The 265,980-nt window shown below is 40.7% G+C and overlaps 4 protein-coding genes across 13 annotated transcripts; 1 reads left to right on the top strand and 3 right to left on the bottom strand.

Moving 5' to 3' along the window:
• Positions 1-30,226: 30,226 nt before the first annotated feature.
• Positions 30,227-154,240, bottom strand: YAP1 (Yes1 associated transcriptional regulator). Of its 8 annotated transcripts, none has more exons than XM_060771058.2 (9): positions 153,281-154,240; positions 134,267-134,508; positions 89,846-89,961; positions 76,692-76,805; positions 58,424-58,614; positions 55,843-55,890; positions 40,108-40,235; positions 35,039-35,151; positions 30,227-32,712 (listed from the first exon to the last, which is right to left on the bottom strand). In XM_060771058.2, exons 1-9 carry the CDS (start codon positions 153,557-153,559, stop codon positions 32,474-32,476), a joined length of 1,470 nt encoding a protein of 489 aa, XP_060627041.1. In that variant the 5' UTR covers positions 153,560-154,240; the 3' UTR covers positions 30,227-32,473. The 8 variants fall into 8 exon arrangements, with proteins under 8 accessions (XP_060627041.1, XP_060627042.1, XP_060627043.1 ...); XM_060771059.2 differs by having other exon boundaries at positions 58,436-58,614; positions 153,281-154,239; XM_060771060.2 differs by lacking the exon at positions 55,843-55,890.
• A 3,415-nt stretch (positions 154,241-157,655) lies between these two features.
• On the bottom strand, positions 157,656-177,898 carry CFAP300 (cilia and flagella associated protein 300). 2 transcript variants are annotated; one of them, XM_060766964.2, is made up of 7 exons: positions 177,741-177,889; positions 175,822-175,903; positions 173,567-173,639; positions 171,288-171,454; positions 166,789-166,961; positions 165,838-165,904; positions 157,656-157,913 (listed from the first exon to the last, which is right to left on the bottom strand). In XM_060766964.2, exons 1-7 carry the CDS (start codon positions 177,851-177,853, stop codon positions 157,782-157,784), a joined length of 807 nt encoding a protein of 268 aa, XP_060622947.2. In that variant the 5' UTR covers positions 177,854-177,889; the 3' UTR covers positions 157,656-157,781. The 2 variants fall into 2 exon arrangements, with proteins under 2 accessions (XP_060622947.2, XP_060622948.2); XM_060766965.2 differs by lacking the exon at positions 175,822-175,903 and having other exon boundaries at positions 177,741-177,898.
• A 7,429-nt stretch (positions 177,899-185,327) lies between these two features.
• On the bottom strand, positions 185,328-226,426 carry CEP126 (centrosomal protein 126). Of its 2 annotated transcripts, XM_060771066.2 has the most exons (12): positions 226,078-226,426; positions 220,086-220,205; positions 216,560-216,711; positions 209,998-210,082; positions 209,214-209,394; positions 201,533-203,696; positions 200,574-200,735; positions 198,796-198,920; positions 196,936-197,008; positions 196,179-196,388; positions 189,405-189,469; positions 185,328-185,727 (listed from the first exon to the last, which is right to left on the bottom strand). In XM_060771066.2, the coding sequence occupies exons 1-12, from the start codon at positions 226,254-226,256 to the stop codon at positions 185,632-185,634; spliced, it is 3,612 nt and encodes a 1,203-aa protein (XP_060627049.2). In that variant the 5' UTR covers positions 226,257-226,426; the 3' UTR covers positions 185,328-185,631. The 2 variants fall into 2 exon arrangements, with proteins under 2 accessions (XP_060627049.2, XP_060627051.2); XM_060771068.2 differs by lacking the exon at positions 189,405-189,469.
• Positions 226,427-229,917: 3,491 nt separating this feature from the next.
• On the top strand, positions 229,918-246,529 carry ANGPTL5 (angiopoietin like 5). The gene is made up of 8 exons (XM_060766967.2): positions 229,918-230,106; positions 231,245-231,392; positions 233,216-233,319; positions 233,442-233,535; positions 237,765-237,865; positions 243,605-243,725; positions 243,913-244,098; positions 245,873-246,529. Exons 1-8 carry the CDS (start codon positions 230,008-230,010, stop codon positions 246,181-246,183), a joined length of 1,164 nt encoding a protein of 387 aa, XP_060622950.2. The 5' UTR covers positions 229,918-230,007; the 3' UTR covers positions 246,184-246,529.
• Positions 246,530-265,980: the final 19,451 nt, after the last annotated feature.

Raw genomic sequence — 265,980 nt, 5'->3', positions numbered from 1 at the left:
GCAGTTCGATCTTTAAATCCTCGTATTGTCTCAGCTTTTCCAGTTATTTCTCTTCAATCCTGCTGTCACCTGGGATTGCAACATTGACGATCCAAACCATGAGGTCAGGAGTATTGCGCTCCAAAACTCTGTCTGACTTCTTCTTCTTCTTCTTATTATTATTATTATTATTATTATTATTATTATTATTGTGTGTTGGTGAGGACATAGCACATTCTTCATTAGGACTCCCTGGATTCTATAATACTAAAATTATCATGATCCCAAAGCAGAAGGAATGCCTTTTAATCAAGTCCAGGTTTGCAGTGTAAGTTTTTATCTTCCTTGCTTACACTGATGGCAATCCTCCATTTGGTTTGGGTACCCATGGTGGGTGACCCTTTGACAGTTGTTATCCTTCATGGTTTATAGACACCCCAGATAAATGTATGTGCCTTAAATAAACCTGTTATTTCAAATATTGCTTAGATATTGCCACATGTTCTGCTTATTGCAAAATGAATTACACATTTGTTGCACCCTATCTTCCCAAGGGGATTCTTCTGTGTTGACATTCCATTTTTCCCAGCAATCATTGCCCAAGTTAGCTCTTTAACTGCTAGTGTGATGGTATTGCTAGCAGATTGAGAAATTTTTTACTTAAAGAAACTTTTAGTGTTCTGTAGCAGATAAGACTTTTATGGGAGTTATGCAATGCATTTATTTTATTATGTTTAAAGCATTTAATGCTGTTTTACACTGGGCTTTAGCTGTCTCTTTGAAATAAAATTTCAGTTGAATTATGTTTTGAGTTTTTGTGCTTCTTGTATTGTGCTTTTAAAGCACACTGCCTTGGAACCCATGCTGGGAGACAGGCAAGATGTTAAACAAATAATCAACCAAGCAAACAAATGTCAATAGGGGCATGAATTTAATAGCCTACATACTCCTTTCTCAACTGGAGTAGAGCCATTGAGTTGGTTTGATTTAACCTACATTCTCACTCATCATTCAGCTGTTGGTTCAATTGGTCTACCCAACAAGATTTCAAGAAATCAGTTACGAATGATAAAACTTGTTCACATGCAGGCTAGCACTTAATAACACCTTTTGAGATATGAACAAACTTTCTTTGGAAGTTGTCCTCTTCCATACTGTAAAACTGTAATGTAGAATAAGCATTAACAAAAAATGCTGAGGTGGGACCTTTTCCCAAAGTCAAGGTGCCATAAATACCCTGCAGTTAATACAAATTAATTTGCTTCCCTGGGAACTATGTCTTGGAGGAATAGGTTCAAAATAAATGACAGGAAAGGAAATTCCACCTGAACATTAGGAAGAACTTCCTGACTGTAAGAGCTGTTCAGCAGTGGAACTCTCTGCCTTGGAGTGTGGTGGAAGCTCCTGCCTTGGACGCTTTTAAATAGAGGCAGGATGACCATCTGTCAGGGGTACTTTGATGGTACTTTTCCTGCATGGCAGGGGGTTGGACTGGATGGCCCGCGTGATCTCTGCCAACTCTATGATTCCAAGAGATTCTTCTGCTCTCCCACTTTTCTTCCAAAATGAAACCTGAACGCTCATGTAGGGATGTAGAGTCATTTCAGTCTGGACTCAATACCCAATTATTGGCCACCTTTTATTAATATAAGTATGGTGGTGTAATATATTGGCCAGCTTATGCCAGCACAGATATTTTGAATGTTATTGTGCAAGAAGCTAGTATCTTGCACCATCTCACACAACATTGCCGCCAGAGGTCTTCCACTGATTGCTGTGTTCTGACCTCTGATCAAGTATGGAACTACTTTCAGACATGTTCCAACTGCTCCCAAGTTCCCAGCATGGCAGTTCAAGAGTCCTCCTTTTGTGTTTGGTATGAAAGATCAACTGGAATAAGCCCATGCAGCAGCACTCTGGGGGAAGGATTCACTGCTATTCTCTTCGGCAGCAGCATAAAGTAATCTGGTGGAAATTTACACTATGCCAAGCAAGTCAGCTCAATCTAGGTCAAGACTTATGTCAAAGGAAGAAAATATATGGAAATACAGAACCCTTGAAGACTGCTCGGAAGCTTCAAATGGTCCAACGCTCGGCAGCCAGGTTGCTAACAGGAGCGGCACTCAGGGAGCACACCACTCCTCTGTTGCGCCAGCTCCACTGGCTGCCAATCTGCTACCGGGCACAATTCAAGGTGCTGGCTTTAGCCTATAAAGCCCTAAACGGTTCCGGCCCTACTTACCTCTCCGAACGCATCTCCTCCTATGAACCGACTAGGACATTAAGATCGTCTGGGGAGCCCTGCTCTCGGTCCCGCCTGCATCACAAGCGCGCTTGGCGGGGACGAGGGACAGTGCCTTCTCGGTGGTGGCCCCTCGGCTGTGGAATGCCCTACCTGTAGACATCAGACAGGCCCCTTCGCTGCTGGCGTTCCGGAGGAAGGTCAAGACCTGGCTTTACGAACAAGCGTTTGGCTAAACAGTGCAATGGAATACAGGAAGATGGGACAATCCAACATAGGAAATGGTATAAGGATTATGATTACGGATTCTGATTTGTTGCTGAAGCACTATGATTAGGATAATGATTGTTTGATCTGTATGTCTTGTATAATGTGTTTTAATTGCCTTTCGATATTGTTGTGATAACTTGTAGTATGTAAACCGCTTTGAGTCGCCATTCCGGCTGAGAAAAGCGGTGTAGAAGTAAAGCAAATAAATAAATAAATAAATAAATAAATGTGTTCTAACTGCATGCACAGTTCATAGTTAAATACAGGAAGTGAGTTGTCACAGTTATGAGGAAGACGGAGACCACTGATGTCAGAGGCAATGGTGTACAAAGCTGAAGGACAAAGTGTTCCTTGATCTCATGGACTTGTGGGGAATTTCCCATTTCTTTTGCATAAAACTGACAAGTCACAAGAGTCAGAACCAGCTAATACTAGCTGGTTGGGACTTCATCTGTATTGTGATTCTGATAAAAGTTTTAAACTTTTGACCTTAAATCCTTCTGAACTCAAGCCTCCCCTTCTAAATCCAAATTGCCACATGTGGTACCAAGTCTTAAGATCCTAATAACCGAAAAGCACCAGATCCTGTCTTATCTTGGAAGTTAAGCTGGGTCAGTCCTGGTTAGTACTTCGATGGGAGACAGCCAAAAAAACCCAGCAGCTATTAGTTGTATTACAAAAGAAGGAACTGTTAAATCAACCTCTTAGAGTACCTTGGCTAAGAAAATCCTATGTTATTCGTGGTACCACTATAAATCATCAAGCAACTTCAAGCCAGTACACCCCCTGCCTCACACTCTCCTCAAGGCTGACTGTCTTCACAACAGACAACTGCTTTTGGTGAGTATCCTGGCGTTTTTGAGTTTCAACCAGCTTTGCCCAAATTCAAGCAAAGTTGGAGGACAGTTTGGAATTCGTGGGAAACTCTGGAGTATCTTGTGACTTCAGGGCAATCTGGATCAAGTTCTATTTGGCCCAGTCCACTGTCCAGACAGGACACTGATGCCATCACCCTTTCCCTGCACTCATCTGCACAGGGAAAGGGGATGGATCATTGCCCTGTCACTGCTGATCTTAGCTGATCATGGAGCTCCATGCAAATTTTTGGCCATCACAAGAGTAGTATGGAGCCCACAGTAACACAGTGGGTTAAAGCCCTGTGCCGACAGGACTGAAGACAGGTCGCAGGTTCGAATCCGGGGAGAGGCGGATGAGCTCCCTCTTATCAGTTCCAGCTCCTCATGCGAGGACATGAGAGAAGCCTCCCACAAGGATGATAAAAAACATCAAAATCATCCGGGCGTCCCCTGGGCAACGTCCTTGCAGATGGCCAATTCTCTCACAACAGGACGCTCCTGACACGACAAAAAAACAAGGGTAGTATGCTGACATCACCACATAACCAGCATAACGAAGAGAAGAGTTCCCCTTCCTGGTCACACAGGCACTCCATTCTGACATTGACAGAGGCTCCCACATGACTGGGCAATCTGCCCTCTTAGTCATGCAGGTACCTTTGCTGATATCAGAACCTGGTATCTGTTCAAGTAAGAAGAAGGAATATCACCCACCCGCCTTCAAGCTGATCATGCAGGTGCCCCTTTCCAGTATCAGCAGAAGTAATTGTGATGGCTTGGAGCTCACAAGGAGCTCCATGGCCAGCTAAGAGCAGAAGCAATGACAACACGGAGGAGGTAAAATTCACTGCCCCAAAGTAACAGTTGTGCCCCCCAGTCATGTATACAATGAGCCTGGAATTGGCATCATTGTTCTGGTTCCCTGTTCCAGGGCTTATTTAGATTGATCTAAACTGCCTGGTGTAGTTGAGCCCTGAATTGTCCAATGAAGGAGAACAGAAGAACACAGCCATTTTGGTGCCTGCGGGAGAGCGAGCCGCAGCAAAGAGCATCCAAAAAGTTATCAGTCAACCTGCATTTGGCAAAATTATAAATATCAGAATCTCTTAGAGAGTATGTTCATTGAGGGGGGAAAAAGAAAAAGCAGTACAATGTAGTTAGTTTTAACAGACTGGTAGGTTTCTATACTCTGTCCCATCCTGCCTTAAGGCAAAGATATATCTTTGCCCACCCAAAGAACCAAAATGGGCCCAGAGGAAAAAATATGTCATGGTTTTATAGAAACCTTGTCCACACATAAACGCATTTTACCCATGAGAAATGATGTGCAGGCTGACCCTGCCCATGTCAAAAAGATTCAGAAGGCACAGTCAAAGGAAGGGTGTGTCTGCGGCCTTCTGCTTCTAATTATATGCTTCCTGACATAGCTGGCTCACTTTGTCTCATTATAAGGCCAGTTCTGGCAGATAATGAGTAATGTCCAGGAAAGGGATGGATAGGAAAAGAGGCTGGAAGCAGAAACAAAGGGGGGAAGTGATAGGGAAGTGAGACATTGAGACCACAGGCGGTAAGTCTAAAGGGGACAGCCAGGGCAGTGCGGGGGGAATTTCAGGCTGCCAGGGTTTTGCATCAGTCGCTTTCTTAAGTGCCAGGAACTGAACACATGGAACGTTTTACAGCAGTCCAACAACTGCATTCAGTTTGGGGTGGGCCAATATGCTTGCCAATTATCTTGATAGTACATTAATCATGTAATAATAGAGTTGGAAGAGACCACATCTAGTCCAATCACCTGCCATGCAGGAAAAGCACAATCAAAATAAGAGATGGCCTTGAGAGATGGCCATCCAGCCTCTGTTTAAGAGTTTCCAAGGAAGAAGCTTACAGCACACTCCAAGGCAGAGAGTTCCACTGTTGAACAGCTCGTACGGTCAGGAAGTTCTTCCTAATGTTCAAGTGGGATCAAATACCACTTTCCTCTAAATTGAACCCATTGCTCCTAGTCCTAGTTTCAAGGGCAGCAGAAAACAAGTTTGCTCTCTCTTCCTTATGACACCCGTTCACATATTTATACATGACTATCATGTCTCCTCTTAAACTTCTCTTCTTCAGGCAAAACACCCAGTTCTTTAACATGCTCCTCAGGGGACATGATCTCTAGACCTCTGATCATTTTAGTCGCCCTCCTCTGGACATCTTCCAGTGTGTCAATATCTTTTTTGAACTGTGATGACTAGAAATGGACACAGTATTGCAGGTGAGATCTAACCAAAGCAGAATAAAGAGGCACCATGACTTCCCTCAATCTAGGCACAATATTCCTTTTGATGCAGCCCAAAATCCCATTGGCTTTTTTACATCACACTGTTGGCTCACTTCTGGTTGCAACATGAGGCAGTCACCCACCTAACCTTTCCTCTCAACCCCCTTCCATTGCTCAAACATGCGTAACAAAGAAACCATCTGTTCCAATTCAGCTGAAAAGGTACCATCAGCCCTTCACATTTGTTGGTGCAACTTTTGTAGAGATGATCAAAATGGTGTCTCTATTAATCTTTATGTCACTGGTATTTGATCAGTCATACTAATGTACTTAGAGATTTCTAGAGAGGTGTTCTCTCGGGATTTTTTTTCTTTGGTTTTGAGGCAGGGTGGGCTGGGGTGGAGGTGGATGGGTCCAGGGTCCCTAACTCCAGCCAGTATGGAGGACTGACTGTTTTTCACCATTCCGACAAACCCTAAAAACACTAGATCCTGCCTGATCTTGGAAGCTAAGCAGGATCAATCCTGTTTAGTACTTGGATGGGAGATTAGCAACCAATACCAGGTGCTGTATACTATATTTCAGGGGAAGGAATCTGCAAAACCACTTCAGAGTATTCCTTGCCTTTTAAAAGCCTATAAAACTCTGGGCTAACCATAAATTGATAAGCAACTCCAAAGCATACACATATGCACACTGCCTGGAGATTGGTCCCGGATTCAGCCGGTAGATGCTAGATTTGGGGCAGCTCAAATACCTCAAGGTAACCTACCCCAGAGTCTTTCCACACAGCGCTGTATCCCAGAATATCAAGGCAAAAAATCCCACATTATCTGAGTGTGGACTCAGATAACCCAGTTCAAAGCAGATATTGTGGGATTTTCTGCCTTGATATTCTGTGATATAGGTCTGTGTGGAAGGCCCCCCAGTGTATCACTTCACAGCCCTAGTTGCTGGGGAACATAAATAAGAGGGCACTACTGGTTTCATTCCTGCTTGTGGCTTTCTAGAGACATCTATTTGGCCACTATGAGGATGAAATGCTGGACTCCATGGTTCCATTTCATAAAATCATAGAGTTGGAAGAGACCTCGTGGGCCATCCAGTCTAACCCCCTGCCAAGAAACAGAAAAATTGCATTCAAAGCACCCTCGACAGGTGGCCTCCCAGCCTCTGCCTAAAAACCTCCAAAGAAGGAGCCTCCACCACATTCCAAGGCAGAGATTTCATTATTTCTTTTTTTAATTAGAATTTTATTAATTTTTATATAGATTACAATGAAAGAGTGAGAACAATAAGGTATAGGAAAGTGAGGAAATAAAGAAAAAAAGAAGAAACAAAAAAGTATACTAAAATCCCAAATAACCCCTAAAAAAATAAAAAAAATTCTACAAAAATACACAAAAAACATACAAAAAAAGAAAAAAAATTGACTTCCATTCCATCTTCTTGGATCATATCTTCTTATTATTCAAAAATATAAAATAAGTTCAAAAAGAAATTGTCTCTCTTGTTTCTTATTTTCCCAAATTGTCCAGATATTCATGGAGATTATCCCAATTCGTTCTTCTTAGTATCATACCTGTATTTTTCTTCAACAAAAAAGTCAATTCATCCATGTCCTTTTCTCTGATTTTTTCCACCCATTCCTGTACGGGTGGTACTGAGTCTTTCTTCCATTCTCTAGCAAAAACAATTCTAGCGGCAGTCGTCATATATGTAAAAAGTTTATCCTCTTGTTCCGTCAGTTGTAGATCTAAATCTGTAAAACCTAACAAATAATACTCTGGTTTTCTTATAAATGTTCTTTTTAAAATCTTTTGTGTCTCTTCATGAATTACCCTCCAAAACTTTACTGCTTCTTTGCAAGTCCACCACATATGGTAGAAGGAGCCAACCTGTTCCAGGCATTTCCAACACTTATCAGTGTTAGTGATAAGTATTATTTCTTTTTTTAAAAATAGCATTATCAGTATCATTCATTTAAGTCATGCTTCCATGCATTTGCAAAATTTCAAAAATAAGTAATTTTCTACAGAAAAGAAAAAGGAAATCAGAAACAAAACTTTTGATAGAGCCTGTGTCTGGACAGGACTGAGACATGCAGAGGTAGCAACCTTTGGCCAGCTTAAGAGGCCTATCCCATTGTCCTCATAAAGGATATTGTTCAAACATAAACAGAAATTGGGATTGTTTTTGAGGATTATAAACTGTAGTTGCCTTGGTTTGTGTGGACATGTCCATACAACTGCTTTTTATGACTCAGACACCGGTAGCATAGCTTAAACTTTGTTACGGTCACAGATCAGGCTCCAGCTTCTAATTTCACAAGGCAATGTTTAGAGAAAAACAGCTATATCCCACCCAACCCAAGTATCCTGCTAGAGGGCTGAGAAAAGACCCAAGCTAGGCACACTTTTGGATAAGGAATGTCCATCAACAAAGAAGGATATTGAACCTGCCTTGTATTTCACTTGACGCTTTCTCAGTCCAGGGGACTTTTTTTTGTTCTCAAGGTATTTCCTGGCAAGGTCAGATTAAGATAGTTGGAACTCTTCTAAAATCAATAACCTTCACACTTGTCCAGGTGTACAAGCTCTGCTGTTGAAGTGCTAGTATTATGCTTGGCATCTTTTAATCTAGTGCTGACAATCCAGAAACTGAGTCTTGCCAACCAAACCTATGAAACTGCAATGGGATTTGGCCTTCCGCTGCATTCCCTAGGGCAATTGTCTCTAATCATTGTGTAAAATGTCCCATGTTTTTCCACATTATCTATACATGTCCCTTTCAGTGTGTGGCGGCGCGAGTGGCGCCACCTATGTATAGAATTGTTAGTTGTAAGGTTTTAACTGTTGTATCATGCTTAATCCTGCCCCTTTTTACCCTGCTTATGTATAGTTGTATGGATTGGTTGCTTGTAGCTGTCAATCAGTACTATTTGGCTCCACCTCTTCCTGCAAGAGGGGAGAACTTCCTTTTTCTTCTTCATTCTGCCATCAGAGGTCCTGCCAGATGGACGTGAGTAAGAGACTTGATTCTAAAAGACCCTGATTTAAGTTACCTCTTAGCACCAGCTCTGAGGTTTTTTTACCCCTGGGACTCATGCTTTATGTCCAGATCGTCCTGGACAATTATTGAGGAGACCCAGGCGCCTTCAAGCCGGTTCTTTTGGCACCAAAGGAAGATCCTGAATCTTCAAAACATAGGCCATCTGAACTGGGGTTATGGTTTGCTCCGGCATTCACAGCCATTGAGGAAAGAGGAAACTTGGTGAGGCTTCTCAGCTTCAAACCCCTTGGACCCAGGACTGATTGAGACTGTAATGTATGTTTTCCTTCACCACTCTAAAGTTTTCCAGCTCATTGCTTTGAAGAAATGACTTTGTGATAAATAAAACTTATTTTGAGCTTTTTAGAGCGTTTTGGGTTTTTGGGAGTTCCAGTTTCCTATAGGAAGGCAAGAAGCAATCCCCTGGGGGGGAAATGCCACATCCATCCCTCCTTTATCTATGTATATAATAAAAGTCAAAACTTGTATGCGGAGGACAAAAGTGTGGCGGGAGGAGTATGTGCCAGCGTTTTGATTGGCTGCTGCAGTGGTGCTATTTGCATATGGTCTCTGATTGGCCAGCTTAAATAGGAGCCCCTGGTGGAGAAAAGAGTTCATGGCAGAAACGGGGACATGAGAAGGAAATTTGCATATGGTCTCTGATTGGCCAGCCTCAATTCCAAGATTCCGAGATGACAAACAGCGGAAAGGAAAAGGCCAGAGGGGGCTGAGTCAGACAATTACCAATACAGACCAGATTTGGCACACAAAGCCCCCATGACCCACTCGACATCCTACTGCAGTTTGGAGGAGGATGAACCATGGATGATGGGACTTGCAGTACCATCACTCACATTCTGAGACCGCTGTTAATCTCATCCAATGACTGATCAGGACCAAACTTGGCACATAGACCTCTCATGACCCACTTTACGTCCTGGTGTGGTTTGGCGGGGGATGGACCATGGATTATGGGACTTGCAGTACCTTTGCTCAATTCTTGAAACCACTGCAACCCTCATGCAATTACTGATAAAGATCAAACTTGGCACACTGAGTCTCCATGGCGCACTCTACATCCTGGGGCAGTTTGGGGGAGGATGCACCATGGATGATGGGACTTGCAATAACTGCACTCCTTTCCTAAGACCATTACAACTGCCAACAATGATGAATCAGGACCACAATTTACACAGAGAGCCCGCATGACCCACTCTACATCCTGGTGCGGTTTGGAAGAATCTGACAATGGATGATGGGACTTGCAGTCACTTCACTCACTTCCTGAGACCACTAAGCCCCTCGCCAATGACTAATCAAGACCAAACTTGGCACACAGAGTCCCCATGACCCACTCTACATCCTGGTGCACTTTCGAGGAGGACAGACCATGGATGATGGGACTTCAAGTACCTCTACTCCCTTCCCAAGAATGCTGCAACCCTCATCTAATGTCCGATCAAGACCAAACTTGGCACACAGAGCCTCCATGACCCACTCTACATCCCGATGCTGTTTGGAGGAGGACGGATGATGGGACTTCCAGTACCTTCACTCACTTCCTGAAACCACAGCGACACTTATCCAAATACCAAGAAAGACCTAACTTGGCACAGAGAGCCCCCTTGGCTAACTCAACATTCTGGTGATGTTTGTGGGAGACTATGGATGATGGGGGAGAACAGACTATGGATGATGGGACTTGCAGTACCTAAACTCACTTTCTGAGACCACTGTGACCCTCATCCAATGAATGATCAAGAACAGAACTTGGTGCACAGAGCCCCCACGATCCACTCTCCATTCTGGTGCAATTTGGAGGAGGATGGACCACAGATGATTGGATTCGAAGTACCTTCACTAACTTCCTGAGACCACTACGAGCCATATAAATAACTGATAAAGACCAACCTTGATACACAATTCCTTTCTCAAATAACCCGGGCAGCGCCGGGTCCCCAAGCTAGTTGAGAATAATAGCCCCCAGGCGCGACGGCACACAGTGCATGGTCAATTAATCAGGTATAGTGAGCCAATGTATCCACAGAGGTTCACTTCTGGGACTCACTGTAAATTATGAAACAATGTGGACAATCATACCGCATATATTTAAATAACAGTGACACGAACACACATGCTTCAGCATGTCTGTGTTCACAACATTGCCATTTACTAATGCAGGGCATGACAACCCACAGTCACTAAAATTCACAGATCCTGATCCTGCAGATTTAAAAGGTCCACTGTATGATTATGGTGATGATGGTGGTGGTCGCAAGCTACCCAATGGTCTAGGAGTCATGGTGCCACAATGGGTTAAACCTTTGTGCTGGCTGAACTGCTGACCTGAAGACCTGAAGGTTGGTGCTTCGAATACACAAAATGGCATGACCTCTTGTCTGTCAGCCCCAGCTTCCCATGTGGGGACATAAGAAGCCTCCCACAGGATGATAACACATCCAGGCATCCCCTGGGCAATGTCCTTGCAGATGGCCAATTCTCTCACACCTTAAGTGACTGGCAGTATCTTCTCAAGTTGCTTCTGACATGATAAAAAAATCCAATGGTATGCATTTGACATGGTACAGTCCCAATTAATCCTCTGTCGCTTCATAGCTGCTTTTAAAAAGTCCCAGTTTCTCTCTTTTCAGTTTTCTTTAGTTTCTGCAAAATGAATTCATAGGGCAAAAGTAGTCTGCACTCTTTTAGCTCAGCAACAGGGGAAAGGAAGAATCTTGCCCTTCCCAGCAGACTCAAGCAAAAGCAAACTGCTGCAGCATCTCCTACTTGTGTGTCCTTCCTCATTCCAAAGCACCAAATACAGACAATATATAACATTGCTGAAGCATTTTCTCCATAAGCAATTAGTTCCCAAAGGCCTGCTGAAATCAGAAACAACTTCACTCATCTAATTATGATTATATATCTGAACTGGTGACAAAGCATCCATCCTAATGAGACTTGAAACAACGGTCTAGTTCAGTTCATTGGAAATTGGCCTTTGAAATGTTGTTTTCATGTTTCCAAATTTAGGGGAGGAGATGAAGTTTAGTACAGAGTTTGTAGGTATGCTGCTGCTGTTTTAGCACCATCGTGTGGTGTGAATAGAAAAAAACCCTAGAAAATAAAAGGAAGTTGGCTGCTCTTTCTGGTGGAATTCAAAGACTGCAACGAGGCTAAGCTAGTGGCGGACAGACTTGTGGCTGGAAGGACTGATTACTTTCCAGACAGAGAAACTTCCAGTCCACTGATCAGAATAGGGAGCTAAACAGTGATGCAGGAAGACAAGTATAGATTCGAAAGCAGGCTATCTCTGAGCACATGCTTCACCAGAAGTGTATTTTCAGTATCTGACGTTCAGCTCTCATGCACTTTTCATATCCAAATCTGCTGTTTGGTCCTCATCTTTCTTTCATGGAACATCTCCCCCTCTTTCCCCCCAACCATTCTTGAATTTAGCTGCCAATGTTTGGACCACAAGTCCCACAATTGTTCTGACTGGCTTGACCTTGAAGGAGCTGGGGGTGGCCATGACCAACAGGGAGCTCTGTTGTGGGCTGGTCCATGAGGTCACAAAGAGTCAGAAGTGACTGAACAGATAAACAACAACAAGAAGAACAAGGAGAGGAACGAGACACAAGGAAGAGAAAGCTGGCAAACTTCAAAACTGGATTGGATTGAAACCCATGTATATGCAGGTACCATCAAAACAAAAAGGAGACTCTCCGTATGTGAGGCAGTCTGGTTTGTGTAGTTTAAACTCTGGGTTAGAGTAAAGACCCAATCTACCACCAAGGTTTTCATAATTTCCGAAGTTGCCTCTTGCCTACGGACCAAAATTAAAAACAACTTTGTGGCCAGCATTATTGACATCAGTATAATGAAACCAGCAGCTGGGTTTGTTAAGTCCATCAACCAGGAGTTCCTTTGAAGACTTTCAAGAATTGAACTGTGTCATATTATTTAAGTTGCGTCCAGGCCCGTAGGTGGGGGGGGGGGGGGGCTTGAGGGGCTTCAGCCCCCCCCCCCCCTGAAAATCTCAGGGTGTTTATGAGAAGGCTCATCTCCATTTCTAAGCCGAAGAGCCAGCATTGTCCGTAGACACCTCCAAGGTCATGTGGACGGCATGACTGCATGGAGCGCTGATACCTTCCCGCCGGAGCGGTACCTATTGATCTACTCACATTTGCATGTTTTCGAACTGCTAGGTTGGCAGAAGCTAGGGCTGACAACGGAAGCTCACGCCGCTACCCGGAATCAAACCTGCGACCTTTCGATCAAGAAGCTCAGCAGCTCAGTGCTTTAACCCACTGCGCCACTGGGGGCTCCTATGTTTATTCATATCATGATCTGATCACCATGCTCAATATATCCCATATGCATGGGGGTATCGGGAAAATGATACAAAAGGTTTGCTAGGGTAGATCCTGAGTGCCCCCCCCCCCTGGCATCAAAATCCTGGCTATGGGCCTGGTTGGGTTCTGTTTCTCCTTGGAATTTTTTTATACTACAAATGTCATTCTCAGATGAGGGGGGATTTATTCTGTCATCCTGCTGCCAGCTATTTATACAATGCTGGTATATGAAGCATTATTGCCAGCATGGTGGTCCAGAAGCAGAAGGAACCCACTGCAGGTAGCTGACAGGAATATTGCTGGATTTGAGCTATTGGTCATAAGCTTCTGTTGTCCTTTGGACTGATGGTATAAAAATACTGTTGAATTCAGGTGCTAAGGATGCCTGTTTGAATTGCTAGGGCCTAGGATTACCAGACAATCCCAAGTCTAAATCACAGTAGCTCTGCTGTAGAAAAAAGGGAGAAGTCTAGCAAAAAGCTCTATACAGAGACTAGACCAAATAAGGCTGAGAGGTGTTATGCTTCACCCAAAAACTAACACAAAGGTATCTACACTATTGGGAAAATATATGCACAGGGGGAACTAAAGCAGAGGAAAGGAAAAGGCGGAGCCAAGACTTCACCTAACTCTTTCAGGAGTTGATTTCCATTCCGAGGAGTAGATTTCTCTCACTTCCTGTTGTTTCACCCCCGTTCTTAACTATGAGTCATATGTAAGGTGAATGTTTGTAAGTCGGGGACTGCCTGCATATTTTTATGATGGGCATCAGAAGGATAAGCGCCCGGATACCACTTTTAAGTAATCTATTGTAGACCAGAACTTCCCTTTCTTGTTCTCACAAATAATCACATTACTTTAAACTCTGCTTGTAAAGACTTGCTTTCCAGATTTTTCTCATCATCTTGCCACCCTTCAGTACATATGCAAGGCTTCCCATGCAAACAGAGCTGTCTGCTGTCTGGTTCATTCGACAGTCTCCCAAGCCTGCGTGTGTGTGTGTGACCTTCCCGTTTCCAGCCCTCCCTTGGGAACCAGCTGATTAAAGAGAAGACTGACCGATTGTGCTTTTGCCCAGCTGTCTCCCAGGAATGAGAAGGACAATGTAGGAGAGGTTGAGCACAATATTACCATTGTTAAAAGTTGCCCAACTGTAGCAGCAGTTTCTGGGGATATAAATAATTGCAGTTTCCTTAATATTACTCTCCATAACAGCATGAATGAGCCTGAGAGATTTAAAGGCCACACCACAGGAACTGCTATGTAGCAACAATGCAGTGAAATTAGACAACCTATGATGCTGCGGTCCTATCAAGATCAGCCACACAGGAGCCATAGGATAGGGCTGAATGACTTTGTAGTATCAGTAAGGGCTGGTTCGTCCAGTAGTAGCACAAAAGAATAAATCGGTGCCTGAGTCACCATTGGATCCATGTCAGTAGAACTGGAGATGACTCATATTTTCTGTGCTTAGCTTCCAGTAGAGTTTGCAACTGAAATAGACATAGATACAGAGACACATGTGTTAACATATGCACCAAGGGTCTTCAAACTTTTAAAGCAGAAAGCTGGTTCACTGTTCCTCAGACTTTGGGGCCCCAGACTATAGTTTGAAGAAAATACAAATTTCTATATACACTGCACTTATCTTATTTGCAGTGCAAAAAAATTGAAAATAACAATATTTAGATCGAAGAACAATTTTAACCAACATGATGAGATAGTCTGATGAGATAGTCCGGTTAATTAGGATAGTTGTTGTGTACCTTCAAATTGTTTCAGATTTAGGGTGACCATAAGTCTAAAGTTTAGGGTGGGCACTGGGTAAATAACCTTGGAGGGCCACATCCAGCCTGCAGGCCTTAGTTTATATCTTACTATTTACTTAGGCAATCCCTTGTAGACCAAACCAAGGATGATGGTCCTTCAAGTGTAGTGTCTTGGCGGTGGGTCTGTAGGTGGCTGTGGAGCCCTATTCTTGATCCACATGTTCTCCCGCAGTGAGGATATTGGTTTCTAGGTGAAAGGCGGTTCTGGTTAGGGGTGGCTTGGCAAGCCTTCCTCTTGGCACTATCTACCTAATTATCCCACTAACAACTGGTGGCTTCCATGTCATTGAAATGAGGAGTCCATTCCACATCTTAGTGTGAAGGGACTATCCAAGATGCTACCTGATTCCTATTTCAGGTATTGGGTTTATTTATTTATTTAAAAATACAATATTCACTTTAAAAATATAAAATAAAATATAAAAATACATACATATACATACATAGTATTGGGCCACCAATACAGACCGGAACATCTCATAGTTAAAGTCGTAATCCAATTCGTTATCCTTGATTGCTAGTCCATGATCAAAACATCATCACATCGGAATTAGTTGAAAACTTGCTCGAACATCCAAGTTTTCAGTTTTTTCCGAAATGCCATTAGCGAGGTGGCTGATCTTATTTCAGTAGGGAGGGCATTCCAAAGCCGGGGGGCCACCACAGAAAAGGCCCTATCTCTCGTTCCCGCAAGCCGCACTTGTGAAGCAGGCGGGATGGAGAGAAGGGCTTCTCCTGAAGATCTTAGGGTCCTGGTGGGCTGATAGGCCGAGATACGTTCGGATAGGTATGTAGGGCCAGAACCGTTTAGGGCTTTAAAGGTCAAAGCCAGCACTTTGAATTGGGCTCGGTAGCTAATCGGTAGCCAGTGGAGCTGGTACAGCTTAATGGATAGTTCCTCTGATGTTTGGTATAAAACTTGGAATGGATTCATTACCCAACTGACATGGAAGCCACTTCTTGCTCACTCATGATGTCCTACTTTCCTGATTCATCATTGGATGAATGTCACCCTGGTCTCTTTAAAGCTATTGCAAAGATGTACAACTCATCAATCTCAGGTGGTTTCAAAACTGCTTTGGTGTGGACTGCAGCCCTGCTATTTAAAAACCAAACTACCTAACCAAGACACCCATCAACAGAAAGTTGTCCACCAGAAAATAAATTGGCCACAGCTACTATGAAAGCAATGCCACTGTAGAACTGCATGGGTGGAGGAACAATACATTTTATTTATTTATTTATTTATTTATTGCATTTTTACTAATTATTCTTTTAAAATAGTAAGCATCACAAAAGCAAAATTAAACAAGAAAATGTATTATGCACTATTATGTATACACACCTGTCAATTAAAGGATTATAGTTCAGGCATCTAATAAAAATACACTCTAATCCACAAAAGTTTATGCTATAATTAATCTGTTTGTTTTTAAGATATCACCTTGGTGCTTCTTCTGTTACTTCTCTCTCCTCTTCACATTTGCTCCATTCTTTGAAGGACAGAAATATAATGGGATGATTCTGTTATTATTCAAAATATGTCTTCCTGGTTCAATTCCAGCACATTATTTGAGAGCTAAGCTAGCCTTCTGTTTCAAGTTTGGGCAGCAGCCAGATTTGGGGTCCTCTGGAAATTAAGGAAAAAAACTTCTAAATTTGGGTGCAATCTTGGCAGCTTTGAACCAACAAAAATATCCCTAACTTGTCCCCATAAATTGGGGGTTTTTGGGAGTGTGTAGCAACACATCTAGGGATTCCAAGAGCCCATGTGGTCCATGGCCCATTCTTTGCATGTCTTTATATATTTAGAATACCTTATAGTCTACATCAGCTACTTAGTTCAGTATAGTAATTACATATACTTATTTAAGTGACCTCTGAGGCTTTACCCCACCCTCCAAACCTCTACGAAAGTATTTTCATTTACCAATATCCATGTATGATCAAGTCCCAGGTGCAGGAAAATTGTGTCCTTTATATAAAACTAGCCGTCCCCTGCTACACGTTGCTGTGGAGCAGTCTGGTGACCTGGAAAATAAAGTAATAAGAAAATGTTGGTTTCTAATATATGTAACTACCTTATGCTTGTGGGTAAACAGTATTTCTTGTTGTTTCTTTGTCAGTGTTGATGTAGAAATTGTCTGGTTTGCCTACTCTGGAACATGCAGCATATAATTGTCCTTCTTTAGGAGTCCCTTTCAAATCTATGATACTATATCTGTCATATACATATATGTGTGTGTGTGAATCATATCTATCTATCTATCTATCTATCTATCTATCTATCTATCTCTCTCTGTGTGTGAATCATATCTATCTATCTACCCTTCTGCTGTGTCAGCTCCACTGGCTGCCGGTTCAATTCCGAGCACAATTCAAGGTGCTGGTTTTGACCTACAAAACCCTTTACAATTCCGGTCCTGTGTATCTGTCCGAACGTATCTCCCTCTACGTCTCACCCCGGAATTTGAGATCATCTGGGGAGGCCCTGCTCTCGACCCCACCGCTATCACAAGTGAGGCTGGTGGGGACGAGGAGCAGGGCCTTCTCAGTGGTGGCCCCTCACCTGTGGAACTCACTCCCGGGGAAAATCAGGGCATCAACATCCCTCCTCGCCTTCAGGAGGAAGGTAAAGACATGGTTGTGGGACCAGGCCTTTGGGCAATCTGACAATTAGATATGGAAACCAGATGGATAGGACTGAAAGGACTGACAATTGTGGAATTGGAATTTAACTATGAGATTGTGAAACGCTGACCGTCAATGAAGTTTGTATTGGTTTTACTGCTTTTATTGGTTTGATGGTTGTTTTTGCCTGTAATAATTATTGTTTTCTGTTAATTGTTGTTATTGCTAGAATTGCTGTATTGTTAACTGATGTTATTGTCTTTTGCTGGCATGCGGGCATTGAATTGTGCCTTGCTTTTGTAAGCCGCCCTGAGTCTCCCCCGGGGTGAGAAGGGCGGGGTAGAAGCAACCGAAATAAATAAATCGATCTATATATCTATGGCTGGATGGCTCTTTGTCAGGTGGGCTTTGATTATGTTTTCTTGCCCTGGTGAAGGGAGTTGGATTGGATGGACTAAGGGCAGCATTTCTCAACCTGGAGGTCGGGACCCCTGGGGGAGGGGAGGGGCGTGAGGAGGTTTCAGAACGGTATTTTCTGTTGGTCATGGTGGTTCTTTGTGGGAAGTTTGGCCCAATTCTATCATTGTGGGGTTCAGAAAATCTCTTTGATTGTAGGTGAACTATAAATCCCAGTAACTACAACTCCCAAATGTGAAGGTCTCTTTTCTCCAAACTCCATCTGTGTTCATATTTGGGCATATGGAGTATTCGTGCAAAGTTTGGTCTAGATCCTTCATTGTTTGAGTCCACAGTGCTCTCTGCATGTAGATGAACTACAACTCCAAAACCCAACGTCAATGCCCACCATACTTTTCTAGTGTTTTCTGTTGGTCATGGGAGTTCTGTGTGCCAAGCTTGGTTCAATTCCATCACTGGTGGGAGTTCAGAATGTTATTTGATTGTAGGTTAACTTAAATCCCAGCAACTACAACTCCCAAATGACAAAATCATTTTTTTGCATGATGATCACTCCTTGGCTACAAGGCACTTTAGTAAGTGTCTTGTGGCCAACTTTGATGGCAATTAGTTCAGCAGTTTTTGAGTTATGATGTCACTCAGAACAGAGCATTTATATATTTATAGATGGCAAAATCATGGTTTGCTTTTTGATTTACTTTAAACATATATTTAAAGCTGTGGATCGCTGAATCCATGGATAGAGAATTTATGGGTATGGAGAGTCAAGTGTACTTTGAGACCCCTTTATCTGTTATGGCCACCTCCTGTGGAATTGTGTTTGGTGAAGCATTTAGAAATCCCTGCAACAAAGCTGTAACGGTGTAGTTCAGGGTAGTAGACTATAGAATGCCCTTCCCTAAAGGTTGGTGGATGGTGTCATCCTAACCTGTATCCTGAACTCTTTTGCTGTACCTTGCTGAGCATTAATGAGTGAACTCTTGGCATTTGACTCTTGGACTGCAACCTTGACTATGTTGTACTCTTGATCCTGAACTGACATTTGTAGTATGCTCCTAGTTCATGAGACTTTGCTTTATATCTTCAGCTGTGTGCTATCTTTATGTTTGATCTCGAACCCTGAAACAGCCAAGTGATTATGTTACTGCTTTAAGTAAATAGTTTTGACACAAGTCGGATGTTGTCTTGGTTAATCTCTGCCTGTATACTGGCAGAGCCATGGATCCTGACATGGAGTGACAAAAGTGGTGGAAGAAAATGGGAAATCATTGAGAAGAGATGTGAACTTCACTGGTTGTTTTGCTCAGGATGGAAGTACTACAGTGCTTCCTAGTGAGATGAGGAGCAGGAGGTTCATCATCTATTTGAAGATGTGGAATTTGCCAAGTTGCCATTTCTGCAGAGTAGCTCTCTAGAAAGTAATACAAGAAGGAGGAAGTATATCACAAAGATTTTTCATCGACACCAACCATAAATTGTTTTTCATACTACCTTGCACCTGCTCAAGCCCTTCAACTGTGAACTTCTACCTTCTTTTTTCTAAGATATTGCATTACACTGCATGACGCTTTGGGTGGAAGAAGCTGGCTAAAGTTAGTCAATTTCCATTTGCACAATAAACTGTGAAGGTGTCAGATGTGCTTGGCATTAGGGAGAGAAGCCAGCAATCAAATGCAATCCCTTGATGATTTCAACACAAGTATTGGCAACCAGTAAGCAAAGGAAAAAGATAGTTTAAGAAAATAAGCACCAGATTTAGCATCAACAATCAAGCATTGACGTATTGGAACCAACATCATATGTGAGATCTCTTTCTGAGCACTGCTTTTTGATATCCCTTTAAATTAGACCCATTTCGTGTACTCCAAAGAAGGGACCCATTTTTTTCCTACACAAGGTGGGAAATTTTGTCCTCCAGATATTGATGAATTGCTGCTCCTTTCATGGCTCACTATTTGGCCAGGCTAACAAGGCTGTTGAGAATGGGAGTTTGACAATGTCGCTTCCCTGGTTGTGCCTTATAGCTCCTTGCTTTCTGCTTCTAAACTCTGTTGTGGCAGATACCACTACTCCACATAGTACATTGTTTGTTGTTTATTCGTTCAGTTGCTTCCGACTCTTCATGACCTCATGGACCCACCCACACCAGAGCTCCCTGTCGGCCGTCACCCCCACCAGCTCCTACAGAGTCAAGCCAGTCACTTCAAGAATGCCATCTATCCATCTTGCCCTTGGTCGGCCCCTCTTCCTTTTTCCTTCCATTTTCCTCAGCATCATTGTCTTCTCTAAGCTTTCCTTTCTTCTCATTATGTAGCTAAAGCACCTCATCTTTGCCTCTAATATCCTTCTCTCCAATGAGCTTTATTTATTTCCTGAAGTATGGACTGGTTGGATCTTCAGAATTTTCTTCCAACACCACAGTTCAAAAGCATCTATCTTCCTTCCCTCAGCCTTCCTTATGGTCCAGTTCTCACATCCGTAGGTTACTACGGGGAATACCTTTGCTTTAACTTGTGTTCTGAATACAAGTTGAATAGGTAGGTGAGAGTATACAGATTTTATTTTGACACAATTGCTTCTTAATCGTAGAAACAAAAGAGACAGGCAAACTCTGTGTGGCTATTTTCAGCAGAGCTGGCTTCAGATGCTAGATGTTCTTACCGGTCAGATAGCACACCCAACTTGTAGATCAGGACATTGTCAAGGCTTATGGTGCTCTGTTGACGAGATGCTAAGAACAACAAACATTCATGTCTATTGGAAGAAACCATCATGTGGTGATGAATCACCCTTCTCCAGTCAGAGAGTCAACTGGCTGACCCATCATCAAGACCATTCAGGTGGCCCTCCAGGTAAATTTTTTAACTCCACTGGAAAATAGCTGTTTCATCCGGCTAAATGGCATGAAAGCAGGAAGGGACGATTTGGAAGTGTTGTAATGAAATGAGACAAATCCAGATTCTTGCTCTCCATAGTGCACAGCTGTTTCCTTGAAAATCACACTTTTTTGGGCTTCATGTTTTTTAACTGGTCCATTTGTTTCTACCAAGATTGAAGGCAAAGCAGTGGGTTTCTATGACTTGATGTGCAACCAGAGATGTCATCCTGCCCAAGATTCTGTTTTGTCTGAATCCTTGGCAGAAATGTTTTGGCTGCCATGATTGAAGTGCAATATTGAGCTTTTGGGGTTAAGACACTTTTGGTTTCTCCAATAGCAGTAGGTTCATAACTGGAATTTAAACAGGAAGGTTAGAGGAGATTTGTGATGGCAATCATTGGCTTTCCATGAGCATGCCTCTTAAATGACCGTGGTGCACTTGGGCTGCAAACAAATGAGAATGAGACTTGGCATCTTTGACATCTGGCCTACAGGTGTAAGCTGCGAACCACTGAAGAAAGTCGGCAGCTGGAAGTCTTCCTAGAAACACATCTGGGTCATAAAACAGTTCCAGATATCCCCCACTCAAAACACCTCCGTATATGTGTCTCTTTATCTGCCTTGTTAGATAGAAGCCCAGAGCTTTATCTTGCAAGGAACAATGCCTTTGTTTTTAGAAACTAAATCTAGCACAGGTTGAGCATCCCTTATCTAGAAATCTAAAATGTTCCAAAATTGTCCACGAGTGGCTGGGATAGTGGCACCTTTATTTTCTAATGTTTCAATGTACCCAAACTTTGCTTCACACACAAAATTATTGAAGTGGATAAAACTACTTTTAGGCTATGTGTATAAGGTATATATGAAACAAAAATGAATTTCTTGTTTAGATTTGGATCTCATCTTATGATGTGTATTCCAAAATTATTCATTTATAGCATGTATATGCTTCTCACCCTGAAGGGGACTCGCGGCGGATCACAACACACACATACATAGCAAACATTCAATGCTGTTTTAGACATACAGGACAGACAAACAAATAGAGGTATATTGGCATTTTCCAGCTTCAGCACCTGGAGGCTATGCTTGATTCTAGCCACAGGGATGTGCTGTGGCTGGAATCTGCTCCATCTGCTATGACAAGTTCTTTGATTGCAGACTTTTCCCTCCTAGTTGTTTGCTGACATTTTATGGTGCTGTAAAATACCTCCCCGCTTAAGCGGTACCTAATTTCTCTATTCACAGCTCAGCTATTTTCAAACTGCTTAGGTGGACAGTGAGCTGGGCTGACGGTTAGGTGCTCACTCCAACTTGGGCTTGGAACTGCCAACTTCTGGCTGGCAATGATCTATTGCTGCTGGTTATTAACCAGCTGTGCTAAAGCTCGGACCCATCACCCCTCTGTATCCAAAACACTTCTAGTCCAACCATTTTCACAAAGGATATTCAAATCTTCAGTGCCATATTGCAAATTTAGCATAGTTACAAATTATATTTGAGTTATAAGGGTAACATATTCTTGTCACTATCCCAGTTGTGGGAACCAGTGTGATGTAGTGTTGTGACTGTTAGACAAAGATTCCTAATTGCCATGGTTCAAATCCTTACCCAGGTATTGAAACCCATTGCATCACCTTGTATTATAAAGCTCTATACAGCTTAGTCCAGATTAGAAGAAAACCCATATTTTCCCCCATGAGCCTGGTCAAGCCTTTTGTTCTTCAGGAAAGGCATTTCTCCTCATCCAACCACCCTCAATGGCTCATCTGATGAAGATACAAAAGCTAGCCTTCTCAGGAGCTGCCTTTTAACTCTGGATATTTCCTCAGTGAGGTTAGATGAGACCCTTCTCTGCTACCTTTTTGCTAGCATCAAAGGTGCTCTTATTCAAATAACCCCCTACTGGCTGAGGTAGAAGTATATGCAATGGGTGTGCTATTTTATATATGTAATACATAATGTGTTTTCACAGTACAGTGCCAACAATGAAGAATGATAGGACGTGGAAATCCAATAAGGACCCAGACTTTGCTCACCTACTGCAGGGGATACATTCCTGAACTTTCCAGGCAAACTTGGGATAGATCTCACAGGACTATCTGGTATGTCATCATCTGACCAAAAGTATTCCTACATTGAAAATTGACAAGTCCAGAAAAGTTTACTTTAAATATGAAGGGTGGGCAAATTACGTCTTTCCAAATGCTCTTGGACTGCAAGTTCCATAAATGCTACTCAGTAGTGAGGAATGATGGGAGTTCAAGTCCAACAAGGCCCATATGTTGCTCATCTGCTGTAATCTCATACTTTTCGATGAACACTTCTTATGTTTGCAGTTGTGTAGCAATATCTAAGCCAGACACTTTTAAATTTGTCTAAAACATCACAAGCAAGGATATACCTCCTCACCACTTCCGTTTCAAACAGTACTATAAGCTGATGATGTGTATTTACCTAGGCATTTTGAACAAGGGTGTAGTCAGCAGACTTAAAGACTTGGGAGTGGCGGTTTTTCATGTTGGTTCTTATTCCGAGTTAATAAAAACAGAATATTAGTCACTTAATTGTTGATTGTTTGGTTAAACCTTTTTTTAAAGTTCCAGATGATTTATTGTTAGGGTCTAGTTCAGCCAAATGTCCTGCTCCCCAAGTCAGGAGGAGGCCACAGACATCCAACACATATAATATAGTGTGTATGCTATCACAAATGCAGTGGATGCTAAATCTAAAACAATCGCTTCATAATAGGTATCAAATAGTAACAACTTGATAATAGAAATTAATAATTTTCAAACAGAAAATCCCGAGCTTTGAGAAAAGCAAGCAAGTATTCTGTATAGCCAAAAGTAAATAGTGGTCAATCTTTGGAGTGGTTGCAGCTATTTTGTCTCTCCAAAATCTGTGTAAGCAGCCATGAGGATTTAGTTCCAAAATATGATTAGACCCCACTTGTTTATGAATCCCAGTATGTCTCTTCTAGAGAAGACTGAATGGTGGCATGATAGCCATCTTTAAATATCTGAAGGGGTGTCATGTAGAAGATGGAGTCTGATTGTTTTCTGCTGCTCCCAGAGTCCAGAACATGAGCTAAATGTATGAGATTCCATCAAAAAAACTGGAAGAACTTGATTACTGCAAGAATTATTTGATAGTGGAAAGCCCTACCTCAGAGGGTCACAGTCCTTTCTGCTTTGGAGTACTTTGTCTTTGGTTTACTGCAGTTGCCAAAATTGAGGTCAAAAGTAGTTTGCATTCAGTTAATTCAGCAGGGAGGGGAAAAGAGGGTTCAAAATCTTTCCTTATGGAATCAGGCAAAAACTAACGTTTTGTTTGCAGCTTTTTCCGACTTGTAAGTTCTTCCTCACTGATAACATTTGACATCTTGCTCAGACTCTGATGTTGATTAGTCCCACGGCTCCTGGTTTTCACCTGTGAAATGTTCTAGACCAGGGGTCCTCAAACTAAGGCCTGGGGGCCAGATAGGGCCCCCCAAGGTCATTTACCCGGCCCTTGCGCAGGGTCAACCTAAGTTCAAAACGACTAGAAAGCACACAACAATCCTATCTCATCAGCCAAAAGCAGGCCCACACTTTCCATTGAAATACTAATAAGTTTATATTTGTTAAAAACAATACAATAATTAAAATGAAGAACAATTTTAAGTGTTTTTGCACTACAAATAAGATATGTGCAGTGTGCATAGGAACTCATTTAAGGAAGCATGAGGGCTAGACTGCGCATGGACACGTGAACACTTTTTATGTATGCCCAATGAAAGTGGAGCGCTTTCTAAAAGTTATTGCTCAACTAAAGTGACTGAGCGACTTTGTTTATAAGGTAAAGGAAAAGGTTTCCCCCATCATTAAGTCCAGTTGTGTCCAATTCTGTATAAATATTAAAATAAATATAGCATCCCTACTATATTTGCAGATTTTCTTTTCACAGGTGGTCCTGGAAGGTAACACCCGCAATCAGTGAGGGAACACTGCATTTGCAAATTGCTGCTTCTTGAACTTCCTCTCCTCCTTCTCTGCCATTAACTATGGATGGGGAGCTTTGTTCTAGTTGAGTATTTATTTTAGACAACTGGAGCAAAGGCCTTAATCTCCTTGTTTATGGAGAAAATGTATAGATCTGAAATTAACTTCCATTGGGTCAACAGCTTAAGGAACCAGAAGATCCCTATATGGGATACAGATCAACCAGGGGTTTTCAGCTTTCAAAAAAGAAGACAGCTACATACATACAAACGAAATTCATTTATCGGTGGGTCGTTGTGTGTTTTCCGGGCTGTATGGCCATGTTCCAGAAGCATTATTTCCTAACGTTTTGCTTGCATCTATGGCAGGTATCCTCAGAGGTCATGAGACCTCATAACCTCTGAGAATGCCTGCCATAGATGCAAGCAAAACATCAGGAGAGAATGCTTCTGGAACATGGCCATACAGCCCAGAAAACACACAACGACCCAGTGATTCTAGCCATGAAAACCTTCGACAATACAAATTCATTTATCGTTTTGCAGAAAAGCAAGTTTAAGATTATGGAAGTCAATCAGGATTTTCTACAAATCTACAATACAAATAAGGAGCAAGCACTAGCAAGCAGTAGTGAATAAGTCCCCAAATTTGGGAGCAACACATTATGTGTTACTTTTGGGGAGTATTAAGAAAAAAACTGCAATATTAATGCTAATACATTATGGTTGAAATGCAACATCACACTTTGTCATTTAATAAAACAACTGAATAAATAATAATAATAACAACAACAACAACAACAACAACAACTCATTTGTACCCCGCCCCATCTCCCAGAAGGGACTTGGGGAGGCTCACAAAAGCACTCAAGGTGCTGCACATACAAATAAAATTACATAGCACCATATATTAAATGAATACAAATAATGGATAACATCAATTGATAAAATTAAGAGTTTAAAAATTATAAAACACAGTCAAACCTGTGTGTCCTTGGGCTTCTTCAATCATGAATTAAAGTGCCAAGCAACAATGGTCGACATCATCACATACAAACATAGTACACTACTCCAGGTCAAAGGTCTGTTTAAACAGCCATGCCTTTAGGCTAGACTAGAAGGTTTGGAGAGTTGGGGCTAATTTAATTTCTCTAGGGAGGGCATTCCAGAGCCAGGGAGCCACCACCGAGAAGGCCCACTCTTTCATCCCCACCAGCCGCACTTGTGATAGTGGTGGAACCAAGAGAAGGGCCTCCCCAGCAGATCTCAGGGCCTGCCCTGGTTTATAGAAGGAGATGCGGTCTCGAAGATAGGTTAGACCTAAAGCGTATATAGCTTAGTTATCATCTGGAGATATTTTTGCCTATTTTTGATTGAAAAAGAAAAATCCTACATGTTAGTATCATATCACATTCAAAACTGAATCTAACGTGTTATAAATTTCCAAGTAATGCCAATACATAGCAATCACTCTCCCACTAACATTTCCAACTCTGCTTTATCCCGTCTCTTTTCAATACAGCAAACCTTTCATTAGGTATTTATTTAACACGCTGATAAAACATTCATAGTGAGGCCATATATCAAGGAGAAACATTAGAAGCTCCAGCACTTGGAAGTTCCATGTCCCAATACCTGAAGATCAGTTCTACAAAAATGAAAATAACAGCTTTATAGTATGTGTGTGTGATATAGCATATAAAGTATGCATACATTGAACTGGTGGAGCCAGAATTTGGACAGTTACTATTTACAATCCTAGGTCAACATAACCACATTGGAAGGTTCTTCAGAGTGTAAAAGAAATTCAGGATGACTAATTCACAGTAATATTTAAGTAAATATATATTTCCATACATCTGAGTTGTAACTCTCCAACTTCCTGAGGTAATAACGTCATTTAATAAGGGCTGAGTATCATTGAAAGTCCAATGAAATGTATGATATTGAAGTTCTCCGTTTCCCAGGCCTGAAGTCAAAATTAAGATCGAACACTGCTTTCAAAGGATGCTCAAGCAAACTACCAAGTGAGCAAATTAAAGAATCTTAAAATTTGGACTAAAGTCAGTTTTTGAACATGGTATATGCAGAATGTTGTTCTCAAATGATCTATTTTTGATGGCATTGAACCCATTTGACAGGATGGCAATAAGCCTGTATCTTTGATACACCATCAGTATTGATTCTGTGAATATATATCACATACATAATGCTGTGAGAAGAGCTGAATAGGGAACTAGGAAAAGTATATTGCCATCCTACAGTTAAGTATCTCTCTTTATTAGGATCTCTGACAGATCAGTACTGCATGGAACCTCTCCATCCCACATGGCAATAAGATCCTGTGGAAGAGCAAAATTCCAGAAGTATCACAATTATCCACACTACACTGTCTTATTGTTGATAAGAGACCAAACAAGAATATCAAGTGTTTGTAGAAACAGACAAGAATATCAAGTGTTTGTAGAAACATGATTAATAAAGTAATGGGAAAAATACTCACCATGCATATGAAGTAGAGATAGGAAAAGCAATGGCAAAGGTTCATTATATATTGGTTAAAAACATAAAATATTAAATCTTGTTAACTGTGCTGGTAACTTCCCAAATATTTGAATCAGTCCTTGTTCTGCTCTATATTACACAGGTAAGGAATGAATCCAAAGGAAATATGTGAGCAATGAAGATGGCATCTCAAGAAAATTTGTCGATGGTGTCAGTATTCATACTTCTGTTTACACCAGACCTGAGCAAGTAGGCTGTTAGGAATGGTGGGAGTTGAAGTCCAAAACACTTGGAAGGCACAAGTTTGACCAGGACTGGTTTACACTCTATGCTTCATAGTGGTTCCCAACCTGTGGTCTGTGGACCATCAGTGGTCCGCAAGAACGAAAATATGGTCTGCAGCCTTACCATTACTACACCGTTGCCTTGAAACCATGCAGCAACGACAGTGTACTGGTCTCGCGAAACCCTCTTATAGTGCCAAGGCAAAGCAAGGATGTCGGGAGGGGAGAGGCTGACTACCTATGAAAGATCACTGCTACCACATCAGCTCTAGATTATTAAATTGGTTTTTCTGTGGGCAAGCAGATGGAGATTACTGGATGGCATATATTCTGTGTCAGAAACTAGAGCTGATGTGGTCTATCCAATGCAATTTTCTAAACCAGCACCCCAAATAACCAAACTGAATCTAAAATTGATAAAAAACTGATTCGTAACCCTTTTGGTACTAATGTTGGAGAGTCAAAGTGGTCCTTGGTCAAAAAAAGGTTGGGAGTCACTGATGTAAAAGATCTATTTTCATGTTCAGTTGCAACATTTACTTCCCCAACATTTGAGCTTCTGCTTTGGAGACCATAGTTCATTTGTGTTTGTTTCCTACTCAAAACAGACTTTATTTAAAGATGCATGTATCTTGATCCCTCTATCCCACCAACCTGAGCTAGGATCACAAGGGGTTCTGTGTATTGTCGAAGGCTTCTGGTCAATGGTGAGTGCCTGCAAGTATTATCTTCTACTTTGACAATTGTTATGTTTATAAATGTGTTCATGTTCATTTTTAGTGTCCAGCATGAGTGGTCATACTACAGCTGCACAATTGTCAAATGTTAATGTTTGTTAAAGACCAAACAAGACATCATAAGCGCAAAGTATATATTTATATCATGTAAAACAAAAACAGCAATGAAAAAAAGGTATTACATATAAGAAAATATTGTAACAGAATTTACTATGGTACCTAACAGAGGCATGCTCTTACATCTAAGAAAATATAATATTCATAGCTATATATATATTTGAAAAGGTTGTGTTTCATAGTCCCAAAAACATTTTAAAATACAGAGTTTGTTTATCCTAAAGAATAAAAGTGTCATTATAGAAAGACAGACACGCCTGCCTCTTGTATAAAAACATCCCCCCCCCCCAAATGATTGCAAGTGAATTCATTATAGTCATTGAAGTTATGTGCAAAAGCTAAGTTAATGGTTAATCGCTCGGAAATTGTCTTACTATCTCTTGCATTGCTTGAGTTCCAACACTGATTGGTACAATTTTTGATCCATACAATTTATAGAAACAGTACATATTCCAAAGTAGCTGTGTTGCCAGACATACACAAGTATTTGTAAGCTTCAGTTGCATTCTGAACACACATGTACTTAAAAAAAATATCTAGAAGCTACAAAGTTAGGACAGTGATCTGCTTAAATATATACACCAATCAATACAAAATTCTACCCATAACACTTTCTTTTTCTGCATTTCAATACAAAAAAAGTTAAGCAACTTTTGTCAAGTTATAGATTCAAATAAAAACTTCCAATCAGACTCATGCGTGTTTTTTTTTTCTTTTGCCAACAGTACAAAGTCATCTCTAAGGCACTTTTCCCATCCAATGAAGAGGCTTAAAAAGTAACTAGAGTTAAGTACTGCATAAACGGCTTAGTGTTAAGAGAAATTCAAGAATTCCCAGGTTTATGTCGGTACCTCTCCAGCAGTGCTACTCAAATACAGAATAAGCTGTGTAGTGTATGTACAACAAGGATTTTTGAAAAAATAAATTCCAACTTTAAAGCTGTGACCAAGAAAAGCAAACAGAAACTATTTCTGTGCATCTCTATGCAATACCCGGGATTGGAATTCAACCGTTCCTACTTACTGCTCAAATAGGGACAAGTGGTCCTCCACAGTATCTGGATACAAACAGGCAAACCAACCCGCAGGAACTTTGAATCTCCTACTTTTCTTCATTCATATAATTACACGTATATTTAGTGTCAGTTTGTTTTTAATATACTTTTCAAAAAGGGAGGGGAGACCAGGAAGACAGCAGGATTTTCTTAATGGCAGTGTGATCTGCTCTGGCAATCTGCTTTTGTCAACAGTCTTGGGAGGTTAATGTGATATGACAGGGGGGGAAAAGGAGCAATGTAGTTAATTCCACTTCTGGCCAAGTAAGTTCAGTTTTTATTGGCCAAATCTATTAGTCTCAACTAGAATAGTATCAACAGAACTGAAATACTGAGTAGTTGTTGTTGTCTGTTTTCTGGGCTTTATGGCCATGTTCCAGAAGTATTCTCTCCTGATGGTTTGCCTGCATCTATGGCAGGCATCCTCAGAGGTTGTGAGGTCTGTTGGAAACTAGGAAAATAGGGTTTATATATCTGTGGAATGTCCAGGGTGGGAGGAAGAACTCTTGTCTGTTGGAGCAAGGTGTGAATATTGCAATTGGCCACCTTGATTAGCATTTAATGGCCTAGCAGTTTTCAAGGACTGTCTTCTTACTGCATGAGGGAATCCTTTGTTGGGATGCGGTTACTTGGCCCTAGGCCATTAAATGCTAATCAAGGTGGCTAATTGCTACATTCACATTTATCTCAAACAGACAAGAGTTCTTTCTCCCACCCTGGACATTCCACAGTTATATAAACCCCACTTTCCTAGATTCCAACAGACCTCCCAACCTCTGAGGATGCCTGTCATAGATGCAGGTGAAACTTCAGGAGAGAATGCTTCTGGAACATGGCCATACAGCCCAGAAAACACACAACTAACCCAGTGATTCCGGCCATGAAAGCCTTCAACAATACATGGAACTGAAATAATTGTTGAATTATTGAGTTCCAGACAAACAACTGGATTTTGGCCAATATCTTCTAGATCAGTGGTTCTCAACCTTGTGGGTCCCTACATGTTTTGGCCTACTACTCGCAGAAACCCCAGCCAGTTTACCAGCTGTTAGGATTTCTGGGAGTTGAAGGCCAAAACACCTGGGGACCCACAGGTTGAGAACCACTGTCCTAGACTGAAAGTTTTAGCTTGAAAAGTGATGAGATTGCCACCCCTGAACATTTGAACAAAATAATAAAGAGAATGTTGACAGCCTCCCAAGATACTTGTTAATGCTAATGTCATTTTAAAACAATTAAAAAACATAATTCATAGCTTATGCTGTAACATTGATTCATGCTCACTTTGTTCACTTAAAAATACTCTTTGGAAAACATCATAATTCCTACAGACAACTTTGAGGACAATCTTATTTCCTGTTGAGTTACCATCTCAAGATGTACTCCTCATTCCCCCAACTTCAGTGCTAATGTCTATAACTAAAATACACTACTACTACATGCTCGGGTCACCATCTAACACATATCTTTACAGTCTTCTATAGGCACCACGGCTTAACTTGTCAGTATGCTTCTGATGCATCTTAACTTGAATGTTCGCATCGTTTCGATTGTAAACTCCGATGACAGACAGTGCAGAGCAGATGATGCCATCTAACAAACTACAAGAAAGCATCCATTTTCATCCATCGGACTTCACCATCTCAAGCCACCAATTTCATCTCAATGTGGCAAGAGCTGTCCCTTGATGAAGAGATGTCATGTTATCATTTGCTACATTTAATACAAGGCTAATTGGAAATCCTATAAAAACACATAGATTAATACAGTTCCTCTGAAATAAAGTGGGATTAACTTTCAAATAAGTGTATTTACGAATAGGAAGCATTAACAACTTCCCAACTTTGACCTAATGGAATATTTGCTTCAAGTTGCCAATCCTTTAGTCTAATGAAGTTCTCCCCAACTTGGTGCCATGTTGGACTACAGCTTCCACAATCCCCAAGGGATCTCACTGGGACTGTGGGAGTTGTAGTTCAATAAATCTGGAGGGTACCAGGTCACGGGAGGCAGATTTAAAGAATACATTCAAAGCTATCTTTTAAGAAATTACAAGCAAAACACAAGAACTATAGATATTTGTTGACTATGCTAGTTAGGTATATAAAAAGTCAACCATTTCAGACTTAAATAAGACTAGGTGAAGTCAGGAAATTTTAGATTTCACTATGTAAAAATACAAAACAAAACACACAAAACCAATAACACTTTTGTCCTAATCTAGTACTAAAATTAAAAAAGTCTAAACTTTGCAAAGAGAAATATAAGCAGAAGAGGCATTGATCAAGGTTCTTAGAGTTGGTGTGTAAAATGACTTCTTAATAGTGTTATAAAATGTGAAAAAGTTAACTGAGAAAAGCAGCAAATAGCTGACACAATTGCCGTCATGCCTTTTTGGTGAATTGGGCCCAACAGCAAAAAAAGTTTTCAGACATCTTCTAATTCTTATCTCCAAATCAGTATTGACTTCTGTTACATCAGATACATCATTTTCGGCTTGCTGGACCAGTAAGTCATTTTTGCCGCTTGCCACGGGCATCACAGCAAACAACAAGCAGAGTCAACAACAGGAGGGGACATGCAAGGTTCATATTATTCGATAAAACAAGATGCAAACAGCTAGCAAGACAAAAGGAATGGCAGTCATCATCCCATAATGGGGCTGGTCTCTCCCTCCCTCCACTTTCTTTCTCCCCACTACCGCATCCTCCCCTCCTCCACTACCACTATGGTGAACAGTAGTTGCAACAGCCAAAACAAAACAAAACAAGATACTAAAACAAATAATCTAATTTGTCAGAGTCAAATGTCAAAGAGGTCAGCAGTATAACAGCAGCGATTGGACAAGGAAGAACAAAAACATGGGATGAAAAGAATCTGGAGTATTTTGTTCATTTATGTGTTTCCTCTATGATCTTAAGCCAAGAAGCCCTTGCCGCACAGACTTGTTCTGAACATCAGGTACGTGTCTTATCTCCTTAGATCCTTCAAAGACTTCAAAAACTCCATCTCCCTGAGGCCCCTATAACCAGGTAAGAAAGCTTTCTTTATCTAGCTTGGTGGCTGCCAACACGGACTCCATATCATTAAGGATATCGGAGCTCAAAGCTTCTTGTAGACTTGGCATGAGTTCCTCTCCTTCTATATTCATTGCATCTCCTTCCAGCGTTCCAAGGTCCACGTTAGTCCCTGGAATGGCTTCAAGGTAGTCTGGAAAACGGTTCTGATGAGAAGGGATGTTGCTTTGGTTGATAGTGTCACCTAGATATAATATGAATGCAAAACAGGAGTGTTAAATACATCATATCTGAATAAACTGGATCTTTCTTCCTATAATTAAGATGAAGAACAATTTAAACAAATATAAACTCATTAGTATTTCAATGGGAAGTGTGGGTCTGCTTTTGGTTGATGAGATAGGATTGTTGTTGTTGTGTGCTTTCAGACTTAGGTTGACCCTGAGCAAGGGCCGGGTATAGGACCTTGGAGGGCCATATCCAGCCCCCGGGCCTTAGTCTGAGGACCCCTGATCTAGGCAATGGTTCACTGAACACACTGTGAAGAACAAGTGTGAGTTGAGACAATATTTAAGAATATTAACAGAATACTGTCATCAAAGTTAACAGAAATCACCCCCAAATCTTCACACAATCCCAATATACAACAACAACAACTTTATTATGGAATAGCAACAACAACATATTATGGAATAACAACAACAACAATACCTACACTCTCTGTGTACAAGAATAAGCAAGCTTTTGCTATTTCAAATATGGTATAACAACAACAACTTTATTATGGAATAATAACAACAACAACAAATATAGAGTAACAACAACAACAACTTTATTCTTATACCCAACCACCATCTCCCCGAAGGAACTCGGGGATGCTTACATATGGGACAGAATGTCTACAAGACATAAAAGCAAAACTATCCATTAAAAGAAAACAAAAATAAAAACACAATAAAAGAAAAAATATAGTAAAATATATAACAACCTAGATAAATACACAATTAAATAAAATGTAAGAAATAAAACAGCAGAATTGAAACTCCATCAAAACAATGCTTGACAAAGACTAATAACCTAAAACACTCAAATGGGTGTGAACAGGCTTTAAAATGGGCTGGGCATGGGAAAATGCAAAACAGCATATCATAGGCCCGGGGATTTGGAGGTACAGAGTACTCTCTGGCGAACTAGGGACTGAGCATATAAAGTAGGGATTGGTCATTTTCAAATGCTTGCTGAAACATCCAGGTTTTCAAATCCCTGCAAAAGGAGGAAGGTGTGGGGACTTGCCTAATCTCCCTGGGGAGGGTGTTCCAAAATCGGGGCCCCCCACCGAGAAAGCCCTCTCCCTCGTCCCCACCAACCATGCTTGTGATGGTAGTGGGAGTGAGAGGAGGTCCTCCCCGATGGATCTTAGAGGGGGAGATGTGGTCATGAAGACAGGAGGGGTCCGAACCGTTTAGGGCTTTGTAGGTCATAATCTATACTTTGAATTGAGACCAGAAACTTATCGTCAGCCAGTGGAGCTGCTTTAATAGGGGCGTCGTACGCTCCCCATAATTACCTCCAGTTAGAAGCCTGGCTGCCAATCTTTGCACCAGTTGCAATTTCCGGGCCGTCTTCAAAGGCAGCCCCACATACAATGCATTGCAATAATCCAATCTAGATGTAACCAAGGCATGGATCATCATGGCCAAAAAATGGGATACTTCTGTGCACAACTACTCTGTATAGCTCACAATTTGTGAAAAGTTATTTATAGAATAATAGAAGCTGCAGAGATCTTGGGAGACCAGATATGGGCGAACATGCCTCCTAAATTGAGGTCCCCCATTAATGTTTGGAGCCCTAAAAAAATGGTGGGGTAGCAATAAAAAATACAGCTTTTTTTTTTTGTTTAAGGAATTATTAGGCTAGTCCCTTTAAACCAGTGCCAACACTCTCTGTATACAAGAATAAGCAAGCTTTTGCTATTTCAAATATGGTATTTCAGCTGTGCATAGTAGGGATGGAAATTGGTGAGTTTATGGGAGATGGGTGGGAATGAGCCAACAGTTAAACGAGCAGTCAAAAGTTAAGACACAGCTAAAACCTATCTTTTCCAGCAGGCCTACCCATTCAATTTTTTAAAATGAATTTTAAACCTACATTCTATTAGTATTGTCTTTTAATCTTGGTACTATATAGTTTATAGCAATATTATTTTATTTAACTGTATTGTACCCACGTCAGGCCATGAGAAGAGGAGGGTAACAAATAAAATATATTATTATTATTATTATTATTACTACTACTACTACTACTTTACTACTACTACTAAAGGTGCATACTCTGTTGAAGGCCTTTCCAATGAACCCTCCACTCAGTAAAAGAAATCCAAAATGAAACCAAAAGGACACTAATGGAATGCCCCATCCACACCAGCAATTCATTATCTTAATGTCCATCTGAAAACTTCTCCATCACCTAAGCTCTATAGATATGAGGCATGACAAGAACAGAATATACATTTGAAACCCCCCAGTTAGCAAAAGCATCAAACAGAAGTGCAAATCAAGAACACAAACCTGTATCCATTTCTTCCACACTGTTGAGGAAGTCGTCTGGAGTTCGGGGGACACTGTAACTGCTCATGCTGAGGCCACTGTCTGTACTCTCATCTCTCGAATGATAAGTTCCACTGAAAGGGAAGTAAATTCAAATGTATTTTGCTATTTATTTTCTAAGGACACCGTAACCCTAATTATACAAAATATTGGTTTAAACACAAGACAATGTGTTTATTTATTTATTTATTTACAGTATTTATATTCCATCCTCCTCAACCCGAAGGGGACTCAGAACAGATTATAGAACACATATACGGCAAGCATTCAATGCCGGATATACAATGACAAGACAGACAACAGATAGAGGCATTATATAGGCTTTCCCCCATCTTTTCAGCATCTTTGGAGGCTGTGCTTGGTTTTGGCCACAGGGGGGTGCTGTTGCTCCATCTTGCTGAAGAGCTTTCTTTGTTTGTAAACTTTTCCTCCTTTTTCTGATTGAAACGCAGTGTCTAAAATACCGCCCAGTTTTAATGCGGTTCCTATTTATCTACTCACAATGCTGTTTTGGATCTGCTAGGTGGGTGGGTGGGTAGCTGAGCTCAAAGTCAGGAGCTCACCCTGTCCGAGTTTCGAATTGTCAACCTTTCGATTGGCAAAATTTACTGCAGCTGCAACTGGTGATTAACCTCCTGTTCTCATCGTAACATTAGTGATCTTTGAAAAAATGCCTGTCTGGGCATTGAATTCTGCAAAGAACACAAAATACTGTAACAGAACAACATTTTTTTAGAATTGTATGCTTCCAGACACAAGGGTTTTTAGGAATAACTCCTATAATTGCAACTATTATAAAAAGGAAGGGAATCTTCATTCCCCCTTGCCTTCTTTATGTGGAGACACAACTGGATCATTTATCACAATAGTGAGACAGCATAGCGGCATTTCATATTTTATCTATGGCTACACATGTGAGTAAACAACCTGCAAGGCATAGCTGGGCCAGTTCGGAAGCCTGGTGTTTTATATGACTGCGATAGAGAAAATGTCTGAAGTGGATTTGCTTGCACTGAACTGACTTACGGTGTATGAGACACAGAAAGGTACTTACTTGGAGGCATGTCATGAACTGCATGTTACAACACACCTGTGTTTTTTGGTTCACTTTCACTTTTGTATTGTTTTTGAATGTTGTTTTACTATGGATTTACTCTAAATCTATATATTTTTTTGTAATGTGCACCTTCAAAATTGAATGCGCACTACATTAGATGGTATGGTTTGTTGTAAGTTTTTCGGGCTATATGGCCATGTTCTAGAAGCATTCTCTCCTGACGTTTCACCTGCATCTTTTTATTTATTATTATTTATTTATTTCAAGCATTTTTACCCCGCCCTTCTCAACCCCCAGAGGGGGGACTCAGGGCGGCTTACAGCCGGCACAATTCAATGCCACTACATAACAAATAATACATACAGCAATTACCTATGCATAATACATTAAATTAGATTAAATTTTGTTTAAAAATAAAAAGTACAATGATAAAAGTACAATAATACTGGCTGTCTAGCCTTATCTAGAAACAAATTCAGCGAACACAACACAATCGGAAGCCTATCCATAGTCCATTTTCCATAGCCTTATCAACATTGTCATTGTCAATTATCTGCAAGCTACCCAAAGGCCTGGTCCCATAACCACGTTTTCAATTTTCTCCTAAAGGAGAGGAGAGATGTTGTTGACCTGATTTCGTTGGGGAGCGAGTTTCACAGGCGGGCGGCCACCAAGAAGGCCCTAGAAGGCCCTGTGGCTCGTCTCTGCCAAATGGGTTTGCGCCAAAGGCGGGGCCAAGAACAGGACCTCCCCTGCAGATCTTAAACTTCCAAGTAGGATGTAGAAGGAAATATGTTTGGATAGGTAAGCTGGGCCAGAGCCGTACAGAGCTTTATAGGTCAAAACTAGCATTTTGAATTGTGCTCGGAATTGGACCGGCAGCCAATGGAGCTAACATAACAGAGGGGTGGAATGCTCCATGTATGATTACTCTGGTGAGTAATTGAGCTGCCACCCATTGGAGTTTCTGAGCAGTCTTCAAAGGCAGCCCCAAGTAGAGTGTGTTGCAGTAATCTATTTGGGATGTAACCAGAGAGTGGACCATTGTGGCCAGATCAGGCTTCCCAAGGAACAACTTCTGAGGATGCTTGCCATAGATGCAGGTGATATGTCAGGAGAGAATGCTTCTAGAACATGGCCATATAGCAGGGGTCCTCAAACTTTTTGAACAGGGGGCCAGTTCACTGTCCCTCAGACTGTTGGAGGGCCGGACTATAGTTTACACGGGAATATTGTGAAACATTTGTTTTATATATTGTGAAACATTTATTTCTAATTACAAATAAATGAAATTTTGACTTCAAGCATGTCGTAGCATGGGTAACAGGTTTACTATAACAGCAGGAACCCATGAATATGTTTACTGATCAGCCTATTGGCCAAACTTTTTGGCCAATAGTTTGCGGCAGCCACACAGTTTCTGGATGAGAACTACTACTCTCACAGTAAGGGCCGCACAATTAAACAGAAAGTAACAGATTTCTGTTCTACAATTTAATATTACGTTTATTTATACACCACTTTTTGTCTCCACAAGTAGACTGTGGGCCCTTCCAGATGCCCTCTATCCCAGGATCTGATTCCAGGTTTTCTGCTTTGAACTGGATTATATGAGTCTGCACTGCCAGATAATCTGGGATAAACAGAAAACCTAGGATCAGATCCTGGGATATAGGGCTTGTCTGAAAGGGCCCTTCCAAACAGCCAAAGGTCATCTAGTCTAGCCCCTTCTTTCTGCCAGGCAGGAAGATAGCATTAGTATATTATTATTATTATTATTATTATTATTATTATTATTATTATTATTATTAGACTCCTAAAATTGGAAGGGACCCCCAAAGGTCACTTAGTCCAGCCCCTTTCTTCTGCCAGGCAGGAAGCTAGAATTACTGCAGGAGCAATAACAACAACAACAACAAGTCTCCTGAAGTAAACTGAAGGGCATTGGACCTGAGTTTTGGAGTTGTGGTTTGCCTACATCCAGAAAGCACTGTGAACTCAAACAACGATGGGTCTTTACCAAATTTGGCATAAAAACCTGATATGCTGCAAATGGAACACTGGCCTTGGTGTGGCCCCTTGGCCCTGCTGCTGCTGCTAGGGGTGGCTGCGGAGGGCGAGGATGAGGAGGCGGAGCTTAGTCTGAATGGAGGGAGGGAGCGGCCAAGTGCGAAGGAAAGAAGGAAGAAGTGGAAAAGCCAGGAAAGGGGAAGGGAGGGAAGAGATTAAGGCAGAAGGAAGGAAGGATGGAAGGAAAGAAGGATATATGGAAGAAAGGCAAAAGGAGGGATGGAAGGCAGGCAGGCAGGCAGGCAAGCAGATCGGGGCCTTCCTTCCCCCACCCTCAGCCCCCAGATGCCCCATCTCCGTCTGTAGAACTCTAGGGTGTTCGAGGCAAGGCTGGCAGGCAGCGGGAGGCGCGCCTGTCTCTCTTCTCCACACTCCTAGCCTTCAGCTGCTCTCCTCTTGCTGCCCTACTGGCCTGCTGCTAGTCTCCCGTCCAGGGGCAACAGGAGCAGCAAGAGGAGAGTGGCCGAAGGCTAGGAGCATGGAGAAAAGAGACAGGCGCGCCTCCTGCTGCCTGCCAGCCCTGCAGCCTAGCCATGGAGCACCACGCCTCATACACCCTGGAGCTCTACAGGTGGAGATGGAGCATCCGGGGGCTGGAAGGGGGGCAGGAAGGCCCTGATCCGCTTGCCTGGCTTCTCGCTCCCTCCATTCAGACCCAGCACTCACAGCGCCCGCGCCTCCGCCTCCCTCTTCCTTCCCAGCCCCCGAGCGGGAGAGGAGGAGCAGCAGCCAGGCTGCTATTGGTTTAGTCGCCCCTGCCAGGGGCCGGATAAATGCCCCCGGCGGGCTGGATCCGGCCCCCGGGCCGTACTTTGGGGACCCCTGCCATATAGCCTGAAAAACCTACAACAACCCAGTGATTCCAGCCATGAGCCTTGAACAATACATTAGATGGTATGTTATATTTGAATAAATGCAGTACTTTAAGAAGCGTCCAACAAAAACAGTTGTAGTGTGGTTATGTCTTAAGCAGAATCAGTGCCCTCACCCAAGCTTCAGCAACTCTTTTCTGAATTGCCCTCAGGTGAACCATGATCACCCCTATGAACTCATTGCTGACAGTTTTTTTAATTCTTCCACTGACTTCCTTGACCTTCTATGGCTTAATGGGTGCAACTCTGCCAAAGGGAGGACCTATTTTCAAAACCATAAGTGCTTTCCACTCCTCTCTTGGAAAATCCTGCTACCAAACCTGAAAAGACCTTATATGTGAAATGGAGATGAAGAGCTCCACAGAAGTATTTTAAAATGTCAGCGATTTGGGGATAAGGGAGAGCCTTGAAGGAGGTAGAGCTTTTCTTTGGATGAGATACAGCCTTTCTTGGTCTGGTAAAAGGGAGGCCAGGATGGATTCCTCATTTTCATGCTGCACAAAGAGGGTTGTAAACATTTCTTTAAAACGAATCTTAGGCACACAACACTGTTAACAAGAACCCACAGGTTCTACAAATCAGTGTCAGAAAAAAGCTAGCCTATAGACCTGTAATACAATACGCAAAATCTTATCACCCTTTCCTGTGTCAGTGTTACAAGGGATAAAAATAGAAACAAGAATGCTGGAGAAACTCCTTAAACTGAGCCTCACAGTAGATCTCATCGCTAGCTATTCAAAAGCTTTTCCGAGCCAGTAATCCTAAACGGCTGTACATCAATTGACTTGTGCCTGGGCAAACATGTTATGACTTTGAAGACGAGCCCTTCCTACATGTCTGAACAGTTGACTTCCTCCCCCAGGAGACAGCTTTTAATCCTCATAAAAAAAAACTTCATATTTCCTTAAATGGCAAGTCCATTTGCAGCTGTGGATGTTAGAGCAGACAGATGTTCAAAACAGATGATTACATATACCAAACAGAATTTGAAAAACATCATTCATTGGTGAAACGAAACCACAGTTACTAACCTGTTGAGAAAAGGATCTGAACTATTTGTGGTCATTGTTCTCAGTTCTTGAGACATCCCAGGAGAGGATACTGGATTCTGAGAGCCATCTTGATCCATACTGGGAAGCTGACTACGGAGAGCCAATTCCTGCCAACCAAGAAATCCACATTTGGAAATCTCACAACAGGTTCAAAATTTATCATTATCAATGAAGGATACACAAGCCTATATCCACAAGCATGCAACATGCCTCTGAAAACCACAATATGGTTTGCAATGTAAGGTAAACATTAGGAAAATTAAAATATTCATCATAGTTGTATTACATAAATATAAATTAGATGGTGTGCTCCAGCCTGGCACAGTGGCTTGTATGTTGGGCTATGACTCTGGAGAACAGGGTCCAAAGCCCCATGTAGGGCCCTTCCAACCCTATATCACAGGATCTGATCCCAGTTTTTCTATTTATCCAAGTTCATCTGGCAGTGCGGACTCATACAGTCCAGTTAAAAGCAGAAAACCTGGGATCAGATCCTGGGATATAGGGCCTGTCTGGAAGGGCCCTTAGTCATGAAAACTTACTGGATGATCACACATACTCAGCCGCAAAAAACCCTGTGATACGTTCACCTTATGCTCAAGCACAACTTGAAAGCATACAACAACTAGACAAGATCCTGAAGTGTCAAGATATGCAATTGAATACTAAAGTTATGATTGCCCACATCTTCATATTTCCAATCTTTATGTATGGTTGTGAAAATTGGACAATTGAAGAAAGCCGGTAGAAAGAAAATCAATTCATTTGCAATGCGGTGCTGGAGAAGATTTCTACAAATGCCACAGAATACTAAAAAGACAAATAAATGGATCCTGGAGTCTTTCATTTTTCCTAGAATTTTATTTTATTTTATTTACGACATTTATATGCCACCCTTCTCACCCCGAATGGGACCCAGAGCAGCTTACAAGATATATATGCATACAATATACTATATTATTAGCATAGTACAATATCAGTATTAAATATTACTATATTGTATTATACCACTATATTGTAATATTATATAAGAAGCCAAAATAAGTAACTTGAGACTGTCATACTTTGGATATATCATGAGAAGACATGACTCTCTAGGAAAGTCAATAATGCTTGGTAAGCAGTAGGAAAAGGAGAAGATGGCAATACAGATGGATATATTCAATCAAAAAACATCAAAGAAACCAAGATTATGGCAACAAGAATGATTGACAACTGGGAAATATAGGGAGAAAATGTGGAGGTGGTGACAGACTTTGTATTTCTAGGTGCAAAGATTACTGCAGACGCAGACTGCAGCCAGGAAATCAGAAGACGCTTACTTTTTGAGAGGAGAGCAATGACCAATCTTGATAAAATAGTGAAGAGTAGAGATATCACACTGGCAATGAAGATCTGCATAGTTAAAGCAATGGTATTCCCTGTAGTAACCTACGGATGTGAGAGCTGGACCATAGGGAAGGCTGAGCGAAGGAAGATAGATGTTTTTGAACTGGGGTGCTGGAGGAAAGTTCTGAGAGTGCCTTGGACTGCGAGAAGATCCAACCAGTCCATACTTCAGGAAATAAAGCCCGACTGCTCATTGGAGGGAAGGATATTAGAGACAACGTTAAAGTACTTTGGCCACATCATGAGGAGACAGGAAAGCTTAGAGAAGACAATGATGATGGGGAAAATGGAACAAAAAAGGAAGAAGGGCCGACCAAGGGCAAGATGGATGGATGGCATCCTTGAAGTGACTGGCTTGACTCTGAAGGAGCTGGGGGAGGTGATGGCCAACAGGGAGATCTGGCGTGGGCTGGTCCATGAGGTCACGGGGAGTCGGAAGTGACTGAATGAATGAACAACAACATATTCAATCAAGGAAGTCACTGCCCTGAATCTGCAAAACCTAAGCTGGACTATTGCTGACGGGTTGACTCAGAGATCTTTCATTTATAGGGTCACCACTAAATTGAAGCATACATGCAATGAATAAATGGAATATACAAAATGTGGTACCAGGTTCTATTGGATGGACAAATAACACTGTAACTACAACTTTCAAGTAATGGCATTCTTAATATGTATAAGGTTTATGCATTTAGTATTTGTACGTCCTGTGGAAGAAATCTGAAAAATCTAAGCACTTTGCTTCATAAATCAATAGCATGTTACAAAGACCCAGATTTTAAATCCATGCAAAGGTCCAGATTTCTTTAAGTCCGAGTTTTAAAAATATGTATTACTTTAACATAAACACATAAAAGTCTAGGGGAAAACTGGCCGAGAACTACAATTGCTTCTTCATAACTGGGAAAAAGCCTCAGTGTGTTAAACTCTTCCAACGGCCCTTGGGAAAGAAGGACTTAATAGTTACTGTTAGCACAAAATTCTAATTTTGGATACTGAAAAAGGAGCCAAAATGATCCACCAGCTTGTTGGAGAAGCGAATATAAAAATGAAGTTCATTTTTTTTAAAAAGTTCTCATATTACTCTCTTGAAGCTATTTAGAGACGTGTGTATATTTAAAGCACAGCAGGACCTAGAAAATTTGTTAGTTTCCAAGTGCGCAGTTAAAAAGCTCCTGCACATTTTTTACACTTTATTTTTAAATCTTGCTGCCACAGTTCTGACATTTTGTACATACAGTGTGCTCTTGGTATCTGTTGGGGTTGGTTCCAGGACACACCATTGATACCAAAATCAGTGGATGCTCAAGTTCAATTACATACAATGGCATAATAGATTGTTGCTCCTTATAGAAAATGACAAATTTTGCCAGAAGATCTGTGAAATAGTTGGAGTCATAACAGGATATACCTACATGTGGCATATGTGCAGGATGTGGCAAAATTAAGGTTTGTTTCTTTAAGAAAATCAAATAAAATTGTGTTAGAAGTGACTTGAGAAAATGCAAGTCCCTTCTGATGTGAGAGAACTGGCCATCTGCAGAGACGTTGCCAAGGGGACACCCAGATGTGTTGCCATCCTGTGGGAGGCTTCTCTCATGAGCTGCAATTGGTTGAATCCTGGATGCAAATCCTGGGTGTCTGTTAATGGTCCAAGATCAGGAATTTGATTAAATGTCAGAATATAATTTTTGAAAGGTTCAAATATGTTTTAGGCAAGAGTAACTTTTAAGTCAAAAAATATCTGGGAGTGGTGTCCACTGTGATGGGTTATAACTCCAATTTAACAAGAACTGTATTACAATTTCAGGAAAGGTAGTATGGAAGTGGCAAGTCTCCAAACTATCACTTGCTCTTTGTTGATATCGCTAAGAAATCCACTCGCCTTTCTAGTATTTTTAAAAATTGTATTTGTGACATACAATCATTATTTTTTTAATCGTGTCAGAAGCAACTTGATAAACTGCAAGTCACCTTTAGTGTAAGAGAACTGGCTGTCTGCAGAGACATTGCCCAGGGGATGCCCAGATGTATTATCACTCTGTGGGAGGCTTGTTTTTTGTCCCTGCATGGGAAGCTGGAGCTGACAGTCAGGAGCTCACCCCTTCTGGTGGATTCAAACCGCCGACCTTTAAGTCAGCAGTTCTGCAGGCACAAGGGTTTACCCCATTGCACCACAGGTAAGCGGCTTGGATCCACGAGATGGAGTGAGCTCCCATCTGTCAGCTCCAGCTTCCCATGTGGGAAAATCTGTCAGGGGTGCTATGAATGTGAGTTTCCTGCTTTTTGGCAGCGGGTTAGAATGGATGGCCCACGACATCTCTTCCAACTTTATGATTCTATGACACGAGAGAAGCCTCCCACAAGAGGGTAGCACATCCAGGCGTCCCTGGGCAACATCTCCGCAAATGACCAATTTTCTCGCATTGGAGGCAGCTTGAAGTTTCTCAAGTCACTGCTGACACCATAAAAAAGAATTAAATAAAAACACAAACCTGAGAAGACTCATCTGCTAGCGCACAAAGGACAAAATCATTGCTAAACTGGGAGAGCGGAGGGATAAGAACACTGAAATGATAACAGTATGTGTATTTATGTATCTCTATATGTGTGTATAGTCACATGCACAAATATATATTTAAAACAATGTGGACAGTTCTGTCTCATGGGGCACACTATCACTGACTTTTAAAGTGGAGTTTACCAAACAAAGCCATTCAAAGGCACGTAAAATGAGAGGCTTCAATCTATCTCCTGCAATGTGAACCAGGATAAAGGTTAGGTTTTGAAATCACACTGTGTACATTAATTGACTGACTCACTGCCAGGATGTTTGTGTTATCAGTAACAACAGTTTTCTCAATTGTCATTATTAACAGGATTGAGTGTACTTCCTTGCATTTCGTTCACAGTCCTTCCCTCCGTCCCCTCTGTGCCATAAGGATCTACGTTGCAAGAGATTAACACAGCCATCCCTCTGGAAATGGTTTTATAAATTAGCCCAAGCAACAGGATATCATTGCTGTGTTTCAGTCTTTGTAATTTTACTTTTTTATTAATACCAACACAGCTAAGAGTCTTCATTAATATCAATAAGGAATGAATAAGTATGAAGGAACTTTGTACAGGAATACAGTTACCAAATACGCATGGAATCCTTCAAATTGCAGCAGAACTGTAGAAGACTCATAGTTTCCACAGACTTAGAATAGTTCAAGCCAAAAATCTATCAGACAGTTGGCCCCAATTATTTTTAGATCCCTCCCCTCCCCCCTAAACAGTGACACCGCTCTAGTCTTGATGTCCCACAGGCCCTGGAAATGATTACTTAGCTGTTGCATTTCCCCTTGGGCTTCAAGGTACAATTGCATCTGATTGCTAGGAGAATATTTACAGAAAGGCTGAATTCAGAACCCAGTCAAGCACTTATAACAATAGGAAACAAGAATCCCTGGAAACAGGATGATGAAAGGAGATTTAGGTAAAGTAATACCTATATACTCATGTATAAGTCTCTCTCTGTGTGTGTACCTATATACTCACGTACACATATAAGTCTAGTAATTTTAGTCAAAAATCAACCAAAAATACTTGAGTCATTTTACCGACAGGTTGATTTGTGTACTAGGCATGGTTACGTCCAGTCAGAATATTAATAATTCGGAATAAATTCGGAAAAATTGTCTTTTTGAAGCAATTTTGAACTTTTTTTAGGAAACCAGAAGTCCCTTTGCCCTTCCGAAGCTAGTCTCGTCATTTTTCTTCCGACTCAGGAAGTGAGTTGGAAATGATTCTGGACCTTGGCCTCGGCTCAAGCCAGAGAAGCCAGTTTTAAACCGGGAAAGGCTGAATTTTCTCCCTTTGCTTTCCCTGCTTCTGCCTCAAGCCAGAGAAGCCAGTTTTGAACCAGAGAAGGAAGGAATTTCCTCCGCTTGCTTTTCCCTGCTCCTGGAGTAAACATAACTCAAAAACCACTAGGTGAATTGACACCAAATTTGATACAATACACCTATCAGGCCAACGAGTGACCATCACTCATAAAAACACTGAAAAACACAGCAGAAGCCAAATAAAATAAAATAAAATAATACACTACAATGTATGTGCAAAACCACATATACACAAATATATATATACACACAAAACATATATACAAAGACTGAGCCACAGCAACGTGTGGCAGGGGATGGCTAGTAAATAAATAAAATGGAATTTTGTTAATAAATTAATTCTGTACATGAGTCTGCTGTATCACCGGGAGTGTGAAGATGGGAGAAATTATTATTGAATACTCAACATTTCTCATTGTAATGGATTATTATGGTAGTTGCTTCTGATGAGCACATGGGCATACAGTGAACATACAAACACACCTATAGTTTTGTCCAAATACAGACCACACACATACCAAAACCTGTTCCACAACCTAGTCTTCACATAATGAATGTTCAATTAAATGACAAACAATGGTTGGCCATAAACCATTATCAGAGGCAAGGACTCACCTTAAACATTGTCAGGGAATCTGTTTCTCCTCGGACCTTGTTTACACAGCCAAAAAAGTAATGGTTTGACCTTATTCATATATGAACTAATTATAAGAATGGCTAAGGTATGCAAATGAATGTTAGTATTAGTAGTCTGCTCATATGAGAGGAGCAACATGGAAGGGGAAATGTACAGAATAGTACAGTACCTCCTATGTAATTATCTTGCAAATACCTGGGGGAAAAAAGTCTAAAGTCTTAAACACCTCAAAAAGTTTGGAGTTTAGAGTAGAAAGGATTAAGAATGTGCTCACAACTATATTGCTTACATATGTCAACCATTCAAACAAACCATCTCTTAGTTTCACAAATTTGCCTGCTTGTGTCACTCAACAGATTGCCTCCAAGCTTGTTGTATGCCTTCAAGTAATTTATGACTTATAACAACCCTAAAGTAAACCTATCATGGGATTTTCTAGCACGATTTGTTGAGAAGAGGTTTGCCTGTCCTAGTCTCTCAACCTCAGTGGTTGAGAGACTATGACAGGCTCAAGACCACCCAGTAGGATTCCATGGCTGAGTGGGGATTTGAACCCTGGTCTCCACAGTCACTGTCCAACCCTCCCAACTACTACACTAAGCTGGTCGGGCAAATCTATTTTTGTCTCCTGGGAAAAAACAACAACACAAAAATGCTCATTTGTGCTTGCATTGTTTTAAGGCAGCGCACTGAAGCGCTCCTTGTACCATTTTAAAAGTAACCCAATGGCACTCAATTGCACCAAGCAAACCCACCATCAGTTCTGAATAGTTTAAAACATTGCATTGAAACAGAGAATGAATTGTATACCCTGCAAAAATATGAGCCATGCTGAAACAAGACGGAACACCACAAATAGTCTTGCAATTATACACACTTTTACTTCAAATATCAATAAATATTTGGCCAGAAAATTCAACACAGAAGACTTTGGTCACTCCATAAGATGCTTAACAAATACAGTCTCCTTGTTCATAACAGCAATATACATCATAAACACAAAGGTGAAATAGAAATGGATTTCAGGTTTTTGCTTTGCTGGCCACATCAGTTCCAATTCCATTGTTTTAGTAAAATATAGGTTGAGCTTCCAACTATGCACTGCTTGCCTATTGTGGTAGAATTGCATGCTCCCATGAAGTAAGAGATTATGCTGAATAGAATATTGGTATGGTCTCCTGAGTCAGCCAGGATTTTGTGGAAGAGCCAAACTAAATGTGCTAAATATTTCCACACAGTAAGAGAAGCCACTGGTCAGCAGTTGTGCATGCAGTGTGTGTGTGTGTGTGTGGGGGGGGGGGGGGCACTGGCAGAGGATCTCACATAGATAAAAAGCAGTACCAATTCAGCAATACTAAAGAAGCAGAAGGCGGCACCAGTAAACTACTTACGAATGTATTTGTATTTGCTCAAGTCTAACGCATACCGCAATTTGCAAAATCCTAAAATTGAATGGGTCAAACCACTCCCAAACAGCATTCACACCTAGCCCCAGCAGTCCTGTGTCCCACCCTGGTCATTCCACAGATATATAAACCCTTTTTCTTAGTTCCAACAGACCTCCCTACCTCTGAAGATGCTTGCCATAGATGCAGGCGAAACATCAGGAGAGAATGCCTCTAGAACATGGCCATATAGCTCGAAAAAACCTACAACAACCCAATGATTCCGGCCATGACAGCATTCGACAATACATTTTTGTTGTTTATTCGTTCAGTTGTTTCTGATTCTTTGTGACCTCATGGACTAGCCCACGCCACAGCTTCCTGTCGGCCGTCACCACCCCCAGCTCCTTCAAGGTCAAGCCAGTCACTTCAAGGGTAACATCTATCCATCTTGCCCTTGATTGGCCCCTCTTCCTTTTTCCTTCCATTTTCCCCAGCATCACTGTCTTCTCCAAGCTTTCCTGTCTTTTCATTATGTGGCCAAAGTACTTCATCTTTGCCTCTAATATCCTTCCCTCCAGTGAGCAGTCGGGCATTACTGCCTGAAGTATGGACTAGTTGGATCTTCTTGCGGTCCAAGGTACTCTCAGAATTTTTCTCCAACACCACAGTTCAAAAGCATCAATCTTCCTTCGCTCAGCCTTCCCTATGGTCCAGCTCTCACATTCACAGATTACTATAGGGAATACCATTGCTTTAAACTATGCAGATCTTTGCTGCCAGTGCTATGTCTCTACTCTTAACTATTTTATCAAGATTGGTCACTGCTCTCCTCCCAAGAAGGAAACATCTTCTTACTTCTTGGTTGCAGTCTGCAGTAATCTTTGCACCTAGAAATACGAAGTCTGTCACTGCCTCCACGTTTTGTCCCTCTACTTGTCAGTTATCAATCAGTCTGGTTGCCATAATGTTAACTTTTTAATGTTTAACTGCAACCCAGCTTTTGCACTTTCTTCTTTCACCTTGGTTATAAGGCTTCTCAGATCCTTCAGCTATCAAAGTAGTATCATCTGCATTTTTAAGGTTAATGTTTCTTCCAGCAATTTGAACTCCAGCCTTGGATTTGTCATGTTGCATGGTGTTTTTTGCGTACAAAACCCCCAAAAAACATAGCGGCAAGGACTTAAAAACCCCAAAAAGCTAAATGACAATACAGCACATGTGAAAAAACGACTCCTCTGTCCCCACCCCCCTCCTTTGCAAGAGAAATAAAAACCAGCCACCCCAGCTCTCCTTTGCCCATGTCTGTGCTATAGTCACATTGGAAAGCTGCGACCCTCAGTGGGCCATGGCCTTGGCCCACAGCAGTTCGGCTCCCAGTCCTGTGACCCCAAAGCGCCACTTAACCCCTCGCCTACCAGACCGGGCCCAGGAGACAGTCCCCCTCCCTCACTTCAGGAAGTCTACCACAGACGCCTGGCTTACTAACCAAGGAGTCCTTGCTCTGCAGAGAGCAGGGATGCACTTCTCTCAGTTGCTGCCTTTGAGCCCAACTCTTTTCCAGAATAAGTCTAGAGGGAAGGAATGAAGGAAGGAAAGGGGAAAAGAAGGAAGGAGAGATGGAGGGAGGGGAAGAGGAAAAGAAGGAATGAAGGAAGGAAAGAGGGAAGGAAAGAGAGAAGGAAGGAAAGAAAGAGGTAGAGAAGGAAGGAAGGAGAGAAAATAGAAGGGAAAAGGGGGAAGGAAAGAAAGAGATAGAGAAGGAAGGAAGTCAAGAGAGAGGGAAGGAAAGAGAGAAGGAAAGAAGGTGAGAAAAGGGGAGCAAAGGAAGGAAAGAGAGAAGGATGGAACCAAAGAGCAAAGGAAAGAAGGAAAGAATGAGGTAGAGAAGGAAGTAAGGAGAGAAAGCGGAAGGGAAAGAAAGAGGAAGGGAAGGGAGAAAAAGAGGGAGGGAAGGTTGGCCACAGCAATGCTTGGCGAGTACAGCTAATCATAGAATAACAAGAGTTGGAAGAGACCACATGGGCCACCAATCCAACCCCCTGCCATGCAGGAAAAGCACAATCAAAGTATCCCTGTCAGATGGCCACTCAGCTTGTTTAAAAGTTTCTAAAGAAGGAGTTTTCACCACACTTCCTAATGTTCAAGTGGAATCTCTTTTCTTGTTATTTAAACCCATTGTTCCCTCTTCCTTGTGACACCCTTTTACATATTTATACATGTATATTATGTCTCCCTCAAACTTCTCTTCTGCAGGCTAAACATGCCCACTTCTGTAAGACACTCCTCATAGGGCATAGTCTCCAGAACTTTGATCATTTTAGTCACCCTCCTCTGGACACCTTCCAACTTATCAATATCTCTTTTTAATTATGGTCCCCAGAACTGGACACAATATTCCAGGTGAGGTCTAATCAAAGCAGAATACAAAGGCACCATGACTTAGAATCACAGAGTTGGAATTAACTTGGAGCTAAAAAGGAATGCAAGTCAAAGTTCTGTAAGAGGAGATATAAACTCTTGGGGTTGCTAGCCCACCCTAATTTGAAGGTAAGCATTCTTTTCAACCAATAACAACTATGGTGTAAGCCTTTTCATTGGTTGACATCCAAGGTCACTTTCACACACTGTAAATCCCTATGTAGGGAATTCCATGTGAAACCTTGTCCGTGAGCAGCAGTCCAGTGAGTCCTCCATCCCATTCCAAAGGGAAACATTTATGAGGGTGCCTATCTACGCCTTCAGTTGTGGCAACCTACTGAATTATATGGGTGTGAATATGTTCAAGGTTTGCACTTGAGTCACAGTGCACACACTCTTTTAACACTTGAAAAAGAAAACATTTTATTTCTGCATATTAACAGCATGCAATTTGTGTGGGAGGGGAAGTGACTCACTGATTTTATAACACATGGCAAGGTTAGGTGCTATCATAACATGCTCTTACAGAAATGCTGAGATGAGAGAGTTAATGTTCTAACCCCACATTTTATACAATCAGCACTATTATCATCCTCTTGCCCTTTGGCATGATCTCTAACTTACCTAAGCTCCAGTAAATGCCCAACTGTTCAGGATGTTTATTCTTTACAAGTTTCAAGAAAAGGCAGCTCTACAACCCCGCATTTTTAATTCTGTTTAATGCCCAGGATAAAAAAAAATCCCATTTTGTTTTGTATCAAACTGTCCTATATCTTCGGTCAAATAAAATATGACCTGTTATTGATCTTCTTTCTGATATCATTACATGCTTTACCAAAAAACCTGTGAATCTCTCAGAAGGTGGAACACACAGGAACACAAAACTAAAGCACTCCTGAAAGATGTGCTCTCCAAAAAGTGCACTATCTTCTGATACAGTCAATTCCACTAGCGAACAGATCTCACAGTAAAAAAATCCTTTCCAATGTTTAAGAGAAATCCCTTTTCTTTAAAATATTTTTAGGCCAAACATAAATTTGCCATGCTTCCCCCGCTTAATTTGCAGTAGTTCACAAATTAACTCTTGGTTTCCTCAGAATCCCTTAAAACAATGTACCTCAACCTTCCTAATACCACGACCCCTTAATACAGTTCCTCATGTTGTGGTGACCCCCAACCATAAAATTATTTCTGTTACTACTACATAACTGTAATTTTGCTACTGTTATGAACTGTAATGTAAATATCTGCTATGCAGGATGAATTTTCATTCACTGGATGAAATTTGGCACAAATACTCAATATGCCCAAATTTTAATACTGGTGGGGTTGGGTGAGGAATTGATTTTGTCATTTGGGAGTTGAGGTTACTGGGATTTATAGTTCACTTACATTCAAAGAGCATTTTGAACTCCACCAATGATGGAATTGATCCAAACTTGGTACATAGAACTCCCATGACCAACAGAAAATATTGTGTTTTCTGATGGTCTTTGGCGACCCCTCTGACACCCCCTTGCAACCCTCCAGGGGTCCCGACCTCCAGGTTGAGAAATACTGCCTTAAAAGGTTTTTCTTCAGTTTCCAAATGCCCAGAAGCTGTGTTGTCATGCCAAGGCCAAGTGTAGAAACAGCCCTGAAAAAATGTTCCAGTTGAGAACTTATTAGCAGTAATGAGATGAGGAGGCAAAGGTACTGGATTAGTCATAGAGTGCTGGAAAAAGACTGAACCAGGTCAACTGGAGTAATTGTGTTTTGAAAATTGTATTTCTGTTTCCTGAGCCATAAACCATATCTAATGAACAGAACATCAGAAAGGATGTTAACCTAGGTTGGCTCTTTGTTCCTACAGTATACTCTACAGCACTCATTCATTTTTTTTGTTGTGTCAGAAGTCGCTTCTGGTGTGAGATAATTGGCCGTCTGCAAGGACGTTGCCCAGGGGATGCCTGGATGATTTGATGTTTTTATCATCCTTTGATGTTTTTATCAGCACTCATTCATAAACACATGCCATTTCTCTGTATCTCACATGTGTCAAACTCATGGCTTGTGGGCTGAATTCAATCTTCCATGTCATTTTATGTGACCTTCAAGATGCTGGACTAGCACTCCTGTATTCCTCATCATTAGACATCATGATCAAAACAGATGGGAGTTGTGATACAGTAATGTCTGGGCAGCTGCAATTTGTCCTGTTTGGTCAGTATAGCTAGATTTGAATGCATATACAAAGTTTACGGACATATAGTCTGTGCTTTAATCTTTCCCCACCCTCAGAGCTACAAGTGCTGTTGGTTGTAAGTCCTATTATCCCCAGTGGGAGTTGTCGTTCAAGAACACCTGGGGATCCAAACTGAGTAAAAATTTAAAAGCACCGACCACTATGTATAAAAGAATTATAGTTTGCCCTCTGTTTCCAAGGATCTTCTATCCATGGATTCAATTGCCCTTTGAAGGCAACCATAAGGCTGATGTGGCACTCAATGAAAATGAGACTGACACCCCTTGCTGTGGCTTTTTCCTACAGTTAGATAATTTAAATGGTCTTGGTGCCAGTGTGTATTCGCCTGCCTATTCAGGCTGATAATGCAGAAGATATCAATACAAACATAAAATATTATCAATGTAATATTAGAGATGGATATGAGCAGGCCTCTGAAATTCCTCAGATAGAACCAATTATATACAAGATGATCGGACTCTGGAATGAATAGTATTTGAGATCTAAAGAGTGTAGCAGCGATCTTACCACAAAGGTAAGTTGGCAATCAGCATAGCTAAAAAATGAGTGAGATGCATACATATTGTGAACTAATGCCACCTGAAAAAACAAATGGAGATACCAGACAAGTCATAGAATCATCGAGTTGGAACAGTCCTTGTGGGGCATCCAGTTCAACCCCCTGCTAAGAAGCAGGAGCACTGTATTCAAAGCACCCCTGATAGATGGCCATCCAGCCTCTGCTTAAAAACATCTAAAGAAGGTGTCTCTACACTCTGTGGAAGAGAGTTCCACTGCTGAACAGCTCTCATAGTCAGGAAGATCTTCCTAATGTTTAGGTGGAATCTCCTTTCCTGTAGTTTGAAGCCATTGCTCTGCATCCTAGTCTCTACAGCAGCAGAAAACAAGCTTGCTCCCTCCTCCCTATGACTTCCCCTCACATATTTATACATGGCCCTCATCATGTCTCCTCTCAGCCTTCTCTTCTGCAGGCTAAACATGCCCAGCTCTTTAAGTTAGGCATCCCCCATTTTGTATCTTCATGTTAGCTGCCCTGAGTCCCCTTTGGGGAGATGGTGGCGGGATATAAATAAAGATGATGATGATGATTATTATTATCATCATCATTTTTCCATTACATTTTTTCTGCCTAAGTGGAGTATCTTCCATTTGTCATTGTTGAACTTCATTTTGTTAGTTTTGGCCCATCTTTCTAAGCTGTTAAGATCATTTTGAATTCTGCTCCTGTCTTCAGGAGAATTGGCTATCCCACCTAATTTGGTGTTGTCTGCAAACTTGATAATCATGCCTTTTAACCCGTCATCTAAGTCATTAATAAAGATGTTGAACAGGACCGGGTCCAGGACGGATTCTTTTAGTTCGAATAAAAGATACTGCGGTATCCGTTTCTGTATTTCCAATGATTCTATAATTTCCCATGTTTTTTATTCTGCCTTTCAGACAAATGTTGTCTCCCAAAATAGCTTACATCAAATCATTAAGAAATCCTGAAGAAAGAATGGTAGAGATCTAGTGTCTGCTGTAAAGTTTCAGTACTCACTTCGTGTTTTAAAAGGAGAGCAAATTGTGGTAGAAAGAGTTTGCAAATGATACAAATGACAAAACAGATGTAAAAAGAAAGCAAATTACAAAAGGAACCATATTTGGAGAATATGGAATATTTAGAACTGGGTGAATGATGGTGAGGATGACAATATACACAATGTAACGTGAATTTTAAATCAAAGATAAGTTGAATATGTTAATGGGCCCAGAAATTATCAAAAAGGACTTCAAACAATTTAAACTATAAATGCAAAAAGAAAGCAGGAATAGGCAAATATACACATTATAGCCCAAAACAACTTGCTTTTTTGGCATTGTAGACAACTACGAATGTAAAAATTGCAATGTGTTGAGGGCTTCTATTAGAATGATATATTCCCTATATCATCCTATATGAAAGTACTTGGTGGGTTCTTCTTTTTAAAAGAAGAACACATTTATCAGAACACAGAGTGCTGAAACAATTTATTGGTCAGTAACTGTGGTATTATTGTATCTTCTATTAACTTTCTTACTGATCAAACTGCTTTGATTTTGTGCAGAATTCTAATTCCTACACCTTGTTTACAGCATAGTAGTATAATGACTATTATATCAGAGCAAGAAGAAGCTCCAGATGACTTCTACATTTCTTTCTGTAATTTCTTTTGTTTGAATGCAATATATGAATTCCAGCGTAAGAGGATGTTGACCTTTAGATTGCCAAAGGGGAAGAGAAGGGCAACAATAAGACCGATAGATGATAAAAAAAAATACTTTGATTTAATATTTCCAAACACAATGTAGTAAACCAATTGGAAGCATGCCGGAAGACAGAAACTGGGATTAGCACCAGTGAAAATTGGATCTGCAAAGAGAAGTAAGTAGTGGCGATGGAAAAAATGAGCGTTCCAACTGGCTCAAAGAGTAGTGCGAATATTACACTGACAATTTCTCCAATAAAATAAGCAAACTATGAGAAATAGTTGTGTGAAAGCGATTTCTTCCATGATTCACAGGGAAGGATAAAAAAGATAGAAATTATTAAGTAACAAACCCCACTCTTCCCCAGTGTGAGAAGTGTGGAAGATGGTCAATACAAGCCTACTGTGTCTTTAAACAAGAACTAATAATAAATACTCTGAATTTGGTGTAAATCTCATAGGTTGTGAAGGAAATGAATGACAAAATACTAAACGCTGTTGAACTAGATAAGAGACAGCACTCCTATTTTGGGGGGGGGGGGGAGGGTTGAAAAACAGAAAAATGAAAGATTTTCCACAGTTGCCATACCTAATTAACAATATATAGATTAATTTCCACTACTCACGTTTTTCTTCCACTGAGATTGTCATGTTATTAGAATTAGATAGCCAAAATTATATGGAGTAGATACAGTACAATACTTTAAATGGCAAATTGTAGGATGCAACTCAGATTATTAAGCTTTACCCTGTACTTTGTGCACAACACACATAAAAATAAAACTTTGTTGTGTGAAGACAGAGCTTTCCTCCAAGGTCCAAGCACAAGCAAAAGCAAAGACTTGTAGCAGATTCTAAGAAAAGCGAAGCAGGTGGCACAGTAATATTATACTCCAGCCCTCACCACCCACTGCAACTTTTAAAACTTCTCATATTATGGCCAAACTTTCATCTCAAGTCAACTATGATTCTGGACTGTATCAAGATGATGATATACAGTGGTTTGAAAGCTTTTTTGGTTGAAACCAATGAGCAACAGAGCAATCAGAATATATATTTATGTGACACATGTGTATTGAATATTTGAAAATCAGAACAAAGTAATTGAGATCAAAACACCTTGGCATCTTCTGGTGATGGCTACACGGCCATGTAGGGTAACAGTGGCTTTTCATGCTGCTAGAGAGAAGATATGCAAGACTGGGTGAATGCTGGTTTTAGTCATATGAGAAAAGCATTGAGGTATCTCAGGGACCTTTTGGACCAAGTAGAAGGATTAGTAAGGGCTCACAGATCTGAGAGATAATTATGTATCTTCTTCATCATCGCTATGCCCAGTCATTATGAGAAACAATTTTTGAGACACAAAGAGCTCCTTTTCAAGCACACCGAGGTTACTGGCAAGCTAGGGTTAAAAAAATGCAAAGTAGCTTTATGTAGCCCAACGCATCTTGAGCAATTGGTCTGAGTTTTTAAAATGTTTCTTAGTTTGCTGAAACATTTGTTAGGAGCCTACCTGACGTTTTGGAGAGTTTGCTGTGCTGGGATTGATATTCCGCAATGCCTAAGAGTAAAAGAAATAAGACGGATAAACATTACTTGTGTGCTCCTCACGGTTGGGATGGGAAGGCTGGTTTGACAAACACATCACCCTCTTAGCATTCTGAAGAGGCAAGCTCCCATGACAGCCAAAGATGACAAAGGATAAGGGAGTTAAGAGCTGACAAAAGCGGCTGCGTAATGGAACAAGACGCTTAGGGGTGCTTACAGAGCATATGAACACATGTTGGTTTAACAAACAGGGAACGAAAGGAAGAGGACATCCAAGTAGTGGACACTGCCTGGCCTGCAGTTAGTCAACTTCTCAAGAAGTTACTGAAGAAGAAATCCAAAATTAGAAGCTTTATCTAAAAGCATGCTTGCATGGTGGCATATGAATTGGTTTGAGGATTAATATAGCAAAGCAGTTACAGGAAAGGCCCAGCCATTTCAGCTGAAAAGAAGCTGTTAAACTTGTCCAGAGATAATGTATTGTAACTCTTTTTATTAAGGAGAGACACACACCCCAAAGATCCAGTTTACACAAAGCAGTTATCCCTGCAACGGTTCCGTCAGTATATAAAGAGTTAGACTCAAGAATAAGCGCAGAGGAAGCAAAAGATGACGAAGGCAAAAGCCTGAGATCTCCAAGAACATGAAATTATTGGATAAAATGCAGCCCATCACCTAAAGAGAAAAGGTGGGAAAGCTTAAGAGGATCTTCTCAAAGAAGTTAGGATGTCTATGATGCCCCATAAACATTGCAAAAGTAATGCCAGATACATGAGATAAGGAGCTAATCAACCATTAGCAAAAGATCTAGGACAGGGAGCGCTGATTGAAAGCAACAGATTTGGAGAGTAAGCTTCACTACATCTTTGGGTCTGTACCTCCAGTTTTGAAAAAAAAACTAAAGAAAAAAAAGGGGGGGGGGAACCAAACAGAAAAAGAAAAAAAAATGTATCAGATCAATTTATATTTAAACCGGACCACCAGTGGGCTGCGAGGACGAAAATCTGGTCCGCAAGCTTCCTTCCTCTTTTTTTTTATTTCCTCTCCTTTCGCACTGCCTGCCACTTCTTCCCTATCACTGATCACGGCATGTATTCTGTATCAGAAACTAGAGCTGATGTAGTCTATCCATTCCAATTTTCTGAATCAGCACCCCAAACCGAATCTAAAGTTGACCAAAAACTGATTTGTAACCCTTTTGGTACTAATATTAGAGAGTGGTCCCTGGTAAAAAAATAAAAAATAAATAAATAAACCCAAAATCCCCCCAAAACCAAACCAAACCAAACCAAACAGAAAGATTGGGAACCACTGATTTAAACCATGTAGAAACCTTTCTTAACGTTCTACAAAGTACTTAAAATTGTGAAGAGGATACTCACTTAATAATCTGTTTACTTTTAAGAAAGCTAAGCTCTTGAAAACTGACTTAAATAATATAGGCATTGTCTAACCTACATGACTCTCTATACATCCATTTTCTGCCTTGAAACTCACACAGAGAAACTGTTCACAATGCGATGTATAAATAATCCATCAACAGTTGTCGCTGTCGCCCGTTTTTAGTCTAAAATTATTTAGCCGCTTGTGTTACCTCTATTTTATCAGTTTTATACTTGTTTATTTATGAAATGCTTTTAACAAACACACACAAAACAGTTACCAAAGTGGTTTGATGATTATCTTCCCACATTTATTTATTTTGAATTAATGTGATCATATTTATATCTAAAATGTCTCAAAACATATGGTGTTTGAACTCAAGCAAGAGTTCTGAGCAGATCTGGGCTCTCCCAAATTCCAATATAAAACTAGCTTCCCAAACTCTCTACCACAAGATATGGAGATAAATATTGGCTATGATGGATTTCTTTTAAAAAATAGACAAATTGAGAGAATAGGCTTATCTACGGCTATGAACCATGGAGGCAAAATCATGCCTCGATCTACAAAGCCATTACATCTCTAAATACCAAAGGCTGGCTTAGTTAGTCACTGTTGGAAGCAAAATGATGGACTATGTCCTCAAAACAACAAGTTGTGTGAGAAGTAAGAGAAACGGTAAAAGAATATGAGGCCCAAATGCAGCAATGCGGAATCCATTACAGCAGTTCATCATGAAGCAGGAAAATTCAGCAGGAACAGGTATGTCCATGCAAAGGATTAATAATTTCACAAGGCAACCCAGCAGGTTGTTTTGCCCATAGCAGAGGTTTAAGCAATGGAAGAAAGGACCAATGCTAGGAAATAGCCCTTGTACCAGAGGTTATAGCAGAAGCACATACATTCGCACACAAGCGTTTCGAAGAAGTCACAAACCGGAGATGTGTTCACAGCTTTAGCAGTTCTGTTTGCTCGCTCCTATGTTGTTTGCTTGGGACGTTTATCCAAGGGAGGAAATATTCTTTACGACGCATAAACCTGAATATTTACCCTCCATGCATGATACAAGCGCCCCTTTCTCCCGCAATTTGCTGGTGCTTGCAAATATAACGTCATACATGCACACACAACAGATGGTATTGTAATGGAAGTGCATTTCTAACCTGCGGCCTCACCTGCCGAAGCAGCTCTTGATGCTTCAGTCGCAACCTTTCTTTTTCCATCTGCAGCTGCTGCAGCCTCATCTGCTGCTGTTGACTGGAATTGCCACCTCCCAGTACCCCGCCAGGCGGACTTTGGGGGGCCAGCGGAGGGGGTTTCACCGGAGTGCTTTGGCTGATTCTCTGGCTCATAGCTGTGGAGGTACACAACAGGACAAGCAGGTTAAAACCATTAATGGTGCTGTTCAAGAATCTGGACTGAAAGAGAGGTGTCAAAAAGGGATACCACATACACTCGAGTATAAGCCGACTCGAATATAAGCAGACTGGAGGCACCTAATTTTACCACAAAATCTTATTGACTGGAGTATTAGCCAAGGATGAGAAATGCAGCAGCTATTGGTAAATTTCAAAATAAAAATAGACATCAATAAAATAATTTTAATTGAGGCATCAGTAGGTCAACTGTTTTTGAATATTTACATAAAACTGTAATTTAAGAGAAGTCTGTCCAACTCTGATTAAATCATTATTCTAACCTTCTTCAATGTAAATGTGCTTACATATCCTTCCAATAATCACAATAGTTTAGTTTAACTATACATCTTGGAGGAAATTTGTGTATTTATTATTTATTTACCTTACTTATATACCGCTGTTCTCAGCCCGAAGGCGACTCACAGCGGTTCACAACAAATACGAACAGCAAAAATTCAGTGCTACAGTATAGAAACAGTTAACAACCTAACACATTACACAATTAATAAACAGTTACTACAATACCCATTCACTGTCGTCTCATCATCAAAAACATGTTCCAGATTCGTCATCCATTGTTCCATTCCAGTGTTCATTAACGAATCATTGCACTAATTATTCGAATGCCTGCTCAAACAGCCAGGTCTTCACCTTTTTGTGGAATATCATTAGAGATGGTGCTAGTCTAATGTCCGTAGGAAGGGCGTTCCACAGCTGAGGAGCCACCACCGAGAAGGCCCTATCTCTCGTCCCCGCCAGCCGAGCTTGAGAAGCAGGCGGGATCGAGAGCAGGGTCTCCCCGGAAGATCTCAAAGTCCTGGTGGGTTCATAGGCAGAGATGCGGTCAGATAGGTAGCTTGGGCCGGAACCGTTTAGGGCTTTAAAGGCCAACGCCAGCACTTTGAATTCAGCCCGGTAGCAGATTGGTAGCCAGTGGAGTTGGCGCAACAGGGGGGTTGTATGCTCCCTGCACTCCGCTCCTGTTAAAATCATGGCTGCCGAGCGTTGGACTAGTTGGAGCTTCCGAGCTGTCTTCAAAGGCAACCCCACGTAGAGAAATGCATTGTGTATGTGAATAAGGAACAGTGGGAAAGCCTGGCACCGAGAGAGGAGGAGAGGAAGGTGAGAACTGAGCAAGAAAGGAGAGGAAGATGCGCACTGCATGAGAGAGGAAGGAGAGCTGGGTTTCTGTACGGAGAGGTGAGGGTCCTGGAAGGAAGCCGTAGGGCTGAAAGAACCCCTTCTCTCAGTCCCACACCTTCCCGCCAGGACCCTCACCCGAGTATAAGCCAAAGGAGGTTTTTTTCAGCCTAAAAAAAGGGCTGAAAAACTAGGCTTATATGCAAGGATATCACCAGGTTGCAGAGCCCACCAACATCTATGATGCATGTTGTGCATTCAAATAAGCTGCCTTTTTAGAAGGCAGAAGTTGCATATAAGTGTTTGGATTCATAAACAATAGTAGTATCTTTAAATTCAACAGTAGTAAACTCAAACTTGCTATTCATTTGTACTTGTCAGCAAGCCTCTTCAGACTCTGACAATTGGTCTTGGCCACCATAATTGTTTCCATATTTCATTTATTGACTATAATGTTTGTTGTTTGTTTGTTTCAACATCTGTAGTTGTTTTCATTTCTAGAGTTTGAAAATGCTCACAAATTACCCACAGTGACTTTTAACAGAGCAGCATTCATGTCCACCTGTCTCTTAGTTTATGATTTCTACCTCTAAGTCCTTTCCAACATTTTCCAAATTCCAAACCTACTGAGAATAATTGCTGCCAGAACTGTATCAGTTATCGAGAGCAGGCTTAGACAAATATCTATAAGCTCTCATGTAGTGTATTATTTTTCAGTGCAGAATTTGGATTTTCTTAAAATGATGATGGCTTTCTTTCCTTATATTCTGACGTTCTATCAGCAATGGGACACAAGGCAGCTAATAATCTATTTAAAACAATGCAGATAAAAACAATACAACAGCATCAATATAAATTACTAGCTGTCCCCTGCCATGCGTAGCTATGGCCCAGTCTATGTATATGTGTTTTGTGTGTGTATATATTTGTGTATAAGTGTATATATGTGGTTTTGTGCATACATTGTAATGTATTTTTATTTTTTGGCTTTTTAAGTCTCTTCCGCTGTGTTTTTCAGTGTTTTTTCAAGTGATGGTTATTTGTTGGCTTGATAGGTGTATTGTGTCCAAATTTGGTGTCAATTCACCCAGTGGTTTTTGAGTTATGTTAATCCCACGAATTATATAGATAAAGGTATAAAACAATTAAACCATTTATAAAGTTAAAACATTAAAATATTAAGAGGCGATATACCTTAAAAACAGAACTTGCAGCATTAAAAGGTCAACCTTTGTAAGTCTTTAAACGGTTTAGTCAAGCTAACTCAGTCTATAACTTTTAAATGGCAAAGCAGTGTTCCTCTACTCATACAGAAAACATATCCTGCCCTATCTATAAAGAGTAGGCTTGTGCAAGGATCCGCTTTAATCATTTCCTTTGGCCAATCTGGCTTGGTCAGATAGCCATAATGGCAAGGGCCCAGCCATTATGTTTTTTCATCCATTACGGGACCACGTGGCAGCCAATCAAGGCTCCTCCTCCCCTATCCGACGTCACACGGCGCGCAAAGCAGCTGCCGTGTGCTACTCGCACGGGGTTTCAATGTGAGCCCTGCCTGTTGGACCAATCAGAATAGAAAAACACCAAGACATATCTTATACAAGCTGTGTCTGTTTCCTTAATGCCGTTGCTGAAACGCAGGCTCCCCTGAAGGAAAAAAAAAAAGGAAAGTGTCCCAGGAACAGAAAGGGGAGCCTCATAAGTTCCCCATTGCTGCCAATGGGCTGTATCTAGCCATATTTTTCGGCTGTGAAATGAAAACGGCTATCTGGCTACCCGTCCATTTTCTGGAGGTGTGCAAAAACAGATATGGGGGTCTACTGAAATCCGGCCAGCAGAAATGGATCAAAGTTCAGGGGAAATTCACAAGCCTAATAAAGAGTACTTAGGATAACTTACGATAAATGAATACATCCTAACATCAAAAATAATAGAATAAATAATCGTAACCACATTGGAAAGTGAGAAAAAAATTAAAACAGCTCAAGTACTTGCTTCTCACAGGACATCTGGGAACAAGGTAAGATTCTGAGCCAATTGAAACAATGCTTTAGTGTTAAAGAGGGCTACAAGATTCAAGCTCTAATTTAAATATAGTGTTGTTTTCCTGGTATATTTTGTGTGGAGAATTTTCTAATTGATCACATGAGCAGCTTGGGTTCTGGATAATCAAATTTATTAAAATGAAAATTAATGATTGAATGATGGACTAACTAACTGACTAACTGAATAATATGGTCAGTGTTTAAAATCAAAACTTATGGGAATGTATTCTATAGAAAGTGTCACTTTCTATAGAATATGTTTGCTCACTATCTGTCATGGCAGAAATTCAGAAGGTGGAACTTTTCCTGCTGTGGATGATGTGATGAAAAGCCAACATTATGTTATCAAAACATACCAGAATTCAGTGGAAAACTAATTTTCAGGAACAAGTCAATTTCATGTTCCCAGACTCTGCTTCCCATTGGGCATCGTTAAATCCTCTAGTGACATTTGATTCATGCCTGGATTGCTAAGATGGCAGAACATGGGCAGAAACCTCACAATATAACTAAAATGAAAAACACGCTTTACAACCAAGTCAGGATTTTTATTTGTAGACCAAATTCTTAGTTTTACTGAGAATGACTGCAATTCTGGAACTGACATACTGGTTCATCTACCGTAAGCCAGGGTTACCATATGAGAGAAAACTATATTTTGCAAAAATGATAAAACTCTATTTTAAGAATATATATATAGGTGATGCAGCACAGACTTATTCACATGAATCTGAAGGAGCCCCTTAGTTCATTCATTATGACACTTCTCTCTATAAAAGTCAAAGTATGTATGCATATTTGTTGGTTTGTTTGTATCACAAAGGCTCCTATGTGGCTTGAGAGATCTGAACCAGACACATGCTCTTCATTACCCAACTTAAAATAATTTCAGGGGTTCAACTACAAAATACTGTTTAGGGGCAAGGGAACAGAAAAAAAATGGCAATATATAAAGGATTAGCTGTTGGCCTATAGGTATGCACACAGGGCTCCCATGAAACCACAAGAGGGCAGTAGATAGATAGAAAGGATTAGCTATGGGTAGACAAAATGGCATGAGGACTATAACACAGTTCTGAAGGCCATAGTAAGGATATCTGCAATAAAGGAAGCAATTTAATGAAGATTTGTGTTTTGGAAGATGTACATTAGAGTTGTGCGTGAAATTCATTCCTACCATTTCCACTGTTTCTTTCGTGTCTTCCATTTCTTTGGAAGCATGAAATGAGAAGCCCCTCCTCACAAAATCTGCTTGACGTGAAAGCTTGCTTTCTTGTGCATCTGAACTGTCCTCCTTGCCTTGGAAAGAGAGTGCGTGTGTGATGGCGGGGAGTGCAGGCAAGCCCTGAGCTTGGCTGCAGGTGTGCTGCGGGCCTGCCTGCACACCTCACCACACACACACTCTAAGAAAGTGTGGTGGGGTGTGTGTGGCGGGGTGTGCAGACAGACCCAGAGTGCGTCTGCAGCTGTGCGCCTCTTACTCTACAGTAAGAGGCACTCGGCTGCAGACACTGGCAGGCGTGCAGGTTTTCTGGGTCTGCCTGCATGTCCCGCCACACACAGACACTCTTCCCAAGATGAATGGATGTGTGGCACAACAGGCATGGAAAGCGCACACGCCTGCCAGTACCTACAGCTGAGCACCTCTTACTCTAAAGTAAAAACAGCAGGTGCCAGGTAAGAATTAGGTACACTATGAAGGTGAGCCAATGGGTGGGAAGCCCCTCCCCCCATAGTGGTCCGATTTTTGGGCCCTGAACTGAAAGAACTGCCACCAAATCTCCCAATTTTGGGAAGCTCCCAAAAAACGGATCAGGGCCCCCAACAAAAGCCAGGACACAAAATGGGGCAAAGTTTACCCCGAAATCACAACCATAGTGTTCATGCGCCTATGTCTTGCTCTGAGGCAGAGAGGCTGTGCCTTTCAAGAAAAGACTGAGTGAAGGAAGACAAAAGGGGAAAGGAAGGAGGGAAGAAAAAAGAAAGGAAAGGGGGAAAGTGTCAAAAGAGAGAGGGAAGAAAGAAAAAGAAGGGAAGAAAAAGGATAGATGGATGTAAGGAAAAAAGAGGAGGAAAGCTTAGGAGGGAATGCAAGACAAGAAGGAAAGGAAGGAAGAAAAGGGAGAAGGACAACATGTATGAGAGAAAGGGAGAAAGAAAAGAAGGGACCACAAAGAAAATGCAAACCCAGACAACGCTGGGTATATCTGCTAGTATTAAATGTGAACAGACCAGCTCTGGTTCTCTTAGTGAGAACAACTATCTTCTAATATGTTTTCATTAGAACAGGACGATCTAACAAAATGGGTGAACAAAACATTCACAACAGAGATGTCTGGGAGAGAGAAAACAGGGCAGTGCGATGACAGCTGCTCCCCAGGGAAGCTCACTTCACAATCTGGTTAACATCCAGGGTTCTCAAAGTCGGTTTAAACTAACCAAGAGCTTGGGCAACAAGTCCGCTCTTCTGACTGCAAGCTTTAGCCAACTAGGCTGCTCCTAGGTCAGAAAAACAGAATACATTTACGATAAATATAGGCTTGTGCAGAATTCGTGCCAGTTTCCATTTTGGTTGTAAACAGACAACCATCAGCCAGCTCTACTGGGCTTCAGATCAAACCCAGGCTATTTATAGGCATGTGGCAAAAATAACCAAACACTTTCAATTCCCTGCAAATACATTCAGCCAGTACAACTATTAACTTTCACGAGCGCAATTTCTTCAGGAACATCTCATATAAAGACAATTAAAAGCGTCGAGGGATTGCACAAGAATATTCTTGGCCTTGGTGCTCCCTCAATCTGCAAAATGGGTGGATTTGAGTAATCCCACACCCTAAAGGGGGGAAAGCAAAAACTTTTTAGACGCACAGAACAAAACACTTCTTAAAAAACAAAACATGGCCCATTTATGTGTCTGACATCTATATTTTTCCAGTTTGCAAATGAAGCACAAGGAAGCAACTTAAAGAGAGTTTTCATAGAGTTAAGTTGCCATTTAATGACGGGCTTTGAGAAACCTTTGCTTGTGCTGCAACCTGAAAAACAGAGGGGTGGGGTAGGGAATCCATGACTAATTGAAGGGGTGGGAGATCTGACACAGCAACAGCCACACAAATAACACTTTAGCTGTGCAGCCTTCAGATGAAACACTCATGTTTTTATGTACCTGAAATGCCACTTCAGAGGCTCAAGGAAAGCTTCCAATGATCTTTAAACACTTCGCTCATTTCCAAAGACACAACACCATTGAAAAAGTTGGAAAGGATAAAAAATAATTTCCTTTATCTGCTAGAACGAGGATTTACCCATTTCCTGTTCTTTGCTTTCATGGTATCAGAGAAGCATTTAAATACAGGGTTCTGTACCCACAAACAGGGCAAGTAGCACAGACCTCACAGGCAGAGAAGGAACAAACAAGCCTTTGTTCAAGAGAGGAAAGAGAGGGATTTGGGAGGGATTTGGAAAAAAGAGGTGCGGGGAGCTGCGCTTTTAATGCACACATAGTTTAACATCGCACACGTCTTGAAACAGACATATACTTTAACAATGTCCATTTTTTTAGATTGAGAGACAATGTTAAGATGGTTTTCTACTGTATATTTGCATCTTCACTGGAACACATCACTTGTTTAAGGGGTATTTGATAATCAAACCAAAGCGAAAATAATTACGCAGTCTAGCTCCCTTCTTTCTCCAGTCAACAGAACCAACAGTTTGGTTTTCTTCACACACACACACACACACACACACACACACACATTATATTTCATCAAATCTAAGGCACAATTTTGTTCCTACTTAAGGGGATGTGCCTTACATTCAATGGTGCCTAAGATTCACCAAGTTATTTGGAAAATGGGAATCTCCATAACCTTTTGGAAAACAGATATTCAGAACCTTTTGAGAAAACCATAAACCTTTTGGAAAGGCATGGCCTCATTAGAAATCTTAACCTTTTGCTAAGTATGATCTCCTTGAGAAGAGTTAAAAACTCACTTGAGTCACCCTTCTCCTTAGTATTAAATAATATCCACTAGCATTCACGAAAGGCAACTACATTTCTAGCTGCTCAATTGAGAAACTAGATATCTCTTTGAACTGTTAGGAACAAAGATATGCCAATGCACAAACACACACACACCCCTACACACACACACATGTATACACCCCTACACACACACACATAAAGCAGAGTTTCAGAAGTGTTCTTTCAGTTGCTCAAAAACATCTACTCTCCCTTAAAACATCTTGGTTAAAATCATGCTCTCAAGAGACCAAAATAAAGTAGCCTTCATTAAAATAATATAGTTGGTTTACTCACAAACATCATATATTCAACATACAAGTATACTGCATATCAATTTATTTATTTATTTATTTGCAGTATTTATATACCGCCTTTCTCACCCCTGAGGGGACTCAAAACGGTTTACAATCCAGTTACAGAAAGGATTTGAAGTAGTTTCTCTGTGCTGATAACACAGGGCAGCTTTCATGTAATCAATAGTCCATAATCTAAAGCAGGGGTCCTCAAACTAAGGCACGGGGGCAGGATACGGTTCTCCAAGGTAATTTACCCAGCCCTCACTCAGGGTCAACCTAAGTCTGAAACGACTTGAAAGCACACAACAACAACTACAACTATAACAACAACAATCCTATCTCATCAGCCAAAAGCAGGCCCATCCTTATGCCAGGAGGATGGCTCGAGAAAGTATGCAGCAGCAGCAGAGAGACCTCTAGAGCACTCTCAGCCACCACCTGTCTCACCATTCTCCTGGCATAATGCCAAGAGGACAGCCCAAGGTTTAGGGGAGGAGGATTGGGAGGGAGGATTGGGGTAGTCGCTACATGTCTTGCCATTTTTTCAGCATAAGGATGGGTGAGCTGCCTTGTCCTTATGCCGGGAGGACAACCTGAAGATGAACCAGGTCCTGCCCTGGCCCCTCCTGGGCCTACCCTCTTCTGGACCCTCCCCCTCCCAGGCCAACCCCATCCCATCCAGCATGTGCCAGGCCCCTCCTTTCTGGCCCAGCCAGCAATGTGGCCAAAGGCAAAAAGGTTTACCCATGTTTGATCTACATGGTAGCATTCATGCACTTTGACACCATTCATAGTCTCCTTTCTAGTCCAGCTCGCAATGTGGCCCAAAGGCAAAAAGGTTTACCCGTGTTTGATCTACATGGCAGCATTCATGCACTTTGACACCATTCATAGCCATAGTGATGCAAAACTCTTCATTTAATACAACACTTGATACATCTTCAAAATTCAGAGTAGTCATAAGCCAGTCCCAGGAATCTTTGTTTCTTTTACATAAGGCTTTCACTGTTTGCATAATTCAATTAAGAACTGGTCCCCTTGTATTCTCGCACACAAAAAAAGAAGCATAATAGAATTTATGACTAAGCTGTTTAACTTTGCAGCATCAGCATGGTGCACCAACTTAAACTGGCAGTTTATAATTCATGTTGTTACGCAAGTACAGTAGAACTTTTCACTGGTTTTGTTTTCATCCTCACACACTGTAGAAAGTTATGAAAGCAATTAAAATGAGAGAGTAACTCCAAACTTAAAATGCTTTGCCTTTCCTTAATACTGGCTCAAAATGTTATCTAAGGAAGCTTTATTCTGGAGGGCATAACTGACAAATTGGTTGGTGCTTGCAAGGGAGGTCCAAGAGCACAGAAGTGCCTTGCATTCATCTCCCACATAATGTGCTTTCCAAATCATTACAAACATAGGCAATGGTCAGCTTTGCACTGTATTGATCAAGTGTCAAGTATCTGACATGTTTTAATACCTAGCATACAACTTTCCCATTTTTATATTAGCATATTTATTGCAGTTCTATAACAAAGACAGATTGTGTTGTAAGACAATGTGAACTGTTTCTCTCTCTCTCACACACACACACACACACACTACTTACTTAGGCGATCCCTCGTTGGACGAGTAAGATGGTCTTCCATTATGGATTTCCTTGTGGGTCCGTATGTGGCTGTGGAGCCCTATTCTTGCTCTGCATCTTCTTCCGCAGTGGGGGCATTGGTTTCCAGGTGGAAGGCGGTCCCGGTTGGGGTTGGCTTGACGCGCTTTCCTCCTGGCACGTTTCTCTCTTTCACCCTCCACTCGTGCCTCCTCAAATTCTGCAGCACTGCTGGTCACAGCTGTCCTCCAGCTGGAGCGCTCAAGGGCCAGAGCTTCCCATCTCTCTCTCACACACACACACTGATACAAAAATCTTAAGTTCTATACCTAATATTATGCAACCATTTTTTGTGTTTTTTCCTGTTAAGTACAGAATACTGCAGGTATTATCTTTTCACATTCACACATTACCTTTGAAAATACTCAGACATCTGAATTTTTTACACGTACAGTATCTGAACAGCAATGAGGTCTGGAAGAACTTTTTTATACAGTATTGCTAGTATTCACAAATTTCACACTATTTAAGATGTTAAATCTAACAAAAGGAATCGAAATATTAAGCTACAGGAAAGGCTTGCAGTGCACTAAAGTATTGTGCAATAGTTCTAAAAAGATACAAGACAGTTTAAAATTATAATGCCAACTGTTTGTAATTTCTTAACTACTGCGAATATGAAAACATATATTTAACTCACTATCTTTCGAACAACTGAGTAAAAAGCAAAAAAGGTATACGGTATTGTAAACACTTTGCCTAAAATAGCTGATTCCGTTGCTAGACAAGAAGGAAACACATACAATCACTTATACAATTCTGATGTAACAGAAAAGCACACAATTGATTGTGCAAGAGGAACACACAAGAGTCTGAGTACAAGACTCATTCCTAGTCGTCTAAACATGGTTTAGGGAAGATTAGAAATGAATTATGTGTGACCTGACCTATTGTTCGGCAATAATTTCTCAAGCAGTGGTGGCGAAGATAACAACCAAGTTTAATTTAATACTTGGGAAATTCCAGTGTTGGAAAATATTTTCAACGTATTACATATATGCTCATGTATAAGACAAGACAGAAGATATTTTAGTAAAAATATCAACCTACAAATCCTGGGTTGACTTATCCACAAATCAATATAATTACTATATCTTAACTCTACTAAAAAAACAAAACAAACCCAAACTATCCTCTTCTCTGAGTAGAGTGGTGAAAGGAGAGACCTTAGTCCAGTGGTTCTCAACCTGTGTGTCCCCAAGTGTTTTGGCCTACAACTCCCTGATATCCCAGCCGGTTTACCAGCTTTTAGGATTTCTGGGAGTTTAAGGCCAAAACATCTGGGGACACACAAGTTGAGAACCACTGCCTTAGTCCGTACGATGAGCATCCAAAAGGAGCCCCGACCCCCTCTATCCGCTTGGTACTTCTTTGGGGGGAAGTGCCAAAGATCCACAAAACAACAGTGGTGTCCATACTCTTCACTATTTTATCGAGTTTGGTTACTTTGGCAGAAAAAATGGAAACATAGCTATTACTATCAATGCACAACCGTGTTTCAAGAACCTCTTCTTTCTCCATTAGCAGCCATCATCGTCGATCACAGATACACGAATCAATTTCTTTTTTCTTCTCCCCTCCAGTTGAGCTCTTTTTGACTGAAAAGGCCTGGAACAGATTAAAAAGTCCGACCACAAAATAATAATAGTAATAAAGAAAAGACTTCTGGCACTAACTCAAGCTTGTCTCGACTGTGCATACACAGTGGGCCCAAAAAGGGAAACTATGCAGTTCAGTTTTTTTCCCCAAGCATATGTATCTATCTTTTTGATACAGAAGCTTTTGAGTTGAAACAATGCAACTGGTAGAATCTTAGGAAACTGAAAAAAAAACACAGTCAAACTGTCTGAGAGTAAGGAGACACCATTATTTACAGCAAAAGCAGTGTGCGTTTTCAGAATGGAGACGTTTCCAGCTTCTGACCTTTGCTCTAGCTCTTTCTTCCAGATACCCTTAAACAACTCTCACAGGGAAGGAGTGGGAGGAGAAGAGGCGAGGAGAGGAGAGGAGAGAAGGGCTGCTTGGGAAAAGGGAGAAAAACAAAATCTTTCTTCTCAGGTCAACACATGGCCCAGATGGGAGACTTTGCAGTTCACTAACTCTTCTTCCAAGGAAGTCCACTCCCTCTTCTTCATCCCAACGTATTCGTTTCCCACAGTAAAACAAGATTAAGGTGCCTCTCTGAAATTGTTTTGGTATTATGGTGATCACCAGGAATGTCAGAAGAAATCTGCCTCTATGTTATTATACTGGCTCTGTTATATTTCCCCATCAATATATTGTACACAAGAATATCTTTTTCACAGAAAAACAGAGTTGGAAGAGACCTTGTGCGCCATTCAGTCCAACCCCTTGTCAAGAAGCAGGAAAATTACATTCAAAGCACCCCCGACAGATGGCCATCCAGCCTCTACTTAAAAGCCTCCAAGGAAGGAGCCTCCAACACACTCCCGGGGCAGAGAGTTCCACTGCTGAACAGCTCTCACAGTCAGGAAGTTCTTCCTAATTTTCAGGTGGTATCTTCTTTCCTGTAGTTTGAAGCCATTGTTCCCATCTCCAGGGCAGCAGGGAAAAATCCTGCTCCCCTCTCCTTATGACTTCCTCTCACGTATTTATACATAGCCATCATGTCTCCTCTCAGCCTCCTCTTCTTCAGGCTAAACATGCCCAACTCTTTGAGCCGTTCTTCATAGGGCTTGTTCTCCAGACCCTTGATTATTTTAGTCGCCCTCCTCTGGACACATCCCAGCTTGTCAACATTTCCCTCCAATTGCAGTGCCCAGAATTGGACACAGTGTGATTCCTGGAAAAGTGGTCTGTCCAAGGCAGAATAGAGGAGTAGCGTGATTTCCCTGGATCTAGACACTATACTCTTATTTATGCCAAAATCCCATTGGCATTTTTAGCTGCCGCATGACATTCTTGGCTCATGTTTAACTTGTTGTCCACGAGGACTCCAAGATCTTTTTCACATGTACTGCTCTCGAGCCATGTGTCCCCCATTCTGTATCTTTGCATTTCATTTTTTCTGCCTAAGTGGAGTATCTTGCATTTGTCACTATTGAACTTCATTTTGTTAGTTTTGGCCCATCTCTCTAATCTGTTCAGATCATTTTGAATTCTGTTCCTGTCTTCTGGGGTATTGGCTATCCCTCCCAATTTGGTGTCATCTGCAAACGTGATGATCATGCCTTCTAACCCTTCATCTAAGTCATTAAATAAAGATGCTGAACAGGACTGGGGCCTGTTCAGCACCTGACAAACCAGTTTCTATCTATATGGGTATTTATTTAAGTCATTTGAGTTGACTCACAATTGCAGTGCTCTGCTGCTTACATCTTTTAACCTTTTCGTCAAGAGATTCTGTTAACTCATGTTATTTATCTATTTTGTAAGAAGCTCTGAAAACTGAAATGTAATTTCAACAAACTGATGAATGAAATAATCAGAGGCTAGCCTTAAGTGATGGGCAGGCAACAATTCCGTGTGTCTAAACAGTAATTAGCTTAGAAGGGATTTCTTCCAGGTGGCTAAACAGGGGGAGATTTGAGGATCTAAATGAGCCAGTTTCCTTCCACTCCCTCTCGGGCCATTGTTGTGATATGTATGGTGGACTGACTTAAAAGGTAATTAAAACCAAATCGAAGGGAAAGGGGACAATTCAGATCTTTCCAGCCCTGTGATTCATCTCTGCCCAGTGAATGCTAATTCACTAATTGGTTACTAAAACAATTAAACTCTATCTCCTTGCCACCAAATAGAACCTTTGAGGATTTAGGCACAGCGAAGGCGAAAATGCTTACACAGCCCATGGGACTTTTGTGCTCAAAATATTAATATCTTTTTGGAGAATTAATTCTGAAATTTGGAGTTTTTATTTAACTTTCTATATTTCCATTAAGAATGACAAACAAAATCCTATACTTGAAGTGCTCAGAATCTCTCAGAGGTTATGGCTGATAACTACTGAGTTGAACACCTCTTTCCTATGAAGCTGAAGTACATATCCTCGATCTACAATAATTTAAAACACCCACATCTTATATAAGAAGTTATTCAAAAGTTTTAAGCAAACTATGTTAATACCTAGTTTTGATTTTAAAAAAAATCTTTGGACTGGTTCATTCTCTTGAAAAGAAAAATCAGGATTTAACTCAGTGCGTTTAATAAGGGTTCATGTATTAAGTTTCAAGTGATTATAAAGATTTGTGCATTAAGTTTCCACTCCTAGTGGAAATGACATCTTCCAGTAGGAGTCAGAAGCTACAAGAGATATGACCAAATGAGATGTTTAGTTATCTAATCTGTATCTGTTCATATAGTAGATCTAGGACAAATAGATTTAGTAATTCTCTTGTAGGGAATAAAGCTACTTTGAAAGACATGAAGCTGTCCTATTTTAACTCACACCACTGGATTATTTCATCTAGTAGGTGTTAAGAAGGCCATGTTTACTACATTCATGATAAATCGGGTCATTAAGGAAACTGAATTTTAAGTACAAAATGATACCTAATTTTTGAAGAAAAAAAACAACCCCCAGTATTTTGATTTCTGCGAATGTAAAGGAAACAAATTATAAATCTGCAAAGGTAGAGAAGTAGGGTACATAGTTATTACAATCTGTGGGATCTGAAGTTTGATGAAGATCATAGGCAAGGCTAAAATGGAGGACTATTACACTCTGTACCAATGCAATGCACCTATGGGACATTGTTGAAGACCATGTAGGCATACTTGTTATATGGAGGTGACCTGGACAAGCCAATCTATCATATTATGTTTTCAACTGTTAACTGAAATATGGGCATCTATAAACATACAGGGAAGCAAGTATTTATTATAACAGAAAGAAAGCTAAAGCCTAATTTTGAAGATTACAGAATGTAGAACGGTATACTGTATTTCATCACATAATAGTTGCACCCCCTTTTTGGGGTCCTGATTTCTGATTTCCTTTTGGGGGTCCTGATTTCCACTGTAAATAGCCTAGGGTTCTCTTCCACTTCCTTGCCCATACGCTCACCCGCCCACCATCCCATTGCTTCACTCTCTCACCCACATATCCGCTCAGCCACCCCCTTTGAAAACACCACTTCCAGCAAATGGATGGGCATGTGAGTGAGTGACTGGGTGGGTGATACTCAAAATGGGTGGTCAAGTGGGTGGATGGGAGAACTCAATCACCCACCCACCTACTCATGCACGCACTTTGGTTAGCCACCCCTTTTTAGGAATATCGTTTCAAGCACACATACTCACTCGTACACCCATCCATCCACTCGGTCCATCAACCTCCACGGTCATGTAGAGTGATACAACCATGTTACAATTAAGAACTTGTTCAGTATCTTATCGGTTGACTAAATTCTCAGCCCTCTTTCAATCCTTAACCTTCCTCTCCATTTGCCAACAGAGAGGGCTTTTAATGTTTTATTGTTTTCCATTATGAGTGCCTCAAATCTAGTTTTATTTAATGCTTAAGCAGTAATAAATATGAGCAGGGAGGTTAAATCATAAAAGCCTTCTCCAATGTGCATTCTATGGCATTTGTGAAGTTAATACCTCTCCCTAAAGAGGCCCACAGCTGTTGATAGGTCAGAAACCCTGTAAAGCTTCAAAGCCTTTTGTACAGCCCTGGGGCTGACCTACTCAGTGATCTGCACGTTATTTTCATTTAGCTGCACTAAGGCCAAGGCTGAACTTTGAAAGGTTCTGCCTTCCTGCCAGCAATACTTGCACCATATATTTCCACCTGAACAGACATATAGTTCTAATAAAACAGAGGCAGTCAATCCAGGTACTATTTGTTAGTTTATTTTAAGTCTGCCTACATTTATTTATGGTAATTATGCAGATTTTTCTCTACCTTCATGCAATTCAGAACATCTTCCATTAGGCAATTTCCCATCAACATTGTGCCTTCATGACCAGTTCCTGAACTTAAGCAGCGCAGCACAATAGTAAACCTACAAATATGCTCCAATTATTTCCTGCCTTTCATCTTATTAGCCAGAGAGGTGAAGAAGCAATCTGCAAACATGTGCAGAGATAGAATTACCACATAAAAAGATGCATAAGCCAACAGTATTTCATGGAGAAACTGAAACATGTTTGCCTACCTGCCTGAATTCCAGCCAGATTTAGATTGCAGTTGTAAACACAATTATCATTTAGTTTGCTCTTTACGCAGGGCTTACTCCAGAACAAAAAAACACACAGAGAGACTCCCTTCTGCATGAAAGTGAGAAGTTCTACAAGTTACTCACCCATAACTAGGGGGTGCCAAAGATTTCCCTATATTTGCTATGTCAGCATTAATCAGTGTGAAACCTGATCCAAATATCATTTCCTACTAAACTTTACAGAAAAATAAAAATTTTGAAAGGAAAGGGGATTAAACGTAAAGTTACAATATAATACATTCTGAACTCTTGAAGTTGGTTGCCGAAAAATCATAGTCACAACTCAATACAGCAGCCCCACAAAAGAATCTTTTTTTCTCATCAAGCATAAGTTTCAACATATTCCATGGCTGTACTGTCACCATTCACTGCCATGGAGTTTGCCTGGGTCTCTCACATACACCACATCTTTTAAAAGGCAACTGCTTTGTGGCATTAGTGGTTGCCTGATTTGCAACAAATATTATCGTGGAAACAAAGAGTTCTTTAGCATACACAATTGTATGCTCCTACTGTTTATCCACTTTGCATCTGTTAAAGAGTTCTTATACATATCCTTAAAATAAACTTGTGGTTCCCAACATTTTTCTGACTAGGAACCACTTTGACCAGGGACCACTTGAACAGGGATACTAGTACTAAAAGGGCTACGAATCGGTTTTTGGTCAGCTTTAGATTTGGTTTGGTTATTTAGGGTGCTGATTCAGAAAATTGCATTGGATAGACCACATCAATTCTAGTTTCTGATACAGAATCTATGGCCATCCAGTAGTCGCCATCTGCTTGCCCACAAAAAACTATATTTAATAATCTAGAGCTGATGTAGTAGTAGTAATCTTTCTTGGGTAGTCAGCCTCTCCCAGTCGCTCTTGTTGCCGTGTTGTTTTGAGGCAACAGTGTAGTAATGGTGAGGTCGTGGACCATATTTTCATTCTTGCGGACCACTGGTGGGGTTGCCTTTGAAGACTGCTCGGAAGCTTCAAATAGTCCAATGAGAGTCAGCCAGGTTAATAACTGGGGCGGCATACAGGGAGCATACAACTCCCATGTTATGCCAGCTCCACTGGCTGCCGGTTTGCTACCGGGCACAATTCAAAGTGCTGGCTTTGGCCTATGAAGCCCTAAACAGCCCCAGCCCAAATTACCTGTCCGAAAGCATCTCCCCCTATGTACCATCGCGGAGATTAAGATCCGCCAGGGAGGCCCTGCTTTCCATCCCGCAATTGTCACAGGCACGATTGCTGGGGACGAGAGACAGGGCCTTCTCGGTGATTGCTCCCCAGCTATGGAACTCCCTTCCTGGTGAGATCAGGTTGGCCCCCTCCCTCCTGTCCTTTAGAAGGATGGTAAAAACTTGGCTGTGGGACCAAGCTTTCGGGACAGGGCAATAAAGCAGCAATGGGAAAGATGACCAGGCCAATTAGATTTGATGCTGATGACTAGGACAGTTTTAAATGGTGTATTTTAATATTTTAATATTTTTATAAATGTTTTTTTTTAATGTTCATGTATGTGTATGTGAATTTGTGTATATGCTGTGCTCCGCCCTGAGTCCCCTTCGGGGTGAGAAGAGCGGAATATAAATGTCTTAATGTTTATGCAAGTTTATGCAAGTACCTGGCATAAGTTTCTTTTAATGAGGACAAATTTTCAAGTTGGTATTCATAATGGCAAGTGCAACAAAAACTGGCACTGTGAAACACACACCTCATTGCTACTGCTAAGCTAACCTTGTATGCCAGCCACTAACTAAATTCACAAAATCTTCACAATCATCCTAACTACAGATGATTGGAAAATATGCTGCCAATGTAGCTGTTGTGCAAGAAATGGCAACTAGCCAAGGGAAAGGAAAGGCATCATACTGAGTTGGCAGAAAGGTTAGAATCAGAGGTTCTTAGGAGACCAAGTGCTGAAATACTTAGTGCACGAATTACAGCAGCTGGAAGGAATGTGAAATTTTAAAATTTGTATAGGATCCAGGAGAGAGAGTGCAGTTGTTTCCTTCAAAGAATACATCCAGCATAGCACCGAGAGTTTAGAAATGTCCACATTTAGGTTTTGTCCTAAACTCAGAAAGGACCCTGAAACCTTCACCGAACTTTCTAATCTTCAACAGAAAGATATCACTGACAAACTCCTACAAGATCATTGTCACAACTAGCCATGTGAGCAAAACATATCCAACACTATACAAACACTAGTCAAATAATATGACAGCAGCCTGCAGCATATGAATCATGGGAAAGTATGGGAGGGCAGCAGAAACTAAAAGTAGTAGAGTAAAAAAGAATAGGTAGGCAGAGGGAAAAAATCACTCACTACCAAGTGGAAGCAGAGAGAAGAGAACTCCATAAAAGAAAGGGTAAGATGCAGATTTAGTCATACTCAGGAGGAAACTCACTGAAACCAATCAGTTCTTTTAGATGTGGGTGGCATAATCCATTAATTAAAATGGGACTACTGTATAAATAACTAAATTCCAATTCAACCTGAAGCAAAGAGTTAAGTGGGGTGGGTAAACTTCACAAATTAATTTGAAATAGCCAAGTCTTTGGCTGCTGGCTTTAATGATTGATTGTATTTACCTAAGAACAAAAGTATTTGACGTGACAAAAGCAAAAAAGGTCTTAAGCGAGAGGAACTTTTACCAAAGCGTGGGTCAAGCCTTGGATCTAGCCAAGATGTAGTCTTGTTCTTATGGTTTATGTAGTAAATTTCTCCATCCTGGGTCATGGCTTGTTCCCATCCATCAGGGAGCGGGCCTGTAACACAGAAGGAAGCAATTCATAGTAGGCTCTGGTTTGCCCTTGCTAAAAAAAGTTAACTATTTTTTTTAAAGAAACCCAAAATAATTTATAGAGAACACAGCAAACATGAAACCAAGTTTCAATATATCTAGCAGCTCCGACAGTTTGGGGACAGAAAGAGCAGCTGTGTTATAGTAAAACACTTGTTCACACATCTGGAGGGATAATGTTAAAGTACCTACTGCCTATATCTATTGTTTATCCTCAATTTGTTCTGCTCCAAGGGCTTAAGTTATTATCATTAAACAAGGAGGATATTATTTTGTTGCTCCCAAAATGCATAACCTGCTTGTTTGTGATCACCATTTAGAAGTGGCTCAACATTGCAGGAGTTCTAAAGGTGTACTACAGCGTTTCTCAACCCTGGGGGTCGGGACCCCTTGGGGGGTCATGAGGGGGTGTCAGAGGGGTTACCAAAGACCATTAGAAAACACAGTTATTTTCTTTTGGTCATGGGGGTTCTGTGTGGGAAATTTGGCCCAATTCTATTGTTGGTGGGGTTCAGAAAGATCTTTGACTGTAGGTGAATTATAAATCCCAGCAACTACAACTCCCAAATGTCAAGGTCTATTTTCCCCAAACTCCACCAGTGTTCACATCTGGGCATATTACGTATTCATGCCAAGTTTGGTCCAGATCCATCATTGTTTGGGTCCACAGTGTTCTCCGGATGTAGGTGAACTACGAATCCAAAACTCAAGGTCAATGCCCACCAAACCCTTCCAGTATTTTCTGTTGGTCCTGGGAGTTTGGTGTGCCAAGTTTGGTTTAATTCCATCGTTGGTGGAGTTCAGAATGTTCTTTGATTGTAGGCTTAACTATGACAAAATCCCCCCCCCCCAACCCCACCAATATTCAAATTTGGGTGTATCGGGTATTTGTGCCAAATTTGGTCCAGTGAATGAAAATACGTCTTGAATATCAGATATTTACATGACGATTCATAACAGTAGCAAAATTACAGTTATGGAGTAGCAAAGAAAATAATTTTATGGTTGAGGGTCACCACAACATGAGGAACTGTATTAAGGGGTCGCGACATTCGGAAGGTTGAGAACCACTGGTCTACTGCTAGTTCCTGCTTTCTCCCCCCTTAGAGTTTCTATGCTACTTGGCATATGTTGTAGTTTGTCTTTATGCAGTTTTGAGAACATAATAAGGAGGCCTCTGTCAAAATATTGGATTGTTATAAAGCTACTATTAGTGAAACAATTATTGCATTTCTGTGTTGGTCAGTGGGTGATGTGTAGGATGTAAACTGTTGAGATCCAGGCCATGGGCTCATTGCACTGCATCCCTCTTTTTTATTTTTTTATAATATGGAGAAAAAGCAGTTGCGTATTTCCCACAACGGCACAGAGGAACCAGAAACTATAAAGCATTCTGTACATTAAAGAAAATCATATAGAGTATTAATCACAAAGGCATTTGTTTACGGGCTGGGAACTGGAGTACTATTCTGCTGCACTGTCCTATTTTAATGAGCAACACTAAGGATCAGCATTGAGACATCAGAGAAGAACATGCTCCACTTAGTTCCAATGCAAATTCCAAGCACACACATTAATTATGTAAATGTATGCTAATTTTGTGGAAAGTGTAGATGGTTAACTAGTAAGCTTTCAACTTTGCTCACCCAAAGCAGAGAGAATGAACATCTAAGTTAGGAAGACCACCCAAGAGAGGAGAAAAAGCAGAGCGATAGAGGGAGGGTAAGGGAGAGGCAAGTTTATTAGCACTATTTCTACACTGCCTTTCTATAAAACTCAAAACATGGAAAAGCAAAAGACATATTTCCAGTTACATTACATACTTCACTGACAGTGACTACACAGCCTTTACATCTGCAACTCTTTCCACCATCAACAGTTGGAAGCTTTCTTCCTCTCTGAATATCTAACACATGCTATAAATTAGATCATGTGCTCTTTAGGCACTAGGTAGGTCCACCTACGCTCAAAGGCACATCTCAATGGCTCCATCCAGGCCCTGGAACTCTCTTCCTAAGATGCTAAACTGGCTGTCTTCATGTTGTTCTTCTTTCAGCATGTAAAAGGTGTTTTTTTTTTATTCTGATAAGTCTTTGGAAAACAGACTGTTTAATAAATAAAAGACTTTTATGTTGGACAGCATGGTTTTTATTTCTTGCCTTCTTGACAAACGTGTTTTACGTGGTTTTAACATATGTAACAATAATAATAAATAGAATAATAATAATAATAATAATAATAATAATAATAATAATGTATTGTCAAAGGCTTTCATGGCTGGAATCACTAGGTTCTTGTGAGTTTTTTTCGGGCTATAGGGCCATGTTCTAGAGGCATTTCTCCTGACGTTTCGCCTGCATCTATGGCAAGCATCCTCAGAGGTAGTGAGGTACTACATCAGAGATACTACATCTGAGGATGCTTGCTATAGATGCAGGTGAAACGTCAGGAGAAATGCCTCTAGAACATGGCCCTATAGCCTGAAAAAACCCTCAAGAACCTAATAATAATAATAATAATAATAATAATAATAATAATAATAATAACTTTATTTTTGTACCTCGGGGCAACTTACATGGGGCTGATCCCGATCAAGATAGTTACTTCCGGTATGATGGCGGCGAGAGAACATCAAACCACACAGCCGCTGGAAAACAACCTACAATCCTGATTGCATCCTCCCAACCCGATACCATCCCTCCTCAGAAGCGCCATCCTGACCCTTTGGGGACTCGGAGGAGCCCTCAGAAGGTGAGCTTGGCGGCGGAGATCAACCAGAAAGAGGAAAAAAGGAGGTTGGGAGCGGGGAGGTAGAGCACCGAGGCACCGCCATTCTAAGGCCTCGTAGCTGCTCCCTTCCAGTCGCTTTTATCAAGTTTGGAGAAGATAGCTGCAGAGATCTCCCTACTAAGAGCTGCCGCCGCGACCTAATCTTGCCTGGAAGGAGTTGGGGGCTGCGTGTGGAGGAGCCGAGAGGCGCTGCTGGCGTCCCCTCTCCTTGAGGCTGCTAGACGCCATTGGAGTCCCTGGCGGCGAGTGGCAAAGACTGCGAGGAGCGACGGCTGCAACATCAATCAGCCGGATCGACAGGAAAGGGGAGAGTGGAGACGGGCTGCTGTTATCTGGATGCTGCTCCCCGGGCCGCTGTTGTCGGGCCCACACTGCCTCCTCCCTCCCTCTCTTCCTGGCCCCCTCCACTCATCCCAGCCCTGCCTCGCTCTCCCTTGCCTTCCCCAGACGCCAGACACCATTGGAGGAGGAGAGCTAGCGTTTCCACCGGGGCAGCCATCCGGTCACCTGGGCTGCTGAGGCCGCTGGGCCCTCTATCACCTACCCCTGCGGGGGTTTTCTACTGTCGGCCCCCCGGGGGGGGGGCTTCTCCTCGCGGTCTGTGCTGCCTGCTGCCTCGCGGCCTGTGTTGCAGGCCCTCCGGGCGACAGAAGGGACAGAAGGGAGAACCTTTGGTAATAGTGCTGTGTAGACTGTTGATAACTGTGTAGGAATAACAATAACACCAACTAACATCATAGTGTGGTCATTGGGCGCAAAATAGTATTAACAGCATTACGGACAGTGAGCCTAATTGAAAAATCCGGAAGTCTGTCCGCTCATGACTCAGTGGTTTTAATGCAATCTTCAGAGTCCTATGCTAAAGAACTGAACAATCATTCATTCTATACTGCCCTCTATGGTCAAGATAAATAGTGTAAATAACATCTTTCCATACAGTGTGCAAACCGCAAATCTGTGCTGCTAAGTAGCAATACCTGCAATTGTTGTCTTCATTGTGCTGGCTACTAACTATTCTGTTTTGTGTCATCTTCTATCAAGGCAGTCGAGAAGAGCCGCGGACCGGGCCCCTGGGTGCCGGCTTGTTTTCTCCACGGGCCCAAGGGGCCAGGTTTCTTTGGCTTGAATTGTCTGTCTGATTGAATGGTTGAAAGTTGTCTACCCAAAGAAGCAATAATTTTGCACTATTTTGCACTAAGAACTACTTTAGCACTAAAGCACTTTAACCTAAGCACTTTAAATCTTCCGGCCAGAACCCATATTATTACCAAGAGGTCCAAAATTACCAGGTCAAGTGGTTACAACTGTCGCACTTTATATTCTGAGCTCCAAGTCCCTGCACCGCCACTTTGAGCTATACATATTGTTGACATCAGCATTTTACTCCCATATCAATGGTTATACTACCCCTGCTGCTACTGATACTCTCCCATTCTCCAGCACAAGTGCACCTTAGAACAACCTCAGCACAAGGGCATTTACAGTTGTCGCCATACTGGAAGGAGCAGGTAATAGTAAGGGGCGGGAACATTGGGAGCCAGGGACAGATAATCATAATTATAAACAAGTGTTTATTACTGAGATAACAACTGCTGGAAACGGAGGGAGAGTCCCCGGGGGAGGTGGGTCCACGGGTGGGGGGGCCATAGAGGTGGTGACAGGTAGAGGGAGATACGGGAAAAGGAGAACAAAACATCTATTTTGGCCCAAAACTTGCAATAATAAATTGGCAACTTCTAAAGATGTTAAGAATCAAAGACAAAATCAAATTCGGCCCAAAATTCTCAATAGGACATTGGCAATTCCAAAAATTAATGCTACTATTCGGCCCGAAATTAACAAAGATAGATTGGCAATTCCAAAACTTTCTCCTGACAAAATACAACCGAGGTGCCAGGATGGTGGCCCCTCCAAGCTGAAGGTGGTGCTGTTCAATGCCAGGTCGGTAAATGGAAAAACTGCCATTATCCAAGATCTAATCCAAGAAGAACGAGCAGACCTGGCTTGTATAACGGAGACCTGGTTGGACGAGGGGGGAGGGGTTAATCTCTCCCAACTCTGTCCACCAGGTTATTCTGTTCAGCACCAACCAAGGCTTGGAGGGCGGGGAGGCGGAGTCGCAGTGGTCTACAAGGAGTTTATTCCCCTGATCAGGTGTCCCATCCCACAATCATCTTCCTTTGAATGTGCCGGCTTTAGGATAGGTGACCGGGACAGGATAGGGATTCTGTTAGTGTACCGACCACCCAGCTGCACTACAGTCTCCCTACCTGAGCTAGCAGGAGTGATCTCAGACATGGCGTTGAGCTTCCAACGGCTTTTGGTCTTGGGTGATTTCAACGTCCATGCTGAGGCCTCTCTTTCTGGCGCGGCTCAGGACTTCATGGCCGCCATGGCAACCATGGGCCTGTCCCAGCTAATATCTGGTCCCACCCATAGCGCCGGGCACACCTTGGATTTGGTCTTCTCCCAGGGATGGGATGAAGGTGACGGGATGGAGGAGCCGACCATCGCTCCATTGCCATGGACCGATCACCATCTGATCAGTTTTAGACTAACTGTGCCTTCTAACCTCCGCAGGGGTGGTGGACCCATTAGAATGGTCCGCCCCAGGAGACTGATGGATCCAAATGGTTTTCTGACGGCTCTTGGGGATTTTTCCACCTCCTTGGCTGGCGACTCTGTCGATGCTCTGGTCCTTCACTGGAATAGTGAGTTGACCAGGGCAATTGACACAATCGCTCCGGAACGCCCCCTCTCGAGTAACCGAGCTAAACCAGCTTCTTGGTTTACCGAGGAACTGGCAGCGATGAAGCGAAAGAAGAGGAGGCTAGAGTGCGTGTGGCGCCAGAATCCCACCAATCCAGCTCAAACACACCTGAATGCCTTTTTAAGGTCCTACGGTGTGGCAATTGCGGCGGCTCAGAAAACATTCATCACAGCCAATATTGCATCCGCGAAGAATCGTCCAGCTGAGCTTTTCCGAGTTGTCAGGGGCCTGTTAAATCCGCCAAAAAGCGAGGCTTCGGATAACTCGGTGGCTCGCTGTGAAGCATTTGCTCGATCTTTCGCGGATAAAATTGAGCGGATCCGGTCAGGCTTTGACGTCATGTTAACGGCAGTCTCTGGGGATGTAACGAGAGCATCTGCTTGTCCAGTTTTATTGGATTCTTTTCAATTGGTTCAGCTTGAGGATGTGGACAGGATCCTTGGAGAGGTGCGACCCACCACATGCATCCTAGACCCCTGCCCTTCCTGGCTGATCAAGGAAGCCAGAGGGGGTTTGGCGGAGTGGGTGAAGGTGATGGTTAATGCCTCCTTACAGGAAGGAAAATTTCCAGCGAGCTTAAAGCAAGCTATTATAAAACCGCTGTTGAAGAAACCATCACTGGATCCCACTCAATTCGACAACTATCGGCCAGTCTCCAATCTCCCCTACTTGGGCAAAGTCATGGAACGTGTGGTGGCAACACAACTCCAGGGGTTTCTGGTAGACACTGATTATCTGGATCCGGCACAGTCTGGCTTTAGGCCGGGACATGGAACTGAGACAGCCTTGGTCGCCTTGGTAGATGATCTTCGCAGGGAGCTGGACAGGGGGAGTGTGTCCCTGTTAGTTCTGCTGGACCTCTCAGCGGCCTTCGATACCGTCGATCACGGTATCCTTCTGGGTCGCCTCATGGACATGGGGCTCGGGGGCACTGCTCTGCAGTGGCTCCGATCCTTCCTTGAGGGACGGACCCAGAAGGTGTTACTGGGTGACACCTGTTCGGCCCCACAACCGTTGTTGTGTGGAGTCCCACAGGGTTCAATTCTGTCCCCGATGTTATTTAACATCTACATGAAGCCGTTGGGAGAGATCATTCGGAGTTTCGGAATGAGATGTTATCTCTACGCAGATGATGTCCAAATCTGTCACTCCTTTCCACCTGTCACCAAGGAGGCTGTCCAGACCTTGAACCGGTGTTTAGCTGCTGTATCGGACTGGATGAGAGCTAACAAATTGAAATTGAATCCAGACAAGACAGAGGTCCTACTGGTCAGTCGTAAGGCCGAACAGGGTATAGGGTTACAGCCTGTGTTAGACGGGGTTACACTCCCCCTGAAGACGCAGGTTCGCAGCTTGGGAGTGATCCTGGACTCATCGCTGAGCCTGGAACCCCAGGTCTCAGCGGTGGCCGGGAGAGCTTTCGCACAATTAAAACTTGTGCGCCAGCTGCGCCCGTACCTTGGGAAGTCAGATCTGGCCACGGTGGTCCACGCTCTTGTCACATCCCGGTTGGATTACTGCAACGCACTCTACGTGGGGTTGCCTTTGAAGACTGCTCGGAAACTACAATTAGTCCAGCGAGAAGCAGCCAGATTGCTCACCGGGGCGTCATACAGGGAGCATACCACCCCCCTGTTATGCCAGCTCCACTGGCTGCCGATCCAATTCCGAGCACAATTCAAAGTGCTGGTTTTAACCTACAAAACCCTATACGGTTCCGGCCCAGTGTATTTGTCCGAACGGATCTCCCTCTACGTCCCACCTCGGAGTTTGAGATCATCTGGGGAGGCCCTGCTCTCGACCCCGCCTCTATCTCAAGCGAGGCTGGCGGGGACGAGGAGCAGGGCCTTCTCGGTGGTGGCCCCTCACCTATGGAACTCACTCCCCGGGGAGATCAGATCAGCGACCTCCCTTCTGTCGTTCAGAAAAAAACTGAAGACCTGGATCTGGGACCAAGCTTTTGGACATTCTGGCAGCTAAAATAAGGACCCATTGATGAGCAGGAATTGTTGGAATGAATGGACATTTCGGAACTCTGAATTTCACTGTGCATGAAATTGTTTTTATTATATTATGTAGTGATATGTTTTAATGCTGCTAAATGTTTATACTGTTTTACATATACTGTTTTATATATGACAGGCATCGAATTTGTGCCTTTGTTTGTAAGCCGCCCTGAGTCCCCCCCCGGGGGTGAGAAGGGCGGGGTATAAGTAACTGCAATAAATAAAATAAATAAATAAAATGTAACACACTAAAATACATAACAGTGTAAAGCAAAGTAAAACAACAACATTGTAAATAATATAAAATAATAAATGTAATAATAATAATAATAATAATATAATAAATATAATAAAAATAATACTAGTGTAGAATCATAGAATCATTGAGTTGGAGAAGACCTCGTGTGCTATCCAGACCAACCCCCTGCCAAGAAGTAGGAAAATTGCTAAAATAATGTAAATGTAATAATAACACAGAACTCCCATGTTACGTCCGCTTCACTGGCTGTCTGTTTGCTACCAGGCACAATTCAAAGTGCTGGCTTTAGCCTATAAAGCCCTAATGGTCCCAGCCCAGTTTACTTGTCTGAAATCATCTCCCTTGATGAACCACCCTGAAGATCTTCTAGGGAGGTCCTGCTCTCAGTCCCGCCACCATCACAGGCACATTTGGCGGGGAGGAGAGAGAGGGCCTTCTCAGTGATTGCCCCTCGGCTATGGAACTCCCTTCCTGGTTGCACAATGGGTTAAACCCTTGTGTTGGCAGGACTGCTGACCGGAAGGTCGTCGGTTTGAATCTGGGGAGCAGGGTGAGCTCCCATCTGTCAGCTTCAGCTTCTCATGTGGGGACATGAGAGAAGCCTCCCACAGGATGGTGAAACATCCGGGCGTCCACTGGGCAACGGCCACTTCTCTCACACCAGAAGCAACTTGCAGTTTCTCAAGTTCCTCCTGACATGAAAAAAAAACTACTTTTCATGTCACAACTTATAAAGAAATATCATTAGCAAAAAAGTCTTTAAAATTAGTAATAACCTTGGTTACTATCATGAAGATTTTTAGAAACATCACTACTTTTAATAGGCGTCCCCAGTGGCACAATGGTTTAAACCCTTGTGCCTGCAGAACTGCTGATTGAAAGGTCGGTGGTTTGAATTCAGGGAGTGGAGTGAGCTCCCATCTGTCAGCTCCAGCTTCTCATGCAGGGACATGAGAGAAGCCTCCCACAGGATGGTAAAACATCCTGGCATCCCCCGGGCAACGTCCTTGCAGACAGCCAATTCTCTCAAACCAGAAGCGACTTGCAGTTTCTCAGTTTACTTCTGACATGAAAAAATTACTACTTTTTATGTCACAACTTATAAAGAAATATTAGCACATTGCATAACTTCTTTTCATGGAATCATTAGTTCAGCGATTCCCAACTGCCCTTCTCATGTGGCTATATATGCGTCCCTCATCCGCTTGCAAGCAAATATCCCAAACATAAGACTTTCATCCTCAAATAAGGGTGTAGGACAAATTTAAGTAGATACTGATATGACTAAACACAATGATCCCATCGTCCTCCGCAGTCTGCTTTTAAGGGAAAACATCAAAACCTGCAACTACCACAAGTGCATAAGGAAAAGTATGATTGTGTTTTACCATTCTGCATGACATAAACCACAATAGCACCTGCTGAATTTAAATTTCTGGTAAACATCACCAGGACGATAAAAAAGAATTCCAAAGTTTGCTAAGTCTGACTGCAAAACTCTGGGAAATGCAAGAAAACTCTTTACAGTATGAAAAGTTTCAGTGCTTTGGTAGTACAGTCTCTGCATGATCTCTGCAGACAGCCAAGAAGTCAATGAACAACATATGCTCCACAGAGTCTGGAGTAAAGACATACCTTTAGTAAGTTTACTTATTCTATATTGAATTCCATTTATTGAAAAAAATGAGAGGAGGAAAATGGCCACACAAATAAATATCTTGAGGCATGCATGCTTTCCCAGGGTGAACAGGTAAAAATGTCAAACACGAGGAAGATTGAGATTTTCTCATTCAGGATTACAGGCATATCTTTTCCTCGATCTTGTTTACCAAGAGGGGCAGAAAAGCGACAAGGCTTTTTTCCCCCTTAGCCATCAGATTCTTATGCAAACCATCAAATTCTTATGCAAATAAACAGCATGGCACAGCAAAAGGCATGCAGCCACGGCACTAAGGTACAGATCACTATAGCCTCACCGCTGAAGAACTGCTATGGCTTAAAAACCTGTATGCTTACATTAAATATCCCATATATATAGTTTTGTAGTTAACATATCTGCATATATAAAGTATATACGGATCCCAAGGTAATGTTCCCTAGTATTTCAACCATGTTTAAGCTAAAGGGAGAAGGCTATGGCTTCACAGAACCCCTCTTATACTTTTACACATTGCACCTGCACGAATGTTAGTAGTAAACCTTTAAACTGTAGTGTACAACCAGCTTCAGATCCCATTTTAGATGTTAGGTCGTAGTTAGTACTATTATTATTTTTATTGTTATTATTTCATATCAAAAGCATTGCATAAATTAGTATAAAATCGATAAAAATAGAAGAAGCGCAGATGGCTAAATATCTTTTGACCAAAAATGGGCAATAGCAATAGCATTGTCTATAGCCTCCAACAATTCTTCCTCTGTACTAAAATCATTAAAGCTGCAATCATTGCATTCTCTCCATCACTTAAGTTAACCCCCCCCCCCCCCGGTGGCTCAGTGGGTTAAACCCCTGTGCTGGCAGGACTGAAGACTGACAGGTCGCAGGTTCGAATCCAGGGAGAGGCAGATGAGCTCCCTCTATCAGCTCCAGCTCTTCACACGGGGACATGAGAGAAGCCTCCCACAAGGATGACAAAAACATCAAATCATCCGGGCGTCCCCTGGGCAACATCCTTGGAGACAGCCAATTCTCTCACACCAGAAGCGACTTGCAGTTTTTCAGGTCGCTCCTGACACAAAAAAATACCCCAAAAAACTTAAGTGAGGAGGAAACACAATAGCTTAAATTTAATTGTAATTCCCAACTGTAAAAGCCTACCGAATGAACAGAACTTATTTAAACCAGTGGTTTCCAATTTTTTTTTGACTAGGTACCACTTGACCAGGGACCACTCTCCAACATTAGTTTTTGGTCAGCTTTAGATTTGGTTTGGCTATTTATGGTGCTGATTCAGAAAACTGAATTGGATAGAACACATCAGCTCTAGTTTTGGATGCAGAACATATGCCATCCAGTAGTCGCCATCTGCTCGCCCACAGAAAACCATATTTAATAATCTAGAGCTGATGTGGTCTATCCAATGCAATTTCCTGAATCAACACCCCAAATGACCCCAGGAAGAGGCCTAAAAACGAACACACCAAGACACCCCCCCCCTTCCAGGCACTACATGGTACAGCTCTGCTTAGGGGAGGGAAGAGAGGAGAAGCAGAAGTCAGGAGGCTTGTTGTCATGCTTTTTATGGGTAATCAGCATCTCCCCTCCCAACATTCCCATTGCCTCAGCACTGTAAGAGGATTTCATGAGACCAGTGGCTCTCATTACATCAGTTAGGCCGTTATATCTTAGTTTAGAACTAAAACATCAAGTTAGGCCATGGATATTTTAGTTCTTGGGGACCACAGGCCGGTAACCACTGATTTAAACTTTGACTTATCTAAGTTTCCAATAACTCAATGTCATTGGAAATTGGGACTCTTCCAGTTGGGACTAACAATTCCATTCAGGCTGAAACCTTCAAAGGGCTTTATATAACATCTCAAAATGATTGAACTGCCTATTGTGAGTATACCCTGCATAGTTTCAGTCACCTAAAATATATAGAGAGGAAAGTAATGGTGACATTTTCAAAAGATCTGTTATGCACAAGAGCAATGTCATAAAATTACTGTATATACTCATGTATAAATCTAGAAATTTTAGTTAATAAGTTGATCCAGACGATCTAGTCCAACTTATTCATGAGTCTGTCTTAATTCTTATTAAAAAAGGAACCATTTCCTCTGAGTATAGTGATGAAAAACGAGAACATAGTCCACACTGGGAAAACCCAAAACAAGCACCAACCCTTTCTCTCTCTCCTCTATAGAGAGACTTCTGCTCTCTATGGAAGAAGGGTGATGGCAGCAGGCACCAGTGTTTTCCGCTCTCCCTTAATTTTCTTTTAATTTCATATCAAAAGCATTGCATAAATAAGTATTAAACTGATAAAAATAGAAAGAGCACAAGTGGCTAAATATTTTTTGACCAAAAACAGGCAACACCGACCACATTGTCTGTAGCTTTAAACAATTCTTCCTCTGTACGTGAGGCAGGACACTGTGGACAAGCATACAGATGCGAGTTGCTTGTTCTGCTCCACAGTCGCACAAGGTGGAGGATTCTTTCAGGCGGTTCCATTTTGTCAGGTTGACTTTTGATCCACTTCTGAGTCTGTTCAGGGATTTCCAAGTTGCCCATTCTTGGTTTGCCCTGGAGGCAGAACCTTGTGGGGGGCCAATCCAATTGGTTTCGCTGCCCAGAGGGATGCTCTTGCTGTTGCTGGGGGACGTTAAAGGGAGTGGTGGTTCTCATGAAGCATTTCCTGGATTTGAGTCTACTGGGAGGAGGCTGATAGCCATGCATTTCCTTATTTCTTTAACAGCAGCAACTTTCTGTCACACATGGGGGGGGGGAGGGGCAATGCCAGCTAGCTTGTAGAGTTCATCATCTGGTGTAGGTTTGAGACATCCTATGATTATTCTGCATGCTTCGTTCAATGCTATTTTCACTTGCTTTGCGTGGGCAAACTTGTGCCAAACTGGGCAGGCATACTCCTACCTCAATTAATCTTCAACTTAGTCTCCAGTTATATCAAAATCCATTATTTGGGCCAGAAAACCTGCATTTCACTTATCTATGAGGTTGACATACACGAGTGTATGTGGTAACTGTGAAATATCACAGCAAATAGAACAAAAAGAGTAGAAATGCACCAAGAACTACACACAGGCAGGAAAAACCAGACAAAGGAAACAGAAATAGAAAGGATAATGTTGACTAAGATGATGAAACTGGAGCATTTTGCACATAAACTCTAATATAGCTTTTTAAAACTATCTTGAATTATTATAGGGTAAACAAACTTGTTTGTTTCCCTTGCACTTTGCTTCTTTTTCCTGGAGCAACGTAGGCCCCTCATTATCCAAATTTACATTGCTTTAATGAGGTGTGCTACCTACTCAAGTGAAACATTAGTATAATTATAAAGAACAGGGCTTATTACGAATCTACTCTGTATAGGAAGCATTTGTGGAAGATAATAATGACAGACTACACTTGGGTGACACATAAAGTTTTCATTATAAAACCTTATACCACTTGCAGTCATTTCTTTGATGATTTGTTGACCTCTCCTTACCAGTTGCTGAATTCATGATATTCTGTTGCACCGGAGGACTTGTGGGAGCTGTAACACTCATCTGGGAAAGGAGGGCCTTCCTTGGATCCTGCCATGTTGTTGTCTGGTCAATGTGACTAAGACAAAACAGAGGAGGAAGTTAGCCAACACATAAAATATTCCAAGATTACAACAAGCAGTTAGAAAACCAGCCCTAAACAAAAGCCCACACAGAGTAGGTATCAAATAAGTGCCTTCACAAAGTATGGCCCCAATCACTGCAGCCGTGGGAAGTTCAGTTAGCCTATCCAAAGGGGCATTTCTCAGCCCTTAAGTTTCAGCAATAATATCTGCCCACTGAATATACTGCTGAGCTCATTTTCAAACAGAAGACGACTGAAAAATAGCACATGGGTTGGCACAATAGGTTTTGGTGACCTTGTAAACAGGGCAAAATATTTGACACTGCTCTTAATATTAATTCGGTATCTCATAATATTTTTTATGAAGATACATAAAGGGATACAATTCACAATATGCTACCAAAGAGTTTTGTTATTTATTTGTTCAGTCGCTTACAACTCTTCGTGACCTCATGGACCAGCCCATGCCAGAGTTCCCTGCTGGCTGTGGCCACCCCCAGCTCCTTCAAAGTCAAGCCAGTCACTTCAAGGATAACATCCATCCATTTTGCCCTTGGTCGGCCCCTCTTCCTTTTTCCTTCCATTTTCCCTAGCATCATCATCTTCTCCAAGCTTTCCTGTCTTCTTATTATGTGGCCAAAGTACTTCATCTTTGCCTCTAATATCCTTCCCTCCAGTGAGCGGTTGGGCTTTATTTCCTGAAGTATAGACTGGTTAGCTCTTCTCGCGGTCCAAAGCAATCTCAGAATTTTCCTCCAACACCACAGTTCAAAAGCATCTACCTTCCTTCGCTCAGTCTTCCTTATGGTCCAGCTCTTGCATCCATAGGTTACTACAGGGAATACCAATGCTTTAACTATGCAGACCAAAGAGTAAAACTACATATAAATTTGCATGGTAGTGGTGTCAGTTGGGTTACTAGCTGCTTTGCTCCCGGTTCTCTGAATCTGCTTACTCAGAATTCCAGGAAGAGAAACAGTGGAAATCTGAGAGATCTGGCTGCTGAAATGAAGCAGTTGACATCATTTTTTTTGGGAAGAAAAGTTGCATCACATGTCATATCATGGGCCAACCTCTGAAGAAAGTGCCAAGAGCAGATGATGTCAGTCCACACTGACATATTTATTTCCTACAGCCAGTTAAACCAACGTGATTTATCAAACTTTGCAGGAATTATATATTTTTTAAAAATATTCCTGGTGACATTATTATGCAGACACAAAACTGTGATCTTCTGGAAAGAAGTTAAATTTGGTACTATTTTTCATCATGTCCATATAAAGTTCAGTATAAAAACTATTCTCAACATTCCTCAGAAATACAATGAAAAATGTGCTCTTACTTGCTGCCCTATTTCAGTTTTTCAGTATTGATAAAAAGGCAGTGCAAATATTACTGAAAATATTGACTTCATTGCTTTCCTCCATCAGAATAATTTAAGGGTTAAAGCAACATTAGTGCAAAGTATTCTGTAATGTCTTTGGAGAGATAATAATAAATGTGTATAAGCATTAGACTACAACTCTGAAAATCAATATTCAGTTTCCTGCTCTGCCATGGAAACATTCTGGATGATATTAGGCAAGTCATACACTCTCAGCTTCAGAAAACCTTGTGATAAGTGCTGTCTTTGGGTCACCATAAATCAGAAATGACTTGAAGGCATAGGAGAACAACAAGCATCTTTGAGACTAACTGGAAGAAAGAAGTTGGTAGCCTAAGTTTTTATAGACTAAAGTCTACTCATTGGATGAAAAACTTTATTCTACATAATAGTAATAATAATAATAATAATAATCATCATCATCATCATCATCATCATCTTTATTTGTATCCCACCTCCATCTCCCAAAAAGGGAATCGGGGCGGCTTACAAGGCACTGCATGTGCAGTATAAACATCAACAATACATGACTATAAAACAATATCACATAAAAGTTATAAACAACCATTATCAACACATAAAAAAACAAAATACACAATTTTTTAAAAAAATTCTATCAATGGTTAAAACTAGCTGCCATCAGTACACAACAATTATTATGAGTCCATCTAATATAGGTCCATTTCAGCCTACTCGAGGCCAAAAGCCTGTTCAAAAACCCATGTTTTTAGGCTAGAACAGAAGGATTCAAGGGTAATGGCTAATCTAATCTCTTTTGGGAGGGTATTTCAGGGCTGGGGAGCCACTACAGAGAAGGCTCTCTCAACCACACTTGAGACGGTGGTGGGACTGAGAGAAGGGCCACCCCTGCCAATCTCAAAGCCCATTCTGGTTCGTAGAAAGAGATGTGGTCTTGAAGATTGGTTGGACATGAAGCGTATAGAGCTTTGTAGGTAATGCACTTTGAATTCAGTCCGGAAAAATGTCGGAAGCCAGTGAAGCTGCTTTAATAGGGGTGTAGTATGTTCCCTACAGCTAGCTTCAGTTAGTAATCTAGCAACCAACTTTTGCACTAATTGCAATTTCTGAACCATCTTCAAAGGCAGCCCCATGTAGAGAGCATTACAATAGTCCATTCTAGATGTAACTAAGGCATGAACCATCGTGGCCAAGTCTGAATAACTGAGTATGTTATAAACTTCTTTTAGTTAATCTGAAAGATGTGCTAAAAGATCCTTTTGCATACTGATCCAGATGGACACAACTACTTCTTTGATGGCGTTAATGCATATTTATGGAAAGCATCAACAATTAGTCCCAGATCCTACCATAGTCAAATTAATAATATTAGGTTGTCAGGTTCATGCTGTTTACAAAGAGTTGAACCCTTAGTTCTTTAGTACAGAGTGTGTTCATCAGAAGTGTGTCTCTGGCTCTTAATTCAGTTTGCATCTCATGTTACAGCGTCTATAATCACCTTCTTTTCCAAGCAAGAGAAATATAAATACTGAGAGGTAAGCTGTTTATGACCTGGGGATCAGTACTAAGTCTTACCACAGTACATGCGAAATACAACAGGTATACAGCCTTAAAAATACCAGAAAAGAGGAGCAGAAAGGAAATCTGAAGGAAGAAATGTCAAGATAGTCTATCAGTATGTTTTTACCTTATGGGAAACTGACAATATTACAACTAGAATGTCAATTCAAACCTTAAAATATTTTTTGGCAACAATACTTTTGATCGATCCAATTTGGACATATTGTACTTTGACATAGAGTATCCTGTGGAGTTACAAAAACATGCAAAAATCAGATACTGTAATATACATACTCATCTCTGGCAAAAAAAATAAAGAGAACAAACAATCCCGAAAAGTCTTATTAATAAGATCAGAAAATGGCAGATTGCCACAGTCAAGGGTTTCAACACAACAAGCACCAATTGCTAGAACTCTGATTAGCCCCATATAACGCTCACATTTCCTAAACGGCATTAAATGTTATTTGAATCCCAACATTTTAGGACTTAATGGAATTAGAGACAACAAAGAAAACATTGTTGAAATACAATATTTTAAAATTATAACGGATACACTTATACCTGTTCTGCCTTCACTATATTGACAAAGGAGCCTCACAACTTCAAACAAGTTGAAACTTTCTTATACTGTAGCTGCTCAATAGCATTATGTTTTGGAAAATCAGAATATTGCCTAGCCTTTTGGAAAAAAATGGCATTCACAACCACTTGAAAATCACAACCTTTTGTAAAACTATGATCTTCCAGAGAAGAGCCGAAAACTCGTTTGAGTAAAATCTTCTCTTCAGTGGTATATAACCACATGTACGTATTTATGCAAGGAAATTTTGTTTTCAGTTGTTAGACTGATAATCTAGTTGTCTCTGATCTGTTAGGAACAGAAATAATGCCAATGCACAAAACATAGCAGTTATTCAGAAGTGATCTTTTCAGTGCCCAAAAGCATCTACTCTCCCATAAAACATCTTGTGTCAATATCACGCTCTCAATAGACAAAAATAAAGTAGACTTCGTGAAAAGCAACATTTTTCTCTGTGCAGATATTACAGAGCATCATTCTTATAGTCAACAGCAACATGAATGTGCTTTTATCAGTCTAAAGTCTAATAGTGTCTCTGTGTTCTAAAATGGAGTTTGAGATCTGAGTAGTCCCAGATCTGATCATGTGGTCTGCAGTCCCTCCCACAATCTCAAGAAACATAGAGTAAAGGGAAAGGTGCATACCAAAACATACACAAGCAAACAGGATCACAACAAATTACTAGTGGAGGCTTGTTGCCACTAGTGGAAGAAGGTTGCCATTTCCAACATTATGTAACTTCTAACTGTTTTCTGGGCACCTCAAGATCAGTTGGGAGTGAGGAAATAAATCTTTAAAAGTAGTGTTAATATAAGTAAATGGAATGACAAACTGGGTCAATTCATTTTCAGATCTGATGTCACCATCTCTTACCAATAAGTCACAATTAACACATTCATTTTTTGACTTGCTCTATTCGTGATGTCCAAATTGAATGACTCTAGTGTGCAAAGCTACTGAAAGTCACAGTTTAGAAGTCAATGCCAGAGCGGCCTGCATAATTCAGACATCACAGTCATAAACCAGGAAAACAATGGAGAGGCAAGAAATCCCGAATCCTCTCAAGCATGTTTCGCAGGAGTGAAATAGAACATCTGAACCAAACCAGCATGGAAAAATATCACTTATTTCCACCTCAAAATATTTCTACATGTCACAGAAGGTAAAATTTAGATCAGGAAGAAATTCCACTACCAAAGTGAACTGACTAAAATAATTCTGACCAAGACTCTTATTGTCACATTACAATGAGATGTTTTAGTAATAATAACAATAACAATAATAATAATAACTACTTTATTTATATTCCGTTCTATCTCCTGGAGGGGGCTCACGAGTGGATTACAGGGTAATATATGGCAAACATTCAATGCCGTTACACAATTGACAACAACAGACAGTACATAAACAGAGGCAAAGCTCCCCTCTTTTTTCATCTCCGGCATCTGAAGGCTGTTTGGAGCCTCCGCTGGCGCAATGGGTTAAACCCTTGTGTTGGCAGGACTGAAGACCAACAGGCCGGAGTTTCGAATCCTGGGAGAGCACAGATGAGCTCCCTCTGTCAGCTCCAGCTCCCTATGCGGGGACATGAGAGAAGCCTCCCACAAGGATGTTTAAAATATCAAAACATCCGGGCATCCCCTGGGCAGCATCCTTGCAGATGGCCAATTCCAAAAAAAAATCTGGAGGCTGCGTTGTTGTAGGTTTTTTCGGGCTATATGGCCATGTTCTAGAGGCATTCTCTCCTGACATTTCACTTGCATTTATGGCAAGCATCCTCAGAGGTTGTGAGGCTGCACTCGACTCAGCCATGGCAAGGTGTTGCTGTTCTGTTTTTCCACGCCAAGGAGCCTGTTGACCATGGATGTTTTCCTGATCAAATTGCTTCAGGGGCACCTTCTTTACCTCCCCGCCAAAGGGGTACCTATTTATCTACTCACATTGCTGTTTTCGAAGTGCTAGGTAAGCAGAATCTAGTGCTGATGGAGGGTGCTCACCCCAACCTGCAGTTTGAACTGCTGACCTTCCAGTCAGCAAGAACTTCTGCAGCTGGTGGTTTAACCCGCTGTGCTAGCCGCAACTTCCATAAAGGAAGGCATAGCAAGGATATTCTGGTGACAGTCTGTTTCAGTCAGACTTGATTGCTAATTACAAAGCCAATGCAAATCTATGCAATGTTCATGCAAATTTAATATTCTTCACCCAGATAAGCACCTACATTCAATAGAGAACTAAACCTGTTAAAAAAGCATTCAAGAGGAACCATATAGAGAAACCACTGTAGTTGTTGGTTTACGACTACCATGACATAAGCCACTATCACCAGATCCTTGCACTCCAGGATGGGGAGTAGACAGAAGAATAAAAAAAAACTTTGCTAGTTATGACTGCTACTTGACCCTGCACGGAAAATCTTACATGACACAAACTTGGCTTTAAAAATGAAAGAGTAAATCCAGGAAAGGCATAACATCATGTCACATCACTGATTTTCCATTATTTCTCTTTTGTGTATGCTACATTTCAGTTAAATCTCATATAGTTCTGTACAGGGCATAAACATGGATTAATAACCAAAAACGTTGTTCTCAGATCTGTGCAGAATGAAGACAGAGCTAAGCCTTGTCAGTACTTATAGGCAGGGAAGTATTCACATCAACAATTATGACAGCACAGAAGAAGTCAACCACAGCAAAAATATGTCTATATGTGTATATGTCTGTCTGTCTATCTATGAAATGAATGTTGTATTATTGATTTAGTTTGCAATACATTTCGTTTTTCTATTCTGAGGTTTCAAACAGACATTCTATGCCTTTTTGAATAGCCACCATTGTTTTATTTTTATTATTCTTATTACTAACTTAGGTACCAAGTGATGTCCAGCTTATTTGAATAAGTCCATTTTTAATTGTACAAAATGCATAAGGTTGTGAATGAAATACAACTAACATTATGACAGGTTAACCCCAAAAGGCTCCATCAGTACTTATTTTCACTTTTATTATGTGTATAGATTTCTAAGAGAAGACTAGAAAAAGGACTCTGCTGCTTCTGGGAATAGTATGGGTATCAGCATAAAGATAAATACAGATCCTTTAAAAAGATTTCCCTCTTTTGTTGTTTATTCGTTCAGTCACTTCCGACTCTTTGTGACCTCATGGACCAGCCCACGCCAGAGCTCCCTTTTGGCTGTGGCCACACCAAGTTCCTTCAAAGTCAAAGCAGTAACTTCAAGGATACCATCCATCCATCTTGCCCTTGGACAGCCCCTCTTCCTTTTCCTTCCATTTTCCCCAGCATCATTATCTTCTCCAAGCTTTCCTGTCTTCTCATTATGTGGCCAAAGTACTTCAATTGAGCTTTATTTCCTGGAGGATGGACTGGTTTGATCTTCTTACAGTCCAAGGCACACAGAATTTTCCTCCAGCACCACAGCTCAAAAGTGTCTATCTGTTTGAGCTCAGCCTGTGATTGTGTTTCAGGATCAGGGTGTCAATGAGGGTCAAGACGAGTTTCAAGATGGCAAGGGTTGGGTCAGTGATAATTGGTCATAGAATCATAGATACAAAGAGTTGGAAGACACCTCATGGGCCATCCAGTCCAATCCCCTGCTAAGAAGCAGGAATATTACATTCAAATCACCCCTGACAGATGGCCATCCAGCCTCTGTTTAAAAGTTTCCACAGAAGGAGCCTCCACCACACTCCGGGGCAGAGAGTTCCACTGCTGAACGGCTCTCACAGTCAGGAAGTTCTTCCTAATGTTCAGATGGAATCTCCTCTCTTGTAGTTTGAAGCCATTGTTCCGCATCCTAGTCTCCAGGGAAGCAGAAAACAAGCTTGCTCCCTCCTCCCTGTGACTTCCTCTCACATATTTATACATGGCTATCATATCTCCTCTCAGCCTTCTCTTCTTCAGGCTAAACATGCCCAGTTCTTTAAGCTTCTCCTCAAAGGGCTTGTTCTCCAGACCCTTTATCATTTAGTCGCTCTCCTCTGGACACATTCCAGCTTGTCAATATCTCTCTTGAATTGTGGTGCCCAGAATTGGACACAATATTCCAGGTGTGGTCTAACCAAAGTGGAATAGAGGGGTAGCATTACTTCCCTAGATCTAGACACTATGCTCCTATTGATGCAGGCCAAAATCCCATTGGCTTTTTTTGCCGCCACATCACATTGTTGGCTCATTGATGCAGAGAATGACCAGGAGATCCCCATGAGAATATCCCTGAGTGATGTGGGGATAATAGTGTGCTTTCTGAATTGTTACCAGAGGGTTCCCATGAGAGAGAGCAGAAAGATAGTAGCTCAGCACCTGCAGAAATTAATGAGCAAGTAGATAACTAGCCAAGAGATAGATGAGAAGAGATCAGTCAAAACAGGAGGGCGGAGCAGTGGCTTCACCGTTCTGCCAGGCTTCGACAGAAAACAATAATAAAGCCTCAATTAAAGAGAAACCAGCTTCTGACCGCTAGTGACCTAGCTAACGAGGGGATAAAAATTTCAAGTTTGGGATGTGTAGTCAGACAAAGCATCGTTTAGAACCACGCCTAGTTCCTGTCCTTGTTCCATGGATGCATTGCTTTGAAGATTCATGTTAAGAGATTTCTTGTGTCATGGTTTTTTGATTCCTGGATTTACCGATTGCTTATTCAAGCCTTGGGTCAATGTACTCTTGATTTTTGGATTATATTAGAGCTGTGTGGACATCACTTTATGGACTTTGCTGAACTCTACCTTAGATTTCTTTGTTCCTGCTTATCTTCTTACCTAATTGGATTTACCTATTTCTTTAAAGTGCTTTTTACTTGGATGCTTTTTACTTATCTTCAGTAAAAGGATTGTTTTCCTATTCAATATGTGGTGTTTGAAGTCAGAGAATTATTCCCGTCCTGGAGTGCAACACTATCTTCCTTCATTCAGCTTTCCTTATGGTTTCCCTCTGTCCAGATCTTAAAGAGGAGAAAAGGGACTAGAAAGGGAATTAACCCCTTTCCATATTCAGAGCTCCTCTCCCTCTTTCCTTTTTGCTTGGAAGAGGAGACTCTGGGGAAGATTAGATCACACATCCCTTTCTATGATCAAAGCTGTGTTGCTGTGTCACAGGAGATGTTCCACCTGTTGCACTCTACCAGCAATGTAGTTCTTTTTCCTGGATATATAAATGTGTATTGTGAGTTCACATTGTTTCTAACCTAATGACCTCATTTCCTTTGATGGCATAGCAGGCGATATAGGCTAAATCCACATAGTAGAATACAAAGATGGTTTTGACAACCAAAGGGTTCTTAGCTTATCTCCCATTCTTCTTGCGGCATTTTTCTCACCAGCAATCAATTCAAAGTATTGCAGTGGTAGGGCTGGCATTAAAATGCTCAGTAGGCTGACTGCCCAGATTTATGGCCCACTTATCAAGCCTATGTTTGTTGTGAAATTGTTATTTATAAAGTCACATGCTAGGGCTTGTTCCCAAGCTCGCTAAACCTACACGCTTAATTGACTCTCCGCACAATGCTTTATTGTTGACTAATCTTTCTACAGTTCCTCACACAAAACCATATGCCTCTCTTGTTTGGGTTACTGCTGCTCGTAGATTTGTCCTTGTCTATTTTCAGAATTGCCAATGCGAAGTTCAAAGGCAACACACTACAATTATATTACAGGAATGAAAGATTACAATTATTAATGCCACAGCAAACAAACTGCAAGTGGGTTTTTCACACAGATAGAATATCATCACTGATGACTAATCCACTACGCTTCTGAATAGAGCACAACATCAATAGGAGGAAGCCAAATACATGGGCATAATCATAGACATGAACACATCTCTTGTACTCTACATCTGTGAATATCTGAAAGCAAAGATTAAGCAATTACACTTTAAATATTGACTAACTTGAACAGGAAAGAAATCACTTTAAAAACAGACTGGAAATGATTAGCCTTTTTATAACTAAGTCAATAACCCTAAGTTCATCAGGCCAAGTAAAGAAATTTCTCTTAACTTTACAGTGATTTCAACTAGTTAAACATTAATCAGTTCTTTCCCCCTTTTAAGTACTAATGATTAACAACTAGCATATTTATAACATTGTGGGTTTTTTAAAATAAAAAAATAGATCAACATGGCTTTTGGCGTTGAGGTTTCCTTCAACGCTGAGAAAGTATGACTTGAACATTGGAGTTCCTATTCAGAGTTGGGATTTGAACCCTGGTCTCCCAGAGATCTAGTCCATTATTCAAACCACTGTTGGAAACAGTGGATTACAGCAGGTAGACAATCTAGGAAAAGAAGAAGAGAAAGCATGAAGCAAGAGTTGGCCAGAGATAACAGGGAGGATTAGAACAAACACACTCCACACATACAAAAGAAATTGCTGAGCTGGCAGAAGATGGGGTGAGGGAAGTAAATCAAGAGCTAAAATAGTACAAGAACCAGTGAAAAGAGAGCATCAGAAGAAGGATACATGTTTCCTCAAACATTTCCTAGGACATGAACATTATAGAATCAAGCTGGAATGTGTCCAGAGGAGGGCAACTAAAATGAACAAGGGTCTGGAGAACAAGCCTGATTAGGAACGGCTTAAAGAGCTGGGCATGTTTAGCCTTCAGAAGAGAAGGCTGAGAGGAGACATGATAGCCATGTATAAATATGTGAGAGGAAGTCATAGGGAGGAGGAGGGAGCAAGCTTGTTTTCTGCTGCCCTCAAGATCTAGAGGCAGAACAATGGCTTCAAACAATCTTTTCCAGAATCTTGCCTGGTATCGACATGAGGCTGACTGGACGGTAATTGTTTGGGTCATCCTTTTTTCCCTTCTTGAAGATTGGGACCACATTGGCTCTCCTCCAGTCTGCTAGAACTTCTCCCGTTCTCCAAGAACTCTCAAAGATGATTGCCAATGGTTCCAAAATTACTTCCACTAGTTCCTTCATTACTCTTGGGTGTAGTTGATCTGACCCTGGGGATTTAGAGTGGCCAGGTAAATTTCAGCCAGTTAATCAGCTGTTAGGATTTCTGGGAGTTGAAGGCCAAAATAACTGCTCTAGACACGATGCTTGTTTTGATGTAGCCCAAAATCCCATTGGCTTTTTAAGCTGCTGCATCAGTGTTGGCTCAACTTCAATTTGTAGGTTACTAAAATTCCAAGGACTATTGTTGAGCCAGGCGTCACTCATTCTGTACATGTGTATTTCAATTTTTTATGCCTAAGTGTAGTGTCCTACATATAGGATTCCATCTTCAAAATTATGCCACTATCCCGGATCAAGGATAGGTGAATAACATATGAATACAATAGTATTTATCATACGTATTTGTCAGTTTGCTTTATTTTATATTGCATTTTCCAATTGTGTAGTTTTATATTTGTATCATATTCTTTCCTACCCGTGTGTGAGCGCTTTAGATTATATGCCAACAATTATTCCAGTAACCATCTTGTCAATGAATAATTTCATACAAGAGGAAGCGGCCTTATAGATTTTCAGACACAAAATCCTAAGTGGCTTTAAAGATAATGTCTGGGCTTTTTTTGAATTATGCCACTCACTTCTGATCCCTTTCAGAAAGGGGTCACATGCTCCCTAAAGCCACCTATTCACAAATACAAGCAAGTTTGTTATATAACTTCTATAGAAGGAATTTTGTGTGTGTGCTTATTTCTTCTTAGTTTTTCTTAGGACATTTTAAAGTTTCAAGGCGAATTTCAAGGCACCACAATTACATGCTCAACATATATTTTAAAATGTGCTAATATAGACATAGCAGATAAACTACTACTCCTGCTGCTACTACATATTTATAGTTTCCCAAATGCCACCTTCTGAATGCAGATAATCTAAATGGCCCTTGAACCTTTCAATGTATACAGTGTATGGAAGGTATTTTTGCAGCAGTCTGGCTGTTCAATGCCATGGACCTGAGGAGCTCAAAGCAGTTGTATCTTTCAAGGCTTCTTACCTTATTCTTCCCATTAGTAAGAAAGATCAATACCAACCCTTCTTGAGAGCTGCTAGTTGTTGGAAGTTTGTCCGTGAAGCAGAAGGGCAAGATAATTGCCCTCTATGCCCATCTCAAAAAGAGACTTATGTATACATAAGCTACGCATACATACATGTAAACCGCTAACTGAATGACAGCCAAACTGGCAAATCAAGCACACTTTTGTATATAATGGAACCTGTATATGCAACAGTGTAGTTGCCCATACTGATTGTTTACTTACGCTGCATTTATGGTTTTGATTTTGCAGATATGATTGTTCACAGATTTGCTTAAAATGTTCTCTCTAGAAATCTCTACGTTCTGCAATGTGATTCTGTGGTCAACTTTCTCCAATCATGATGGAAGACATGGGACTTCATCAGATGGTTTCCCTACTCCGTTTCTACACAGCTCAAAGACAACCCCCCACAAAACCCATCAAACAACACAAGACTGCTTCCAGTGGGTTACTCATGGGACTCTGCCTCCACAGTATGTAAAAACAGGAGGATTAGAAAGCCAGTCAGAAATTGACTCCACTCCTCTGCCTGTGCAAAGAAACACTTAAAACAGATATTCCTTGGGATGGGAAGTGGTGGATTTCCCAGTTTACACTTTGTTTTATGAAGTCATCCTCCATGATCCTTCTGGCACCATTCATGGTTTAAAGACAGTATGGGTCCTATTGGAAGAAGTGTTTTAAAAGTGTGCTGATCTCTTCGAGAGGAGGGAATCAAAGAGGGGAGAGATCAATTGAAAGGAGTGTTTATTTTTAAAGGTGTGTTGGTGTCCTCAAGAAGAGGGATTCAAAGAGAGGAAGGAAAAAAACCAATTAAAATGAGTGTTTTCAAATTATGCTGGTCTACTTGACATGGGAGGAGACATCACCAGCCTGTGTGATGGGAAATTAAGCAGATGGTTGAGCTAGAATCAGGATGCAATGGTCTTGTGTGAGATGGAACACCACAGAATGCCACACGAAGGAGACGATTCCACCCACTTCCTCCACTCCACTTGTGCGATGAGGTCCCTAGACATTTCTAGAGCACACCTCTCTAGGAATCCATATGTCCTCCAATGCTGTTTTACATTTAGGTAAAGGTAAAGTTTGTCCCCTGACATTTAGTCCAGTCATGTCTGACTCTGGGGTGTGGTGCTCATCTCCATTTCTAAGCCGAAGAGCCAGCGTTGTCCATAGACACCTCCAAGGTCATGTGGACAGCATGACTGCATGGAGCGCCGTTACCTTCCCGCCGGAGCAGTACCTATTGATCTACTCACATTTGCATGTTTTCGAACTGCTAGTTTAGCAGAAGCTAGGGCTGACAGCGGAAGCTCACACCGCTCTCTGGAATCGAACCTGCGACCTTTTGGTCAACAAGCTCAGCAGCTCAGTGCTTTACATTTTTACATTTAACTCCAGTGCAAAATGACTATAGACTGATGCTAGAAGTCTTAGAAATTCCTTAAATAGGTGTTATCTCAGGTAAAATAAATACAGCATTTTCCATATTTGCAGTTTTTCACGCTCACAGGGTTCCTGTGCCCCTAACCTCAGCAAATATGGAGGACTGGCTGTATATTCTTTTGGGTCACGTATTGGACAAGGTAAAACATAATGCTGATAAAAAGCGACAGCAAGAAAGTACAGGAGCACAGAAAGTAAAAAAAAAAGTTCAGGCAAACCAAGGTATCACTAGGCAGTATAAGGAGATCACTGAAGGCAGTAGAGACCACCTCTTCGGTGTTTCTCTTCAACTCCCCACTATTCTATCACCTGCACTCTGGCTTCTGGAAGTTTAAAAGAGAGAGTACGCCTGCCTGACTTTTGATTTAAACAGGAAACCACAGTGAGCCAGCCTTGATCCAAACCAGCCACAAAGAACCATCCTGAAGTTTGTTGGATTTGAAGAACTTACCAAAGTTCATGAGAACTACCAAAGAAAGAGGAACCCAAAACATTTTCCTAGAACAGTTGCACATTCAAAAATATTAAGAACAAATGTATCTTCCAAGCGCTGATTCTTATGTCAAAATGTCAACAAGCAATGATGTATCAACAGAACTGGAAGAACACCAAGATTCGCCTTACTACAAAACAAAACAAAACAAAATAAAACAAAACAAAAAAACCTCCCAAAAACCTGGCCAAGGAATACAGTATGTTTGATGTGGAAGAGGCAGAAAGCAAGGGCTGGGAGTGGTATAATGGAAGAAGTCGTGGTGTGAAGCCAGAACACAAGAACCACAAACTTCAACCTTTTGTAATGTAGGCAGGCTGCAAGTATTTAATATTTTTTAGGTTAGGAATTAGCAACTGGATGTCAATGAATCTAACTCAATCTCTTAAGAGACTAAACATCAACACCAACCTGAAGAAGAAGAAAAAAAGAAAATGGTAAAAAATGACAGATGCCTTTTTTGATATGACAATAAGAATCTAGGGTATCATTTCAGGAGCACCACATCGTAAGAAGAGTTCCCTAGATTTCTCAGAATTGGCTGAGTATGTTCAGCTTGCAGAAGAGAAGTTTGAGAGTATACATGATAGCCATGTGAAAGGATATAACAAGGAGGAGGGAGCAAGTTTGGTTTCTGCTGCCCAGGAAACTTGGGGCCCTTCCAGACAGGTCCTATAACTCAAGATCTGATCACAGGTTTTTTGCTATCAAGTGGATTATATGAGTCCACACTGCCAGATAATCTGGAATAAACAGAAAACCTGGGATCAGATCCTGGGATATTGGGTCTGCCTGGAAGGACCCTAGGATTCAGAGCAATGGGTTCAAATTATAGGAAAGGAGATTCTACCTGATTATTTGGAAGTACTTCCTGACTGTAAGACCTGTTCTGCAGTGGAACTCTCTACCTCGGAGTGTGGTGGAAGGTCCTTCTTTGGAGGTTTTTAAACAGAGGCTGGATGGCCATCTGTCACGGGTACTTTGAATGTGCTTTTCCTGCATGGCAGGGGATTGGACAAAATGGCCTATGCAGTCTCTTCCAGTTCTATAATTCCATGGCCACCGATTTACAGCAAATTCATCAGAGCCACAAATAAATCGTCCTTCTGTACTCCCACTTAAAATGGTTCCAAGCAACTAATCAACATAATATGTAATCAAATATTGCCGTTCTTGCAATCCGATACCTAAAGTGTTGAGTATCCCTTATCCAAAATACATGGGTTGAAAAGTGTTTTGCATTTTGGAATACCTGTATTTTCATAAACATATCTGGTATCTTGGAGATGGAACCCAAGTCTAAATCATAGAATCATAGAATCAAAGAGTTGGAAGAGACCTCATGGGCCATCCAGTCCAACCCCCTGCCAAGAAGCAGGAAGATTGCATTCAAATCACCCCTGACAGATGGCCATCCAGCCTCTGTTTAAAAGCTTCCAAAGAAGGAGCCTCCACCACACTCCGGGGCAGAGAGTTCCACTGCTGAACGGCTCTCACAGCCAGGAAGTTCTTCCTCATGTTCAGATGGAATCTCCTCTCTTGTAGTTTGAAGCCATTGTTCCGCGTTCTAGTCTCCAGGGAAGCAGAAAACAATGCAAAAGTCATTTCTGTTTAATATACATTTATACACACAGCTTGAAAGAAATTTGATACATATGATTTGTAATAATTTTGCGCATGAAACCAAGATTGTGGACACTGAATGATCAGCCACTGATATGGTCAATTTTGGAGGAACTCAGATTTCCGATTTCTAGATAAAGGATGCTCAACCTGTGTGTGTTTTTCTTCCTTTTCACAAGAGACTGAGAATGCAATTACTTTGTGGAATCATTTGAAAGGGTTAATATCAACCAACAGTTAATATCAACAGAATTATCTATGTGCTTTCACAGTGTTTTACAAAGTGTTTAGGACTTAGTGCTAAAAGGACGCACATTCCAGGATTCACTATAGGCAGACAATGAATAAGGAGGAAAATGAAGGCAACATTAACAATACTTCTACCTACAAACCATTAATTTGGAGGCAACTGGGATGTTCTTGATCTTAATTAATGGAGGAAGAGAATAATACATCTACCACTCCTTCAAAAGAAAGAAGTGGTAGGTGTATTACAATACACATACAGGTACAGCTTAGTTAACAAAATTAATGTGTTCCTGGGCATTACTTCTTTGAGGGAAAATTTCGTAAATGAAGCAAAAATAATATGTAAAGATGGATTCCTCTGTCACAAAAAAGAACACATCAATAGCCGTTTTATCTTCAAAACTAACAATATGTACCTGTCATATTAAACAACCAGGTCAGGTAAGTCTGCATACATACACAAAATATTTTAATCTTCCAAAGTGAATCAAGGAATGACTTTTTTTGTCCACTAGCCTCCACTTTTAAAATGATTTTCAGACTTATCTGCTCTCCCCTCTTCTTTCTGTTTACTCTCTTTGCTTTATGACTTAAAAGGCAATGAAAAGAAGATAATATATTTAGCACTTCACAGTTCTTTCAAGAACATGGATACATTTAAAGAGATAATCCTTATTTTTCATATCTCAGTGGTAACATCTGACCTATAAAATTATATAACATTTCTCTGGCATTTACCTACAGCACCATTTCTCAACCTGGGGGTGCGGACGCCTGGGGGGGGGGCGTGAGGGGAGTGCTAGAGGGGTCGCCAAAAATGATAAGAAAACACAGCATTTTCTGTTGGTCATAGGGGCTCTGTGTGGGAAGTTTGGCTCCATTCTATTGTTGGTGGGGTTCAAAATGCTCTTTTATTGTTGGTGAACTACAAATCCCCGCATCTACAAGTGTCAAGGTCTATTTGTCCCACACTTCACTAGTGTTCAAATTTGGGCATATTTATTATTCATGCCAAGTTTGATCCAGATCCATCATTGTTTCAGTCCACAGTGCTCTCTGAATGTAGTTGAACTACAACTCCAAAACTCAAGATCAATGCCCATCAAACCCTTTCAGCATTTTCTGTTGGTCATGAGAGTTCTGTGTGAGAGGTTTGGTTCAATTACATTATTGGTGGAGTTCAGAATGTTCTTTGGTTATAGGTTAACTATAAATCCCAGCAACTCCAGCCCCCAAATGACAAAATCAATCCTGCCCCAACCCCACCAATATTCAAATTTTGGTATTGGGTATTTGGGGATGTATTGGGTATTTGTGTCAAATTTTGTCCAATGAATAATATACATCCTGCATTTCAGATATTCACATTATGATCAGTAACAGTAGCAAAATCACCGTTATGAAGTAGAAACAAAAATAATGTTATGGTTGGGGATGACCACAGCATGAGGAACTGTATTAAGAGATCACGGAATTAGGAAGGTTGAGAACCACTGGCCTACAGGAAACAAGCCTCTGGTTCAATAAAAACTAAAAGATAAAGAGAAACTGTTTACATTCTGAAGTAATTGCAAGAAGACAACATCAAACATTTCAAGCATGATATATGATAGCACTTTATACACAATTGTTTCCGAAGGAATGTGCAAGTCATGTTTCTGAAGGAAAGCTCAAGATACACAGCCGGATCCATGACACGAGAAGGATTATACGTATTCTTCAATGTATTAGCCAAAATGACTAAATAACACAAACAGACAGACATACACATGTGCTACAATGATCCATTTGTAGACTGCACAAGCTTAATGTACACTGGAATTCGTCCATGTATGAACAAGATATGGCTAAAAAACAAAGGCTAGACATAATTTTCCTGTTCTGTCACTTACTTTTAATCTATATAATTTGCTCTGAGGATGCTTGCCATAGATGCAGGCGAAACGTCAGGAGAAATGCCTCTAGAACATGGCCATATAGCCCGAAAAAACCCACAAGAACTGAGTATATAATTTGCTGTTTATCTGTGTAGCTTCTTGGCACCATAAAGAGGTTGCACTCAATAAAAAAACTGCAAAGGTTATTTCCAATATTCTGTGCATTACAATGGAATAGAAATGTTATTTGTTTAGTGATGAGAAAAAAATCTAATTCCATGGTGAGATTATTAAGGACATTTCCTAGATCAGGAATAGGGAAAGACATTAGTTGTGTGCATCTTCCTCCCATGGTTTTTTTTTTTTTTTTTAAATTGAAACGTCTCCACCTCATATAATATGAACGGATGTAATTTTGCCATGTTTCTGCTGCATAAGATGTTTTAGATCCCGGGAGGCCTGCATTCAAAACCAGAAAGGATGTCCGGTTCACTTCCTGATTTTTTTTAAAAAAAACATAGTCTCCCAAGTTTTTAAAAGGATTCCATTTACACAAAAACTACTTAGCAAAAATGCCTATCACTCCACCTAGAGAGGATCTATTTTCAACACATAAGTGGAAAAAATATCAAGGCTAGGGATATATGTATTGTTAATTATGCTTTTATGTCTAATTGTGGTTTTAATTTTGTAATTTGTTATGTAATGGCTTCAGAATGGGGCCCATTGTAAGCCATCTTGAGTCTCCCCTTGGGGGTTGAGAAGGACGGGATAGAAATGCGAGAAATAAATAAATAATAATAAATAGCAGTGAGCGATCAAATGTGGGCTTTGCATAGCCCTAGACAGGTAATAATAATAATAATAATAATAATCATCATCATCATCATCATCATCTACATCACACAGTCCTAGACGCTTGGGAAGCGTTCGACTTGTAATTTTGTGATACGAAATCCAGCATATAGATCTCATTTGCTGTGACATACTGTGTTTTTGTGTCAGCAAAATAATAATAATAACAATAACAACAACACTTTATAGTCCTTCCTTCTCCTTTATGGCACTCAGAGCGGATCACAGCAGTTACATACATAGGCAAACATTCAGTGCCTTTACAATCATATACAATGAGACACACACAAACACAAACAAAGGTAGAGGCTTCTCCTTTCATTTTTCGGCTTCTGGAGGCGGTGCTCATCTCTGGCTCTAGGGGAGGTGTTTTCTCCATTTTCAAGCTGATGATCCTGCATTGTCGCTTCCTGGTTGTGTGGCCGGCAAGATTGCTTGGAGCATCTCTTTGCCTTTTCCCACCAAATCGGTACTTATTTATCTACTCACATTTGCATGTTTTCAAACTGCTAGGTTGGCAAGAACTGGAGCTGACAGATGGGAGCTCACCCTGTCTCGCAGATTCAACCTGCCAACCTTTAGGCCAGCAGTTCAGTCAACCTTCAGGTCAGCAGTTCAGCAGCACAAGAGTTTTTAACCCATTGCGCTATCACAATGGGTTGCCCTCTCTAGTATCATAACCTGAACCACAACTTATTACCTTCCAAAATCTTGAGGGATAGCTCAAGATTCAATAAGTGTTTAAAAGTGTATATATATATATATATATATATTTAAAATGATGATAATGTATAAGTCAAGAAGCATCCTCCTAGAAACTGCTCCAACCAGTCTGCCTTCCTTTTAAAATCTCTTCCCTCTCTTTGTATCTTAATGCTATAAACCAAGACCTCTGGGAAAGTCAACAAACATGAAGCTAGATTCCCCCACCCCCAATCCACAGTCAAAATATTCCAAAATTAATCTCAACATGAATAGAAGTGTATATAAGTTCAAATCTAGTATAATATAACTGTTGGGTATTAGGTTTCATAGGTGCTCAGGTTACTAGAATGAAGAGGCAGAAAGCACTTCTGAAGCCAACCATACAAGATCAATTAAAATGTTTACCCCTAAGCTGTGGCTCAAAAAGAAATAAAACAACATTCCACTAAAACTCTTTGTGAAATATGGTGTATAGTTTTGTGTTGGTGTTATTCCAGCACATGCCATACATAAAGCAAGCTTACAAGGGTAGGAAAGCTGCATACAGAGTTTGATTTCTTTCTTTTCATTGGGTCTACTATAAGACTTCTTTAGATATGTGCCTTGGAAGCTCTTGACCTATTTGCTTCCTGCATTACACTGGAAAAGCAAAACATGGGAAGGCAACCGAAGAGAGCCAAGTTAACACAGTAAAGGTTCCTGAACTCTTCCTTCAGAAGAAGTGCCAAGGTAAAAGACTGCAAATCCATTTCCCAATTTTCTCAGAAAATCTGCATAAAATGGATTCAGACTGAAGTCCTTGGGGAGAAAAGTGCAGAAACCTTCCAAAGGAAGTAATTCATCATTAACGGTACAGGCTAAAGAACTGTCAACACCATTTTAGAAAATTAATTTCAGCATGGATTCCTGAAGATGGTTAAGGAGATATACTTGTATGATTAAAACACTTACTCAGCTCTGATCACAAGCCAAGAACGCTACCTTGCAGTTTTTACTGCTCTTCCATAAAAAGTTATCAGCCCTTCAATCAGGAAAAGTTAGACAGTTGAGGTAACGTGCTAGGGGTAACATGTTAGATACAAACTACCAGCCCCACAAATGGTAGCAGCAGACTTTGATGAAGTTAATATGGGACATGTGCTACCATTTGGATTCCCCGCGTGGAGCATAAGTCAAATATGAAAAGCCATCCTCTAGAACAGTGGTTCCCAACCTATGGTCTGTGAACCATCAGTGGTCCCCAAGAACAAAAATATGGTCCACGGCCTCACCACTACTACCCCGTCACCTCAAAACCACGTGGCAACAAGAGCAACTGGTCTCGCAAAATCCTCTTATAGTGCCGAGGCAACAGGGATATTGGGAGGGGAGAGGCTGACTGCCCACAAAAGATTACTACTACCTAGATATCAAAAATGGTTTCCTGTGGGTAAAGCAGAAGGTGACTACTTCATGGCATATGTTCTGTATAAGAAACTAGAGCGGATGTGGTCTATTCCAATACAATTTTCTGAATCAGCACCCCAAATCATCAAACCAAACTAAAGTTAACCAAAAACTGATTCATAACCCTTTTTGATCCTAATGTTGGAGAGTGTTCCCTGTTCAAAGTGGTCCCTGGTCTCCCTTGCAGGAGAGCAAGTAGGAATGTTGGTGTATTTCATTAAAGAAAGGACACAGAACTGACCTTTTAGTTTTCCTCTGAACATGTAACTCTCAACTACTAGAAACCTTAATTTTCTCAAAACTCTCATTTATTCAAAAGGACTTGTTTACAGAGTGAAGGCACAGGATGCACTGAAGGTCCTTCATTCAGATTAAGGATGTTGATATTTTATTCCTGCCCAAGAATACCAGACTCAGGCTGAAGGACCTAGAAAAAGCCTAGAGGGAACATATTTTGTCAGATGTGAATAAACAAAATCATGGGTACGGTGGATATAAAGGGCTGTACTGTATAAGTTCCTGTAAAGCAAACAGGGAAAGGTAATCAATTCCTGTCTTTCTTATGGCTTTCTCAGGAGGTTATGGCTGGCCGCTGTGTGAAGCAGAATACTGTAGTAGCCAGATCTTTGAGTCTATTAAGGAGAGCAGACCACCTCCGCCTCTCTGATCTTCCTGAGATTTCCATAGCCTATCCATAGTGCCAGCTATATTGAAAAAGTCCTCAATGGCTAGTTGTCCAAAGGCAGGGCCCTACACAGGCTCTTTTTCAGTTTTAGAGCTCACTCCTCTTGGTTGCTGGCTCGAGTAGGGATGTTTTGTAGAGGCAGTGTTTATTGTAGCAGGCATTTCATGTCCAGGCACGGACACAGGGTGACTCCAGCAGCTTTTCCTGTTGTTTTGCATATGCTTTTTAAAAGTGTAGTGATACACCCATAGCATATGAGATTGAGTTTCTGTTTCTCTTTCCCAACTGAAAAAGGTGACAACATGCTTACTCCTGACAGAGCAACATCCCCTCCCCAACATGGATTTTGTTAAGTGGAATAACTTCAGATCTTATCGGTTATGTTTTAACTTATCAACCATAATATTAGTTTTTCCAAATTCTCACAACAGTTGTGATTGCTATAATTCACCAGAATCCCACACATTTAACTAATTCAGAAATCAAATTCAAGTTGATTATCTAAGGTAAATGATTTGAATTAATATTGGGCAAAAGTATAAATTCTCCAAACTCCCTTAAAATCCACATTCTGCCATCAAATTACTCAGTTTGGTTAGATATTGTGAAATGCACTGATCATCTGAAAATAAGAACCAGTATGAGAAAGCAGAAATATTGGTGGTATATTATAACAACTTTATTTATAGCCTGACCTTTCCCCAAGATTTGGAGTCAAGGGAAATCTCAAGTAAAAATTAGTTTACTAATTCAACCTAGAAATATTGCTAATTTATTATTGGTTGAGATTAAGAACAAACACAGATCTAAGAGCAGCACCCTCAAGTAAACTCCAGTTCTAATCCCTATTCAGATATTAATTACCATATATTTTATGTATAAAATTAAGTCATGTACAGTGAAACCTCTACTTAAGAGCACCACAACTTAAGCATTTTGAGTTAAGAGCTACAGCCAGAGGGAGCTCTAGTGTCAGAGGGAGTGCAAGTGTGACAGGGCTTCAAGGGAGCAACCTCTGTGCCTCGTGCTTTGAGATAAAGAGCATTTTGAGTTAAGAGCTCAGTCACAGAACAAATTTTTAAGTTAAGGTATCACTATAAATTGAGGGCAGATTTTGAGGCCAAAATTATGGCTTGTGTATGATTGTGGATCTAATTATTTCTGTGTTGAATGATAGTCAGATCAAAGGCAGCTTAAAAGTAGACCGAAGAAGTGCTTGAGTTATATTGGTTAAATCAGTGGTTCCCAACCTGTGGTCAAGGGACCACCAGTGGTCCACAAGAACAAAAACATAGTCCGTTACCTCACCATTACTACACCGTTGCAACGAGAGTGACTGAGCTCACAAAACCTTCTTATACTGCTGAGTCTTATTAAATGTGATTTTCTGTGATCAAGCAGATGGTGACTACTGGATGGCTTATCTTCTGTATCAGAAACTAGAGCTGATGTGGTCTAGGCAGTACAGTTTTCTGAATCAGCACCCCAAATAACCAAACCAAATCTGAAGTTGACCAAAAACTGATTCATAACCTTTTTGGTATTAATGTTGGAGAGTCATCCGTGGTCAAGTGGTCCCTGGTCAAAAAAAGGTTGGGAACCACTGGGTTAAATGAAGCCATTGGCAGCAGCTCTCTTCTGCAAAAATCATTAAAAACACATATTTGATACGAACTTTCCATGATTCACAGTATATCGTCCACAACATCTGAAAGTAATCAGAATCATCCCACAAGAACTCAGACAAAGAGACTGGAGATTATTCTTTCTTCAGAATGAGCTTTGTAGAATCAAACCATGGAAGCAAGAAACAGGAAGACAAGCCCTCCATTGTTGTAAAGAAAAGAAAAGAAAGAAGAAGGAATAGTTGACAGCAGGAAAATATTATTGAATGTTACTGCTCTCTGCATACCAGTGAGTGATGGCAGCAGGTTAATTTGGAGAGTTTTGACTCTGGACCACCTGAATTATTTACCTGGTTATCCCTAGGATATACAGGCTTGCATGAGACTTTTGGATCTTAAAAAAAGCTTGTTGACTTGTCTGAACTGGAGTTAATCTCAACTTGTTTGTTTGAAATAACTTTGCTTCCAACCATGGATAATGGAGTGGATCTGTTTTAAAATTTACCACTTGTAGTTGAACAACAAAAGCAAGCTGAGTTTCATCTAAATTGGAAGTGAAAGCTTCCAAGAGCCTCCTTGCAGCTGCAAATACATACACATAAAATTCACAGGAGAAAAGTCTAGGCTCGTTATTACTGTGGCTTAGTTGGAACCTTGAATTCAGCCCAGAGTAAAATATGCTTTTTTTAAGAAATAAAAGACAACTGAGGACAAAAATATCTTGACCTCTTAAGAGACTGTGCACTAAAAATAAACTCATGTTTAATTTTAAACTGTAGGTTTCTATTGGATCCAAACACTAGAAAGATATTGCATTTGTGAGAACCTAGCAGAAAGCATTCTAAATCACCATTATATCCTTTCTGAAATATACTCATTTTTCAGCATTATGTATATTTATAACTATCAAATAGATGCATCTATCATTTACATATTTCAAAATGATACCTTCAACTAATAATTACCGTTCCTTGATTCTGGAAAGTTCTAAAAATGTAGCTGAAAAGTAATATTGCCTAGTGCTTTTTCAGATGTTGTTTTTCTTTCACTTGTTTTCTGCTTTGAAATTGTACTTATGTAAAGCAGAGGCAGGAAATATGTGTGACCTACTAGATCAGGTATGGGTAAATCCAGGGTCAGGGGCTGGATGTGGCCTCTTGGGCTCTTTTCCCAGGCCCGCCTCTCTCTCACCATCCTATCCTTCCTTCCCTTCCACCCTTTAGTCCTTCCTTCCTTTCCTCCCTTTTGTCTTTCCTTCCCTCTCACTTTCCTCCCTCCCTCCATTACTTACTACTCTTCCTTCCTTCCTTCCTTCCTTCCCTTCCTCCCTTCCTTCCTTCTTTCTTTCTTTCTTTCTTTCTTTCCTTCTATTTTTTCTTCCTCCTTTCCCCCTGGGAGAAGAGAAGGTAGAGAGGGAACATGAGAACCATGTTTCAAGATTTCAAAGGGTGTCCCATTGAGGAGGAGGAGAGAAAACTGACTTTCTGCTGCTCTAGAGACCAGGGCACAAGGGAGAAATGGGTTCAAATGGCAGGGAAAGAGATTAAATGGAAAAGGTGAGGAAGAACCTCCTGAGAGGAAGAGATGTTGGAGAGTGGCGTAAGCTGCCTGGGAGTGTGGTGGAGTCTTCTTCTCTGGCAGCTTTTCCGCAGAGGCTGTCTACTTTGAATGTGCCTTCTTGCACAGCAGGAGGTTGGACTAGATGACTCTTGGGAGTCTCTTCTAGCTCTAGGATACTAGCATTCAGGAGTAGGCAATACAGGATACACTTTTTCTCTCCTGTCCACTATCTCATCCTGACCAAGACCAACCCTTTTGGAATCCAAATGTTTCCCGTCTTTTCTTCACTTTCTGCCTCCGAAAGAGAAGAGGGAGAAAAGAGCAGGGAGGGGGCTTGGAGAGAATCCCCTACCTCCTGGCCAACACAACCCAGTCTGGCCTGCCATGCGGCCCCACAAATTAGAAAGTTTGCCCATGTGTGTTCTAAATGATGTTGGACTTGTCTCTTACTTCTACCCCAGTATTGGAAAGGGCAACTCATGGCCATCAAGATGTTGTTGGACTGCAAGTTTTATGATCTTTTACCATTCTTTCTATTCACTACCCCTGCTCAGACACAATTTTACAAAATGAAAACAGGTGACTGAAAAATCTAGTAGGTACTGATTTATGTTCCATAGTCATGAGGGTCTATATTTTACCAGGGATCTATAGAATTCTGCTAGCCATAGTAACCAAGCCCGTCCCTGTGTGCTCAGGACTCTACATGAAGATTTATCATTTGCTCTCTGCCCCCTGTTCCAAATCCAACATTTTGCTGATCTTTTGGAAAGCTTAAACAGCCAAATCACTCCCACCTCTCAACTCCATGGTGGAGAGGAAAGTAGGGTTCCTCTTGTTACTCTTGCTACAGGACAAAGTGCTTGTCATGGTGAGAAGTGTAATTAACAGTTGTGCTTTAGTTAGGTTTTCTAAGCAACCTTGCACAGTAAATCATACACTAAATTGCATCCTGTGTAGGGGGAAGGAGAGAGTGAGCAAGATGAGCGGAGTGAAAACCAAGTACCATGATTTATAACCAATTCTTGTTTGACTCTCAGAGAGGTCAGGACCTGAGCAAATAAAGGTGCTTCCATGGCAGCAGAACATAGTTGCTAGAAAGCCCACTGCTATAGTACTTGGGCAGACAGAGACATGAACAAATAGTTTCCTTTTGTCAAAGCAACAACATCCCCTTTCATAGTTCTATGTTTTGATTTTCCCCTACAACGAAGCCACCCTTCAGGCCAAAGTAGATGGGGGTGGAAACAGACATATTTGACCAAACCCAGGTGTGCTCCAATCCTCTGTAACTTGAGTATCCACTGTTTAAATAGCAAAGGACAGAGTGCCATTCCTTGTGTGAGGAAAAGGCTATGTAGTAGTTGCTTAGAAGACTTCTATCCAAGTGTAACCTATCTGTCGTAACCTATGGATGTGAGAGCTGGACCATAAGGAAGGCTGAGCGAAGGAAGATACAGTAGACGCTTTTGAACTGTGGTGCTGGAGGAAAATTCTTAGAGTGCCTTGGACCGCAAGAAAATCAAACTAGTCCATACTCCAGGAAATAAAGACTGACTGCTCACTGGAGGGAAGGATTTTAGAGGCAAAGATTAAGTACTTTGGTCACATAAGGAGAAGACAGGAAAGTTTGGAGAAGACAATGATGATGGGGAATATGGAAGGAAAAAAGGAAGAGGGGCCAACCAAGGACAAGATGGATGGATGGTATCCTTGAAGTGACTGGCTTGACTTTGAAGGAGCTGGGGGTGGCCACGGCCGACAGAGAGCTCTGTCGTGGGCTGGTCCATGAGGTCCCGAAGAGTTGGAAACAACTGAACAAATAAACAACAACAAAATCCAATGTCTTTTTTTCAATGCAGAAATTAGATCCTCTTATCTACTTCAATCTTCTCCCTTAATAATAGCTTAGGGCTATGCGGAATGTAAACAAAGTGGACTGGGGGGCCATCACTTCTAACAATGCGGAGATCTTACTCACTAAACATAATATACTATGTTAATTTCTATAAAACCAATATATTTAGCTATAATGGATCCAAAATCTAGAACAAAAACTAGATCAAAAGGGTAAAGGAATGTTTTTATCCCCTTTAGTAATGTAAAAACCTGCTCGTTTCCTTCAATTGATCCTGCTAATCAGATATTATGAAATTCCATTCATTCATCAGAATTTCAAGAATCCCAATCATTCACTTTCAGGGAAATAAAAAGTCTTTTGTAAACTTTCCTAACAAGATGGTGAATCATTCCTCTCTTGTTTCATCACACATGTACATGGCATTATATACGTTATACTAAGCAATGCAGCAACATCTAATTTACTTATAAATGAGGAGGCTACTATGGTTGCAAACACAAACAAAATAGGGAAGTGTCAATACACCATTAATAAGCATCTTTAATGACAACTTTAAGGTCAGTTGCTCCCAAGATTACAACCCAAGAAAATGTGTTCCCAGTTGTATGCATCTAGTGATAGTTTTGATCTTTCACCCCACCCATAACCAGTCTTCCTTGCCTTCATGTCAAACCAGTTCTGAATTACAGGAAGCTCTAAAAGGTGGCTTACAAAGAAGTAAGGGTAAGCTGGTGTTCAGAGTCAGAAGTCCAGCAAAATACATGGCTGAGGAAGCTTTCAGGGTTAAAGAGAGATAATGCAAGCAGAAAGCAGAAAACCAGTCTTAAATATTATGACAGTAACATCCAAGGATTGGGGAATTTCTCACTCACCACCAGAATATCCAGTCCCTATTGCCCTGTGCAGTAGCCCAGGGTGGCGAGTGGGTTAAACCACTGAGTTGCTGAACTTGATGACCAAGGTCAGCAGTTTGAATCCAGGGAGTGGGGTAAGCATGGAATTAGAAACATATCAATATAAACACTAAAATTACACAATAAAACAATTGTAGTACAGGCCATTCCAAATATCATATCTATTGCACCTAATCCCCGATCATTCCTTGTGCTGCTTACTGCCCCAAAGCTTGGTCTCATAGCCAAGTTTTTACTTTTCTTGTGAAGGCCAGGAGGGAGGGCACTGATCTAATATCTTTGGGGAGGGAGTTCCATAGTAGATTGTAAGTATATAAGATTGTAAGTAAATAGTTTAGTAGATTCCAAGTATATTGTTTTAATGTTTTAATGTTTATAACTACTATAATTATTGGTTGTTTGTATTTTATTATGTGGCATCAAATTGTTGCCGACTGGAAGCTGCCTTGAGTCCGTCCCCCCCCCCCCGGGGGGGGGGTTAATAAAGGGCGGGGTACAAATGTTTGAAAGAAAGAAAAAAATAGCCACTGAGAAGGCACTGTCTCCCATCCCCACCAATTGCACTTGCAAGGGAGGTGGAACTGAGAGCAGGGACTCCCCAGATGATCTTAATCTCTGAGATGGCTCATAGAGGGAGATGCATTCGGTCATCTCTCTTATATGTAATAGTTCAATAAATTCAAAAATAGCCCCTAAAAATAGTCTCAGAAGATAATGAAATAAAGGAAACTGAGATAATATATTGCACATATTACTATATCCCTAGAAGAGTTTTATGGATTCCATGGATGGCTGAAAGACAAATAAATGGTTCCAAACCTGAACTCTCCCTAGAATCCAAACTAACAATAATCTTGGTTAGATAGCCAGAATAGAGGAGACTGTGTTACAGATGAATAGACTTAAACAAAGAAGTCAAAGCTCTGAGTTTGCTGATGATGGGATGACTTGGAGGTCTCTCATTCATAGGGTTGCCATAAGTCAAAGTTGACTGGATAGCTGTTAACAACAAAAGACAGATACCGTCCAAGGGGAAGTTGGGGGTAAGTGGCCGCAAATTATGTGCAGCTTCCCATCACATTATACAGGGTGCAGCAGCATAACTTCTTTTTTTAAAATGTGCGTCATTCAGTTGGTTGAAGACGTAGAGGAGCGCTAGTGGTCTCGTTCGAGAGACTGGAGTATAAAGTTTTGTCGTTAAGGCCTACTTTTCGAGCGGATGTTCTGTGACCACAACCCAGCGCGCCTTTCAGATTCACTTTAATTTAGCCCCATTGGCCCCTGTCCCAGACCGAAAATCAATTGTAACATGGGTCACTACCTTCAGACAAACTGCAAGTGCGACAAGACGAAGAACTGGAGTCCCTCGGCCCATTAGATCACCTGAGAACATTGAGGCAGTGAGAGCTTCAATGTTGCGATCACCACAGCGTTCTGCGCGCAAACATGCGTCTGCCCTTGGACTTTCCGATCGTTCTGTGAGGAGAATTCTTCATGATGATCTTCATTTCCATCCTTACATGATGGTGACTGTGCAGGAACTTTCTGAACATGACTTCAATTCTCAGAGGAATGCGTGTGAGGTTCTTCTCAAAGTCGTTCCTGAGGACCCTATTGGTTTTTTAGTGAGGAAGCCCATTTTCATTTGTGTGGATCTGTCAACAAACAAAACGTGCGCTACTGGGCTGACAACAATCCTCGAGAATTGCATCAAAGGCCTTTGCATTCACCTAAAATCACAGTGTAGTGTGCAATTTCCTCAGCTGGAATTATGGGTCCCTGGTTCTTTGAGGAAAATGAAGTCGGCAGTGACAGTGAATTCGGACCGGTATGTAAACATGTTACAGGAATGTTTTTCCCCCACGGCTAGATGGGTTGGACTTAGGGGACATTTGGTTCCAACAAGACGCTGCAACTGCACACACTTCAAGAGCATCAATGGCTGTTTTGAGGGAACACTTCCCAGAGCGCCTCATCTCAATTAGGGGGGATTTGGAGTGGCCGGCCCGCTCTCCAGATTTGGCCCCTTGTGATTTTTTTCTATGGGGTTTTTTGAAATCCCATGTTTATGTGAACCATCCAAGGACCCTACAAGATTTGAAGACCAACATCCAGGAAGAAATTGCCAACATAAAGACTGCTATGCTGGCTAGAGTAATGACAAACGTCAGAAATCGGTTTACTCAGTGTACGGAGAATGGGGGACGTCACCTACCTAATTTGATCTTCAAAACTACGTAAAACAAAACTTTAGGCATCCACCTACATTATAAAAAAATATGATTCATACAATGGGTTTTATTAAGTTTTGAAAAAAGGAAGTTATGCTGTTGCACCCTGTACATGCAATGCCATTACTAGAATGATTGATAGATATTTCTAAAGGACTGCTTTCTCTCATGTACGAAATAATCAGTTTTTATGTTCCACTCATGTGACTTTGAGTACGTGCAATAGGTTGGCTTAAAATCCCTTCATTACAGTCTTCTCTTTCCATCAACTTCACATGAAGGGGAGTACTCATTTCCAATAACACTGCAGTGTTTTGTTTTGTTTTGAACGTTGGTGTGGTATTTCACGTGTTACTCTTTCCTCCAATGCCACCCACTGACCTGCCCCTGCTCCCTTATCCATTAGCTCTATCTTAAGACTAAGACAAACAGGCAAATGGTCCTTCATTTCTTTAGACAGGAAAGTTATTTTGCAGAACTGCAATTACCTCCTTAACATGAACCTACAGATTCCAAGAGCATCTACTGCATTGCTTGTACTTTTGTAAACACTACATTTATTTTCAAAGTTTCCATTATTTGGCAAATGGTGTTTGCTAGTGGAAAGCTCAAGGCAACGAGAGCTAAAACACAGAGGTGATCTTCCATAAAGATCTTAGGCAAGTCTTTGTCAGTCTACTTCGCTGGGTCATTGTGTGGCCAAGGCACAAAATAGAAAAAAGTAGGGGACATACAGGATTAACATAAAAGTTTACTTTGGAACAAAGACTGGGTTTGTACCTCTCCACACTGGGTCTAGGGAAAATCAGAGTAGAGCCTACAACATAATAATGTCCTCCACCGAAAGCAATTGTTTAAAAGCCACACAAGACCTGTGATTCATCTTCACTGTCAAGCTGTAAGATTTTGGTGGCAAAGTCAAAGGTCAAAAGCAGTCCATATGTCATCTAAACCAGCACTTTGCTTTAACACAATCCAGAGCAAATTTACAGAAAGCTTAAGCAGCAGGTCATAGTATGAGATTTCAACAAAATGAAAAGAACTTCAGGGCAAGTGGGTGGAGACTTACAAACATGTTTAGTATTTGTGTAAAGGCACAAGATAAGACTGGAAATGATGAGATAGAATCAATAAACATACATACGGCACATACTAAGTAGGAAGTAAAAACCCAATTCGTTTCAACAGAAATAAGCAACTTTTAAGAGGTTGTATAAGCATATACAACATTTTTATTTATTTATTTATATTTACTTCACTTGTAAATAACAGTGAAGCCATCAGGCAACTCAGAGCGGTTAACAACCAGTATCAACAATACAGTACAAAATCATTAATCATTTAAAACAGTAATATCAATTAATTAACATCAGAACATCAATACAACAATACAGGAAAACAACATTCCACATCTCATCAGTAGAATCACATCTTGTTGTCCATTAATCCATATTCCAGTAATCAATCAATTGTACTGCTTAGCTGAAAGCCTGTTTGAAGAGCCAGGTCTTCACTCTCTTCCTGAATGCCAATAAGGAGGGGGCCAATCTAATGTCTGTAGGAAGGGCGTTCCACAGCTGAGGGGCCACTACTGAGAAGGCCCTGTCTCTCGTCCCCGCCAGGCGTGCTTGTGAAGCCGGCGGGACCGAGAGCAGGGCCTCCCCAGACGATCTTAACATCCTAACTGGTTCATAGGAGGAGATGCGTTCAGACAGATAGGTCGGACCAGAACCGTTTAGGGCTTTAAAGGCTAAAGCCAGCACTTTGAATTGTGCCCGGTAGCAAATTGGCAGCCAGTGGAGCTGGCGCAACAGAGGAGTTGTATGCTCCCTGAGTGCCGCTCCTGTTAGCAGCCTGGCTGCCGCTCGTTGGACCATTTGAAGCTTTTATTTATTTAATTCATTTCTATACCGCTTCTCTCCCCCTGGGGGACTCAAAGTGGTATCTAATAAATTCACGGCAACATGTCTTACAACACACATACACACACACACACACACACACACACACACACACACATATATATGGTAAAAGTTTTCCCCTGACATTAAGTCCAGTTGTGTCTGACTCTGGGGGTTGGTGCTTATCTCAATTTCTAAGCCGAAGAGCCGGCATTGTCCATAGACACCTCCATAACCAGAAAAAAATTGGGGAGTATGGTTTTCCTCCTTTCATGCCCGCCCCCCATAAAATGGACTATCTTTCTCTCTCTCTAGTGCCCCCTAGTGGCCTCCTCCCATTTAGTGAAACAGTACTAATGCTTTTTTTGCCCATACGTCGTCCGGATGTTTGATGTTTTACCATCCTTGTGGGAGGCTTCTCTCATGTCCCTGCAGGAGAGCTGGAGCTGACAGAAGGAGCTCATCCACACTCTCCCCGGATTCGTACCTCCAACCTGTTTGTCTTCAGTCCTGATGGTACAAAGGGGCTCCTTAAACTGCCCCATCTACAATGTCCTAATTTATGAAATTCTCTTCAAACAAACTTTCCTGTTTTTTAGTCAGTTTTCACACATTTTGCCCTAGTAATCCACAAGGAATTTTCTAAAGACAGAATATACCTCACCACCTTATAAGGACTGACAACACTAGGGCCGTGTCAAGACCCCTCCAAAAGCACCCCAACTGAAAACTTATCGCAAGTTCATTCAGGAAGCTCAAAAAGAAAATAGGAAGTTGTTGACAAACTCCTTGGAAGAACAGCTTCCTGCGGAGAAAGCGAACTACATAAAATATCTGGGATGATCAGTAACCATTTCATCAGCAGGGAACATGATTCATGAGTACTATAAGAGTCTGTGCAGGGTTTAAATGTTTGAGTTTATGAACCTCAGCCATCCCACTTGCTTTTTTGCTCTAGAAAATAAGCAAAAGCACACCTGGACAAAGAACTCCCTTTCCTTCAAGACAGAGGTCTGCAAATCATCATCTGATGCTAATTAAAGCTTGCATTTTGCCTTAAAGGATGAAGTGAAGCCCTTACTTTACAGTTCACTGCAATGTCAAGCTACAGCTGGCAAACAGGAAGCATTTCGAAAGCAACACAGATGTCTCTTTCTGTCCAGACTGCCGTTTGCAGTATAGTAAGTCCATTTTTAAAATTGAACGAGTGACTGGACACTGGAGGTACAAGCCAACGCATATTCTGCAGTAGTATGTCTCTCCAAAGTGAGCGCTCAGTACGAATGATGCATTGTGTTCTTAAATAATGCATTGCTAATGATAACAAGTCATGCTGAATTGCTCAGCTTTCAATTCTTCTAGAGTTAAGACCACAAAAACTGAAGGTTCACTGTGACGAAGTGCAAAGCTAATCATCTCAGGCAGGAAGCATTCTGTCAACAAAAGGCACCAGTGTCTTGTTCTTCCTGTTCTACCACCCTTCCAACTCACTCAAGACGCTTCTCACAGTTCCCTCTGTACCAGATACACTCGCCTGTCCCACATTGGCAAATGGGAAAGATGCAAGAGGTAAAATTTTATAAGATCACACTTTGGAGGAACATTAAGTACTTCAGTTTCTATTAAAACTTCAATGACCAGCCTACACACCTGGCACAACACGTTGATCAACAGAGATGTCAACATAGAAAAGTAAAGATGAAAAAATACCTTGTTACCAAAGGCAGTTATCAAGGAAGACGGAGAGCCTCCTACATTGACCCTTCCGCTTCTCTTAGTATACACAAAGGTTGAGAAATATGAGTCTTTTGGTTTGTGTTACAACTCTGTTCCAATTTACTGGGTATAAAGACACTTATTTCTCATCCAGGAACTGCTTACTCTAACTTTACTGAAGAATCTTACCATGAAAACCAGATGTATTGGAGGTCATCAAACAAAGGACACAAACCAAAGTAGATAATTTGACCAATGGAGTGTAAGGAAGTGATACTTTTCTCAAGCTATGTAGCAGTTTGACAATTCTGGAGACCAGCGGTCAATTCCCTGTTCTGTCATGGAAACCCATTGGTTAACCTTGCGCAAGTCACACATTCTCAGTCCCAGAAAAACCCATAGTAGGGACACCATAAGGTTTTTTTTATCATGTCAGAAGCAAATTGAGAATATACTGTAAGTTGCTTCTGGTGTGAGACAATCAGCCGTCTGCAAGGACAGTGCCCAGGGGATGCCTGGACATGTTAACATCCTGTGGGAGGCTTCTCTCATGTCACTGCATGGGAAGCTGGGGCTAATAAGACGGGAGCTCACCCTATCTCGCAGATTTGAATCTCCAACATTCAGGTCTTCAAGTCAGGCGGCACAAGGGTTTAACGCACTGCACCACCGCGGCTCACATGAATTGCTTTTTGATCACTGAGGAAGCCATCCTCATCAATATAAAGATAGCCATGCAAATTAAATACAACAAAAATATTTTCTCCTTTAACAGATGACATATAATATTTTAGGAAACCCACTCCATAAGTTCACAACCATAGAAGCAACATCAACCACCACTGTAGTCTTTAAAACAATAACTCACTGCAAAATAATAGAGCACTAACTTAGAGCAAAATTTGCAAAACAGCCAGATTTGAAACAGTTGATATAACAAGAATATGTCTTGTTTATAAAGCTATTGTCCTCCCAACCCTGCTATACACCTGCAAACGTGGACTGTCTACAGACATCACACTCAATTCCTGGAACGATTCCTTCAGTGTTGCCCCCCCCCCCCCAAAAAAAAAATTCTGCAAATCTCTTGGGAAGACAGGCAGACAAATGTCAGCATCCTGGAATTAGCAAAGACCACCAGCACTGAAGTTATGCTCCTGCACCATCAACTCCACTGGACTGGCCACATTGTCAGAATGCCTGATCACCGTTTCTCAAAGCAGTTACTATACTCCCAACTCAAGAATGGGAAACAGAATATTGGTGGACAGGAAAAGAGATTTAAAGCCAACCTTAAAAACTGTGGCATAGACACCGAGAACTGGGAAACCCTGGAACGGCGCTCTAACTGGAGGTCAAATGTGTCCAGCAGTGCTACAGAATTCGAAGGGGCACGAATGAAGGGCAAAAGGGAGAAACGTGCCAAGAGGTAGATGCATCAAGCCAACCCTGATTGGGATCGCCTTCCACCTGGAAACCGATGTCCTCACTGAGGGAAAACATGCGGATCAAGAATAGGAGTCCACAGTCATTTATGGACCCACTGCCAAGACACTACACTTGGAGGACCATCATCCTCGGGCTATGAGGGATCGCCTAGGTAATATGTTTACATGCAACATTAGCCTTTGATCATGTAAACTACATGCCACTTACTTGTGTTACACAATGTACAGGGCAGCTAAATCCCAATATATATGCAAACATTACCTGCTTCCAGTATGGATGAGCATCATCACCATGGAACAACAGACCATAGGCTAAATGGCCCTTGTGGTTACTTTCAGTTCTATGATTAGATGATAATTTGTGACGCTTTACTTGCAAAAGGCTTCTTATGACAAGTACTAATTTGGTCATTTCAATCATTAAGACCAAATGTGCATCCTACAGCAGTTAAAAAGTATTACAATGGGACGATGCCAATGATACTCAACTTAGGCAGAAAAAATGAAATGCAAAGATACAGAATGGCTTAACAGCAGTACGAGTAAAAAAGATCTTGCAGTCCTTGTGGACAGGAAGTTAAAAAAGAGCCAACGATGTCACGCAGCAGCTAAAAAGCCAATGGGATTTAGGCCTGCATCAATAGGAGTCTAGTGTCTAGATCCAGGGAAGTCATGCTACCCCTCTATTCTGCCTTGGTCAGACGACACCTGGAATCACACTGTGTCCCATTCTGGGCACTGAAATTGAAGGGAGATGTTGACAAGCTGGAATGTGTCCAGAGGAGGGCAACTAAAATGATCAAGGGTCTGGAGAACAAGCCCTATGAGGAGAAGATTAAAGAGCTGAACATTTTTAGCTTACAGAAGAGAAGGCTGAGAGGAGACATGTTGGCCATGTATAAATATGTGAGGGGAAATTACAGGGTGGAGGAAGCAAGCTTGTTTTCTACTGCCTTGGAGACTAGGACACAGAACAATGGCTTCAAACTCCAGGAAAGGAGATTCCACTAGAACATTAGGAAGAACTTCCCAACTGTGAGAGATGTTCAGCAGTGGATCTTTCTGTCCCAGAGTGTGGTGGAGGCTCCTTTTTTGGAGGCTTTTAAACAAGCGCTGGATGGCCATCTGTTGGGGGTGCTTTTTCTTGCTTCTTGGTAGGGAATGGGATTGGACTGGATGGCCCATGAGGTCTCTTCCAACACAATGATCCTATGATTCTATAAGTCATAGGGAGGAGTGAGCAAGCTTGCTTTCTGCTGCCTTGGAAATTAGGACGCAGAACAATGGTGTCAAACTTCAGGAAAGGAGATTCCACTGAACATGAGGAAGAACTTCCTAATTGTGAGCGCTGTTCAGCAATGGAACTCTCTGACCCGGAGTGTGGTGGAAGCACCTTCTTTGGAGGCTTTCAAACAGATGGATGGCCATCTGTTGACGATGCTTTGAATGCCATTTTCCTGTTTCTTGGCAGAGAGTTGGACTGGATGGCCCACGAGATATCTTCCAACACAATGATCCTATGAGTCTAAGTGAACATAGAGCATGGAAGAAATTATAATAATAAGATTGAACAACTGTATATACTACCTATCTGCGTACAATATACAGTATACTGCCTATCTGTGTACACTTCCTGAGCAAACATTTTCTCCAGTCAAGAATGCATGTTCATAGTCTGTGAAAGAAGCATACACGCAGCAAACATAGGGTGGTACTGCTTTCTGATACAGTGCTGCACTGTGGAAGCTATATACCCAATTGTCACTTTTTCCAACATTAAGGAAACAGAAATGAGACACAGGTAATTCTTGCCACACCTCATTGTTTCTTAGCAGCCAGACGCATGGTCCCAAAAGGCTGTTGGCACTGAGATAAACTCATGGACCAGAACTGGCAGAAGAAAAGAAAAGGAGAACGCAAAAGCAAGTATCAGACCAAGACACACAAGGATTATTTTTTAAAAAAATATGAAAGGTTTCAAAGGTTTACTATGAACAAAGAAAATATTAATCTAACTGCAAGTTCAAAAATATTAATGTGTTTCATACAAGGGGCATGACAATATTACTAGCTGTATTTCAAAGTTGTATCTTAGATTTTTTTTAAAAAATACACATTTTTTTAAAAAGATCATGAATTTATTGTTTCCATGAAAACATCTTACAAGTAAGGCAACCTAGGTTACAAGAAAGCAAGAGATCATTGTATACAAGTAATGGTTCTGCCACAGTTCTACATCACATACAGCAATGTTTCTCAACCTGCTGTTCAGGGCCCCTGGGTGGTCAAGAGGGGGTGTCAGAGGGGTCGCCAAAGACCACCAGAAAACACAGTATTTTCTGTTGGTCATAGGGGTTCTGTGTGGGAAGTTTGGTCCAATTCTATCGTTGGTGGGGTTCATTGTAGGTGAACTATAAATCCCAGCAACTACAACTCCCAAATGACAAAATCAATCCCCCCAACCCCACCAGTATTCAAGTTTGGGCGTATGGAGTATTTGTGCCAACTTTGGTCCAAGGAATGAAAATACATCTTGCATATCAAATATTTACATTACAATTCATAAAAATAGCACAATTACAGTTATGAAGTAGCAATTAAAATAAGTTTATGGTTGGGGGTCACCACAACATGAGGAACTGTATTACGTGATCGCGGCATTAGGAAGGTTGAGAAACAGTGACATAGAGGATCTATACAGAAGCAGCAATGTTGTTTTTCAGGCCTAAACAAAACTTTGAAACTGTCTTCAGAGTCTACCAAACAACAGCAGCACCCAAGGAAAAGCAGAAAGAAAAACAACTTAATAAGCTGTTTAAAATCTCCCCTGATCAGCATGTGACCCAGCAGGGAGAGGTTCAAAAAAAGTACAGCCTTTATTTTCCTTCCTAACAACCTGGTTTGTTTCTGCTCGTCTTTCTCTTCAAGACACATCCTTCACAGCGAGCAGCTCTTTCAATCATTTACTTTGGACGTCTGCTTGAGAACAAATGATCTTGCTCATGCAGATGAGTTTGCCAGACTTATGTGTACTTTCCAGTCTCTAACTCTTTATTGTTCTTACTGAAATCTGACCCTTTGAAATAGATACCAAAGTCCAACCAAAAAAAAAAAGTGGGGGGAGAGACACCTCTGGAAAGGGGGGAGATTTTCTACTGCAATAATAAAGCTGTCCAAAATCTGGTCATGATCAAATATGATTCTCTGCTTTCAACTCAAATGAGCATTTTTTTACAATCCAGCTATAAAAAGGCTAGCTTTCCATCTCTTTGGTGAATACTTTATATTGTTTAGAGTTGATTTCATTGAGAAGATTAACAAGTAGTTTGCGAATCATGTAGACTTCATCTGAATTAGACATGTGGATTGCAACACTTTGATTGAAAAGGTTCACATAAGTATAGGTAGTTAACATGTGGTCAGACCACCAGTTCATCTTGCTCAGTATTTTCTCTATGTCAGGCATGGGCAAACTTTGGCCCTCCAGGTGGTTGGGACTTCAACTCCTACTGGCTGTTGGGAATTGTGGGAGTTGAAGTTCAAAACACTTGGAAGGCCAAAGTTTACCCATACCTGGTTTAGTCCATGTTATGCACAGTAGTCTACCAGCAGTTCTCCTGGGCTTCCAACAGAAATCTCTCCCAGTTTGACCTGGACTCTGGAAATGCTAGAGATGGAAACTGAAACCTGCAGCTCCTTGCCTTAGGTCAATGGTTCTGAAATTTTAGCCCATTGACTATTTTGAGATTTAGCTCCCAGAATTCCCAACCATTGGACAAGCTGGCTGGGGCTTTTGAAGTTGAGGACTAAAGCAACTGGAGAACCTGTCAGAAATATTTTAAAAAATAACTAGGTATTTTTAATTAAAAAAATGTGAGTCAAGCACTGAAAGCATCCAATGGATACAATGACTCAACAAAAGCTACAGTTCAATATAAGCAGGTGTGCCTGTAGATTAGTACAGGTAGTACTAAGTACAGGTAGTAACCCTCAGTCTGAGGTAGCCCTCAGTCTGTGAGAGGTATCTGTGGGAGAAGGGCCTCAGCGTTACTTGTCCTCCTCAGGATATGAGAAAGTCCTCAGTCTGAGAGAGTCCTCAGTGGGAGGAAGGCCTCATTGTGAGTAGGTCTCAGTATGTGAAGGCTGGTGTGTGTAAAAAGCTACTGTGTAAAGCTCCTGTGTAACTTCGGTGTGAGAGTGAAGCTGTTTATCTGCAAGAGAAAGAAGACTAGCGTGGAAGCAAAGAAAGAAGTGTAAAGAATTTTGTGTTATGAAAAACTTGTTCTTGTAAATAGTGCAAGCATATTATTTTGCTATAAAGAAAAGCTTCCTAAGGAAGAGAAAACATTGGTCTGTGTGTTTTTGTTCTTTTTTCATCACTTTTGTCTACTAATGCTGGGTTGTGTTGCTGCTAATAAGTTATTGTGCTGTACATTGATGATGGAGAGTATTTTGTTAATAAGCCCACTCGCCCAACAGAACCAAAATTTGGAAATCATTGTCATAGATACTATATTTCTCAAAGTTCATCAAGAAGAAAAAGAATTCACACGTGGCTCTCCATACCCATCTATTTTAATGCAATGGTGAGTGACAGAAGCTCTGGTGCGACAATAATGGAAACACCTGAATGATCTTAAATGCACACCTGTCACTTGAGGTATGTTCAAGACAGGGTAAAAAGTAGAAACTGGTTACAATATCAAGAACTATCCAGTTGTACTGCTTTGAAGCTGTACTGTTTACTTTGATGGTTAAACAAATTCACATTAATTATCTCAATAAACTTAACAACAAAGGACTGTCCTTCTTATAGCAATCTTCCTGTAAAGCAGTAAGGGAAACTGGACTACAGGGATTCCTTATACAGCCCTCCGAAGGATAAGAGTAAAGGGAATTCCCACTATCTCCTATCATTGGGACAACGGCAATTCCCTTCCTGATACCTTGCCTCAAAATTCATTCTCTCAACCACTCTGCTATTCTATGGGCTGATTCTGATGTCAAAATAGTGTATCACTCCAGGAACAAATGAAAATAAGCCTGAAAGTAGCTTGTTTCCTGTTTCGTTCTAGTGTGGCCAAAAGGAAATTGGGGGGGGGGGGGGGGGAAATGTCTTCTTATATAGCTTGTCATGTCATACAACTCTGGGGTTAATTTTCACTATGGTTTGTTTTGAAACAAGCCACCTTTAAACCACAAATTACAAAGCAGCATCCACGCTGATCTTGTTAGATTTTGGAATGTAAGTAGTTTACAGTGTGGTTCACGGACCTATTAAAAATGCTGAACCACCACTTACAATATGTTATATTTATTCAGATGAATAAACTCAAAAACAAACTCTGAGCAGCACCAAATCAAATTTAGGAATATTCTATAAACACAACTTTTATCTGGCTACCCTTTGGGCAAACATATGCATCACTACCTTATGCCTTGTCAAATCAATAATCCTTGTAGCCTCCTACCTACATTGACTAATAGATGCTTTTTGGTAAGCTGCTCTTGGAAAAATTTTAGGCGAAGGTCTATCACAGTGGTTTTGGCCTACAACTCCCAGAAATCCCAGCCAGTTTACCAGCTGTTAGGATTTCTGGGAGTTGAAGGCCAAAACATCTGGGGACCCACAGGTTGAAAACCACTGGTCTATCACATCATCTACCGCCCAATCCTATTAACTGGAGGTGATGGGGGCTGGGCTGTTGTGAGCTTTCCAGGCTGTATGACCATGTTCCAGAAGCATTCTCTCCTGATGTTTCACCTGCATCTATGGCAGGCATCCTCAGAAGTTGTGAGGTCTGTTGGAAACTAGGTAAGTGGCGTTTATAAATCTGTGGAATGACCAGGGTGGGAGAAAGAACTCTTGTCTGTTTGAGGCAAGTGTGAATGTTGCAATTGGCCATCTTGATTAGCATTTAGAAGCTGCAAGGCCATTTCTAACATCTTCACTTTTCTCCTCTTGTACGATTTTGTTAGCATATTTATCCTGATGAAAAAAACGAGTGCAACTTCAAAAGCTTGCATAATGTGCTTTGTGCATTTTGATTGGCCAATAAAAGCATTGTCCTTTTGTAGATTTTGGATTTTGTTTTATTTTGGGAGTTGCTAGGTCTGACTTTGCCTAAGATATCTCAATACATCCATACAGCTTTAGGTCTGCAAAAGATGGAAGTGGCCAATTGTAGCATTCACACCTCCCTCAAACAGACAAAAGTTTTTTCCCACTGTGGACATTCCACAGATATATAAAACTCCACTTGCCTGGTTTCCAACAGACCTCACAACCTCTGAGGATGCTTGCCATAGATGTAGGTGAAACATCAGGAGAGAATGCTTCCGGAACATGGCCATACAGTCCGGAAAACTCAAAGCAACGCAGTGATTCCGGCCATGAAAGCCTTCAACAATACAAAGGGGACTGAATTTGTTACTTCTGCATGAAACAGTGTGCTGCATGTTTGAGCAATGCACTATCACCAACTACAGCTAAATGTATAGGCTCGTATTTCTTTTGCTAAGCTTTCCAAATAGTCCCAAATTATTCCAATTTTATTTCGAATCATTCTTTCATAATTAGCCATGGCAGCAGCTAACTAAGCTAGTGAAAGCCAATTGAAAATGTTAGGGAAGGCCGTTCTTTATACCCGGCTATTTCTGTGAAAGAAAAACTTATCTTAAGCCAAAGCACTTAACTGATGTGATTCAAATAAGTATACAGTGATATAATGTGGTGTAGTGGACAAAGTTGGGTTCAATTCCCTGTTCAGTCATGAAGTTCACTGTAAGTCTTGGCATTCTCTTGCTCTCTCTCTAACACATCCTCAGTGTTGCTGTGAAGATAGAATGGGGTGAGGGGTGGGAGAGAAGAGGCTGCACTAAGTTCCTTGGAGAATGGGAGAAACAATAATGTAGTATCAACAATGCTTAGGTGAGATTACTTATTTCATCCCGAATCACTCCAAGAGCACTTACTTATCATTTGTCTTTTAAAAAAGCAGAGATATGAAATCACCATCTTACACAAATTCAAAACAGCACTTAGTGGTTTGCTGGAATGCTTTTCTGCAGATTGGCACTTATACAGACCAATAACAACCATTCTAAATGGGCATTCCTACAAGGACAGATTCCTATAATTTTGCATAAGAGGAAAAGGCTACCCAATGGATTATGGATCATCTGTCCATGGTCATGAACAAAGTTCAAATATACCAAGAATATATGTTCAGCAGTAGAACTCTCTTCCCCAGAGTGAGGTGGAGGCACCTTCTTTGGAGTCTTTTAAACAGAGGCTGGATGGCCATCTGTTGAAAGTGCTTTTAATGCAATTTTCCTGCTTCGTGGCAGGGGGCTGGACTGGATGGCCCACGAGGTCTCTTCCAACTCTACGATTCTATGTGTTGATCAAAACTATTAGGAATAGCAGAGCTTCAGAACTGTAAGTATTCAAGGCTCCTCATAGGGACAATGGATTAAAGCCAGGCTCAACAGGGGGATGCCTGGCTCGACAATAAGTGTGAAAAACATCTTGGAGTCCTCATGAACAACAAGTTAAACAAGAACCAACAATGTCATGCAGTGGCAAAAAGCCAATGGGATTTGGCCTGCATAAATAGGAATTACTGTCTAGATCAGTTATTCTCAACCTGTGGGTTTCCAGATGTTTTGGCCTTCAACTCCCAGAAATCCTAACAGCTGGTAAACTGGCCAGGATTTCTGGGAGTTGTAGGCCAAAACACCTGAGGAACCACAGGCTGAGAACCACTTCTCTCGATTCAGGGAAGTCATCCTACCCCTCTATTCTGCCTTGGTCAGACCACACCTGGAATCACACTGTCCAATTCTGGGAACCGCAATTGAAGAGAGATGTTGACAAGCTGGAATGTGTCCAGAGGAAGGTGACTAAAATGATCAAGGGTCTGAAGAACAAATCCTATGAGGAGTGGCTTAAAGAGCTGGCCATGTTTACCCTGCAGAAGAGAAGGCTGAGAGGAGACATGATAGCCATGTATAAATATGTGAGGAGAAGTCATAGGAAGAGGGAGAAAGCTTGTTTTCCGCTGCCCTGGAGACTAGGACGCAGAACAATGGCTTCAAACGATAGGAAATAAGATTCCACCTGAACATTAGGAAGAACTTCCTAACTGTGAAAGCTGTTTAGCAGTGGAACTCTCTGCCCCGGAGTGTTGTGGAGGCTCCTTTGGAGGCTTTTAAGCAGAGGCTGGATGGCCATCTGTGGGAGGTGCTTTGAATGCGATTTTCCATGGAAGAAGAATCAATTGAAAATACCTAGTTCCTAAAATATATGTAACAAGAGGGAGCTAAGCAACAACTTCTATAATTTTCTTCAAATTTTTAGGACATACAGTATATACAAGTTTATAATTTATATGTTTCTGTACATGTATCGCAACTGTTTTCCCTTATGCATTATAACTGTTCCAAGAGTACTTTAATCAGGAATGAGTGTTTTCTTTCATGGAAAAATATTCAATCTAGTAGAGGTTTCATAACAGATAAGAGAAGGCAATCTTTTCTTGCCAATTCACTCAAAAATATTGTGGCAGATATGCCAAAAATCAGAAACAAAGGAGTAAGAATCTGGCCCCAATACATGACTCCAACTTTTCTATCTTTTGCAGGCCTAAAGCTGTATGGACATATTGAGATGTCTTAGGCAGAGTCAGACCTAGCAACTCCCAAAATAAAACAAAATCCAAAATCTACAAAAGGACAATGCTTTTATTTGCCAATCAAAATGCACGAAGCAACTTTTGAAGCTGCGCTCATTTTTTCATCAGAATAAATATGCTAACAAAATCATACAAGAGGAGAAAAGTGAAGATGTTAGAAATACAGGTAAAGTAACTGCTGCTAATGAAGTTTAAATGTCATCAGTCTTTGTCTCTGTCCTCACATGGTCAAGCGGAGAACTGTCTTTGCTTGAACTGATTTTTGCCCAAACCAACTGAGTTACAATAGAAACATCAGATGGTGACTCCAACACCATTTTTCTTCTTCTATATCATTTTAGCATTTGTGGCTTGATGAAGGCACCAGTGATGCTTAAAAACCTGCATAATGTGTTTCAGGCATTTAGGTTGGTTGATAAAATTACCACTTCTTTATGGATTTTATTTTATTTTATTGTACGGCCAACATGGATATCTCTGAAGAGTCACTATGAATATTCCAAGCAGAGGTGTCTCTCGGCCATGCTCTTTCTTAAGGCAGAGGCTTCTGTCAACTATGTTCTCAGTCGCTGCAAAGTATGTGCTGTGGACTCTTCTACATCAGAGGCAACTATGAGATGCGGCGGGTTAAAAATCCAATGGGATTTTGGCCTGCATAAATAGGAGGCTAGTGTCTAGATCCAGGGAAGTCATGCAACCCTCTATTCTGCATTGGTCAGACCACACCTGGAATCACAGTGTCCAATTCCGCAATTGAAGGGAGATGTTGACTCTAAGCTGAAACGTATCCAGAGGAGGACAACTAAAATGATCAAGGGTCTGCAGAACAAGCCCTATAAGGAGCGACTTAAAGAGCTGGGCCTGGAGAAAGAGAAGGCTGAAAGGAGACATGATGGCCATGTATAAATATGTGAGAGAAAGTCATAGAGGAGGGAGCAAGCTTGTTTTCTGCAGCCCTGGAGACTAGGACGTGGAACAATGGCTTCAAACTACAAGAAAAGAGATTACACCTTAACATTAGGAAGAACTTCCCAACTGTGAGAGCTGTTCAGCAGTGGAACTCTCTGCACCAAAATGTGGTGGAGGCTCCTTCTTTGGATGCTTTTAAGCAGAAGCTGGATGGCCTTCTGTCAGGGGTGCTTTGAAGGTGATTTTCCTTCAAAGTTTGGACTGGATGGCCCAGAAGGTCTCTTCCAACTCTACGATTCTATGAGCAATAATATTTCAATGCTCTGAATGTGTCCATGAGTGCTATTCAATGTTTTAAATCAGTGTAATTTAAGTATGCTGAAACTTTAAAACTGCAAGTTGAGCTTGTGGCTGAAAGTTTACTTTTCACTGTGATCCACACTGTTTAAAAAGAACAGGCTTACACAAACAAGGCAAGCACAAAATATGGAAAAAACAAGAATGTAAGTTGCCTTATTCCTTTTGTAATGTTACTTACTTCAGAAAATATCTCTGGCCTGAAGGTGTCTTTGCCATCTCCCAACCAGGTGGTAAGGGCACGTCATCGGGTATTTCAAAAGATGATTGGCGGAGGTGTTGAGAAGGTGAGCCTACAGGAACTACGCTGGAAGGGGTCAGTGCTCCTGGAGAAACTGTTCCCAACTGCAGCGAGGCTGGAGAAGAGTGCGCACGGATGTGCTGGGGAGTCAGGGCTCCTGCTGTTCCTGCATCTGTGCTGGCCTGTAAAAGGTTAAGCAATCCCATCAGTACATAACATAGTCAGCTATCCATGATGTCAGCAGCATGTTAGGAAACACCTCATCTCACCCTGACACATCTCACAACACAATCCCACACTCCAAGCAAAAATCAATGGACACCCAGTGCTGAGCCCTGTACTAGGGAACAGCCAAAGCTAATGTTAAAATGGGTATGTGATCACTACCCCAAACAGAAAGTACTTTAAGTAAGAATTAAGGGTTAGTTCATATATAGATATCTATGCTTGAATATAGTTCATGACAAAGGAATGGACTGGCTTCATCTTCTCTAAGAAACATCTTGCAAAAACATTTAAGTTGTATGATATAAGTATGCATTCAGTATCTGCTCATTAAGATTTTTCAGGCAGCCCTTATTTATTTCCAGAATTCAGTATTTAACTCTGTTTCCTCCTCGCTTCTCTGTTTTCCTCTTCCTTTGTTCCATATCTTTATCAAGGACTTTAGGAGACAGCTGTGAAAGCTATTTAAATAGTATTACAAAATGGGACAAACGAGGTCCACATTGCAAACAGTAATGCATGTCTGGTTTTGCTAAAATGTGTTCCAGATGAGAAACGATTTGGTGGGGGAGGGAACAAAAAAACCAGGCATGATTTAAAGCAAGGCAAATCATAGTGTGTTTCTCAGGCTGACTTTTCTCTTATAACTTTATCTCTGAGGCAGATTACAGTATACTAATGCTGCCATTTTAGAAAACAGCTGGAATTGGGATCATAAATGCCCTTTTCATGATCAAATAGGTTTCTGATGTGAATTGTCTATGATCAGCATGTCTAAATTGCCAAAGCATCTTCCACACAAGAGCAAAAATCTATATGAATGTACTCTTCCCTATGTTGCCTACCAAAGGAAAACCCGAAGGCACTTCAGAGGACTTCTTCAACATCTTCACAAAAGGTCTCAGAAGAATCTTTTCTTGGCAGCGTAGGACAGGGGAGAGGGAATCAGCCACGAATCAGCCATAGGGAAACCATACCCTATAGCTTCCTGTTAAAGCAGTGGTTCTCAACTTTTTTTTACCAGAGACCACTTAACCACATATCACTTTGACCAGGGACCACTCTCCAACCTTAGTACCAAAAGGGTTATGAATCAGTTTTTGGTCAATTTTAGATTTGCTTTGGTTATTTGGGGGTGCTGATTCAGAAAATTGCATTGGATAGACCACATCAGCTCTAGTTTCGGATATAAAACATATGCCATTCAATAGTCGCCATCTGCTCGCCCACAGAAAACCATATTTAATAATCTAGAGCTGATGGGGCAGTAGTAATCTTTCATGGGTAGTCAGTCTCTCCTCTCTTGGCATCCCCATTGCCTTGACATTATAAGAGGGTTTCATGAGACTAGTTGCTCTGGTTATTTGGGGTGCTGATTCAGAAAATTGCATTGGATAGACCACATCAGCTCTAGTTTCGGATACAAAACGTATGCCATTCAGTAGTCACCATCTGCTCGCCCACAGAAAACCATATTTAATAATTTAGAGCTGATGGGGTAGTAGTAATCTTTTGTGGGTAGTCAGTCTCCTCTCTTCGCATCCCCATTGCCTTGGCACTATAAGAGGGTTTCACAAGACTAGTTGCTCTGGTTATTTGGGTTGCTGATTCAGAAAATTATTTTGGATAGACAACATCAGCTCTAGTTTCTGATACAAAACATATGCCATCCAGTAGTCGCCATGTGCTCCCCCACAGAAAACCATATTTAATAATCTAGAGCTGATGGGGTAGTAGTAGTCTTTCATGGGTAGTCAGTCGCTCCTCTTCCGACATCCCCATTGCCTTGACTCTATAACAGGGTTTCGTGAGATCAGTTGCTTTTGTTAATTGTTGGTTTTGAGCCAAAGGTGTAATAATGGTGAGGCAGCATATTTTTGTTCTTGCAGACCACTGGTGGTCCATGGACCACAGGTTGGGAACCTCTGTGTTGAAGGAATGAGTCCTTTCATTTTTGGAAAAATCTTTGACGCTAGAAAGGCCACTTAACAATCAACATGGGGAGCTCTTTACCCCACAAACAGCTCTGATCCCACACTATTTGCACAGTTCTAATCTCACAATATTTTGAAGCAATGGTTTTGCAACGAAACTCGGCATGAATTGTTTCCCCTTCCTTATAGGATCTCCTGAAAAAAGAAGAACACTATTGAATATAATCCATCAAATAATTGTAAGAATACACCTTGTGAAAAGTGTAGTATAAGTCACATAACTAGAGTATGCAGATTATGCTAACTGTATTCATAATAGTAAAAAAACACTTGGCTTTCAGGGGAAATTTGCTCAGTCAAGTCTGGGAAGGTTTCCAAAAAGCCAGTTATTTTACACCAAAATGACCTACACAGGCAAGTGAAGGCAAGCCTGCTGGTATTTTGCGTAACTCACTCTACAGTATTGTGGCAGAAATGCCAAAAATCAGAAACAAAGGAGTAAGACTCTGGCCCCAATGTATTACTGCCCTAATACCATCTTTCACACTCCTAAAGCTTTATGGAAATATGGAGATGTCTTAATGCAGTGTCAGATGTAGCAACCCCAAAAATAAAACAAAATCCAAAATCTATAAAAGGGCAAAGCTTTTGTTGGCCAATCAAAATGCACAAAACACATTATGCAAGCTTTTGAGGCTGCGCTCATTTTTTCATGAGGATAAATATATTTAAAACCATATAAGAGGAGAAAAGTGATGTTAGAAACATAAGCAAAGTAACTACTGCTAATGGAGTTAAATTTCACTGGCCTTCACTCTGTCCTCACATGGCCAGGGGCGGCTCAACCATTATGCAAAGTAAGCATTTGCAGTATAATTGATTTTGCCCAGGGGCGCTCTTGAGTGCTCTTGGGGGAAAATAGACCTTGACATATGCGAGTTGTAGTTCAACTACAATCAAAGAGCATTCTGAACTCCATCAATGATGGAATTGAACCAAATATGGCACACAGAACTCCCACAACAAACAGAAAATATATATCAGTGATTGGTTGGGGGGGGGGGGGCACCAAAATACTGTTTGCTTACCGTTGCAAATTACCTAGGGCCGCCTCTGCACATGGCTAAGGGGGTAAAAAAGTGTCTAGACCAGGCATGGGCAAAATTCAGCCCTCCAGATGTTTTGGTCTTCAACTCCCACAATTCCTAATAGCCTGATGACTGTTAGCAATTGTGGGAGTTGGAGTCCAAAACACCTGGAGGGCCAAAGTTTGCCCAAGCCTAGTATAGACCAATACCTTTCCTTTATTTCACAAAAACAATTAATTGGTTAAGGAATTAATGAAGTGAATGGTTTGTTTGTATTTACTCCTGTGGTTGTTCCAGCCGCAAACTGGTCAAAACTATCAGTGAAGACCATCTTATCCTAATGTTGGGAACTGAACTTTCTTCTTTTTGCTTCTGTAACTAGAAGTATGCACAACTATGGTGAGGTGAAAAGTTCAATGAGTCTTAAAAGCAGTCTTAAATGCTAATTTATAGTCACTAAGGAAAAAAAGAAGTGGGCAGTAGTAAAGCAGGGTTGCAGTAAGCAATATCCTTATGCAAAATTAAATGTTATATCACATAAAAAGATTTTTTTTCACATATAAAAGCAAGCAAATTGTATGCGTAGTTCAAAATTTGCTCCAAAATTTTACATTTGAATTGGAAAATTCTATCATATTAAGAAACCTAGTAAAATATATACAGAGTTTAACCTACATTTCAGAATTAATGTTAATATATGGTTATTGTTAATATGCAGTGATTTGGGACAATCTCTAAAGAGAAAAATGAAAAAATAACTTTTCCACCACTCTACTGACTATAACAGTTTGGCTTTTAAAGTTACATGTAATCAGAAAGGAAAATATTGGGATATAAATTGTGGGGAACCCCAAATTCACTAAAATGTTAGTAAAGGGAACTCTTCATATTTGCAGAATATGTGCTTACTAGATTATAAGTATCACTGAGCTTTGTTTTTGAGGATGGCTTGGTATTGGGTAGAGGAATCACACAAAAAAAAGCCAATTTGCACTCCATTGAAGTATGGTTCAATTTATAGGCAGAGATTGTGTCATGGATACATTAAGAGTCTTATTTGTTCTGATTTTTGTTGTTGTCACTTGTATGCAATTTAAAAAATAATTAGGGAGGCAACGTAAACAAACTTTGGGGAATTTTCAAAGATAGTCTTAGAACCAGGTAAGAGCTTTGGAGTAACATTGACTAGATTGGATCTAAACTGTATATTCTCTACATTGAGATCCTCAGGATCAAAGGCTAGAACAGACAAACTGTAGTCCGGAAATACTTCTGAGACCACCATCTCACATTGCTTCAACCAGGCATGACTGATTCATAAGGTTCCTACAAACTCACTGGGACCACCCCTGGCCTGCTCCCTGGAGCACAAACCTGCTCTGAAACCCAAGCAAACACAGTGTATTGTAATTTATGGAACTAGACTGTAGCCATGAAATACAATGCCCAGGAAGTATTTTGTAATGATAAATATTAGAAGTAGTCATTGTTTGTTGTTTGATTTTATGAATGATCCCATTAGAAAAAGGATAAAGATATCAGTGAACTACAACTCTCCAAACCCTGCCAGTATGTAAAGTTGGTCACATTGAGGATGCATGCCAGGTTGGGTTCAGATCCATCAACAGTGGGGTTCAGAGTGTTCATTGATTGTTAGTGAACTTTGTTGTAGGTTTTTCAGGCTATATGTCCATGTTCTAGAACAGTGGTTCTCAACCTGGGGTCCCCAGATGTTTTTGGCCTACAACTCCCAGAAATCCTAGCTAGTTTACCAGCTGTTAGGATTTCTGGGAGTTGAAGGCCAAAACCATCTGGGGACACAGGTTGAGAACCACTGTTCTAGAAGCATTCCCTCCTGGCGTTTCGCCTGCATCTATGGCAGGCATCCTCAGAGGTTGTGACCTCACAACCTCTGAGGATGCCTGCCATAGATGCAGGCGAAACGTCTGGAGAGAATGCTTCTAGAACATGGCCATATAGCCCGAAAAACCTACAACAACCCAGCTTTAAATACTGGTGGGATTTGGAGAGACTAGACCTTGGATGTTGGGAGTTATAGTTCACCCACATCCAGAGAGCACTGAGAACCCAACTGAAGATGGATCTTGACCAAACTTGGCACACATATCCAACATAAACAACTTCAAATAATGATGAGGTTTAAATTGAGAATTGTAGTTGGGAATTGTAGTTCACCCATAATCAAAGACTATGTAAACCCCACCGATGATGGATCTTGACCATACTTGGTACACATACTCAACATGACCAACTTTGAAAACTGGTGGGGTTGGAGAAAATTGACACATGAGATTGGGTGTTGTAGTTCACTAACAATCAATGAACACTATGAACCCCACTGGTGATAGATCTGAACCCAACTTGGCATGCATCCTCAATGTGACTGACTTTACATACTGGCAGGGTTTGGAGAGTTGTAGTTCAAGCCATGAAAGCCTTCGACAGTATTTAAAGTTGTTCATGTTGGATATCTGTGCCAAATTTGGCCAAGATCCATCATTGGTGGTAGTCACAGGGCTCTCTGGATGATAGGTGAACTATAGCTCCCAACATCCAGCGTCACCCCCCACCAAACCCCTCCATTATTTTCTGTTGGTCATGGGGGAGGGATGTGTACCATATTTGGTCCAGATCCGTCATCAGTGGGAGTCACAGTGTTCTTTGAAAGTGGGAGTTGTCTTGGAAATCACCAACATACAAACTGTATATACATACATATCCACACCTTTCTCCCAGAATGAGAAAATTTAGAACCTTCACAATAAAAACGACAAGCAATTAAAATGACTACACAGAAAAATCCAAGCTAAAACATACAAAAGTTTGAAAAGAAAAACAACTCAATGAGAAGCTCCTCCGCTTACACATTAAAAGGCCAGTTAAGCAAACAACCTTGGTAAATAAAGTAATCTTTAACAGGTGTTAATATGTTTAAACACTTTACTGTCCACCAAAATTTCAATACTCACCCACCCACCATGCTTATTATGCTGTTTTGCAGGGCAAATGTATAAGTGTCTGCAAAGCTCTAAGCCCCACGGCATGCAATTAAGTACACAACTCAGCACTGTATAGAAAATATAAAAACCCATTTAAATGAGTATTTTAGCCTTTTGCATTCAAAATTTATACTCTGGTTCTTAACATTTCAGACTGTTTCTGCAGTTAGCTAATAACTGTTCTTCAGCAATTTGTCACCAGAGTCTGAGATATTAGACCGACCTGGAAAGTATGGGATAAGCCTGTATTATGTTAAAGTTCAAAGAGAGCAAAGCCGCAATCTCTGTTAGGGTTCTATGGCTTCAAGACTAGGCTCCATTTTACATCTGTCAAGTTAATTAACACTTAGACTCAAGAGTTTGTACAGTAAGGCTGAAGCTGAGTTTTTAAAAAACCACACACGCCGGCAGGCCTGTCCTGAAGAGATGCTTAATCACGTGGAAGTGGCTATAGTTGGTCACAGACGCATAACAAGTAGTTGCAGAATAGTCAATCACATCTGCTGTCCACACAGATGCTGTAACAATGCCTTATAATGAAAAACTAATTTTATAAGATCAACTGCCCATAAGTTTCCGGTCCCAATTCAATGTGCAGGTCATTACCTATAAAGTTCTAAACCTACCTATCTTTGTGACCGCATCTTCCCCTAGAAACCTGTGCATTCTCTAAGATCCTCTTTAGAGGCTCTCTTCTCGCTTCTACCTCTGTCTCAGGCATGATTGGTGGGGATGAGCGACAGTGCCTTCTTGGTTGTGGCCCCCCGGCTCTGGAATTCCCTCCCCAGGGAGATCAGGCTAGCAGATGATCCACATTCCGCAAAGAGTTGGGTGAGCTCCTGGCCTTTAGCCCAACTTCTGCCTATCCAGTAGTTCAAAAGCAAAATATGAGTAGATAAATAGGTACTGCTTAAAGCGGGGAGGTATTTAAGGCTCCCATAAGAAAATGTCTTGATTAAAATGGTGATTTGATCAAGGAGGAAATTTATGAAGAAAGTTCTTCGGCAGGGGAGATGGAGTGACAGCATCCACCCCCGTGGCCGGAACCAAGCAGAAACCTTCAAGATGCCAAAGCTGGGAAAAGCCTATATATCTCTATCTATGTACAACTGTCTGTCTTGTCAGTATATAAACAGAATTGAATGTTTGCGGTATACGTGTTCTGTGATCTGGCCCAAGTCCCCTTCGAGGTTAGAAGTGTGGAATATAAATACTGCAAACAAACAAACAAATAGTTTGCAATGTCTGACCTCTGGCCAACACTTAAGAATGGTAAATTCAAATAGATTCACACCTTAAAGGGTAGTACTTGGAAGTCAGGCACAGTTCTACTACTGGTGATTTTGGGCTTCTCTCACACACTTTGTTCTACAAAAGATCAACCAATCAATTATCAGGTCAACGTCCTTTTGCTTTGGTTAGTGATTAATTTCCAATATCATTTCAGGGGCTTTAAGCTTCCTTCCTCCAGCAAACACAAGAACTCTATTGTGTGGCTGGTAAGAACAATGGCTCAATGAAAGTAATCTTGAAGTAGCACAGGCCCTTATCCAGAAAATAGTCTGCAGAGCCTCTTTTTCCTCCAAACTCTGAGAGAAGTGACAGATACTTCAAAATTTAGAAGGATGGAAAAGAACTGCAGATAATTACACCCCCACCATTCAACTTCCTAACAGATGTTAGGGTGACACAAAAATAGAAGCCTTTATTCATTTATTTATTATTTACTTCACTTGCATACCGCTTTTCTTTCCCCTAGCAGTGAACTCAAAGTGGTTTCCAACACAATTATGACAAAATTGTGGACTCAATGTTACAGAAATCTAGCATAACAATAATAAGCCTTTGCTCCAAGCATCTCTCAGAAATAGCTCAGAAAGACAGAGAGAATGGAACAGTTCTTACATATTTCTAAGAACTTTAGCCTTAATTCATTAGGAGGGATAACAAAATATTGATAGCTCCCACTCCACCAAATAGAAGAACCTCAATTTTTTTTCGTGTCAGGAGCAATTTGAGAAACTGCAAGTTACTTCTGGTGTGAGAGAACTGGCCGTCTGCAAGGATGTTGCCCAGGAGACGCCCGGATGTTCTGATGTTTTGTGGAAACCAAAATCCACTGATTGTGGTAATATGAAAATAACTAAATTAACACAATGTATATATTACAAATACACATATAAAAAAACCTGCCACATTCACATTAAGTAGAAACAACTAGTTCTTCTCTTGAAGTATAAAACAAAGTCTTCGTTTGAGAAAATGTCCTTAGGATCCACCCCTCCAGAAGATTGTTGATGAATTTCTCACCTCAAAAGTTGAGCTTTTTTGATAATTTGAGTAAGTAGAGTGTCTGTATATATTCTTACAAACTTGTTATAACAAATTGTTCAATTGTATATGTGTATTCATGATATGTGTTGTTTGTAGACCCAACCGCCTGACAAAGGCTCTTGTGAGTCGAAACCAGTTGCAGGTTGGAGTCAATTCATGTGACCACTGGAGTCTACTCATATGTAATAAAGAACAGGATCCCATGGGATGTAACCATAATTTTCTCAAACGAAGACTTTGTTTTATACTTCAAGAGAAGAACTAGTTGTTTCTACTTAATGTGAATGTGGCAGTTTTTTTTTAATATGTATATTTGTAATATATACATTGAGTTAATTTAGTTATTTTCATATTACCACAATCAGTGGATTTTGGTCTCCACAGTTTCAGGGGAACCCATTTTTCTTTTTGTTCTGATGTTTTACCATCCTTGTGGGAGGCTTCTCTCATGTCCCCACATGGGGAGCTGGAGCTGACAGAGGGAGCTCATCCGCACACTCTCTGGATTCGAACCTATGACCTGTCGGTCTTCAGTTCTGCCAACACAAGGGTTTTAACCCATTGTGCCACTGGGAGCTCCTAAGAACCTCAATAAGAAGAGTACAAGAGACAAACAATGTTCTGAACAAGTCCATTCCAAAATTCAGGAGGGAAAGAAAAAAATGAACCAGAAGATAAGTTAGCTTATTAACAACAAAAATAAAAAGGGGATGAAAGTGAAGAAATAACTTCAGAAAAGAGGCCTAGATCAGAAATTCTGGCAGGACACATGGAGGAAAGAGAGCATTTTCTTAACAGATCAGCTCTGGGAAAAAAAGTTTGAGGTTGCAGAAAAAGGAAAACATCTAAGAGATTAAATCTTTTAGAGAAGGAGACCATACCACAAAGAATTAAGAGGTGATGAAACAAACAAATGAAAGAACTAATGAACTGGAGGAGAAATTATGACTCATCTATTCATCCAAATATAGCAAGATATAATTTATCTTCTATGCCAGTGGTTCCCAACCTGTGGTTAATGGACCTCCAGTGGTCCACAAGAACGAAAATATGGTTTGCAGTCTACATTGTTGCAACAAGAGTGACTGGTCGCACAAAGCCTCTTATAGTGCCAAGGCTTATTAAATATGGTTTTCTGTGGGTGGTGACTACTGGATGGCATATGTTCTGTATCAGAAGCTAGAGCTGATGCGGCCTATCCAATGCAATTTTCTGAATCAGCACCCAAATAACCAAACCGAATCTAAAGTTGACCAAAACCTGATTTGTAATCCTTTTGGTACTAATGTTGAAGAGTGGTCCCTGGTCAAAGGAGTCCTTGTTCTGCGCTACACTGTACAGGTAAGGAATGAAGCCAAAGGAAATATGTAAGCAATGAAGATGACATCTCAAAAAACTTTGTCAATGGTGTCAGTATTCATACCTCTGTTTACACCAGAACTGAACAAGTAGGCTGTTAGGAATGGTGGGAACTGAAATCCAAAACACTTGGAGGGCCCAAGTTTGACCAGAACTGGTTTACACTCTATGCTTCATGTAAAACAGTGGTCCCCAACCTGTGGTCCATGGACCATCAGTGGTAAGCAAGATCAGAAATATGGTCCACAGCCTCAACATTACTACACTGTTGCCTCGAAACCACACAGCAACGAGAGTGTACTGGTTTTGCGAAACCTTCTTTTAGTGCCGAGGCAACAGGGATGTTGGGAGGGGAGAGGCTGACGACCCACTAAAGATTACTGCTACCACATCAGCTCTAGATTATAAAATTGGTTTTTCTGTGGGTAAGCAGATGGAGACTACTGGATGGTATATGTTCTGTGTCAGAAACTAGAGCTGATGTGGTCTATCCAATGCAATTTTCTGAATCAGCACCCCAAATAACCAAACCAAATCTAAAGTTGGCCAAAAACCGATTTGTCACCCTTTGGGTACTAATGTTGGAGAGTGGTCTGTGGTCAAGTGGCCCCTGGTCAAAAAAGGTTGGGAATGATTGTTCTATGCACTGCAGCTAGGGTCCTATGAAAGAAAGATTCTGCTGGAGAAAAGGGAGAAATTACCCTGTCTTGCTTATCACATCTTTAAGGCTGGGATCACCCGACTTCAAAGACTGTGATTGTCAACAATGTCACCACTACCATATGCTCATGGAAGACAGGCTGAAGACAAAACTGAGATTTCCCTCCAGCATCCCAAAGCAAGAGAAAATCAACTGACCAACCAAGACAGCCATAATTATCTAGCATTAAAAAAAAAGAGGGAAATGCTGTGGATTCCAGCTTTTACCAAGAAAAGTAGCAAAGTACAGGAGAAAGCAGGTATCTTTCCTTTTTTTTCTCTCCACACTCCAAAATGCCACATTTAGGAATATTTCACACTATATAATTATAGTGCTACGATTCCCCTTTATGTGTAAAGGTAATACTTTATGGAATTCTGGGATTTGGAATGTTTACAATTTTCAGCAGAGCTTCACTGCCTTTACAAATTAACAATTTCTGGATTCCATGGGATGTAACCATAATAGTTAAAGCAGAAACACAGCAGTATAATTATGTAGTGTGAAAATCTCCATGGACCAGAGAAGATCCAGACAACATTCCCATTCACTCATTTAGGTGGCCCACACACACACTGCCCTCCCCCCATTACTTTACATTTGCCGTGGAAATAAAAGGAAGGTGGTGATCATGTATAGCTCGCCCTGGAAGGAGTTGTTTTCAGATTTCTTCAATGTCACCATTCCCACTGATTCAATTTGTCCAAATTCAGCTGAGATTAACAAAGTCACCATGTTTAGATACAATAAACAGTACAGAAATGTATGAAACACCTCAGTAAAAACAGTATCTCCCTGCATTCAGAGTTTTGGATAGTTTTTTGGACCACACCTCCCCAATCCCCTAAACTTTTGTGTGGAAATTTTTTATAAGTACCAAATTTCCACTGATTTAATGTATCTCTACCATAGCTTAGAGAAGTGTTTCTCTACCTGGGGGTTCAGACCCCCTGGGGGGTCATGAGGGGGTTTCAGAGGGGTCATCAAAGACCATCAGAAAATACATATTTCTGATGGTCTTAGGGAACCTCTTTGGCAGAGAAGGCTGAAGATCTCTCTACCTGTCCTTCTCTTCCATTTTGGAAACAGAGAATCCTCCCACCAAAAGACCTCCTCCTGCTGTGATTGGCTGGCCTCTCAGCCAATGGGAGGGCTGTTTCTGAGACTCCAAATGGGGAGGGGAGAGTAGGCGTGCTTGGCACAATACAGAAACAATACAGAAACGTATTAATTAGCTAAGTTAAAAAGTATAGTTTCTTCCTCCTGTATCCAGTAATTAGAGAAGACCAGAGTCCTTGTAAAACTACACTTCCCAGGATGCCATAGCATTGATCCATGGCAGCTGAAGTGCATTCATTCCACACTGCACCCTTCATCCATTTAAACACAGCAAGGTCACTCTAGTGTAGTGGTTCCCAAAGTCTGATGTTTTGGCTTCAACTCCCAGAATCCCTGATAATTAGCCAAGACAGCTGTGTTTCAAGCAGTGATTCTGAAACTCCAGGTGTTTTGGACCTCAGCTTCTAGATTCCTTGACCATTGCCCAATGTGGCTAAGGCATTTGGGAGTTGAAATCCAAAATATCTGAAAGACTTGAATTCGGGCACCACTGCACTAGGGTGGTGTTTAAGCACAGTGATTCCCAAACTCTATTCCTCCATGTGTTTCAGGACTTCTATTCCCAGCAGCCTTAGTTCAAGTCCAAAACAGCTGGATGGCTAATTTGGGAATGACTGATGTAAACACAACAACATCACTCCAGTGGTTCCCAAAATCTGGCCTGCCAGGTGCTTTGGACTTCAGATCCCTGGATGCCTGACTGTCTGCCAAGCCATCTAGGCCAATGGTTCTCAACCAGTGGGTCCCCGAGTGTTTTGGCCTACAACTCCCAGAAATCCCATCCAGTTTACCAGCTGTTAGGATTTCTGGGAGTTAGAGGCCAAAACATCTGGGAACCCACAGGTTGAGAACCACTGATCTAGGCCTTTTGGGAGTTGAAGTCCAAGACATCTGAAGGTCCAAAGGCTGGGAATCATTACTGTAGTCTTTGAATGCCCTGGGTTGCAATTTAGAATTAATGTGGGTTGAGACAACTTTTAAGTGCTCATGGCTCAATGCTATGGAATCATAGGAGTTAGTCTTATTGAGCCATAACCATCAATAGAGCATTCATTCTACAGAACCGATGTAGCCTTATGTTGTATCTCCACTTCGGAATTAAAGCAGTTTAGCACCACATTAACTGACATAGCTTAATTATATGGAATTCTGCGACTTGTACTTTTGTGGGATATCTGCCTTCCTCTGTCAGAGAGTACTGGTGCCACCAGAAACTACAAATCTCAGCATTCCATTAAATGGAGCTGTAGCAGTTAATACAATTATGTGTTCCTTCCTTCTTTCTTTCCTTTCCTTTCCTTCCTCCCTTCCCTTCATTCTTCCTTCCTCCCTTTCATTTTTTATTCCCTCCCTCTCCTTCCTTCCATCCCCTCCTCCTTTCTTTCCCTTCCTTCCTCCTCTCCCTCCCCTTCTTTCTCTTCCTTTCGTAATTTATTCCTTTCTTCCTTTCTTTCTTTCCTTCCTTTTCTTTCAGCCACTTTGGATCTCATTAAGTGATGTGTGTGTATATATATGTATATATATATATATGTATGTATGCATGTATATGTGTGCGTGTGTGTGTGTGTATATATATATATATATAGTCAATGACCAGCATCAAAATATGAAGAAACATCATAATAAGAACATATATAAAATTATTATTATTATTATTATTATTATTATTATTATTATTGCAAGAAGAGAATCCACCTAAACCAGGCATGGGCAAACTTTGGCCCTCCAGGTGTTTTGGACTTCAGCTCCCACAATTCCTAACAGCTGTTAGGAATTGTGGGAGCTGAAGTCCAAAACACGTGGAGCACAGAAGTTTGCCCATGCCTGTCATAGTAAGTGCTATTCAAAAGTGCAATAATACTGCCTTGAGAGTGTAGTGGAATCTCCTTCTCTGAAGCTTCTGAAGCAGAGGCAAAGCTATGGGATTGTGGGAATTTAAAGTTATGTAAGGCCTTTATAGCCTTTTCTCCCAAAGAGTGCTATGACCTCCCCAAATCACAAATTATGTATTTATTTGATTTCAGAAATTCATATCCCGCCTTTCTCTTGAGCATAGACCCAAATCCTAGGATTCCATAGCACTGAGCCATCGAAGTTCAAGTGGTGCCAACACACTATCATTCTACACCAGGCCTGGGCCAATTTGGCCTTTCCTCCAGATGTTTTGGACCTCAACTCCCACCATTTATAACAGCCTCAGCCCCCTTCCTTTACCCTAAGTATGGTAAAGAGTTGGCTTTTGACACACAGTAGCTTTCTTACATACAGCAGCCTTCACACTGGAGCTTCCTACATGAGGTCTTCAAGCTGGGGCTCCTCTCACCAGGTTGTCCTAACACCAGGCCTCTCACACACTAAGGCCTATCTCACACTCAAAAGGAAAGGGCCTGAGGCCATTAGGAATGGTGGAAGTTGAAGTCCAAAACACCTGGAGGGCCAAGGTTTGCCCATGTCTGACCTAAGCATTAGGAAGGTCGTCCAAGTAGGAAGTGCTATTATTTGGAAGTGCAACAATTCTGCATTGGAGTGTGTGGTGGAATGCCACTCTCTGAAGCTTCTGAAACACGAGGCAATGCTATGGAATCATGGGAGTTTAACTTAGCCTTTTCTGCCAAAGAGTGCTAGGACCTCATCAAATTACAAATTATTTATTTGATTTGAGAAATTTATATCTCACCTTTCTCTGAACACAGACCCAAATCCTAGAATTCCATAGCATTGAGTCTTTGCAGTTAAAGTGGTACCAAAACACCCATCATTCTATATCAGGCCTGGGTCAACTTGGACCTTCTCTCTATGTGTTTTGGACTTCAACTCCCACCATTCCTAATAGCCTGAGATCCCTACCTTTTCTGAGAAGAGTAAAAATGCCTCAGTGTGTAAGAGGTTTCAGTATGAGGAAGGCCTGGTATGAGAGAAGCCCTGTGTGAGAAAGCTCCAGTGTGAAGGCTGGTGTGTGTAAAGCTACAATATATGGTGTGTGTAAAGCTACAATAAGCAAATATGGGCAAACTTCGGTTCTCCAGGTGTTTTGGACTTTAACTCCCAACATTCCTAACAGCCTCAGGCCCCTTCCTTTTCTGAGAAGAGTAAAAAATGCCTCAGTGTGAGAGAGTTTTCAGTATGAGGAAGGCCTGGTATGAGAGAAGCCCTGTGTGAGGAAGCTCCAGTGTAAAGCTACAAGGTCTTTAAGCAAGTATGGACAAACTTCAGTCCTCCAGGTGTTTTTGGACTTCAACTCCAAACATTCCTAACAGCCTCAGGTCCTTTCCTTTTCTGAAAAGAGTAAAAATGCCTCAGTGTGACAAAGGTTTCAGTATGAGGAAGGCCTGGTATGAGAAGATCTAGCATAAAAGAAGCCTTGTGGGAGAAAGCTCCAGTGTGAGGGCTGTTGAGTGTAAAGCTGCAAGGTCTTTAGCAGATATGGGAAAACTTGGGCCCTCCCTCCAGGTGTTTTGGACTTCACCTCCCACCATTTCTAACAGCCTTAGGCCCCTTCCTTTTCTGCTTTACACACAGCAGCCTTCACACTGGAGCTTTCTCACACAAGGCTTCTCTCATACCAGGCCTTCCCCATACTGAAACCTCTCTCACACTGAGGCATTTTTTACTCCTTACAGAAAAGGAAGGGGCCTGAGGCTATTAGGAATGGTGGGAGTTGAAGCCCAAAACACATAGAGGGAAGGCCCAAGTTGGCCCAGGCCTGATGTAGAATTATAGTGTTATGGTACCACTTTAACTTGAAGTACTCAATGCTATGGAATTCTAGGACTTAAGTCTGTGCTCAGAGTAAGGCGGGATATAAAATTTTCAACTCAAATAAATACATAATTTGTGGTTTGGTGGAGTCCTAGCACTCTTTGGCAGAAAAGGCTAAGTTAAACTCCCATGATTCCATACCACTGCCTCTGTTTCTGAAGCTTCAGAGAGTAACATTCCACCACACACACTCCAATGCAGAATTGTTTCACTTTCGAGTAATAGCACTTCCTACTTGGACAACCTTCCTAATGTTTAGGTCAGACATGGGCAAACTTTGGCTTCAATGTGAATTGGACTTCAATGCCTACTGTTCCTAACAGACTCAGGCCCTTTCCTTTTGAGTGTGAGGTAAACCTCAGAGTTAGTAGGCCTCAGTGTATGAGAGGCCTGGTTTGAGGACAGTCTGGTGAGAGAAGCACCAGATTGAAGACCTTGTGTAGGAAGCTCCAGTGTGAAGGCTGTTGTGTGTAAAAAGGCAACTGTGTGTAAAAAGTTAACTTAAGGTAAAGGAAGGAGGCTAACGCTGTTAGGAATGGTGGGAGTTGAAGTCCAAAACATCTGGAGGAAAGGCCCAAGTTGGCTTACATCACAGCTGCCTTCACACTGGAGGTTTCTCACCCAAGGCTTCTCTCATACCAGGACTTCCTGATACTGAAACCTCTCTCACACTGAGGCAGAGAAGGAAGGGGCCTGGGGCTGTTAGGAATGGTGGGAGTTGAAGTCCATACCTACTAAAGACCTTGTAGCTTTACACACAGCAGCCTTCACACTGGAGCTCTCTCCCACAAGGCTTCTCTTATAATAGGCCTTCTCATAGCAGGCCTTCCTCAGGAGAGCCCAAGTTTGCCCATACCTGCTAAAGACCTTGTAGTGTTACACACAACAGCCTTCACAGTGGGGCTTTCTCACACAAGGCTCCTCTCACACCAGGCCTTCCTCATAGTGAAATTTCTCTCACACTGAGGCATTTTTACTCTTCCCAGAAAAGGAGGGCACCTGAGGCTGTAGGAGTTGAAGCTCAAAACACCTGGAGGGAGGGCCCAAGTTTGCCCATAGCTGCTAAAAACCTTGTAGCTTTATACACAGCAGCCTTCACACTGGAGCTTTCTCCCACAAGGCTTCTCCTTTAATAGGCTTTCTCATACCAGGCCTTCCTCAGGAGGGCCCAAGTTTGCCCATACCTGCCAAAGACCTTGTATCTTTACACACATCAGCCTTCACACTGGAGGTTTCTCACACAAGGCTTCTCTCACACCAGGCCTTCTCAGACCAGGCCTTCCTCAGAAGAGCCAAAGTTTGCCCATACCTGCTAAAGACCTTGTAGCATTACACACAACAGCCTTTACACAAAACAGCCCTCACACTGGAGCTTTCTCCCACAAGGCTTCTCTTATGCTAGGCCTCCCTTGGAAGGCCCAAGTTTGCCCATACCTAATAAAGACCTTGTAGTGTTACACACAACAGCCTTCGCAGTGGGACTTTCTCACACAGGGCTTCTCATACCAGGCCTTCCTCATAGTGAAACCTCTCTCACACAGAGGCATTTTTACTCTTCCCAGAAAAGGAGGGCGCCTGAGGCTGTTAGGAATAGTAGGAGTTGAAGCCCAAAACACCTGGAGGGAGGGCCCAAGTTGGCCCATACCGGCTAAAAACCTTGTATCTTTACACACAGCAGCCTTCACACTGGAGGTTTCTCACACAAGGCTTCTCCCACACCAGGCCTTCCTCATAGTGAAACTTCTCTCACACTGAGGCATTTTTTCTCTTTGCAGAAAAGGAAGAGGCCTGAGGCTGTTAGGAATGGTGAGAGTTGGAAGTCCAAAACACCTGGAGGAAGGGCCCAAGTTTGCCCATACCTGCTAAAGACCTTGTAGCTTTACACACAGCAGCATTCACACAAGCTTCTCTCATACCAGGCCTTCCTCATAGTGAAACTTCTCTCACACTGAGGCATTTTTCTCTTTGCAGAAATGGAAGAGGCCTGAGGCTGTTAGGAATGGTGAGAGTTGGAAGTCCAAAACACCTGGAGGAAAGGCCCAAGTTTGTCCATATCTGCTAAAGACCTTGCAGCTTTACACAAAAGAGCCCTCATACTGGAACTTTCTCCCACAAGGCTTCTCTCATACCAGGCCTTCTCATACCAGGCCTTCCTTGGAAGGGCCCAAGTTTGCCCATACCTGCTAAAGACCTTGTAGCTTTACACACAACAGCCTTCACAGTGGGGCTTTCTCACACAGGGCTTCTCTCACACCAGGCCTACCTCATAGTGAAACTTCTCTCACACAGAGGCATTTTTACTCTTTTCAGAAAAGGAAGGGGCCTGAGGCTGTTAGGAATGGTGAGAGTTGGAAGTCCAAAACACCTGGAGGGAGGGCCCAATTTGTCCATACCTGCTAAAAACCTTGTAGCTTTACACACAGCAGCCTTCACACTGGAGGTTTCTCACACAAGACTTCTCTCACACTAGGCCTTCCTCATAGTAAAACTTCTCTCACACTGAGGCATTTTTACTCTTCCCAGAAAAGGAGGGCACCTGAGGCTGTTAGGAATAGTAGGAGTTGAAGCCCAAAACACCTGGAGGGAGGGCCCAAGTTTGTCCATATCTGCTAAAGACTTTGCAGTTTTACACAAAACAGCCCTTACACTGGAGCTTTCTCCCACAAGGCTTCTCTTTTAATAGGCTTTCTCATACCAGGCCTTCCTCAGGAGGGCCCAAGTTTGCCCATACCTGCTAAAGACCTTCTAGTGTTACACATAACAGCCTTCACAGTGGGGCTTTCTCACACAAGGCTTCTCTCACACCAGACCATCCTCACAGTGAAACTTCTCTCACACTGAGGCATTTTTACTCTTCCCAGAAAAGGAGGGCGCCTGAGGCTGTAGGAGTCGAAGCTCAAAACACCTGGCCCAAGTTTGCCTATACCTGCTAAGGACCTTGTAGCTTTACACACAGCAGCCTTCACACTGGAGGTTTCTCACACAGGGCTTCTCTCACACCAGGCCATCCTCATAGTGAAACTTTGAGGCTGTTAGGAATAGTAGGAGTTGAAGCCCAAAACACCTGGAGGGAGGGCCCAAGTTGGCCCATACCTGCTAAAGACCTTGTAGCGTTACACACAACAGCCTTCACAGTGGAGCTTTCTCACACAGGGCTTCTCTCACACCAGGCCTTCCTCATAGTGAAACTTCTCTCACACAGAGGCATTTTTACTCTTCCCAGAAAAGGAAGGGGCCTGAGGCTGTTAGGAATAGTAGGAGTTGAAGCCCAAAGCACCTGGAGGGAGGGCCCAAGTTGGCCCATGCCTGTTCTACATGTAGATGCACCCCAGGAGGTTAGAGTAGGGATTGCCAAACTCCAGCTCAGCAGGTACTTGCAATGCCCAGTGTCCAGGGCGCCCCTTCCTCCCGCTCACCTGTCTGGAGTGGGCCTTGGGCTCTGGCGGCTTGAAGAAGGAGTCCGGCAGCTTCCGGAGCCTCATGGGCAGCGTGTGGGGCACGTTGGCGCCCTTGGGGTTCATGACGGCGTTGAAGAGGGCCTCCAGGTCGGTCTCCGAGTCTCCCCGGACGTGGACGATCTGGTGTCCGGCCGGAGGCGGCGGCGGGGGCGGAGGCGGCTGTTGCTGCTGCCCGGAGCCGCCGCTCTCCGGGGCCGAGGCTTGCGGAGGGGTCTGCCCCGCTGCGGAGGCCTCCATGGCGGGCGACGGGGCTCCTCCTCCTCCTCTCCCCCTCCTCGGCTGCTTCTCTCAAGCCTCCGCTCCCGGCTGGCCGTCTTTCATCCCCCGAAACCTTCGCTTGCTTCTTTTTTCTCCTTCAGCCGAGCTCAAAACAAAACTTCGCAAACTAGCCCGCCCGCGCCGAACTCCGCCTCTAATGCGACTCAATGTAGCCCGGCCGCAGAAACTGAAGATTTTTTTTCTCCCTCTTCTCGCGCCCGGCCGCGCGGAAATCCTTTCAGAGCAATTTTTCCTCCAAGCCGCCTGTCAATCAATCGCAATCACTGCAATCTTCCTTTCCTCCTTCACTAATCCGTCCCAACTCCGATATAAGTTGGTTACTTCTCAATTATCTCTTTGACTGACTCCTAAAGAAAAGTTCGCAAAGGCGCCCGCCCGAGTCAATTCTGTAGGAATCAGTTCTTGATTCTTTTTTTTCCTTCCTTCGCACGCAAAATTTTTTCAACTCTCCCGACAATTTTCTCCTCTAATCCGTCCCAGCTTTGAGGAAAAAAAAGAAAATAGATGTATAGATCTATCTATAATGCCTCGACGTCCCTGTTTGTCGTTGATCAGGAGCTCAAACGCTGCCAAACAAAAGTTCCCAAAGTCGCCCGCCCGAGCCAGCTCCGCCCCGCGAGGGCCCGCCCGCGCCGAATTTCGACGGGGCTTAATGCAGCCCAGCCAGAGTTAAAGGAGGCTCTGTTTCAATTCTCCTTTCACGCGCCCGCCCACTCTGATTTTTTTAAAAGCAATTTTGCACTGATTTAAAGACTTCAATGTGTTGGGATTCCCTCACGTTTACTTTCGTGGCTCTTTTTTTCCTCTTTTCCAGCTGAGACAATTGTTGTGTTTTTATTTTTAGTCGTTTTTCAAGCAAACCCGCCCGAGTCGTTTTCTTGGCCTCCACTAGTGTCCAGGAACCGTGTATTTTATACTTCTACCCACCCTCCTCATCCTGTCTCCCCCTCCAAAAAAAAAAAAGTTTTCCAACCCTCCCACGGAGACGAAAAGGAGGGGAAAGTGGGAGTATTTCGCCTCCCACACACACACACACACACCATTAAAAAGAGGAGAAAGGGAGGGGGAAAGGAAACAAGACCCCAACCCACCAGGCTTCAAAGCCCCCATGGAAGAGGAGGAGGGAAGGGAAGGGGAGGGAAAGGACACCTCTGCAATCATTGCCAGGACTTTGTGTTCTGTGGTTGCTTTGCAGCAAGGCTTCTCTAGCAAGCTTGGTGGAGAATCAACCCTTGCTTACCCTACCTCTTTATTCCCCCCAAAATAAATCACAGCCTGCAATCTTAACTATTGTCTGCTCAAAAGTAAACCTTAATAAACTCAATGTCAAACTCTGGCATAGACACTGAGAACTGGAAAGCCCTGGGCCTTGAGCGCTCCAGCTGGAGGTCAGCTGTGACCACCAGTGTTGTAGAATTTGAAGAAGCAGGAATGGAGAGCAAAAGAAAGAAACATGCCAAGAGGAAGGTGCATGAAGCCAACCCCGACCGGGACCGCCTTCCACCTGGAAACCGATGCCCTCACTGCGGGAGAACATGCAGATCAATAATAGGGCTCCACAGTCACCTACGTACCAACTGCCAGTAAACCAACCTTACTCCGACAACGAGGGATTATTATTATTATTATTAAACTTTATTTGTTCCCCGCTAGCATCTCCCGAAGGACTCATTGCGGCTTACAAAGGCCAAGGCCTCAACACAACAACAGCAAACAATAACAATACGATGCAAAGCAAATTAAAAACATAAGCAATAAGAAAACATTACACTATTACGCAATAAAAACCAGGGCTGGGCCAGTGATGGGTACAGGTTAAAAAGTGCTGGCTGTGAGAGGTAGTATGTTGGGATTCTGGGCAAGTGCAATGTGCAGAGAGTCTTAAACTCTAATAAAGTGCTTCTGGGACATAGTGGGGGTTATCCTATTCCGGAAAAGCACATCTGAATAGCCAGGTCTTCAAGTTTTTCCTAAAGACTGCCAACGTGGGTGCTAGTCTAATGTCTTTGGGGAGGGTGTTCCAGAGTTGGGGGGCAACCACAGAGAAGGCCCTGTCCCTCGTCCCCACCAAACGTGCCTGCGACGCAGGTGGGATCGCGAGCAGGGCCCCTCCGGATGAACGAAGGGAGCGCGTGGGTTCATAAACGGAGATGCGGTCACGCAGGTAGGCAGGTCCCAAACCGTTTAGGGCTTTGTAGGTAAGCACCTGCACCTTGAATTAGATCACCTAAGTAAGCAGCTAAGATGAAGGTGGCATGCTTTCAGGGTGAAGAATTGTCACAACCTGACACCACTTTGAACTGCCATGGCACAATGCAATGGAATCCAAGGATTTGCAGTCTGGTGAGGCACCAGCAGCTTCTCGCACAGAAAGCTAAAGACCAGGCCTGGGAAAACTTGGGCCCTCCCTCCAGGTGTTTTGGACTTTAACTCCCACCATTCCCAGCAGCCATTCTCTCACGCCAGAAGCGACTTGCAGTTTCTCAAGTCGCGCCTGACACGAGAAAAAAAGCAGCCTCAAGCCCTTTATTTATTTACGATATTTCTATCCCGCCTTTCTTGAACTTGAAGGTGACCCAAGATGGCTTTACAACATAGGCAGCTATTAGATGCCGTTAAAACAATGTAAAAATTACAATATTTTTTTTGATTTATAAAATGCATACATTAAAACCTTTAAAAACATATAAAACCTCGTCGTCCAAAAACATTGTCTAAGCTGTTTCAGTATTTGATTTCACATACTTCCGTGTTTATTTATTGTACTAGATTCCCAAAGGCTTGTTCAAATAGCCATGTTTTCACTGGTCTGTGGAAAGTCAGGAGGAAAGGGGTTCATTTAATATCCCTAGAGAGGGAGTTCCACAGTTGAGGGGCCACCACTGAGAAGGCCCTGTCTCTCGGCCCCGCCAGTTGCATCTGCAAAGAAGGCAGGATCAAGAGCAGGGCCTCCCCAGATGATCTTAAACTCCTAGATGGTTCATAGGGAGAGATAAATTCGGACATGTAAGTTGGGCCAGAACCATTTAGGGTTTTATAGTCTAAAGCCAGCACTTTGGATTGTGCTCGGTAGCAAACTGGCAGCAAGTGTCAGGTAGGCCTCAGAGTTAGTAGGCCTCAGTGTGTGAGAGGCCTGGTGTGAGGACAGCCTGGTGAGAGAAGCCCCAGGTTTATTTATTTATTTACTTACAACATTTCTATCCTGCCTTTCTCACCCTGGAGGGGACTCAAGTCGGCTTTACAAAAAGGCAACAATTTGATGCCTTAAAACACAATGTACAGTTAAATAAATATTAAAATATAATTTTAAAGTACATTAAAACAATTAAAACATTTAAAAACAATCAGGTTGAAGACTTTGTGTAAGAAGCTCCAGTGTGAAGGCTACTGTGTGTAAAAAGGCAACTGTGTAAAAAAGGCAACTCTGTACATAGGGAAAGGGAAGGGACCTGAGGCTGTTAGGAATGGTGGGAGTTGAAGTCCAAAACACCTGGAAGGAGGGCCCAAGTTTGCCCATGCCTCCCCATGACCTTGTAAAAATGATAACTCCCATCATTCCATACCATGGAGCCATGGGAGTTGAAGTAGTACCAAACTGCATCACTTCTACAGTGTAAAACAAACAAAATGTTTTACAAAATGTTGGGGTTCACTTTCTCTTTTTTTAAAAATTCCCTCATTAATTATAAAATTATTGCTGCTTTAGGACCACATAAGCAATCTGAACTGAGAACTGTTTCTTGACCCATCAATCATCAACAACAGACTCATCAATCAAATTCCAAACCAATAGTTATATGTTTTCATAGTTTAAAATTGCTATTTCATACTCAAAATGTATGTACACAACATTTAAAAAGTTTTTATTTATGGTTAAGAAAACACAAATGTAAATGTTATTATGATAGTTTCAAATAAGAGTCTTTGTAGGCAGGATATAATTCAGCAACAGCAAAACTTTTCAAATAGTACATTGCACAAGTATTGATATGGGTATTAAGTCTGTAACATTAATAATACAAAATATGTGTTTGAAACCATACTGAGTACCTTAGATTTCTGGGAAGGGGAAAACGTGTGTAGATAACATAGATCTCTTTGAAAAGAACAGAATCCTGACAAATCTATATCTAAGGAGAATTCATCTATTCATCAAATAAACTTGAGGAATCAAACCCAGTCAATTACAGAACAAAGCTCCGCCGTAAGAATGATACAAAACATAAATGTGCCGTTTCAAAGGATTCACGATCAAATAGGCAAAATTCTGCTCATGTCTGTTCGATGATGGATAACAAAGGCCATGAGCATCCTGGAAGAAAAAGTATATAGCATTAATATAATGTAATAATGGATAGTACTCATTTGTGAAAGAGTTCTAGAGCCTGGTTTAAATTGAGTTAAGCACTCTTGTCCTGCTTTTGAACCCCATTTTTGGACAAAAGGTAGGATATAATCTGCCCTGAGTCCCCTTGGGGAGATAGAGCGGAAAACAAATTATTATTATTATTATTATTATTATTATTATTATTATTATTATAAATAAAATGCTTGATTTTTATGTGTAACACTAAACCACTCCCTCTTGATGTGACCCAAATATGAGGAGATGACTGAAATAAGCTGCTTGTTTTCCTAATTAATTGTGATTTTTGTTTATGTCCAAAGCAAGGCAAACTGTGGTTATTGTTAAATATACAGGTTATGTATCTCTTATTTGAAAGAATTAGAAGCATTTCATTTCGGATTTCTTTTGGATTTTGAAATGCCTATATTTGTATATATGTACATTATGTGGTATCTTGATGTTGGAATTCAAATCCAAACAAGAAACCAATGTATGCTTTATATACATCTCATTATACACGTAGTCTGAAGCTAACCTTTTTAATAATTTTGTGCATGAAATATTTTTAATAATTTTGTGCATGAAACAAACCTGGTGTACATTAAACCTTGAGGAAACCAAAGGTGACACTATCTCTGTCATACAAAGGATGGTTTTGGAGTATTTAGAATTTCTGGATAAACTCTTAGAACCAAAGAACTAAAACACAACTAGAAATTAGTCCAGTGGTTCTCAACCTGTGGGTCCCCAGATGTTTTGGCCTTCAACTCCCAGAAATCCTAACAGTTGGTAAACTGGCTGGGATTTCTGAAAGTTGTAGAACAAAACACCTCGGGACCCACAGATTGAGAACCACTGATCTAATCCAACCCGGTCATGTACCATCTTCAGTGTCAGGCACCTGGTTCAGCATCTGCTTAAGTATCTCCAAGTCAAGAAAAGTCTGCAAGCTAGCATGGTGTAGTGTTAAGCATTGGTGCTGAATTGAGAGACCAGGATTTGAATCTACACTTGACCATGGAAACCCACTTGGTGACCCTGGGCAAGTCATGCTAGCTTCAGAGGAAAGCAAAGGCATGTCCCCTCTGAACAAATCCTGCCAAAAAAACTAAATGACAGAGTCATCATGCACTGGAAAGCTTGAAGACATACAACAACAACAACAACAACGGAAAGGCCTCTACCTCCCAAGGCAGGCTGTTTCACTATTACATTGCTCATATAATTAGGACATTTATCTTCAGGTTTAGCTGTAGTTTCCACTTATTGTTCCAAGTATTTCCTGTCTACTAAATCAGAAGTGGGAATTGTGTGGCCCTTCAGATGTTATTGTACTGTAGCTCACAACATTCTTAACCAATAGCTGAGCTGACCAAGGCTGTCTGGACTTGTAGTAAGACACCCAAGGGTTGCATTTGGCTAACCTGTGTTGAAGACTAATAGGAAACCATTTGGGATATTTAAAGGCCAATATTATGCCTCCCCTTAATAATCTCATCTAAACATACTAGTCTCGTTCTGTCATTCTACATAGGTCTTATTAACCAAACATAGGTCAGACCTCACTACCTCTGAGGATGCTTGCCATAGATGCAGGCAAAACGTCAGGAGAGAATGCCTCTAGAACATGGCCATATCGCCCAAAAAAATTACAACAATCCTAATTTGTCTTCTCTGTAAGGCTGTATATTTTCATGTTTGTCAATAGACTTAACATATGGTGCTCAAAACTGAATACATTACTGTGGATGCAGTCTAACCAGTGCACAACAGTTGCTTCATGTGATTTTATGTGAGTAATACTAACCAGACTTCAGAGGACATCAAAGGCAAACCTTCTCCAAATAATGTTTGGCAAGAAAACCATAAGGTTGCCATAAGTCCTGATTGAACTACGTAATGGTGAATCAGGCTGCCTTGGGAGGTAGCGGCCACACCTTTGTTGTTGTTATTGCCCCAAGTCACCTAGTGTGTTTCCACACTCATGCAGGATTCAAACCTTGGTATCCAGACTTGTACTCCAATACTCAAACTGCTATGCGCATTGGCTCTTCCCTAAATGGTAGAACTCCCCTTTCATTCTTTTTCTTGCTCCTGACATTGCTTAAGCACCTTCTTTTTGTTGTTTCCAGCATTCATTGCAAGCCTCATTTCATATTGTTCCCAATAGAGGCTATCCTTAGAGACAAGGGATATTTCATTGTATATGAACCAATTTTCATTTGTAATAACTGCCTTTCTTAACTCCATGCTCTCGGGGACTCTTTTCCAGCTATACTGGTTTTTAAAGATGCCCCTTGTTTTAATTTCTTGCTGAAATAGTTTGTGATAGTCTTCAGTACTCCACTTTTCAGGATTCCCCATTCTTCTTTCCTCTCTTAGAATTTCTAACCACTGCATCTTACCCAGTGTTTATCCGAACTCTTTGAAATGAGAATCGTACTATGTGTGTTTGTGTGTGTTGTTTTTTATTTGTTCGGTCGTTTCCGACTCTTTGTGACCTCATGGACCAGCCCACACCAGAGCTCCCTGTTAGACGTGGCCACCCCCAGCTCCTTCAAGGTCAAGCCAGTAACTTCAAGGATAACATCCCCTTGGTCAGCCCCTCTTCCTTTTTCCTTCCTTTTCCCTCAGCATCATTATCTTCTCCAAGCTTGCCTGTCTTCTCATTATGTGGATAAAGTACTTCATCTTTGCCTCTAATATCCTTCCCTCCAGTGAGCAGTTGGGCATTATTTCCTGGAGTATGGACTGGTTTGATCTTCTTGTGGTCTAAGGCACTCTCAGAATTTTCCTCCAACACCACAGTTCAAACGCATCTATCTGCTCAGCCTTCCTTAGGGTCCAGCTCTCTCATCCATAGGTTACTACAGGGAATACCATTGCTTTAACTATGCAATCCAGCTTTTGAGCTTTCTTCTGTCACCTTGGTTACAAGGCTCCTCAGCTCCTCCTTGCTTTCAGCCATCAAAGTGGTGTCATCTGCATATCTAAGGTTGTTAATGTTTCTTCCAGCAATTTTAACTCTGGCCTTGGATTTGTCAAGCCCCGCACATTGTATGATGTGTTCTGCATACAAGATGAATAGGTTGGGTGAGAGTATACAGTCTTGCCATATTCCTTTCCCAATCTTGAACCAGTCAGTTGTTCCGTAGTCTGTTCTTACTGTTACACACACACACACACAGTTGTTTGGTTGTTTCTGACTCTTTGTGACCTCATGGACCAGCCCACGCCAGAGCTGCCTGTCACCCGTGGCCACCACCAGCTCCTTCAAGCCAGTCGCTTCAAGGATAACATCTATCCATCTTGCCCTTGGTCAGCCCCTCTTCCTGACCAGGCACTCTCAGAATTTTCCTCCAACAGTTCAAAAGCGTCTATCTTCCTTCGCTCCGCCTTCCTTATGGTCCAGCTCTCTCATCCATAGGTTACTACAGGGAATACCATTGCTTTAACTATGCGGATCTTTTTTTTGCCAGTGTGATGTTTCTACTCTTCACCATTTTATCAAGATTGGTCATTGCTCTCCTCTCAAGAAGATTTCCTGGCTGCAGCCTGCAGCTGCAGTAATTTTCATGCCTAGAAATATGAAGTCTGTCACTGCTTCCAAGTCTTCTCTCTCTCTATTTGATCTCTCTCTCTCTCTCTCTCTCTCTCTCTCTCTCTCTCTCTCTCTCTCTCACACACACACACACACACTTGTACCTTAATAGCATTCTTGGCTATCACACATTCCTTCCAAAGTTCTACTTTTTTCATCCACTAGTTATTCCTGGTCAAGTATTCTTTAGTACAAGATAGTCAACCCACTTGCTACTTCCTCTTCTTAGAGATGGTCAGCAGACAAGAATTTTAATGTGTAGTGCATTGTGGGCAAAGAAAGACATCCAGTAGTCACCAGAAGAGCTGTGTCTGTCTGATTATAAATAGGATAGCTGGGCTTCCCCACTACTAAACATTTTCTGTACAGAAACCTAAGCAATCTAAGTATCCCTGAGATCTTTGGATAAAGGGCAGGATGTAAATATTTTATTGTTGTTGGTTGTAATCATCTATTTCGACAGCACCATCAATGTACAAATTAAAGAAAAAGAAAAATTTCCTGCCCTCAGGTTTCCAATCTAATCAAGTTGTGACAAAAAAGGAAAAGGAGTTGGCAATGTGGGAGAGAATTAAGTCCAACCTTTTCCCCACCTCCAAGGCCTCACCAGTGGCAGTTAGTTAGTTTATAATGTATTAATATTGATTATAAGTGCTAACTTATTTACTTATTAGTAAATTGTTTATTAATAAAATAATTCATATATTTCAGCTCAGAGCACAATTTGTAGTATACTGCCATAATATTGTATTTTTTTCTCTTTTTGTATTCACTCAGATGGTTTCATCCAGGGGGTTCTTAGGTTCATCAGAAATATATGCACATTTCTTATTTGCAATGTTACTCTGTACTTTCTTTCTGTTGGATCTATTCTATTTAAGCAAGATACATGTATACCTCAATTAACAAAGCCTCTGACAGTGTAGGTCCTTTTTTTATAATCCCTCTTTTCCTCATCTTCTACTTAGCTGGATTCTCTTAACAGCATCAGAATTGGAAGGAAGACTTGAGAAAAATAGTTTACAGTGCCAGGTTGCTGCATGACTGCAGTAAGCAAGAAATTTGAGCGTAAGTTCGTAGAGAATAGGATTGTACTCTCTAGATGATCTGGATGTAGCTTACAACAGGCATGCTAAGCATCAGCTGCCTCAAAAATCCTTACTCAGCATGTGAGAAACATGTTTAACTGTTTGAGATGTAGAAACTTTCCCCTATTCTTTCCATGCTATTTCTGTCTCTGATGCCAAATTTTCTGTTAAAGAAGTAATGGCAAGGAACACATCTACGTCATTTACTGTGGTATACCTTTTATAGCCTTTGATTACAATTTTCCATTTATAGGTCTCATCCTACGAAATCTCAGTAATAAGTATGAGATCATCTTAACCATTTTGCTTTCCTACATAAAAGCAAGTCTAGATTTTCATGTTTAGCCTGTTTGTTTTCCGTACTCCTTGCAAAGACACTAGAAGCCATGGGTGTTCCACTTTTCTGATGGACTTACCTGCAGATTACCAGGTTACACCTTTTGCTACTTTCCACACATTTGTTTCCTTAATATATAGCTCCTTAATGCACAGGTCAGTCTTAGGCTCTGGGCTGTTGCCTGTTTTGCTCTCTAACAGGATGTAATATGTTGGAAATATGTTCCTCCTAGTCCTAGTGAGGTTCACTTCTAGTCCGGAATCTGTTTGGGCCATTGAAAAAAAGCCAACTTCAAAGATTACCTAGTTATTCTGGCATATTTAACCACAGTTACCATTAACCACAGTTTGATCTGGTTTGGATATAACTAACTTTAGCTAGCTGAAAATGAAAGTGGTTTCTGAAGTATTTCTCACAGAGAGCCCAAGATACAGCATTACAAGCCAGGCTTATGATACCTTATGTCCATTATTAGTGTAATATACAGTGGTTCAGGGTGACAAAGATAAGAACAAACAGACTGAAGGATAGCTTTTATCCTAGAGTGGTGGCAATGTTGAACTCCATGGTTTTACACTGATGTGGCATTGGGGGCTGTGAGGTTGTGATGGTGGGGTGTGTGTGGAGGGGTGTATGTGTTGTCTTATGGTGTGTGTGTGTGTGGGGGGGGGAGCCATGTAATTCCACTGTGAAATATCACAATGACAAATAAAGCTATTCTAGTCTTTTCTTAACTGTTAAGAAGGAAATGCAGACTAGAATTGGAAACATTAATAAAATTGCACTGTAAAACAGTATTGCACTGTAAAACAGTATTTAAAAGGTGAGAAACATGACAAGTGTGCCAGAAGCCATCACTGCATTACACCTACTCAATACTTTGAAAATGGTAACCAATGTAATACTTTCCTGTGTTTACCATTATATCCTAGTATGATGCATTTCCTTAAAACATGTCCACTTAATAACTTCAGATTTTAAAGAAATACCTCCATACTTCACATTAATATAATAATTCATATATTTAAAAACATAATTTTTGCAATCTTTTAATATTTGTGGGCTTATTTACAATTTTAAAATTGGTTTGCACAGTTAAACTGTATTGTAAACTGTATTGTAAACTGTACAGTATTTTAGTTTTTTCATGCTTTGAAAGTCTATACCACAATTAATCCAATGTGGTATTGGATTATTTCTCTGCTATGATTTATTATTGTGCATTTTAAACAGGTGATAGAGAAACAATGTAAGGGCAGGCCCATCTGCATATAAAAGTCCCTATCCCCACCTACTTTGTTTATCAAAAAGCTTAGATAATATTCAAGATGGTATATAAGCAGTAATATATCAGATAAATTATTTGAAATGATCCAATTTCTCTTAATCTGATTTATGTGCAGAAGTGCTGTAAAGCTTTCACTTACAGCACTTATGGCATAAGGTTGACCACTGTGAAAACCATCCACTGCATGGCTATCAACCCCCCCCCCCCCCCCCAGTAGACATAAATCAAGGAAAAAATTCATGTGAACTACCACTCCTCTAAATGTTTCCCCAGCAACAGCAAGAGTATCCCTCTGGCAACTAAACCAGGAAATCCCAAATTGATGCCCCCCACCCACCCAAATGGGTCTGCATCCGGGGGCAAACCAAGAATGGGCAACTTGGAAGTCCCTGAACAGACTCAGAAGTGGAGTGGCAGATCAAAAGACAACCTAGGAAAATGGCAGTACCTACAACAGTGGTTCTCAACCTGGGGTCAGAGCAGAACAAACAACTCGATATCTGTATGCTTGTCCAGAATGCCCTGCCTCGTGCACAGAGGAATAATTGTTTAAAGCTAAAGACAATGTGGTAACAGTTGCCTGTTTTTGGTCAAAAATTATTTAACCACTCATGCTCCCTCTTTTTTATCAGTTTTATACTTATTTATGCAATCCTTTTGACATGAAATAAATAAATAAATAAAGTTATCAACATATTCTTTTTTAGTCCTGCCATTATTTAATAAGCAAGATCAATGTGCCAGCTTTCAAGTTTCAAACAGATATGCTTGAACTAGCTTTCAAGTTTCATATAGATGTGGTTTGAGTATATTTTGGTCAAAAGAACACTGTGAAGAGAGAGAACTCGCCAAGTTGCTGCTAATTATGGGGTTATAGTAACAAATCTGCATCTCTTTCAGTTGCATACTGTAATTATCCATGATTGTTTGGGATGCTATGACTTCCTATTTACAAGTTTCTTTCTTCCTCATTTGGCTGCACACATTCCATTAAACACAGTAAAAGGGGCATGGGGAATAGTGTTAGCAAAGAACATTTATCTCACGGAAGATAATAATGTAAACTCTACTCCATACAGCATTTCGCTGGGTGGGAAACGTTTTTCTCTTCAGAGAGAACTTTGGGTAATAGCATTTTGCTATCTTGGTCATTCGGTTAAAAATATTATTTCGATTGTCACCTGGATTAACGATACTACTGCCTTTACAATGTGCTCCTATCTTATATTATGTCATCTGAATTTTCTTGTTTTTTTTTTTATAACTTTGTAGATGCTTTATCTTGAAAGATCATTACATCATTAGAAAGTGTTACATCGGAATTCACAACAATAATTTATTCATTCAAGTTAATGTGGCCCTTGGATTAAAACAGTAAAGAATGCAATAACTAATCAAACATGATTTGAATATAGGATGTCCAACACAATTCTACTGTTGAAATGTTACTTGAAACAGAAAGGCTGAACATGAGCTGAGATATTATCAAGGGTAGGATCCAACTGCTAGATCAAGCCCATACAACTTTGTATTACTTGATGCTGGTCTCCCATTCTAGCTAGTGAGATACTTACATGTGCCCAGACTCTGAAGACAGTAGATACTATATTTATTTCCTTTGTTTCAGGATCCTTTTGAACACTAAAATAAATTAAAACACTTTTAAAATTATGACAAAACACACTTTTAAAAGCGTAATCATAAAGTTAGAAAGGATAACAGCCATCTATTCCAATCCATAGCCATGCAGAAATACACAGATTAAGAACTGCAGAATTATGGCTACCTAATCTCATTTAAAGATCTCCAATGAAGGAGAGTCCACCATCCTCTGAGGCAGTGCATTTGACTGTTAAACCATTCCTACAGTAAACGTTCTTCCTAAAGTTAAGGATGGTGGAATTGCTTTGTGTCTAATTTGAAACCTCTGGTTAATGTCCTAGACTGTGTAATAGCAAGAAACCAGCTAGCTGCATTTTCTATATAAGGTCCAGTCATTTAAAAAAGTTATTTTGTCACCTCTTAATCTCTCCAAGCTAAATATACTCAGCTCCCTAAACTGTTCCTCAAAGAGATGTCAGAATGCAAGACTAAATGAAGTCTCTAGAAATAAAAGAGGAATAGTGACGTAACAGAAAATACGGAGTACATCAGAAAAAAGAAGAAATAAAAGATTCCAGGGGATATCTTGAAAGAGTTTAAAAGACAGATAAAACAGTAAACATTATCCCGCTACAGTTGTCATTTTTCATAAACTGCCTTGACTACTCATTTAGATGAGTAGAGAAATTGAATAAACTAATAAAGTTTCTGGTTGGCACTATGACCCATGACAGGTATTTAGATGCTGTGGTTTATATTTTTTTCCAAGCTGGTTTTTAAAATGACCAAAATATTACTATTTATATATGTTATAATGTTATTGTCACCCACTTTACAATAATTCGCCATGTCAAGCTTTTAGCGTGAAGAGTCAGGTAAACAACTGTAAAATAAGATTAGATCCACATAAGAAAGATGTTTACCTCACTAGATCTTTATATAAAGCCTTTGTTGTTTCTAAATATGGACCAAGTTCATCTTCATATTGACAAAGGGCTCCTCCAATGCAAAGATGTTTAAAAAGACAGAACAGAAACTCATCACGGTCCGAATGGCTAAATAAGTCATAGTGGTCTGAATCTTCAAGAAGAAGAACCTTTCATAAGATAAGGAGGAAAGATAATGTGATATGGCAAATGTCTTTAATAGTATAAAATCGTAGTTAAATACAAAAAAGTAATTATTATTTCTAATAATTCTGTTGAGCTAACTAATCTATTGGTATGTTCATGAGTTAAGAATTAAGAGTTCAGCTAAAATTAAGAGTTCAGTGGAAACACATGCCTATACCAATATATTTGTTAGGATGGAGATAAAAACAATCCTCATAGACAACATACTACTTGAGTCATGCAGATTTGGCTCCTGGCAATTATCATAGAAAGCATTATGTAGATTATGTAAAGCACTTGATTCAAGCATATGTTCATTTATTTTATTGATATCTTTACTTTATGTCCTGCCTTTCTCTCAAAATGGGATCCAAGGCTGTTGAAGGCGCATCAGTAAAAAGCATGTGACAGGTGTCAGTGTAAGGAAACGACTGCAGCAGGCAATCTAGGTGTTTGCCTGATTCAATTCCTGACCAAATAGCACCTCTCCCATTAGTTTTGGGGCTGATGCCAACAGAATATACCCAAAGGGGGGAAAAACGGCTACTATAACTTTGGAAACCAGGGTTCAAGTCCTGCCTGGCCATGGAAACCAAATGGTTAATTTTTCTATATAGTTTGTCCCTCTTTCTGTGTCCTTGTATTAGTTATTCTACTTGAGCATTTAACTGAAAGAAATTAACAATTTTTTTCTTTATCAAGATTTTCTGAACCATACATTTTATCTGATGTTGTACAATCACTTGGCATAATATGCTACTATAATCAAAAATACTATTTCAGTCAAGTGGCTTTAAAAAGGAAAATGTAGAAAGTTATATCACCAATGCATTGTGATTTTTTTAATCTTCAACAATATTAGAAGGGGGTTATTAATAGAGTACATACTGTTCAGATAGATGGATGTTTTCCTTCGGTGGAAGATGTTTTTCCTTTTTCACAAATCATATATTGTGACTTCTGATGTCAACTAGCAACCCTTTCCAATAAAAATAATTTTAGATAGCTTTCAGATTCTTGTGTTCTCCCCTTCAATCGCCTTTCTAACTAATTTGTTGAGTGTGAAGGATGGGAATTGTCATCCAACACACTTGTTACTCATTGGTTTAGGAATGGTGTACTATACAGGCAGTTCCCCAGTTACAAACAAGATAGGTTCTATATGTTTGTTCTTAAGTTGAATTTGTATGTAAGTTGGAATCGGTACATTGTTGAAGTGTAACTCCAGACAATATATATCTTTTAAAATCTTTGGACAGCATAGGGAAAGGTTGACACCCCTGTAGTGTTTCCTTTGGTGTTTGTGCCCCTGTTCAGAAGATGTTACTTTATTTCTTTTTTTATTATTTTATCATGATTCAATACATTTGTTATACATTGTTTGTTTTACAGCAGATACATATTATTCAATACAACCTACCATGCTTTAACTTTTGGCATCTAGTGTTATTTTTCTGCTTATACATATTTTCTAACCCTCACCACTGTGCTCCCCTCCCCCGCTCCCAAGACACAGCTTTTACATATCATCTGTCCAAAATTTCAATTCTTCTTGTGGAGGTAACTTTCCTTCTTTGTTTTTTAATCCTTTTTCAATAAATTTTCTCCATACATCATCAAAATCACTTTGTTTCCATATACCTCTTTTAACTTTTAATATACATGTCAACTTATCATTTATTGCCAATTTCCATACTTCCTTATACCACTCCTCTATTCATATATTTATTTCTCTTTTCCAGTTCCTTGCTATAAGCAGTCTTGCTATCTATATATATAAATTTGTTAGGGGCATCCAACGAGGAAACAAAACTCAAAAACCCCCCAACGAAACTTAACCAAAATTCCCATGCCCATAACACAACCCACAAGGTACAAACATATCTACTCAAAATGAAAAACAACACAACAACACACTCACAAAACGGCAAAACAACAAAACTCAAAAATCCCGCAACGAAACTTAACCAAAATTCCCATGCCCATAACACAACCCACAAGGTACAAACATATCTACTCAAAATGAAAAAGAACACAACAACACACTCACAAAACGGCAAAACAACTGAGCATGCGCATTGGCGCCCAGCCGCAAGTTCCCTGGCGCGCGCACATGCTCTTGCGGCCAACGTTCCCTCTGCGGAAACCATGCCCACTCCAAGCCCCACCGCGCCGCTTCCCGCACACACACACACCCCTGCCGCACACACACACACAACCCCACACTCCATCACTCCCCCCGCCGCCGCGCACACACACGCAACCCCACTCCCCCTGCCGCCGCACACACACACGCAACCCCACACTCCATCACTTCCCCCGCTGCCACACGCACACACGCAACCCCACTCCCCCCGCCGCCGCACACACACACGCAACCCCACGCTCCATCACTCCCCCCGCCGCCGCACGCACACACTCAACCCCACTCCCCCCGCCGCCGCCCGCACACACGCAACCCCACTCCCCCCGCCGCCGCACACACACACACAACCCCACGCTCCATCACTCCCCCCCGCCGCCGCACACACACACGCAACCCCACGCTCCATCACTCCCCCCGCCGCTGCACACACACACACAACCCCACGCTCCATCACTCCCCCACCCCAATCTTACCTCCTTTTACATCAGGCCACCTCCAAACCCCACCCTGCCCCTTCCCGCCCTGTCAAAATCTAGGAAAGACAGGAAGGAAGGAAAGAAGGAAGAAAGAGAAAGGGAGGTAAAGAAAAAGGGGGAAGGAAGGAAAGTTAGAGAAAGAAGGAAGAAGAAAAGGAAAGAAAAGGAAAGATGGAAGGAAAGAAAAGAGAGACAGCAGAAAAGAAAGAAAAAGGGGGAAGGAAGGAAAGAGAGAAAGAAGAGGAGAAGGAAAGATGGGAAGGAAGGAAGGAAGGAAGGAAGGAGGGAGGGAGGGAGGGAGGGAGGGAGGGAGGGAGGGAGGGAAAGAAGGAGAGAAAGAGGGAAGATTGGCCACAGCAACACGTGGCGGGTAAAGGTTGTTATTCCTATGATTATTATGATGCTATTCTTCCTCTGAGACCCTTTTAGGGGGAATGGGAGAGGTGTCAGGTCCCAGAGGCAATGCATTGCATTATTGTTATTGTTATGATGGTGGTGAAATAAAAGGAAATAAAAAGTGAAAGAAGGAAGCAAACAGGGAGGGAAGAAAGGCAAAGGAAGAAAGGGGGAGGGAATGAAGGAAAGAGAGAAGGATGAAACCAAGTAGTGAAAGAAAGAAAGAGGTAGAGAAGGAAGAAAGGAGAGAAAGGGGGAGGAAAAGGGGGAAGGAATAGGTAGGGACCTCTCTTTCATAATAGTCCAGATATCTACCTCAACTTTGATAAGTTTTACTATAGGCCACAGCAACGCATGGCAGGGCACAGCTAGTTGTTAATAAATTTGTTATCGCATCTTTATCCTCTTATTTCAATTGTTTATTATATAATGATAATAAAACTATACTAGGACTTCTTTCTATTTTAATGTTCATTATATCTTCTATTTCTCTAAATACTTTCCCCAAAAAACATTTACATATTTACATTGCCACCACATATATATATGTTCCTGATTCTTGACATCTTCTCCAGCAATTTTTTGAATAGTTTTTATTTATATTTGCTATTCTTACTGGTGTTAGGTACCATTTCTATATTAAGTTATAATAATTTTATTTTTTGCTATTTGTGCCCCTGTTCAGAAGATGTTACTTTACTTTCTTTCTTTGCGATAATTTGACTTCAAAAAAATTAGCTTGTTGTGGAAAAAAGGATTGGTAAGAAAGTTTCAGTGAAACCACCTTTTCCCCATGGTAACTCTTTTAGAAGTGGATTTCCCTTCTGCGGCGTAGATTTCTCTTACTTTTTGTTGTCTCACACCCTTTCTTAACTATGACTCATTTGTAAGTCGAATGTTTGTAACTTGAGGACTGCCTGCAGTAATATGCTAGCAGAATCAATATATAAACAACTCTGCCAACAAACTGCATTAAGAGTCTATTTTTACATAAAGGCAGAATGATTTTAACAAACTGAAGGAAATAATCCTTCAGAAAGAAAACTACTTACCTTTATGAAAAGAAATGCATTTGTGCATAATCATGGGGAGGAGGGAACTAATGTTATTTGCAGAATAATGCTTCTGGTTATTTACAGTTATGTTATCTTTTAATTTATTTCCTTTTTAACTTCAGCTGGAGATTCATATTTGTGCTTTGAGAATAAACCATAAAAATGGTGTATAGAAATTACTAGCAAGGTCCTATGTATATACATTGCCAAGAGATTTAAAAAAATTACATTCCACACCTTCCTTAATTCATCTGCAATAAGAATATCCTCATGATATTCATCAAAACACTTGACAATATTTCCGTTTTCTCGAACCACCCCGTCACAGTATAATCGATCAAAAAATGACATAGAAACTTGAGTACACAGAAGATTTTTGACTTCAATTTTTCTCACATTAGTACCTGAAAAACAGAGCAGAAATTAAATTGAAGGAATATATACAATAATTTTCACTTATAGACGGTACAATGGTGTCTTTTCATAGTTGAACAAAGTGGTGAAATAATAAAGATTAGCAGACAGGATTTTTTTTCTAGACCAGAAATTATAGATACCTCTAGGGCAGGCACGGGCCAACTTTTTCGCCTTGGGGCTGCATTGTGGGCTGGCTGGGAGGGCTGGAACAGGAGGGTGGAGGGCTCAGGAGAGGGCAGGACCAGGAGGGGGCAGGGCAAGGCCTCAGTCATCCTCAGGTTGTCCCTCCAGCATGAGGATGCGGCTGCTCGTCCCATCCTTATGCCGAGAAGGAGGCGGGACATGCAGTGACTGCTCCAATCCTCATCCCTCAATCTTGGCATTACGCCGGGAGGACAAGACAGGAGGTGGCTGAGAGTACTCCAGAGGGCTTTCAGCCGTCCTTATGCTGGGTGGAGGGAGAGACACACATTGGCTGAGAGTGCTCCAGAGGGTTCTCAGCTGCTATGTGCCTTCCTCCCCCATATTTTTGGCACAGGGAAAATGAAGAGGGCCTGAGGTAAGCACCCGGGGGGCTGCATCCGGCCCCTGGGCCTTAGTTTGCCCATGCCTGCTCAAGGGCCACTATTTAGAAATGGGAGGTTAAAGACCTTATTTTAACTTAATTCTATTTATCAATACAATGTTAAACATTACAAAAATATAATGGTTGCCACCAAAACAACTTCTTGGCCTAGATATTTTCTCTTCCTAATTTCATCTTGAGTGTAAACTTTGAAATTATCTAATTGTAAAATGAAATTGCCAAAGAAATGGTGTAGGTGAAAAGAAAGGCAGAATGTCACGAATCAACATGTCAATAGGGTAGGTGAAATGCAGTATTATTGGTTGAGAGGGGTAGTTATATATGGAGCCTGTATTACAATTCACAGCTTGGCTGTGCTTCTGGATTTAACTTTGAGCCCTGAGGCCCAGGATCAGTGGCCAGTATTAGCCACAGGACATTTCAACAATTAATACTGATGCATAAGCTCTATCTATTCCTGAAACACTATCAGCAGGGCTTAAAATTCACCAGAGAGTAAAAGCCTGAAAAAAATTAAAGGGGTTTTGAAGCACTTAAAAGAGAGAGCCCTTCAGGTGACCAAATGTATAGAGTATCAAAGCTCTATGCTTTGAACTGATGTTAGGAAACTGAGATTCAATCATACTCTTTAAACCTCAAGATGCATTCAAACTATCATTTGCCACTGGTGTAGTGGCCAGATGCTTAAGGGTCATATTGCAAACTATTTTAAAAGCAGTCTATATACAACACATGACAGTAATATAACCTTGGAATTAACAGAGCATGGATAGGAATGGTCTAACTCAGGCATGGGCAAACTTTGGCCCTTCAGCTGTTTTGGACTTCAACTCCCACAATTCCTAACAGCAGGTAAGCTGGCTGGAATTTGTGTAAGTGGAAGTCCAAAAAACCTGGAGGGCCAAAGTTTGCCCATGCCTGGTCTAGAAAAGGGTCACAGCCGGTTTAAAAAGCTCCACCTGAGTTGTCTGTGATGAAGCTGCATCAATGAGCACACCCAAACTGAGAAACTGGTCTTACAAGCCCATGAAGACACAGTCTCTGACGTCTACAATCTACTGATTATTCAGCAACAAGCCATTTGTTGTTTTGTAGGTTCCTTCAGTTTGTCTTTCTTGCTTCTGACAGGAAACAACAGAACCTAGTCATTATCACATAAGGAACAGTGAACCACAGGAGGAAAACACAAAAATACGTCTTAGATTTCAAAGGAGTAAAAATGTATCCCCAAGGTCTAGGTTAATTCATAGCACAGCCAGTGCTTTGTATAGAGTACCAAATGAACAGCATCAACCAATAACATAAACAGAAATATCAAGCACAAATGAAGGTTCCTGAAATACAAATCAGATATGTTAATGTCTTTCACCACTGTTTTAAGAATAATATTTTCTGCAGAGTATGTGAATTGATCCACAGTTACAAACTGGAAGTACTAATAAAATGTTTTAATATGATCAGAATGAAAGAGGGTGGAAATCATATACATTCGTCCAAAATATTCTCTATTTACCTAATGTAGTCCATTGTCCAGAAGATGAAAGCAACTTCAAATTATTGTTAACATCTGGGTGGTTTAAAAAGTCCTAAAGGTAAAGAGACCATGGTAATTCATAAGTAAAAAATATTCTATTATAAATAAGATTTGATAGCAAAATGACAATGGGTGCATTTTAAAAATGAGTTTCACTCCCTGTCAAAATAAATACTTTCATTACTCAGATATATGTGTTGGTTTCTATAGCCATTAAGTAATTATTAAATTTTTTTAACTAAAACTAAAAAAGTAATGCTTTGATTCCTTCTGAAACAAAATTATGTCACTAATAATATTGTTTCCACTTGTAAAAAGCTCCCCAAATCTCTAACTTTCCAGAAGTTTGCAGTCTTTTCCATGGAAATATTTACATATATTATAATATAATCCCCTTTACTGATTTTATCTTTTGTGTCAAAGAGACCCAGAGTAATACATCGCTACTTGATTTCAAGACAGAAGGTGAAATGGAAATTGTTTATATTTTCATCTGATCACTATTTGCTCTGCAAATGCAGATAGCAACTCCCAAATAAGCAACCTAAACTGAATGATCAGCTGTAGCCAGTTATGGCACAAATATAAATTGTTGTGGTGCTCTTAAAATGTCATATTCTCGGTTTAAGCAGAGGTGGTCTGCTCTGTTCCACATTTGAGAGCAGGCATCAAACTGTGGCCCTCCAGCTGTTTGGGCCTCCAATTCCCAGTAGTCTTAGTTAGCTTGTTCAATGGTCAGGAATTCTGGGAGTTGGAGGCCCAAACAGCTGGAGGGGTGCAGTTTGAGGATACCTGTTTTAGAAACACTGCTTATAGGAGCAACAGAAGCATGCAGTTCTCTGCTGTTCCGATTCCAGGCAGATAAGAGACCCAACAAAATGGCAAATAAACATCTTGCTGAGTATTAACAGTGAGTGGGGCCCAACAACTTTTGATGCTGAGATACCTCAGTTCATATCTCAGTGTAACTATTAAATGAGCTCCATTTAGGCTGTGCTCTGTTTTCTATGTGTAAACTGGGATGCTGGTGACAGTAATGACAATGGCAGAGATTTAAACATTTACCATGTTCAGAGGACTATCTTAAATTGATTTCTAACGCTATTTATTTAATCAAACTATTCTTCATACTATTGCTATTTATTAATCAAATTAAATTGGGTCTTTGTCCCTTGTCCCCTTTATCATTAACTGAGGTTTTTTTAGATGAGAGCAGTCTATTTCTCTGTCCAGAGTAGGTCTATTTTTACCACCCTGTGAGAAAAGAAAGCATGTGGAAGACAGGAGGTAAATCTATTCCATTATCTACTTGACTCTGTTGCTTTAAGAAATTCTCTCAGCATGGTGTTAATTCCAGAAGTGATCAGGGATGGGAGGAAACTTCTTAAAACAGCCACAGTTTGATACTGATCAGATGTGCTGATCTACAGTTCCCACCAATTTCACACCCTCAATCATTCAGCAGGCTGTAGTGAGTTCAACGAATCTGGAGAGTATCACCCTAAAGAAGGATGCTTTAATACAGTGGGTCACAGTGTGCTCACTCTCTTCCCCAAACATGCTCCAATTAAGTGACAACAGATGTTTCAAATAGCAGACTTGATTGGCTCCAGCCAGTATAGCCGAAGTGAAAGAATGAAGAGAACTAAAATCTTACACATTCACCATCTGAAACTTCATGCTATGTTGCTCATTTATGATATGATATTTTAACTTTATTGCTCCCAGCATTCTGCAAGGAAACATGAAATATAAATGCATAAAATAAATGCACAACGTTCATGCTTAAAAGTGCTTATTGAAATGTTTAGTTATCATCCAACAATATGCTTGTGTTTAAGGGAGCTTACAGTCATGTAAGGATGCCTAAGGCTACAATTCTGTAGTAAAGTAACTCAGAAGATGATCTAACGAATAAACAGAATTTTCTTCGGAACAGACATGTGCATGGTCAATTAATTGATGTACTGTGACAAATGCAGCTTAATTGTGCTGAATTTGAATCTTTATATAGACCATGCTTTGTTGGGAGTCACACTATGACAAATAACATTTTCTTATCGAAAATACATTGTAAAATAATACATGATAAAAATATTTTTGAATATTCTATTCTGCCTCTTAGCCTTTTTATGTTTTCTGATGTTCTTGCTTTATTAATATGTGTCCTCCTTAAAAAGGTTAATCAACCCAGAAATGTGGGTGAAATTAGTAAACAAAATTCATCCACCTACCATAAGAAAATCATCCCGCTGATAGCCTTTGAAATTCTGATCAAAACCAAATGCCTGTACTGTGATTCTGCCATCCATCGACCTACAAGATGAGGTGGGAAAAATCAGTGTTTGCACACACTGCCTGATAAAGTGAGGGAGTAGAATATAATACTCGAAGCTGCCAGTAAGCAAGAGAATTATGACTGTTGCCTGTTGACTTATAATAAAAATTAATTTCATAGAGCTTTCTTAGACAAGGAGTACTCAGAGGTCATTTTGCCAGTTCCTTCTTGTGACATACAGCCTACAGCACCTGGTATTTCTGGTGGTCTCCTATCAGAGTATTAACAAAGGATCTAGACCTAGAATATTAACAAAGGATTTAGACATAGATCCAGGGAAGTCATGCTACCCCTCTATTCTGCCTTGGTCACACCACTCCTGGAATACTGTGTCCAATTCTGGACACTGCAACTGAAGGGAGATGTTGACAAGTTGGAATATATCCAGAGGAAATCGACTAAAATGATCTAGGGTCTGGAGAACAAGCCCTATGAGGAGTGGCTTAAAGAGCTGGGCATGTTTAGCCTGCAGAAGAGAAGGCTGAGAAGAGACATGATGGCCATGTATAAATATGTGAGAAATAATGAGGAGGGACCGGCTGTTAGGAATTGTGGGAGTTGAAGTCCAAAACACCTGGAGGGCCCAAGCTTGCCCAGGCCTGCTCTAGAGCAGTGTTTCTCAAACTTCCTAGTACCGTGACCCCATAATACAATTTCTCATGTTGTGGTGACCCCCAACCATAATATTTTTTTTGTTGTTGCTACTTCATAACTGTAATGTTGCTACTGTTATGAATCATAATGTAAATGTAAATATCTGATATGCAGGGTGTATATGAGATATAGGCTGTTAGGAATTGTGAGAGTTGAAGTCCAAAAAACCTGGAGGGCCAAAGTAATGTAAATATCTGATAGGCAGGATGTATTTTCATTCACTGGATCAAATTTGGCACAAATACCCAATCCACCCAAATCTGAATACTGGTGTGGTTGGGGAGATTGATTAATTTTGTCATTTGGGAGTTGTAGTTGCTGGGATTTATAGTTCATCTACAATCAGAGAGCATTCTGAACTCCACCAACGATGGAATTGAACCAAACTTGACACACAGAACTCCCACGACCAACAGAAAATACTGGAAGGGTTTGGTGGGCATTGACCTTGAGTTTTGGAGTTGTAGTTCACCTACATCCAGAGAGCACTGTGGATTCAAATGATGATTCTGAACCAAACTTGACACAAATATTCCATATGCCCAAATATGAACACAGATGGAGTTTGGAGGAAATAGACCTTGACATTTGGGATTTATACTTACTGGGATTTATAGTTCACCTACAATCAAAGAGCATTCTGAACTCCACCAATGATAGAATTGAACTAAACTTGACACACAGAACTCCCACGACCAACAGAAAATACTGGAAGGGTTTGGTGGGCATTGACCTAGAGTTTTGGAGTGGTAGTTCACCTACATCCAGAGAGCACTGTGGAGTCAAACAATGATGGATCTGGACCAAACTTGGCATGAATACTCAATATGCTCAAATGTGAACACTGGTGGAGTTTGGGGAAAATAGACCTTGACATTTGGGAGTTGTGGTTGCTGGGATTTATAGTTCACCTACAATCAAAGAGCATTCTGAACCCCACCAAAGATAGAATTGGGCCAAACTTCCCACACAGAACCATCAAGACCAATAGAAAATACTGTGTTTTCTGATGGCCTCTGACACCCCCTAGCGACCCCTCCAGGGGTCCCAACCCCAAGTTGAGAAACGCTGCTCTAGAGCTCCTTAATTCGGCCCTTTCAATGAGAACCGCCTCCAGCCCTTCTCTCAGAGGATTTCCCCTGCCCTCTGCTGTTTCCCCACCATTTGAGCAGGCCATCTCGGACGCCCCTGCTCTCCAAGGCTGGGAAGCTTTTGTGAGGCAGAAGGTGGAAAGTGCGGCCGGGCTGGGCCTCTCCGTCCCCGATGGAAGACATGGCCGCTTCTACAGGTTACCATGGAAACGCTCTCCTCTTGGCTCTTTAACTGGGCGGCGCTACACTTTTCGTCCTCCCTGTGGAAACAAGTATCCTTAAAGAGTGTTCCGCTTTTTTCCCTTTGGCTAAACATCCCAGTATTGGGTAGAATAGCAGTTTCATGGTTGGGAATGCTTCCCACACTCTAGTCCTCCAGGTCTTTTGGACTTTAACTCCCAGAAGTTTCAGCTGGGTGACTCTAATCAAGTCACACTCTCTCAGCCTCAGAAGAAGGCCAAGGCTACTACTCTCTAGACAGCTTTGATGTCTTTGCATTAGAATCTCCATAAATCGGAAGCAACTTGAAGGCCCAACAACAGATTTGAAGTTGTTTTGTACTCATTATATACAACTTTGGGGGGAAATTATATTGATTATTTAAATTTTATTTTGTTGTTGTTCATTCGTTCAGTCGCTTCCGACTCTTCGTGACCTCATGGACCAGCCCATGCCAGAGCTTCTTGTCGGCCGTCGCCACCCCCAGCTCCTTCAGAGTCACTTCAAGGATACCATCCATCCATCTTGCACTTGGTCGGCCCCTCTTCCTTTTTGCTTCCATTTTCCCCAGCATAATTATCTTCTGTAAGCTTTCCTGGCATTTCATGATGTGGCCGAAGTACTTCATTTTTGTCTCTAATCTCCGTTGACCGTCACCACCCCCAGCTCCTTCGGAGTCAAGCCAGTCACTTCAAGGATACCATCCATCCATCTTGCCCTTGGTCGGCCCCTCTTCCTTTTTGCTTCCATTTTCCCCAGCATAATTATCTTCTCTAAGCTTTCCTGACATTTCATGATGTGGCCGAAGTACTTAATCTTTGTCTCTAATCTCCATTGACCATCACCACCCCCAGCTCCTTCGGAATCAAGCCAGTCACTTCAAGGATACCATCCATCCATCTTGCCCTTGGTCGGCCCCTCTTCCTTTTTCCTTCCATTTTCCCCAGCATCATTGTCTTCTCCAAGCTTTCTTGTCTTTTCATGATGTGGCTGAAGTACTTCATCTTTGCCTCTAATATCCTTCCCTCCAGTGAGCAATCGGGCTTTATTTCCTGGAGGATGGACTGGTTGGATCTACTCGCGGTTCAAGGCACTCTCAGAACTTTCCTCCAACACCACAGTTCAAAAGCATCTATCTTCCTTCGCTCAGCCTTCTCTAAGGTCCAGCTCTCACATACGTAGGTGACTATGGGGAATACCATTGCTTTTACTAAGCGGATCTTCGTTGCCAGTGTGATGTCTCTACTCTTCACTATTTTATCGAGACTGGACATTGCTCTCCCCCCAAGAAGTAAGCGTCTTCTGATTTCCTGGCCACAGTCTGCATCCGCAGTAATCTTTGCACCTAGAAATACAAAGTCTGTCACTGCCTCCACCTTTTCCCCCTCTATTTTCCAGGTGTCAATCATTCTTGTGGCCAGAATCTTGGTCTTTTTAATGTTTAACTGCAACCCAGCTTTTGCACTTTCTTCTTTCACCTTGATTAGAAGGCTCCTCGGCTCCTCCTCGCTTTTGGCCATCAAAGTGGTATCATCTGCATATTGAAATTAATTCTATTTTACATAAAATATAACATTTATATCCATCCTATTCTATTTAATTTTTTCTGAATAAACTTTGCTTCTCTGTTTCATATAAAAGCATAGTTTATTCAGAAAGAATTAAATACAACAAATATAATTAATATAAATTGAACTCTTAATTTTATATTGCTAGAAACTCAGCAACAAGGTAAGGAAATGTAAGGAACGTTGTACTATTTATTGCGCTGTCTAGTCTGCATAAAGGTATGGCAATATTTTTAATTCATTCACCACTGAAGTATATATCTAATTCTTTTGAGCTTGTGATCTCTTTAGCTAGTGCAGAGTTAGAAAAATTCATTGAACTCCATTGGTTGATGCTAGTTTAGGTAGATTTTATTTTATTTATCATGTCAGGAGTAAACCAAAACAGTTGTATTGCATTAAAAACAATCGAACAAACAAAACACAAAGTTTGCAGACTTGGTATTCTATTATATTCTGTTATATAGTATTATGTCTATGTTTTATAATGATTATCTTGTATGTTTTTGTATTGGTAATTGCAATGCTTTACCTATACTGGAAACCACCCTTCGGGGAGATAGAGCAGTATACAAATAAAAGTTTATTATTTCTTTAAAGCAGAAAACAAACTTGCTCTTTATTCCTTATGACCCTTTCACATATTGAAACATAGCTATAATGTCTCCTCTCAACCTCCTCTTCTGCAGGCTAAACATAACTAGTTCTTTTAGCCACTCATCACTGGGATTCATAGTCTCCAGACCTTTGATCATTTTAGTTATCCTCCTCTAGACACCTTCCAGCTTGTCAATATCTCTCTTGAATTGTGTTGCCCAGAATTGGACACAGTATTCCAGGTGGGTTCTAACCAAAGCAGAATAGAGAGGCATCATGATTTCCCTTGACCTAGACACTATACTTCATTTGATGCAACCCCAAATCCCATTGGCTGCATCACATTGTTGATTCATGTTCAATAGTGTGTCTTACCATTCTGTAAAGGTATAAGTTCAATAGACTATAAGCTAACTTTATTATCATGGCATGGTCATTGTTATGTCCCAATACAACATGGTCCATCCCTGCCTAGTTAAGGTCCATCCCTGCTTAGTTAAGGTCATGATGCTTTAATTGTACTTCAAATTGTTTACTTGTTGACAGTATCGTATGGTGCTTGTGTGAGGCTGTCCTGAGTCCCCCTTCGGGGGGAAGGGCAAGGTAAACGTGCATGAAATAAATAAATAAAAATTTTCATGTGTAAGACATTATTAGGGAGCCATATTAGGAAGCAGCTGCAGAGTTGTTCTGGTAACCTAAAAATCCAGTTCTACCAGTGACACATGCATAGGACACACAGGAGCACAACACCCCATGAAAAGCCATTAATGAGCATGAGATATGGATCAGCTTCAAGAAGCTCGCCCACTCAAACCAATGCAACAGCTGTCAGATCATTCACTGAGTAAGGGAAGCTTTTGGGTGTGTTCACATCTCCAGCTGGTTGCTCCAGATCTTTTGGAGAGTAAAGGGCAAGGAAGAGCATGGGCAGGGTGTTGGCAGGAAGTACAGGAGAAGCCACACCTGTTATTGCAAAGGAGACATTATGCCAGCATTCTTTGACCTGATGCCCTCCAGATGTTGTTGAGCTACAGCTTACACCATTTTCAGCTATGCAGGAGAATGATGGGAGCTGTAGTGAAACACAACTAGAATACTACAGGCACAGAGAAAAGCTTTCTTGCTTCCTGCTTTAAGCCTAGGTGAGAAGGTATGGGAATGAACAGGATGAAAACTTGGCCCCGTCTCCTGTAAGTCCCCTCTTTCTTTCTGTAGAAAGAAAAAAAGTGAAGTGATTACAGAGCTGGGCCAGAACTAACAAAATGAATTTCAACAGGGAGCGCCTGGTTTGCAAACAGTACATGTGGAAGAGATTTACGAGTTGAAGTAGACCACAAGCTGAACTTGTTTCTACAATGTGGTGCAGTAGCTAGAAAGGCCATTGAGATTTTAGGCTACATCAATAGGAGTATAACACCTAGACTGAGGGAAGTCATAGTCTCACTCTGTTCTGTTTTGATCTGACCTGGTGGTGCAGTGGGTTAAACCGCTGAGCTGCTGAACTTGATGAGGTTGCAAGTTCAAATCTGGGGAGCAGAGTGAGCTCCCGCTGTGAGCCCCAGCTTCTGCCAACTTAGCAGTTCAAAAACATGCAAATGTGAGTAGATCAATAGGTACCGCTCCAGCAGGAAGGTAACGGCGCTCCATGCAGTCATGATGGCCACATGACCTTGGAGGTGCCTACAGACAACTCCGGCTCTTCGGCTTAGAAATGGAGATGAGCACCAACCCCCAGAGTTGGACACAACTTGACTTAATGTCAGGGGAAAATCTCTACCTTTACCTACCAACCTCTCCTGGAATACTGTGTCCAGTTCTGAGCACAGTATTCAAGAAGGATCTTGACAAACTTGATATCCAGAGAAGGGCAAACAAAATGATCAAAGGTTTGAAAGCCAAGCCTTATAAGGAGCTGCTTAGGGAGCTGGGTTTGTTTAGCTTGGTGAAATGAAGGCTGAAATGGGGCATAATAGCTAAGTTTAAATGCTTAAAATGATGACTGAAGATAGAGCCAGCTTTTTTTCTGCTGTTCCAGAGACTTGGACATGGAGCAATGGATTCAAATTACAGAAAAAGAGATTCCACTTAAACATTAGTAACAACCTCCTGACAGTAAGAGCTGTTTGACAGTGGGATATGCTGCCTGAGAGTGTGGTGGAATTACTTTCTCTGAAGGACTTTTAACAAGAGCTAGATGGCCATCTGTTGGGAGTGCTTTGATTGTATTTTTTCTGCATAGCAGGGAGTTGGACTGGATGGCCCTTGGGATCCCCTTCAACTCTGTGATCCTATGAAGTAGCTTTACTGCTGAAGCGCAAGACTCTACAATTCCTCCACAATTCCCCTTCTAGAGTAAGAGGGGAGAGGCCTTCTTACACCCATATTTACTCCCACACTCAGTGTTGGTTCCTGCCACTCATTTGGAGTAGGGTTATCGCATCTGCTTTGTGAGACCTAGAGGAGGTTTCAAGGAAAGCCTGTTCCTATTTGCTTTGTTTAACAGCTGAGCAAGAGGCCACATGTTTTCTTTGTTCGGTTATGACAAGAATAGCTTTATTGCAAACTCTTGTTTCCCTTGTCTGGTTCCTTTGTTTACATTTGTTCAAAGAGAGTTTATAAAGCGTTATAAAAAGAGCTGCCCAAATGTCAACCTTGGGTGAGTCTGCCAGGCCCTCTTAGCTTCACAGACCTTCTGAAGTGCTGGCTGTGCTTAGCACTACAACACACAGAGTTACTCTTTTCCAAGACCATTTATTATTGATATAAAGCAGTAAAAATGGGTAAGGATTTCTGAACTTTATGTCTCTTTGTGTAACAATGCATATATGAGTGTGCACAAATGGGGTATAAGCAATAAATTCAGTATTCTGTATCTCACCGGCCTATCCTGCCCATATTGAGGTATCGGCCCCAGGCCCATCCCTGTAGCAAAGTCTTTTATCTTCACTTTCACCAAGCATTAACAGTGTAAGGACATCTGATATTTAGGCTAGCAGAATGCAAAGAACTAGGACATTGAATCTATTAAATTTGAGAAACCTAGTTTGTTGTCGCAGTAAAAATTTGCATTTGAAACTAAAAATTGTGTGCCCTATTTGGCATACAAAAGTTGAGTTCTATGCGAAGTTGCTTTATCAGCCAAAAAAAGGAAGCTGGAAAGCCATCATAAGAGTAAAGTTACTTTATTTTTCATTTTTCCTAAACGTGTTTGTATTTTTAAATGTTTTGTACTTTTTTTAAAAAAATATTGTTAATTTTTAATTGTTTTAGAAACTATTTTGGGTCCCATTATGGGTGAAAAGGAAGCACACAAACACAATAAATAACAAAGTTTGCATTTGAAACAAGACTTCTGAAAGTAGTAAAAGAGGATAAAACATGACATGACTTTATCTGAAATAAATGCAAAACATGTTCAGCAAATGTTTAAGTGTAACACATTTTGTTCTGCTTTAGAGAATACCACTGACAAATTGAGAATATCAGTATCAAATTGATTTTCCATCCAGAATCTGAATGTTGAATCAGCCCAGTTTTCTTGTCTCTATTAGAAAAAGAAACACAGAAAAAAAATCTTTATGGAGAACTATCCATCATTGGAGCCCCTGGTAGCACAGCGGATTACACCACTGAGCTGCTGAACTTGCTGTCCAAAAAGTCAGCGGTTTGAATCTAGGGAGCAGAGTGAACTCCCGCTGTTAGCCCCAGCTTCTGCCAACCTAGTAGTTCAAAAACATGCAAATATGAGTAGATCAACAGGTAACATATGAGTAGGGAAGGTAACAGCGCTCCATGCAGTCATGCTGGCCACATGACCTTGGAGGTGTCTACAGACAACACTGGTTTTTCTGCTTAGAAATGGAGATGAACACCATCCCCAGAGACGGTGATGACTAGACTTAATGTCAAGGGGAAACCTTTGCCTTTACTATACATCATCAGCAATCAACACTAATTGATACTCTCTCATGTGTTTTAGACATGACGTCAATAATTGCCCCTTGCATAATTGTCAATCCAACCAGTTCTATTTGTGTTGCATATTGGAAAGCTCTTTCTATCATCTTTGCTGAGGTGTCACCTCCTCTAGTTATGCTTATTCTACTAATGACTCTATGCCTACTAGTAAAACATCACCAATGCTTGTAATAGTTGCACTAACGTAATATTGGGTGTGCCTAGCTTTTCAGCTGAAATATGTATAGGCGATAGATCTCCATTTTGTACAGTAACAGGACAACTGAAAACTCTAGGAGGGTGGCTCCAAGAGGAAAAAGAGTTTGCTCCTCTATGAGGGCACTTTTGGTCCTTCTAGGTTATTTTAAGGCCAGAAGAGGCCTTTTTTATAAAAAGGATGTCTGATCACTCAGCTAAAAGGCCTTGCATGTGTCTAAAATGTCACCCCCCCCCCCCCCCCCCGGGGAGGGGGTATTATATACCAAAGATGCCACCCATGCTCGTTGATTATTTTTATTTGAAGTATAAGTCTAGAAATTTTGGACAAAAATCAAATACAAAAATCTGGCTTGATTTATTCGTAGGTCAATGTGAGTACCGTATCTTAGCTTTTATTGAAAAAGGAACTATTACCTTCTCTGAGTCATGAAAGGAAAGAACTTAGTCTGTCTTGAGAGAATCGAAAAGAGGCTTCACCCTTATCTACTTTCTCTACTGCGTCTCCACTTGTGGGCTTTTGAATGCCTGGGTGAGGAAATGGCAACAGGCCTCCTGAATCAGTGTTAGTGCTTTCCTGTCTTCGCAGTACGACCCTTGACATATCCATGGGTCACATCAGAACCCATAATTTAGACCTCAAAACCTGCCCTTGACTTTTACATGAGGTTGACTTATGCATACGTATATACAGTAGTCCCCTAGTCTCCTAAGGAGTTACTGTGGCCCTTTACCTCCCACAGTTGCATTGCCTCCTCAAGAATAATTCAGAAACTTATAAAGCAAGGATCATCTATGTGAGTGACAAGAACTTAAACTATCCTAATTATGCGATGCCATTTCTCTCTTAAGGGAGTGCCATGATGACTTAAGAGGCCTTCTGGAGAATCCATGAGTTCTGGTTTCAGTACATTTTCCATAGTAAGAAGGAGAGCTACCCTCAGGGATAAGACAGAAAAAGAATGATTATACTGATGAGCTTGGCATATCATTTTCTATAACATACCTATAACAGGTGTTCGAAAAATAGAAATGTATTAACTGTTAATGAAAGCCAAAACATTAAGAGATGAACTTAGATATACTTTTAATCAGTATCAAAATAATTTCTTTTTAATTAAAATGTACAGTAAATTAAAAATATCACCACTCAGTCAAACATGAAGTGACTGCATTATTTAAAAAAATACAATATATTTTACAATAAAGTGCATATAAAAAGATTCAGTTGCCCTAAATGTAAACTAGGTAACAAGCACTCAATACTTGTGTTACATCTTTATTTTGTTTGAGATATTTTAAATAGCACTTAAGGCATGTTTCAAATCATTGAATTTACAAAGATAGCAGCCAAGAATATATTAAAATAAATCTCAGGTCAACAGTCTTCATTAAGTCAAGTCAGAATTTTTTCTGCATTAGAGTGTGGGTGGCATCTGTCACACTCCTATACCTTTGCATAGGATGTATAAGGTCCATGTACGAGGGGGACGCGATCTGCAAGAAGAAAAAGGTTAAAAAAACCCATTATTTGTGTATAACAAAACCAACAAAAAATGTGATAACAACTTGTCCTTTTACCACAAGCCACATGTTGTAATGAATTTATGTTTGAATAAGAACTAATATTGTACAGATATATACTTTAGTTAACAAAACAAATGTGTTTTGGTGCATGACACATGATACCAGAAGGAAAAATAACGTAGAAAGAAGAGAGAAAGCAGGTAATTCTAATCACTCCTATTGTCACCGTGTTTCCGCTTTTCCTCTGATTTGCTGTTTATAGACACTAAGACAGAGGTTCTCAACCTGTGGGTCCCCAGATGTTTTGGCCTAAATCTTCCAGAAATCCCAGCCAGTTTACCAGCCGTTAGGATTTTTGGGAGTTGAAGGCCAAAAGATCTGGGGACCCACTGTACTAAAAGATACTGGAGGGAGCTGCTGTTTACATTGCCTCTTGTAGGCAGGAATACACAGCAACAAGAGGAACGACTAGAATACATATAATTCTTTATCAGCTCAGGTTTTATTGTATTGTTTACTGTAGACATGCAGCTGTTATCCAGGACTGAAAATCTATGTTGTTGTATTTTTCTTTCTCCCTTTCCCAATACCAATGATGCTTAAAAAAAGGCCTGGTGTCCTTGCATCTGGCATGTCATACAGTGCCAGCTCCTTGTGGAGTTTGTATGTCACAATAAGCAAATCGTGGACTAAAGGTTCATGGTTTGTTTAGTTCAGGCATGGGCAAACTTCAGCCTTCCAGGTAATTTCTAACAGCCAGCAAGCTGGCTGCGATTTCTGGGAGTTGAATTCCAAAACACCTGGAGGGCTGAAGTTTGCCCATGTTTCGTTTTGCTGCTCTAACTGGAAGTAGAAACATTGAACAGAATGCAACAGAATACTTAATATTATCAAAAAATTCATCAGAATGTCTGAATACGACCACTGTGAAATACAGATGTTTCAGAATATTGTCAGACTATATTTTGTTGTATCACAATAATAGCTATCTGGTTCAGTATTTTTTTTTAATTAATTTTTATTGATTTATCACAATTATTACATACTATTGCATTTTATACATCAACCTCTTTAACATGTTGTTTTGTTGTTTTGCTTTGACATTTCCTCCCCTTTTCTCTTTTTTTCCCCTTTTTTCACCTCAGTGCTCCCCTCCACCCGTCTCAAGCCACATTTCTTACATTTCATCTGTCCAAAATTTCATTTCTTCTTGTGATGGTAATTTTCCTTCCTTATTTTTTAATCCATTTACCACAATTTTTCCCCATATAGCATCAAAATCACTTTGTTTCCATATACCTTTTTTAACCTTTAATATACATGTCAGTTTATCATTTAATGCTATTTTCCATGCTTCCTTATACCACTCCTCTATTTGTATATTCATTTCTTTTTTCCAGTTCCTTGCTATGAGCAGTCTTGCTATAGTTAGTAAGTTTGTTATCGCTTCTTTATCCTCCTTTTTCAGTTGCTTATTGGTATATAATGATAATAAGGCTATACTAGGACTTTTGTCTATTTTCATATTCATTATAATTTCTATTTCTCTAAATACTTTCTCCCAAAAATTATTTACATATTTACATTGCCACCACATATGTATATATGTTCCTGGTTCTTGACACCCTCTCCAACAATTTGTTGAATTGTTTTTATTCATATATGCTATTCTTACCGGTGTTAAGTACCACTTCCATATTAACTTATAATAATTTTCTTTAACTCGTATCGATAAATTTTTTAAATGTCTTTGTCCCCATAACTGTTGCCACTCTATTTCACTTATTTTTATCCCTAAATCCTCTTCCCAAATCTCCTTAAGGGTACACTTTTTTATTTTCCCATCCTTCATTTCAATTAGTATCTTATAGATTTTGCTAATTATACCTCTCAAGTTTTCGTGTTCTTCTACAGCCCTTCCCTTCTGTATTATTTGTTCGAATTGATTGAGTTGGCTTCCATTTCTATTTTTTTTCCAGTTTATTAACCATTGTTCTAGTTGTATACAATGAAACCATGATAATTTTATTTCTTTAAACTCTTCCAACATCCTTTCCCTCTTCATTTCCACTTTCATCCAATCCCCTATTCTATCTAAATTTATTTCCCTTACCTTTTTATCCATTGCTTTTTTAAATTTTTTTGGGAATTTCTTTTCCATCACTATTGGGGTTATAATTGATCCTTCCTTTATTAACCTCCCCTTGTATTTATTCCATACTTTCAGTATGTTGCTCAGCATTGGGTTTCTAATTTCCCTCAGTTCTTTTCTAGTAAGCTGTTTAAAAAATATATTCCAAGTTTCATCTTCCACTTTTCCTGAATCATTACTAAGCCAATCTATTCCCTCTTTTTTAACCATTCCTTCTATAACCAAATTTAATCTACTTGCTTCATAATATTTTTTTATATTAGGTAGTGCTAGTCCACCCTCCTTTTGCGATCTATACCATAACTGTTTGTTTAGCCTGTTTCTTTTACTTCCATTGCAGTACTTATTAATCATTTGTTGCCATCTAATTAGTTCTTCTTCTGTGATTTGAAGTGGTAACATTCTAAATATAAAATTTATTTTTGGAAGTATTTTCATTTTTACTAATGCTATTCTTCCAAACCAGGATAAATGTATACCTTCGTACTCTATTAACTTTTTCTGAACTTCTTTTCTTAAAGTTACTACATTTACTTCCTCTATCTCTTTTAAATCCTTAGTTATTATTACTCCCAAGTATTTTAATTTATTCTTAATTCTTATTCCCATTTTTCTCTGTTCTATAATTTTTTTTCTTCTTCTCTTGTATAATTGAGTAGCATCATTTCTGACTTGTTCCAATTAACTTGTAAACCCGTTGCTTTCCCAAATATCTCCAAATGTTCTTTTATTCTATCTATTTTCTCCACTATATTTTCTATAAATAACAATGTATCGTCAGCGAATAAGCTCACCTTCTGTTTCTCCTTTTTTCCTAATCCTTCTAAATTTTTATCGTTCCTTATATTATTAGCAAAAAGTTCTATCACCATAGCAAATAATATCGGGGACAAAGGGCACCCTTGTCTAGTTCCTCTAGTCACTTTTATTTCGTTTGTCACTCCATCATTTATAGTTATCACTGCTGAGTTCTTTGAATAAAATTGTTTTAGTACTCCTTTTATTTTATTTCCCATTCCAAATTTATTCAATATTTCCCCTAGTGTCTCCCATTCCACACAATCGAACGCTTTAAAAATATCTAGTGATAGTATCCCTGCTTTTCCCTTCCCCTCTTTAGCCCAATGAATTTTATTTAGTACTCTCCCTATCAAATTTGACATTTGTCTTCCTTTTATAAACCCACACTGATCTTCTTTTATGTACTTATACATACATTTATTCATTCTATTAGCTAATATCGCGGACAATATCTTTGCATCCTGGTTTATTAATGATATGGGCCTGTATGACCCTGGGTCTGTTAAGTCTTTGTCAGGTTTGGGTATTAATATTATTATTATATTCCAGTATTTTAGTTTTAATAGTAGCCAGCCATATGCCTCTGGAAAACCTAGTATTGAACTCCTGATTTTAAAATACCTACCTTTTTCCTTAACACATATAAACAACACAATGAACATATAAAATTGGAAGAGCAAATCTGTCTGCTTACCAAAGGGGAAATAGTCTGCATAACACTTGTAGAAGGTGGGTTTTTGTTAATGGTTTCTTGGACATCTAAAATGGCATAAGACAGAAAACTTCAATCATATGATAGAAAAAGAAACAATTTGCAAAATCACTTCTTCTTTCAGATATATATGATGTTCCTATTGTGTGCCCATCAAGTCATTTCCGACTTGGTGACCCTAAGACAAATCTATCATGGGCTATTCCTGGCAAGATTTGTCAGAAGGTGGTTGCTTTTGACTCTTCTGAGAGGGAATCTGCCTTTCCCAAAGTTGCCCAATGGGTTTACATGGTGCCATGCTCTCCAGAGACATAGCCCACTGCACTACACTGGCTGTTTTTAATTTGCAGGAATGTAAAGATGTTTGTTTTCATTTGTATTTTATTGAGGATAGTTTTATCAACAACTGTTCGCCAGGGTGAGAAAATGGAACCTCTATGTAGAAACTTCATAAATATGCTAATGAATACTAGTTGATTGGGGAAAGAGCAATTGTCTGTTAATGTTCTTGTTTGCTTGAATTTCAAGAGGCATCTGGTTGGCCACTATTGTAAACAGGATACTGAAATGAATGGATATTTCTAGCACAAGGTGTTTCTTACATTTTAATCATGAATGAAGCTGAGGTTCTGACCATTCCATCTGAAGCCAGGGCTTCTGAATTCACAGTAAAATCAGGTAGCATTGTAGCCTTTATTTAGTAGACAATCCTTTTTGATAGAAATATGATCATCAAATGCTGTCATAATCAGCATCATATTTATACCACAGTGTAAACCAGGGTGGGACCACTGCCTAGTCTTTAGACCATAGAAGTATAATTCTAGACCCCAATTCTCTTAATTAGGACCAGCACTTGGAGAGAAATTTCAAAGGACAGTAGCAAAAGATTTTCAAACCATGATCCCATGGCCTCTTAATTCTTTTGGGTGCTGCTCAATACTCCAATCTGTAAGAGAAGTACATGAAGCAACCACACATCACAGCTGTTAGAGGAGCACTTCCTCCCAGTACCAACCAACTCCTCTACTTTACACAAAAAGGTGCAAGGAGTTCCATCTTCTCTCTGCACAGAGAATGTACCCGCAACTCACTTCTGAAACACTAAATAAATAAATGCACGGAGAACAGCAAAATGGTGTCATGGAAGGGAGTGTTGGGGTAATCTATGTTACAGTAAATGATTTTGTAAGTCTTGACAAGAATCATCTCTTGTTTATATGTGTGTTGAGGAAGAACACATGGACAATGTAGCAATCAAGTTAAGGTGAATGTATATCAGGTGAAGGTTTTCTTGATGCAAGTAGTAGGTGAGATGGAGTGATCAGAGATGGAACTACTCCACAAAGATTGCTGGAAAGAAGCAGATTAATACATTGTGTTGTAAGTTTCTTTTCTCCTGCAATGGACAATGTGTTTGTCAAGGCTACTGTATTTTTCTTTATAAAGCTGCATGTGTCAATTACTCCAGAGTAAAGACATTTTTTCCTTTATACTCTGTGTAATTCAATTTGGGATCTGGAGCTGGGAAGGCTGCTGTGTAATTTCAACATATAAACTAACAAACCGCAACAGGTTATGGGCCCAGTCTGCCCAGCTTGCCCAGTCTGACCAGATTGTCCAGTTGGATATTATTTTTCTCCAGTTCCAGTTTTGAAGACATTTTTGGTTTTGCATTGTGTTTTTGTTGGCAAAACAAGAAAATGGATACTGGAATGAATTTTGCTTTCCCTATGGCCAGGTTAAATGGCAATAACTATTCCATTTGGAAAGTCAGAATGGAAAGTTATTTGAGGAGAGAATCCTTGTGGGAATGCACAGAGAACCCGGTGCCGCAGCCAGCTACAGCAGAGCAGCTGAGAGCTCTGGAAAGAGCGAGGTCTACTCTGATGTTAGGAGTTGACGATGACCAATTGGTTCATATAAGCAGCCTGCCAACTCCCAACGCAATTTGGGTGAGACTCAGAGAAGTACATGCTTCCAGTTCAGCAGCAACAGTGGCTGTACTGGCAAGGCGACTTTACAGGAAGAGATTGGAGAAGAATGAAAGTCTGAAAGACCATTTGCAGATATTGCAGAGTTTGTTTTTGCAATTGGAGGAGAGAGACTTTCATCTCACAGAGCCAAACAAATGTTTTATTGTCCTGTCATCCTTGGATGATTCGTTTGACAGGATAGTAAATTCCTTGGAATCACTCCCACAAGCACAATTAAACCTCCAATATATTTGTGCTAGAATTCTTGCTGATTGTGAAAGGCGAAGAGATCGTTGTCTGGAGACTGCAAACACAGCAGGGCGTTCTCAAGGAAAGCAGTCAGCCGGAGTTGCACTCGAGGAGGAGACGGAGAAAGTTTGTGTGGTGAGAAGGTGCTTTAATTGTGGGTCTCCAAAACATTTAAAGAGGAATTGTCCAAAGCAGCAGCAGAAGCAGCAAGGGTGGAAGAAGGTGAACCAGAGGAGGAGTTCCTCGCATGTCAGCATTGTGAAGTCCCAAGGGAGTCCAACAGATGAAGACATATTTTACGTGGACTCTGGATGTTCACAGCATATAGTGAACAACAAAAGTTTGATTTGTAATCCTGTAAATCCTAAATGTTCAAATGTTACCCTTGCAGATGGAAAACAGTACAAAGTACAGGGGCAAGGGGAAGTTTATGTTAAGCATTTGGGTAAAACATTAAGGAATGTATTTTTAGTTCCAGAGATTGAGTACAATTTATTATCAGTCGGAAAACTGGATAAAGAAGGTATGAAGTTAATTTTTCTGGAGGAAAAGTCAGAATTTTGAAAGGGAATAAGTTATGTGGAACTGGTGTATTACAAGGGGATTTGTATGTGTTGACTTCAGGAGGTAACACAAGTGATGTAAATGTAGTAAGTAAGAATGCTCCATTACACCAGGGATGCATTCATGATTTACATAGAACATTAGGTCACCCAAGTTTCAAAGTTTTGTATAAAATGCCAGAGTTTAGTGAAGGTATAAAATTAAAACATTGCATGAAGTTTCTAGATTGCAATGTATGTAAGAAAACTAAAGCACAGTCAGCTCCAATTAGTAAGAAAAGTTTAAGAAACTCAGAGGGAAAGTTTCAGTTAGTACATGCTGATTTAATCGGACCGTTTCAACCGAGTAAGGGTGGAGCCTGTTATATACTGTGCATATTAGATGACTATTCTTGTTTTTCTTGGTGTTTTTTGTTGAAACAAAAGAGTGAAGTTTTTGAGATTATTAAGAATTGGGTGGCATATGTGAAGAGACAATTTGGAGTAGGAGTAAAGGCTCTCCAAACTGACAGAGGAGGAGAGTTTACCTCACATAGTTTAGAAAATTTTCTGAAGAAAGAGGGGATAAAGCACAGACTCACATGTGCTTATCAAAGTGCAGAAAATGGAAAGATAGAAAGACTAGTAAGAAAAGTTCAAACAGTGAAAGATTCTTTGTTAGAAGATTCTGGATTATCCCAAAATCTATGGGGAGAAGCAGTAATGACTGCATGTTATTTAATTAATAGACTCTGGTGTGAGCCTATTGAGAACACTCCTTATTTCATGTTATATGGCAAGAAGCCTCCATTAGGGCATTTAAGGAATTTTGGGACACAGGCATGGGTGTTCATACCCAAACCATTGAGAAGGAAAGGCCAAGATAAAGCCAGGAGATTAACAATGGTTGGCTATGCACAGGGAGCCAAAGCTTGGCGGTTTTTAGATAATGAAGGAAACATTGTTATATCAAGATCTGCTAACTTTGCCTGTAGCCAGAATTGGGATAAGATTCATGCTAATCAGGAAGTTTTCTTTCCTATTTCAAAAGAGGAAACTCATGAGCAAGGTAGACAAAACACAAAGCAAGAAAGTGCTGCTACACCTCAACTCATAAGTAAGCCTATAATTAGAAAATGTAAGAGGCCTAGGCCCTCAGATGAGGATGATGAGGTGAATGAAGATCCTGAAGAGGGAACTAGTCAGGAAATTTTACTCAGAAGAAGTGAAAGAACCAGAAAGAAACCTGACAGGTTCACAATACAAAATGTAAGAGTATGTTTAGTTAATTATGAGCCTCAAAGTTTTGAGGAAATAGAAAGTTTGCCACAAGAAGAGAAAGACAAATGGTTAGAGGCTATAGATGAAGAGATGAAAAGCATGGAAAGGCTAAATGTGTATGAACCTGCAGATTTACCAAGAGGGAGTAATCCTATTGACACAAAATGGATTTTTAAGCAAAAGATTGATGCTAATGGTCAAGTAAGGTACAAAGCGCGTCTTGTTGCTAGAGGGTTTACACAGATTAGGGACATAGATTATACAGAGGTGTATTCGCCCACTGTTAGTCCTAATTCTGTAAGATTGATTTTAACTCTTGCAGCATGTTTGAATTTAAAGGTATATCATTTTGACATAAATACAGCATATCTGAATGCTACTCTAAAGGAGAATATATATATTGTACCTCCACCAGGTTCAAAGTATAGAGATACCAATACGTATTTTAAGTTGAATCGCGCCTTATACGGATTGAAACAGGCCGGACTTGTCTGGAATGATTGTTTAAATGATGTTTTGACCAAAATGGGTTTCCAGAGAAGCAGAGCAGATCCATGCGTGTATGTAAGAAATGTACAACATGATTATCAAGTATTGTTTGTGTATGTTGATGATGTATCATTTTTGGCTGAAACTCAAGCAGAAATTGACAAATTTTCAGAAGAGTTAGGAAAACATTTTAAGTTAAGAAACCTTGGTCCAATTCAATATTTTCTTGGTGTACAAATTATGAAAACTGAACAAGGTTTTGTGTTAAGCCAAAAAGGGAAGATAATGCAGATTTTGGAAAAATTAAACATGAAAGAGTGTAAAGGAGTTCAATCACCCATGATTTTAGGTTTTCAAAATGAAGTGGAAAATGCTGAAATATTTGAAGAGAAAGCTTTATACAAGAGCATTATTGGTCAGTTATTGTACATATGTAATTACACCAGAGCAGACATTGCATTTGCTGTGAATTTTCTAAGCAGATATGCAAGCAACCCAACCATTGCTGCATGGAATGGACTTAAGAGGGTGGCAAGATATTTAAAGCAAACACAAGATTTTTGTTTGGCATTAAGTCCAGATGATTCACTATCCTTGCAGGTATACACAGACAGTGATTTCGGCAACTGTACTGATAGAAAATCGACAACAGGGGTTTTAATTAAGTTTTCTAATGCTGTAATTGACTGGAAGTCGAAGAAACAGAGTTATGTAGCTTTAAGTTCCAGTGAGGCTGAGTTTGGTGCACTTAGCTTAGCATATACAGAGATTTGTGTAATCAAACAACTGCTTAAAGACTTGCAAATACCTGTTGAAGATCCAACAACAATATATGAGGATAATCAGACATGCATCACAATGGCAACACAGGCCAGAGTAAAACAAAGAAGCAAGCATGTAGATATTAAGTACAGTTGTGTAAGGGATGCAGTGAAAAATGGTGAAATTGATATGGTATATTGTAATACAAATCTAAATCTAGCTGATGTACTAACTAAGCCACTGAGTGTACAGAAACATCAGAATGTTTTGAATGATTTGGGAATTTTTGAGTGTGCCATGTAATTGTATTATGTATTGTGTTTTCCTCTACACACAAGGAGGAGTGTTACAGTAAATGATTTTGTAAGTCTTGACAAGAATCATCTCTTGTTTATATGTGTGTTGAGGAAGAACACATGGACAATGTAGCAATCAAGTTAAGGTGAATGTATATCAGGTGAAGGTTTTCTTGATGCAAGTAGTAGGTGAGATGGAGTGATCAGAGATGGAACTACTCCACAAAGATTGCTGGAAAGAAGCAGATTAATACATTGTGTTGTAAGTTTCTTTTCTCCTGCAATGGACAATGTGTTTGTCAAGGCTACTGTATTTTTCTTTATAAAGCTGCATGTGTCAATTACTCCAGAGTAAAGACATTTTTTCCTTTATACTCTGTGTAATTCAATTTGGGATCTGGAGCTGGGAAGGCTGCTGTGTAATTTCAACATATAAACTAACAAACCGCAACAATCTAGCCTGACACATTGGTAAAATAACAGATTACAAGAAATTATAAATTTATATGATTTCCTTCCCATAAACAACCCTTGCCTAATACACAGGCCTTCTATAAATTAAAATACCATGCGTAAATATGTAAAACATGACAGTGTTTCATCCTAGTCTTTAAATGAGAGAGGGACACAGAACAAAGTTTGGATGCCCTCATGTTGGCTCCTGTTTCATCAAGCTAGTGTCCCAAATTACAACTGCACAACAACTCATACTTAGGTGCTAAAGAATACTCCTATTTCTATTATTTTTTACAGACACAACAACGTGTTTTAGAAGAAAAGATTATCTGTTAAAATGCCTTTTACTTATTTCCTTCATTTCTATCCCTTCTTTCTCTCCATAGAGATATAGGGACTTAGGGCAGCTGTGTGATAGCAATGTGTTAAGCCATGTTTCTGTCAAAGGGGACCCTATCTTTCAGATAAAAGAGATGAAAGTAGTTACTCCCAACTTCTCTACCATGAACACAAAATAATTGGAAACAGCAGTTTCCCCATCATGGAGGTTTGAAATTAAATAAATAAGGCATCTTAATCCCTTATTTCCACTGCCTTTGACAAATCATAATAAACTTTTGATTTAATTGTACCAAATAAAGCAAGTATGAGTGGTATAATTTCACTCAAGCACTAGTTCAGTGCAAAGAATAACTGAATACTTACTCTGCAGCCTTTGATTAAGGCGGTCAAGTGACTGAAGAACCTGGTGCTCTTCAAACGACAGAGCACTCATTCCTTGCCGTGGGGGTCGGTTTACCACCCCTGTCTGTTTGTGTGCTTGGGCTATATCCAAACCAGCCAAGATTTCACTTTCTGTAGCTGATAGGTTCGCTAGGTTTTCTGCCAGCAGAAACTGTGTAGTACTATCTGAAACTAACAAAAGAAATGCATACTGTAGAATCGTTTTAAGCAAGATAGATTAGAAACATCTGTATTAGGTACTAAATTGAGTTTATTAGTCAGCTTTAAAGCTTTCATGCAGTAACTGATACTATGTCTCCATCAATCATTCACATCATATCCTGTAGTTACAGTGCTACAACCATGTTTTCTGATATAATGTTATCATCACAATCATGTTACATTACAGCTGATTTTAAGGATAGTGGAACTGGATGCACACAAAGCATTGGAAAAGGCATAAACCTTTTCCTCAGCTGAAACCAGTAATGATACTGGACCCAATCCCCTTGATTTGGAGATAACTCCCTTTTTATACATATGAGCAGAACATAAAATAATGAATCAGATAAAGCAAGTATTTTCTGTTATTCTCCAAACTGAAAAGTGTTTCTTCACTCATTTTCCAACAGATCTTACATCAATACCATTTTCTTTTATTTCACTTACAACTCCTTATGTGTAACACATGCACAAAACAACAAGAAAGTAACAGTCAGTTTAAAATATGGTACTTTACCTTCATTAGAATTACTTTGCACTGGTTCATGTGCAAACTGAGATTGCACTCGCTTCACAACTGGTGCAATATTCTACGAAAAAGCATTTTAAAATCATGAACACCTTAAAATGCAACATCAGAATTATTTTATATAGTCAGTGTATTTCAAGACTCTGCAATGGCAACATTATTCACAAAATATAAAGGAAATGCAGAAAAAATATCTATAGTAGAGGTATTGCCCTGAAAGAGTTGTTGAACTGCAATTCTCAACATCCATAGCCACCAAAGATAAGGCTAAAGGCCCTATATTCCAGGATCTGATCCCAGATTTTCTGTTTATCCCAGATTATCTGACAGAGTGGTCTCATATAATCCAGTTTCAAGCAGAAAACTTGGGATAAGATCCTGGGATATAGGGCCTGTCTAGGAGGGCTCTATGAGCTACAGTTCAACACTACTTGGAGGGCTGCACTGCCAAACCACACCTGGAATGTATGCTGCTGACCTCTGGAAGACAGCAGGCTGTCATGGTAGAGGATACTATCAATTAGTCCTCTTCCATTTCTTTAATAAGGTCATAGATGGAAGAACATGCAATGCTTTCTTATTTATTCAAAGGACACTTCAATACTGTGTCTTGGCTTTACACCAATGACAAGAACTACAAAGCTTCCACGTGTAAGCATATCTAAGATATGTTATACCAAAATGACCTGCCCTTCTGTCAGGATATCTGGAACACAGTTCTGGGCTCGGTTCTGTTCAACATCTTTATTAATGACTTAGATGAAGAGTTGGAAGGCATAATCATCAAGTTTGCAGACAACACCAAATTGGGAGGGATAGCCAATATGCCAGAAGACCGGAGCAGAATTCAAAACAGATTTGAGAGATGGGCCTAAACTAACAAAATGAAGTTTAACAGGGACAAATGCAACATACTCCACTTAGGCAGAAAAAAATGAAATGCAAAGACACAGAATGGGGACGTTGCCTGGCTCGACAGCAGTATGTGTGATAAAGATTTTGGAGTCCTCGTGGATGACAATTAAACATTAGCCAACAATGTGATGAGGCAGCTAAAACAGCATCAATAGGAGTCTAGTGTCTAGATCCAGGGAAGTCATGCTCCCCCTCTATTCTGCTTTGGTCACACCACACCTGGAATACTGTGTCCAATTCTGGGTACCGCAATTGAAGGGAGATGTTAACAAGCTGGACGGAATGTGTCCAGTGGAGGGTGACTAAATGATCAAGTGTCTGGAGAACAATCCCTATGAGGAGCGGCTGAAAGAACTGCACATTTTTAGCCTGAAGAAGAGACAGCTGGGAAGAGACATGATGGCCATGTATAAATATGTGAAGGGAGGTCATAGGGAGGAAGGAGCAAGCTTATTTTCTGTTGCCCTGGAGAATAGGATATAGACCAATGGCTTCAAACTACAGGAAAGGCGATTCCACCTGAACATGAGGAAGAGCTTCCTGACTGTTAGAACTATTCAGCAGTGGAACTCTCTGCTCCAGAGTGTGCTGGAGACTCCTTCTTTGGAGGCTTTTAAGCACAGGCTGGATGGCCATCTGTCAGGGGTGCTTTGAATGTGATTTTCCTGCTTCTTGGTAGGAGGTTGGACTGGATGGCCCAAGAGGTCTCTTCCAATTCTATGATTCTACAAGGCCCTCAGCCAGTGCCATTCATGCCTTCTAAGGTACAACATCCCTTCTCCGTGTTTTGACATATCAGAGAGAAGGATGCAATATGTCCACAGACAACAGTAGAATCATTCTCTTGTACTGAACAAATCAGTTTAATTTTCTTCATTGTTAACATTGATATAATTTCTAATGCATAAGAGAGAAACTACTTTTATGACATACCTGTCCAACACCAGTGGCCTTCTGTCTGGCAGAGACTGTCATTTGTCTCCTCTGTTCTAGAAGGGCCTTGCGCTTATATTCATTGTTTTCATTCATTTGTTTTCGCCTTGCAAAAGCAACAGAAGCTGAAAGTGATAAATGGGCCCCCAGAGACATCTGATTATCTTGAATTTTAAAATTATTTTAAAATGCAATTTTAATTTTCTCTATTGTATGCCATTTTGAAGACGTGGCTCCTTGAAAAATCCAAGCACATGTATATATATCACACAATTACTACCAGTGTTCCTCAGAATCAAGTTAGTGCATTGGTGGTTTAATCTGATCTTGACTTTGAATGAAATAATTAGTACTTGGTGCTAGATGAAAATGTGTCTTTTTGATATCGATGTGCAACATACTGAGGTACAGATTAGATTCATGGCACAAGGATCTAGTTCTATGAGCTCAATCTAAGTAATACCTGCAAAAGGCATTTATTCCTTTTTTTAAAAAAATGATCAGATTCCCCACTGTCTTGCTACCAAGGAATACATTTCTCCAACAACTGAGATGTTGGAGACCAAGTGAGAAGATTTTTCCCAGGACTTTATTTTTGACAGCTCTCCAGCATTTCAAGAAGAACTATTTTTCAGCTTGACTTGGAGATGTCAGGAATTGAACCCGCTCTACCAATAGTCTACACCCTTTCCTATGCCCCATTTAACAAGAAATAGACCACTATGTACAAAATGTGTATCCCATCACTCAGGTATAGGTCCAAGCATGTAATCCTAAGACATATTTTTTTTAATTTCCAGGACATCAAGTTTTAATTGCTAGATAAATCAAATAGAGCTTTAGTGTATTTGTGCGTAGGGATCCTAATGAAAGGCATTTTATATTGATGCAGTTAAAATTAAGGACACATTCAATTTTTTTAAAACTTTTAGATTTTGCACAAACACTATAAAGGTATGTTGTCGAAGGCTTTCATAGCTGGAATCACTGTGTTGCTGTGAGTTTTCTGAGCTGTATGGTCATGTTCCAGAAGCATTCTCTCCTGATGTTTCACCCACATCTATAGCAGGCATCCTCAGAGGTTGTGATGAATATTGGAAACTAAGCAACCTCCCTTGCTTAGTTTCCAACAGACCCCATTATCTCTGAGAATGCCTTCCATAGATGTGGGTGAAACATCAGGAGAGAATGCTTCTGGAACATGGCCATACAGTTCGGAAAACTCACAACAACCCACTGTAAAGGTATATGGAACCCATAGTCTAGAAGACAGATACACAGATATTCAAATATAGTCAACCAGTAGCACTGAATGCAGATAGTGCTAGCCTACTCTAATTAATTGGCTCTTAGTACATAATCTCCTCAAACATGTGTTCTAAAATATTTCCAATGGATTGAAAATGTTGGACTGTTGTGGAAAAAAGGAATGGTGATAAAGCTTCAATGGAGGCACATTTTCCCCATGACAACTCTCCCAGGAGTGATTATCCCTTCCTGGGGTACAATTATTCTCAATCCCGGTTGTCTCACCCCCATTTGTAACAAGGAGTCGTATGTAAGTCAGACTCTGGGATTGCCTATATACTGTATATGAAACTAGGACACAAGCTATCAATCAAAATATGCTACCTCATTATGTCTATGCCTGGCTTACTGGTGACACATACTCCTAACATCACTTACTGATTCACTGTATTTGGTTTGTAATGTATTTTTTCCCACTCCATCAAAATCTGACAATAAATAAATAAATAAATAAATAAAAAGAACCTTACTGCTGGGCTTAGAAGCAAAAATAGCATTTGACCTAAAACTTGATTTTATATTGCCCGTTAGAATACCACCATCAATTGTAATATGAGACACATTAGGTCTAGTGGGGGGCATATCACCATTAGTTGAGTTACTGCTGGGAGTAGCACAATGTTGAGAATCTCCTGAAAGAAAAGAAAAAAGAAAACTAGATTTTAACATTATAGTTTGAGCAGCATTTATGCAATCCAATTTCACAAATCATTTTTGTTTGAAACAGAAAGTTTCACAAGACTCTGTATTTTGTTGTTGTTTATGCCTTCAGTTGCTTCCGACTCTTTGTGACCTCATGGACCAGCCCACCTCTGTAGTACTTTCATGTAATTACTTTAGGCCTAAGAAGAATATATATGGAATAAGACCTGTCCCACAAAGAATGAAATGAACAGTACACATGAATGTCCAAGTGAAATCTTTGCTTATGGCGCATCCAATCTTCCCCCAAGATGGCATTGCCAAAGACCCACAATCTAAATGCACTGGTTAAAACTGTTGTAATAATAATAATAATAATAATAATAATAATACTTTATTTATACCCCGCTACCATCTCCCCAAGGGACTCAGTGCAGCTTACATGAGGTCAAGCCCACCGTTGTGTTTGATAATTGTTGTTTTTTTAAGGTTGTGATTAAAACAATTAAGTTGAGTACACAAAGAAGCCTACTTGATTAGGAAAGAGTATCTTGATTTACCAGCAAAGTGCATCAGCCTTCTCATTTTGCTTTGGTATTGCTCTGTAATTCTGTTGCTTTTTATGTAGCTTATGATCAACAGAATGTCCTGAATAAACCTAAGCATTCTGAATGGGAACTTTATATATTAAATAAAAACATAGTAATACGAACCAACCGAGTCCATCATCTCCATCATCATCACCAACATCATCATCGTCGTCATTATAATAAAAGGCAAATCTTACCAGCAGTGACATCCTTTTGAGCCAGTGAATGATGTACTCCTTGCCACAAAATTGCAATTTCTTCATCAGTTGGGGTGCGATCTAGACGCAATCCATTTTCGGAGTATACAGGCGTCCTTTTTGGAAAGCTGTTGGAGTGCGCAATTAACTGTGCAGCATTTGTGATGACCTTTGTCTTTGTTAAAGGTGCATAGTTGAATACACTATAAGAAGGTCTCATTGTGGCTACATGAGAATGGCAAGCATTAGTTGAAGGCAAAGCATCTCCTGTGTTATTTCTACCCGCATCTTGACCTTCAGGCAAAAAGGATCTTCCATTTGAAAAGTTATTATTTTCAGTATCTGTTTGAAGCTTACAAGGATTTGCTAACTGGTGGACACTGTCAGCAGGACTTTCATCCAGTCCTTTTTCTGGAATTGCTTTACAAGGTGGGTGAGGCGCAATGATTTTTCCCTGAGCTTTCATAACCTTGGTCGTTTCACTAGCAGACTGTGGTCGGATAATGGTACCCCTCCGGTTTTTGATTACGGAAGTTGCTGATTGGGATTTTGCAGATTTGGGTCTTTTGATCATTTTTGTTTTACCCTTACGTGGATTGTTTTTTGGATTTTTAGAGTCACAATTGTGTAGAGCAGATCTCATTTCTTCACCTCTTGATGCCACCCATGCCTGTTTAGCAACATGATATCCACTTGATCCAAAATTATTCTGCATCACATTATCCCTATCTGAGTATCCAATAGTTTGGGGAGACATCTGAGAATTCTCCTGGTGAGTCTCTAGGAAAACAGAATTGAGCATATAAAAGGGAACAGTTTTAATATTAGTTTTAGAAGCAGTGGCTTTAATTTGAAAACCAGGGGATTGGGCTTGTGGTTGAGGCATTTCAATAATACTTTGTTCAGAACATTTTTCATCATCATTAGCTTCCACTACTCTGTTAATTTCATCAAACCATCTAAGTTTTTTACTGTTCTTTGGAATATCCGCATCTTTCCCTTTTATTTTGGCCAATTCAATGCTGTCTCTAGCATCAGACACAGGCTGACCCCCAAATCTGATCCCTCTGTTTACAACCACTGCTTTGAAACAACCAGGTTCATATTTAGATTCCTTTTTCAAAATGCTTTTTGGAAATTTCACTCCTTTTCTTTCACTGGTGTTATCAGTCTTCTGTTGGTCAAAGTCAGATAAATTGGCCATGAGGTCTCCCTGAGGCAGAAATAAAGTATTTTCATTTACTTTTTCCTCGCCATTGCTTTTCTGTTGATCACTACTGCCTTCAGGTGCCTCTTCAAGCAATGTTTCCTCAATGTCAACATGTTCAACATCTTTTTCATCAACATGTTCAACATCGTTTTCATTGACATGTTCAACACCTTTTTCATCTTTAGGACCTGTTATGCAATCTATCTCTTCAGTACATCTTGCAGCATGAGCATCTTTAGCCCTTTGCGCACAATTAATAAAACGGCTATTATTATGTGGATTCCTGGTACTCCAGTCTGTAGCAGGAAAAACTAGAGAGGAAACACTTAATCCATATTGATTGATGGCCTGCGTCGATGAGGCTCTGTATTTCTGGGGTAATTCAGGTTTTTTCTCCTGGACTGATGCAGCTGGAGAAGGATCAAGGATGGCCCAAGCTTTGTTTAATTTGAGAAAGGGTGTTTCAGTAGCTGAAGAAGTCTCTGAGGTAACTCTCCCTGAGGATGGGCGTTTCAACAGAAAACTTTTGCTTTCTCTTTTATTTTGTGTGAAAGCGAGATTATCATCGGAAGCACATCTCTCAGCTTCTCTTTGTTCAGACACTTCTGGAAAAGAGGATTTCCAATCAGAAGCATCTTCATCAGAAGGTACAATATTGTGTTTAATTAGAATGTCACGGAAAGGGGATGTGGTCTGGACATTTGAGGTATTTAAATTTTTGAGCCAATTATTTACGTGTTGATTTTTAGAAAAAGGAGTATCCGTCTTATCGAAAAAATGTTTATGTCTCATCTGTGATCCCTGCAAATTGTGCACCGAAGAATCCAGCTGGGCAGACAAAGAGGATGTTTCACTTAGTGTTGCACAACTTTCATTTTGTTCTCCAGCTTCAAGACTATCCACACTGGAAACACTTTCTGAACGGGTTATTTCATTTACTTCTTGATGAAAATCCTGAGACAGAAAAACAAACAAATTATAAATATCACAGCTACATTCCTGCTAAGTTAGGTTTTTCCTTTGGCCGCAGTTTAGAAGAAAATTGAGAAAACGATTCTACAGTTTATGAAAAAAAGACTAAGAACTTTTCAGTTCTTAAAAGCATAAAACCTTACTATACACACATACATTCTAGTGTGTGTGTTCAGTTTTTTAAAAAAATATTGTATACAAGTGACAAGCAAAATAAAAATTCACATTAACTTTCTAAGTTTTGCATTTTTTTCCCTTCAGAAAATTATATTTGATTTCTACAAGTAAAGAAGACACAAAATTTTAAACAGCACACATACTGATATGTGCTGAAAATGTCATGGAAAGTCAATTCTTCATTGCACCTTCCATGCAATTAGTTTTTAGGCAAGAAAAGTACTGCAGGGTCTTTGATACCACACAGTTTCATGCTTAGATACCACTTCTGAACAAGGCTGAACACAAATTTCCTTTTTCAATGTGCGGGTCAATTAATTTTCTAAATTAAATGTCATTGTGTTTAGATTAATATATGTTTTTCAAAACTATTTTTAGTTTGGTATTTCAAGTCAGACAGAACATTGCTTATGTAATTCCCTGTGCTGGACGCAGGCTAGTCAGTCAAAGTGGCTCCTGGGAAGAATAATGTAGGGATATATAATTGCTGGACATTTTTGTTTAGTAATTCTTTTATATGGCTTTTCATTTTTGTAACAGAAATCCAAACACAGTCCAAATCACAAAAAGCCAATAAAATACAATAAATTCTAATTGTTAATACAATCATTAATAACAAAGCCCACAAAATAATAAATATGATAAAATGCCAATCAGATTTATAATAGAATGTATATTTATTTTTGAAAGATACAAACGGGGTATAATGTAAGGACTGATGGCAGCCTGAGTACTGATAATGTTTCTAACCTTAAAAGAAGAATTTAGGAATCTTTACAATCCCGATAACACTGTAAAACAGCTGAGTACCCAAGGGAAATTTAAATATATGCACACATGACTTCTAATATCTGCATTTTTTCATCCAAGAAAACATTTACAATGTTTTGACTGACTAGAGCAGTAGACAACAAAAAGAAGGGCCTATTCATATTACAAACACCATAAATATTTTTCTTAGCTATTTACATTATCTAATTCAAAATCACATTGAATATATATATTGGTGAAATAATACTAAAAATGTGATGTCTCTATGTGTTTATTTATATTTGATTCTATACACACATACACATGTATATAATACTTGCATTTTAAAAAAAGAAACACCTTCAATATTTGTAAAACTACACCTGATTCACTAGATATACCTCAGCAGCCCCTAGTGGTGATTCCACAATATAAAACTGATGTTCAGTTTTTGTTTTCTAACTCAAACAGCAGACCACATTTACTAAAAACCCTAATTTCTAAGGATACCCAAACACACACAGTGAATCGATTTTGAGATATTTTGACTGATAAGATAAGATTATTTTACTTCTATTTAATCAGGATAAATTTCCTCATCAAAATACCTCATTAGAAAATACAGCAGGCCTTCAAAAGTATTATTTTTGTGTAAATGTTTTGTGAAGGATATGAGCTGAATTCTTCCTAATGGGTCATTCAGTCATCATCTAGGTGGTTAAACCCTTGCATAGAATGACTTCTCTAATATTTTTGAACCCATTTTGCCAGTGTATTTCTGGAATTAAAATGCCCCATGTCCACAGGAATGTTTTTGAATGTAGAGTGAAGGGTATTCTACAAGCACCTACATCTCCCTCCCGTCTAATAGCTTCAAATGAAGTAAAATGTTTATTTTGAGTAACTGAGACTGCAACTAATTCTGTCACCACTCTGCAATAAAGCTGGCCACCCCGTGGTGTTGCAGGCTGTCTGCCCAGGGTAAATCTCTCCCTTCAGAGACTATGTCTTAGAATCACAAAACCACAACATATTTGTGCCACATTTTCCTGGTTAACTTAGCATATATTGCCGACATGAGCATTTATCTGTCAACTTAACCATTTGTCAGTGGTTAAGTCTGTCCCTGGTGTCTACAAAATTCAAAGCCACCTCATCAAAGAGTCCCTGTGTCCCCAAAAACAACTAATTTAGCACTGATTTTACACATTGATCTGGTTTTCCTGCTGATAAACTCAAGTGTACAAAAGCTATTCAGGTGAATTACTGCTCAAAAGTGGCAGTGCTGTGCGGCTGGATGCCACTATTCTTCCAAGGTTATGCTAGGAAGACACTTCCTATAAATACTATAGTAGGGAAATGTGTGCCTGCAACACAGTGATGCCTAGGGGCTTCCACATTTTGAATTTGGTAGGTTCCCTCTCATGCCATGAATACACACCATTCCTCTCTGTTTGTTCCACTGATAGCTCACTGTAAAGAATTATTATTAAATATAACTATAGGAAGCGTGCAACTCCCCTATTGAAACAGCTCCACTGACTGCCGATAAGTTGCCGAGCCAAATTCAAGGTGCAGGTGATGACCTATAAACTCTAAATGTTTTGGGCCCCTCCTATCTCTGTGATCACATCTCCCTCTATAAACCAGCGCAAACACTAAGATCCACCGGGGAGGCCCTCCTCTCGCTCCCACCACCGTCTCAAGCCCAGTTGGTGGGGATGAGGGAGAGGGCCTTCTCGGTGGTGGCCCCCTGCTTCTGGAATGCCCTCCCCAAGGAGATAAGGCTGGCCCCATCCCTCACCTCGTTCCATAAGAACTTGAAGACTTGGTGGTTTCATCAGGCCTTCAATAATGACTAGTCTCAAGCCCTTGGTCCAACAGTTAGGACTTGGCCTTGTATCCCATCCATTCCCCAGTTCCCCATCATCTGGGGGCACCTTTTCTTCCAGCCCAGACTTTTTTATAGTCCTTTAATTGGCCCTGGATTGAGTGGCCCCGGTCCCCTAGTAGGGCATTGCTGAGACCAATCCTTGCACTGTAGCATTCAACCAGCCCCATTTTCCCCTTCTCTTTGCACTAGCCTTGGCCCAGCCCGCTCCAAATAGTCCAGGCCTCTTATTGAAATTTTTGCCCCTGGCAGCTTATCTTGTATGAAGAAGAGAGAGGAACTGGTTTTAAATTGATTTTAATGTATATGTTGTGTCAACAGTTTAGGTCTATGCTTTTGTTATATTATATGTTTTTGTATTATTTTACATATGTGGAAACCGCTCTGAGTCCCCTAGGGGAGATAGTGCGGTATATAAATAAAGATGATGATGATTATTAAATATACTAGTATTCTTTCTTTGTATACATCCTTCTTTGCCTCTGGCTTTTTCTAATGTTTTCAGCAGCTCTGAATCAAGAACCTATGGATAGCTGAACTAGCTCCTTCATCCTTGCCTTTTATAACATCAGTTTATCCACTTGGCCATTCTTGGACATCATCTAATAAGCAAGGTCTTGTTTTCCTCCCAAATCTGAACAAAGAGAGAGGGACACTTTTTCATTTAAGTGTTGACACCAGCTTCTCTGCATCATTGTCTGACCACAGAAAGCAAGGGTAATTTTTGCTCAGATATCTTCCATTGTGTGGAATGAAAAAAAGTACTTCAGTGACAACATGCAACAGATTTGTTGAGACAATTTTTGTCTGATATGTTGAATTTATTTATTTAAAGTGTTGGCTTTAGCCTATAAAACCCTGAATGGTTCTGGCCCAGCTTACCTGTCTGAACATCTCTCCTGCTATGAATCATTATGAAGGTTAAGATCATTGGGGGAGGCCCTGCTCTCGGTCCCACCATCCTCGCAAGTGCGACTGGTAGGGATGAGAGACAGGGCCTTCTCTGTGGTGGCCTCTTGTCTGTGGAACTCCCTCCCCATTGACACCAGGTCAGCCCCCTCCCTCCTATTTTTTAGGAAAAAACTTAAAACATGGTTATGGGAGCACGTGTTCAAACACAGTAGATGCAGAAACAAGAATGAGAGTGATTTTATGTGACCGACAATGGATTGACCTGGATTATGATTTTGAACTTGCCTGATTTTAAATGGATATTTTAATAATTGATGTTTCAACTGCTTGTTTTTACCTGTAATTGTTTACTTATAACTTAAGTGATGGCATCTAATGGTTGCCTGTTGTAAAGCCACCCGGAGTCCCCCTCTGGGGGTGAAAATGACGAGGTACAAATATGTGAAACAAACAAAAATATAAATAAATCCACGTGGCAGATATTTGAAACTTAGACACTGCTTAAAAACCCATTAATGAAACCCCTATTGGGTGTTCTAGTTATGTGTGCATTCTGCATCAAAATGTCACCCTGGGATACTATGCCCTATCTGTAGAATAAGAATAAAAACAGAAACACTGACTAAAACAGCTGCCAAATTAATTGTATTAGTTTGGTCACATAACTGCTATGGAAACTTGCCACATTTATAATCCTGGAAGATTTGCCCCCAGCTTCCAGCTATCCTTTCTTCCCAACTACAGCATTTCACCACATAATAGTAGTATTTTATGCCTTTCTTTGTTAGAAAAAGGGTGGCATGACTATTACGCAATGAAAAAACCTGCACCTTGGGTTTTCTGATATCTCTGTTTGTGTGTGTGTGTGTGTGTGTGTGTGTGTGTGTGTGTGTGTTTTTAAAAGACTGTCTTACCTCCTAGATCAGGCCTGAGCAAACTTCGACCCTCCCAAGTGTTTTGGACTTCGAACTCCCACAATTCCTAACTGCCAGTAGGCTGTTAGGAATTGTGGGAGTTGAAGTCCAAAACACCTGGAGGGCCAAAGTTAGCCCATGCCTGTCCTAGATAAAGAGAAAGAAGGAGGGAGAGCTCTCCGTGTTTTAAACTGTCTTTAAAGGGAGGAGAAAGGAGGGAGATCTTTGCTTTGTTTTTGTTTTTTTAAATGATTACATGAAGAAAGAAAGAAAAAAACAATGTTAGGACCCAAAAAAGGGAGTGCAAGGATTAAGTGGTGGCTATTATTATGTGATGAAATACAGCAGCAATATTGACTTCAACAGAATGACCACACAGTTGTTATTAGTCTGAGAAGAATCGCCTGACTTTCTGAGTCTTAAGATTCAGGGTATATTTCTGTTGCTAGAGCAATGCTCCTCTCATAAGTAATGTTTTCAAACCTGGGGAGCAGGTGGCTACAGAGAACTGGAGACAGCAACAGAGATTATACTTTTGTGAACTGAGTACCAGTATATTGTAACATATCTGGTTCAACAAGGGTGCATCCATACAGCAAATATGATGTCTTATAGGGTGCTTTCATATATGTAATTTTGCATGAATAAGGAAAAGTAATAGCTCTGGATGATTTGTCTTCAAGGGTGCTGTTAGTCCTGGATGCCAAAATCCTTGAACTGACATTGAACCAATTGTATACTCTTTCAAGTCAATGGAAGTCAGGACTTGTAGCTTTAGATACTGATGGATATGTGGTTTATGAACTATCATTTTAAGAATTATGAAAAAAGTAAATATCTGACACATTATCCTACCTGGAGATTGCTGAAGTGCTGTTCTTCCAGTTGCTGCTGCATTTCATCTAGATTTTGTTGAAAGAGAAGCTGGCCACTATTCAAATTTCCCCTCCTGTTTTCCTGCATTATTCTGTCACAGTTAACATTTGTTGAGTTCTGCTTCCAATTAAAAGGATCATTTCTAGTAGCCGAGGAAGGCCTGTCAGTAGTTTTTGCAGGGATGAAACATTACAATTGCTACCAACTATGATTTTATGAGTTTTATCAATAATATTTCACATTAACTGCCTTTGAAACAAATTCTGATATGTTTGATCTAACTTTGACAAAGCAAAACTAATTAATAGTTACAAAATATTTTTAAAGTCTTTATAAAAGTGCATTTCTAGCAACGTTCGTTTTAAGTTATAAACAAAATCTGAAAGATCCCATTGTCATAATTCATAATATTGTTAAATACTCCAAAGTCTAATAGGAAAATTTCTAGGAAAGTATCAATAACAGTAATCAAAAACATCAAAAGCATAGTTTGGTAAGAAGTTACAGATAAGAAATATAAAAAATGAGTAAAGAAAGACTTTCAACCTTAACTATAAATTCTGGCTCTACCAATCACGCCCTGCAAGACGGCTCCAGCGTCAAAAGCTTGGAAGCTTGGAGTCATGACACATCTTATATCTGACATATTAATTCCACATATCTTTCCCTGCCCCAAAGTCATTTAAAGTTTAACATTTTGTTTAAAAAAACAGTATTGTTAACATGAGTGCATACCAGAATTTTAAACAATAGGAATATTTACCTTTCAGTGAATTTGAATGGAAAGAATCCTGTTGCTTGAATTTTCTGAAGAGCCTCATCCAATTTAGGTTCTGTTTTTCCCTGCACTTTGGGTTAAAATAAAGCACATATTGTGTTAAATATCAAGTTTTTGATAATAATAAAAAATACAAGTTGCAATAAAAATAGAACAGCACTCAACAAGCTGTGCCTCAGTCAGCATTCTATCATAGCCCTCAGCAGGCCTGTAGCCAGGATTTTGATTCGGGGGGGGGGGGGGGGGCTGAGTTTGATTTGTGGGGGGGCTGAGTCTGAGTGAAAGAGGGTCTACCCTAGCAAACCTTTTGTATTGTTACCCCAATACCCCCATGCATATGGAATATATTGAGTATGGTGATGAGATCATAATATGAATAAACATAACAGTTTAAATAATGCACCAGAAAGGCCTTCTCGCGGACCACCATGAGCCCCCCCCCCCTTCCCGGCTACATGCCTGGCCCTCAGTATTTATTTTCTGTTTTATAAATGGAGTGTTGTTTTGGAAGCTCTGTATATTTGTAGTCCCGTATTAAACACACTTAAAACTGCATTCTCTAAGCTTCTGAGAAACTGCTGCTAGACTTGCAAAAAGAGTCCTCTTGGTAAAGTGGTCTGAATTATGGGAATCAGGGGAAATCAGGGGTCAAACTCTCTCTCAGCTATGGAAACCTGCTGGCTGATCTTGGGCCTGAGAGAGAAATGGCAAACCTCCTCTAAAATAATCTTGCCAAGAAAAATCCCTGATATGTTAGGATTAGGGTTGCCCTAGGTCAGTGGTTCTCAACCTTCCTAATGCTGCAACTCCTTAATATAGTTCCTCATGTTGTGGTGTCCGCCAATCATAAAATTATTTTTGTTGCTACTTTTTTACTGCAATTTTGCTACTGTTATGAATCGTAATGTAAATATCTGACATGTTGGATGTATTTTCATTCACTGGACCAAATTTGGCAAATATCTGATATGCCTGAATCTGAATTCTAGTGGGGTTGGGATGGGGGGTTGATTTTGTCATTTGGGAGTTGTAGTTGCTGGGATTTATAATTCACCTACAATTAAAGAGCATTCTGAACTCCACCAATGATGGACTTGAACCAAACTTGGCACACAGGACTCCCATTACCAACAGAAAATACTGGAAGGATTTGATAAAAATTGATCTTGAGTTTTGGAGTTGTAGTTCACCTACACCTAGAGAGCACTGTGGACTCAAACAATGATGGATTTGGACCAAACTTGGCACAAATACATGCCCATATTTGAACACTAGTGGAGTTTGGGGAAAATAGACCTTGACATTTTGGAGTTGTAGTTGCTGGGATTTATAGTTCACCTACAATCAAACCTTCTAAACCCCACCATCAATAGAATTGGGCCAAACTTCCTACACATAACTCCCATGGCCAACAGAAAATACTGTGTTTTCTGATGGTCTTTGGCGACCCCTCTGAAATCTCCTCGTGACCCCCCCAGGGGTCCCGACCCCCAGATTGAGAAACACTGCCCTAGGTCATAAAGGATGCAACAGCAGAAAACTCTGTGAAAGGTAAGCCATAAGTCAGAAACTACCCGAAGGTACACAACAACAAAAAGAAGCACATAATACAAAAGTGCAATCAATGGTGGCAAACCCAAGGAGTGTCAGCTTATTTTGATGTGAGATAAGTATTGCTGGTGAAATGGGCTACTAGGTATTTATCAAAGGTTTTGTGTTTTTTTTTTAAAAAAATCCTATCTAATAAAAGTCATATGGGTTGTTAAGGGTAGTCTCTTTGTGAACTATTTCACATTCTATGCTATCCTTTTACTGTACATGACAAGTGACGTGATGTGAACTTAGAGCTCACTAAAATCAAAATAAATAATCGCAAATGAGTTAAGAGTCTCACTTACATCAATGAGAACTACAACCAAAAAGGTTATTCTATATTAACCCATTAGAATAAATACAAAATGACAAAATAATAGGAAATATGCCAACAACACATCATTGCAACACTCAGAATACAAATAAATTGTAGCAAAATTCGAGCAGCCAAATAGCCAAGCCAAGCAGACCATTTGTCAGTGATACAAATTAAACACATTAAAAAACCCTAGTTAATCACAAAAATTAGAGGTAACGTGTGAGAGACTTCTAGTTTTTCAAATACAACAGTATATATTTATATTTAACTGACTGTGCAAAAGTACTTTTCCTTATATCAGGCATGATGCGTTCATATGGATTAGATGTGAACAACAACTTATATTCAATGTATTGTCGAAGGCTTTCATGGCCGGAATCACTCAGTTCTTGTGGGTTTTTTCGGGCTATATGGCCATGTTCTAGAGGCATTTCTCCTGACGTTTCGCCTGCATCTATGGCAGGCATCCTCAGAGGGTGAGGTCTGGAGCTGGGAAAAAGGGGGTTTATATATCTGTGGAAAGACCAGGGTGAGACAAAAGGCTACTGTAAGATGGGCTAGGTGTGAATCTTTTCAATTGACCACCTTGATTAGCATACAATGGGCTGACTGTGCCTGGAGCAAACTCTTAATGAAAGGTGATTAGATGTCCCTGCCTGTTTTTCTCTCTGTTGTTTTAATTTTAGAATTTTTAAAAACTGGTAGCCAAATTTTGTTCATTTTCATGGTTTCTTCCTTTCTGTTGAAATTGTCCACATGTTTGTGGATTTCAATGGCTTCTCTGTGTAGCCTGACATGGTGGTTGTGAGAGTGGTCCAGCATTTTTGTGTTCTCAAATAGAATGCTGTGTCCAGGTTGGTTCATCAGGTGCTCTGCTAGGGCTGATTTCTCTGGTTGAAGTAGTCTGCAGTGCCTTTCATGTTCCTTGATGCGTGTCTGGGCACTGCGTTTGGTGGTCCCTATGTAGACTTGTCCACAGCTGCATGGTACACGGTAGACTCCTGCAGAGGTGAGAGGATCCCTCTTGTCCTTTGCTGAACGTAGCATTTGTTGAATTTTCTTGGTGGGTTTGTAGATTGTTTGTATGTTGTGTTTCCTCATCAGCTTCCCTATGCGGTCAGTGGTTCCCTTGATGTATGGCAGGGACACTTTTCCTCTGGGTGGATCTTCATCTTTACTCTCGTGGCTTGTTCTTGGTCTTGCAGCTCTTCTGATGTCTGAGGTGGAGTATCCATTGGCCTGTAGAGCCCAGTTGAGGTGGTTTAGTTCATCTTGGAGGAGGTGGGGTTCACAGATTCTTTTTGCACGGTCTGCCAAGGCTTTGATGGTGCTTCTTTTTTGACTTGGGTGATGGTTGGAGTTTTTATGTAGATATCTATCTGTGTGTGTGGGTTTTCTGTAGACGGTGTGACCCAATTGTTGATCTGGTTTGCGGATGACTAGGACATCTAGAAAAGGCAGTCTTCCTTCCTTTTCTATTTCCATAGTGAACTGGATGTTAGGGTGGATGCTGTTAAGATGTTCCAGGAATCTGTTGAGTTCTTCTTCTCCATGGCTCCAAATGGTGAAAGTGTCATCCACATATCTGAACCATATAGTGGGCTTTTTGGTTGCTGTTTCAAGAGCTTGTTTTTCGAATTGTTCCATGTAGAAGTTAGCTATGACTGGGCTGAGAGGGCTCCCCATAGCTACTCCATCCTTCTGTTCGTAGAATTCATTGTCCCACTGAAAATAGCTGGTGGTGAGGCAGAACCAGAAAAACCAACACTCTAATTAAAAACTCCTCCATCAACTTCGACATACGACAGCAGCTATGTAAATCGGAAGCCCTTCCACCCAGGCTTTATGGACTCCCCAAAATCCATAAGGACTCCACCCCACTCAGACCAATCGTGAGTGCCATTGGGTCCCCCACATATGACTTAGCCAAATTTCTTGCTGCACAGTTACAAAGCCACATTGGGCTCACAACACACTACATCAAGGACTCAGCCCACTTCATTGAAAAAATCAGCAATCTCAAGCCCAATCCAAATGACAAACTGATCAGCTTCGATGTTTACCATGGTCCCAGTTGCAGACACCATGGCACTCATCAACCAGAGGTTCCCAGAAGACATCACAGCGCTGTTTCACCATTGCCTCACCACCAGCTATTTTCAGTGGGACAATGAATTCTACGAACAGAAGGATGGAGTAGCTATGGGGAGCCCTCTCAGCCCAGTCATAGCTAACTTCTACATGGAACAATTCGAAAAACAAGCTCTTGAAACAGCAACCAAAAAGCCCACTATATGGTTCAGATATGTGGATGACACTTTCACCATTTGGAGCCATGGAGAAGAAGAACTCAACAGGTTCCTGGAACATCTTAACAGCATCCACCCTAACATCCAGTTCACTATGGAAATAGAAAAGGAAGGAAGACTGCCTTTTCTAGATGTCCTAGTCATCCGCAAACCAGATCAACAATTGGGTCACACCGTCTACAGAAAACCCACACACACAGATAGATATCTACATAAAAACTCCAACCATCACCCAAGTCAAAAAAGAAGCACCATCAAAGCCTTGGCAGACCGTGCAAAAAGAATCTGTGAACCCCACCTCCTCCAAGATGAACTAAACCACCTCAACTGGGCTCTACAGGCCAATGGATACTCCACCTCAGACATCAGAAGAGCTGCAAGACCAAGAACAAGCCACGAGAGTAAAGATGAAGATCCACCCAGAGGAAAAGTGTCCCTGCCATACATCAAGGGAACCACTGACCGCATAGGGAAGCTGATGAGGAAACACAACATACAAACAATCTACAAACCCACCAAGAAAATTCAACAAATGCTACGTTCAGCAAAGGACAAGAGGGATCCTCTCACCTCTGCAGGAGTCTACCGTGTACCATGCAGCTGTGGACAAGTCTACATAGGGACCACCAAACGCAGTGCCCAGACACGCATCAAGGAACATGAAAGGCACTGCAGACTACTTCAACCAGAGAAATCAGCCCTAGCAGAGCACCTGATGAACCAACCTGGACACAGCATTCTATTTGAGAACACAAAAATGCTGGACCACTCTCACAACCACCATGTCAGGCTACACAGAGAAGCCATTGAAATCCACAAACATGTGGACAATTTCAACAGAAAGGAAGAAACCATGAAAATGAACAAAATTTGGCTACCAGTTTTTAAAAATTCTAAAATTAAAACAACAGAGAGAAAAACAGGCAGGGACATCTAATCACCTTTCATTAAGAGTTTGCTCCAGGCACAGTCAGCCCATTGTATGCTAATCAAGGTGGTCAATTGAAAAGATTCACACCTAGCCCATCTTACAGTAGCCTTTTGTCTCACCCTGGTCTTTCCACAGATATATAAACCCCCTTTTTCCCAGCTCCAGACCTCACCCTCTGAGGATGCCTGCCATAGATGCAGGCGAAACGTCAGGAGAAATGCCTCTAGAACATGGCCATATAGCCCGAAAAAACCCACAAGAACTGAACTTATATTCAATCAAGCATCACTATTCATACATTTTAGAAAAGGTTAAAATATATCAACACCAAGCTCTCTTATTTGCCACTGATTCATTTGATCAGCCAACAGAAAATATTACCTCACATTTGGAACTGATGCAGTCATGACTGCCAGACAAGAGAAGAACATAAGTAAAATACCACATCTAGTATCCTACTGTGTGTATACTCCCTCTATTTATACAGACTGGAACAAAACTAAATCACTGAAACTGATCTTAATAATGCACAATGATTCTATTCTGTATTTACTTAAAAAGCACAAACAAATAAACACAAAAAATTGGTGAGACCCTTGCAGTTAATAAAATAAAATTCGAAAACTGTACAATGTTTATAGTGCTTGAGTTGTGTGTTCCTGCATGAAAAAGTGCTGGAATAGATAGCCTCTGAGGTCCTTTCCAAATGTGTGAGTCTATGATTGATGTTTTGTAAGACTGTCTGATAAAACTACAGAATTAACTCTACTCTCTGCCCATATACAAAGCTGCCTTTAGGGATCCAAATGTGAAAATGATGAATGAAAACAGTTTAGAGTTCTGAAATTACTAACAGTAGATGTATAGAAACATTTAGAAACATTCCTTGACCAGCAAAAAGGAGGTAACCAGATTTCTAAGGCAAAAAGGAGCATATATGAACTGCTCAAATGAAAATAAAATAAAACTTGACAAGCAGTGTTGATACAAGCAGTTACATAGAAAAGTCTGCACTAATAAGCAGCTATGCCAATAATCATATAGGTGCAAATATCAAAATTATTATACTGCAATGTCTCAAATATTGTGAAAATACTGGTGATAATGTATTGCTTTCTCCCCAAAGGAACCAAAGGCACATGTTGGGCTTGTAACCACTACACTGTTTACATGAAGGGCCATTTTCACTTCTGGGATCATTTTAGAACAATATAGGCTGCTAAAAATGTCTCCAAAAGATTAGAGGGCACTAAATAGTGTGTGCCCAAAAACGGGTCTCTGGTTTTGAAAAATAGGTATTTTAATGTGAAATGGTGCATAATATATTTTGGAATCAATTTTTTCTTGTAACAGAAATATATATGCATTCTTAATCTATACATTTTATTTACAAACCTCCTCCTCCCCTCTTGCGCTGTGAAGATGGAAGGTGACTACGCTGGAATCTTTCTGTGGCTTCTTGGTGTTTCTGTTTCCTTTGCAGCAGAATTTGTTCTCTAAATTTTTGTTCCTTTCGTTCATCCTCTTTCCACTTTTCTTCAAGTGCCCTATTGAAAAAATAAGAGTTTTTAATACAAATATACAATCTATGATATTAAGTGTCTGACATTTTAATTCAGGCTCTTGGGAGGCTGGGTGGGATTAGGGGGGATATGAGTTTTAAAGGCCATCTTAGTGTGTTTACTGTATTTTAATTCTGTTTTTACCACGCCATTACGATTTAATTGTTTTCTAACTTTTGTGTTACTTTTAAAAACTGTCTATAGATGTTTTTCCCATGAGTTCCCATGGGAAAAAAGGCAGGATATAAATAATGATAATTTCTTCTCCAAATACAGTGGTACAGTAGGCTGGTCCATGAGGTCACGAAGAGTCGGAGACGACTGAACGAATGAACAACAACACATATTAAAATGTCAGGTTGATTAGAAAACATGTTCAGATTCACTATAGCTGGGAAAGTGAAAGAAAACAAAACTGATTAGAATAGGCACAAACCCGATCAGAAGCTACAAGCCTGAGGCTAAGTGTTCCTTGTTATGGAGCCAGATAGAGCCAATATGATCCTGTGGGACAGGAAAAGGGGAATCGTAAGGCCCTCTAGATATTATTAGGAATGCAAATTCTATGGGTTCTGGCCAGGATAAGCAGAGGAAGGATATGGGAACTGCAGTTGACAGTTATCCATATCCAATTAGCCATCTCAATTCTGGATCTCATGAGATCCCAGTTTCTTGGGTATACCTAAATATTGATGGGAAATCCACTGACTGAGCCACCAAATATTATAACAAAAGTTAATGTAGCTTGTTTTATTTGTTTAAAATCTCTGCAGCTAGATATATTGAAAAAGGAAAAGTTAAAGCATAATCCTATGTAGAAATAACTTCCACTGCATTTTGGTTGGTTATAATAATGAATATGTATCTTTATCAATAAACAATGATAAAAAAGATTGATAATTATCACACAGCCAGAACAACTCTCCTGAGTAAAACATTGTAGTGTCAAGGGTTTTCCAGTTTAGAAAAAATGTTGAATGTGTTAGATGACTGTAAAGTTATGGATGGTGCTGAGAAAATGGATGTGGAAACACATTTCTCTATCTCTCACAAAAATTGGTGCCTCTACAGAATTAAATTGATTCACTCCCAACTCACTCCATTAGAATGCCTTGGCAAATGGAGTTTAAGGGACTGTACTAGAGCTCTGCAGCCAAACAAAAAATGAACAGAATCATCCAGTGAAGCTGAATGGCAGGTTGACAGGGAGAAGGAAATACTCTTTCACACAATGCAAAAATGACAGAATTTGCTGTCACAATATGTAATGGAGATTGTTGTTTTAGTAGTTTATTGCCTGCTTTACTAATCTTAAAAGTAACTTTGCATTTAATTACAAGCAAAATTTTAATATGTCAAGGAAGAGACAATATATGAGTATATACAATTCTGTTGCTTTAGGTGAAATGTGTTCATTTTGTGGAAAAGTGTCTTGGATGCTAAGGAAAGGGCTTTTCTTGAAGAAAGGTATTTGAAACTGCAGTTTTACAGCCATCTGAGAGTAAGTCCTGTAAATGTAATTGGACTTACTTATGAGTCGACATGATTATGCTCTAAACCTGTTTAATGGCTCATCACAGGATGGTCTCTTTTTCATAAGGCTTTCGGGCCATGACTGGTTCTTCCTGTACCAATGTGGTTTAAATGGTTACAAATAACAACAAAGGATTTCCCCAGGCTGGAAGCAGCCAGGCTTTGAAGCTGCAAGGCCATTCAATGATAATCGAGGTGGCCAGTTGCAACATTCACACCTCAAACAGATAAGAAATCTTCCTCCCAACATAGACATTCCACAGATATATAAACCTCACTTGCCTTGTTTCCTATAGATCTCACAACCTCTGAGGATGCCTGCCACAAATGTAGGCAAAACGAATGTTTCTGGAACATGGCCATACAGCCCGGAAAACTCACAACAACCCAGGAAATTGTTTTTCTAGCTATTTATTCTTTTAGTCTTTCTACTCCAATAGTTCAGTGGTTGTTGTATAATTCTTAAAATATTTGCTTATGGTGTGAAAATTGTTAGCTGTCTTGAGTTTAAGAAAATAAATGGTTAGAAAAATAATCAGTGTATCAGAAATTCTTCTTCCATCACTTTTTTTGAATCTGTGTTTTTACATGTTTCGCTTCTTGTTGAAACCTATTAAGTACAATGCCTTTTGTACTGAAAAGATTGTCCAGTTGAAAGGAATACTAGCATCAATTTAGCAGTGCATCAGAGAAACTGTATTGTGATTCATCTATGGTTACATGAACATTATCTTGCTTCAGTTTCTGCAGGCTGATGAACTTTATACATTTTGTAATTGCAACAGGGTCAAGTATAGTTTAGCAGTGTAATCTGAAGCTAAAAACAAGACACCTTATCTTCCAGATATACTTTAAGGTAGCAGTTATTTCAAAAGGTCATCTATGTAAGTGTTAGTCCTGATTACTAGTATCACAAATACATTGGGTTACACTCAGATTTTTGTCAGGTTTGGCATAGATCCATTTAAATCACCAGGACAATTTAGTAAAGGGGTGTTATGTGGTTTCCAAGCTGTATGGTTGTATTCTAGCAGCATTTTCTCCTGACATTTCACCTGCATCTGTAGCTGGCGTCTTCAGAGGATTTTCTGAAGATGCCAGCCACAGATGCAGGCAAAACATCAGGAGAAAATACTGCTAGAACACAGCCATACAGCCTGGAAACCACATAACACCCTATTACTAAGTTGTCCTGGTGATTTAAATGATGACACTAAACTGCACTGACTTTGGATCTGTCCCATTATCTGTCCTGATTTTAAAGGAATTGAGGAGCAGCCAATAAAATCTGCAGAAGAAACAGGAGAAACATCTCAAAGTATTCAACTGATGGATGCTTTTCCTGATTAAAAAAATCCAACATATTTAAGCCTGGACATGCTCTCAAAGATCCTCTTCTGGTTATATAAATAATTAAAACTGATTTCAAAAATGAAATGTTGGATTACTAATCTTTTAATCATGAGCCTATGCTTTCACTTCTAACGTCACATCACTAACACATCATAACAACCAAAGTTATCTTTATATTCAGTCTCAAAAAAGAATCATGCTTAAATATAAAGAGAGGGGAGGAAGGAAAATAAATTTTGTGACATCTTGAGGACTAAACCAGTTTATTTCTCTTTTTTTGTGAATAACACATTTTCATGCATCTGATGAAATGGGCTATAGGTCAAGAAAGTTTATGTTGAAATACCATATATTACAGGTCACACAAGACTCCTTTCCTTCCTTTCCTTCATCTTTTGATAGTGAAAGAGAATCACACAACTATCTTGTTTAAAATATAAATATAAAGTGAAGTAAAGCCTATATTTACATACCTCCTTCTTTTATTTGTTTCAATAGAAAGTTTTCGTGCTTGATTATGAAATAGTCTTTGATCCTTTAGCAACTCATGACGTTCTATTGATAAATCCCTCTCGAGAAGAACTTTTAAATTTCTGACCACAGTATTAAGGATAATAGATGCTGTAACAAACATCCTTGTAACGTAGATTACATTCTTGATTATGACACTAGTTGGAAATAAATCACTTAAAAGATATTATGATATTCTGAATTAATCGTCTTTTACATTAATTAGCATTCTATACAATGAAAATAGCTTCCTAAGCAAAGGAAGTATGCAAGTGCTTCTTTGTTGCCTCTAGCCACAATTTATTTATTTATTTATTTACTTTGCTTATATACCGCTGTATCTCAAGCCCGAAGGCGACTCACGGCGGTTCACAAACAGTAAAAACAGTAGAAACAGCAGTGGTTCCATACAACATATAACAATTGACTTAACACATTATCCATAAATTACCAATAAGCAATTACAATGCAAATTATTACAAAAAACAACCGTACCCAATCTTATCATCCAAGCGTAGTCCAGGTTCGTCGTCCATTGTTCCATTCCTATGTTCCATTACCAGATTGCACTAAATTACTCAAACGCCTGCACAAACATCCAGGTCTTCACCTTTTTGCGGAATACCATTAGAGATGGTGCTAGTCTAATGTCCGTAGGAAGGGCGTTCCACAGCCGAGGAGCCACCACCGAGAAGGCCCTATCTCTCGTCCCCGCCAGCCGAGCTTGAGAAGCAGGCGGGATCGAGAGCAGGGTCTCCCCGGAAGATCTCAAACTCCTGGTGGGTTCATAGGCAGAGATGCAGTCAGATAGGTAGCTTGGGCAGGAACCGTTTAGCGCTTTAAAGGCCAACGCCAGCACTTTGAATTCAGCCCGGTAGCAGATCGGTAGCCAGTGGAGTTGGCGCAACAGGGGGGTTGTATGCTCCCTGCGCTCCGCTCCTGTTAAAATCATGGCTGCCGAGCGTTGGACTAGTTGGAGCTTCCGAGCTGTCTTCAAAGGCAACCCCACGTAGAGAGCGTTGCAGTAGTCTAAACGGGATGTAACCAGAGCGTGGACTACCGTGGCCAAGTCAGACTTCCCAAGGTATGGGCGCAGCTGGCGCACAAGCTTTAGCTGTGCAAATGCTCCCCTGGTCACCGCCGAAACCTGGGGTTCCAGGCTCAGCGATGAGTCCAGGGTCACACCCAAGCTGCGAACCTGCATCTTCAGGGGGAGTGCGGCCCCATCCAACACAGGCTGTAACCCTATGCCCTGTTCGGCCTTGCGACTGACCAGGAGTACCTCTGTCTTGTCTGGATTCAATTTCAATTTGTTCGCCCTCATCCAGACCGTCACAGCGGCCAGGCACCGGTTCAGGACCTGGACAGCCTCCTTAGTAGCAGGTGGAAAGGAGTGACAGAGTTGAACATCATCCGCGTACAGATGACACCGTACCCCGAAGCTCCGGATGATCTCCCCCAGCGGCTTCATGTAGATGTTAAACAACATGGGAGACAATATTGAGCCCTGAGGAACCCCACAAGACAATGTTTGTGGGGTTGAACAGGTGTCCCCCAACAACACCTTCTGAGATCGACCCTCCAGGAATGACCGGAGCCACTGCAAAACAGTACCTCCAAGACCCATCCCTGCGAGGCGTCCCAGAAGGATACCGTGGTCGACGGTATCGAAGGCCACTGAGAGGTCAAGCAGCACCAACAGGGACACACTCCCCCTGTCGAGCTCCCGGCGCAGATCATCCACTAAGGCGACCAAGGCTGTCTCGGTACCATGTCCCGGCCTAAAGCCAGACTGTGCCGGGTCTAGATAATCCGTGTCTACCAAGAATACCTGGAGTTGTGAGGCCAACACACGTTCCAAGACTTTGCCCAAGAAGGGGAGATTGGAAACTGGCCGATAGTTGTCGAATTTAGTGGGGTCCAGTGACGGTTTCTTCAACAGCGGTTTTATTATAGCTTGTTTTAAGCTCGCTGGAATCTTGCCTTCCCGAAGGGAAGCATTAACCACCACCTTAACCCACTCAGCCAATCCCCCTCTGGCCTCCTTTAGAAGCCAGGATGGGCAGGGGTCCAGGATGCATGTGGTTGGCCTCATTCCTCCAAGTATCCTGTACACATCCTCGGGTTTCACCAATTGAAATGAATCCATCAAAACTGGACAAGCAGGTGCTCGTGTTACATCCTCAGAGACTGCCATTAACATGGTATCCAGACCAGAACGGATCAAAGCGACTTTGTCTGTAAAGAACTGAGCAAAAGCTTCACAGCGAGAAGTCGAATTGTCAGGGTTCCCACCTTGAGTGGTGGGATTTAAAAGGCCTCTGACAATTCGGAACAGCTCAGCCGGACGGTTCTTTGCAGACGCAATAGTGGCCGCAAAGAAGGTTCAAGCTGTAGGTTTTGGAACAGATACAAATGTATCTTTAAAGCAGTCATACATATAGAGTTCAAGGATGCAGTATATATGAAACTGGGCTCTTTTTCTCTTGAGCCATATGGAGAGTTGAGGGAGGGAAGGGTTCCAACAAAAGAAATTTGAAGGAAGAAAACCCCATTGAATTCAGTCAGACTAATTTGTGACCAGATGTGCAGATGACTGTGTTGAGGTTTAACAGAACTACTTACTAGAAGGACAAACATAGTAATGATGGGCCAAACCATCATAAACAATATGTCAATGTGAATAAAACCAGGTATCTCAAAGGTCTTCAGGAGCTTTATAAAATAATAGAAATAGTTTTGGTGTTAAAAATGAGAATGAAGTCCTATTAATTTGGAAGATGATATAATACAAGTTTAAAAGGTTAAGGATCAATGTCTGGCCTCAAAGCAGTTTAACAACAAAGAAACAGATTAAAATTCTCCCACTCTCCTTTCCTTGTCTTAAGCAATTCAGTATATTCTGGCAGTAGTGAGGCACTCTTCTTAAATTGGGTCAGGTAAATGTAATGAGATAAATGTGGGCTTCAGAGACAGTAGCAAAACGGTTTATATGTTGGGCTAGGACTCTGGAGCATCAGTGCTTAAATCCCCAACTCAGCCATTGAAACCCACTGGTCATATTCTCTCTGCCTAAGACAGTGGTTCTCAACCTGTGGGTCCCCAGATGTTTTGGCCTTCAACTCCCAGAAATCCTAACAGCTGGTAAACTGGCTGGGATTTTTGGGAGTTGTAGGCCAAAACACCTGGAGACCCACAGATTGAGAACCACTGGCCTAAGAGGAAGGCAATGGCAAACTTCCTCTGAATGAATCTGGTAAAGAAAACTCTACAATATGGACACCATTAGCTGAAGTTAACCTAAAGTTGAAGAACAACAAATGTGGTCATCCAAAAGTAATGAATGAAAATAATTACACATTCCGTATGGCTGATCTACCCCATAGGACCCTGTCAAACATTACAAAGCAACAAACCCCAAGACTTCCCTCAGTCTACGCCAGTGGTTCTCTGCCATAGATGTGGGCGAAAAGTCTGGAGAGAATACTTCTGGAACAGGGCCACACAGCCTGTAAAACTCACAGCAACCCAATGATTCTGGCCATGGAAGCTTTTGATAACACAAGATATAAACTGCCATATAATCCAATTCAATGGAGATTTTATACAGCTATGTGGAAAGGGCCTCATCTACACTGCCATATAAAATCCAGGTTATCTGCTTTGAGCAGGATTGTATGGCAATGGAGACTCATATACCCCAGTGCAAAGCAGATAATGTGGATTATCTGTCTTGATCAGTGTTTCTCAACCTTCCCAATGCCGCAACTCTTTAATACAGTTCCTTATGTTGTGGTGACTCCCAACCATAACATTATTTCCAATTTTAACTCTACATTTGGCCTCCCCACTGTTTTTAATTATGTGTTGTTTTATTGATAATGTTGTGTATCTTACTGGCTATGTGTTTTTTAATTGATTGTATTGTTGTTATTATTGCTTGTATTGTTGCGTTTGGGCTTGGCCTCATGTAAGCTGCACCGAGTCCCTTGGGGAGATGGTAGCGGGGTACAAATAAAGTGTTGTTGTTGTTGTTGTTGTTGTTGTTATTATATTACTATTATTATTTTAGTTGCTACTTCATAACTGTAATTTTGCTAATATTATTAATTGTAATATAAATATCTGATATGCAAGATGTGTTTTCATTCACTGGACCAAATTTGGCACAAATACCCAAATATGAATACTATTGAGGTTGGGGTGGGTGGGTTATTTTGTCATTTGGGAGTTGTAGTTGCTGGGATTTATAGTTAACTTACAATCAAAGAGCATTCTGAACTCCACCAACGATTGAATTGAACCAAATGTGGCACACAGAACTCCCATGACCAACAGAAAATACTGGAAGGGTTTTGTGGGCACTGACCTTGAGTTTTGGAGTTGTAGTTCACCTACAAAAATAGAGGGAGAAAATGTGGAGGCTGTGACAGACTTTGTATTTCTAGGTGCAAAGATTACTGCAGATGCAGACAGTGGCCAGGAAATCAGAAGACGCTTACTTCTTGGGAGGAGAGCAATGTCCAGTCTCGATAAAATTTTAAAGAGTAGAGACATCACACTGGCAACAAAGATCCGCCTAGTCAAAGCCATGATATTCCCTGTAGTAGCCTACAGATGTGAGAGCTGGACCTTAGGGAAGGCTGAGCGAAGGAAGATAGATGCTTTTGAACTGTGGTGTTGGAGGAAAGTTCTGAGAGTGCCTTGTACTGCAAGAAGATCCAACCAGTCCATCCTCCAGGAAATAAAGCCCAACTGCTCATTGGAGGGAAGGATACTAGAGACAAAGTTGAAGTACTTTGGCCACATCATGAGGAGACAGCAAAGCCTAGAGAAGACAATTATGCTGGGGAAAGTGGAAGGTAAAAGGAAGAGGGGCCGACCAAGGGCAAAATGGATGGATGGCATCCTTGAAGTGACTGGACTGACCTTGAAGGAGCTGGGGGTGGTGACGGCCGACAGGGAGCTCTGGCGTGGGCTGGTCCATGAGGTCACGAAGAGTCGGAGACAACTGAACGAATGAACAACAACATGTTATTGTTATTATTTATTTTTGTTTATGAGATTTATTTTACTGTTTTGTATTGCTTATTTTGTTACTGCCTTCGTTTTATTGATGTACTGTGGGCTTGGCCTCATGTAAGCCGCACCGAGTCCCTTGGGGAGATGGTAGCGGGGTACAAATAAAGTTTTATTATTATTATATTATTATTATAACTGCAATTTTGCTAATATTATTAATTGTAATGTAAATATCTGATATGCAAGATGTGTTTTCATTCACTGGACCAAATTTGGCACAAATACTCAAATATGAATACTACTGGGGTTAGGGGGTATTGAGTTTGTCATTTGGGAGTTGTAGTTGCTGGGATTTATAGTTAACTTACAATCAAAGAGCATTCTGAACTCCACCAACGATGGAATTGAACCAAACGTGGCACACAGAACTCCCATGACCAACAGAAAAGGGTTTGGTGAGCACTGACCAACAGAAAATACTGGAAGGGTTTGGTGGGCACTGACCTTTAGTTTTGGAGTTGTAGTTCACCTACATCCAAAGAGCACTGTGGACTCAAACAATGACGGATCTGGACCAAACTTGGCACAGATACTCAATATGCCCAAATGTGAACACTGCTGGAGGTTGGGGGAAAATAGACCATGACTTTTGGGAGTTGTAGTTGCTGGGATTTATAGTTCATCTACAACCAAAGAGCAATCGGAACCCCATCAATAGAATTGGTCCAAACTTCTCACACAGAACCACCATGACCAACAGAAAATTCCTGATGGTGTTTGGCGACCCCTCTGACACCCCCCCCCCCTCGACCTCCCTCCCCCCCCCCCCGGGGTCCCGACCCTCAGGTTGAGAAACGCTGGTCTTGATTATCTTGGGACCTTCCTGTCAGGCTGTTTCGGCCCCACAAAAGGCCGGCGGAGAGGAGAGGATACGGCGAGGAGGGGGAGAAAGCGGCCCAGGCCCGGCGCCCCAGACCCTGCGGCAGGGCGCTCTCCGAGAGGCCCTTCCTGAGGCCTTCCCCTTCGCGGCCTCGGCGCCAGGCCTCCGCCGCCCGCTCGGAGCCGCTGGAGGGGTTGCTGCCGCTTCTGCCGCCGCCGCCGCCGGGCTCCATCCATCCACCCCGCTCAGCCCGCCGCCGCCGCCATCGCCCTCTCGAAGGCCTCGCTCTGTCTTCCCCGAAAGGGAACCTCAGAACCAGGCGCCATCGTAGCAACCCGCGACGCTACTTCCTTCGCAACGGTAACCAAGGGAGACGGCGCGCGCGACCGGCGATTGGATGGAGCTAATCCAAAATGGCCGCCGGGAAAAGGGGCGGGGCGACAAGGAGGGGGCGGGGCCCGGAAGGCAGCCTTTCAAAACAATCCTAAGGCACTGGGTTAGCTTGCGACTGGGGCCAGCCAAAGTGTTTCCTTTGGACTTCATTTCCCAGAATTCCTGACCATTCACCCAGGTGACTGAGGCTTCTGGGGGTTGAAGTCCAAAGAAAACCTTGACAGCTACAGTTTTAAAGCCATGGTGCTCATCCAGGTTTTTTTTAAAAGACTTCATTTCCCAGAATTCCTAAACATTCGCCAAAGGGACTGAGGCTTCTGGGAGTTGAAGTCCAAAAGGAATAGTTCCCTATTGGGTTGTTGTAGGTTTTTTCAGGCTGTATGGCCATGTTCTAGAGGCATTCTCTCCTGACGTTTCGCCTGCATCTATGGCAAACATCCTCAGAGGTTGTGAGGTCTGTTGGAAGTAGGAAAAAGAGTTTATATATCTGTGGAATGACCAGGGTGGGACAAAGGACTCTTGTCTGCTGGAGCTAGGTGTGAATGTTTCAACTGACCACCTTGATTAGCATTTGATGGCCTGGCAGTGCCTGGGGAAATCATTCCACAGATATATAAACCCTTTTTCCTAGTTCCAACAGACCTCACTACCTCTGAGGATGCTTGCCATAGATGCAGGCGAAACATCAGGAGAGAATGCCTCTAGAACATGGCCATATAGCTCGAAAAAACCTACAACAACCCAGTGATTCCGGCCATGAAAGCCTTCAACAATACAATAGTTCCCTATGTTTTGTCTTCCAGAGTTTTCAGTTCAACTTCCAAAAGCACCAGCCAATTTAGACAACTGCCAGGATTTATGGGAACTGAAAATATTGGAGACTTCTGGGAGTTAAAGTTCAAAATATATTATTATTATTAATAATAATAATAATAATAATAATAATAAAACTTTATCTATACCCCTCCACCATCTCCCCAAGGGGACTCAGGGCAGCTTAGATGAGGCCAAGCCCAACAGTACAGCAAATATACAACATAAAATACAAACATTATGCAACATATAATGAAAATAAAAATAAATACAAAAACAATATAAATGAACACACCAAACAATATAAAATCACAGTAATTGGCCATATAGTACTAGCATTTCAAAGCAGTGGTGATTCTAGGGTTTTTCAAGACTTTATTTCCCAGAATCCTAAACATTCGCCTAAGTGACTGAGGCTTCTGGGAGTTGAAGTCCACAGACCTTGATAACTCCAATTTACAATTGTAATGCAATGGTGGTCCTTCCAGGGTTTTCAAGACTTCATTTCCCTGAATTCCTAAACATTCGCCTATGTGACTTAGGCTTCTGAGTCCAAAATATATACAGTACTAGCACTTCATAGGCAATCTTTGGTCCTCCAGGGCTTTTCGGGACTTCACTTGCCAGAATTCCTGATCATTCGCCCAGGTAACTGAGGCTTCTGGAAGTTGAAGTCCAAAAAACCTTGACAGCTAGAGTTTTAAAGCCATGGTGATCATCCAGGGTTTTAAGACTTCATTTCCCAGAATTCCTAAACATTCACCAAGGTGACTGAGGCTTCTGGGAATTGAAGTCCAAAATATATAGAGGACTAGCATTTGAAAGCAATGGTGATCCTCTAGAGTTTTTCAAGACTTCATTTCCCAGAATTCTTAAACATTCACCAAGGTGACAGGTTTCTGGGAGTTGAAGTCCACAAACCTTGACAACTCCAGTTGTAAAATAATGGTGGTCCACCAGGGTTCTCAAGACTTCATTTCTCAGGATTCCTAACCATTCGCCAAGGTGACTGAGGCTTCTGGGAGTTGAGGTCCACAATGTATAGAGGACTAGCATTTGAAAGCAAGGCCCTCTCTCTCATTCCCACCAACCAAGCTTGAGATGGAGGTGGAACCAAGAGAAGGACCCGGGCAGGTTCGTACAAGGATATGCAGTCAGCCAGGACCTGAACCATCTAGGGCTTTAAAGGTCATAACTAGCACATTGAATTGTGCCCAGAAACAGGCTGGCAACCAGTGGAGCTGCAGCCACAGTGGGGTTGTCTACTCCCTGTAGCCAGCCTCAGTGAGCAATCTGGCTGCAGCTGTTTGGACCAGCTGAAGTTTCTGAGCACTCTTCAGAGACAGCCTCACATAGAGTGCATTACAGTAATCCAGACAGGATGTAACTAAGGCATGTACAGAGAGTCCCCAGTGCCAAGGGCAGTTTCTCATGAGAATATTCCTGCTGGGCCTAGCAATGATGGTTCACTCCCTGTCCCTGTGAGCTCTCAAGATTTGGGTTTGGAAAACAATCTGACACCTGGGCATTTTAATGAGTAGCCAGATAGGGAGTTGAAAATAGGCGGCTGGAGATCAGTCAGAATTGACTGCAAACTCAGTATTTATGTCACTCTGAAAGGCTTCGTCTGATAAAGGGCAAATGTGGGGGAAAGCGAAACCAATTTCTGGGTTTTGGGATACAAGGTTTGCTTCAAGGGAAAACTTGTTAGATCAATCATCGTTTGGAAATCAAGTTCATGTGCAATGGAAATCCTGTTCCTGTGGAGTTTTTTAAGCCTTTTTGATTGTCATTGCATCCTGTTGATTCCTGTCTGGATAAACACTGTCTTGGATTGCTTTTATATCTTGTGTGGACATTGCTTTGTGTTACTGCCTTTTATGGACATTACTTTTTGGAACCTTCCTATTTTCTTACAAGCATTTATTTCTTCTGGCTATTTACTAAGCTTCAATAAAAGAAGATTTGTTTCTTCACTCTTCGCGTGGTGTGTTTTAAAGTCAGAGGGCTTTTTCCTGACCTGGAGTGCAACAATAAGCTCCTCCACACCATAATGACCATCATCCCATCCTGCACAGAAAACAAGATCCAAAGTGTGTCCTGCAGCAAGGGTAGGGGAAGACACCACCTGGGAGAGACCCAAAGTTGTCATGGAGGCCATGAGGTGGAATCCTTTTTATGTGGAAGCCTTCACTTTACATCAAAAGAGGGTAGAAGGAATGAAGACATTCAAAGATCCAAGAACAGGAAAGTCCGTTGTAACATTTCCATACTCAATATACTTCTTTCTTTTCTCCTACTTCCCACTATGTGAAGAAGAGGAGAGGAGATAAGGACAAGTAGTGGATAGATTAGATGGCAAGCTTCAATGGATCAAGGAGGGTCTCCAGATACATCTTTTAAACATTTAGAGATAATGGTCAGAATGGATCTAGTAACAACTGGTATGTTTATTTAAGTATGCTATATTTGCACCTGTTAAAAAGAATACAATAGTTATTTCCCATTAAGGAACAATTGTACAGCATTAATAGCTGGGCTGTGGATAAAATTGTTGAATGATGTACAATTCCTTTGGAGATCAAACCATATTTGGTTTACTTAAAACCATTTATGTAAGTGTTCTGAACTTGAAACATAAAAGGGCTGGCTTTCTGGCCAATGTTTGTGTTGTACACATTCCTGAATTCTTAACTCAAGATTTCATCAGTGAGTGGCCAGTGTTTTTCGAGGCAGTTAGAAATCTTTTGAAAACTTTCATTTTCTTCAACTCAGAGATGATCTACCCCAATGCATCCTCATTGATCCTGCTAAATGTTCTCTTTTTCATTTGGGCTGATACTGTATTTGGTAATGTCAAGCCATGTTCTGCAAAGGTAAGGTTTAAAATGAGTTGTCTTAATAAATTAATACACTCTAGTGACTTGAGACAGCAATACTATTTTTGACTCTCTCTTTCTGGATTGGGAGGGGTATTGCATATAGAGAGAGTAGATGAGTTGCTGTTGAAAAGACTTTGTTAAAAGTAGTGCAGTTTACTAAAACTAGTAGACTTTTATTAAAGCTAGTGTTGTGGCAGAATAAAATTAAAGCTCTCCTCAAATTACAGGGAGTTTTGCCACAGACAAGACCTTTTTAACTAAGTTACTAATAAAAGTAGAATATAGATACATTTAATATGGGTTTGTAATGTTTGGATCAATTTCTAGATGCATGCCAGTGTAAATCCAAAATAACTGTTTTTCTGTACATTTTACTTGTGTAAGAGAAAAACACTCTTATCCATTTAATCTGGGTAAACTTTTGCAATTCTTTTTCATAAATCTGGGAGGGTGAGTCTGGGTTTGTGCAGAATTTTTGGAAATAGTTTTGATTTAGAAAAATAAACATTAAATGCTGTTTAATACAAAATCCCAGACAGCTAAACATTTCTGGCTTTTAAATACTTTAATTCTTTTAAACTAAAACGTTTAAAGTTGTAGCACAAGATGTGTAGAGTACCACTTTTTAAATTTGTGGGAGTTGACTGCTTTAAAGAGTTATTCCCAGCTTTCGGTTTACTTATTTTATGCTCATCTTAAATCTGCTCAGGGACTTGTTTCCCTCCCCTGTTCTTTCCTCACTGACTGGTTCATTAGTTAAGAAGTGTGCTGTATATATTTTAGTGCCACATCACCAATGCCAGCAGCTGAAGATAGAACAGATTTCTGTTGAAACAATCAAATGTGTTTTATTCTCCACAAAGTATTTTATTTCACAGTCTTAGGCTAGGGCCTTATTTCTTCAGTAAATATGTTTAATAGGCTTTCACTTTGAGGGGGGAGATATCCCTAGAGAACACCACCTTGTATGAACTCTCATAATTGATTTTTTTGCTTATGTGGGAAGCGAAATAGTTTGAAAAGTGAATTATTTCATTTCTCTGTAGGGGTTTTTTTTTTTTGCCTCTTTTTGAATTCTTAAGAATTCAGTATGAGCAGTTTTTAAAAGGGTTTCTATGGTTTAATATTACAGGGCACTTCCATAACAACAACCGCAGAGGTAGCATCTGCTCCAGGAATAAAGAACCTATTTGCAAACTCTTCACAGGAGAAGAAAAAATGCAATGTTCCTTGTGATTTTCAAGCTAAAATGTTAAGTGAAGAAAAGAAATACATGTGCCGTATGTACATTTTTATTTCAGAAATATTTTCCTTTAAGAAGCACTTGCAAAAATACAGCTGTGGTATTGCTACAAATCTATACTTTTAAATATTTTATCTAAAATGTTTCTATTTCAAAATTTGACCCTGTTCACATGCTCCAAGTTGTTGTTGTTGGTTCAGTTGCTTCCAACTCTTTGTGACCTCAGCCCACGCCAGAGCTCCCAGTCAGCCGTGGCGACCTCCAGCTTCTTCAAGGTCAAGCCAATCACTTCAAGGATAACATCCATCCATCTTCCCTTTGGTTGGCCCCGCTTCCTTTTTCCTTCCATTTCCCCCAGTATCACTCTTTTCTCCAAGCTTTCCTGTCTTCTCATTATGTAGCCAAAGTCCTTCATCTTTGCCTCTAATATGCTTCCCTCCAGTAAGCAGTTGGGCATTATTTCCTGGAGTATGGACTGGTTTGATCTTCTTGTGGTCCAAGGACTCACAGAATTTTCCTCCAACACCACAGTTCAAAAGTGTCTGTCTTCTTTTGCTCAGCCTTCCTTATGGTCCCGCTCTCGCATCCATAGGTTACTACGGGAAATATCATTGCTTTAACCATGCAGATCTTTGTTGCCAGTGTAATGTCTCTACTCTTCACTATTTTATCGAGATTAGATTACTCTCCTCCCATGAAGTACATATCCTCTGATTTCCTGGCTGCAGTATGTGTCTGAAGTAATCTTCACGCCTAGAAATACAAAGTCTGTCACTGCCTCCACATTTTCTCCCTCTATTTGCCAGTTATCAATCAGTTTGGTTTCCATAATCATGGTTTTCTTGACTACAACCCAACGTTTGCACTTTCTTCTTTCACCTTGGTTGTTAATCTAAGGTTGTTAATGTTTCTCCCGGCAATTTCAACTCCATCCTTGGATTCATCAACCTCTTCACATCACATGATGTGTTCTGCATACAAGTTGAATAGGCAGGAGGAAATTATACAGGCCTGCCGTACTCCCTTCCCAATCTTGAACCAGTCTGTTGTTCCATGGCCTGTTCTTTCTGTTGCTACTTGGTCATTATACAGATTCCTCAGGAGAAAGACAAGGTAACTTGGGATCCCTATACCACAAAAAACTTGCCACAATTAAATATGATCCACACAGTCAAAGGCTTTAGAATAGTCAGTAAAAAGAAATAGATGTTTTTCTGAAACTCCCAATTTCCCTCCATTATCCAGCAGATGTCGGCAATTTGGTCTCATTCTCCTGCCTTTTCTACACCCGGCATCTGGCAACTCTTGCTCCATGTATATGCATTCTTTATTCCTTGACTTTGGCATTGATTCCAGTACAAAATCACTTTTAGAAATAGTTCTGTAATGAAAACATCATAACTTTATTATAATTATCTCAGTTACCTTTGAAACGACCTCTGACTAAAACCTTTAAAGAAGAAGACTTCACCAGACATGAGGCCGTTTTATTCCACTACCAACAGCTCTCATCATTAGGAAGATCTTTCCAACATTTCAGTGGGATTCCTTTGCCTGTAGTTTGAATCCATTACTTCATGTGTCTCTAGAGCAGCAAAATATAAACTAGTTTTCTCTTCAATGTGACATCCTTTCAATTATTTAAACATGTCCTCTCTTACCCTTTCTTCTTCAAGCTAAACATAACCAACTCCCTAAGCTGCATGTTCACTTTGTGGTCCATCAAGACCCTATGATCCCTTTTACATGTTCTATTGTCAAGCCAGGTTTCTCTCATAACTATTGGACCCAATGCTTGATTACATTTTATGCATTATTTTAAAATTCTTCCTAAACATATGACAATCTATATGTTCAAAGGAAATTTGCAGAATTCACTAGTTGAATATGCAAGAAGTACCAAGAAAATGATAAGAAACATGATGGATGATCATCAATCTTCTCTGGATTATCTTTCCAGTCAGGTACCTCCATTTATTACTTTATTGGTATTTTTGAAGTTGTTAATAGTTCAAGCTGATGAACAAAAGATTCCCGCTACCATCAACATGCTGAAGGTGCTTTTTTTTCTTTTATTAACATACAGGTCAATGAACTTATGAGTCGGGTCATGGCTTTAAATGCAGACATGTCTAGAAAGCCAATTGATGTATTTCCTCACCGGGCTGTTCAGTCTCACGGTAAATACTGTTTCTGCCTTAAGCTTTTCTCCTGTAGAAATGTAATGCTTCTGCGTCAAAAATATAATAATAATAATAATAATAATAATAATAATAATGGTTTGTCATTCCTAATTTTTCTATAACCACTTAAGATTTTTGGATTTCCAGGCATTTAGATGAAATAGTGATAACCTTTCTGCTGTTGCATTCAGGGAAGGAGCTGTGGTGGTGCAATGGGTTAAACCCTTATACTGGCTGAACTGCTGACCTGATGGTCAGTGATTCAAATCCGCGAGATGGGGTGAGCTCCCATCTGTCAGCTCCAGCTTCCCATATGGGGACATAAGAAAAGCCTCTCACAGGATGGTAAAACATCCGGGTGTCCTCTGGGCAATGTCCCTGCAGACGGTCAATTCTCTCACACCAGAAGCAACTTGCAGTTTCTCAAGTTGCTTCTGATACGATAAAAAAAATTCAGTGAAGTTGGCTGTGTGGAGTCTGATTCTTAGAACAGCTGATTTTCTTCTTTATACATATTTTGTTGTTTTTTGTGTGCATATTCCTATGAATAAAATGCATCCCAAAGATTATATATTCCTCCTTACAATGGCCTTTGTATTAATCATGAACATTTCTATGTTGAGAACCAGTGTGGTGTAATGTTTTGAGTGTTGGGCTAGAACTCTTGGATACCAGAGTTCAAATGCCCACTTGGCCATGCAAACCTACTGATTTGCCTTGGGCAAGTCACACTCTCTCAGCCTCAGAGGAAAACAATGACAAGTTCTGTTGAACAAATTTTGCCAAGAAAACCATGTGATAGGGGATCCTTAGGGCTTGAAGGAACACAACAAATTCAACAACAGAACCAACATTTCTGTAGCACTTAATAGAAATTTTTGAGAAGTCTTAAGAAAGTGGGTTTATGATTGAAGCCATAGGAATATAAGATGTCTGTGATTTTGAAGTCTGTATTTAATTATTTGATATTGTCATTGTTAAAATAAATAATTAAACCCAGCTCAGCTCATTAAACTAGGAGCTGGCAATTTCAGCGAATCTGGAGGCCAATTTTGTCTTGTTTTGTTGCATCTTTTCCAGGAATGCATTGTCCTTTTTCTTCTTTTCTCCTGAAACTGGAAGGAACAGGCAACTAATTTCTAGTTTTGTCAAATAATGGCAAAAAGTTCACATATGTACTAAATCAAACCCTTGAGCCTTACTTTAGAAGATAATTGCTTCTCCTGGAAATTTTGAGGAATAATTATCCATTTTGAAAGTTTTCCCCCTTGGAACAAAGTTTTATCCCTGCAAGAATGGAAATGGGCCGTATGTCTGCTCGTGTATTAAGTACAAAGGCACTAATGGTTTCCTATGCTCCTGAGCATTTATAAATCCCCCAGACCTTAAAAATAAATACCTAGAATAAATGGTATTTGTTAGTAACAACTAATCTAACTCCCCTTGATTTCAGTGGGACTATTACAGGTATGATTAATGTTGCATTTGGGAAAAAAAGCTTTTAGCTATGTCCTACACATATTTCCTTTTGCTGAGATAAATACTGGGGAAAGGGGAATTCAGAAGGCTAAGCAGTTGTTGGCACTAAGATCCCTTGGCATACAACTGTATGAGCTTACTTGGAACCTCTGGCTTTTTCTAGGAATTCTCTGAGAAAGGTCAGAAAATGCAGAATGAAGCAGTTAGGAGGTAAACTGTGGAAAGTTCACCCATCACTTCTCATTTTTGGGATCATTCCTTCATTCTTTAGAATGGTTTAGAATCTATGGGACAAATAGATTCTTCAACCATTCTTAAACCAACCTGCATAGGTTTGACATAGTTGTGTTGTCTCCTGTTTGAGGACTAGAAAACGTTTTCCTTATATAGACTGAAGGAGATGCCTTTAAAACCCCCAAACTATTTTGGGATGTGGGCCATTCATAAAGACAGAAATGTATGCATTGTGTAATTTATAAATGAGGACAGTATGTTAATTTTGCATAATAATAGATGTCTAGGTTAGCTGAAATCAATACTTTTAATTTGGTTAGGTTTTTTAATTTATAGTTATGCTTGCTAAACTGGACCACACTTCGCTGTGGCCCAGTCTGATATGAAATGAATGAGATAGTAAATAGAAGTATTGTTGCAAACATAGATTCACTAAGAAAACACATATTTCGGTATCCTGCCTTGCATTGCTGTGTCTATGTGGATTGAAAGGAAAGGAAAGAAAAATCAGTTGTTTAAATCAGAAATCCTTTTTTATTGTAAAGCTAGTGGATTGACTACATTTTTGGTTTGTCCGTTTGGTTTACCGAATCTGGAGCATTCGATGTATAAGTGCCCCTGAGAAAAAGCAATTGTTTTCTAAATTCAAACTGCACGCTTGCAAAGATTTCCCCTGCACTTTATTCATAGTCATAGCAAACGCAAGGCATAATGAAAATTGAAGTTGAGAGTACTCAAACACCATGTCGATCAGTATGAGTGGTATGCCAAAAGCAACCAATCACAGCTCGGCTTTCATTTCTTTTACTGCTGAGGTAAAAGGAAAGCTGTGCTGTGATTGGTTGTTATCTCTTCTTCTGCTGAGGTAAAAGGAAAGCTGCTCTGTGATAGGTTGTCATTTCTTTTATTGCTGAGGTAAAAGGAAAGCTGAGTTTGAACTGGTGGGAGTGTCTTAAATTGAATGTTCTTAAGTGTGTTAATTGCTGTGTTAATTGTGATATTTTACTTCTATATTCTTGGCATCTAATGGTTGCCTTTTGTAAGCTGTTCAAAAACAGTAACACTTCAACAATTATTTATAGTCTTATAGAAGTCTTCCTTCACAATCCCAACTGGGTTATAATAGTTACTATATTGTAACTCTAGACATGGTCTATATGGATGTTTACAGGAAAATAGTACACATGTCAAATTAAACACAACAAACACAACAACAAGTAATCCCGGGTAACTGTTCTTGTTTCGGGGATCCTTCTTCAGGTTGTGTGTAGTCTATAACACTCTTCTGGTGTATATTTTCTTCATAAATTCCGTGGTCACAATGTCTCAGTTCTGCTCAAGTTCTAGGCTACAGCATATATAGTCCTATGGTTCAACTCGAACTCTATTGGATCTCTTCTCTTGCAAATGCTGTGCCTTTAATTACACTTGCTCATCCTGTTACAATTCCAGGCTTTTGTTGCTTGTCTTCTAAACAAAACATAGGTACATTCTAATAGTAATTTTACTAAACAAACCAGAATAGATAAGTACAATTACCCCTGTGATCTCCATAACCTTAGTAGAATATATGCCAAAAGAATAAAGAATAAAGAATAATATTATGTGATGGACTTACATGCTGTGGCTCCTGCAGAGCTCTGTATAGTCTCTCTACCTGCAAGTTCCTTATGGTCTACATCCTGTCTTCAAATAGTTTGTATCACTAAAGATAACAGGTGAAGTCCAGTCTGTCATTAAGGCCTTTGGGGAATGTGGAATTCAATTTAAAGGACCAAAAGGTCTCCCTTTGTAAAAGAAGTATTTTTACATCACCTCTGGGTTTGACTTTCTCTATTGCAGAAGGATGGGATATAAATGCTCGAAATAAATAAATAAATAAATAAATAAATAAATAAGCTGCACAGCTCAGTTTTTATTTCTTCTACTGCTGAGGTAAAATGGAAGCTAGGCTATGAGTGGTTGCATCACAGATTCCACTTTGTCTATTCCCGGACTGCTTGTTTTACTCTAAATACATGCGTGTATTTGAATGTAGCATTGTGTCAAAATGTCAAGTCGATCGACGAACTGATTTTCGAGTTTTACAAACACAAACTTACACAGGGTAAGATTTTTATATATAAAGATGTTATTGTCTAGCTATAATATTTTGGTTTTTACATGTATATACAGCATTGAATTTTGCCTTTTTAATGTTGGAAACCGCTTTGAGTTCCCTCAGGGGGAGAAAATAATGAAAATAATAATACTTTCTTTTCGTATTTAAAGAGAATGTAAACTTGCTAACAGCTGCTTCCTATTGTCAACTGTGCATATTATGATTTACACTTATTTCCCATTTTAAAAACCAGGTGACACCACTCTGAAACAGTGGTTGGGAATCACAGTTGGGGAGTAGGGTCAGGGTTGGAAGAAAAGTGGCTGTTAGGGAAGAGGTTAGCTCAGTTTGCCTTGTCGCTCTCTATATACACACTTGAACCTGAGCTTGCTTTGGTAATACTGTCTTACAGGTTTGGATTGCAGTGATATTAAAGATACGATCGGCTCTGTTACAAAAACTCCAAGTGGTCTCTACATAATCCATCCAGAAGGATCAAGTTACCCCTTTGAGGTAATATTTTTGATGTGCATTCTTTGCTTTGAAATTGTGCCTATGTCAACACTGAAGTGATCTTTATCTCTTTAGTTAGAGTATAATTCTAACCCAGTGATGGGCAATCTTTTGAGCTTGGTGTGTCAATACTTGCCAAAAAAGAGAGCATAACACGGGTGGAGTGTCACCGAGAAAAAACCATAATTTCATGATATTTATAGTTTAATAACAAAAATATATTATTGTAATATATAACTGTATTTAATAAACCAAAAATTAATTATTTAACTTACCTGCTTTTTCTATAATGCCATATATCTTGCCATTATAGAAAAATGCTGGTGTAGGAGCCGAGGATGAAATGTCCTTCTTGGGATGCAGCCCCATCTTCTCTGTATGCGATCGCATGTGACCGTGTGTCATCGAAAATGGGTACGCGTGTCAGTGCTGACACACGTGTCATAGGTTCGCCATCATGGTTCTAACCCCTTCTACATGTTACTTAGAACTGCTATATATATTTTTTACTTCAGTATGCGGGCCAAGTTGTCTTATTGGATGCCCCTTGGAAGCAAGTGTATTCTGAAAATGTTTCACATTGTATCAGTGGCAATTCACATTGTATCCGTGGCAATGATATTTTCTCATCAACTCATTGTACATTCCTAGACAAACTGTTATCCACATTGGATAAGGAGAACCTTATCACAAACAATAACACTTCTTCACTCTGGTCAGTTGTGCAAAATGTTGCAAACTTGGTGAATGCAATGGTGTACAGATTCTCATGATTACACTGGTATTTCAAAAGACCTTTGCTCCCTCAAGCTGGTAATGTTTTTGTGGTTTTGTTGCTGAAATCCAGTATGAGTTCTATTTTGCAACCAGGAATGCCTTGTGGAGCAGCATGGAAATGGTTTCTAAGATTTGAATTGACTTACCTTTAAAAAAAACCCTTCAGGGCTTAATACTTTTTGTCTTCTAAACTCTGTGAGAATAATAAATACTTACTAAATTGTTTTTTGTTGTGATATCCAGATCTTTAAGATACAGGTACATCTACACTGACCACTTAGTGTGAAGGGTGGCCAAATCATACCCTTGGTGGCTACACAGAGCTGATCCAAGTTAACATAGCTTTGAACTGCATTAACCAGATTTCGAGTTGCTCTGAATTCTGCCCCAGAACCTGGAGCAATCTGCAACTTTAGGCCAATGTAAACACTGGTTCTGGCTGGTTCTGAGTTGAAATTGGCTACAATTGTTTACATAGTTGTCCTGTTTTCCCCAGGTTCTGGCGAGCCAGGGACATGGGATGGGACTTTCCATCCTCTTCTGTTCTCCTCATTGTGGTGGCCATCAGATGCAACATGGGCTGTGCCAATTGCTCATCACCTGGCGTTATGCTTGAACATTGAGGTGATTGGAGAAGGGAGGGGGAGAGGAGGCAGTAATTCCTCTTCTTCTCCCTTCCCCTGTTGTTATTCTTGTGTCCCGGAAGACGTCACTGCAGATGACAAGCAACCCAAATGAATTATTTTTTTGCCCACTGGCCCCTTCAATGAGATGGCTGTTTAGTGGTGCTGAACCAAGTTTGGTGCCATTGAATGATCAGGACTCTCCTACAGCTGTAGTGGCTGGGGAGCTGATGGCCTAAATCTTTTAGATGCTGAACCTAAATTAAATAAATAAATAAATAAATAAATAAATAGAGGGGGTTGGGCACTCAGGGGATTCTGAGTGAGGGTTGGTGAGCAGTGGGGAGGGGGAGGTGGTGAGTGGTGGGGGCAAGAAGGGGGTGAGCAAGTTAGCAGGGAAGGGCAAGTAAGCAGGAGGGCAAACAAGCAAGTGGATGAGCAAGCAGGGGAATGGGCATACATGCAAGTAAGTGGGGTCTGGATGACACACAAGGAGTGGGTGATAGTACACATGCCAGGAGAGCGGGCTCTATGTGCCCCTTCTGGCACACGTGGTTTAGGTTCGCCACCATTGGTCTTAACCAACCTCGGGCTGATCTGGCATATGACAATTTGGATTGGTTTCAGGATAAATGACCAGGATAGAGTCACTCAAAGACTGTGTGATTAGAACATTTAAGAAATTAAAGGTGGTTTAGTATTCACAGTCTAACCTGCCAACAAAGAGACAACCAGGATTTGGTGGCAGAAAAGTGGCAGGGAAGGTAGTCCTCTTTTCCCCCATTTTTGCAAATATAACTTGGTTGCACTTTTGATCAAATGTCTGCTCATCACATGCAGGCCCAGGCTTATTTTTATGCCAACCACAGATTTGCTGCTCTCCCACAAGATTTCAGTGGTGCATTGGTGGAAAAAAGCAAAAGGTGTGAAAGGAGCATTCAGCTTGCTTTTTCCAAAGGGTTGTACAGTTCTCCAGGAAGTGTAAATTGGCCATATTGTTTAAAAGTTAGCTTGGACTGAATTCTTCTTGTTATAAAAAGGAACAGGTTCTGCACATTTTTGCTTGGTGGAGTTAAGAAAGAATAAATTTTGTTACATTCCAACATGCACAGATGACATAACAAGGATGGTAATTCAGCTTCAGTATTTCTTTAAAAAAAAAAACAACAACCCAAATTTCAGAATTTGTGCCAAGGGTTTCAGACACTGATGTCATGAAGTGAATGGAAATGTGGATTTATAACTCTTGCCACAGATCAAGAATCAATGCAAAAACATGGTTATATAATTGGTGGCAGTTGATATTAAAAATAAAACTGGGACAAAATTTCAAAAAAGACTGGAACCAGAGTTTTAAGGTGGTTTTTGTGTGTGCAGATCTGAAGGTCGGAAGAAATGGATCCTTCTCAGGAATAATCTGATTGAATATGGGGGAGGTAGTAGTAAATGCTTCTTCTTTTCCCTGTTTGGTAATCAGAAACAAACCATAATTGAGAAGAACTCATTTTGCATCAGATGTTAACATGAAGAAAACAGTGCTGTGACATTTGAGGAAATGTCTGGGTTTTTGTTTTTGTTGTGTGCCTTCAAGTTGTTTCCAATTTATGGCAACCTAGGGTGACCCTGTCATGGGGCTTTCTGAGGCTGAGTATATGCATCATCTTCAGAATCATCCTGTGGGTTTTCATGGCCAATTGAGGATTTGAATCTTGGTCTCCAGAGGCATAGTTCAACATTGAAACCACTACATCCCTCGTTCCAAGAGTACTCATTTGGGTCTACTCTTGGTGAGACTGAGTAAAATCAAATCAACACTCATAACGGCAAATAAGAATATTACGTTTTAATGTAACCAATGGCTCTGTTTATGCTCTTATTTATCTTGGCCTAAGAAATGAACCATACATTACCAGTATGATATCACTGGGCTTGTTTTCATAATCAAAACTGAGATGGTCAAAAGAAGCCTTTCCAAACTGGATTACCTCTAGATGTTTAGACTGCAGTATCCATTACCACAACCACAGCTGATGCATGTTAGGCTCAATGGGATTTTTAGCCCAAAATAGCAATGTAGAGGAAGCTATTGGTCTCAAGCTTGTGGTCTCAAGGCTGAAAGGAATTCAAAAAGTGGAGTGAAAAGAATTCTCAAAACTGAGAATAAACACTAGTTTATACTCTAGTCTAATGGCCCACTGGTGGTGCAGCGGGCCATTAGACTAGAGTATAAATAAGTATATATAAACCACCACTGAGCTTCTGAACTTGCTGACCAAAAGGTTAGGATTTGAATCTGGAGAGTGGGGTGAGTTCCACTGTTAGGCCCAGCTTAGAATCATAGAATCATAGAATCAAAGAGTTGGAAGAGACCTCATGGGCCATCCAGTCCAACCCCCTACCAAGAAGCAGGAATATTGCATTCAAATCACCCCTGACAGATGGCCATCCAGCCTCTGTTTAAAAGCTTCCAAAGAAGGAGCCTCCACTACACTCCGGGGCAGAGAGTTCCACTGCCGAACGGCTCTCACAGTCAGGAAGTTCTTCCTCATGTTCAGATGGAATCTCCTTTCTTGTAGTTTGAAGCCATTGTTCCATGTCCTAGTCTCCAGGGAAGCAGAAAACAAGCTTGCTCCCTCCTCCCTGTGGCTTCCTCTCACATATTTATACATGGCTATCATATCTCCTCTCAGCCTTCTCTTCTTCAGACTAAACACGCCCAGCTCCTTAAGCCGCTCCTCAAGCTTCTGCCAACCTTAAGCTTCTGCCAATCTAGTAGTTCAAAAATATGCAAATGTGAGTAGAGAAATAGGTACTGCTTCTGTGGGAAGGGACGGTTTTTCATGCAGTCATGCTGGCCACATGACCTTGGAGGTATCTATGAACAATGCTGGCTCTTTGGCTCAGAAATGGAGATGAGCACCACCCCCAAGAGTCAGACATGACTAGACCTAATGTCAGGGGAAACTTTTACCTTATTCTAGTTTATACAGTCTTTGTTTTAATTTTCTACTGCTAACGGTGTAGAGTAGTCTTCACTCCACTATTGAGCATACCACACTGTTTGTCAGAGACATAACTTTTCTAACTGAAATAAATACTTATTACCTGCATTAAATAGTTGTTCCAATGCTGTTAAAATCTGCAGGTTTTGTTTGTTTGTTTTAAAAAACACACAAGCTTTTCTTAGTACAAATAGTATCGACATCATAATTTGTTGTTATTTTATTTATAATCATCATCAATTTATTTATATTCTGTCTTTCTCTCAAAATCAGGGCTCAAAACATAATTGAGTTCTTCATTTCTTAATCCACATTTGACTTTTTAATGCAAGTGGTATTTCAGACACAGAATTGCTATGTTCTGAATATACATATTTTCTTTTAGATGGATGACTTGGGCAGTGATATCTGAAGATACCTCAGTATGATCTGGAAGTGTTGTGCCATTGTTTTCATTAAATATATATTATCCACAGCTGGCTGGGAAATTACCCTACAACACTTTTAAAAATACTATTTTCTCATTTTTGGGTGCTGTGCAAACATTGCAACAGCCTGAGAAATGTTTCCCTTTGGATCTGACATCATAGCCATATGAAGTTTGGAATATAAATGTAATTTTAGTCTAAAAATTCCATATCCAGCGTACTAGCTGTGTGTCGGCAGTAGAAATCAGAAATTCCTCAATACTGACTGTGCTGTCTAGGACTAGTGGAACTTGTAGTCCAGCAAGGTCTGGAAGGCCGAATAATATCCATCATTGTTTGTATAATATTTCCATAATCCATTCCTAAGCAGATAAGATTTTTCAGTCGAAGTAGCCTCCTTGGGAACAGTGCCAGCTGGCTTAAACAAACAATTCCAAGAGTTTTTCAAGATCTTGTTAAACCTGATCAGCAGAGGAAAATGAAAATTACTCTGCAAAGCTGAAAGTCAAGCTGCATTCAACACACACTGTAAAATATATGTGGTTTGGATTGGAAATATAGAACTATACAGGAAACCCTCCTTTATCTGATGAATTAGGGACTATAACACTGTCAGAAAGAGGGATTGGTTGAAAAGTGGTAATCAATTGGTTTTTTTTTTTGGCTTGCAAATGGTTTTTGGGTGCCAAAAATTGTAAATAACACACTACAGTATACTGTAGCATGCATGCAAGGGGTGCCAAACAACCCTAATTAGAACTATGAAAGAGTGAATCCTTCTTCAAATGTTTGGAACTTGTGTGGAACATGAATTGAGAGAAAGCAAAGCAAGATATGGGGAGCCTGTATGTCAACATCATTGCTGTGGGTTTTAATGAAGGACTTTTCACTCCTACTTGTTCATTTTAGGTACTATGTGAGATGGATTTTAGAGGTGGAGGATGGACAGTGATTCAGAAGAGAACAGAGGGGACAGTTGAATTTCAGAGGTCATGGTCTGACTATCTGGATGGCTTTGGTGATCTTTCAGGTATCAATTTATTCTGTGTTGTGGGTTCAACAGAACCTACAGTGAGATCTGTAGAATGGTTATTCTTTTTTTTTTTAAGGATGATTGGGGGGGGGGGGAGATGAATTCACAACAAATGGATTGAGGAATAACATGGAAAGAGACAAATCATGGATTCTCTTAAGGCTTGCTTAAATTCTGTTTACAGGGGAATTTTGGCTTGGGCTTCGAAAGATTTTCCACATAGTAAACCAGAAAACGGACAGTTTCATGCTTTATGTGGGCTTGGAGTCTGAAGATGACACGTATGCATATGCATCATATGACAACTTTTGGTTAGAAGATGAAGTCTGTTCCTTTAAAATACATCTAGGACGATATTCTGGAAATGCTGGTAAGACCTGAAAGCCCAGGGTCTGGGTCACAGTTTATTACCCCCATCCCTCACAATTTATTTTTGAAAGGTAATGCATGTGATTGTTAAATGTGGAATGATTTCTTATTTAGTTTAGGGCATGTGCCCATGATCTAAGGCATAGAAGAAACATTGTGAAATGTCTGGCCTTAAACCAACTCTGCTTTAAGGCCAGACATTTGTGAGATGCCTCCAGATGTTTTTCACATCAGTTAGCTTTCTTGGTAGATATAACATATGTGGTGGATAATAAAAGTGTTTTTACAACCTGAAAAATTACAGTTTAAGCAAACAATTAAGAATCAATGTACAAGTGCAGTTATGGTCTCAGTGAAGACTAAAAAAATGATAGTCAAGTTCCAGATTAAAATGAAGTAGTTACTAAAATGGTGTGCCAGACAAGTAACCTTGCCAATGCATTATTTCTTGTCTCCTGTCAGTAGCCCTTAGAAGTAACTAGTTATAAGTAAATTGTTATTTGTTATCAGTGCTTTTCGCCAGCAACATTATAAGGAAGTTACTCCACAGTTGTAACTGAATGACAACTTACTCCTTTTACAGAATAACAATTAATGTTACTATTAGCCAATAGTCTCTTTTCTTAATGTGATGCACTCATCATATTATCCACTGTATTGACTTTTTCTGTATTCAGTATGGATTGTGGTTGAAACAGTAGAGTGTGCTCTAAAAAAAGTGTTGTGAGGTGGTGGCAGGTATACCAGCTTTATATCTGAACTGGGTCTAGAAACATCTTTATGAAATGCAAATGGTTTTGCACTAATTCTGCATGATGCACAGGCTATATTGGTTCTTCAAGAGAAGAGAACAACATCATTTTGAAGTAGCCACTGGAATATATCTGTGCACACAGAAAATAGATCTTTGTTAGACAGGGCAGTTAGTAGAAGGTCCTTTTTTGTATCAGAATGACAGTATTCCAAACAGGATGTACCCATAAACAAAGCATTTCCTTTTATGGAGGTTTTGAACAATCATTTGTGTTTATTGGCGACAAGGATTAGCAGATACTGTTTCCTTTTCTTGTCTGAATATGCAATTGGCATACAGTCAGAACTCTGATTCAGTATGCCTTACAAAAACAGATAATCCTCAATTTAAGAAAATCTGATTTACAAACAACTCATAGTTAGAAATGGGGATGAGACAACATGAAGTGAGAGAAATCTATTCCTAGGAAGGGAAATTCACTCCTGGAAGAGTTATTATCATGTTGAAAAGGTGTCTCCACTGAAGCTTTATCACTAATCCTTGTTTCCACAACAAGCCAAATTTTTAAAAATCCAATTATCACAGAGACAGAAAATGAGGTGAAATGTTCTTAACAGGGACATAGACAACAAAGGAAATCCCACAGGGGTGTCAACCCTTCCCTATGTTATCCAAAGCTCTCTCTGTGTGTATGTTTGTGTGTATCTCTCTCTCTCTCTCTCTCTCTCTCTCTCTGTGTGTGTGTGGATATATATATATATATATATATATATATATATATACACACACACATACACACACACACACACACACACACATTGACTGGAGTTACACTTTTTAAATGTAAATTACATACAAATTCAAGAACCTCCTGAACCTATCTTGTTCATAACATGGGGACTGCTTGTACTTCAAATTGTGGTCAAATTAGTTTAATCTTCTGCTTCTTTATCTTTTCTTGTCTTTCCATTTTTTTCTTGTCTTTTTTCTCTTTTCTTTACTTTTTGTTCCTGCAATTTAGGCGATGCGTTTCGGGGCTACAGAAAAGAAGACAATCAGAATACACTACCCTTTAGTACATTTGATGTGGACAATGACGGTTGTAATCCAGTCTGTTCTTCTCAAGAGGAACCTATAAAGAGCTGCAGTAACTTTAGTGAGAAGACGGGCTGGTGGTTCAGCCAATGTGGCCTTGCAAATCTCAATGGCATCCATCGGTTCACAAGGAAAATGCTCTCAACCGGGATTCGGTGGGATACTTGGACAATGGACGACAAGCCAATAAAAATTAAATCTGTTTCAATGAAGATAAGAAGAACGTATTTCAAGTAACAGAACAATGTCATAATTTATTGTAGAAGGCTTTCATGGCCGAAATCACTGGGTTGTTGTAGATTTTTCGGGCTATATGGCCATGTGGATGCCTGCCATAGATGCAGGTGAAACGTCAGGAGAGAATATTTCTAGAATATGGCCATATAGCCCGAAAAACCTACTACAACCCAATGCCATAACTGAAACACACATTGTTTTCGCCTAGCAATTCATTTATATTAGAAAGAATGTTAGAAGCGTTTTGCACATCACATTACTTTGCAATGGCCCTTTTGAGTACAATGTAATTAATGTTTCCATCGCAGTGTAGCTTGTGATGTTTCCATTACATGCCTGGATGACAGCTATTGCCTGAGCTCAAGAACTTTAGCTTCTTCATGTTGTGAATTTCCATTTTCACTTTTGAATGGACCAATAGGTTAGTAAATACTTTTAGTTATATTAATTTAGAATATCATTTCTTATTTAAGAGAGGGGGCTTTCATGTAGGTAATTGTTGTCTACCAGATGTTTTGAACTTCAGCTCCCAGAATCCAAACCAGCTTGGCCAACCATCAAGATTTCTGGGAACTGAAGTCAAAAACATCTGAAGGACCAAAATTTGATAACAACTTATGTAATAAAAATTGATTAGATATTACCTCTGAAGCAATCAAAGTAAACCAGCATAAAGGAAATAGAGAGCATGACAGCAATTGTATCATGACCAAAATCTCTTCCTCGGATTGAACAGCCATTTCTATTTCCCCAATAAGATAAGAAACATCATTAATTTTTTTCAGAAAAAATCATAATTTGCCAATGTTGCAAAACTAAAATATGCGAGAAAGAGAAATGGCAGATTTCCTCCTCTATTTCAGTGGACAATACTTTTTTCCATTCATTTTTATCAGAATTTACCAAAATAGGCAAAATTTAAATGTAAGTAAAGAAAAAAAGCCAAAATATTTTCTCATCCCCTCATGAAGGATTTGTTTTTAATTTCATTTCAAGTCAAAGTTTACCAATGTTTGCTAAATCTAAGATCAGGGGAAAGTGAAACTGAAAAATTGGCTCAAGTCCACAGATTAGTTTTTTAAAAATTAAATAACACATATTGAAATTTCCTCTTTTAAAAACTACTAACAGGATGGATGCTACCACAGTCAATATAGAGTTTTGGTATGTTTCCATGTTTGGTTATGAATAACTGATTTTTGTCTTATCAGAAAAAGAAAAAGGCTAGCACAAAGTCTTATCAGTTCGTAAGAGATATATAAATATGAACCTTTTTGTATATGGAGGTTATACCAATATTGTCTGGTTTATTCTTGTCTTCTGTCTAGCTGTAAGTTTGTTTTATTAGCATCAACAATGGGAGAATGGTAAAGGAGAGCTAGAGAAATACAAACTTTCAGTGTCAGGTTGCAGCAGTATGTCTGCAAGAATGTTTGATTCTACGGTGGCCATTAGGCTTGCGTACAGATTCGTTATGGACGTTTGCCTTTGGCTTCGTTCGGAAACCCGTAACGGCATGGGCTCCACCATTATTTTTTGCGGCTACAACAGAACAGTAGGTATCGAAAACCAGCTGCTTTTGGTTTCTTTCTGTTACATGTGGAGTGCGGCGAGGGAGGCAGCCGCTAGAAGGAAAAGGATTGCAGGAAGTGAGGTTTCTTAAGCCCTTTCTTTAAACCTAGGTGTCCTCTATAGAAAGAAGGGAAAAGGTTGCAGAAAGAGTGGTATCTTAACTCTCTGATGCTTTTAATCCAAGTCTTAAGGATACAAGGACAAGCAATGCCTGAAATGACAGGAAGAGGAGCCTTGGAAGCCCTCCCCCCATTGCCGCCAATGGGCTGGATAGAAAATGAATCTTATGACTTCCTGGATCAAAAATGGATTCCTGTCCTCCAGAATTTGGCAGGCTTCTGAAAAACAGATTGGGACCCCACTGAAATCCATGACATCAAAATGGATCACAGTTTATCCGGATTGCACAAGCCTAGAGACCAGCCATATTGTAACTGTAAAACTGTAACTACCATATATCTTGCCTGTAAAAGATACAGAATGGGGGATGCCTGGCTCGAGAGCAGTACGTGTGAAAAAGATCTTGGAGTCCTTGTGGACAACAAGTTAAACATGAGCCAACAATATCATGTAGCGGCAAAAAAAGCCAATGGGATTTTGGCCTGCATCAATAGGAGCATAGTGTCTAGATCTAGGGAAGTAATGCTACCCCTCTATTCTGCTCTGGTTAGACCACACCTGGAATATTGTGTCCAATTCTGGGCACCACAATTCAAGAGAGATATTGACTATCTGGAATGTGTCCAGAGGAGGGTGAATAAAGTGATCAAGGATCTGGAGAACAAGCCCTATGACGAGTGGCTTAAAGAGCTGGGCATGCTTAGCCTGAAGAAGAGAAGGCTGAGAGGAGATATGATAGCCATGTATAAATATGTGAGAGGAAGTCACAGGGAGGAGGGAGCAAGCTTGTTTTCTGCTTCCTTGGAAACTAAGACGCGGAACAATGGCTTCAAACTACAAGAAAGGAGATTCCATCTGAACATGAGGAAGAACTTCCTGACTGTGAGAGCCATTAAGCAGTGGAACTCTTTGCCCTGGAGTGTGGTGGACGCTCCTTCTTTGGAAGTTTTTAAACAAAGACTGGATGGCCATCTGTCAGGAGTGCTTTGAATGCAATATTCCTGCTTCTTGGCAGGGGGTTGAACTGGATGGCCCATGAGGTATCTTCCAACTCTATGATTCTATGATTCTAAAAGGCACGATATACAGTAGTTGTCATCAGAACATTGGCATCACTAGAGTTGGTTTCACCCGGTGCAGTAACTTACCATACTAGATCGTACCACAATAGCCAAAATATCAGACAATTGGACAAAATCAGTGACTATAAGAAGCCATCCTCATTGAAAACTAAAGTTCATACTTGTAGCAGTATTGAAAACAACAGCACATCGTGGAACACATACAGATTTGAAGCATCATTGCAATTGGATAATAATCAAGCTCTGCTTGAAAACATGTGCACTAAAACATTCAAAAAGCATAATAGGCAATGTTGCTATTCCGTTAAGAATATTGATACAGTACAATATGGGATTATGGGATTATCTTTTTACAGATATATTTTTTTACAAAAATCAATAAGTTGTTGAAACCCTGCACAAAAAATTTATATTCTTATTAGTGTTACCCGCCGTGATGGCATGACCTGGTGCAGTTTGCACCTTTCGCATCCTGCTAGTTAAATCACTGCTACAGAACATTTTACTATGCATGAGTGAACAGCAGAACAGAGACAAAAGGTGAAGGCAGACATTGTATGAACCTGCCTCATCAGCTGCTAAATGAAAATAATGAAAAATGGAGATGGCTGAAAAGGGAGTATATTTTGAAAGAAGCTTTCATGCAGTCTCTAAAATGGTCAAGATATTTTTATGTACATTTGCAACTTATCTAACCCGTTTCCCCAGAGGCATATTGTTTATACTGGACAAAAGTTTCCCAAAACTTGTTGAACTGTTTTTTTCCTCTTTGGTAGTGTAGGGATCTACTCCTATTCTTTCCACGTATTACTTGTCTCTGGTACCAAATTGCCAATTAAAAAAGTAATGCCAGGAACATGTCTGTTTCATTAACTGAGCTATACTTGTATATTCCTTCTTCTTAGAAGAAACTTTCCAAATTCTGATTTGGATAATCCGAAACAGCAGCCTAAGCCTATTCCAGGCCTAATTGGCCTTTCTCTTGGCAGTAGACTGCTAGGAGAGGGGGCCAGGACACAACTGCACCTTCTAGCAGCTCATACCCTCCAATCTTTTACAGAAGAAATCTGGATGACTTCTTTATGCAACATCAACATGTGGACAATATGGCAAAAAGTATTAATCGGGAAGAATACAATAGGCTAGAAGAGCATTCAGCAGTTTGCTTTTTCCTGAGGTTACTGGGAAGGGTAGGACTCTATCATTCTGAATAAGTGCAAACTACTTTTGCAATTGAAACTCAATGTACAGCCAATGAAATAAGCTGAGGACAAAAGGGCGGAACTGAAGGAGAAAGAAACAGAGACTCATAAAGTTGGTAGAGACCACATGGAGCATCTAGTCCAACCCCCGCCATGCTTGTTTAACTTGCTATCCACAAAGACTCCAGTATCTTTTTCATCTCTCCTGTTGGCATCACCCATCTTGTATATTTGCATTTCATTTTTTTCTGTCTAAGTATACTACATTTCTCTTTGTAGAAATTAATTTTGTTAGATTTGGCCAATCAGTAATCTCTTAAGGTTGTTTGAATCCAGATCCTGTCTTCTGGAGTATTAGGTATCCCTACTAATTCATCTGCAGACCTGATTAGCATGCATTCTAAACCTTCATCCAAGTAATGAATAAAGATGTTGAACAGAACTTGACCCAGGACCAAACCTTGCAGCACTTCACTAGTCACTTCTCTCCAGGATGCAGTGGAACCATTGGTGAGCACTCTTTGGGTTTGGTCATTTAACCAATTACAAACCCACCTAACAGTAGTATTGCCAAGCCCACATTTTAATAATTTGTTTGTAAGACAATCATGGAGGACCTTATTGAAATCAAGAAATCAGGCTGGCTGGCTGGTAATTGTTTGGGTCCTTTTTTCCCCTTTCTTGAAGATAGGAACCACATTTCCCATCCTCCATTTTAAAAGTAGCTGTAAATTGGGAAAACAGAGAATTAATTGAGACTGTTGCTGTCAAATTGGGACAGGTGGAATATATGCTGGCTTGCCTATCTTCATGATCGCAGCTTCCCCTATGAGCCAACACGAGCTCTAAGAATGTCCGGGGAGGCCCTCCTCTCGTTTCCGCCTCCGTCTCAGGTGTGGTTGGTGGGGAGAGGGCCTTCTCGGTGGTGGCCCCCAGCTCTGGAACACTCTTCCTAAGGAGAGAGGAGATTCCATCTGAACATTAGGAAGAACTTCCTGACTGTGAGAGCCGTTCAGCAGTGGAACTCTCTGCTCCGGAGTGTGGTGGAGGCTCCTTCTTTGGAAGCTTTTAAGCAGAGGCTGGATGGCCATTTGTCAGGGGTGATTTGAATGCAATATTCCTGCTTCTTGGCAGGGGGTTGGACTGGATGGCCCATGAGGTCTCTTCCAACTCTTTGATTCTATGATTCTATGAAATCATACTGTCATCTACCCTGTCCTCCTTCCGCAAGAACCTAAAAACATGGATGTTCCATTTATTAGGCAGTTCCAAAGAATTGCCCCTTTAATACCTAAGTTCTGGCACTTTAGCATGGCCCTCCACTCTACAGTCCTGACATTATAAAGCCCAAGGACATTATTCTCCCATCCCTGCCGCTGAATTTTGCACTTTCCCTTAGCCCTATCCAGGAATTTTGCACAAACTCAGAGCCCTCTGAACTCAGCACTTTTATTGCTCCCATGGTACTGTTTTCATGATGTTATGTTTTATTGTGATATGTTTCTATTTGGTTTTGTTTTTATTTTACTGCATTACTTTTTAACTCTGTGCTCTCTGGGCTTGTCCCTTTGTAAGCCGTCCCAAGTCCCTTCGGGGAGATGGAGGTGGGGTATAAAAATAAAATTATTATTATATTATTTCCTGCTATCTGCCTATTCCTGGATCTCCCATGTAAAAAGGAAGCACCAGGTACGAATCTTCTTGTTTCCTGATGCAGAGGAAATCTGAACAAAGGCGAGGGGGGAAATAGTAACAGAGGAACAAAAGTGAGGGAGAATGAATGGGTATCCAACTGCTCTCAAATAACATAACCATAATTTCCCTCTCTGCTTCATGTGCCTTTTCTATATGGTTAACATGCATGGTTTACACTTCACTCATTCTAAGTGAAGTGTCTCCAATATAAAATGTCTATTAGTGTTACTGAGCAGCTAAAAAATCGTTTTGCAGCATGTAGGAAAGTATACAGCCAGACTCTCTTTGACGTGGCAGCAGACACTTAGTGTTTTCAACATCTGGAAAGAACAGAAGATTTTAGTCCAAGAAATTTTGTCTGGGCTGCAGAGTCCCTGCAAATGCACTTAAATGACTAGAGTCAGTGTTCACCGACCTAATTCAGAAGACTCAATTCTCAGTAAAGGTAGTATACATATTACTGTTAATAGCTCCCTCAGTCATTCTTCAACATTTCAACAAGCATCAGAATTTGCTCAGGGATATAAAATTGACTTATATCTGATTAGTGCAGAGCACCACCTTTCCCATTTTCAGAGCACAGGATGACGTAGATTACCTCCCTAATGAAGACCCTACCAATATATCCCATTTTAGTATATGACCATTTACTAGAACATACACCCCCTGCCCCACATAGCCATGGCACCAGAAACCACTGTTTCACTTACCTACATCAGACACAATATTTTCTCACAAGGAATTTTTGGGTCCTCCTAGAGATTATATGGCATGCTACCCCTAGAAGTTACCATAAAGTTGAACTAGAAGATCCAAGAAATTCCTAGAAAAGATACTTATTTTGAGAAGAGAAGATTGAGAGGTGATATGATAGCCATATTTAAAGGACCTAAAGGAAGGTCATATAAAAGATGGAAAAGCTTCTTTATTGCTGCCACATGAAACAGGCTATGAACCAACAAATTTGGATTATAAGGAAAGAGATTCCACTTAAATATTAGGAAGAATTTACCTGTATGAACATATCAATCTCTACGAACCACCAAGGGCATTAAGATCATTCGGGGAGGCCCTGCTCTCGGTCCCACCTTCTTCGCAGTCACAACTGGTGGGAATGAGAGACAGGGCCTTCTCTGTGGTGGCCCCTTGGCTGTGGAAAGCTCTCCCCAATGACATCAAATCTGCCTCCTCCCTCCTGACTTTTCGGAAAAAAACTTAAATCCTGGTTTTGGGGATCAAGCATTTGTCTAATAGTTGGATCAACTGGGAAAACAATGTTTTAATGGACTGCAAAGGACTGATTTGGATTTGGATTATGATTTGAACCAGTGCACTGTTTTTAATTGATGATTATAATTGTTTTAATTGTGTTAATTGTAATTTTGTTTTTAATGTTTGTCTGTTTGTTTTTTTTAGCATCTAATAGCCGCCTTTTGTAAGCCGTCTTGAATCTCTCTTTGGAGGTGAGTTGGACAGGATATAAATTCCCAAAATTAATAAATAAATAAGAATTTCCTTATCATAAGGGCTGTTCAACAGAGGAAGAGACTATGCTGGAAGGTGGTCAATTCTCCTTCTTTGGAAGTCTTAGACTAGGGATTGGATGGACATGTTTCAGTACTGCATTCTTCCATGGCAAGGATTAGATGGCTCTTGGAATCAATTCCAGTTCTTCTCACAGAGCTGTAGTTCCTATGGTTTGCTTGAGCAAAGTAACCATGGTGAATCCAATGGAAGGGTATAATGTAGACATGATGATAAAATGAATGAATATCCAGGAGTAGCTCAAGGCACAGTGCAGTCTGAGGAAGACCAGACAATTCCGCCATCATCATATCTCCCGTCATCCATTCCATCAGGGTCACATTTCTACTGCTATTCACACATAAAGTTTGCCTATGAAGAGCTCTTCCAAGGCACTTTACTTCACATATATAAGGAAGTAGGCTTAAATCTTTGAAAGTTTATGTTACCAACTTTGTTCTCTCGGTCTCCAAGGTGCTATCAAATCCCTTTGCATGCTGATATTTATTTATTTTATTTATTTATTTGATGCACTTATTAACCGCCATTCTCAGCCCATAAGGGCGACTCATGGCGGTGTACAGTACACATAAAGGACAATTACAAAGAAGCCAATTACAACAACATATAAACTACAACAATTACAGACTACACTAAAAATCCGCTTCGTCTCATAGTGGAATCATAACCAGTCTCATATTCCTTGTTCCATTCCAGTCCTCTTTACCGTATTGTTTTAGCACTTAATTAAATGCCCTCTTGAACAGCCATGTCTTAAGGCTTTTTCGAAAGGACATGAGGGAGGGCGCCTGTCTGATGTGTGCAGGGAGAGTGTTCCACAGCCGGGGGGCCACCACCGAGAAGGCCCTCTCCCTCGTCCCCGCCAGACATGCCTGTGAGGCAGGCGGGATCGAGAGAAGGGCCTCCCCAGACGATCTCAAGGTCCTCATGGGCTCGTAGGCCAAGATGTGGTCCGAAAGGTATTTTGGGCCGGAACCGTTTAGGGCTTTGTAGGCCAAAACCAGCACCTTGAATTGGGTCCGGTAGCAAATCGGCAGCCAGTGGAGCTGGGACAACAAGGGCGTTGTGTGCTCCCTGCCACCCGCTCCAGTTAGTAACATGGCTGCCGCGCGCTGAACCAGTTGAAGCTTCCGGGCCGTCTTCAAGGGCAGCCCCACGTAGAGAGCGTTGCAGTAGTCCAGGCAGGATGTGACAAGAGCGTGTACCACCGTGGCCAAGTCAGACTTCCCGAGATACGGGCGCAGCTGGCACACGAGCCTGAGCTGTGCAAATGCTCCCCTGGTCACCGCTGAAACCTGGGGGTCCAGGCTCAACGATGAGTCCAGGGTCACACCCAAGCTGCGAACCTGCGCCTTCAAGGGGAGTGCGACCCCGTCCAGCACAGGCTGTAACCCTATACCCCGTTCGGCCTTGCGACTGACCAGGAGTACCTCTGTCTTGTCTGGATTTAATTTCAGTTTGTTCGCCCTCATCCAGACCGTTACAGCGGCCAGGCACCGGTTCAGGACCTCGACAGCCTCCTTAGTAGCGGGTGGAAAGGATTGACAGAGTTGGACATCATCTGCGTACAGATGACACCGCACCCCGAAACTCCGGATGATCTCACCCAGCGGCTTCATGTAGATATTAAACAGCATGAGGGACAGTATGGAACCCTGTGGCACCCCACAAGTCAAAGGTTGTGGTGCGGAACAGGAGTCCCCCAATAACACCTTCTGGGTGCGGCCCTCCAGGAATGACTGGAGCCACTGCAAAGCAATGCCCCCAAGGCCCATTTCCGCAAGGCGCCCCAGAAGCATACCGTGGTCGACGGTATCGAAGGCCACTGAGAGGTCCAGGAGCACCAACAGGGACACACTCCCCCTGTCTAGCTCCCGGCGCAGATCATCCACTAAGGCGACCAAGACCGTCTCGGTACCATGCCCCGGTCTGAAACCAGACTGTGCAGGATCCAGATAATCCGTGTCTCTCAAGAATACCTGGAGTTGTGAGGCCACCACGCTTTCCATGACTTTGCCCGAGAAGGGGAGATTGGAAACAGGCCGAAAGTTGTCCAATTTAGTGGGGTCCAGTGATGGTTTCTTCAACAGCGGCTTTATGATAGCCTGTTTTAGGCTCGCTGGAATCTTGCCTTCCCGAAGGGAGGCATTCACCACCACTGTTACCCACTCAGCCAATCCCCCTCTGGCCTCCCTCAGAAGCCAGGATGGGCAGGGGTCTAGGATGGACGTGGTGGGCCTCATTCCTCCAAGTATCTTGTCCACATCCTCGGGTTTCACAAACTGAAAAGAATCCATCAAAATAGGACAGGCAGGTGCTCTTGTTACATCCTCGGAGACTGCATCTAACGCGGCGTCCAGCCCAGAGCGGATCAAGGCGACTTTGTCTGCAAAGAACCGAGCAAATGCTTCACAGCGCGCGACCGAATTGTCAGGGCTCCCACCTGCAGTGGTGGGAGTTAAAAGACCTCTGACAATCCGAAACAACTCCGCCGGACGGTTCTTTGCAGACGCAATAGTGGCCGCAAAGAAAGTTTTCTTTGCGGCCTTTATTGCCGCGGCATATGCCCTAAGAAAGGACACAAACCGTGCTCGGTTTGACTCGTTCGGATCCGAACGCCACACGCTCTCTAGTTCCCTCTTCCTTCGCTTCATCACTGCCAGCTCCTCAGTGAACCAAGGGGCTGGTTTAGCTCGGCTTATGTGACTATGTCTTTGAATTTTATGTACAGTATAAAAGATAATTTGATTCTGGCCATGTTAGAACCAGGAGAATCATATAGCAGATAACGTTCCTCAGGAAGAAGCATTTTGGTATGGTGTGTAACTCTTTTCCTTCTAGCAATAGTTAACCATGTTTTTTCATGCCCTGGAGCCTTTTGGCAGTCTTGGGAAAGCTATGGAAAATTTACCAGAGTAATGAAAGGTAGAAGAATGAAAAAAAAAAAGGTGCACCCCCCCCCCCCCCCAAATTCTGTAACAGGCACCTTGAAATATCACTGGTTAAGAACTCCTGATTTAAAATTTGATTGGATTCTGACTTAATCAAGCCACACTTTCCAATTGCTTGCAAAAATATAACCAGCAGGGAGCAGCACAAGCAAATAAACGGTTGTGGTTCATGCAAAGATGAACCTTCGTTTAAAAAATAGGAACTTTCCAAAATGTGCATGTTTCCTCATGAATTGAACAGAAAGAATGTCAACACCCACCCATTCCAAAATTGCCCACATTTACTCAATGACGCAGGGCTTTAATTGATCTAGATTTTGTATATTTGGAGATATCAATGGTGCTGAATCAGGGTTTCTACCTATTTTCACCTGGCAGGTTTCTAATTTTTAATAGCTACATGCCAGGCTGGCTCCATATGGCATCATCTATCCTGATAACAGCTCTGCCTATTGAATGTGACCAATGTTGGCATGAGAAGTTCCTTTGAATCATTTTGGCAACACCTAATAAAAATTTGAGAGCCAGTGAATGTAATGGTTTGATCATTGGACTATGACTCAGGAGACTAGGGTTCAAATCCCTGTTCAGCCCTGGAAACCCACTGGGTGACTTTGTGCATGTCCTATTTTCTCAGTGGAGGGTAATGACAAAACCCCACTGAACATATATTACAACCCCCCCCCCCCCCCACAAAAAAACAACACAAAAACAACCACAAACCAACCCATGATATGACTTTAAAGGTAAAGGATTCCCCATGAAATTAAGTTTAGTTGTGTGATTCTGGCGGGTGGTGCTCATCTCCATTTTTAAGTTGAAGAGCCAGCGTTGTCCGCAGACACCTCCTAGGTCATGTGGCCAACATGACTGCATGGAGTGCTGTTACCTTTCTGTATTTATCTACTCACATTTGCATATTTTTGAACTGCTAGGTGGGCAGAAGTTGGGGCTAACAACGGGAGCTCATCTTGTCCATGGATTTGAACCACTGACCTTCTGATAAGCAAGTTCTGCTGTTTAGCGGTTTAACCCACTGCACCACCATGGCTCCTGATTTGACCTTAGGATCATCATAAATTGGAAAGAACTGTTGCACTCCAGGACAGAAAAAGCCCTCTGACTTTAAACACCACATGTTGAATATGAAAAACAATCCTTTTTATTAATGATAATTAAAAAACAGCTTGTAAAAAGCACTTCAAAGAAATAGGAAAATCCTATTAGGTAAGAAGATAAGCAGGGACAAATTAGTCTAGGGTAAGGTAAATGAAAAAAAAGTCCACACTTCTCTAATAAAATCCAGAAAATCAGGAAACATTAATCGAAGGCATGAGTATGCAATCATAAAATCCAAGAATCAAAACCATGAAACAAGAAATATTTTAAAAGGAATCTTCCAAGCAAGGCTTCCATGAAACAAGGACGAGAACTTAACTTGATTCTAAATTATGCTTCTTCTGACTACATATCCTGTACATGGGACTTTTATCTCCTTGTTAGCTATGTCACTAAAGCGCAGAAATTGGTTTCGCTTTAGCTGAGAATTTCTTATCTTTTTCTGTCAGAGCCTGGCAGAATGACGAAGCCACTGTTCAGCTCTCCTGTTTTGACTGATCTCCTCTCGTCTATCTATTTGCTCATTATCTATTTGCTCATTAATTTCTGCAGCTGGGCTTGGTGCTTTCATGTTCTTTATCATGGGAACTCTCTGGTAACAATTCAGAAAGTCACCATCATCCCCACACTCCTCAGGGAAATTCTCATGGGAAACTACACTTTTAACAGGACTCTCCTGGCCATTCTCTGCATCAATGTCATTGACAAAACCATTGTCATCTTGAAACTCATCTTGTAACTCATTAACATCACTCTTCACATCCAAAGCACCCTGATCCTGAAACACAATCACAGGCTGAGCTCCAACAAGGACTTGAGGAACACACAGCAATCACAATTCAAATTTACAAATTTATTCACAAATGCAAATGGCTGAGAAATGGAAATGACAGAGTTCTCTATCCTTAATTGCATGTATACTTGGCCAATTGACCATAAAGACACATATTAATCACAGCTGTGAATCATCAATGTTGCAAAAGTTAAACCTGCAAATGTGGAAGGCCAACTGCATTGGACCAATTGGTCATGTTGCCTTGTGGGTGGGATTTTCTAGTAAAACAAAAACAACTTTTACAAGCTTGGCTTTCATTCTGGGATGGTCGCACACTTAGAGAATGAATTTGCTATGGTTTGATGGGATGATGTCATTACAGCCTTATTACTGAGACATCAATAGCTGTAACCACAGAAGCCCAGGAGAGGACTGGATAATTGAAGCTCTTTAGGGATGGGAATAAAAACTGTAATTTGTTCTTGCTAATTATCTTAAGCGTGAAACATTGCAACCATAATTCTTAGCACCTTGGAGTTACGGGTATTTGCATCTCTTTGATAACTCTTGTCTACTTGATTGGGATTGATTTTTACCCATTTGCTTTCACCAGAATCGCATGAGGCAGGCTTTCTACTGCAGTTGGGCTGGGAAGCCTATTCAATGCTCAAAAATCTAAGGCTGTAATTCTATATGCCCTTACTTGACATTTTGTGTGTAACCATAGTTCACCACCTGTACTTCCTGATGGTAAAAGCTGACAGTTGAATACACTGCCTTGGAGTGAGGTGGAGTCTTCATCTTTGGAGGTTTTAAACAGAGGTTAGATGGCCATTTGTCAGGAGTTCTTGAACTGTATATTTCTGCCTCACAGAGGGTTGGAATGGATGGTCCTTGTGGTCTCTTCCAACTGTGATTCTATGATTCTATTCCATTTGGTGGGCTAGCACAAGGAGCCTAAATATCCCAAAGACTCCAGATACCATTTGATCTAAGAAGCTAAGCAGGATCGACAAGGGAAGGGTAAGGAGTGCGAGGAGCAGTGCACCCTCGTCTTTCCCTCTCTTCCCAGAGCACCTCATCATCTTAGCTGTTGTCCCTGCAAGCAACGGTGGACAGGTAGGACCCATATCATGATCTGAGATGCCGTGACATGGAGGGTGGGAAAGGACAGTGACTGCCACCCCATGTCCCCAAGGCTGTTGAAAGCTGGGAAACATGAAATGGGATCAATTTGAAGGGGAAAAGGGTCTATTCTTCTATTAATTTACTACTTTGTATGTCTACATTTTGTTTTTATGAAGAAGGCTCTTAGACAGCTTCATAAATGATGCAAGAAAAATTAACTGTTGATTGTTTCTGCTTTAGTAGGAACATAAAATCTTGGAACAGTTGGAACAATTTTCCTCTGGAACACTCATAGGATTAGAGAAGTTTTCAGGTTTCAAAAGAAGAGAAGCATAAACATTTGGGCTAAGGCAATGAAAAATAGTATATTATTGGATATTTTCCCTATAAATTCCACATATAGAGTGCAGTGTGATAATCAGGAAAAAGAAAGGTCATTTTTGTATGGTTGGGCTACAACACAAAGTGGCCATATTTGCCTCGGGGGTTCTGGGAACTTTAGTCCAAAGCTCTGGGTTAGTCACATACTATTATATATTCTCTCTCTCTTTTCCCATTGCTGAGAAATAACACAGGTCTCTTTTACACTAAACAATTAGTACTTCAATCCCCATTGAACTGCCATGGTTCCATATAACAGACCCCTACAATTTGTAATTTCGTGAGATATTCTGAATAGAAAGAGTTCTACTGCCTCACCAGATCCAAGACTGCAACCATGACAATCGAAATAGTACAGCTCTGCATTAAGAAAATTTCCTTATAGTTAATAATGTCTTGACATTGCAATACATTGCCTCAGGAAGCAATGGGCACTTGCCATGAGAGATACTGTGTTTCCCTGAAAATAAGACACTGTCTTATATTTATTTTTCCTCCAGAAGACACATTATGGCTTATTTTGAGGGGATGTCTTATTTTTATTAAGTATGGTACAACAATCTGCATTTATGGGATGATCTCTCTGGGTTCAGTAGCAGACTGCTTGCTTGGTGTTTTTGTGGGGTGAGAGAGACCCACATTGCTGGTCATTGCTGGGGAGCAGAAGCTTTACTGGTGTTTGTGGGGAATGAGAGAGATCCACAGAGTGTTATTGGTTGGTGCTGGGGTAAGACCCACAGTGCTGAGCAAAACAGCAGCCACTGCTTTACTTCTTCTTTCTGAGCACACACAATATCTAAGCAGAGCGTCCTGCTCCTCACTTCACTGAGGAGACTTATACTTTCACTTTCTATGTTTCCCTCTATGCCTCAGCTTGCAGCAACTGGGACCTGACGGGGAAGCTGACCTTGTATGCTGCATATCCGCGCCTATTACTATGTCTTATTTTTGGGGTATGGACTTCTATTGTGCAAATGCTTAGAAATCCTGCTTCATCTTATTTTATGGATATGTCTTATTTTCAGGGAAACAGGGTATTTCAGTAGTGGCTAGATGACAATGTCCAAGGATATTTATTCGTATGCAGGTGATAATGGTCTTGACCTATAAAACCCTATACGGTTCTGGCCCAGCTTACTTGTCTGAACGTATCTCCCTCTACAAACCACCTCGGAGCTTACGATTGTCAGGGGAGGCCCTGTTCTCAATTCCACCACCCTCGCAAGCGCGGTTGGCAGGGACAAGAGACAGGGCCTTCTCAGTGGTGGTCCACATCTATGGAACACACTCCCCAGTGAAATTAGGGTGGCTCCCTCTCTCCTCTCCTTTAGAAAAAAGCTCAAATCTTGGCTTTGGGACGAAGCACTTGGGTAGATGACTGAGCAGCAATTGCAATGACTTATGAGAACTGTCAGTAGATAGATCTCAGACTGGAACTCTGGATTATGATTTGGATTTGGAGATTTAGGCTTGGTTGTTTCAATATTTTGATGATTAATGTAATTTATGATTTTGTTGTTTACTTAATGTTAAATTGTTTGTGTTGTGATTGTTTGTTCGTTGGCATCTAATGGTTGCCAGTTGTAAGCTGCCCTGAGTCCCCCCCTCAGGGGTTGCGAAGGAGGGGATATAAATACTCAATAATAATAATAATAATAATAATAATGATAATGATAATGATAATAATAATAATACCCTAAAGACACAAGATTCTCTCTGATCTTGGAAACTAAGCAGGTTCATCCCTGGTTAGTACTTAGATGCAAAACTGCCAATGAATACCAGTTGTTTTAGGTTATTTTTCAGAGGAGGGAACAGACAAAGAAACCTCAGTATTCCTTATCTAAGAAAACCCTATGAAATTAATGGGATCACCATAAATTGACAGGGGACTTGAAGGCACATACATATACAGATAATAAATCTTCAATTTCCCAGTAGTTTTAGACCTTGTGTAAACTCATGAAGCCCTTAACACAACACTGATTATTTATTTTTGGTTAATTGCATCAGCATAAGAGGAATGGCTGAGCCCGCTATAATATCAAGCACATTTAAGGTTTCACCTTGAACTTTTTAGAATAAATCCTAAGTGTAATTAATATTTTTTCCCAGACCCCTTGAACTTTGCAGAGTAAAAATATCTTAACTCCCGACTTGAATTAAGACATAAAGATTGCCACCACTTGATAGAATCCAAAATGGCAACTGGAAAAACATATTTCTATTTCTGGCATTCCAGAAATAGCTTCTGAAGATTGTTCTTAACAGCTTGAAATTCATTCTAGATTCCTGGGTTCATTCCTCAGAACTGAGGCTGAAGTTCAAAATATACTCACAAAGAAGTAAGCCCCATTGACTACTGTGAGTCAACATGCAGAGTATTTTAGTGCAAAAGTATAGCATGAATTACCAAGGTTCAAGGGGGGCATTTTCAAGAATTTCATATATTTACTCCAAAGTTTCATTTAAAGCAATGGCAAGATCTTATCAGAGCAGGCAGTTTCTCAGAACTGTGTTTGGGAAAGGCAAATACTGATCTAGTCTAAGAACAGATGGGTCAATCTATACCAGTGATTCCCAACCCTTTTTTGACCAGGGACCACTTTGACCAGGACTACTCATATTAGAGGGTTTTGCAAGACCAATAGCTCTCATTGCAATGGTGTAGTAATGGTGAGGCCATGGACCATATTTTAGTTCTTGCGGACCACTCGTGGTCCATATACCACAGGTTGGGAACTACTGGTCTGTACCCAATCTATTTCAATTCAACATATGTGGCTGTAAGTCAACTCTATCTTGTTTTTTAAAAATGTACTTTTTTAAATCAACAAGCATTTGTGATAAAATTGCTCACATTTTATAATGATATACACATATCTTGATGTTATCCCCCCAAAATATGTATCTTATATGGATTTTCTCTTCTAATATAGCATTTGAATAACTTTTAAGCTTCACAGATGCACTCTCAAATCTGGAGAACTGTGTAGCTTAAAAGATAACAGGCCTAATTAGGAAAGTCTGCTTAAAATGATGGTGAAAACTAATTATTTCCACGTTGGTTAAAGATTAGGCACTGGCAGGCATGTAGCTGGGCGGGAGGGGGGGGGGGTTGGGGGGCTTCAGCCCCTCCCCAAATTCTTGTGGTGGTCCACGAGAAGGCCTTACTGGTGCATTATTTAAATTGTTATGTTTATTCATATCATGATCTGATCACCATACTCAATCTATCCCATATGCATGGGGGTATTGGGGTAATGATACAAAAGGTTTGCTAGGGTAGACCCTCTTTCACTCAGACTCAGTCCCCTCCTCCCGAACTAAACTCAGCCCCCCCCCCCCCGAATCAAAATCCTGGCTACGGGCCTGGGCACTGGCATCAATTTGAATAATTTGAATACCAAATTTAGACACTATTGATTTATAAATTTGTCTGAAACTCCAGAGAAATCCTGTGGCTTTGAAACAGTATTGACAGCAGGATCAGATCCAATTTGGATCAGTTCACTATTCACATGGACCACTCCCACCATCCCATTTTCACTGAACTTAACAATACAGGGTAAAAGGTGATGGACTAGCTCCATGTAGGAACTGCCAGATTGCCTCCATTCTTATTTCCAGGTCTCCCAGTCGTCTCTGCTGATGTTAACATGGATTACCTGCAATGGTCAGGAGATATCATGGTACTCTACAACTTATATGGCAGTGGCAATGGTGCAATGGAGAGTAAGGTGATGGTCTAGTGAGGCCAATGTGGTCTCAGCCTGGCTGTACCATCTGGACTTTGAACCACTACTCCCAGTTAGTGCTGGTGTGTTTGGCCACCTCTGCAGGCAGTCCAGAACATTTCTGCTCCAAGTTGGCCCCAAATTAATTAGCCCAAATAGATGAGACCTCACTTTCCAGGCTCTTAACTAGCTTTCTTTTCCTGTTCTAAACATGTTTTCAAAGTAAACATAGTACTTTACCTGAGATCTGAACAAAATAACAGCCCAGCTATGTTTAGCTCATTTTCTAAGTGTAAGCAACAAAACTTACCAATATCTCTAGTTTATGTTCCTAGTAAAGAAGTGCAGGTCATCTGATCTAAGCTGGAATTATGTTTGTGTTTTACAAACTCAAATAGTTCTTTATGCATGGAGTTATAGGCTTTTGCTTCACGTCTATATTCAGTTTGTGGTTTCATGCATGGTTCTGCAAAGCATACATACAATTCTTCATACATACAATTTTTAAATGGTACATAACCATTGCCATTTTTGGAGGATGCAAAACCATTTGTCAATGCCTCCAACATAAAGTAGCTCATTCTTCACTAGGATTGCAGAGAAGTCATTACTCATTCTTTGGTTCACAATGATGCAACAAGCACATTCACTTATTTCCAATTGGTTGCACATTACAGTATTGCTATTCAGCAAAAGAGTGGTTTGGTACAGTTACCACTGAAGTAAATGAGTACAAATTTACATTACTTAGGGCCCTTCCACACAGCCATATAACCCAGAATATCAAGGCAGGAAATCCCACAATATCTACTTTGAACTGGGTTAAATAATAATAATAATAATAATAATAATAATAATAATAATTATTATTATTATTATTTTGGGGGGGGGGGACTTATGGCGACTTACTACTGTCAACCCTTAGATGCCAACAAACAATTGCAACACAAACAATTTAACATTAAGTAAACAACAAGATCATAAAATACATTAAAATATTAATGCCATATATCCCAGTTCAAAGCAGATAATATGGGATTTTATTCAGCTGAATGGAAGGAGCCAAAAACAACTTGTAACTTATAGCCGATCCAATAACCATTTATTTTTATTTATTGAACTAGCTATACCCGCCTCGTGTTGCTGTGGCCAACCTTCCCTCCTTCTATCTCTCCTCCTTTCTTTCTCTCCTTCCTTTTTTCTTTCATTCTCTCCTTCCTTCCTTCCTTCCTTCCTTCCTTCCTTCCTTCCTTCCTTCCTTCCTTCCTTCCTTCCTTCCTTCCTCTTCCTCTTCCCTTACTTCCCCCTTTTTTCTTTCCCTTCCTTTTCTATCCTTCCTTCCTTCCCTATTCTTGTACTGCAACTCCCAGAAGACAGAAAATCCCACAATATCTGCTTTGAACTGGGTTATCTGAGTCCACACTGCCATATATTCCAGTTTAAGGCAGAAAACGTGGGATTTTATTCAGCTGTGTGGAAGGAGCCAAAAGCAACTTGTAACTTATAGCCAATCCAATAACCATTTAGTATTTCTTTATTTATTTATATTTCTTGAATGTATACTCTACTTTTCTCCCAAGATGGAATTCATTGACCAAAATTTTATTGTGTGCTAGCAAAGAATAATACTCTGTTAGCGTACCTATGCAGATAGTTCAAGAGGAAGCATAGGAAGTTTGGGAGTGTGGTCAACAGCATGATAAATTTTTTCCAACATCCTCCCAGTTGTTATTTGGATTGAGGAACTGATAAGGCTAAGTTTAGTCCTGTCTTGCTATTGCAACACAACTTGGAACCAAATGTTGTGAAAGAAGGTACTTAACATCCCCTTCCATAATATCACAATATGTACTAGTGGTGGTATAATTCTCAGCCGGACCAGTTAACATTACCAAAATATTTAATTGAGACATCAAATAAAGCCTTCCCATTTTTGCTGTGCTAAATCTAGGCATATAAATGAGTCAGAGACCTCTAGTTTCCAAGCTGAAATGAGCCAGAAGTGAAAGCCCAAGGGAATTCATTTGTTTTCCCAGCTCATTAATAGAGCTGTGTTGTTACATTTATAATGAGGAAAAGAGGTGATAGAAAAGCTGAAGAACAGAGATATGCTGATACAATCAGCCAGGTAAATATCTTAATCTTTAGCCCTGAAAAGAGCACACTGAATCCTGATGTTCAAATGACAGTAATGCAGCCTACTTCACCAAGTTCACCGATTATCTCATCAGATGAGGTGAAATCAGCATTCTAGGATGCTTTCTCTCCATCTGGGGGATGGAGGCTGACACCAGACATCACACAACATCATGTGGCTTCCAGAGTAGATCCCACCCCCAAATGGGGTGAAAGTGTCACTGAACACATGAGGCTTCCTGTTTTGTGCTGACTCCAATGGGTGCCAGGACAACCCTCCCCATGAGGGTGACATTTTCCCCATGTGATGAGGAAAGCATCACAAGAGAGAGATTCGCCTTGCTGCTCCTTCTT

This window comes from Anolis sagrei, chromosome 3, assembly GCF_037176765.1.
Source record: "Anolis sagrei isolate rAnoSag1 chromosome 3, rAnoSag1.mat, whole genome shotgun sequence".
NCBI classification, from domain to species: domain Eukaryota; kingdom Metazoa; phylum Chordata; class Lepidosauria; order Squamata; family Dactyloidae; genus Anolis; species Anolis sagrei.
The sequence above is the reverse complement of the archived record's forward strand: the minus strand, read 5'-3'. Positions and strand labels throughout refer to the sequence as shown.

Bases quoted from the DNA above. Each gene is read 5' to 3' on its own strand.
- YAP1 (XM_060771058.2), bottom strand. From the start codon at position 153,559: ATGGAGGCCTCCGCAGCGGGGCAGACCCCTCCGCAAGCCTCGGCCCCG. The intron at 134,509-153,280 runs GTGAGCGGGAGG...AACCTTTTACAG, and splicing joins CCAAGGCCCACTCCAGACAG to GCCAGCACAGATGCAGGAAC. The intron at 58,615-76,691 runs GTAAAAGTTCCT...GTACCTCCACAG, and splicing joins AAGGCTTGACCCACGCTTTG to CTATGAGCCAGAGAATCAGC.
- CFAP300 (XM_060766964.2), bottom strand. From the start codon at position 177,853: ATGTCTTCCATCGGGGACGGAGAGGCCCAGCCCGGCCGCACTTTCCAC. The intron at 171,455-173,566 runs GTAAATAGAGAA...TCTGTTTTTCAG, and splicing joins TGGACAATGGACTACATTAG to GTACTAATGTGAGAAAAATT. The intron at 165,905-166,788 runs GTAAACATCTTT...AATTTATTTTAG, and splicing joins TTATATAAAGATCTAGTGAG to TGTTCAAAAGGATCCTGAAA.
- CEP126 (XM_060771066.2), bottom strand. From the start codon at position 226,256: ATGGAGCCCGGCGGCGGCGGCGGCAGAAGCGGCAGCAACCCCTCCAGC. The intron at 220,206-226,077 runs GTATCCTCTCCT...TACTGTGGTCAG, and splicing joins GCTTTCTCCCCCTCCTCGCC to AAATTTAAAAGTTCTTCTCG. The intron at 198,921-200,573 runs GTAAGGTTCTTT...TATCACTTTCAG, and splicing joins TTTTGCTTCTAAGCCCAGCA to CTTCTGTTGCTTTTGCAAGG.
- ANGPTL5 (XM_060766967.2), top strand. From the start codon at position 230,008: ATGATCTACCCCAATGCATCCTCATTGATCCTGCTAAATGTTCTCTTT. The intron at 233,320-233,441 runs GTACCTCCATTT...ATTAACATACAG, and splicing joins TGGATTATCTTTCCAGTCAG to GTCAATGAACTTATGAGTCG. The intron at 243,726-243,912 runs GTATCAATTTAT...TTCTGTTTACAG, and splicing joins TGGCTTTGGTGATCTTTCAG to GGGAATTTTGGCTTGGGCTT.